Genomic DNA, 288,358 nt, shown 5'->3' on the forward strand with positions numbered 1-288,358 from the left:
TTATGGTGCAGGTAGGGGCCAGGAAACCCTATTAAAATCAGGGATAAATAAAAATAATAATAACCAAGATAGAAAAACGGGCAGCTTTAAAATGCGCGGAGCGCAGCCTGCCTAAGCGTTACCGCGTGCAAGTCCGTAGCACGCTAATGCTCCGAAGTGTATTTGATTTTGTCCTCTTATGTTGTGTGTAGCCTGTACTGCTATCTTGCCTGTGACATGTTTAATTTCACCCTCGTTCTTGCACAGCTAACCAAGGAGACATAAAAGAATAGATCAGCGTCTGAAAATTTACATACTTACATCTTTTTCTTGGTGTTTTTTTGGTTCTTCTCAGGGGCAAAATGTGCACCTGTTATCTGAGTTTCGGCTTCTCTCACATGTACTCTCGCTTCAAGTGCGCATTAAGAAAACCTATAAAATGTCACACAGATTGGGGAGGGGAAATGCTGTCACTTTGTGTAGGGGTATTGCACTTTGCTTCTTTGGCTGAATAGACTTGTTCCAACTTGATGTAGGCGTAAGTGGAGTTTGTCTTATTGTTGACAAATTCATCCTTTGACTTGCACAGTATAGAAGCCACAGGCTGGTTACAGACACGGATGAGCGATTTGTTCCATGTCCATTTCACGCAGCAAAAACAATAGATCCATATGTAGATGTTGAAAATGTGCCCGTACAGCCCATTTCTAACAGACATCATGCCTGTATCCTGGATCAAGTGTTTTCCGGCTAGATCCAACCGAGACCCACATACATAGATTATGAGGTTTTCTAATGCAAGGCTACTTTCTGCCAAGGTAAAGCATCTGGCTCCAAAAGAAAAGATTAGATAAGGGAGCAGTGTAATCTCATCATTCTCCTGTTCTAGGAATTTCACATTTGCTTGGTAAGAGGAGTTGGCGGCGGATTCCATATTCTGCTGTAGGTGTGCATGCTGCATTACCACACCCACTGGGAATTCCAAAGACATATTTCCTCCTCTACCCTCGTAGAAGAAGTCCTCGGAAACTTGGGAATTACTTGCAGAATAGACACACTGATTTCCATTGTAATTCCCCATTTGATTGTGGGCAACTCAGACTGGAGCAGCCAGAGGTGACTGCCACCGCTGTGAAAGAAGTCATCAGTGCAGTATCAGCAATTGGGTCGCCAACGTTTTTGGGTGGATTTCAAAGCATGTGAAGTTCAGTTTTTATTCTTCCTGGGGAGTAGAATTAGGGTTGCTCCACTCCACTTGGTGATAATTGCTTTATGGGAATTACATTGTCCTGACCCTTGAGAGGGCTCTCAAATTCAATTTTCCTAGCAGTGAATCCTAGATGGGTCACCTTCCCAGGAGACAAGTGTCACACAGGCGCTTTTCTGCTGGGGGCATAGCTTGGTCAGTAAGATTAGGGGGGTGAGCATCAGATTTTCCGACAACCGGGCTGGCATATAATGTTTAAATACATTACAGGACAAGCAGGGTGCATCAGGCAGTGGAAAGGTAGAGGAGTGTGGATTGGTAGGGGTACTAAGAGAAAAAAACTTATTTTGTGAAATATTCAATATTCTGAGGACTTTCAAAACAGAGAGTGTGTGTCCATTGTTGTCTGTGTGTGTGCAATAATTCCTGGGGAAATCCGACTGACATCTCACCAGACCCAACTGAAAGCACCTGTACCCAACGATTTATCTGAAAAAACATTTATTAGTGGGGGAGTAACACCCCAAATTCCCCCTGAAACTACGCCCCTGCTGGGGAGCTTGGTTTCAAACACTGTCACGGTTCGGCTATTGCACCTAATGTAATCCAGTTACCACAAAGGTAAGTAATCACATTGCCTATCCCCTTGACAGTTCTAGACCTCAGAAGTATTCTGATGCCTTTCATTCCTTAGGGTAACGAACAAGGAATACTAGTGCTGCAGGCCATTCTGATAAAAAAAAATCCTGAACAACCAGATGCAAACGCAGCTAAACAGGCGCAATTGCCAGAGGTTTGGTATTCACTCACCATGCATTAAAAATAAAAAATAAAAAAATATACCCACCACTGATTGCCAAACTGAATGCCCCACAATGCTCAAAATGAAGGCGTACCTGTTCGCTACCGTCTGGTCAAGCGTGCCAGTGAATGTCTCTTGTTCATTGAATATAATTAAATAGGGTTGCTTCATTTGGTGAATGTATATTGTACAGAAGAAGCTGTTCCTCGGCAATTGGGACAATTTTTGAGTAGAGGCAAGTTACATGGCAAACACCGCACTGAGGAATGCCACTAGAAGCCAAGTTATTTATTGCCAGATGAATAATAGGCCTCTGGCCCCTCGTTAAACCCTTTAAATCTCCAGTCATCACTTCTGTTGTCTTCCCTGAATGTGTTCCAACTCCCTCAAGTTCAAGAACAACTAGACGTGTTTCAGCCAAGAGAAATCCGTGCTCCTTTTAACCAGCAAATGGCAACTTGGACCAGTTTAAACAAATGGTTCTTGGCAGACATGCTTGCGCGAAGGCCACATACAATATTTAAAGGTTCCCGCAGGAACTAGCACAGAGACAGAAATATTTGTCAGATTTACAAGTAAACATCCAGTATTTCATCAAGCGAGGCGTCGTGCAGCGGTATCCTAGAGCGACTGGTAATGATTTACTTCCAGTCACAATTAATTAAAGGCGTCATTTATTTCTTTTGTGCATGCAGCTTTTAGATGTTCTGTAAACTAAGCAGAAATGAAAGACTAGCGGTGACGTCAAGACTGGCCACCTCGGAGTTATGTGCCAACCCACTTTCGAAAATATGGACCCAGTGATGTGAGAAATGATGAGAAAATGGGAAGTGGAACAAAGCAGGCTCCCTGTCTACTTATAAAATGGCGCAACATTCAATCGCTTTTGATTCTCACAAAGAAGCTCTTGTTTGTATTCAAGGAGACAGTTTTCGAAAGAGATGTATCTAATGAACCATTTCATTGGTGAAGTGGCTTTCAGGCTTGCCATTTACTTTTGACAAAGTATTCTCAAGCCACCTTGGAAACAATGGTTGTATTAATGTATACTACATTTATGTATAGATTAGATGTATTTGTAGATTTGGTGGATTTGTCACACAGACACATATCATTTGAGATGTCATCAGTTCTTATTGTTAGCTTAGGTAACTATAACTGCTGAATTTCTATGGTTTTTGTATGAGTGAAATGTTAGCCTAGCTATAATGTCCCTGTAAACTTTAGGTTTTTCAGTGAATTTCTCAGGTTTTAAAATGTTATTTTCTAACTATTACATTCAGAGATTTTTATATTCTATGTCTTAACTATAATGTCCATGTAACCTTTGTTTTTTCAGTGAATTTCTAAGGTTTTTTAAAATTAGTTTCTAACTATAACATCCTTATAATCTTTAGTTTAACTAAAACAATGGGCCTTAAACAAGAAGATGTCAGAGCTCACAACCAAAAAAGTAACATGTACCTGTGTTCTTAGAACTCATTTTACAACCTCTGACCCCAGTGGTCACAAAAGCAACGCCAAGGGTTGGAAGGGACAAGACAGGGGTCACAGCTGCAACCCCTAAATGACATCTGTGCTGGTAAAGAGAGTATTGCTCCCAACTGGAGCCTGTAAAATGTAGGCAGGGATAGTGGAAAGTCAAACATTTGTCAGGCTTCTGCCTCTGAGAGACTCCTGGGTCTACTCTGTAACAGAGGTAGTGAAACAGCAAGCTAGTGTCAGTGAAAAGCATGGAGGACTGGGCGGCCTATCTCATGTCCAGCTCTTGCCTATGAAAGAGAGGTAGGGTTGGAACTTGGGGCAGAGTCAGTGTCCTGCCAGTGTGATATAAATGATGTTCGTAGAAGTATATAGAAGAGTGAGTCATATATCAGGCTAGAGCCTCTGAAAGAATATTACCTGTGAAAAGCTCATAGGGCTGGGCAGAGTTGGTTACATGTCATGTTGCTGCTTGCGAAAGGCTGGTATGAGGGTGGACATTGGATGGATCACATCACAAGCCTGTTAGAGCTGGGCAGAGTTAGTCACAGCTTGTTAAAGGCTGGTCTTATGGGAAACGTGTCACACTTGTGCCTGTGAAAGACCAGTAGGGTTAGACATAGTTGGTTGTGCATCATGTTGGTATTTGGGTGGTATCATCGCATTTGTCACAAAAAGTTGAGGTGCGTACATTTTGTTATCGCGATTATTCGCAAAAACTGTGTGATTTTTAGAGAGTGTTAAGAACACACACACATATATATATATGAATGCTCATATTTTAATTAATGTTTGAGGTCAGTAGTTCACTAACATAACATGTAAAGTGAGATTTTCATAAGTAATTTTATGGTTCAACACTGTTTTATTCTATTTCCCGTTTTCCCAAATACATCAGTATTCGCGAAAACATCAGTCTTTGCAAATATCACATGACTATAAAATAAAGGGATTTCATTGGGCAGGCCACTTTTCATTATTCTAGAATTGAAAGCCCCACCTATGTCTGTTCTTCACACTTCCAGATTGGAAGTATTTCTTGTGGAACCTGCTTATTCCAATATTAGGAAATCATTGTGTACTTTTTTTGGGAAAATGTTTAAAGTAAAATGGCATCTGGTGGCAGTGGAGAGCAGGAGCCACAAACTGAGGAGCACAATTCATGCGATGTGGAACCCCCAGTGAAGAAGCAGTCCATCTGCTGATATTTTTTTACCAAAGCACATGAATTTCTCGTTATGCGAGAAGACCTTTTCCAGGGGTACATCAAAAAAAATCTCCTTTGCACAAGTATGTTGACTCATCTGAAAACATGCCATAACAAGCACTTGATCAGAGTCCAGAAAGAGTTTGCTGAGCAAGATGCATCAACCTCAGGTGCAACACTAGGGGAGCCTATTCCTGCAGCAGCTGAGCAGCATGTCCCAGAGAAATCCCCGGAGCTTTGAATGATATGCCCATTTTGTTTGGACTGAAAAGAGTGCTTACAGTGGGAAACAAACAGTTGCAGCAGTTCTAGAGGCAGCTAAGAAACACAAGTCTTATTTATTTTTCAGTTCAATTGCACTCGTGACCCGTTTTGAGTTGTTTCTGTTCATATTTTTTTCCAGTTGCCATTTTATTTCTAAAAAAGCAAGAAAATACATAATGCTGAAAAGTTCTAAAAAAACACACAAAAAAGTTCTCATTTGAACCACCTTTCTGAGTTCACAGAAAGATAAACTGTATGTGTGCATATGTATAAGAAAGAATACGAATGAGGGAGTTTCTCTGTTAGTGAGTGAGTGGATGCATGAGTGAGAAAGTGGATGTGTAAGTGTTTTAGTGAGTGAGTGGGTGTGACAGTGGCTGTAAAGGTAAGTGGGTGGGTATGTGAGTGGCTGTGTGAGCGTGGGAGCAGTTGTGTGAGTGGCTGTAAGGGTAAGTGATTGGGTACATGAGTTGCTGTTATGCATGAGTCAGTGGGTGTGTGAATGGCGGAATAAATGAGTGAACAAATTACCGGTGCTTAATTTTCCAAGTCACAAGTTCAGGCTGACTGCGAGGGAACGTGGGCTGTATAAAGGACTGAGTTAGGTCCGCTGATGGTTGTATCTTAAGTCTGAGATGTGGAGCGTTGCGATGCTCAGTGGGAGTTCCTAGGAGGATGCATCTTGCAGTGGCATTTCCAATAAGCTGCAAGGTTTGCAATGCGGGTTTGCATTGAGGCTGCACCACATTACATTGGTTCCGATGAGGAGCTATGAGGGCTGCATTGGATTTGCATCATGCTGCACTAGTTCTGGTGAAGTCCACAGTTCGGCTGGTAGAGCACCTTTAGTCCCACTTCCAAGGGCCTAGGACAGGTGGGGCATTACTAGGCATGTTAGGAATCATAGCAGGCACAGTCTAGGTGTGTGGTTCTGGATGGTTGAAGCCTTTTTTGTACCTGAGGCTCTGATCAGGAGGCCAGCCAACTAGCTTTTGGAGTCACTCTGGTGGTCCTGGATTCAAGGTGCAGTTCCAGTCCTTCTCACTCAGGCAGAGGGGCAGCAAAGCAGCAGGGCAGCACAGCAGCAGGGTGGCAGACCAGTCCTTCTTGCAGCAGAGAATAAGAGCAGTCCAGAACTGATCTGCAGAGTGGGTCTGAGGGTCCACTCCCTATTATAGCTGGAACCTTCTTTGAAGTCTGAAGTGTTTTTAAAAGTCCCCCTTTCAAAAGTGCTTGGAATTTCCTTCCTCCTTGCCCTGGCTCCAGTCTGACTACAAGCAAAGTAGCCTGGTGTGAAAACCTTTGTGAGTGGGCAGGGCACAGCATATTTATTGAACTGCAAGTGGGGGATGTACCCAGCTTTGCCTCCCATCATGCCTTGAATGTCCCATCTAGGCACACTTAATCTCTCTATGGTGTGGCTGAATGGGAGGAATATACAAAGGCCAACAGCCCCTCTCACCTAGTCATGTGGCCCAGGAACAGGCTGCAGGCACCCAATAGGGCAGTAAAATGCCAACATTGGAAAATGTCATTTTCGAAATTGTTATATGGCCATTAGGGTCATTGTCGACATTGGTAAGTTAGCATTAGCGTTGTTGCCATGATTCTGCTTTTGTGTACGTTACTACATGACTTTATTTTGCATGACTCTGTTTATGCTTTCTCATGAGAACTGTCTGCTTTTCTCGTTCTCTGCCAGTTCCTGGAGTTTAGTCTGAACACAATGTGAAAGGTTGGTAAACAATGCCCTTGTTATTCTGTTCTGGTCAGTCCCTAGCACTTACACAAAACATGCTAAACACAGCTGTACTGCTGGAGACTCGTGCCTTGATATTGGGGGGATGCACGTTCTTTAAACACACACTTTGAGAGAGGCGTTTCCGTGGAAAAGAGTCATGCTGTACCTATAATACAAACCTTCCATCTAGGCTTTAACCCCTTCGATGCTCATGACGGAACGGTTCCGTCATGAGCATCGGTTGAGCTGTGCTTATGACGAAACCGTTCTGTCATGACCACACCCATTAACATTGGGGCCCAGCACAGGAGGTAAATCTGGGCAGCAGCCAAGGTGTTAAGGTGTGGGGTCTGATGACAAATCACAGAGATCTTCTTTGATATAATAAAACTTCTTCCAGCCAAGGGGAGGGTGGTTAGGCCATATAGTCCTTTTTCCACTGTCTGTATATGATGACATCCCCCTTTATATTCTATGGAATTGAAACAATGCTAATTGTTCTGAGTTTTTGCATTTCGCTGCTGGTAGGGGCTCGTATACTGCATCAAAGAGCAGGACAGATAAAATAAACATTTCAAACTATTACAGTGACTGCCAATTCTTATTGTGAACAAGTAAGAGTGAGTGAGCAAAAGGGTACGTTTTGCTAACGCGGTTCCTGAGAGAGTCGGGAGTGTTATGTTCTGAGTTGTCTAATCATTTGTAGAGTCGTAGTTATGTAGGAAAATCAATGAGACACTATAGCTAATCGGTTTTGAGAGTTTGGGTACTAAGGTGGTAGGAAGGTGCAACCACTATAAACCGAGGTCCTGTTTTCCTGCGCATAGTTCTGTGCATGTGCAGAATCCCCGCAACGTGCTGCAGCCAACGTTTGGTCTGGTTCTTATCTGTGAGACTCCTGAGTAGTGCTTGTGCTTGTCCACCGCTCAGGGCTTATTTAAATCAATATGGAGTACCTGATGCCGGTGTTGTGCTTATCTTTGTTGTAGAAGGGGATCCAGCAGTCCGCTTCAAGGTATTTTATTCTTGGGTCACCTTTCCGGCAGTAGATGGAACAGATAATTTGTTTCATAAGAATATTGCCAACGCAACTCCACTGGAATATAGACCTTATAGAACTCTTGAGGTTCCGCTGACAGCTTGGCAACACCAGATATGGTTTAATGGTGCCCTTCTTCACCCGATAACACCAGTCCGTTTAGGCCCCTTGTCGATAGATGGTGCCATGAGGCCCATTTTGGCTGGGCACACCACGCACCCAATGTTAGGAATCGGGTCCAGTCCTCTTTCAGTGACCATGAACTGTTATCACATGACCTGCCAGTTACAGGATATAAGCCAGTCCTACCTTACTGTCATTGCTTGTTATTGCCAATGTGTGGGTTCCTGGAAGCTGGTTCCTGTGTGACTTGGATTTACTTTGTTTGTTCTCACGGGCTCGTGAGAACCGTTCCATCCCCCTTTCTTCTTCTGAGTGCGAGATTTTTTGCCTTTCCCCTCCCTTCGCTTTCCCTGTTTAGTGAGTTAGTGTGATAGGGTCCCTTTCCCCCATTTTTTGGCTAGATCCCTTTGCCTTTTTTGATTTCCCGTTTTTTGTTAGGTTGGGGGGTTCCAGGGGCTCCTGTTTTTTCCCCTCCCTTATATTTTTTGTGAGTATCGTTGTCTGGAGGAGACGCGGTGGTTGTATCAACGCTTACCTGTGGATGGCGCGTCTCCAGTATACACCGCTCCACATCGTTTCTCGCGGAAGTGACGGTTTTGGTCATTCCGCTATTGGGATTCCTAAGGCCCTATCCTAAGTGCCGGGGTTTTCACGCGTATTGTTTTTTGCGTGAAGGTTTTTTTTGTTCATGTCAAGAAAGTGACATGTTTTTCCCCTGATACCAATACATTAAGAGGGACACCCTTTTTATCACAGTCAGCTACTTGAAGTTCCAAGACAATCTATCTTGGGGGTGTATCTTTTGCTGACTGAAATCTCCACGATACCAAGCCTGCACTTTCAACTGGTAAGCAGCATGATTGTTATGGCAGGACATGGTCACTGTTGTTGAGATCACTGGGAGAGGTACGTGTAATTGAAGTGTATTTCTCTTGTTTGTTCAGGTGCGGAAGCGTGGACAGGGAGCAGTGCACTCTTCGATCTACAGGGGTGGAGGACTTGGTGTCTCCTCATATTCCACCCCCTTTCCTGGGTCATTGGTTCACTCATAGTTTCCATCTCGTGAGTGGCTAGTGAGTCGGGGAAGTGGATTGGAACATACCTTGTTCCTGCACTGTGTGGGCCGGGCGGAACCCAACAGAATAACAAGCCCACGAAATATAGCACACTGCCGGACGGGTATGGATGTGGATACGGGGGTTCTTCCGGGTGGGGGCGCTGACGCCCCTACCATGCAAGATGTGATGGGGGCTTTAACGGCCTTACAGCTTCAGGTACAAGACCTACAGCAGGAAAATTTGGGTCTAAGACAGGAACTAGGGGCCGTGAGGGCTAGAGAACAGACACAAACGAGGGGGCTTGGTCCTGTTATACAGCCGGCAACGTTTCAGTATGGAGGAGGGGCGGGACAGAGCACCAGTGGGAGTGGGGCTCCTATAGCGGTTACCGTGACATCTCCTGACCCTGTTCTTTTGGCTCCCCCTGAGAGGTTTACTGGGGATAGTGAGAAGTTCGGGATGTTTATGAACCAGTGCCAATTACATTTTATGTGTAGGTCTGGTACTTTTCCTGATGACTCTGCTAAAGTTGCTTTCACTATCTCATATCTGGCTGGCACCGCTGCTCAGTGGGCTATACACTTGGTAGAGAGCGACGACAGAGTACTGTACAATTATGCGGCTTTTAAAGAGTTAATGCGGGGATTGTTCGCTAAGCATGCTTTCATGCAAGCAAGCGATACGGAGCTTCTGAAATTACGGCAGGGCAGACAGGGTCTCTTAACATACATAGCCTCGTTTAATCGGTTAGTGTCCGAGACTCATTGGCCGATGGAGAAGCGGACCTCCGTATTTTACCAAGGTCTTTGTGAGGAACTTAAGGACGTGGTATCACAGGTGGTGGACCCACCCGATAACTGCGCGGCGTTCATAGACCTGGTGGTGAAGCTAAACCATCGACTATCGGAGAGGCGTGGGGACCGTCATCGTTTCCAGATATCCAGGGGTAGCTATGTGAAACCTGAAGTTAAACCACTTGGGGAGCCCAAAACAGCACCTGAACCCATGGAGATAGGAGGAGTAAGGGGACCCTTAACTCCTGAGGAAAAGAAAAGGAGAATTGAATCTGTGTTTGTATTGTGGTCAGGGAGGCCATTTTGCTAGGGAATGCCCTGTCAAACCATCAAGGGCTGGGTATGAAAAGAAGGTAGCATTTGTCCAGGTAGAAGGACGCATGAAAAGGAACAAAGAGCTGAGGGGACAGTATGAGGTACAGGGGGCAATCGATCTGGCTCCTAGGCATTTTATCATTACGGCCCATCTTCTGCTTTCTGTGCACAATCGAGTGCCGGTGTCTGTGTTGTTGGATTCCGGGGCAACCGGCAATTTCATTGATATTTCCTTGGTGGATAAACTGGGGATTCCCTGTCACCACAAGGAGCAACCAGAGCCGGTGAGAGCCATAGATGGGACTGAACTGACATCAGGGTGTATCACCCGCCAAACCGTTCCTTTACGGCTACTGTGTAACAATGGGCATACCGAATCTGTGGTTTTTGATTTGATTGATGCCCCTTCCTTTGGTTTGGTGTTGGGGGTTCCTTGGCTGCAGGAACACAATACCAAGATCGATTGGGTGCAGCGTTTGGTGACATTGGATTCTGCCTTTTGTTTGGGACAGTGTTACAGAGAGGCGAGCGAACAGATTATCCCTTTGTCATGTGCGGTAACCGAGACTAACACTGTTCCACCGCAGTATTCCGCTTTTAGAGATGTGTTTGATAAGGGACAAGCTCAGGGTCTTCACCGGCACCGGTCGTTCGATTGTAGAATCGATTTGGTGCCTGGTATTCCTTTGCCATGCAGTCACATATATGCGCTATCAGAACCCGAAGAGCTGCATCTGAAGGAATATCTGGACGAGATGTTGAAGCTGGGTTTTATCCGTCCCTCCTCTTCGCCTGTGTCATCTGCGATCTTCTTCATACTGAAGAAGGAGGGGACGTTGAGGGCCTGTGTGGACTATAGGACCTTAATCAAGGCCACGTTGAAGAACAAATACCCTCTTCCACTTATCCCCGTGTTGTTGGACCAGTTCCGCAAAGCCACGGTGTTCACCAAATTGGATTTGCGGGGCGCTTACCATCTTATCGGTGTTCGACCCGGGGATGAGTGGAAGACGGCCTTCAAGACCAAACATGGCCTGTTTGAGTACTGCGTAATGCTGTTTGGCTTATGCAACGCGCCAGCGGCATTCCAGTTCTTCATCAATGAAGTCCTTAGCGAATACGTGGGTAGAACTGTCATCGTCTATCTGGATGACATTCTCGTATTCTCGGAGACCAGTGCAGAACATGATGAATATGTGACACAGGTGCTACGGAAACTACAGGAACATCATCTGTACGCCAAACTGGAAAAGTGTCAATTCAGCACCCCTGAGGTGGAGTTCTTGGGATTCATCATCACGGCGGATGGTATCCGAATGGACCCAAAAAAGATACAAGCGATTGTGACCTGGCCTATACCATCCACAGTGAAGCACATTCAGGTGCTTTTGGGGTTCGCCAACTTTTATCGGCGTTTCATTTCACATTTTTCCAATGTAGTGGCACCCATGACCCGCTTGTTGAGAAAGGGGGTTCCCTTCGTTTGGTCTACTGAGGCTCAGGACGCTTTCCAGTTGTTACTCCGGAAATTCACGTCAGCGCCTGTGTTGACGCATCCTGATCCTGCCCTGCCGTTTTTTGTAGAAACGGATGCTTCCTCGTGTGCAGTGGGTGGGGTGTTATCCCAACGGGAGGAGGGTACCGGCCATATGCACCCCATTGCCTTTTTCTTTAAGACCTTGCTCCCGGCAGAACGCAACTATACTGTGGCGGAGAGGGAATTGTTGGCGGTGAAGCTGTCCTTCGAGGAATGGCGTCATTACTTATGGGGCGCCTGGCATACAATATCGATCTATACCGATCACAAAAACCTGGAGTTTTTTCAGTCTGCCCGGGCTTTAACTCCGCGTCAGATGCAGTGGGTCTTATTCTTTAATGAATATGACTTTGTTATCACCTACAGGCCTGCCGCACAGCAGATCAAATCTGACGCTCTTTCCCGGATCCATGTTGATCTGAGAGAAGTGAGTCCCTCGAAGGAAGATAGACCGATGATCAATAGTGAGAGGATCATTGGAGTCGTAACAGCTGATGACTTCCCTTCTCTTGTAAAAGAGCGTTCATGACAGACGGATTTGGCGCCGTGGTTAGCGTTACCCCAGGTGGTAGCTCAGGATGGGTTGCTGTACCATGAGAGCCGGTTGTTTGTTCCCCCTGTTTTACGAGAGATGGTTTTAGAGTGGTGTCATTCCTCTGCGTTGGTGGCACATCCAGGGATGCGGAAGACAAAGGAGTTATGTTTGAGATGGTTCTGGTGGGAATCGTTGGCGAAAGACATCCAGAATTACGTGACCGCTTGCCCTGTTTGTGCCATTAGTAAACCTTCACACTGTAAGCCCTCTGGTCTTTTGCAGCCCTTAGAGGTCCCTCCTACTCCTTGGCATACCATCAGTATGGATTTTGTAACTGACCTTCCATCCGTGTCGGATTTACCGCCGTTCTAGTGGTGGTAGATTCGTTTACGAAAATGGCACATTTCATCCCGCTAGCCAAGATCCCTACAGTGAAGGAAATGGCATTGGTGTTTATGTCCTCGGCTGTGAGGATACACGGCTTACCCTCTGTAGTGATATCTGACAGGGGGGCTCAGTTCATGTCCCATTTCTGGACGGAGCTTTGTTTGGTGCTTAAGACGGAAATACGACTGTCCTCGGCGTATCATCCGCAGTCCGATGGCCAGACTGAACGCACCAACCAGACCATGGAACAGTATTTGAGGTGTCTGATTTCGTCCCTATCATGTGACTGGGTGACTGCCCTCCCCATAGCGGAATTTGCCTATAACAACAGTCTGCACTCCGCGTTGGGCATGACTCCTTTTTTTTGTTCTTTGGGTTACCATCGTAAGGGCGTTAGCTATTCAACCCACTGGGCATGTGCCAGCCATTGATGACGTGTGTAAGAGATTGAGTGACATCTGGGAAGCGGCAAGGGTACGGTTGCAAGAAGCTAAGGCGGATATGAAACAGCAGGCAAACCGGCATAGGGTCCCTGCCCCCTGTTGTCAGGTGGGTGACAGGGTTTGGCTAGCGTCTCACAATTTGAGACTGCAGGGGTCCCGTAAATTACAACCTCGGTTTGTGGGCCCATATCCCGTGGTACAGGTGATCAATCCGGTGGCAATGAAGCTTCAGTTGCCACAGGAATACAAAGTCCATCCTGTATTCCAGACATCGTTGCTGAAACCGTATGTCCCTTCTGATCAGGTGTTGCCCCCTCCCGCGGTGGTCGATGGACTGGAAGAGTTTGAGGTCTAGGCTATTCTCGATTCCAGACGTAGGAGGGGTCACCTATATTATCTGGTGGATTGGAAGGGATATGCCCCTGAGGATAGGATGTGGGAGCCGTCTGGGGGGGTGCATGCACCTCGCTTAGTCAAGTTGTTCCATAGACAACATCCCCTAAAACCCTGCCCGGTGGGGAGGATCATTGGGGGGGTTACTGTTAGGAATCGAGTCCAGTCCTCTTTCAGTGACCATGAACTGTTATCACATGACCTGCCAGTTACAGGATATAAGCCAGTCCTACCTTACTGTCATTGCTTGTTATTGCCAATGTGTGGGTTCCTGGAAGCTGGTTCCTGTGTGACATGGATTTACTTCGTTTGTTCTTACGGGCTTGTGAGAACCGTTCCATCCCCCTTTCTTCTTCTGAGTGCGGGATTTTTTGCCTTTCCCCTCCCTTCGCTTTCCCTGTTTAGTGAGTTAGGGCCATCTGTATGAAGCCGTTTTTGAATCGCAAAGGCCGAAATTCGATTCGCAAACGGCCTTTTTGCATTATTTCCAATGTATCATACAATCGCAATTTAAGGAATCGCAATAATTTGCGATTCCTTATTTTGCCATAGCATTTAAGGAATCGGAAATTTTGCGATTCCTTAAATGATATGTATGATACATTTTTGAAGTGCGAATTTGTGTTAAGGAATCGCAATTTACCACCAACTTGTAGTTGGTGGTAATTTGCGATTTCTCATAATAATGCCCTATTTGGCATTTGTGAGGGTGTTATGTGACACACATACATGCCCGTAGGGCATGTATGTGTGCCACATGCACACACACATGTAGATTTGAGGGGTGCAGCAGGGTGTCTTTGAGACACCCCTGCACCCTTGTAATAATTCTCAAATTGCGATTAGCAAATTGCGAATTCGCAATTTGAGAATTATTGCACCATTATTCCTATGGGCCTCCTGGCCCATAGGAATGCATTGGAAATCATTCTTTATTTGCGATTTCGCAAATTGCAAATTCGCAAATAAAGAATGATAAGGAATTGCTAAAAATAGCGATTTTGTACATACATACCGTTTTGCGATTTCTAAATAGCGATTCGCAAAAAATCGCTATTTAGAAATTGCAAAACGATATCTTGATACATACGTCCCTTAGTGTGATAGGGTCCCTTTCCCCCGTTTTGTGGCTAGATCCCGGTGCCTTTTTCTATTTCCCGTTTTTTGTTGGGTTGGGGGGTTCCAGGGGCTCCTGTTTTTTCCCCTCCCTTATATTTTTTGTGAGTATCGTTGTGTGGAGGAGACGTGGTGGTTGTATCAACGCTTACCTGTGGGTGGCGCGTCTCCGGTATACACCGCTCCGCATCGTTACTCGCGGAAGTGACGGTTTTGGTCATTCCGCTATTGGGATTCCTAAGGCCCTATCCTAAGTGCCGGGGTTTTCACGCGTATTGTTTTTGGCGTGAAGGGAATTTTTGTTCATGTCAAGAAAGTGACATTTTTTCCCCCTGATACCAATACATTAAGAGGGACACCCTTTTTATCACAGTCAGCTTGAAGTTCCAAGACAATCTATCTTGGGGGGTGTATCTTTTGCTGACTGAAATCTTCACGATACCAAGCCTGCACTTTCAACTGGTAAGCAGCATGATTGTTATGGCAGGACATGGTCACTGTTGTTGAGATCACTGGGAGAGGTACGTGTATTTGAAGTGTATTTCTCTTGTTTGTTCAGGTGTGGAAGCGTGGAGCAGGGAGCAGTGCACTCTTCGATCTACAGGGGTGGAAGACCTGGTGTCTCCTCATCTTCCACCCCCTATCCTGGGTCATTGGTTCACTCATAGTTTCCATCTAGTGAGTCGGGGAAGTGGATTGGAACATACCTCGTTCCTGCAGTGTGTGGGCCGGGCGGAACCCAACACCCAAATTATCTCAATGCTACAATCGCAGAGCTCCGCGTATTACATGCTTCTTTAATACGCATACATAGAGCTGTTATTCAGTTCACATTGCGCAACTTCCAAGTGGGGCCACCTGGCGTTGCTGCACAACCACCTGCACATGGTTGTGTGGTAATCAGTCCCTTAATGATTAATTCTGTGATGGGCAAGAGTGCACACAATAAGGATAAGCTTCCTTATTGGCTTGCTGAAAAGTTTGGGCTACTCAAAGCTGTTTTTCCTAACACAACACCTGTGGAGAAGCACAGGATTTTGTCTGTGTGCTTGCCTAAGGGGCTAGTTCCTGAAATTGCTCATTGTAACACTTGGGGTAAAGTGTTTGCAGTGGTATATTCAATGTGTTTCGGCACCCCCTCAATGACCATACTCCCTTCCATGATTAGACGTATTCAGGATGAACATGGGGCCAAAGCGGCCCTGGATTTGGGAATGAGACTGGTGGGGTGTTCGATATTGTTTCCAATATGATCCTTGCTAATGCTAAGGGTGATGGAGTGAGCTTGCAGATGGCACAGCGCTTGGTGGCTGTTGCTGACGTGGACAAGCCACGCGAATTGCCAAAGAATATTGCTAAAGCATATAAAACCATTGGACGCAATAGTGTGGGTGTTAAGCCTTTTAAGGAAACATAGGCTCAAACTCAACAAAAAGCCCAGACTGCGAAGGATGGGCGCCCGTTCTTTCTTAAAAGGAACTGGAAAAATAAAAAACAGGGGCAGCAGCAACAGAAACACGGTTTGAGTGCTGGTTCACCAACACCCGAGTCTTCTGACCATATTTATGACTTGCGCAATTGATTGAATCTTAAGACTCCTGATAGATTTAAATTCCTTGGTCAGTGCTCTCCTCGCTCTTTACAGGACGCATCCGGCTCTCAAGCCGGTGGCGAGGAACGGCAGAATCATTCCAAAGGTCCAACCACAAAACAGGGACAGGATCAACCTTGACAGTTTTAACGTTAAAGCCAAACAAGAGAATCTGCCTAGTTTTAGACCCCCGTATCAGAAGAAAAAAGTACTGCTTTAACGGTCAAATTTGCCTCAGACGGTGAGAACACAACTTCTAGATTGGACTTGGGCGGTGCCTCTGCTCGACAGTGCATCGGAGGTTACCATAGTGCGGGATGTCTAAAGGCAAGAGCAACTGATACTTTTATTACAATAGAAACAGCAGATACACGAATTGCCCCCCCTATGACATTTTCTTCCGAATTGAAGGTGATATACAGCGTACAATCACAGGGTTTTTTGGGGGAAAATCTCCCCTCTTATAACATTTTGCTGGCAGAGGCAGAGTGGCCTCCACCATTTGTGCCAGCAGCTTCTAGAGGGGAAAACGTGATACTTCAGAGTTTTTCGCGTTACGTCCCTGCAGAACGTGCAAAGGCATACGCATCTGAGTGGGCTTTGGCCCTTGCCTCGGCTGTGTACTGTAATCAGGTGGGCTGGGATAGAGATTCACCAGCACATGAGATACAATTACAGACTATGCCACAGCCACAGCCCCAATATCCAATCAGACGAGAAGCTAAGGCTCTGATATTCTAACACAGTTGGAGTATCAAGGAGTGATTGAATCCTGTCTATCACCAATGAATAATCCTCTTTTTACGGTTTTGAAACCTGATGGGTTGTATTGCATTGTACTGGATTATTGAAATTTGAATATTCATTGTCATACATTTGCGGTGCAAAACACTCATAGCTCTGCGCTAGTGAACAATCTTATTCGGAAGATATACAAACTACACTGGATATTTTGAATGGTTTATATAGTCACAATTTGGCTCCTGAAAGCAGTGACTTGACAGCATTTACGGCCGTCGGGAATCAGAAAAAATGTACGTGTTTGCCTATGGGTATAAGATTAGCCCCGGAACTTTTGCTGCATTTGTTGTCTCTTTGTTGGACAGCATAGACTCTGATGCGTTCTCATACTTTGATCATATTTATCTGACGGAAGATGAACTGATACCACATCTAGTCCGAGTCGATCGCATTATTGTGTCTTTTGCAGACTATGGATACAAATTCAATTTTGCTACATCACACATCACACATTTTGTGGTGCTTTGTTTGGGCTTCGGCTCAACAATGAAGGTAAGGGTTTAGCCCCCTCTTTTTGGAGAAATGTGCAACCTCCATCTATGCTGAAAAAGCTTCCGTCTTTGCTGGGATTTTTGAATTTTGGGGCACTTACATCCCCGATTATGCCCAGCGTATCAAACCGCTTTATGCATTGATACAACCAACATATTCATCTGCCAGCTGGCTTCCGAAATATACCTCTATTCTGCAATCTTTGCAGTCAAGTCTGCTTGCGACTAAGTTCTTTTTGATGCATGATAATACCACAAACCTGGTGATACGTATAGTACCAGGGATGGTGGGTTTCACTTACCTTATGTTCAATGAGGGGGACACAGCCCCTATAGCATACAAATCACATATGTACACTTCGGCTGAGATGCGCTTTTCGAATGTTGAGAACGTTTTTGACGGAAGTCTCTGTATATGATGACATCCCCCTTTATCTTCTATGGAATTGTTACAATGCTAATAGTTCTGAGTTTATGCATTAACTGCTAGTAGTGGCTCATATACTGCACCTTAGATCATGATAATTAAAATAAACATTTTGAACTATTACAGTGACTCTGCCAATTCTGTACCCTTAGGCTGGACCTCTGCCTTGCAACCCAGGACTTCTGGGGGAGAACACCAACACCCCCCCCACCCCAAGGGAAACACACTCCTCATGAGCTGTGTGAGAGTCTACCTGGTGCAGGTCTCCAGCCTCCTGTCCACCTGACAGAGCATGAAGACCCCTAGGCCAGAAGTGGCCTGACCAGGGTCAGTCCTGGGGTGCTCTGACCTCACAGCTGGCAACCCCTGATCCACTGGGGATGGCATCCCCCTCACCCATCTCTCTGGACTTATGCACCCTACCAATTGTAGCAGTGCTGCCGGACACTAGAACGGGTGGCATGCTGGTTACAGCCTTACCCCCAACTCACCTGACATCTTGGTATCCCCTCAGAGAATGGCCAATGGTTACAGACTAGGCCCCTCTCCTGGTGTTCCCTCATGGAACCAACCAGGGCCTGGGATGGGGTCACCCCCATTCCCTCTCATCAGAGACAGGACGTGGGGCGTGAGGCCATTCCACTACACTGGGACCTATCTTGGTCACTACTAAGCTCCCCTACCTCACCTAGTTAGGCAAAACCCAAGCCACTTCCTTCAGGATCACCCCAGATGCTTATCCAGACCCTCTGGAATCTACCAAAGGTCTGCCTCCAGTGCAAGCTCCCTGAGGTCAGAGAATTCACACTCTGCCGGGTGTTGGCATAGCTCCGGAAAACTACCCTTCATCCAACCATCCAGTGCCTCAGAAAAGTACCCCATATCATTCTCACAAGACTGCTGAGACAGTGTTGCTGTCCCTCAACCCAATCGCTAATGGATGGTCTCCATACTCACTTACCAGGGCTTCTATCATGGGGAATCCGTTTCCCTGCACCTCATCTAGAGTCAGTAGAGTGTCCCTTCCACTACCAGGAATATGATCTCCTGTGCTAGTTCCCCAATCCACCTCAGGGACACTGCTCACCACTGGAGTAACCTCACAATCCTGAACTCCCTGGTGTATGTCAACCCCCTCCTTGAAGCACAGCATCAAATATGTGTGTGTGTACCTCACCCTCTGTACTGGACCTAACACTTTTGCTGCAACCATCTGGACTGAACCTAGCCCTCCCGGCTTCTCAGTCCAGCTCCAGTTCCCTTGCCTCATTGGAACAGTCCAGCCCGAACTGCCAAACACGGTCTTCCCTGGGTCCGGAAACAAGCATCCTAGGACCGGTTTTGGGATTTCACCCCTCATCAGCCAGGACAGCTTGACTCCAGGGGCATGGAGAGCCCAGGACCCAGGTCTGGGCATGCCCGTCCCACTTGGGTGACAAATGCAAAACTATCAATTGATGGACAGAATGTTTTGACTTGTTCTGCATTCCATCCATCAAATTGTGTGTCTTTTGCGTTCTGGCACTAAGTCCCATGAGGCACAGGGTCAAGACTGATTTGCATATGGTCAGGTCTAAACTGGGGTGGCATGGTGAGCAAAAGAATGATGGATTCAACCCACATCTCTTCACTGGGGATGAATGTTTTGATTTGTTCTACATTCCGTTTATCAATTGTGTCATCTTAAGTTGAACACTTCAAAAATTGAAATACTGATGTACAGTAAATGGAAAAAGTGTGATACTCTGTCTTTTTGACTGGATACAATAGAAACTCCTCCAAAAATAATTGCAAAATCACACCTACAGTTTCCATGAATGCTCAAGCAGACAAGCTATCTCAATCAACATTCTACAGAATGAAAATGTGTACGCTCATCTTTTGACAGCTTACATTTCCTCAGCTGGGACAAGCAACGTCATGCATTCTCTCTAAACGTGATTATGCTAACAGACTATAACACAGCATTTCACTCTCAAACATGAGAAGGCTGCAAAGAATTCAGAATTCAGCAGAAAGGCTACTTCTATATGTAAATATGCAAACCCATATCTTATCTTTACAGTCCTTAAGGCTGTACACTGGCTCCCAATAGCAAGAAGATCCTCTTTCTTAAGTTCCAGGTTGGCACTGCATTTAATATTTCTTGCTTACAGAAAAAAATAATGGTGACACTACTTTCTCCATTCAAGCTGAAAAACTATGGAAATTCCTACCTGCAAAGATTAGCATCAAGGAGAATCACAAAGGTAAATTACACATGTAATTAATTTACATAAGTAGTTTACTCTTACACTGTTGAGTTACTTTGCTACTTTTGTATATTCACAGAAATTCTGGCGTAAAGTTACTTAAAAGTGTACACTTAAACCTTGCCCCCTCCACCCCTTGGAGTCAAATTTAGGAGTTTAAGTTACGACTAAAAAAAACAGCATTAAGTACAACACCAGACACTTCTACTGCAGATAAAATAAAATAATGAAGGTAGGAGTTTGAAATAAAACCCCATTGGAAGTAATGTTAAATAATTAAACTATTTTAAATAGTTAAAGTGTAACTACATACAATTTTAAGTTAAATATAATATATAAAATTGTTTTTATTTAATTATAAAATGTTTTAATAACCTTATTTGCATTTACAAACTAGTCTATCAATATATTTTAATAAAATAATTAAGTCTGAACATCAGTTGTAAAAATTATTAATGCATAATTACAATTTTGCATTGTTTTACTTTAGGTGGGAAAATATGTTTAAATCTACACTTCAGAAAAATAAATGTAACTTAATTTAATATTTTTGCATTAAATAAAGATCTAAGTCAAGATTAGGATAATAGTGCTGTAGCTCTGTTTTCTTTAGTTCTACATTGAACATAAACGTACACATTTATTTAGCATTAATATTTAATATAAACTATGTTTATAAACGTTTTCCAAGAGTGATAAACTTTTAAAATGTTTCCTATACTTTACCATGCGCAGATCTCAGCTCCATCTTCTTGTATGGCATTAGTATTTATTAATTCAACTAGCCAATAACATTTTCTTTTTTACAGAGAAGGAAGCTTTACTTACATGAAAAGGAAGGGTGTCCATACATAAAGACCTTGATTGATTAACCCCTTGCCTGTGGGGCTGATTCCCCCGCTGTGCTGGGGGGGCGCACAGCGCCCCGGTGCTCAGGAAGAGGTCAGCTCGTCATGAGCCACGGTGATCGTTTGCTCATGACGAGCTGAGCCCGTCATGACCACACCCATTTCTTTAGAACGCTCGCACAGCAGGGAAATTAGCCCCGCGTGTGAGAGTACTAACGGTCATGACGAGCTCGTCATGAGCACACGGGAACCGTGGCTCATGACGAGCTCGAGGGGTTAATGGTCTTTGATGGTATTCATACCAGCAATAACAAGAAAGTTTACTCTTAGTTTTAAGCATTTATGTTCTGCTTCCTGATTTCTTGCAAAAGGTAGCAGAATGATATCTGCTTTGGTAGCATTCTTGGTTGCAGACTAGCATTTGATAAAGTCAAGGTTCCGGATCGATTTCCATAAATGTAGAGCGTGTTTGATTTAAAATGTTCTAGTAGTAAAGGGATTTTGGTTGAATTATGCATCATAAAATTTCTAAAATTATCTGCTGATATTGTATTGCCTTTTGCTTAAAATCATTGGGATATATACCCTTTCACTGTTCTAAAACATTTTCCACATGCACAGTGCCATGTCTGCGCATACCTTGTTCAAATTGATTGGTGAACTTCGGCCCAGTTAGACCTGTCAATTTAGTGCATCAGTTTCAAAGCCACCCAAGGCACCGTGCATGCACACAAACACATACAGTGCACATGTGCAGCAACGTTCTATTCACATGCTTATGCAATACAGTGAGCTTCATGGGAGTAGGTGGTTTTCCACCAAGCAGTTTCTCTATGTGGCACTTTTGCTGAAGAACATATACTGCTGCACTAAAGCATCACATGTGCACACTAGATGACCAAGCATAGCATTGAACAGCCCAGATTCACCACTGTCTTTCCTGCCCTGAAATGGAGTGGTGTTGGCTCTAGGACACACCCAGAAATGGTCAAAAGAATACAAAAAGTGATTCCTACTGCCATCTTATGAGTAAGAAAGCCAAAGCACGTCAAGCTGCATTGTACTGCCTGTGCTCCCAGTGGCACATATGCACAGCATTGCACATTTTACAGAAGTGACCAGCACTGCGGCTATTGGAGCTTGTCATGCCACAACAAGAGGTGCTGGGTGAGAGAGAAAAGACGTTTTCTTGATCCCTTCTGTCACCGATAATTGAATTGTCATTGTAGTTCATGTGGTAATGTATGAGCTGATACAGTGGGCCTACGGCAATCGGTGGTCCATTAACCCCTGACTCTCCTGAAGTTACTGGATCCCTTGTAATTGTGATAAATGGAGATTTTTACCACTCGCGTTCTGGAGCCATCTTGCTGTTGAACCCACAGTAAGAACCAAGTACCTCTCTCTTTCACTTGACCTTCAAGGTCTGTGATTCAGAGCAGTCCAGTGATTGTTCAGAGAGGTGACCTGGGTTAAAATCTCAGAATTCCTCTAAGCACACATGAAAAAACATTTACATTGTTATGATGGCCAGCCAGTACTATTACTTTGAAAAAAACATACTTTAAGTCCCACTCAAATAAACAATAAACATGAAATTACAACTATACACTGGGAGACCTAGATCTCTCTTGCCCCTACTGAAACAGTGATCTACGCAAGGAGCTCCCGGTCTTATACAATGTAAAACAATGTTCTCTTGTGTTTGCCACAGACTTCACAATGTAAAAAACCCTGCCTATTGCTTTTCTCAGCGTACAGAATACAAAACCCATCATACTGTATTTGTTACACTATACAAAGTTTCTTCCTACTTTCTTAGTTTCTTTGACACAGGGTCTGTGTTAACAATGTCTGTCAGTTATGACCAATGGGCCTACTAAGACTACTGCTACTCAATCAAATGCCCACAAAGAAGAAAAACAAAGCCTGTCTCTCTATACTGTTCTTCATGACTCTTTTAATTGGTGATAACCTGAGCTCTGGAAGGCAGCTAAATATTTCAGGCTAGACCTAATATGATTGGAGGTAGAGCTGTGATGGATCAGTTGACGAGTTGCCTAGCTGAGCTGTTGGTCAGGGTAGGCTGGGTAAAGTTTAAGGTTGGACAGGAATGTGAATAACATAACATGTGGGAAAAGGGAAGCTCTTCGGTTTCTTCAGGAGGTTTCACAGAAAGGAGGAAAGCTTGGGATATATGGGTAATTTGCCAAGAATTGTAATTAATAGACAGAGAAAAGCGATTATTTTCCTCTTCCTTTAGATCATTCTATAATTCTTTGCCTACATAGGATGTGTTACCTATTCTGCTCAGACCATCAGAGATAAGATACAGAATTTGCCAGTAAGGTTGTTGGATTTTTGCTTATTGATACCTTTTTAGGTCATCGAGAAGATCAAAATGCTCTTGTCAGTTCTTTATTGAACAAAATAAGTTGTTTTACGGTAGTTGGAGTTGATGTAGTCAAATTTAATTTAATTTGTGATTGGGTGAGTTGGTGCATGTACAACAACTTTTAGTAGAGCCCTTCTTACATCAAGGATATTGGTGAGTGTGGCACTGCCACCATAGAAGGGTCAGAAGAGTGCAGTGAAAGTAGATGACAAAATAAATAGTTTAATTTTATGGAGACATGGTTAGTAAAATATGGTCTGAATTTTCACATGGTCTTTGAAAGAAAGATTTGGCTCTAGGTTGAAAGCCAATGGACTTTTCACAGGATGTTTTAGGAAGGAGGCAAGAAGTCATGGTCCATATGTGGACTGGCAGCTGAAAAGGATTGACTTTCATCAGCACAAACTAAAATTGTCCAGGTTCAGCTTCCATCCTGTGCTGGACTAAAGATTTGGATGATGTCTGGTTGGGGACTGAGGTGTTGCATGTATTTGACTGATGGTACTTTGAAATAATCAGCCTGATTTAGGCTTTGCCCGGTGGCACATTGTCTACCACAGCAGCAGAGTTAATGGCCTCCTCTGTACAGGCAGACTATTGACCACTGTATTTAGAGGTATCTGTCTGCCTGATGGAGATCTCTATGTCTTCGGAAGAGTCATCTGCCTGATGGAGCCATCTCGATGACTTCAGAAGAGCTGCCTGCTTGATGGAGATTCTATGACTTCAGAAGAGCCGTCTGCGTGATGGAGATCTCAATGACTTCAGAAGAGCCACCTGCCTGATGGAGATCTCTATGACTTCGGAAGAGTTGTCTGCCTGATGGAGATCTCTATGACTTCGGAAGAGCCGTCTTCCTGATGGAGATCTCTATGACTTCAGGAGAGCCGTCAGCCTGATGGAGCCATCTCTATGACTTCAGAAGAGCCGTCTGCTTAATGGACATCTCTCCGACAGCAGAAGAGCCATCTGCGTGATGGAGATTCTATAGCTTCAGAAGAGCTGCCACCGCAATGGCTCCAGTAAAGGTATTTAATACAAATAATACCTCCGAAAGCCTCGTCGTTACGAACAAAAAAAAGTGCACCAGACCATCTGCTCTAAATGGGGTGGGTGATTTGATGTACTTATACTAATGGCCCAAAGTCTGTTGGGCCATCGTTATAAAGTATCTGACAGAGTAGAAAAATGGGGGAACCGCCAGCAGAAACCTGACAGACCGCCCAACTCTAAATAGAGGTTGCGGAACATTATTTTGGTAAATAGGGTACTACACAACATTTACGGTAATGCCCTGTCTGCTAAATTCTAAAGTAAGCTGATATTTTCCCGTTGTTTCAGTGGGAGCTGTCTCATTGCTCGAGCTAGACTCCTACCTAGGAGATGCAGTTCTGAACTTAACAACAACCATGCAATAATAGCCCCCATGTAGCTTTAGGCACTATTAGAACATTGGAATATTGGGAGCTCCATTGCAGACAATAAAGTCCTCCCTGCTTCTACAGGCCGGTAAAGGCCCGCAGAGCAACATTTTAATGTTCTACAAAGGCTTCTCGAAGTTCGAGAGGATTTATATCCCCTCAAGCTTCGAGAACCCTTTGTTTAATTTGTTAGAACATTCTGCCCTCTAGTGGCAGAATGCGAGGGACTTTAACGAGACAGCGGGACTTTAATAGCCGGTATAGCCCTGCTACGAAGGGCTATAAGGCTATTAGAACATTCTGCCCTCTAGTGGCAGAATGTTCTAATAGCCTTATATAGCCTTCGGTTAGGGCCTTTAACGATCCAACAGGCCTTTAATAGCTGGTATAGCCCGCTACGGCGGGCTATAAGGCTATATTAAAATATTGGAATGTTGATAGCTCCATTGAAAACAATGGAGTGCTCCGGGCTTATAATGGCTGGTATAAGCCCAGAGCTCCAACATTCCAATGTTTTTTGTTCATAGCTCTAGCTGTGAACAACGGCTTCAGGGAGCCTGAGGGGATTTTAATCCCCTCACACTCCCTGAAGGCTTTGTTTTATTTGTTAGAACATTCTGCCACTAGAGGGCAGAATGTTCTAATAGCCTTATAGCCCTTCGTAGCAGGGCTGTCCGGCTTTTCAAGTCCCTCTGCTTTGTTGAAGTCCCTCGCCTTCGGCTCAGGCCTTTAACGCTGCAGCGGGCCTTTTATAGCTGGTGTAGCCCGCTACGGTGGGCTATAAGGCTATAATTCAGGCTTTATCATGCGAACATTGATCGGGCTTCGGATGGTGCGTCTGTACCGCATTAAGCGCGGCAGCAGGGCCCCTCACATTTACGGGCAATTTTAAATGGAAAGCTACAGGATCATAGTATTATTGAATAGTGCAATGTCCAAAGTACTGAGTTTGCAGAATTGTTTATCCAGATATATTATATGAGAATAGTTTAGTGGAAGCAATTGAAAAGGACGACCATGTTGTCCTAAATATCCTATTGTTGACCTTCAACTACAATAGCGCATAAGAACTGTGACACTGGCTGTTAAGTTCGTGTAAGCTGACTGATTGCATGATTCATTACGCAAAAACAGGGCAATTATAAAAATATGTTATATTTTGTGGATAGTTGATGATTGTGCCTTTGTGCTGTAATTGATGGCAAACGTTAACAATGACTGCAGGCACAATGTAGAAAACCTGATGTTTGGTGCCGGCTCCATACCATATTATACTACAGGCGATAAATAATGCAGTAATTTGATTTTCATTTATTGACTGAAGAATGGCTTTATATAATAAACATTAATTCCATTAGAAGTGTTTATGAAAATGTGTGTGGCAATGCGATTACTGAACATAATACGGTCCTATGACTATTGTTCTTTAAAACAGAAAAGTGTTCTCCCTGATTGCTTGACATTCACAGCAATGTCACTTTTTTAATAAAATTTGAATCTGCCTAAATCCAGATGTCCAGCTGATAGGGCTGCTTTGGTAATGAGCTTGGCATATTTCCGTACCCTCGAGATTGGATTGCGTTTAGAATTAAAATAATGCAAAATGTAAAGGCTGCAATGCGGCGCGTGGAAAAGAGAGAATGGCAACAGGCAGGCCACAGTTTCAAAACCATGATCTGATAAACCTGCAGACAAAAAAGTTCGAATTTATGGAGGAGGGTACATTTATAGCTTAACAGGCGTGAAGGCCCACTTAATTGGCTGCGGAAGGTTTCTGGGACGGTGTGAGAGGGGTGGGTTAAAAGCTCCTAGAGAGGCGACATTATTCTTTTAGAGCACATTTATAAATAAAATCCGCACAAATCCATAGGCTTTTAAGGGAAGCTTGTGAAATGTTTCAGTACTGTGTAGTTGAGTCATGCACACCTTCGCCTCTCTAGTGGTGTTTGGGCTTACCCTCCCAAAAAAACTTTAAAAATGGTAGAAGAACTGTGATTGGACAGCTGGGTCAATGGTATCCTAAGTGGAGCCAGCTGAGGCTCTTCTGTCAGTAACCCCGCGGTTATCCTGAGGTAGGGAAACCGTGGGCCCGATTCACAGAACTAACTTAAGACAAAATCCTAAACGTATTACCATTTTGGTATTCACAGAAGGCACTCACTCGTTTTGGTATTCACAGAAGGCACTAACTCAGTGATGAGTAAGTGCCTTCTGTGAATACCAAAATGAGTAAGTGCACTTACTCATTTTGGTATTCACAGAAGGCACTCACTCATTCTGTGAGTACCAAAATGAGTAAATGGTAGTAAGTTTAGGATTATGTCGTAAGTTAGTTCTGTGAATCGGGCCGTTACTTTGGCTGTCCTGTCAATCACATTGTGATTTCGATCAAGGCACCATATGTATGTTTTTTTATTGAATTATGCGAACACCAATCAGCAATGCAACCAGTCTTTATGGGCCAAGCATAGTGAATTACGTTGTCCTGCCGTTTAGATTCCAGTCTACAGAAAACATCTGGCTTTTAATTTTTAGTTGATTCTTTTATTTGCTTATGTATTTTAAAAGTTAATAATTACACCTTGTTTTATATGAGGGCTACTCTTTGCAGATGGCATCACCCACTCCCGCACATAAGTGACCATGCCGAAATTGGGGGTGGTGTTATTGTGCCTCTATAAGCAGAAAGATGTGGAAAATATATTGCACATAATTCAATTCCTGGTGTACTAATATTCTATTACCCAAAAGTGGGCGCACATTGTACACTCATTTTTTCTAATGGAATCTGGTTTGATACCCCATGTGACTGGCTGCAAACATAGCGTTGGTGGTCTGTATGAGATAACAAAACACCATTCCTATGTTTGCATTGTCAAACAGAAAACCTGTTTTTAAAGCAGCCTAAGTTCCTAAAAGGAGCCAGTGCTGCTATATAAAAGAGGTTTCCCATTTGGAAATATTTCAAAATGTGAAGGCCGGGGTCCTCTGGCCCCCATCTACTCACCTTGAGGGTGCCAACGTGATTCCCAAAGGGGAATGGGCCCGAATGGGACCACTTCTCCTCTGTGAATCAGTTGCCACCTTCTTTGAGCAAAAGATAACTGGTTAATGGTTTGCAACTGGATTGCGGTTGCAAACCACTGATACATAGGTTATCAAAGTGCAGTTTAGAAGGAACACCCCTTTCACGCCCCTTCTAGATTGCAATTCTGCATGGCTCATAAAGCTCATTTTATGAGTCAGAATACCTTTGCAACTTGTAAAATATGTTTTGTACATAACAAATAGGGATTTGACTGTTGCAAACTAAGTGATTATTTGAATCAGTGTGTGGCAATCACAAAATCATTTTGTACATCTAGTTCACAGATCATTACTTTACAGCAGGTAAATACACTGAACCAGTGGCCCTAACTGCAACCATGAGCATGCAATGTAGGGGACCCTCCAAGGCATTAACATTGTCTTTAATTTGGACTATTTGTTTTACTGTCTTTTACTGCCTCTTAATTATTGGGCTAAATGGATTCAGTTGCTTAGATGAAAGTGGAGTGATCTTTGCAGAGTTTAGAGAAGTCCTATGGTCTATGTGATGAAGATGAGTGCCTATCAGAAGAGTCAATGGTCCTGGCAGAAAGAGTGCTAATAAAGCAGATGAGAGAAACTTCAGAGGGAAGGTTTCCTCTGTGGATAGGCATAATACTGATGCAACCCCTCTACTACGAGCTTAGCACATGAGGATTTACTACTTCGCAAACAGATCAGAAAGTAAAAGGCAAATATGTAAAATAGTGGAGAAATCGTAAAAAAATTAAATAATACAATTATAAAAGAAATGAACACAAAATTAACAATACAATTTAAAAAGAATAATGGATTTAGAAATAAATGAAAAAGGGACACACAATAAAAGTACAATAGATAAAAAGTGAACAGTAGCATATATAGAAAAAGCCTTACACACACAGACATATACATACTCACATACATGCGCACACACACACACACAAATATACACGTATATAATGATCGTACCTGTGAAGTAAATTTGAAGTACCTGTGAAGTAAAGGTCTTTGGTGTAAAATACTTAAAAAAATACCCAGACTGTGATATAACGCCCTGTGCATACCCTGAAGTAGAAACTGCAAGACAATGGTAAGCACACCACAAACCATATCATTAGATGTATAATTTGTGCATCACAAAGGTAAATTGTATCGCAGTGTCACCCAAGTGGCCATTCATCCTATTCCTTGTTGTTTTAGTGATGTAGTCTTAATGTGGTATTGTTATGAGAACAATTATTAGTGTATTGCAATGAATATCGATGCAAGACTACAGGAGAAAAGAGGAAACACAGCAAAGCAATAACTGGGCAAAAGAAAGAGTAGACAAAGAAAATTCTGAAGGAGCAAATGATCAATGCAAAATTTGATGTCAAATAAAAAGGAAGTATGCTAAAAGGACAATATAAATGTAATTGACAGTATAATAGCTTGAGCTTGAGTTTCAAATAATGTATTTAGACAATCAAGTCAATTAAAATGCCAAATGCTTTAAACGATGGGTTAAAAGAAAAATCATTACATAACTCTGTCAGTGTTATGTTAAAAAAAAAACGAGATCGGCAGGTATAGTATAGTATAATAGCGGAACTTTCAGTTCATATTTTGACTACTGAAGAGGAAAAGGTATTGAAGTTGGGCTGATGTTCTGTCCCAAAACACATTTCAATGATGTTCAAGTCTCAATTGAGGTCTGTAACTTTACTCAAAAGCTTAAACTAACCAAACAATAAGCACACGTTCGTTCCCCAGAGAGACACTTCACAAATGTGCATCTCCTTTGAGATATTGGGCTTACAGATAGAGGATCTTGATGATCTGAAGTGTTAGAAGAACACAATAAGGACAAGGGTGTTGTGCTGATGTGGGGACTGATAGACATATAGCCAATATATTGGAGGCATGTATTTAGATAAATCTGAATCAAGTGGAATAATTAAAAGAAAGTGTAAATTTATGCCCATGAAAGGAAACGGTCCGGTTAAAATATTCCAGGATATGGGGATTATGACTGTTTAAAAAACAGAAAATATAAAAGACAATTTAAAACATGTAGAAGAGGATAAAGGGAATAGCATCTCATAAAAGTGACAACAGCTTGATTATCAATCCCTCTGGTGAAGGGGAAAATGTTATACTTATAAAACATTGGGGTATAGTTTATGTGCAGTAAGAGAGAGCTTCCTGCACATAAACAATTTTCCCCTCAATGCAGACACCCTTGCACTATGGTGCAAGGTTGCCTGTGTTGGAGCTATGCAGCTAACTTTAGATCCAGCGCAGCTGGAAACGCAGGGCTGCACCATAGTGTTGTAAATATAGTGCAGTTCTGCTTTTCTGAAGTGGCGGAGCGTGGCGTTAAGTCAAGGATGCTAACTCCACGCTGCTACATTTAATTGTAAATTTGCCCCATAGTATCTTGAAGAAGCCATGATTCAATTGGAGGGCAGAGTATGTTATGAGATTTTTTTATGACTCAGTATTAATAAGACATCACAGGATATTAGACACAGTTATTTAAATGGTATGCCTATGGGTTGCTGGAGAGAGAAGAATATCAATATCTAAACCATAATATCCAATAACCCTCACAATTCACTTCCCAACAGTCATAATAATGCCTCCTGATCACCACAGCAACGTATATATTTATCAATAGGCAGCCTATTAGAAGTTACTTTGGAATATGTATATTATTTCCTGCAATCATATGTGCATTCTTTCACATAAAATATATGAGACAATACTGGGTCTTATAATGCAAATATTGAGAAATACTTCACACCCATTTTGAATCTCTTTATACAAGCATCAAACAAGAAGAGGGAATCAGGGCGTGTGACTAAAATTTGAGACAGAGTCCATTTGATAAATATTAGACATATTAGAATTATGCTTGTAAAACAATATCTTACTGTTTCAACACACTATCGCCAGATCCAGGGTACTGCACTAGGTAAAAGACTGGCACTGAGCTCCACAGATGGGCTGTTAGGAAGAAAGACTGGTATGGAGACTGGTATGAAAAGAGGGGAATAAGAAATGTAGAGAACATGTAGTTATATTGTTTCCTTATATTGAATATTTGTTTATTGTGTGATCTGGAAGTAAATCACCAGCAAAATATTTCAACAGCAGTCTGAAAGATGCAATCTTAATATTACATGTGAAAGCCACATGTGAACGCCATATTGACAGAGTCTTTTTCATTTGTATAATTGAAATTAATGTTTAGTGAAAGTATTATTAAATATACCCATTTGTGGAAAGAACTGCAAAAAATGGTGTACTTCATTTTCGGAAATCCCCTCTGAATAATCTGAAATGGAGCATTAATTATGGTGAATTTACCTGTAACAAACGCAATTGCAGCTCAATGGAGGGCTATAATGTAGACAAGCAGGCTTCACTTGATCAGTTTATGGAAAGAGGATTATTACAAGCAACGATCCTTAAGGTGGTGCATCTTGAACCCCTCAGCCCTCTCCGTTAATGAACGATAATATTGAGGCACAATTGATCAGAATAATAGACAAACATTTGTTAATATTACATTCAACTGAGAGTTTGAAAGATAAATTCGGCAACCATTTGCAAATCATGTATAGAAGAGCATGTTCTTTAAAGAATGAACATGTGCATAGTAATCCTAGGAATTCACGTCAGAAGGACTGGCTGTCCACAAGAAGTGGAAAAACTCTTATTAATGTATTTTCAATTACAGTCACGGAATGTCAAACATAGTTACAGATCAGCGAGTATCTTACTCAACAGGTTATATACTAAGGACCCGATTACGAGTTTTGGCGGTGTGAGGGCGGGCGGTACTCCACTGCTGCACCACCAAGACTCTCCGCAGCCCCCCAAATGACACGTTATTTGTAGTCTGGCAGGTGGCTGGCATTCCCAGGGTGATGCCTCTTTTGAAAAAGGCACCACAATGGGAACACCTCACAAGGTTTCTTCACAGCATGGACTGTAAAGTGGATACTGTTTAGGAACTGTTGTGCATGTACAGAGGGGGGACATGTAATGCCCCCATGTTTGCATGCACAAGCGAAGGAGACACAAGGGGCCCTCTAGGGCCACCTTTGGTCCTCTCTATCAGAGTTGACATGGAGGAGGAACCTCCATATACCCACACACAAAGAGGAAACTCATAATATGCTTGGCAGGATTGCAATGGTCCACCCAAGTCGATTTTGGCCTCTGACCACCGCGTACCTCCAAGTAATGGCATTTTTTCCTGGTGGCATTGGCGGTCTGACCGACCAACTCATAATGGAGCAGTCAGACCACCGATGAGGCAGGGGTTGGGCTGCCACCACCACGCCACCATGCGTCTGGTGGTCCTCGAACAGCCAGACTCGAAATCAGGCCCTATGGGTGCCACATCATGAGGTCCCACCTCACCTATCGATGGAAGAGCAGGTTTAGCTCATTTTGAATTTTCATGTCTCCCTGTTTCAGGTTTTATCTTATAATGTCTATTAGTACGACTTCCAAGAGGCCCATATCTTCTCAAATTTCTGGGGACAGCTGATCCCTTCATAAACATATTTTTCAGCTAACATGCAACATTAAATGTCATTCTTCTAGTTTTTGATGTTAGTAGGGGTTCTTGCACCCAAAACTTTCTCTGCATTCCTCCTGGCGGCCATGAAACCAAGAGCACACAATATTTTGAGGTATTTTGTGTAAGCCTCTTCACTCCATACAACCTATACGTAATTTTAATTTTTTCTCAGTAGGAAAGTCTGTAACCTGTTTTGAATATTTGTAGGATTCTATCATTAGTTGTGACTGGTTGCGCTGTACATAAGAGAACACAAGTGCGTACATGGAGATTACCTCATTCTATGTGTTGTCCAAACCTAACTGCCAAAGTCAATGTGAACATCAAAGGGGACAGTGGTCTTCTCGGCCTACTTTCCCTCCGTTAATGGAAAGGGTCAGATAGGACCCCATTGACCTTTATCCTGGGAATTGGAATTCTACAGAGTAGTTCAAACCACTCAAGATATTTTGATCTAAAGCCAATTTTCCCAATGACTCCAACCATGTAAGGCCATTCTAGGGAATCAAAGGCTTTGTCAGCATTTAGCGACAGTGGTTTCTCTCTCGCTCTCTCTCACTCCACCCCAAGCATCTATGTGTGGGTTGAGGGTTAAGTCTGCTACTTCAGTTGAACATTAATCCTATCTGATATTGCTGTATGAGGGTGTTAATGATTCCCACACAGTCCAGTAGCCAATTTATTGCTTAGTATTTTAGTGTCAGGATTTCAATGGAAGATGGGCCTAAATGATGAGCACTCATCTTGTGTCTTCCTGATTTGTGAATTGTCACTATTGTGGCCATCTGCAAATCTGCACATCATAGGGTAAAACTCTGTCGTTTTCTGGCATCATTGTACATATGTAGAGGAGAGGAAGTCAGTTTACTTGCCCTTCTTTTGTACAGTTCTGTGGATCTGTTGCGCTGTGCAGTATGTGCTGCATGGCGGTCCACTGTTCCAGCATTGCAGGTACACTCTGCAATGGTTATGTTAAGTCGGGCACGCCACAGCACCATACGGCACCCTGTTGATGCACATTCAACACAATAGGAACGCCGCAGCTCCAGTTTTGGAAATGCGGCTTCCAGTAAATTCTATGGGGCATGTCTACGCTCACCTTTGTTTGGCACATTATTCCTGACTTACTTTTCTTCTCCTGAGGACATCTTGTTACCTTCTTCTTCCTATGATTCCTCAGTCCTGTTTCCCAGGGGGCCTTGGGAAGGGTTTTGTTTAACCATTCCAAAATCCTTACATTTTATTTTTCCTATCCAAGATGGCAATTGCTTATTTCCTGTTATGTCACTTCCTGCCTATGAGTATTTAAGGGGCTGGATCCTTCATTTCCTTGTGTTGCAAAACTCCATGCTCCTGCTGGTTTGTCCTCGCTCTTGTTGGCATCCTTTACACCTGCTTTATGTATTCTGTCTTCCTATTGGCGCTGCCAGATCCTGTTTGGATTCCTGGAAGCCTTCTACTCCTGTTTGGAATTCTTGTCTACAATTCTTCGCTCCTTACTGGGGTTTGCCCTTGCCTGTCGGTTCTTTCCTTCCTTTCCTTTCCTAGAGTCTCTGCCCTCCTCAAATGTTTTTCCCTACTGGGTTTTTACCTCTTGGACTCCTTCTGGAAGGTAAGGTCTGCACTGTGCACCGTGGCTATCGGAAAGGGTCCCCCTTACCATAGACAGTCCAGAACCTTCAAGAACCGAAGCCGGGAATCACTCCAACATGCCAAGACTGGTAAGAAAAGTTCAAAACTTGACAAGATATACTGTTGGTCATGGGGCCTTGCATGTTTGTATGTCCAAACCTAGCACCTCTCCATCTTTAGCAAAGAGGCTGAGAACCTTGATATCTGCCAGGAATACTTGGATTTCCTCCTCCTATATATAGCCTTTTGGGTCATATAGGGGCAGCACTTTTTTCCATCACAAAATCAAGACCATCTCCGACAACTTTGACGTCAACACCTCCCACGAGGAACTCCTTCCCACCGCTTCCAGCAGCACGCAGCCGACACTTGACAGCTAGACCGCCGTCAGCATCGAAGACATACTGAGGATAATGAAAACCACCCACTCCAGGGCCCCACAGACCCCTGGCCCCACCATATATACTGCAAAGCCGCAGACATCATTGCCCACAAACTCCAACGTATTATCAACCGCTCCTTCGAGATCGCCTCCTTCCCCGATGACTGGAAACACACCGAGATCAACCCTCTCCTAAAAAAACCCTCAGCGGACACCACCGACCTCAAGAATTTCAGACCGATCTCCCTGCTCCCTTTTCCATCCAAAGTCATGGAAAAGGCTATCAACAGCCAACTTGTCGCCTTCATCGAAGCAAACAACATCCTCAATTCCTCCAAATCAGGCTTCAGAATAAACCACAGCATGAAACCACACTCCTAGCAGCAACAGACGACATCTGTGCCCTCCTTGATAGAGGCGAGACAGTGGCCCTCATCCTTCTTGACCTCTCTGCGGCCTTCGACACTGTCTCTCATTGCACCCTAGCCTGCAGATTCAGTGATGAGAGAATCCGGAACAAGGCCCTCTACTGGATCCTCTCCTTCCTCTTCGGCAGAACGCAATGAGTCAGACTCCTTCCATTCCTCTCAGAACTGACTCCATCCACCTGCAAAGTCTCACAAGGATCCTCCATCAGCCCGACCCTGTTCAACATCTACATGGCCCGCTCACTTCCATTGTCAGAGCACACGGACTCAACATCTCATCGTACGCCGACGACATCAAACTCATCCTTTCCCTATCCAACAAACCCAACATCACCAAACGCAACTTTCACAACGGAATGGAAGAGGTCACCAGTTGCCCCCCTCTGCAAAAACCTCCTTCCCCTGCAGAGTCACCACCTTCCCCAACTGACCAACCTGCCCTCTTACCGCTCAGCTTCTTGGGTCTGAAAGAAGAGCCGGCTTGCTAGTATGGATTTGTCGCAGCATGATAGGGACTGGCACACAGACACAGCAGCAGTGGGTCCTAAAGGGCTGGACAATAATTTTGCGCGTCCTGTTACAGGCTGCTCCATTCTGCCCTTGGCCGCTGAGCATTTCTACCAAATACAAATGCCTAGTCTAATCATACATGGCTCTTGCTTTGCTCCTGCTCCCTCTGGGTGATCTGTATCACTCCGATCCTGCTGCTCTACATTCTGCTTCAGAGCCCAACTTCTGCTTCCAAGATGCAAATCTGTTCATTGGCCAGTGAAGTGGTGTGGCTCACTGGTTAGAGGCGGCAGACACGAGAGCAGAGGACGGCCCGGGACCAGGGTTCAATTCCCGACGCGGCAGGGTCATGGACTAGGGTCAGCGGACTCGATAATTCTCATCTTGGTGCCTACTCTAACCAGGGATCACACTCGGCAACTCTGGGCATTAGCTTGCCTCATCTCTACAACGTCCCCCCACATACGCCGGGGATGCCTAGTTTCACCTTGGAGATACCCAGTAGGGACCATCTCACAGGGAAAGCCAGGACGGGTTCCCCAGCGGTCTACTGCGCAGAGATACTCCTTCGGGAGTCGATTCTAGCGCATTACAAAAAAAAAACACAACCACAACCACCACCATATACACGAACCAGTGTAGCATTTCTTCAAGGTCTGAATCACGATTTCAGCCCTTGAAATATTGCTGTTAAGAAAAGCAAAACTGCCTTTTCGATATGCACGAAAAGCATTTGCATCATGATAAAATGTGATTTCTACCCAGAATAGGAAACCGCATACAGGAATTACCTCTTTGCGAATAGATAACCGCATGTACATAGCATTTCCTATTTTACGACTAGTAGCAGAATCACCATTTACAAAATGCAATTGCCAAGGAATTGGATCTGATGATAACCAGGTACAAACCCAAAAAAGACGGTATTCAAAATGCATCAAATAAGGACACCCTCTGTCTAAATATTAGGAGCAGAATGTCAGATACCTGATTTGTGCACAGAAACCCCAATGTGATGTTGTAACATATGCTAGGTTCATAATAGTTTTGCAAACAGGGCAATAGTCACTTGCTGCAACAACTTTAGACCATTTATAAGTAAATAAGTTTACCGGTTATTCCAAGTCTAAAGCATATATAGAGGTTGTTAGCCTTATGGAGAACAACATTGTCTAGATATTACTTGAATTTCAGAATAAATTCCTTATTCAAAAACAAAGCAACCGCTCATTCCTGACCTCTTCCCTCAATCTGTTCAGAACATATGGCCAATACTTCTTCTTAAAAATGTTCCGCAAGAAACAGTAAATCAGCTTGGGATATTTCTGAAGCTCCTTCAGATCCAACAACTGACACCATGTTTTAACACAGTGGCACTACGTGTGACAAAAGATCTACCTAGTTCAATCAGTTTCATTAAGGATAGTCTCTAATGCTCCTGTTCTCTCAAGGTCCAAACCTGTAGCCAATAGAGCAGTGGCTCAAGGTTGGCAAAGTGAGCAGCTTAATTTGCGCTAGATAAAAATGTTTGGGGAGAAGTGGAGCACTACTCAGGATACTAAATACAGGCCTCAGGAATTAATTTTCACACTTAGGTCAGAGACATTTCCAGATCTCAGCCCTATGAAATCTGGCTCAATACTTTGGGCCGGCACATTTTCAACACTGACGATGTCATCCAAGGAGCTCTAAAATTGTTCTCTTTCATCTCTAAGGCTGCTCAATATCTAAGTACCCGCTCACTAAATAATCTGAGGGACCTTGGATAAAACATTGGCTAGATGGACCCCCAAATAATCATAATTGCCAGTGGTAAACTCAATTTCCCAGATTTAAAAAATATATATTCAGAGGGGTACTGCAAATTTACCTGGCACAGCACCCAAATTGAGAGTTTTTTCTCCTTTAATGCTCTTTAATACACAAAATTTTAGCAGTTCTCTCAGAACCAACATTACCAAGTGCAATTACATTTGCACATGAGGTCAATAAGTGTAGCGGTGAGGTCCTGCAAATTCAAATTTATCAGTATTTTTGGGGCACATACACATATTGAGTCAAATGTAGGGCTAAGACATCCTGGTTCTACTGTATAAAGGAGATTAATATGTTTATGACGATGAGCTAATGGAAGTTGAAGTTGAAGTTGAAGTTTAAAGTATTTGTAGAGCGCTCTGTGGCCAAGCGGCTTCCTGGCGGTGGAGACTGAGCTTGAAATATGCCATTCATGGATTCACCTCCCTCTTAAGTTGAATGCCGAGAATCTACGGCAAATCCCATGAAGAAACTTGAAAACAGATGGGACACTTCTATTAGGACAATTTATTTGGACTGTGTCTGACCACTGCTTACCTTCTGAATGTTCTGTCTTCACACAGCAATACATTTTTTTTGTTATTTAGTAGCATTTTAATTGCTTCTGAACAACACGCATAATGAAGCCTGTACCCTTGCATTGTTTTGACCATCTTATCAAAAATGTCCTTGATTTGTTTTTCTTACATATTCAAGTTTATAATAGGATTAAGGGTTACTAGCCTGCCACACAAGGTGTCTAAATCAAAGTCATTGGCTCATGCACACTTCTATATCACCTGCACTAAAATCCTTCTGTAGGCTATCAAGCGTTTGCAGTTAGGTTTGATTGCAGACGAAGACAAGCACACCAACTAGCTATTAAGATGTATTTTGAATGAGTCATGTTTACCTGAACTGGTACAAACCTGACCATCATACAGGTGGCAGAAGGAGGCACTACAGGTCCAATGCAGGCTCTGCCCAGTAATTCTGGCCAACCTTCGCCACTTCACAAACCTTGAAGCAGAAATCTGCTTAAACTAGCGTGTTTTTGAGAAGGGAATCCCCCTCTCACACATAGAAAAACACTTTAGGGCGTGTAAAACACATAGTCTGTAAATACACATCCACTAGTTTTAATCACACACACATCCCCTTTTAATTCGTCCTGAAGAAAGCCAGAATACTCATAAGGCACTGGCTGAAACATGTTGACCAACAAAGGATGTAGGAGGTCGTAACCCGCCTCTAACATCCCACAGCCTTATTTTTAACCGCTGACGGTGGCCCAGGTATTAAAGTCTAATTCACCTTCGGGTACTGGGACCACAGCCAAGCCGTTTTAATCTCATTTATCATAACAGTCTTCACCGCACACTCAGCTACATACCTGCTCCGCTGTAATCAGGCGTCGAAGCACATCCGGGACACGTTAGGTGTCACTGGGTGGGCCCGATGATGAAGCATGCCACCAACTAGGTTGGTGGGTGAGGGCTTCATGAGCACACCCACAAGGTGCCACTAACTCCTGACAAAACATACTTGAGTCCTTTGACCAAAATTAATAATTTCTGGTAACAAAACCCCTCCCTTTCAAGCTAGTCTTATTTTGATTCACTTCAGAAGCCATGAATAACCTGCTTGTACAACTGATCATTTGCATAACTCGTAATCAATAGCCAGGTGGTGGGACCCAGGGCAACAGGCTGGAAAGCTGCAATCTGGGCATGACTTCGATCCATTTCAAGATTGGATCAGGGCTAGTTAGGTATGGGCGGAAAATCCGTTTCGCTCGCGGATTTTGCGGATTTTCGGGAAATCCGCAATCCGCGAGATTCGCGAATCTCCCGCAAAATCCGCGAGCAGCGGATTTTGCTCGCACTGTTCGCGTGAGTTCGCGGCTTCCCAGTACAACTTCGCGCCCCGCGAATAAGTGCTAAATTGCAGAAATACGATCTTAGCAAAACTGAAACTACTTGCCAGGTTCAAAAGTTCAGGCTCATCATTAGTAGCCATTTCCTGTAGTGCTTCCTGAGGGGCCCCTCCAGAGTTCAGTTGCCAGTTGCAACTATTATGTGACCCTGCTCTGAACCTCAGAATAGTTACACATATGCCACAAAGGTCCTGAATTACAGCTAAGGGAGACAAGCAGGAGCCAGGCTGGAAGTTAAAATCCATTAATCAGCCCCTAATTCATTATTGTCAGTTGGGGCAGGGCAGGTGTTGTAACTAATTTTGCAACAATGAAAGCACTTAGCAAGTGCAAAAGATCACTAATCAGGGCGCACTAAGGAAGCAGGTGCCAGCTAAAAAAATATTCTGTGACACATTAATCAGCCCCAAATTAATTCAGGTCACTTGAGGCAGGGAAGGTGTGCTTTGCTTTGCCGAAAATAATGTACACTGGACAACCAGAGGGTGTGGTGATGAAACAGAGGGTGGCATGGGTGGGCCAGAGGGTGGCATGAGTAGTCAGAGAGTGGCAGTGGTGACAGAGAGTGGCAGTGATGAAGAAGAGTGTCCCAAACAGGCTGGACACGTAGAAACAACAAGTTCGCAAAACTTGCGACCCGACAGGTAAGTTCGCAAATTGCGAAATTGTAAAAACCCTCGCGAACTGGCAGAAACACGGGCGAACACAAAAAAAAAATCCGCAAATTCGCGGGAATTCGCGGATTTTGCGGATTGCGAGTTCGCAAATCCGCAAAATTCGCGAACGCGAGATCCGCAAAATTCGCCCATGCTTAGGGCTAGTGGCCCCCTGCCCTGGGCAGCGCACCCAAACCAACGGACCACGCACGCAACCTGGGCTTCATCCTAGACTCCTCCCTCTCCATGACCAGACAAGTCAACGCCGTCTCCTTGTCATGCTTCAACATCCTGCGCATGCTACGCAAGATCTTCCGGTGGATCCCCACCGAGACCAGGAAGACGGTCACCCAGGCCCTCGTCACCAGCCGACTGGACTACGGTAACTCCCTCTATGCCGGAACCACTGCTAAACTCCAGAAGAGACTCCAGCAGATCCAGAACGCCTCAGCAAGACTCATCCTGGAAATCCCCCGACACAGCCACATCTCCGGACACCTGAGAGACCTGCACTGGCTCCCGGTCAACAAGAGAATCACATTCCGACTCCTCACCCACGCACACAAAGCCCTACACAACCAAGGCCCAAGATACCTCAACAACCGCCTCAACTTCTACACTCCCACCCGCCAGCTTCGATCGACCAACCGCGTCCTCGCTGCCGTCCCCCGCATCCAAAGAGCCACCACAGGAGGAAGGTCCTTCTCCTACCTGGCCGCCAAGACGTGGAACTCCCTCCCCACCCACCTCCGCCTGACCCAAGACCATTTTGCCTTCATGAAGCAGCTCAAGACCTGGCTGTTCGAGCAGTAGCAGACCCTCCCCCCAAGCGCCTTGAGACCCTCTGGGTGAGTAGCGCGCTATATAAATGCCTTGATTGATTGATTGATTGATTGACTGACTGATTGATTGATTGAGTGCTATATATAAAGCAAACAGGAGCTTCCGAGATGCTATTCCTAAATTGCAATTTCCTAATAGTGATGGCTAATCCGTAGCAATAGCTATTTGAAAATTACAGGTCAAATACATTCAGTTTTTCAATTCCCAAATTGCGATTTTGTACGGATTTGCTTTTAGGGAACCGGAATTTCGTACATATGGGCCCTTGTGACCAATACTCTCAGTGGGCTTTTAATTCGCCCAGTTGTTATCATTAGTTGACTTCCTGGTCGCTCTCATTGCTTGCTTCTTATTAAATCACTGTCCTTTGTCTTCTTGTGCTTGTCTCTCCCCTGGAGCACAGCTTCTTCACCATCCTTTGACTGTATGACTTTTATCCTTCCACTGCTTACATTCAGGGAACTTCTTGTTTGTTTAACTTTTAGCACTATATAGGAGTGTATGGGCTTTCTTGTTCTCTGTCCAGTGTGTTGCTATCTCCCTCAGATCCCTGCTCCCCTAGGCGCTTCGTCTTATCGGTCTCCTAGCTCATCCGTTGCTTTTCCAATCAGGCTCAGCTTTTTAACATTTAAAATCCCCTTACCTAACTTCTCTCTAGCTCCTACCCATTATTTACGTTTCAGCATATCTACCTGCCTAATCCACCTTTTTAAAATCTTTTTTGAAGCGTCCAGGAGCTGCAATTTGCTGTTGGACTGCTCCTGTCTAAATAATGCACTTTGTGAAAAATCTTTTTTTAATTTACCTTTCAAAAATGGAAATGGTAAATGAAAGGTTTTAAATGGGCGGAGGCATCATGTCACATATTGTGCATCAAATAATGATGCATTCATACTCATCATCGCTCACTAGGGGCCTCATTTAAGAGATTTTGCTGTAATGCAGTGCCTCAGGCCTTCCAGCTGTCCTGTCCTACGGAAAAACAAGAGGGCAGGAATGAACTGTGTCTATGAGATTCTGCGCATTCCTGTCCTTTTTCCCTTCTCTGACACACAATGGGCTGCTGTGCGCCAATGCAGACACCTTTGCATCATGGTACAAGGGAGCCTGGGTTGGGGATAAATATTTTTGTGCAGGAAGGGAAACCTTCCTGCACAAATGCAATCACAGGAGGCTTTTTTGTCTTTATATGTGTGCTGCAGAATGCAGCACACATAGAAAAGGAAAAATGAGGAGAAATAAAGATATTTCTCCTAGTTGTGCCTACCTTATGGCCCCCAGCAACACCCATTGTACGACCTTTAATGAAAAAAAGTTTTGTTAAAGGGAACTATATTCATGAGGTAGCATCAATCCAAAAAAGTGGCTTAGTTCTGCCTCGTAAATATGGAACAGGCTGCTGCGCCATGGAACATCACAAAAATTGACGTTCCAGCTGGGCAAGCGGCCTCATAAATGAGGCCCTAGGTTTTTTTTATTTTTTATGCAATGCTGTTTACCATCCACAATAATTATACTTTTTTTCTTCCTTTTACTGATGCTAAAGAACATTAGCTAAAACCATTTACAAAGCCATTCGCAGGACCTTTTTCTTTTTTGTTTAAATGTTTTTATTCATAGTATTACATTTATTCCCCCCCCCCCCCGATCCCCCGAATGACAGACAGGTAAACATACGCACATTATCGTCATGAGCATTACATTGTTTTTTCCTTTTGTTTTAACCCATCATTACATAAACCAGACTTAAGAGCAAAATTCTATATACATTACATCCTTATATGTACATTCGATTATGTTTGTGAATCCCGCCATAGTGTAAGAGGGGTCCAGATTTTCATACCCTTTTTATACCGTTGTTTACTTTTTCGTTGGTAAAGGGCTATCTCAATATTATGTACCGCCAATAGCCTAGCTAACCACTGTTGGAAAGAGGGCGCTAACGGGTCCAATAGCCTAGCTAACCACTGTTGGAAAGAGGGCGCTAACGGGTCCAATAGCCTAGCTAACCACTGTTGGAAAGAGGGCGCTAACGGGTCGAGCCAAGCGGAAGCTAGGCATAACCGCAGGACAGCCATCGCTACGAATATGAACTCTTGGCCACTTTCAATGTTATCTGGTTCGTCTGCCCCAAGTACCATTGCCTCTTTTGACAAAATCACCTCTCTATGAAGAACAGATGATAGAGACGCAGGACCTTTTTCAATGTTTGTTAAATTTAAAGTGTGGTTTTGTCTGACGATGTATTCAGCATCCACAGACCGCCTAAATAGTGCAGCACTGCACTAGACTAGTCACATATGTGGATTCATTTTCAATATCACTGGTCTCTACCCATTTTTTTGTCGCAGTCGTTTCTAGGATTAACGTACATTTTTTTTACAATAAACGACGTTATTTACTTAACGGTGACGTTGTTGGTTCTCGATTAAATTAAAATGTGTTGTCTATTTATTCAGACAGCAGGTAGAAAAGAGCAGCAGTAAAAGTAATCAGGGAGCCTTTTTCACACCGTGCACAAGTCCATACATCTAGTTACCGGAGCCCTATGCTGCCGACACTCTCGTTATACATCACAGTCACAGAAGCAATGTAACTAGCAAAAGTCTAGACAGATGGAGTTGTTTTTCCCAAAATATGAAAGTCAGCGAAAAGCTGTGTCACACCATCTGGAAGAATTCACAAATCTGTGGCTGCCTTCTTTTTTTTTCTTTCGGTTTTTTCGAGCCAGAAGTCTGCCAAATATACAAACATTGAAATGTAACCATGCCGCAGGATTCTGATTCCATTACTTCCCGGGAAGCTTATCGGAAAACGAATTTGTTATCCGCTCCTACAGGCTTGCCTGAGACTGTGGCGTGACTGACTGGACATATTTTTACCTATTACAAATGAAGTACTGCTGGTAGATTGATAGACAGAGCTAAGTGCAGGGTACTAAGCCCCACCCTCACACCCTGTTGAAAGAGAAATAGGTATGAATAATAATATAAAAATAGAAAGTTATATATTTATTAATTACTGATGATATCCAGCAACCATGGCTCTCTGATTTATGAAGATAGTAATATGTGACCTGATGATATGGGCACATTTGTGGAGTTGCTTTTATTGTAGTGGTAATGTAATGGATTTTATGTCCTTTTGTTTTTTGTGTGATGATTATTGAATTGTGTTATTGTTGTGTTGTACTGTGATTATTGTGCTGTGTTTTGTTTTTTACTGCTTTGTTATGCTCCATCTTCCTATGTTTTTGTTAATGTGCTCTGTTCTTTTGTGCTCTGTAATACTACTGCTCTGGCGCTTCCACTATTTAGGGCAACAGTCAGCCCTGGAGCAGCATAATTGATGCTGCACCTTTATATGCCATGAAAATACATTTATATACTTATGCATGACATTTACATTCAATGTGCGATTTAACTTTATTAAGATATGGGATGCATTTAAATAACTAATCATATCTAACCATTGTAGCCATTAAGAATTCATATATAAGTTTATTAGATTGATCGGTTGACATTGTAATCATGTTATTTCCATAGTCATGCTTAACATTTGCTCCTATTTTTTCTAGACATGGATAATTGTGTAATAGACATCAATTTTGATTTTTGAGCTAACTTAGCCCGACATTGGCCTCAAAGGAAACCTGTAACTGTAATCTTGGCAGTAGGCTGTTTTTTTTCATCTGCAGATGTGTTATCACGCTTTTTGTTGGCTAGAGAAAGGCTTATTGTTTATATTTGAAGACTGACAGTGAGGCCCGCAGCGAGAAAATCAGCAGCTTGGAGAAATTGGAGCAATTGGAACGTGGGGAAATATGGTCAAAGGAGGTCTTCTGTTCACTGCGTACCAGAGAATGAGGTACTCAAGGTTGTAAGCTGCGGACCCGTTTTCATGGAGATGGGAACCTAGGGAGTATCATTGTCGGCCCCCTCATATTGAGCAATTTGGTTGTTTCTTGGTGGTGATGCAGAGTTATCGATGCATTTGCAGCTACATTTATATTTAATTGCTGTTTACTCAGCTAGTTAAGCAAAAGACACACTAATGATGGCCAGAATGCAGAACAAAACAAACATCAACCTCCAGTCCAGCGATCTGGGTAAAACCCATTGTTCTTTGGTTCACCATGCCACCCTAGTTTAGACCCAGGCATTTGCAAATCAGTCTTGACCCTGCTTCTCATGGGAACAGTCCAGCCCGAACTGCCAAGCCAGGTCCTTCCTGGACCAGAAACAAGCATCCTGGGACTGGTTTTGGAGTATCACCCCTCATAAGCCAGGCTAGCTTGAATCCATTGGCACAGTGAGCCTGGGACCCACACATTTTTTAATCTGTAGTTTAGAAGATGCCGACTAACCTGCCTGCAGTGTTGTAGTATTTGTTTAATGATTTACAGAAAGGGTCTAGGATATAGCACCGCACTAATTTATATTACGGGAATTTTTGTTAACATATGGTGCGTTGATCAAAGGAAACAGGACCCTTTTAGTTTCCTATGATGTGAAAAAACTTTCCAAAACAGACATTTGCAAAAATAATTTGATCCGCACACATGACACAAGCTAAGTAGTTCACACAATTCTTTATTCTTTGAATCTTTATTTTCTTCTCTTCACAGTAGCCAACGTGTTTTGTCCTATTTAAGGACTTCTTCGGGGCTACAAGACATAGACAATATGCAATAATTTAAAAAGTCAAAAAAAAAAATAATGTGCTTATAACCTTAATTATTCACACACTCTAGGTACACATCCATAGCTCCTCTATTTACATATTTACATTGTTATTGAGCGGGACAATCAGTTAATTGTAAGGCCATGGTCCTTCTATAGACTCAACTCCATAAGTTCATATTTACAGTATAAAACATAAGTCCAACAGTTCATATTTACAATATTAAGTCATCTCACACTTGATTCATAGCAAGAAGGCAGTATGGGAAACTTATAATATAAGTACTGTCTTATACTTACAGCATAAATATATATGTTGTATTTGTATATACACATATGTACATGCTAACTATTAACTACCTAATAAAAAATGAGAAAAGTTTATATACTTATGATCAGCAACATTGGCAGAAAAGCATGCCTATACAAATCCTTGTAATAAAACAAAACTGGCAAATAATACAAAACCTTATATAACATCATTGTGTGACCAACAAACTTACTTCAATACTTATAATAAGACACCTTAATGGAATACATTTTTTATAATAAACCAAGGCATTGTATGGTTACCTCATCAATTATCCATTCTATAGCATGAGTGTTCCCTCTTCTCAACTTGAGCAGACCTTATAGTCCTTCTTCTAGGAGATAATGAGATATTATAATCCCTTAACCGCTGCTCTATTTATTTATGCATCCTATTTCAAGACAATTCCGTTGATGAAATAGCAGCTTCAGGAGTTGCAATATAGAGTAAATGTCTACATACTTATGTTGGTACACATACCGGACTTAAGGTATTCAATTAGTAATGATGCCATTACTTCAACCTTATTATTCATACAGAATACAGAGAACTGCCTGTTCAATGACCTGTTATTGATTTCAAATTTCAAAAATGCAAATCTATGGGCAATTAAATCCTAAAGGCATTCCCTCATTTGTTTGGGACCATGCCATCATGCAACTGAGGGATCACCCTCTGGAGATAGCGTTGGAGCTATGTTCGCCAGCACTATCTGTAATACAGAAAGGGCCCATTCTGTACTACCATAGTGCCCAGAGGGCACGCAAAAAGTGGGCACACATGCCTGTTGCGTCCATGGGGTTCTTTACATAATACGGCCCTGATGTTTTGGCGGGTGAGAGTCTTTTTAAAGCAACTAGAGTGAGTCTATTGGTCAGTTTAGAGAGTTTTAAATATTTTGTCTGTTATAAAGTCAAAAACCTCCTGCCTGCTTAACCTATGCTTTCAATATGTGCCCTCTTCACTATCATCAATCATTGTTACTCCAAACTGAAAAGTAAATCATGTCTCCTCCTCCACGTGTGCTCTGGGGACAGAATGCTCTTCACCTTGCAATGGTATAAAGTATGTGTATTTCTGAGTAAACATTTACTTTTTTATTTAGTTAGTACTTGTTTCCACTTCCTGGTAATTTGAAGGGGGTAAATCAATTTTTGCAGCTATTTGCAGAATGCAAAGGTTTCTTACAAAGCATAGCATATGACTGATTCATAGATAGCATTTATACTAGATAATCGCAGTTTAGTAATTGCTATTTCTGTTCTTTTTTGTGAAATTCTTTTGTGCACTACCTGTTTTTTGGCCTTTCATGTGGTATTTTGCTTTCATTAACCAGTTTGCGTTAGCGCTTTGCAGAACATTCGTTCATTAGGCCCAAAATTCTTTAAAATTGACTTGTTTGTCTAATAGGCCACCCAAGTATTGAATTGAATTGTTTTTATAGAGCCAGGTGATATTTTGAGAGACTGAGTGTGATTGCTACCACTTAAAGAAATAAACTGTGGAAAATTAGGTAAGCACACAATTCACTGATTGCCTAACCAGGTATTTTCAATTTCAGAGAATATTTTTAGGTTTTGTGTTTTTTAATGTGGGACGGTTGAGATTTGTCCCATTTTCTTTCATAGTGAAAAGAAAAATTACAACCTGAATAAAAAAGAAACTTAGAGGTGGAATAGTGTGAATAAAATCTTTATTTTGTGAAGTCGCACAGTCAATAATACTGTCTTAAATCTGTGGGAAAGATTGTCTTCTTATATGTTGCAGGCATCTCTTTTTATCAGCATGAACAGTGTTTGTTTTTGTCAAATGAAGGCAACTTATACACATTTCTGATTTAGTAGCAAAATACAGTAAGAACGTGGATGAGAAGCTATCGAAATGACTATAAAGGTTTGTGACAACTGCCATCTCCATACTTGACTGTGCTTATTAGTGAAATTGTCAATTGCTGATTTTGATCCAATTTTTTTTTTCTGCAACCTAGTTGATCGAGCAGTTTTTGTTCAAGCAGTTTTCCATGACAAGATCTTCAGTCCCATTCCGTATAAGGATCTCTAAGGGACCTATTTACGAGCCGTTTGCATAGCTCTTGATCTGCGCAACTTAGTGCAAGAGCACAGCAAACCTTACATGTGATTTATGACGCCATGCAAGGCCACTCTTTGTGGCCTGAGTGGCTCCATAAATCTGGATTAACCGCTTTCATGGGTCGGACGGCCCCGGTCGTCTGACGTCACGGTCGGCATGTGCGGAGGACAGCCGGGGGCCATCTGAACCGCGCACGAGTGGGATTCTCCAGCACAACGGGGGAATTTTGGCCACAGCAAAGCAGTTAAGTCAATTCATCGCAAATTGCTGTGTTGCTTTACTGCCCTAGGAAGACGTTGTGTGGGTGTACCTATGCAACTCCCATGGTTTTTGATACATTCACATATTTACCAAAACTGGTAAACCTGGGAATGCCCCAAAAAGTTATGCCTACCATGAGAAGAATAACGAGGAGGAATATCTCCACTTCTCCTCATTACTTCCTTTCACTATTTTTACTGCATTCTGCAGCACACATAGAAAGAGGAATAATCTTCTCAAGATTGTTTTCTTCCTGCACAAAAACAATCCTGCATGCAACACAGACACACTTGCATCATGATACAAGGGTGCCTGCATTAGCGCTAGGCTGCCAAAAAGGCACAAACGCAGTGGAAAAGTCAGGGATGCGTTGCATTGCCCTAAATATGATGCATTTCTGCTCTTTCCCAGTGCTACATTGCATGACAAGTTCTTAAATAGGACCCTGTGTATATAACTTTTTCAATGGTCTTTTATCAAGGGTCATTAGTCATATGCTAAATCACAATCTTTGGCTGAGCACACTTAACTCTATAACCAGAAAATATACTGAAGCTTGTAAGTATTTCCACAGCTCATAGAACTGTCTGTGGAGTGTAAGGCAAAATGTGACAACATTAACAAAAACAATTAAAAGGCATGTTTATTGCTCATTCACCTTCTGAACCTCAGCAAGGTTACTGGGGCTGTTGCAGCACCAGCCGAACCCTTACTTCTAGTACCTATGCCAGAATGACTACTACTGGATGAGAGAAGGCACATGTATTGTTGGCATAGGCTAACAATAGAGGTACATTCTTGCTCACGTACTGCCTTTTTAAAAAAAATCTGCTGGTCCTCAGGATCTAATTTACTTGCCATATTTGAGAGCCATTGTGCACATAGATTTTACAGACAGTGTTAGGAGATGAAATTATTTTATATGACTTTCAGAGGGGTAATTCTTAACCAGGCTTTCAAAAAAGGCAATAAGCTCTTCTTGCAATGTTGGAGGACAGGAGCCATTCACAAAGACTTCTTGACATTGTTCTGTTGGGGCTAGATAAATTCTTACAAAGCTCTGCTGATAGGACATAATAGAGTCCACTAATTTAAAATGAAAATGAGTTAACATAGTAGATGGATATGAAATGATAAATGTAAAATTAATTGCTAATGAGAAGCTTTTAATCATGCTAATTTGCCTTAGGCAGTAATAGTTAAGTGCATAGATCACAGAAAAGCTAAGAAGCAAGTTTCTTTAACTAAAAGCAAACATAATATAAGTGAACTGTGTACAACATGTATTAGAAGCTTGACCTTAAAATTACATGCTAATAAATGTTTGTCATAACTGCAGAATATTCCAGTTTAATAAATGCATTACTTTATAAGCAACATTTTATTCTTAAATATCAAGAACTTCCTATTTTCTCATGTTCTCATATAAATGTTTGATTAATGTAATTGTTCATTAGACAATTATTCTTGTTTATATTAAATGGAATGCATTACCTAACCGTTATTTTGTCTCTTAGTTGGTATAGTTCATTGTTCTCGCAGTGAAACAAAATGTGATGTAGAAGACTGACCTCTGCTCATATGCCTATGGATACTAAGGTGTATGTTTCCAGAATCTAACTATGCAAGCACTTTTGTAGAAAACTTTGTAATAACTTTGCAAGTCTCATGTATTTTTCACAAGAGTAGAAGAGCTGAACCTGTCACTGATGAGAGATGCCATTCTATTGATCCATGGTTGAAGGAGCCTTATACAATGTATGCAATATGTATTCATGTCTTTTATACTGGTGCATGTTCCTAGGTAGATGCAATGCTTTTTCTTCCCTTTGTCAGACTCTAGACTGTTGCAGCTCCCGCTGCTGCTGTTTTCCCTATTGCCCTGCTATTGCCATTTGATTTTTACAGATTGCTACTGCAACTATATCCTGATTATTTTGGATTTACTGAGACTCTGCTGAGTTTCATGAACTACTCTTTATGAGAAGTTCTACTGAGTTACCTTGACATTCAGATTTAATCTCCTCTGATAAAATCTTTTCCTTTAGAATCCAAACGTTTCCAGGGTTCTACAACTCTGACAACCTGATGTGAATTTTAGTATAGGGATTTAGGGGCTTATTTAGAAAAAACTGATGCATCTGTATAGATGCGTCAGTTTACCGGCATCTGCGTGTGAAACGCTTGCGCCTCCATGGATGTTCCGTACTTACAAAACAGCACACCATGGCAGTAGGATTGACTGATGCGTCAGAAATTTTGACTCATTTATTGGCGCTACAGTCACGCATTGCGGGACTCATGTCGCAAACACAACACAACTTCAGCAATGCACGGGGAGGCCTACTTCTAAGACACTGCGTCCCTCCTTACGCCTGCCCCTAGCAGACGCAGGGTTTGACGCAGTGGCGTCCTAGAAAAGGCGCTGTGAATTCTTGTGGATTTTTCTGCGTCTCACTACGAGGCTTTACTACATGGGAACTCCTACCTAACACAAGTATAATGTGGTGCAGGGCTGTACAAGGTGACGCATCTCCCTAGATATGTCACATTGAAAATGGGCTGCAACGTGGCACATTGTTTACGCCGCCCGCATCACAAAAAGTGACATAGCGGCAGTGCAAAAGTGTTGCAAGGGGCTTGAAAATCTGCCCCTGAGTCTTTAATGGAACACAATTAAATGTATTACTTGGAGGGGAAAGAGAGCCCCACTGCAAGATGGCCATCACTGGATGAGTCTCTGCCAAACTGAGATTCTTATCGGGCAAAATTCTGCTCTAAAATGCTGCATCGGGGTTAGCAGGCAGGCTGCCTTCATTCGCAACACCCTGTTGGATAATGCTATTGCCAAGTTTTCACTGACAGAGCATGACAGACTACTTAGCTACCCTTGCAGACCTGAGAACCTAGACTACTGCAGCAGAGAGGAGTGGGCCCGGTGCCTCTATTTTTGAAAATCTTGAACTGCACGACTTGTAGCAGTCTGAATTGTAGAATGACACAGCTGCTTCTGCTGTGGGGGCCACAACCATTCTGCAAACCTCTGAAGCGTGGTTGGGAGCTACATGGGGCACTTTGTGAGCCGCCTCCCACATTTACTGAATTGCATACTGGGAGGCTTACCTCTCTGGCGCTGAGAGGCGTCATAATGGTGAGTTGCCCCTGCACAACGGTGGATCCAGGTGAAGAGACTGGGCCTGAGATGTGCCTATTCTTTTGGGGCCCTTGTGGGCCGGGACTCGCTGTTGTCCAACATCAGAGGGAACTGTGCTGTGGGGCGGCCTGTTGGAGCAGTCTGCCCACCCTTGAGACCAGACCCTTGAGACTGGACTCTGAGCCACGGTGTGCCTATCTCTGCCCACGCTACCAGGCACAGGCCTGAAGCAAAGCAACATTCTAGGTAGGTGAGAGGCACAATTTCTGCTGTGTGTTCCCCTTGCAGGCCTTGAACTTCCCTTTGACTCTTGTACTGTGGCCTGCCTGTGACAGTGTGCTCCCCCTGAGGGCCTGGGAGGCTGAGTGCCTGGTTGGGCCCTTGACCCCTTTGATTCTGCTGGACTCGCCATCATTGGGAGTCCGCAGACCATGTGGGCCTGATGGGGGCACAGCTGAGCAATGAGATCCCACTGGGACTGGCCTGCTCATGCCCTCGGGGATCTCTCTGTGGTGAGGCAGGCCCCCACTGATGCTATCGGAGTCACTCCACTGGAACACAAGGAGCACTGTGGTCCTTCATCCCATGGCACGCCGCCATCTTCTTTCCCATCCTTCCTGACTTTGCTCACAAGTGGCATCCTGTTGAATTACCTGGCATGGTTTTCTGCACTTGGCCCCTCTGCTACTGGAGCCTCTCGGGGTAGCATGCGCCGCTGACCACTTACCAGTCTGGTTCATCTATAACGCGGCCTGACCCTCTAAGAGGAGGCCCTTTGTTGCTGGCTGTATGGACTGACAATACCACTTGCTATTATTCCTCCTGCCTCTTGGGGGCTGCTCCGGCCTCTGTTGGAGTTAGCAGGCAGCTTTTGGCCCCACCATCATAATCTGGACCAGTGGTGTTCTCCCTTACCTTGGGATACTGGATTGAATTGGACGGCAAACTGCACCATGTACTACTGGTGGCTTCCCCCATGGCCCAACGTCCTCCTGGCACTGGACCTTGGGCCAGAGACATTCCATCTGGGACTCCCTTGTGGAGTTGTGCCTCAGTGGTACCTCCTTCCTGAGCATCTGCTGCTGCCTCACTCACCCAACTCATCAGGATGTCTGCTGTCAGGTGTCTGCTGAGTTGGGTCTGCTCATGCCCCCATGCATCACCTACTCTGGGGGTGAGACAGGACCCTAGGTATGGCAACAGACACTGGTGAGGGGAGCTGCTGCACATCATTTCCCTGGCCTCCCCTGCTGAGCCATTCAGCCAAGATGGGGAAAACTGAAACCAAACAGGCAAAAATATCCTTCGACTAACCCTGCCAGACATGTGCCACTGATCTGGACCCTGACTGTGCTCAGTGAAACCATTCACAATCTGATGGCCCCACTTTGTATCCCAATATCTGCTCCATGTTCCTAGACTTAAAGCACAGTCTGACAGCCATCAACAACAAAATTGATTTTCTAACAGACAGATTCAACCGCATTAAGGACAATGTAGACAAACATGATGAATGAGTCATGAAACAGCAACACAGTATTTCAGACGTAGAGGATAACCACCAAGGGATTGGTGAGAGACTCTTATAAATAGAAAAAGAACTAGAAGTGTTCTGGTATAAAACCAAAGAATTAGAGGCGCGAGCTAGAAGAAACAACACAAGGATTGTGGGGATTACAGAGCTGACGGCGATGGACAGGATGGAAAACTACATTGAATCAATGCTGCTGGACTTATTCAGGGAGGCCCACTCTACTATGATCATCCTCAAGCAGATCCACTGATGGCTTGGTCTATGACCACCCGCTGGACATTTGCAAGACCCATTATAGCTCAAATTCCTAATTATTGTGACCAAAACACGATTCTGCACCTGGCCAGAGAGTGAAAATCGCTACAATACCAAGGCAACCAGTCTTGGTTTTCTCGGACCTCACTATCATGGTACAAGCTGCCCGGAGGGACCTCCTACTGATTACGCATTCCCTGATGCAGACAAATGCCAAATGTTTGCTCCTATACCCTGCTAAACTCTAAATTAGTCATTCAGGGAAAACCCACTACTTTAATGACCCAAAGGCGGCTGCAAAATGTGTTAAATCCCTTCCAAAGGCTGCACCAAGGCAATCCCGGCCACAAAGAATACTCTGATCTGACATGAACCTGACTGCACTCGTAGGGCTCTCTGCCAGGCACGGCTGCCCCCGCTGACATGCTACATTGACAGTGATGGCTGTGGACTGGGCAGGTGGTCTGCCGCGGTGGGCCCTGGCCACACTCACATTCAAGCTGGGAATGCTGGATGGGAGGGTTAGACGTATTTGGCCTATTTGGGTGTCAAAGTGGGAGGAGGGTGGCCTGCTGGGACAATACTTTTGTTTACAGTTATTTGATTTTGCAATCTTCTTATTCTTTTTCTTTTACCGACCACTTAGCACCACTTAATGTTTCCCCAAGCTAACTGCTCACATTCTAAATGTCATGCTCTCTTATCATTATCCCTCTTCCCCTATGCGCCCGCTTAAATGTTGAACATGGAACGTCCATAGCCTTACTGAAAGGTGTAAAGCCTGAGATGTGCTAGCTTACCTGCAGTGACACCAGATTGATATTGGCTTCTTGCAGGAGCTACCCCTCATTGAACACACTCAAGTGCGCTTGTGAGCAGGATGGATTGTGGAACATTCAGCGTACTATTCGAGCTATGCAAGGGGTGTGGCAATGCTGTTCTATAAGGGACTCCCCATGTGCATCCCCTAGGTCCTATGTAACCCAGCAGGTTGCTATGTGTTGTTTGCTGGCACACTAGAGGGTACCCCACTGAAGCTGCTCTCAATTTATAGCCCTAATGTTGAAAGCCCCTCGCTGGCACCCTTGGCCCGGAAGTGATTTTGTGGGGCGGAGATTTTAATGTGAATATATACCCTGCTGCTCAACTATGTGTTAACAGTGCTATACCATCTCCTTTTCCTGTGACTCGGTACACCCTCCAGGGCTGCCAGTTGTTGCCACTCTTATTTGCCATCACCATGGAGCCCCTCTTAGCAAGACTGCAGCAATATCACTGACACTGCAGGTTGGGATTTACACAGAGAGGAGGCCCTGTGTCTATATATGTGGATGATGTGATGCTATAGGTCAGAAATCCACCTGACAATTTGGGCCTGTTAATCCACGAGATCACTAGGTTCAGAGGTCTGGCCGACATTATTATAAACTGATCTAAGTCTATAATGTCACCCCTCTCTCTGGCTACTGAACAATTTTCCCCGGAGTACTCATTCAATTGGCCAGCGAGTCAATCATATATCTGGGATTAGGGCTTGGTAGGACTCTTCAGGATTGCTGACACGACAATTAGGGTCATTTTATAACATGGCTAGAGGACAGGGTGGAGGATTGGAGTAGGCTGCCACTGTCTTTGAAAGGTAGGCTTGGCATCACCAAGATGATAGTATTGCCCACGCTTTTATATCTGTTCATAAATATGCCGCTCCCGCTAACAATGGCTTTCCGCAGAAAACTTTGTTTAAATTTTTTGTCTCTCATGTGGCCACAATGGTTGCGAGGTGCTAACAATCCCTTTAAACAGGGAGAGCTGAGGGCGTCCAATATGAACTTGTATTTCTACTGTGCACACATGCAATATACCCATTACTGGCTCTTTCCCACATGATTTTTGGCTCACACTGAGCCAGAGAAGGATCATGCTGCCCCTTGTCCTATTTCATCAGCACTTTACATAAAACCTAGGTGTTCACATGCATCTATTGATACTGTTGCCTGCTCTGTGTTGGCATGGAATGACCTCCGGTGGAGAACCTGACTTGATATCGTGTATACCCCATTGGTGCCCCCAATAAGCTATCCCATCCTACCTTTCAGACAAGATGCAGGTACCCAATTCAGGTGCATTTTATCTTCATACATCGCATATAACACCCTCCAGCGCGTCTCCATAGTATGAGCCTCATAGAGGACCTGCGCTGCTTACGATCCTCCATGCCCACAGCAGATTTCATACCACTAGCATGGAGCTCTCCTTATATACAACACGTCTGGTTGCAGATTTTTGACAATGATGAGGAAATTGGAGAGTGAGCAATAGACCACTTTCTGCACATTGCATTTCGTTGGTATGTCAAGGATATCCTGCCTAAGGCACAATGACAGAATGTGATGCTGCTCTTGCTTGCCAAATTGCACTGCACGGGGGACAACGACCCACCCCTAACAAAAAGACTGGCTGCGTGACACCAGATATTGTCAGGAGCAGCTCTCAGCATTCTGGGATTTGATACTGGTGCACTCCCGAACCAAACACATTTGGGCGCCATTAAAAGCATATTTGGGGGCACTGACTGAGCTGCGCGATGTGGAGCCAGCTGCGCATGTGAGCCCTACACTAGTCGATCTGGCTGGTTAACAGCCTCACCAGTACGGGGCGGCTGATTGGTTAGGCCATGACAGCTCACAATCTAACTGCACTCACATACCAAGTGTACCTGTTGATAGCCCTTAGGACTTGCTGAGTTGTAGCTCCCCCCCCTATTTTTTCTCTCCTTCCCACTTCTGACAAGCGAGGTACACTAGTTGTCGACTGCTATAAACAATCTCCAGAACACTCATGATACTCTGCTTGTTGAACGATGTATCTCTCTAATGCCTGTCCCTGTATTTTGGGAAACTAAATAAACAAATCTTTTTTGGAATGTGTGACTCAACTTTTGAATCTAACCATTCTTTTTGATGAGATTTTTGTACACTTATTTGATTCATGGACTAATCGAAATGAAAATGACCAAAATAACTTTACTAATCTCCTAATGAGAATAAAGGTTTTTGAAGCTTATCTAAACTTTCATCATTGACTGAACTTAAATGATTAGTGCAATTTAAACGTATGATGACTGATCTGCTCTTTGACTCATAATACGATATTCAAAGATCCATCACTGGAGTAAAGAAAGTGCCAGCGCAGAAACATGGCCGAACCCTGCAAGTAATGTAACATTGGTAAATAAACCTTATTAATATTCAAGATTCATTTTAAGGCCCAGTCCCTGCTATCAGATGTCAGGGCCAAATTATTTACCCACTTTTTTATGAGCCATCCATATTTTATTTCCTTCTTCGGTGTAGGAGCTGATAAATTAGTCTGGTCACAAAGAAACTAAAATAAATGTTAATTTAAAACTAAGGGTATGTACAGAATTTAGAGATTGTGATTTCCAATTAGGAAACTGTAATTCCTAATGTACAAAAACGTCCAATTTTAATCAACGTTTCCTAGTGAGTCTCAAATTGTCCTACCTCATAAATATTAATGAGGTAGGCCGCACTAGGAATTGTTATCAGCACAGGGAGGATGGTCCGCTGAGGTCAGCATGCCACCATGTTTGTGGCAGCTGGGATTGCTTTTTAATAAATTAAAACAGGATGGGTTTTAAAAAAGTAAAAGGAAAATTTTGCCTGCTCTTAAAAAATATTTTTTTCAATATCCACAAACAGGAAGTGATACCGTTGGCACCCATTCCCATTTGCGAATGGTTACCAACGGCCACATGCATCAAAGTTAGCATTTGCGATTTCTTAATCGCGAAAATTAAGGAATCGCAATTAAGAAATCGCAAATTGCTATGCATCAAAAAACCTTGTTTTTATTTGCGATTTCTAAAAATTCCTTAATTGCGATTCACAATTTGCGAATCGCAATTAAGGAATCCCTTCCCATTGATTCCTATGGGCCAAGAGGCCCATAGGAATGAATGGGAAGGTATTCCCAAATTGTGATTTGCATTTTGCGAATCGCAATTTGTGAATGCATTTTCAAGGGTGCAGAGGGGGGTTCAAAGGACCCCCCCTGCACCCCTGAAATGTAACTTTAAGTGCAAGTTTCACACACACATGTCCCAAGGACATCTGTGTGTGTAACATGAAAGTTTCAAAAATGCATTTTTGTGCATTTTTGGAAGTTTTTCACAAATTAGTATGAAGGTCAATTTCATGCTAATTTACCCCTTCCTATTTGCGAATTCGCAAATTAAAAAGGATCATGCATTGCAGTTAAGAAATCTCAAATTTCAATTTCTTAAATGCAATCGCAATTTTAGAAATCGTAACATGGTTGCGATTCCTAAAATTGCGAACAGCATGATGCATCCCAAATTTGAGAAATGCATTCGCAAACGGCCGAAAATTGCGATTCTCACCGTTTGCGAATGCAATTCTCAATGATGCATGTGGGCACACATCCTTTGAGGTGTCAGCAAAATATGAATGTTTTGCGACCGTAATTCGATTGCATAAGATTCGGACATGCCATTGAGATTCTGTATTTGAAATGCACACTCTGAACACACCCCTTCCAAATCCTGAATCGCTTACACAAATTATAATTCAGGTAACATATTACCGAATAGCAATTTGTGCTTTTGTACGTAAAAAAAAAGCATTTTTGAAGGCGCAAATGGCATGAATCACAGGATCAGGCCATTTCCGATCACAAAACAGCTTTGTACATAACCCCCTGAGTTCTATTCATTCATCAACTGTTGCATTGTTTGGTTCTATGTAAAGTTATATAAAGTAGTACTTGACCAACATGTTATGTGACTTGAACCTCAGCACCATTTTTACCTTGTAAATATAATTATTATTTTCAATAATCCTTCTGTTTTTCCTGAATTCATATACGTTCTCCTGTACTATTTGGACTTTAAATGGAACTTTCTCCACTACAAACAGTGAATACGCTTTCTGAGCGTTCATTAATTTTCTGATCAAGACTCTTTCTAGCTTTCTTTTTTTTCTGCTTGTAATTCGATCTGGCACTTTGCAATATCCATCAATATATCAGGATTTCTGTAATCATGCCTCGTAAAAGGCATAAACGAGTCTCAAAATATAAATATATATGTGGAGATCATACACCTAGATTCATCAAAGGCCCGTTTTGCGAGTCAGTAATAGCGATTATTAAGGAATCGCTATTACAGACTCGCAAAACGGGATTCATGTCCAAATCGCAATTTGTTTAGCGATTCCTACAGCTTTCTTATTTGCGATTAGCTAATTGCTAATCGCAAATAAGGAATAACTCCCCATTCATTCCTATGGGCCTAAAGGCCCATAGGAAAGAATGGAAAGACATATCAATGTGCGAATCGCTATTAGCGATTTGCATTTTGAAATTGCGATTTCAAGGGTGCAGGGGTGTCCAAAGGACACCCTGTAGCACCCCTGAAATGTAATCTACATTGGTGTTGCGCACACACATGTCCAAAGGACATGTGTGTGTGTGACATGCAACTTAGAAAAATGCATTTAAATGCATTTTTCTAAGTTTTCGCTATTTACCACGAGGTTTGACCTCGCGGTAAATAGCGGCCCAAAATTGCGATTACGCAATTTTAAATTGGTTCATGAATTGCATTTAAGGAATCTCAAATAGAGATTCCTTAAATGCAATTCCTCACAAATGTGCAAATTGTTTAATAGTGATTTTTTCATTTGGGATGATGAATCCCAAATGCAAAAATTGCGCTTGCAAAGGGCCAGATTCTCAGAATCTGGCCCTTTGCAAACCGATTTTCGTTTCATAAATCTAGCTGTATATTTCTAAATACATCATTCTGACTATATATCACTGCCTCAGTTGTTGTCCTTTTACAACCTCATAGCTAAAAAGCCAGTAAGCATATGAACTGGGCCTGTCCTACTAAAATGTAGGCCAAGGAATACCATTAATAAATATCTTGTTTGCCTCTATGGAGTTCCAGTGATCAGATTTCTTTTGACAATCTTTGACAAATCACATCTGCGCCATTAGCCTCTCCCCTCCCCTGCCTGCTGGATGGTTTCCTCACAGTCCTCAATAGGCTTGTACCAGACAAACTGGCAGATGCATCAACGTAGCCTTTTGCTATTCCTAAATAGCGATTTTTAAGGAATCGCTATTTAGGAATAGCAAAAGCCTATGCATGTAGGAATCGCTATTAAAATAGCGATTCCTAAACATTCCTTAATTGCTACTCGCAAATTGCTAGTCGCAATTAAGGAATGCTGTCCGATTCATTCCTATGGGCCTATAGGAATGAATTGGAGATTGCATAAGCAATTTGCGAGTACCAGTAGGTACTCGCAAATTGCTCATGCAAATTCAAGGGTGTAAGGGTGTCAAAAAATGACACCCTATTGCATCCCTGAAATTGATCTCTGCACATATGTTGCACACACACATGCCTTAAGGGCATGTGTGTGCGCAGCATGAAACTTTGAAAAATGTACAAAAGTGCTTTTTTCAAAGTTTTAGCAAATTACCATGAACTTCAACTTCATGGTAATTTGCTACTCCTATTAGCGAATTCGCTATTTTTTTGACTTTCATGCATTGCATTTAAGGAATCTCAATTTGGGATTCCTTAAATGCAATCGCAATTTAAGGAATCTCAATTTAGAGATTCCTTAAATTGGGATTTTTGCATTTGGGATGATGCATCCCAAATGCAAAAATACCGGGAGCAAAGGGGCAGATTCTGAGAATCTGCCCCTTTGCTCCCGGTATTTACTTTGATGCATATGCCTGAAAGAGAGTACATGACCCTCGGGCTACATCAAGCCTAACAGGTTTCATCTTAGTTGAGAAAGTAAGGGAGGTGGAAGGAAGAAGAAAGGTAAGCAAGAAATCCAACTTGCCACTTAGCTAACAAAATATAACAGGTGGTGGTATGTGACAAGAAAATAAAGAATATATATATATTTTTTTTAAAGAAATTAAGTTACAATCTAGAACTGGGAGGACAGGAATTCAAGATGACTGTCATAGGATCCTAGTAACCCCATCTCTGATCAAATGACGACAAGTATGAAAAATCAAACTACGAGATGCACCAAAAGCAGTCTAAGTACTGAGTTGACCGGAAAGATATAGGTTTCAGAAAGAAAGCAGACCAGAAGACTGAGTTGAAAGAAGTCGTTATGAGAGGAAGAAGATTGGTTGCACGTAGAATATACATTCCAAAGACCAAGAGGATGTGTGGGGGAAGAGATGTCAGAACCACAGATTAGATTACTACTATCACAAACACAGTAGCCATACTGGGGCAATGAAGAGGGATATATTACCAAGGTAGTGAATAGTTAAAGCAATTAAGAGGATGCCAATCGGCACAAGCAGGTCAGAATGCTAAAAGGGTATGGAAATGGTACTCAACGTGGTCCTTTTCCTTCCAGACAAGTAAGACCCTTTACTTGGCATACTTTACAAGTGCCCCCAGGTGTGATTACATCCTTAGTAGGGAGATGAAAACCACCCAACAATGTAATGATGAAGAAAGGCCCCTTTGAATGTGGACTTGCAAAGGGACAGCATTAAGGTGAGGGAACATGTTCACTGTTGGCTGGTGAGAGCTGTAGATGCTGCAGGCGGGGCAGGCAGAAATACAGTATCTGATGGACGAATATGTGAGTACTTTTAATCCCTGCCCCATTGTGACTAGGTGTTGCTACAACAAGGAAGGGGTGGTACCAAACCCACCATTGGCTGGTGGGAGCTGGGGAGGTTGCAAATAGAGCAGGGTAGAGAGGCAGCACAGCAGCTTGTGTATGGTGTCTGTCTTGTAGGTTCTGAGAAGTCTGGAATCAACTTCCTGGTATGTACAATGTGGAGAGTAGGCAGATTAACAATGTCACGCAATTTTATGTTGGCTGAAAACGGTGTGGGCCAAAGAAGAAACAATGCTGTGTCTGAAGCACATCCAGATTGCAGGCTGGGAGAGGGTCCCATCCAGGAATGTGCCAGCGCATTGCCAGACTAGAGCGGCATGGCTTGGCCAACGTGGAGGAGCTTCAATGACTGAAAGTGAAGCAGGGCAGCCGGACATTATATACAAAGTACCAAGATGGCTGACTGCATTAGGTCTCTTTGTATGTTTATCCATTCAGCCCTCTACCTGTGAACATTTGCATGGTGTCAGCAGGCAGTGAGATGCACCATTTCCTCCATGCCCCAGATGGCTGATGGAAACTGGGAAAGTGTAGTTCCGTGAGTTGTGGGTCTGGTTCGGTGGTTCCGAACCCGTCCAAAAAAGGTCCTCGGAAATAGACGATTTTGGTGTCAGCAGACCGCAAATGACGAGTGTAGCGTGTACAAGTGTTTTTGCTTGAATCGATCTATGAGAACACTACGTATTCGGGGATTTCGTATGAACCTTCGGGTTCCATTTTGTGTACGGCAGCCATTTTGAGTGGTTGCCCTCACATAGGCCGATGACTACGACCGAACGAGTCCTTGAGACACATATGTCTTAGCTGACTTCTGAACGACCTGGCCGAACTGACTCCGTGCCCGAGACTGACCTCGCTGAGCCAGTTCCTTGTTAAGCAGCTGGTCAGATAAAGATCAAAGAGTAGGGCAGGCCCGAGTTTACGGTACACTGCTCCCACCTTTCTATCTCACTTCCAATCTGTTTCTGTTTCTTCCTTTACAACATAATCACTGATTTGGGTTGAGGGTTTATGATGGGTTTGTCCGGCCTGACTAAACAGGATAATGGAATGTGCTTGGTCATTTCTGGTGGGCTGGACAACAGGAAGTGGGATTGTCGTCATACGCTACTTTCAAAATGTCACTCTGCGATTGGTCAATTTGTATGAACCCAATGCTAATTTGGAATGTTGCCTGAGGCTTGATTTTTGGCATAAAAGACCATGCTCCACTCATTGAATTTGTGCAATCGAAGATCTCTGTTCCTGGTTGCAGCCAATAAACTTTGGTCTTTGACGTCATCAAGAAGTATCCTGTGTCTCTGTTTGCCAAGACAAGGGAACTCGAAGGCATCGGGCGTTTTCCCTGACGCCGCTGGGTTCTAAAACCCGGTCCTTCAGTTGGCGCCCAATGTGGGGCGACTTCAGCGGTACCGGTCCAAGCCCGAAGATCGTGAGGAGCTTCGTGTGAAAATTCTGGAGGAAGGCCAACCACTTCATCGACCCCTGTATGTCAGCGTGGTCCGAAAGTCTTTGCTGCGAGGTTTCCCGCTTTCCGACGGCTACGAAGGACTACTGCCCTGACTGTCGCCTTGTCCTGGAGCCTTAGACGATTTGTAGAGCGAGACAATTGACGGGTCTTCTGGTGACGCCATCGACATTTCAGTTAAGTATGAGTGGAGCGTCTCCTAGTCCTTAGTTTGTTTCTGGTATCCCTTTAGTGGATCACTTTGATTTGGTACCTGCAGGCCCCAAAGCCAAGGGACTCATGTATTCACGAGATTATCGTCTTGAGATTTCCCTTGTTGTTTGAAGCTAGACTAGTGAGCAAGATGCCTGGTCTTAGCAGACTTGGAAAGATATTTGGTTGTGTTGGTTCTGAGGATTCCCGGTTAGAGGATTCGTGTCCGGTTCCTCCAATTGGAACTCCTACATATGAATTATACGTGAAGCATGGTGTAGGTCCTATTAGTTATAATGAGATCTGGGTAAAGTATACGAGAAAAGACGGTGTCCTACAGTGGCCCCGTTACGGTAGTTTTGAAAGTGAGATCTTAGATAATCTCGAAGCGAAGCTGTTCGAGAAGAAAGCCCGGCCGGCAATGTTTGACTCTTTCCACATATGGCGCAAAGAAGCCAAAGAGAAAGAAATTAAATTAGCGAAGAGGAACAAACGATAACGAGGTATGTCAAGGGTACAATCTGCCTTTGCGTTTAGGGATAATGAGTAAGAGCGAGAGAGCGAACAGATGCTTAAGGTGAAGAAGTTAGCGGTAGATAGATGCTATCCAGTTTTGCCGCCTAAAGAGTAGGATGACAAGAAAGATCTTGCGAAAGATCCTTTGATGTTGCATCTATTGTGTTCACCACCCCCTTATGCACAGAGTGCTACGGCACCACCGCCACCAGTCGTGGCTGTGCAACATCCAGTTGTTGTGCCACCCGTAATTCCTCCATAGCCAGCTCCTTTTCCGTTGGCTACTGTTCCTTTGGCGCAGCCTCCTCAGGGGCCGCCAACTTTGCCTTCCCCTTTGTCTGCTACTCCTACGCCTGTCTATAATACGCCTTCTGGTCCGACTTTGGATTCTTCTACTATTGTTCCGTCTTCCCTTATTCTTCCATCTTCTCCTTCTACTAGGCAGCGAATGACTGCTGCTTTTTCTGGTTTTCTGACTCCTTTGTTGGGACACTTGGGTATGTCTCCAGTGCATGAGGATAGACAATCACGTAGTCAGTTGCCTGACACAGATGAGCGTGTAAATTTGGATCATATGGCACGTAGATGGGTTACGTACACTTCCCAGTATGATCTTGAAGGTATTATGGATGTTTTCCGACAATGGAAAGCACCAAAGCAGCAATACGTTTTTGAAATGATGTGTGTGTTCCTCCATGAACAGTGGATGGACGAAGTGGGTAAAGCGCCTGAAGAATTATATCGAGTGCATTCCGAGTTTGCGAAAGGGACGATTGTGAGTCTTCTCGAATTGAGAGACCGGTGTCGACGTTGTTGTCGTTTCGTAATAATGCTCCTTCCGAGCGATTGTTTGAGCCTGATTCGTCAGTTAGGAGAAAAGCGCGTCAGTATCAGATGCGTGAGGTTCCTCCGGTATGGAAGGAAGCAGTACAGGCTGATGCTGGATTGGGTATTGTAGCTGTGCCTGTGCAATTTCAGCGAGTATGGGTACATGTTCCTTGGAAGCGTGTTGAAGTTCTAGCGATCAAGCAGACTTTACCTGATCCGCGCAAAAATCCGGCGGGATATTATAAAGAGCTCACTCAAACTGTGGGTTTGTGCGTCATGACTTTAGCAGATATAGACATGTTGTTTGGCAATGTTGTTCCACAGCCTATCTGGAATGTGATACGACATACGGATCATGATAATGAATTGGGTGATACATGGGTTAACATTGTTGCTGCGAATGATAGACAAGTTGGAGGTGCTAAGCCTGAAGAACTAATTGCTCAACTCCCTGTTAGGATTATTAAGTTCATGAAGACTTTGATGCCCGAAGTGCGTGTTAATTGGGATAAGTTGTCTGCATGTAAGCAGAAGAAAGACGAGACTGTGTCTGATTTCTTTTCGCGGTTTGAAGAAACTTTTGTGGATCATAGTGGTCAGGATATGGCTACCGAGGGTGGCCAGAGGTTGTTCGTCGACAAATTTGTACATAATTTGCTTCCCGAGTTGTGCACTAAGTTGAAGGATTCAGAGAGTGCTTGGGCTGTGTCCACGTCAGCACAGATTTTAGCTACGGCCCAGTACTATGAGAATAGGCGCAAAGATGAGTTAGAGAAAGCGGATAAGAAGACTAAGGAATTGAAGACTAAAGTTCATCTACAACAAGCTTATCCACCCCGTACAAATAATCAGCGCGATTATCAGCAACCTCAGCAATATTCGAGAAACTTGCAAAGGAACGAGTCTTCTCAACAGCGTTTCCCGTATGGGCCTAATCAGTGTGCGTATTGTAAAGAAGAGGGCCATTATAAGAATAGTTGTCCGGTTTTGTTACAGTGTACAAATGGTGCTTCTGGTGTACGAGGTCGAGGTGCTCAACAAGTGCCCAGAGGTAGAGGTCGCGGACAGAACGTACGTTCTTTGCCTCCACAGAACTCGATGAATAGTTTTGATCAGCAGCAAGGTTCGTCTGGTAGGACAGCACAGTACTATATGGATGATTACTATGTTGAAGGTGACGAAGTAAATGGTATTGATTGTTAGGACATCCATGGACAAAGAGAGGGAGTTGTTTCAGTTCCAGTAGATCAGAGTGGACCCTATGTTGAAGTGATTGCATCAGGTGTGTCAGAACCTTTTCTGTTAGATACTGGTGCTACAAAGAGTTCTATTATGCACTCTAAACTCCCTGGCGCACTTTGGCTGGCTTTGATAATGTTTCTGTAGGTTTTTCTGGTGCCCCCGTTACAAATCCGATTTCTGCTCCATTGTCTCTTTCTGTTGGACCGTGTAAGATCGAAGCACCCCTACTTTTGACTACCGGTTGTAATGAGAATCTGTTGGGAATGGATTTATTGAAACGATTGTAAGCGACATTGTATTGTTCTCCATCAGGGGTACATCTTACTTTGGGTAAGAGAGTGATCTCTCCGATGTATACATCGAAAAATAGTCTTTCCTCTGAATTGTCTTCTTTCCCAGATTCATTGTGGGCTACTGGTCCGAATGATGTGGACCTACTGGAAATTCCTCCATATGTTGTGAGACTGAAGGTGAATGCTAAGTTACAGCGCATTCCACAGTATCGCATCTCGAGTGATGGTGAGCGTGCACTTTTAGCGATTGTTTATGATTTGATTGACAAGGGTGTCATTGAGGAAACAAGAGGTAATGTGTGCAATAGTCCTGTTTTGCCTGTTCTGAAGAGAACTGATTATTCACAGCCTCCTGTATATAGGGTTGTTATCGATCTTCGCGAAGTGAACAAGATTGTTGTTCCACAATTTCCTGTCGTGCCTGATATCACTGCCTTGTTGACTCTGATTCCGGCTACTGCCACATGGTTTTCGGTGATCGACTTTAAGAATGCTTTCTTCAGCATCCCGATTGCCATAGAGAGCAGGGATATTTTTTGATTCTCTTTAGGAGGACGAGGTTTCCGCTTTAAGCGCGCTCCTCAAGGCTATTGTGAGAGTCCATCGATCTATAGTCAAGCTCTGAAAACACGACTTGATCTGTTGATTTTACCTGATGGTGCAGCCCTTATTCAATACGTTGATGACTTGCTAGTGGCCGCTGATACTGAAGAGATTTGTAGGGAGGACACTTTGTCATTACTATGCCACTTGTCTGATTGTCATTGTTAGAACTGGCTATTTCTGGTAGGCTAAGGCTGACGCTAAAGCCAGGCAGAAACCACCATTCTAGTCAGGGCAAGGGAGTCACACGCCAAGATAACCCCTGCTCACCCCCTGGTAGCTTGGCACGAGCAGTAAGGCTAAACTCGGAGGCAATGTGTAAAGCATTTGCGCCAGCACACAACAGCAACAACATACTAGGCACACCACAAAAGGGACTCCACACAAGGTTATTATAAAATAACTTTTGTATTGTAAAAACACATCAGATAGTATCACACAAAATACATGGTGCCAACTGGCACGGGCAATATTCACAAGGGATTATTTACAGGATAGGGCCACATGGGCCACTGTCAGAATCAACACTTTTAGAAATAGAAATACCTGTCAGAAATTAGAATAAAAGGATATAAAATCACTGTAGCACAAAGTAATAGTTATAAATCACCCCCAGTAACTACTGAGAACAGGTAAGTACCACCTACGCAACCCTAAACACTTTAGGAGAATGTCACGCAGGGAACCAGGACCTTACGAGGACCACCTGTACTAAAAAGAACAACCACCTAAGTATCACACAGCATTTAGGAGTATAAGCACAACACATTACACATGATGCATGAAAACACATTCAGCGGTGTAGTAAAGGGAAACACATGATGCCTAAAACATTCAGATGTGTAAGGAAAGAAAACACATGATGCATAAACCTAAACATTCAGCGGTGTTCAGAACAAAGCACATGATGCAATAAACTACATTCAGAGGTGCAGTGCAAGAAGACACATGATGCCTAAAACATTCAGAGGTGCAGCACAGGGAAAGAAAGACACATGATGCATAAAAAACATTCAGAGGTGCAGGAATAATACAATAGCGCAAAAACTCACATAAGCCACTACCTGTGGCAGTCCCTAGGCCAACTGGCCTTGTTGGGGCTAAGACCGCTAGTGTCCAAATGTCAGGGCGCGCTGCCATGCAGCACCAGTCGAAGCACAAGCCTAAACGTAGCAGGTGCCCACTACTTGCTGGGCACCTGAGGACATCCCACGACCTAAATGGTGCAGCTGCCCACTAATTGCTGGGCAGCTGGAGATTAACAAAACTGCACCAGGGCCCTCACTGGCCCTAGAACCAAAGCTGCGCCCAGCTGGAGCCACACAGGCTCTTTAAATAACTTTGCGCAGAACGTTGGAGCCACACAGGCTCTGAAAAACACTACACCTAGTTAAATGCTGGAGCCACACAGGCTCTTGGACAAAGATGCGGCCTCACTAGGCGGTGGGGTCCCTCACGGGGGACCCGGGAACACTTGGGGTGCCTTGAGCCTCTCCTGGACTCTTGGAACCAAACCTCTCGCAGGCAGGAGTTCGGGCACCGGCAATGTGCCCCAACGCCCCCCTAGCTAGAATGGCCCCCTGAGCCTTCTCATGGCTATACAACGGTGGGGCGACCCACTGCCAACCGGGGCCGCCCTGCTTGCACCACACAAAAATGTGCCCATACGTGGGAGCCTTGCAGAGCTCAAAACGACCAATGCCCGCAAGAGCCTCGGGGCTCAGAGACAAGGTAATGCCCCCGGGGCCACTCAGGGCTCGTAATGCCAAATGCCCTTCAGAGCCTCTCTGGCTCTACAACAAAAATGCCCGGGTGAGCCTCGCAAAACAACAAAACAAATCCCTCAGGCACTCACGGAGCTCCCCCAGCCTTTCGCACTCACCGGGCTGCTCTGGGGACTCCGCTCCTCCTCTCATCCTTCCTCGAGTGTAGTGGGGGTTGGCGTCGGTCACGCTGGTACCGCGGGAGGGGCCCCTCTCCTCTGGGGCCTCGCTGGCGGCCGCTCCTTTGCTGGGGCACTCCGGGGCTCTCCTCGCAGGCCGGAGTCTTCTCTGCTGGGCTCTCTCCTCGGTGCGGGGCTCTCCCCTCCTCACAGGAGCCCTGCAAGCACCGGTAGCCCTCCTCCTCTGGTCCACACGTCTCCGGGCGTCTTCTCTGCTTTTGCCTGGCTTCCTGCCTCGGATGTCCGCCAATGACAGCGCGGCCCCGAGCAGGGAGGCCGGCACTTCTGGGTCGCACTAGGCAGCGGCCCGGAAACGTTTCTAAATGCTCCGGGGCTGCGGCGGTGAACACGGTGCTCCCTCTAATTTAAATATAAGGCGAGGTGAGCACTCGCTCGGGCCGAAAACAGCGCAAGGTCCCTGGCAGGGTGGGCAACTGCCAGGGGACGTTAAAATCGGCATGGGCAGCCGCAAAAGGGGAAATAAAGCGCTCCCAGCACTGGGGTGAAGGCACAGCGCTCCCAAGCGCTATAGGAACAACAAGTCCAGCCAAGTCCTTCAGGAGTCCAGGACCTCAGCAGTCCAGGACATAAGGTGGAACACAGCAGCTCCCAGGGCAGGAAAGTCCAACAGGTGTCCAGGGGCTGGGCAGGGCCCAGGGATTCCCCTGGGCCCAAGCAGCACGCCCCTGGCAATATTCAAGTTAGAAACAAGAACAAATTGGAAGGGGACACAGCCCCTTCTTATACACAGAAAAGTCTTTGTGTAGGCAGTGTGAGAACCAGCTAGAACTGGTTATAGGGAAGTCCTGTCAGTATCAGGGACAGAGGTGACAGTCGCCCAGCGGGGGGTGGAGCCAGCATTGTGGTCAGACAGGCACAGCCCTTCACTATCAGGTGCCATCTCCTCCCACCTCCCTGGCAGCAGATGCTGCCTTTCATCCATGGGCTGACTCAGACAACCTCCTGGGCTCTCCAGCCCCTGTCATCCTCGAACCAGACAGTCAATCCACAAGCAGGCCCAGGTACTCCTGGACCAGGCTCACCAGCCAATCAAACGCCAGACACAAATTACACAAATATGCCAACTTCTAAAAGTGGCACTTCTAGACTAGACACAATCATGCCGCATATACCATTTCGCAGCATTCAGTCTCACGAGTTCTCTCATACCAAACTCGCCCTTGCACTCCCCACACATCAGGAACTACCATGGGCACACATATTCCCCATTCATTCCTATGGGAGGGCAGGTCACTCACCACACATACACAGAGAGCTCAAGCACTTTACACTGTACCACAGTGAAAAAGTGTGCAGAGGCCTAAAATCACCACCACCAGGTTTCAGAAACAGGCTAGGAAAAAGCAAAAAGTCTTGGGGTGAACCTGCCTAAAGGGCCGGGTCCAACACAACCCCCTTCCAGCCAAAACGCAGGGTAGACCAATCAATACACTGATGGGCTTCCTTGCTTTGGGCGACAAAACACAGACACGGACCCGCACTGCAGGGACACCCTCCGGTTTTTCGCCACTCTGAACCCACATGGTTTCCTCCAAACAATAACTCTTTGACAAAACTAGGATACCCCAGTGGTACTCACTAGTCATCCACAGCCAGGACCAGGCAATAGGCCATCCAAATATCACAGGTCCTAACCAATCCACAGAGCGGGGGGTAGTAACCCCTGGCACACAATAGCCATTCTCCACTCTCTCTCTCTCAGTGTAGCTTCAACTACCACAGATCCAACAAGCTAGGGTCCACACCCCCAGGCTGACCAGAGGTCACGGGCAAGAATGCCCCACCCTACCTCTACTTCTGGGTTTCCGCACCCTCACAGAGAAGCACTCACCAGAACACAATTCTCCTACCAGCTCCGGACCTCACTCCATCACTGGTCTGGTCTACCACCTGGAAACTATTTCACTTCTGAGGTACAAAGCACACAGCACAGTTCCTCTTCAAGCAGGTGGGGGGGCACAGCACAAAGCAAAGTAGCCTTTCGTATACCTTAGTGGAAACAACAAACTGCAGGTGAGCCCCAGATCACACAGCAAGGGCAGCCCCCTCAGTCTCTTCAGCTGATCCACTTTGGTAGAGATTCCTCTTGACCTAGAAGTTTCCTAATCTCCCAACCTAAGATCTAAACCATCAGGTTGCACCGGGGTCAGAAGTAAGGACACCGTCCCTCTGCACCCCCTTCCAGTTCCATGACTACAGGCCCAGTATGTCTCAGGCTAGACAGAGCACACGCCAGCGGCGTATCAGCGACACACTCTCCTCCAGTACTCCCTATCACAGGGTAATTCTCAGTATGTCCCAGGCTAGACAGAGCACATGCCAGCGGCGTATCAGTGACACACTTTCCTTCAGTACTCCTTCCAGGTCAGGCCACAACCCCAACCTGGCTTTACCCCCTCCTCGGGGAACGACCTCCAGAGGCCCCACAAATGGTCAAGCACTCTGGACGGTCAAATGCTCAGCGAGCCAGGACTTTTGCACCCTCCACTTAGGAGCGGTACTGCCCAACACTAGGACCGCCGGAGTTCTGGTTACAGACACTCCCCATCCTCTAGACACAGGAAGATCCTCCTCAAATGACCTATGTACAGCTTAGGCCCCTGACCTGGCGCTCCCTTAGGGAACCCTCCAGGCCCTGAGATAGGGTTTCGGGCCAATGTGGGACACACCGTCCCACACTCCCTCCGCCTCCACTGAGACAGGGCGTGAGCCCCTACACCCCTACCATACTACTGGGACCTAGCTGGGTTACACATGAACCTCTTCCCCTTCACGGGATCATCAGATACACAAGCCACTCCTTTTAGAATCACTCCCTAATGCCTCTGCAAGACATCTAGCACACCGCCAGACATCCACCTTCTTGTCCAGTGCCTCTGCAGGACCTCCTGCACACCACCAGAGGTACACCTCACGTGCAAGCTCCTTAAAAAAAACTCACACCAACTCCTCCAGTTCAAGACACCACTCATCCACACACTCCCCCTCCAGACTGGTGAGACAGTTCCTCACTGCCTCTGACTCACAACCTCTACCCCTCTTACTGAGCACCAGGCACCGTACTCTGGGAACTGGGAATGGGACTTCACACGCACTGGACACATTTAAGCTGCCACCACTGGATCCTTCCATACTGTGGAATCCAGACACACACACTACACTCAGGCGATAACCACCCTCCTGAGCTAGTCATTTCTCCTCCACACTCCCTCTCTTCCATCTACCCACACAGGAACAGGAACAGGGATTGGGCACTGGACTCAGCAAGGGATTCCTAATCTATGGGAATCGCCCCCTCTACTGGCGTCCCGCCCGGTCACTTTCTCTCATCTGCCACTAAACATAAAATCACCACCACCAGGTTTCAGAATCAGGCTAGAAAAAAGCAAAAAGTCTTGGGGTGAACCTGCCTAAAGGGCCGGGTCCAACAGTCATCATAAAGTTTCTCTCTCCAAGTTGCAATATTGTCAGCAAGAAGTAACCTACTTAGGTCACCTCTTATCGAAGGACGGAAGGAAATTGACCCCAGAGAGAATTCAAGCTATTGTGAAAATGAGCGTTCCTAAGACACAGAGAGAAGTACGTGCATTTTTGGGTATCACGTCGTACTGTAGACAGTGGATTCCTAATTTTTCTCTACTAGCGAAACCTTTGATAGCTCTTACTGTTAAGGATACTCCAAATCCTATTCCTTGGACTGACAGAAGAGTTTTTCCGAATTATGAAATGCGTTGTGTTCGGCACCTGTGTTGGGTACTCCCGACTACAGTAAGCCTTTCACATTGTATGTCCATGAGAGAGAGGGATGTGCATTGTCTGTTTTGACTCAGCAGTTGGCGATAAGCAACGCCCATGTGCGTACTTTTCGTCGACTTTAGATCCGGTAGCTAGAGCGTTGCCGAGTTGCTTGAGAGCCACAGCGGCAGCGGCTGTTTCAATCCGACAGTCTGCTGGTTTGGTTATGGACAACACATTAGTTGTCATGGTTCCACATGCAGTGGATACCTTGTTCAACCGTACGAAGACACAGTATTTAACTAGTGCTCGGTTGTCGGGTTATGAGTTGACATTGTTAGCGAGTCATGTGCACATTAAACGATGCAACACGTTGAATCCAGCCACATTGTTGCCAATTTCAGTTGAGACAGATGATAGAGAAGAACAGCATGACTGTTTTCTGAGAACTGAGGAAGAAACGAAAGGGAGAGTAGACCTTAGGGACACTCCTCTTCCAGAGTGTGATGGTACTTTGTGGGTTGATGGTTTGTGCTTTAAGTTGCCGAATGGTGATACGACTGCGGCATATGCTGTTATGACTTTGCATACGATTGTTGAAGCTGCACGTATACCACATAATTCAGCACAAGCAGCAGAACTGATTGTATTAACGAGAGCATGTGTGTTTGCGAAAGGAAAACGAGTGAATGTGTATACTGATAGCCAATATGCCTTTGGCGTGGCTCATAGCTTTGGACGTTTGTGGCGTGAACGTGGGTTTTTGACTTCTCATGGGACGAAGATCCAGGATGGACAGTTGGTGAATGAACTTCTTGAATCACTTACTTTGCCATTACAAGTAGCGATCGTGAAAAGCAGTGCCCATAAGAAAGTTACGGATGATGTTGGTAGTGGAAATGCGTTTGCGGATGAAGTTGCGAAAGAAACTGCGAGAAATGTGATGAGTAGAATGTATGTTGTAGGTCCGGCGAGATGGGTTCCAGAGAACAGTATGTGTGAAGATACGATTGAGAGTGTGAAATCCATTCAAGCTGAAGCTACAGAGAAAGAGTTGAATGAATGGAGAGATAGCAAGGGTAGATTGGACTCGATTGGTTGTTGGACTGATTTGTCCGAGCATCAAAGATGGTTGTTGCCTAACGCGTATGTGCTTCCAGTTGTTACAATGGCTCGTGAAAAGCAGTGCCCATAAGAAAGTTACGGATGATGTTGGTAGTGAAAATGCGTTTGCGGATGAAGTTGCGAAAGAAACTGCGAGAAATGTGATGAGTAGAATGTATGTTGTAGGTCCGGCGAGATGGGTTCCAGAGAACAGTATGTGTGAAGATACGATTGAGAGTGTGAAATCCATTCAAGCTGAAGCTACAGAGAAAGAGTTGAATGAATGGAGAGAAAGCAAGGGTGGATTGGACTCGAATGGTTGTTGGACTGATTTGTCCGAGCATCAAAGATGGTTGTTGCCTAACGCGTATGTGCTTCCGGTTGTTACAATGGCTCATGGAATGGCACATATCAGCGTGAAAGAGATTTGTAAGTTGTTGGCCCCGGTTTGGCAGAATGCGGGAATTCCAAAATGTGCAGAGAACTTGGTTAAAAACTGTATGGTGTGCTTGATGTACAATCCTGGTAAGGGAACTCCAACACTAGCTGGTCATTTTGCTCCTCCTACGTATCTATTCGAGGTTTTGCAGCTAGATTTTATCCATATGGAGAGATGCAACAATTTGAAATATGTTTTAGTGGTTGTTTGCTCCTTTTCTAGATGGGTAGAAGCTTATCCCCTTAAGGACAATACTGCCTTGTCCACAGCGAAAGTTCTGATAAAAGAGTTTTTCCCTAGATTTGGAATGCAGAGAATTATCTGGAGTGACAATGGAAGTGAATTTGTTGGTCAAGTCATGAAGAGAGTGTGTGAGGGACTAGGAATCCGGCAGAAATTTCATGCTGCAAATCACCCCCAATCAGCTGGTTTAGTTGAGTGCTATAATGGCACCTTGAAGCTAAAATTAGCCAAAATCCAAGCGAGCACTGGTCTACAGTGGCCAAATGCTTTGCCTCTAGCGCTCCTGTCGACAAGAATGACTGTGCATTCGAGAATGGGTCTGAGTCCGTACGAAGTGGTCTTTGGCCGCCCAGCGAATATTTGGGGTGTGCCGAGACCAACTAGGTTTAGTACCCTATGTTGTTGATTACTTGTGCGAACTGACGACTAAATTGCGTGTCTTACACCAACAGGTACATGATAGCCTCCCACAGGCTTCTGAGGATCCAGGCCACGCTATTGAACCTGGTTCGTGGGTCTTCATCAAAAATTTCCAGCGGAATAAGAACGATCAGCCCCGTTGGACAGGACCCTTTCAAGTACTCCTGTCTACACGTTCTGCAGTTCGAGTACAAGGCAAGAAAAACTGGATCCACTGTGAACACTGTAAGCGAGCACATTTGCCCTTACGGTACGATAAGTGGGTCCAGGAAGGACTTCCAGACTCTGAAACAGAAACTGTTCCACGATTTTTGCCATTCAGCGATGCTCGTCTGATTGGTACGAACTCTGAGAGACAAAGTGACGATCTTTTACAAGAAGCTGTGCCCCCTTCGAATCGATTGAACACTACTGAGCCTGATTTGTTGTTTAAAGATCAAGAATTGCCTGGAAGAAGCCGCTATAATTTGCGACCGAGAGTCATGGACAAATAAAGCGCAAATAAAGTTTTTATGATTTTTTTGTTTGCAGGTTAACTCTCCACCGAGGATCTACTCATTTTTGTTTTTTGAACCGCCATCCGGGTTCAGCTGTAGGGTCGCGGTTGCCGAAAGTCTTTGGAGTGCAAGCCTAAGACACTAGGTCGAGGGTTCTGGTTGGCCTAAGGGAGTTGCCCTGGGTTGACAGAGGCATTCCTTAGCATAGAACACCCTACCATCGCGAGCAGCATATTTAGTTTAGGATGGATTTCTTCGAGTTGGAGAGACCAGCACGGACAATGATTTTTAGAAAGAAGGTATGTAAATTGATCTCAAAGAAACGTTTCTAATGCCGTGTGTATTTTTGCTAATGAGTTTGATGACATTCATAATCGGTTATGTGACATTCTCTTTTAAAGTAACGTTTGTTCCCACTGTGCAACCTACACCTACACCTACTATTTCTTCTCATTCTTTCCACCCTTTGCCTGAACATGAGGTAGTTAGACGATTGGAATTTGCCAATAATTCCTTTATTCAACTTTTGCACCAACACCAGTTAGTGATGAATACGACAAACTATTGGATCTGTGGTCTAATGCCCCATACGACTGATAAGGGTATCCCGTACTTAGTTTTGCCTTTTAGTTTGAATGGTTCGATTTGGGCTTATAGAACAATGTTTATTTATGCCCATAGTGTTTATCCCCAACGTTCACCGAAGGACAACCCGAAGAATAGTGCTGTTGCAAGAGGCATAGTCGACATGGTTAAAGGGACTAATGCCGTTGAAACTATTCCGATAGATGAGAAGCAACCCTATAGTGGTTGGGATATTACTGGATATGGAGTTAGTCAGGGTCGCTATTGTCTGCAGTGTAATGGTAAGAATCCGAGAGCTCAGCTAGGGAAGAGCGTTTGTACTGACACCTACGTATTTACGTCTCAGTCTTCCCCAGCATTTTTAGCTGCTAAGGATACCTACTTTGTTTGCTACTACAAAGCATATACATGGTTGTCCCCTGATTTCTCGGGTACATGTTTAGTTTCTTTCCTGTTGCCTCCCACTTTTACAGCTGCAGCAGATTACCATAAGACGAGAGTTGCTAAAGGTGTCTTTAGTCAAGAAGACACTGCAGGGCAAGAGTTGGGAGATTTCTTTAAGGGTTTTCTGCCATTCTGGAGACCGATGGCTAATAGCAGGAATATTCGCAAGTTGACGAGAGTGGTTGAGTCCACCATAGTCGAAACTGCCGGTGCCCTTAGTAACTTGACTGCTGAGCTCCAGTCGGATAGACTTATGACACTCCAAAATAGAGTTGCACTTGATGTCATACTAGCAGATCGAGGTGGAGTTTGTAAACGGATTCAATCGAGCTGCTGCGTTTTCATTCCAGACAACGCTTCGTCAGTCTTCCAGGCCATTTCCAAGCTACATAAGATCTCCGATTCTGTCCATTTGGACAAAGGAGATTGGTCGTTGATGGGATGGTTATGGGGATTGATATCCACTTGGGGTTGGAAGATTTTGATGGTCATTAGGATGGTCTTAGCTATCCTTTTCATGTTCTGTCTCTGTGTACAGTGTGCTCCTGCTATTTGTGGCCTCTGTGCTGCTTAATGTGCAAGGAGACCTGTCCAGAGAGAGGTACTAAGTAATAGGATGATGCTACAGCAACACATCGATGATCTGATGAATATAGATCCAGATTCAGATTAACATGGGTTGGGTCTGTTGCCTATGTAAGGGCAAAAGGAGGGTCTGTAGTTCGTTGAGTTGTGGGTCTAGTTCGGTGGTTCCGAACCCGTCAAAAAAAGGTCATCGGAAATAGACGATTTTGGTGTCAGCAGACCGCAAATGACAAGAGTAGCGTGTACAAGTGTTTTCGCATGAATCGATCTATGAGAACACTACGTATTTGGGGATTTCGTTTGAACCTTAGGGTTCCATTTTGTGTATGGCAGCCATTTTGAGTGGTTGCCCTCACATAGGCCGATGACTACGGCCGAACGAGTCCTTGAGACACGTATGTCTTAGCTGACTTCTGAACGACCTGGCCGAACTGACTCCGTGCCCGAGGCTGACCTCGCTGAGCCAGTTCCTTGTTAAGCAGGTGGTCAGATAAAGATCAAAGAGTAGGGCATGCTCGAGTTTACGGTACACTGCTCCCACCTTTCTATCTCACTTCCAATCTGTTTCTATTTCTTCCTTTACAACATAATCACTGATTTGGGTTGAGGGTTTATGATGGGTTTGTCCGGCCTGACTAAACAGGATAATGGAATGTGCTTGGTCATTTCTGGTGGGCTGGACAACGGGAAGTGGGATTGTCGTCATACGCTACTTTCAAAATGTCACTCTGCGATTGGTCAATTTGTATGAACCCAATGCTAATTTGGAATGTTGCCTGAGGCTTGATTTTTGGCATAAAATACCATGCTCCACTCATTGAATTTGTGCAGTCTCTAGCGAACCACCAGTGTGTGCTTCGTAGATCTCTGTTCCTGGTAGCAGCCAATAAACTTTGGTCTTTGACGTCATCAAGAAGTACCCCGTGTCTCTGTTTGCCAAGACAAGGGAACTCGAAGGCATCAGGCGTTTTCCCTGACGCCGCTGGGTTCTAAAACCCGGTCCTTCAAAAGCTGTAAGGAAAGCATAGCAGTCAAGACGTGTCTATGGAACGTTCCTAGGCATGACAGGTTCATGGTTTTTCCTTCCTGGCACCTGGAAGGTGACAGCCTAGAGGGGAGTGGGCCCTGGCCAGTTGATGCCCGTACGCTACCATAGAGGCTACAGATGAAGTGGACAGCGAGGCAAAAAGGATAGGAGCAGAACATTATGAAGACATAACAATAGGTGGAGCATACACCAGGCACACCTAGCAAGTGCAACCTCTCATGATCACTTCTGTATCCACTTGATGCATGTCAGTCTATCGTGCTGTTGGGGCACCCAGATTACTCAACTCTTCCACACCCTTGCTTCTCCCTGAACCGGAAGACCACTGCATCGAAAGTAAGGGACTAGGTCTTCTAGGCGCTCCTATTTTTATTACTCTGCTATTTAAACACACCTGTTCAACCCTCAAGATCAAGTCCAGGTTGTGCAAAGTCGTTCAATAAATCGTTACTTCCTGTCAGATTTTTGGTTTCTCATAGAAAACCTATAGCACAGTATTCTATGGGAGTCCCTTCGAACTCATGGTGTCTAAAGGGATCTTTACTAGAGCATGGGGGGGGGGGGGCAGTCTCCTAATAGTTGAAATCAGTGACTAATTAGAGCCGGTAGTTGCCGGTGTGAGACACCGGGACTTGTTTTGGGAGACTGGCACTCATTTTACTGCATTAGACATTTACCTGGCAACTTTGGTATTTGCATGCCGACATTTAGTATAACTTCTGAGCAGAGCTTTGGGCACCGGCAGTCATTCGTTTGCAAATTAAGCCATGGTTGAAATCACCCTGTAGCATATTTTTATGTAATTCAAACCAATAGTCCTCATTTGGGAAATGGACAGGGATTGCTTGTGCATTAGAGACAGCCAGTTTGATTCTTGTTAATGTGCATGGTTGACACACTTAGTGAAATGAAAGTACTTTACGCTCCCCGCAGGTATTCTGTTAAATATATTCATTCGACCAACGTTCTTATTAACCTGATTGGTGAGCTGTAGGGTTTATGAGCTCTTGACAGCTTTAAAGCAGCTACTCTTAGGTGTTTTTTGTATTGGGCCTAGTATGTGATGAAAACGGACCTGTGCCATTGATGCTCAAGAAAAGGGCATGATAAACTCTAATCTGTATCGTCTGTTAATATCCTAAATGTTCTTTTTTCGGGAATGCCTTTTGAGAACGATACTGTTAAATGCATTACATGGATTGTAGGCGTTCACCAGTCAAACGTTTCCGTGTCTATGACATATGATGTGCGAGCTCCAATCCACTTTAGTTATGTGGTTGCCTAGCTCGGTGACAGCGGACACGTTATTGCTCATTTCCTACTTTACTGCCTCACACTGGCATGCAACCTAACCTCTCTATACCTTGCACACTCCCTCACACCTATGCCTGGCAGCTCTGTCTTTACTGCAGTTGTGTGGCACCTAGAGGAGTGATTTGCGCCCATGAGGCGGAATGGTAAAGCCGCAAGAACCCTGGAGACTTTTGTCATTTCTCAGATTCGGACAGCTGCCGTTTCTCCTATGGCCTCTAGTAGCTCTGAGAGCGGCATACAAAGACCAGCACACTCCCGCTGTGATCCTCACATTGACAAAAGCACAACACACTCTGGGCATACACCGACAGTCTCTGGGTCCAGTGTCGCCCATTACCGGGCTGAAGTGACGATTAATCTCCTCAAAGGGTAATATTATTGAAAGTGTGCCACTTAAAGTCACATTGGAGGTGTTCCATGGCCACTGACTTGAAATGCCCAGTCATGCTGGTGCTTTCACATTGGGGCCCACCTGTAGGGGGGGAGCATTGACCACCAACAAAGGAATAGTGTGATAAAGGCCGCTTTATTGGAATCAGGTGCACCCTACAGATTTTCATCCTTGGCCTGTGAAGCATAAAACTATATCTCACTAAATAAACAACTGCCTGACAACCCCCAGCCCCCACCCCTAAAATGGATCCCCAACATTGCAACATCATACAACAACCCATCTGCCTCATACCCCCTACCTACCATCTGTAAATGACCTCAGTGTCCCCCACCACCTACAACAGTCCAGGCCTCCTGCAAATACCTCCCTTCCTTAACTAGGAGAAGCACCACTCGAAAGCCGCATAGCGACTTCCGACCCCCCCTAGGACTCCAGCCTCCTTGGATACCTGCGCACCCCAAAGCACCATCCAGCGCCTCCTTCAATTGCACAATGTATAACTCCATCCCGTACCTAGAAAGGTGAACCCCATCCTCCCTGAAGAAATACACTGCCCCGTACCTAAGCTCGGGATGCTCCATTCTACCTATCCCCTCCCTGGCACAGAAGTCCTTCATCTCCCTGTTAATCTTCTGCCTCGCCCTATCAATCGCCCCTGGGCGCTCAGCTCCCCTCTAAAACCGTCTGGGTATAAACTCAGACCAAATCAAGTGACAACCCACCCATTGCCTCCTTATTTCCAACAGGCCCCTCTTCATCTGCTGAACCAGTGCTAAGCCCTTACACTGTACCAGGTCATTTTCGCCCAAATTAACACCACCACATCCGGGCATAACCCCCCCTGACCACATTATTCAGTAAAGGCATCAACTCATGCCAACACATGCCCCCCTTTCCTCACCAATGACATCGGAAAATTCGGTCATCCAATTCCAAGTTAAGTTTTTGGTCCTTGTCCCACTCAGCCCTTTCTGCCCGCTTGACAAAGGAGTGTCCCACAATATAGATATTCAAAACTGCCGCCTCCGGCCCCGCCCAGCACCTGTAAAGACACACATGTAAGAATGGCGACCAGTACAAGCTCACAGCACCCCTTCTACCCCCTGCAGCCTGACATACGTCCGATAGCAATCCGATGTCCACCTCCACAACCGTTTGATCTCCTCCTTCCCCCCACCCCTTGTGCGCCGCTTCCGTCGCCGCCCGATCTGGAAGGAATGCATCCCAAAAGCCATCGGGTCCTCACCCATAAACCGCAGGGCATGCCGCAGAACCCACTGAGCCTGAGCCACCGTCACCTTTTTACTGCGTCGTCGATTAAAGACCTCCTGATCCGCCGCCCAACTGCCATCCCCATGACGTGGGACACACCCCCTCCCGCCCTCCCGGGCCCAGCACCACCCACATCCCCACTCCTCGCTGATCCATCTTGGAGCGTCGCAAGCGCACCGCCAACTCCCGGTCCCGTATCTCCACATCCTCCCTGTATCTCCCCGCCCCCCTTTTGGACCCACCAACTCCGCCACCCGAAAAGCACCAAAGAACAGCCAGGACATTTGTGTGGAAAACATAACCATTTCCCGGCCATCCCTACACACCGAGGGCAAAGCACCAATCAACCCCCCAAGTAACGCCACCGAAATCGGCCGACGCACCTTCGCACCCCTCCCCCTCGCCCACCCCTCCAGCAATCGAGCCCCCAACTCCCCCGCCAAAGGGGGGGACCCCCACCACAACTTCACCATGAACGCCACCGCTGACAACTTGCCCGCAATCGTCACCCGCGACAAAACCTTTTTCATCAACTTCAACATGAACCGCACCACCTGCTCCTCGCGCTGCCACCGATCCACCTACCTCAACGCACCAGGCTGCCGGAACTCCTCCCAGGACTCCACGTACGCCTTCCAGGTAGACGCAGCCACCGACGCCCTTACCAGCTGAATGACCCGGCCTCTCCCACCGACCATAGCTCCATCGGGACCGTCGTCTTGACCATCTCCGCCTCTGTGGCTAGCCCATGGAACCTCTGCCACTGTGAACGAGACAAAGCATCCGCAATGTCATTCTCCACCCCCGGGATGTGGCGAGCCTGAAACAAAATGTCATTCTCCAGGCAGCGCAGCACAAACACCCTCATCAACTTCGAAACCTGCGGGTACCGCGCCGACTGTCTGTTCACTACCTTTCACGACGGACATGTTGTCCACCCGAAACAAGACCAGTTTGTGCGCCAGGTCGGCCGCCCACACCGTGACTGCCACCACCAAGGGGAACAACTCCAAGAAAGCAATGCTACGCCCCCCCCGCCTGCCACCGTGCCAGCCACTGTTCCGCGCACCATCTCCCAGCCCACTACAACCCGAAACCTCCAACACCCGCCGCATCAGAATACATCGTGACGTCCCACTCCCAATCTTCTGCCGGTGCCATGGGCACCCCATTGAAATGTCCCAGGAAAGCCCGCCACATGCACAAATCCACCTTCATTCCCACCGATAGGTGCACATGGTGATGAGGCAGGGTCAAACCGGACAGTGCCAATCCCAACCTCCGACAGAAAGTCCGGCCTGCCCACACAACGCGACACGCAAAGTTAAGATGCCCCAGCAGGACTGGAACTTCTCGCACCATCACCTTCTGCTTTGCCAGCATCACGTCCACCAAGGCCACCATCGTCGCCTCTTGTCCTCCGGCAGGCTTGCTTCCATGGCCCCTGAGTCGAGTTCTATACCGAGAAAGGACAACACCGCACTGGGACCGTGCGTTTTCTCTGGCGCTAGGGGAACCCCAAAGTCCCCCATCATTTCAGCCAAACTGTCCAGCTGCTGCTGGCAGTCCATCGTACCGGGTCGCCCCACCAGGAACAAGTCGTCCAGGTAGTGCGTCACCGTCTCAGAGCCTGTACGCCTGGAAAAAGCCCACTGCAGAAAGGACTGAACCGTTCAAACAACGCGCACGAGATGGAGCACCCCATGGGTAGCGCCTTGTCCACAAAAATGCCACCACCGAACTGAATCCCCAGTAACTGGTGATCCGCTGGATGTACCGGGAGCAAACGAAATGCTGAATTGTTGTCACACTTCGCCATCATAGCGTCCCGCCCGACTGCCGACACTAGCCTACGCGCCACATCCACCGACAAGTAGGACACCGACGCCAGAGCCGCCGAGATGAAGTCGTTCACTGACTCCCCCTCGGGCCATGACAGGTGTTGAATTAGCCTGAATTTGGCACAGTTCCTTCTTGGGCACCACCCAATCGGGGGCATGATCAACCCATGCAGCGGAGGTTCCGCAAAGGGGCCCTGCCATCTGGCCCTCCCTTACCTCCTTAAACAGCTTCTCTCGGACAATCGCCGTATGGGCATTTACTGACTTCAGATTGTCCGTCCAGCGCACAATCCTCGGGCTTTCATAGCCCAGCCAAAACCCCTCCTGAAAACCTATCCTCTAAACCTCTGCATCATCCACCCGCGGATATGCCGCCAGCCAAGGCTCCATCCGCTCCAGCCTAACCGGCGTATGAGCCTTTTCCCAAGGCTCAGCCCCCCAAACTCCCCCCCGCCCTCCCCCTTGCGCTCCTCCATTTTGTGCTCCTCCCATCGCGGGCTGCTGCCCCGGCGGGCCGCTGACCCCCCAGCAACGCACCACTTTATGACGCCGCCCGCACTTTGAGCACTTGTGTCGGAAACGGCACACTGTCCGCCCACACGCCCCCTTATTGAAATCCCAGCAAGGCCCGACCGAGCCCTGGCCGGATGACTCACTTTGTCCCACCCCCCCCGGGTGGGGCGGGCCGAAAAGGGGGTTGGCGCCAGCGGCAAACCGCTGGCCTTATAGACGTGCGCCCAAACCTGACCCCGCCCATCGTCTGCTGGAATAAATCGGAATCCAGCTCCCCCATTTTGCATCCGGGTCTGCCGCCATGCACGCGCGGAACTCCTCATCATAGTGGGACCAAGCGTACCCACTGTATGTCACCTGCGCCCTACGCACCACGCCCATGTACTTAAACAGTGCTATGGACCGATCCGGGAACTTTTCACAATAGACGCTGGCGTATATTAGAAAGGCCGCTGACCAATTGTCAATCGTCAGGGGCACTTTTGGGCGCCTTGCCAACTCCTGCTTAGACCCTTCTTTGGACATCAACTCCCTGTGCAACAGCTTCAGTATGTCTATGTACTCTCCTTTCCAGATCTTTTCCTTCGTAGCTATCGACAGATGTGCCCCCATCGGCTTCGTCACCCCCATATACGGGAGCTTGCGCACCGGCACAACACAACTCTCCTTACCCCCGGTTGTGTCTACCCCCGCCTTCGCGCTACCTGCCACCGAGTCCCCCTCCGCGCCCGACCCAACGCCTCCCGCCAACGCCCCGCCGTCCGTGTCTACCCCCGAGTCCTTCACATACCAGCTTTTCACCAGCCGCCCCCCCTCATCACCACCAGTCTGTCCCCACTGACACCTGTGCGCAGCGCCGCTTGCCCGCACCCCTCCCCACTCCGTCTCCAGCCTTACCTGGCGTCATGGTCGGTGTCCGCGCCGGGTCCCGCCGCCTTCCCAGTGGAGCTGAGGGGGCCGTCACTCTGGGCGCGTCCAGCTTTGATCGTACCTGTAACACACGGTCAACAAGGTTACTCAATCCCCCCCTCCCGAATCTCCCTCCCTCCTCAGACTCCCCCACACCACCATCTTGGAAATCCCAGTCGCGCCCCAGCGGCTCCAGCCGGCTCAACCCGGCCTTCTCACTACACACCCGCATCAGATCCACCAACTCCACATCTTCCCCCCGCTGCACCACTGCCCTCGCACCAAAGTCTGAAGTATGTGCTTCCAGAGACACCCTCCTACCCCCGGCGGCCATCACAACCCTTCGGGGGGGCTGGCGAGGACCTATCCCGCCTCTGTCCACTGCGGTCTCTCGACATGTCCCGCGTTGGAGCGTGACCACCCGTACAAGGCGGAGCTAGCCCATCCTCTCAGTGGAGTGGAGCTTCATGCTGCTCACCCGAGCACCTAGCAAACATCTCCTGCCAAGGAAAAAAGGTGGAGTCCAGCATGCCGGGGTAAAAAGGCCCCTCCTCTCCCCCCACACACCACCCCTACCCCAACCCCGCTGCGCCCCTCGCCCCCAACCCGCCGAGTGACTTCCTCGCCGTGCCAGGTGCTCTGCGCCCCCTGCCCCCCACCCCACCCCCCAGTCTCACCACGAGGACCCGCTGGCCCCCCACCCCCATTCCCCCAACCCGACCCCCCCACCCCCGTCCTTCCAACTCAGCCCCACGCATCCCACAGCCCTCCCCACCGCACCCCCATCCCCCGCCCTCTCCCAGCGCAGGCCCCCCGGGACCCAGCCCCTTTCCGCCCAACCTTCGCATTCCCTCCCTTCCTCACCCCCTGTGCCCCCCCTGGCGACGGAGACCTGCTCGTGCCCACCATGCTCGTCCCCTCCCCCGAAGACGAGGACCCCCAGTCCAGCTCACTGTCCCCACCCTCTTTACCCCCCAAACCTCCCCCACCCCCCTCCTCCTCCAGGTCCGACTCTTCCACGAACAGCGGGGACCCCGCCCCCATCATCTCCCCCTTCTCCCTCCCGCTGTCCCTCCCCCTTTTCCCCCTGTGGCACCCCCGCATCCCTCACCCGACCCCCAACTCCACCAGCTGCCTTGTTCCCTTCCCCCCCACCCAGGTCCACACCACTGTCCCCTTCCCCGCTCCAAACGTCCAGGACCCGGGCCTCTACTCCCCCCCAGGCGCCCCCCCCACCCTCCTGCCCCGTCCGCAAACTCTAGCGACGATCGAGCTCTTCTCCCTCTGCTCCCCCCAGCCCCCCGCGTGCCCCGACGCATACACGGCGCGGCCTCGCCTCCCTCCTTCCCGCTCTCCCCCGCCCCCCTCCCTCCGCCAGGAGTCATCTGCGGCCAAGACCGTGGAGGCTCACAAGCCCACACCGCTGCAGCGGCGCCGCTAGCAGTGCACCGCAGTGGTCTTACCTGGAGGTTGGGCCGCACCACATCCATGGGGCCCGCCTCCTGCAGCAGCCGCAACACCTCCTGCACCCAGGGGTCCCTCAAAGCCGCCATAGTACCGCTCAGAGCCGCAACGCCAGCCACGATTGCCTCCGCCCACGGAAACACGGCTCTTGCACCACCAAGGAAACTCCCGCCGCAACCAGGCGCCCTCGCCGATAGCGCCGCACCGCCGCAAGCCTGTACAAACAACAGCTCAAAAAGCTCGTGCCCCCCAACTGCTTAACCGGCTGCTGTGTCACTGCACACCAAAATGGTGGGCAGTGACACAAAATGTCCAGTCAAATACCCACCAAGCCCAAACAGAGTCCAAAAGCAGCCCGAAAGCCCTCCCCCAGCCCAAGTAGCCCAAAGGTCCTTTTGCTGTTCACCAGCTCCCCCATCCCCCCTACTGCCCCAAAACTACCCGGGGGGGCAGGCCTCCCGCTGGTCGGCCGCCCCCCCCAAATCCCCATTGCCAGCAGCTGCACCAGCCTCAGGACACCCACAGGCAAGTAAGACAATTCCGCACTCGAGTGTTGCTTTTAATATTCGTCACCTGGGTCCCAGTGGCAGGTGTACAACTCTTAATAGGGTTTGCCGCATTCGGTTTAGGGTGACCTTCTCAATCCGCGAGGGAGGGACACTAGGGGCTCCCTGCCCTAGGGCTAACGGGAATCACTATTACCAGAAGCAGCACTGCTCCCTCCCTAAGGCCCACACACCTGGAGGCCATCTTCATCCCTGCCCAGTATCTCCGCCTGGAAACAGCAACTCCTCTGTAAGGGCTCAGTCCTAGTGGTCTTCTGACAAGGAGTCACTTCAACTTCGTAACAGCATCTCACAGATCCTCATAGGACACCACACTCAGGAGTATATTTGCTAAGATATTGCAGAGTTTGCCTTACAAAAGTGACACAAAGTGGGGAAAAATACATATATAAATGCACATTCAGTGTCCTGAAAGTAAAGCCAAGCAGCACCTTGCACTCTTAGGACCTCATTTACAACAAATCGGCGTAGGGCAGCACCGCATATCTTTTTCCTCTGCTGCCCTAGACAGTTTGAAAAGGGCAGGAATGCACCGTATTTACAAGATAGGGTGCATTATGTCCTTTCTGTCGGCGCTGGTGCATAATTTAGTGCCTAGCGCCTGTGCAGACACCCTAGCACCATGGTGGAAGATTGTCTGCTTTGTTGGGAGAATTGTTTTTCTGCACGGAGGGGTGCCTTCCTGCACACACAAAAATCCATGGAGGTGTATTTCTTGTTCTATGTATGCTGCAGAATGCAGCACCAACAGAAAGGAAAATGTGAGAAGAAATTAAAGCATTTCTCCTCATGACAACTGCTCTTGGGAGACATAAGGTATTGGCACTGCCCCAAGTTTATGTGATTTTCTAAATCAGGGACAGCATAAAAATCCATGTGTTTTTGCTTAGGAACACCCTCCACAACGCCCAATGGAATGCCTCCTTGATGCAGAGCATGGCAACATGGCACTTTGTACTGCCTAGCCCCACTCCATACGTATGAGGCCATGCAAAGCAGGTTGGCTTTGCATCTCCTAATGGATAAGATTGAGATGGCTGCACACCGGAGCATAAAAAAAGTGACAGTCTGGCAGCGCAGGCCTCTTGTAAATAAGCCCCTTAGCATCAAGGGAGCTTTCTATGGGTGGTTGTTCCCATGCAGCCATTCCTATTTTTTTTATACAAAACCTTATCTACTAAAACAAATAGGCAGGGTTTTTCACCAAAAGGTAATGCACTTTTCATACAGACGCTATTGAGGAAAAATGCTTTTATTTCTAGTTTCTTTTCTAACTTTGCATGTGTGCTGCACTGTACAGCACACTTACAAAGTGGTAAAATGTTAATAGTTAGTCTAAGCATAGTATTTGTGTATTGGAATGGCACCCTTCCAGTACAAACCCTATACTAAACTCAGGCAGACACCGTTGTACTTTATTGCAAAGGGATGTTTGTGGAGCTATGCAGCATAATTTTGCGCCAGCACTATGGAGAACGCAGAATAGTGTTACATCTCTGTAGATATGGGTCTGCACTGCCCCCTCCCTCTTACCAAACCCAGCATTTTGGGGTTCTGCACTGCACTGTGCAATATTTTAATAAATATACCCTCAGTGTAAGCACTCTCCAGACACTCGGGCACCGAGGCTCCTCTTGGAAAGCAAGAGTAGGAGTACAAAATGTGCCCTCTTTCACGGGTTACTCGAGGAGGGCCACCCCCAGCTGAGTATGTTGATGTAGTTTACTGAATACTGCAGCTTAGGGATACTCAGGGAGAGCAGAGCCTTTTCATGTGGTGTTCATTCAAGAACTCTGGTCTTGGGCATTGAGTCAACCTCTTACTACTTGTAGTCTGGTTGCTATATCACAGGCTACTCTGGCCCATTCCTGGGCCTTTGGCAACATCCTTCTGACCCATCACAATGCATAGATATGACCCTCAATCTGCCTTAATCAGCATTAGAAGATGCAAGTATGCTGAGCCATGCCAGCCTGGAAAAATCAAACTACCCCTACCAAATTGAGGCTGTTTGCAGACTTGGCCTTAAATATTAAAGTATACTGAGCCTTGCCAGCCAGAAAAAAATCAAACTACCCCCTGTCGTAGTGGAGTTGGTTGTAATGACACGCTATAGCCTTGCTGATTTCTGGGTGATTGGTCCTATCTTGCTGACACTTTGCATTGTGGAGATGTGATCTGCAGTCTGCGTTTGTCAGCTTTAGAAGATGCAGGTACTCTGAACCCTGGGAATACCCCTACTGCATAGAGGCAGGTCACACTGTCTAGCTCTGCTGTATCCAAGGGAATTGGTCCTGTCCTGCTGACCTTTCCCAACTGTGAAGGTATAACCCACAATCTTCCTTTCTCAATATTAGAAGATGAAAGTATGCTGAGACCTGTCAGCCAATCAAAATCAAACTACCTGCTCCCACATTAATACTGAACACAATGCCCCAGACTAGCTTTGCTGACCTGTAGGTGATTGGTTTAGTTCTGTTAACTTTTCAAAAATATGACCCACAATCTGTATTTGGTATCAACAGCTTTACAGTATTTTTCACCATCCCCTCAGGTCATCCACTTCTCTATCAGACTTCAATGGGACGAATCAAACCTGAATCTCCATGAGATGAAATGGAGAAATAAGTTTGCCCTGTTATCATGTTTCAGCCCGGAAACCTTCCCTTATCTAATTAACAAGGGGATGCCACTACTAGCCTCTGAAAATCTCAGCACCACCCTTTCCTCCACACTTCGAGACTCAGCAAAACATTCTTCATAAATAAATATATAAAAGAAGCCCGCTGAGGTGATATCAGTCTCAAGCCAGAACTTTAAACCCAGGCAAAGATACATAAGGAAACAACTCAGGTCCTTGTAAAATGAAGCAATCACATTTTATAATTTAACACTTTTCAGAAATAAAGTGCACTATATAAAGAGTTTTTAGACACAAAATACTGAATGTACCAGAGATTATGCACTTTACTCAAAATGTATTGCTTTGGAAAACCAATGAAGTACAAGCCTTCACCCTGTTAGGGTTTACAGTAACCTTATGTACAATATCTAACACAAGTGATCTTTACTGTCTCTCACCAACCCAACAATTACCACATATGCCAGAACATCTGGTAGAAGTTGGGGAACGTGGAATGGATGAGAGAGAAAACAGAGACACAGCACTCTGCCTAATCCATTCTGGCAGAAAGGAAGGCTGCAGGTTGAAGTGGGTTTCTAAAATACAAAGAGATTTTTTTTTTTGTTAAATAATTTTTTATTAAAGAAATAACCACAAAAAATGCAGAAAACATTCAATTTCTCCAAACATTGCAATACATCAATAATATAACAGAATATGAAATAAGAGACTTATTTAAAGCAAGGATACAGTAATATACAAATTGCATAAACTTGCAAAAAATAATCGCAGGTAAGCAAGTGATAATTGGAAAAGAAAGAGTAGGAAAAAAAGCAGTTCTGTGGAACAACTAATACATAATAAAACTATTGGGAACATTTTATGTTAGAAGGGGAGAGAGAAAGGAAAAACAATGAGAAAAAGAAATAGCAAAGAAAGAAAGAAAAGAGGAGAAGGAAAAGGAAAGAGAAGGAAAGAGGCAATTATGAAGAAGGTAAGTTCGAAGATAAATAAGTAGTAAATGGTAACCATAATAAATCAGATTTTATCTTTAGGGGCCCGATGTAGGAGGCCTAATACCGGTCCTAAACGGCGGAATTCGGCTGTTTCCGACCGGTATTACGGTTTTCTTATGTAGGGGGCTACATAAGTACAGATTTGGTAATTTTACCGATTCTGTACATTTACCGATTCGGTAAAATACCGAATCGGTAAATGTACAGAATCGGTAAATAGAGATGTAGGTGGTACTCTGAAGAGTGCCACAGGCCTTCAAGAGTCGGTATTTTACCACCCAATCCAATTGGGTGGCAAAATACCGAATCCAGGTGTGCATGCACATCTGTGCATGCACACCTGTGCCATGTGACACACAGACATGCCCTTAGGGCATGTATGTGTGCCACATGGCACACAAGCCTGCAATTGGGGTGCTAGAGGGTGTCAAAGTGACAACCCCTGCACCCTTGCAAGAATAGGTAATTACAGAATCGGTAAATACCGATTCGGTATTCCACATTGATTCCTACGGGCGTCAAGGCCCATAGGAATCAATGGGGGATACCGGTTCGGTATTTACAGAATCGGTAAATACCGAATCTTACTGATTTGGTATTTACCGAATCAGAATTACCTACATTTCCCCCCCTCTAATTTACCACTTCTTAAATACCGAATCAGTATGATTCGGTATTTTAGAAGTGGTAAATTAGATTTACCTACATCGGGCCCTAAGTGTGTTGAAGAATAAGAAAATGAGGCAATTCTGTGTTCGCTACAAATGAGATTCCACCAATGCAAAACAGACAATTTAGAATTATCTTTCCAATAAGTTAATATAAATTTAAAAGCGACAGCAAGAAACAGGTCAAACAGAATAGATTTAGGAGAGACTTGGTCAAAATCCGGAGATAAGGTGCCTAAAAAAGTATTATGGAAATTAAAGGGAATATTATATGAGAAAATCAATAAACATTTTGACCATATATGTCTCCAAAAAGAATTAACATTAGGACAAAGGAAAAGCAAATGTAGTAAAGAGCCTTCCTCAAGAAGGCATGACTAGCAAGAAGCTGAAATGGAGTGATTAAATGTATGAAGGAGAGAAGGTGTGAGAAAAACTCTATTATAAATAAAATATAGTGATTGTGTTATGCTGGCAGCTTTGAATAGTTTTTGCCTTAATTTGTCCCATTGAGGAATAGATAGAGTTTGAGATAAGTCGTGCTCCCATTCAAGTTCAACATTAGATTTATTACGAGGAGAGGGTATAGTAGATAAGATTTTATATAGAAAGGAGGCACTAGGTACAACATCATTAGAGATATCCGAAAGAGGAGTATTAGGTGAAAGGGAAAACGGAAAAGATTGAGAGTTGAACTTCTGTAGAGAGGATTGGAGAGAGGCAATTAGAGTAGTATATTGCTGAAAGCATGAGTGGGTAGGTGATATATTTCTTGCAATCTATAGAAAGATAAAATCACATCATCTGCAAACAGTTGATAAACATAAAAGATACCCTTTTGTTTCCAATGTTTGTAGTAAAAGGATTTATGTTGAAATCTGATGTGACTATTAAACCATAATGAGGAGGCTAGAAAGGATTGATATTCATCAAAAGGTGTAAAGAAAAGTGTTCGTAATATGTGATGGGAATATTTCAAGATTGGATATTTAGAAATTTAAGTACAATTGGACATAAAAATCATATCCTGAAAAGAGAAATCATTTAACAGTGAATTTTCAACAGAAACCCATGAAGGTTTAGATACATCTTGATAATCTTTAGATAAAGCATAAAATTGGCGAATCAAAAATGCATTATGATACAATTTAAAATCAGGAAATCGGACACCTCCTTCAGATTTAGGACGGGCCAATTTGGAAAGGACAATAAGGGCACGTTTATTGTTCCAAAGGAATTTAGTACATATAGAACTAATCTGAGAAAAATAATAATGAGGAATTTTAAAAGGCAACATTGACAAAATAAATAATATCTGGGGAACTATCATTGTTTTAATTGTATCAAGTCTACACCACCAAGATACAAATAGGGAGGACCAAGAGGATAGCAAATTGGTAACTTTAAGTTTCAAGGCAGTAAAATTATGGGACAGTGTCACGAATATTGGAGGAAAACCAAATTCCTAGATATTTAATTTTTTGGGGACACCATGTAAAGTTAGTAGACTCAAACATAAACTGAGAACAGGAATCATTTAATGGTAAAATCTCTGTTTTGGAGAAATTTAATTTGTATCCAGAAACAAGGGAAAATGAGGAAATTTCTTGTAAAAAATGTGGGAGAGAAGTTACAGGGTCAGACATATAAATAAGAATATCATCCGCATATGCAGATAACTTGATATGGTGAGATTTTAACTTAAAACCGGAAATCAGCGAATTGTTTCTAATACGTTGAAGAAAAGGTTCCAGACACAGTAAAAAGAGTAAAGAGGAAAGAGGACATCCTTGGCATGTGCCCCGTTGTAGGCAAACATTTGGGGAATAGAGACCATTAACAAAGACACAAGCCTTCGGATTTGTATATAACAATCTAACATAAGAAATAAACTTGGAACCTAAACCAAACCAATGTAAAGTATGTAACATAAACTCCCAATTGATCCGGTCAAAAGCTTTTTCAGCATCAAATGATAGAGCCGCTAAAGGGGAGGGTTATTTTCTGATGAGAGTAAGAATATTAGAGAACATTCTAGCATTATCAGAGGCCAAATGACCTTTTACAAAACCAGACTGATCTGGGTTAAAAAGAATGGGAATAACATTTTCCAATCTAGTAGCTAAATTTTTTGAGAAAACTTTACAATCATAATTGATTAGGGATATAGGACGACAATTCTTATACTGGGAATAATCTTTATTTGGTTTGGGAATAACTATAATGAGTGCTTCTAAAAAAGACCCAAAAGCTTTGCAATTGGAAAGAAAAGAATTAAAGAGTTCCAATAATTTAGGGGCAAAAATGGAGGAAAAAGTGTAAAATAATTCCACTGAAAAACCGTCAGGACCAGGGGCTTTGGACCGTTTCAAGGACTTAAGGGCACCAAAGATTTCTTGAAGGGAGATATCTTCCTAAAGAGAGAAAAAGATATCAGGAGGGGTAGCAGGTTTGGGAATGTTTTGGAAAAAATACGTGAAATCCTCTGTAGTTGGGTTAGTCGTTTCTGTATATAGATTATTATAGTATGATTGAAAAGTGCTAACAATATCAGAGTCAGAGGATAGAAGTCGATTATTTATTTATTTTTAAAATTTGTAAAGCGCAACATTTGCCCTTGGGCGTCTTGGCGCTAAGACTCACTAATAGCCTCGAAAACTCAATTTACAGTTTAATAATGCAGAAAGTGCAAGTGGAGAAGAACTTATTGGTCAAACAGCCACGTCTTCAACAGTTTTCTAAATTGTAGCAGTGTGGGAGTGGATCTAATTTCCAGTGGAAGAGTATTCCAAAGTCTGGCTGCAGCAATGGTAAAGGATCTGTCTCCCCAAGTAACTGTTTTTGTTCTTGGCACAATAAGACGGAGAGCATTTAATGACCTTAGTTGTCGGGTGGGGCAATATAATATAAGCTTCTGCTTCAGAAACTTTGGCCCTAACTGATGGATGGCTTTAAAGGTAATACATAGTGTTTTAAACTTAATCCTGTTTTTCACCGTCAGCCAGTGATAACTCCTGATTGCTTGTTTAATTGGTTTATATTTGGGGGTACCAGACAACAGCCTTGCAGCCGCATTCTGGACCAGTTGTAGCTTGGCAACCACCCGAGCTTGGGCATTCAGAAATAAACCATTACAGTAGTCCAAGGCGGACAGTACTAGTGAGCTCACCACCGTTTTTCCTCCCTTGTCTGAGAGAAATGGAATTATTTTTCTAAGGAGTTTAAGTTTAAAAAATGCTGCGGAGGCTACTTGATTAGCATGGTTAACGAAGTTGAGTCTCTCATCAAAAATAACTCCTAGATTTCTGACCTTCTGCACTGGAGACGGCAGTGCACCTAGCAACGGAGGCCACCAGATTGATGACCAAATAGGAGAAAGTTTACCAAAAATGATCACCTCCGTTTTCTCTGAATTCAACCTTAGACAGTTGCAGGCCATCCACTCCTTAATTGCCAACATGCCTTCCTGAAATCTGGCTGCCACCTCTTCTCCATCATTATTGACGGCTAGCACCAGCTGTGTATCATCCGCATAGGTGGTGAGGCTCATCCGGTAGCTGTTAATAACCTTAGCTAAGTCCGCCACATAAATGTTAAAAAGGGTCGGACTTAGGGATGAGCCTTGTGGCACACCACATGGAAGAGCCAGGTCCGCCGATCTAAAAGGCCCCAGAGTTACTGCCTGAGCTCTTCCCGACAAAAAGGAGGCAAGCAAAGCTCTGGCCGTGGCCTGGATACCCAGCTCTTCGACCCGGTCAATCAAGATGGAGTGATTGACCGTGTCGAAGGCCGCAGATAAATCCAGCATGATCAAAACCGCGTGCCACCCTGATCTTTAATGGCCCTGATATCATCCGCGGCCTTGATGAGCGCAGTTTCGGTTCCATGCAGTTTCCGAAAGCCAAACTGTGACTCATCCAGCAAGTCATTCTGATCAATATATTCCGAAAGCTGGCTATTCATGACCTTCTCCACCACTTTCCCTAAGAATGGCAAACTAGTAATAGGCCTGTAATTTTTTAGTAACTCTTTATCCAAACCTGGTTTCTTCAGGAGTGGTTTTAATAGCGTATTCTTTAGCTTATCCGGAAAACACCTGATGTGAACATAGTATTACAGATTTGTATTACAAATGCACTTATTAAGTCCATTATAGGAGGAAAGATCTTGGGTGGACAAGAATCAAGAGCAGAACCTGATTTAATTGACTTAATAATGTCTGTTATTTGATCCTCTTTTGCCTCTTTAAATTGGGTGAGTGAGCACGTAGTTTGTTTATTAGATACTATAGGTGCCGAATTAATTGGTGAATTAATCATGGAGAACTCGGCATAAATGTCATTCACTTTCGAATAGAAAAAATTTGCCAAGGCGTCGCAAAGAGTCTGCGAGGGAGGAGGAGCCAAATTGGGCAGTTTTCCCGTTAATGACTTCACCACCTCATACAATTGTCTGCTAGAATTTTTGGCGCTATCGATTTGTTCCTCATAAAAGTTTTTTTTGGCCTCAAAGATCATTTTTTTATATTTGGCCAGTGTCTGTTTATATACTATTCTAGTTTCACTATCATAGGTTTTACGCCATCTCCTCTCAACATTCCTGCAGATCTGTTTTTGCTTTCTCAATGATTCCGAAAACTAAGGTGCTGAGGGCGTCCTCCTGTTTTTAGAGATAGTTTTTAGTGGAACAGATATCTCTACTGCCGAACTTAACCAATCTGAGAATTGCTGCACGGCTACATTAGATTCTTCAGAAATGGATGGCCAAGTATCAACTAGAGATGTTCTTAACATCATTGTGTCCATATCCTTCCAAACTCTAAATGGTTCTAATGGTGGGGTGTTCTGATTAAATTTAATGGCCTGGCTAATACTAATGCTACTCGTGATAGTAAAATGGTCAGTCCAGATGAGGGGTAATATTTCCTTTATAGTTATATCATTTATATTGGTAAAAATGCCATCCAGGGTGTGACCAGCCTCGTGTGTAGGTGCCGTCACCAACTGGGTTAGACCCAAGGTAGCAAAGTCAGCCACCAACGATGAAGTTTCAGAGTCGTTGATTTTTTCCAAATGGAAATTTAGATCCGCCAGTACCATAAAGGTATCTTCAATTGCTAAAGGTTCGATTAAGGAATTCTGTACGAATGGGGCCGATGTTTTTTCGTGTAGATTTAATTTTTAAATAGTTTGCCAACATCTTTTCAGCCAATTTTGACCCCCATGGTATTTTGATTTAAATTTAAGAAGGACATTACAAGCATCTACAGAGGCAATTTTATTCAACTTAGATTTAGCTTTAATTAGTTCTTGTAATGCAGAGGTAGATTTAGATGAGAAGTTATTATGGCCCAAAGTTTTGATTAAACTGAGCATGTCTTTATATTCAGTATTCAATATTCTTTTCTTCTTAGCTGAATGGCAATAGTAAAGGCTCTAAATGATGCTTTAAAAGCATCCCAATTATTGTGCACGGAGGTATCAAGAGAGTTGTTGAGTTAAAAAAAATTCTTTAATAAAAGAGGTCGCTTCTGAAATAAAAGAGCGGTCAGATAAAAGGTAATTATTAAAACGCCAGCGACCTTGTTTGTGAGGAAAAAGGGATTTATCAATACGAGTAGAAACAGGAGCATGGTCAGAGATAAAAATAGAACCCATGTCGGAGGATTGGAGACAAGGCAACAATGATTTTGAGATTAAGATATAATCAATACGGGAATGTGTGTGGTGAACAGGGGAGACAAAGGTCAATTCAGAGGCATCAGGGTTACATGTCTTCCAAGTGTCAAATAGGGAACGGGAGGAGATGGCTAATTGGAATGATTTATGGGTCTTGTCAGGTTTAAATTTATAATTCAACATTCTATCAGAGAAAGGATCGAGCCAATTATTAAAATCACCACCAATAATCACATTTGGATTAGAAATAGATATCAATTTCAATTTGATAGAGTGCCAAAATTCAGGAACCGGCTTCACAGGACCATAGACATTAAAAAAAGTAATAAATGTATTGTTAATGGTGGCGTCAACTATCACCCAACGACCATTAGTAACAAAATTGTAAATTGTAAAATTGTAAATTGATACTTGTATAGCGCACTACTCACCCGCAAGGGTCTCAAGGCGCTTGTACGAATACCGCTGTGGAACCCATCCTGGCTTTCCCTGTGAGACGTCCACTCCTGGGCACCCCCAAGGTGGAGACCAGGTATCCTTTAGCGTTGTGGGGGCCATTGTGGAGATTAAGCAAGCTATTGCCCAGAGTTGCAGAGTGGGACTCCATGATTGGAATAGGCACCGAGGCGAAAATGATCAGGCCCGTGGAATTTTGAGCCCAAGACACGCCGAGGCTGGGAATTGAACCCTGGTCCCGGGCTAGACCTCTGCATCAGGGTCTGCCGCTCTAATCATTGAGCCACACTTCTCCACATAACACTGTCAGATGATACAATTTGAGCTTGAATGGATTTGTGAAATAATACGGCAACACGACCGTGACGATCAATAGCTGGTGAAAAAACAATTTGATTAACCTAATTGCGCTTAAGTTTTAGAGATTCAGCATCATTACAGTGGGTTTCCTGCAAAAAAGCAACACAAGCATTAAGTTTAGCTAGATGGGACAATACCTTTTGACGCTTGATAGCATGGCCTAGACCATGTACATTCCACGAGACAACATTAACCATGGAGTCGGATTAGGGAACATGGAAGGAAACAGGAACACGAGACGGCATATTCAACAGAAAGAAAACTGTGGAACAAAGAAGAAAAACAATTAAGCAATGATAAAAAAAGAGTAGTAGAAAAACAAAGCATGTAGAGAACAACAAAATCGCCAAGAAAAAGAAAATATAGAAGAAAGAAAAAGAGAAAGATGGAAAAGGAGTGGAAGATGGATAGAAAAAATAAGTAGACAGATCAAGGAGGAAAATCCAGATCTAAAGAAAACGAAAAAAACAAGTTAAGGGAAGCATGATGACAACGAAGGACACAGACACCCAGAAGAAAAGAATAATGAAGAAAAAGAAAAAGAACCTCATGAAGAACAGAGAAAACTGGCAACTAGAAAAATACTATGCAACATAGTAATAATAGAGAGAAGATACCAACACTGGAAAGGAACAGTGGATTATACAGAGAACAGAACAACGGCAAGATCCTGAAAGAGAAGAGACATTAGTCATTAATGTCCATGCCCTGTGATGAAAGGGTATCGATGAAAATCTTCAGTTTGGTAGGATCATCAAAGGAACGCGACCGGCCATCATGTGTGATTTTGCAGATGCAGGGAGGAGGAATACCATACTTGATGTTAAGTCGCCTCATTTGTGGACGAAGGGCAAGAAACTCTTTACGGCAAGCATTAGTGGCAGTAGAAACGTCCTGAGAGATAAAAATGTTGTGACCTGACCAAGATAGATGGTGTGAGAAGTTGGCCTGGTATATGATGTTCACTATTCTAGTGAGACTAGCTATCCTAGGGGTAGCATGGGCAAATCAGTCTTAGGCTAAACTCAAGAGGGCATGTGAAGCCAGCTGTTTTACCATATGAAATCCCTTTAATACCAAATGAAAGGACACCACACAGGATATATATACAAAATATATATGTATTTATTTCTAAACAAACCCCTGAACTCTTTATGAGCACAAAAGCACAAGCGCAAAACAAGTTACTTAATAGAATAGATAAAAGTTGCACAATTATGAAGAGGGCGGGGTGGCCCGTCAAACCATATATCAAAAAAGTGGTATAAGTACCACAACACAAACAATGGTAAGGCCTAGGGCCTTGAGAATCGCTGGGGTTACACTGGACTAACAATGGTTATGGAACAGGAGGCCCACGGGATGCGTGTGCAGTGTCTAAAGGCACACGCGTTCACAAATAGAAGTCAATGGGTGCGTACAAGTTTAAAGTTAAAGGTTTGGGAGTCTTCCGACTGGTCTAGAACTTAACCACTTGAAACTAGGACACTAGGGATGTAAACCTTTAGTACTGGCGTTACCTAACCCACAGGAAGCGGGTGCATAGGTCCAAAAGTGTGTTGGGTTTCGTCGTGGAGATCTATGGAGCCTTGGAGAAAAGATGCTGCAGGCGGCCAGAAGAGAAGAGTCCGGTTGGATCCAAGGGTGGATCGAAGATGTAGAGGACCTGAAAGCAGAGGGGACAGAGTCTGGGTCACTAGCCAGTGACCAGGATGGATCCAGGATGGAACGAGGTGATGTCGCGTTGCAATCAGGTGCTGATAGGAAGCTTGTCTCTGCAGCCACGTGGACCAGGAGGCGTCGACGACAACCAAGATGAAGGCACAGATTGTCCTACAAAGGCTCTCGCTGTCGGCAGTGTCAGCTTCAAGATTGGAGGCAACAAGCCTTGGCAAAGGCAACCCATGCAGGAATCGATGTAGGCTTCTTACTCAGACCAGCAAGGTCTGAGGGGCTGTTTCTTTTTAGGGAAGCAAGGCCGGGTCTAGAGCAACCAGACCAGTGGTGTAGTTTTATGGGATAGTCACCAAGATGGCCACTAGCCAATGGGCAAGTGACCGGGCAGACGCGTCGAGCAGGAAAATGCAAAAGGGCCCCACTTAGAACTCGTGGAGTGTGCAGGGCTGATCTTTGGGGCAGATGCTACTCAGGGCTGAGGCTTCCCAATCCCCAATGCACAGCTTCGAGAAGGCCTCGGGGCTGCACAGTTAGCAGGTCGCAGACTTTTCAAGATGGCCAGTCCCACGTCTCTCGTCACCTCCACGGATCTCAGCTTTGCAGGGACTGTGGATCTGTCTGTTGGATGTCTGGGAATCCGGTTCTTGTCCTGCTCCGGGCTCGGGCTCCGGCGGGTGGCGGCGGCAAAGCAAGTCATCGATCGCTGGATGGTGCCTGCTTGTGCAGGGTGGTCACTCCTTGACCACAAGGGAGATTCTTCAGTCATCTTCTTCCAAAGTAGAGTAATGAAGGTCCAGAGTTTCGATTCAGTGTTTCAGTCAGGATAATCTAAAGTCTCTAGACTTAGCTTCTACCTATATACGAATCTTAGGGGCTGGATTACCTGCTAGGTCTCTCCTATGGGTGGGACCAGGGAAGGGGGTGGTTAAATCCCTTTCCCTTTGTCCAGTTTTGAAGCAGAGCTGGGGCAGGTAAGCCCCAGCACTGGTTTGAACTGGACTATGCATGGGACACCTCGTGTGCCCCAGGCAGTGTCTCAATCCTTTCAGCCCTCCCTGTCCCAAAACACAAAGTCCTGTCTGGGGTGGTGCTAGCACCTCCCAAGGCAGGAAACCTATTGTCCAAGCCTCCCTCGCTGAAAGGACTCCCAGCAGCAGGAGGTCAGACTTGTGTCGTGGCAGCAGCATCCATTTTGTTATGCTGAGGCTCTGGTTAACTTTAACCAGGAATAGTAGAAACAACATGTCTTCTCCCTCTAGAAGGGTGAAATGCTACCCCTGTTGCGGGGACGCCTTTCTTTTTCTGTGGCAGCTAGCGCGAGAACGGAGTGACCATTAGAGCCCATCTGCACCAGCACCAGCCTACCTCTCGCGGTACCCGCTTCGCGGGTCCCGCTTTGCTCTGGGTGGATTCTGTGCCTTTGACGTGGGACCAGCGTTTGGAGAAGGAGACTGTCAGGCGGGGCTGCGAGTGAAGAGCAGGCGCAGGAGCGGGACTACAGCTCCCAGGAGCGCCTGCCTGCCCAAATTGTGACCACCTGGGCCGCTCTCCCTGTCTGCTCCTCCCCCTCCCTTGGATTTTAAAACTCCTGTGCCCTGGACTCGCATTGGGACGCCTTTCTTTTTCTGTGGCAGCTAGCGCGAGGACGGAGTGACCATTAGAGCCCATCTGCACCAGCACCAGCCTACCTCTCGCGGTACCCGCTTCGCGGGTCCCGCTTCGCTCTGGGTGGATTCTGTGCCTTTGACGTGGGACCAGCGTTTGGAGAAGGAGACTGCCAGGCGGGGCTGCGAGTGAAGAGCAGGCGCAGGAGCGGGACTACAGCTCCCAGGAGCGCCTGCCTGCCCAAATTGTGACCACCTGGGCCGCTCTCCCTGTCTGCTCCTCCCCCTCCCTTGGATTTTAAAACTCCTGTGCCCTGGACTCGCATTGGGACGCCTTTCTTTTTCTGTGGCAGCTAGCGCGAGGACGGAGTGACCATTAGAGCCCATCTGCACCAGCACCAGCCTACCTCTCGCGGTACCCGCTTCGTGGGTCCCGCTTTGCTCTGGGTGGATTCTGTGCCTTTGACGTGGGACCAGCGTTTGGAGAAGGAGACTGTCAGGCGGGGCTGCGAGTGAAGAGCAGGCGCAGGAGCGGGACTACAGCTCCCAGGAGCGCCTGCCTGCCCAAATTGTGACCACCTGGGCCGCTCTCCCTGTCTGCTCCTCCCCCTCCCATTACATTGTACATAAATTGACATTGCCATCACCGCTGCGCGGTAGCGCCCCGGGACAAGGGCGGGACCGTCTGTGGCCGTCCGGGGCCGCAGGAGGCCGGGCAGGGCCACCCATCTAACATTTATTCTTTCCTAAACTGTGGTTTTCTTTTTTTTATTTGGTCTTAATATTTGGTATTTTATATCTTGAGGTATATATCATGTATATTTATTAATTGTCTATTGAGACCCGTGAAATCTTAGATTCTTGTAATCTCTTTACAAACATGCCCCTAAGATCGGGTAAAGAAAGACAGGTTCAGGTTTCCACCTCAAATGGCACTTTTACTGGGACTATTGATCAATTTTTCACACGTTCCACTGCCGTTTTGGAAAAGGAGATAGCCTTGGTTGAAAAACGTCTTTCGCTTGATATTATTACCGGCAAGCGTTCCTCTCTTGGTAAAATTAGCGCGGTTGTCTCCCCTGTCCCACTTACATTGTTGACTACAAATAGTAATGATATTAATGCGGAGTCGTTATTGTTAACTGCTCCCAATAACTATTCTGTGGAGGTAGTGGGGACAAACCAAGAAAGTGTATTTAACACTGCACAAGGCAACCTATCGAATGGTGGGACTATCGTTTTAGACCTGGTTAGTGAGAAATCTGGCCTTTCAGATTCGCCTAATCTTAATGTCAGTACTGAACATATGGATTCCACATTTAGTTCACAACATACATCTTCCCATAATCGTGGGAAGCGTAAAAGGGTAGATTCACCTAATATAGATGTACAAACCGAGGGTGCGGGAAACTTTATTTCATCTCCCTCGCAGCCACCTAATACTAATCTGATTGTTCATCCTGAGGAATGTAATCCCACAATTAGTATCTCAGAAGAAATTTTCCTGGCCAGGACTGAGTTACTACTCAAATCACTTCTTTTACCACTTTTCGAAAGGACCAGATTGTTAAACGATAAAATGGATGCTTTAGACAAGTTGGTTAAAGAGAATATAGTGTCATCGAATAAAATCCTTGCCGGCTTAGTGCCAAAAGGATTGAATCCCCTTGCCCCTCCCACTCATTTGCCTACCACTAGGGCCAATAATAACATAGGGGTCAATAATAATCATGGTAATAACAGCAAAAATACCTCTAAAGCGGGGTTATCTATTCCCAAACCAGCACAAAATATAACAGTACCAGTTCCCAAAAAAGTAACCATGGAGAACTCAACTGGGCTAAAGTCTGCTGTAAACCCGCAGAATCAGAGAAATCCAACTTCTACACAGAATAAGGCTTTAAGTCATCACCCCAAATCTATCCCAAGGAAGCAGTGTGTGAATCTCCCCCCGGAATCAGTGCCGTATACTATTATTTTAACTGGTGTGGCTCCCCTTAGTAGTGGCACAAGAGAAACGCACAAGGATCTTTACAATAAGGTCATATTTTGGCTTAATAAAAACCGTCCGCTTCCCCCTGATCTAAAACCCGAAATCCTTAATGTAAGGAGGGTGGACTGGGTAGGCTATGAGAAAAAAGACCTTGAGGGTGACTGTGTGGTTATTAGTTTTAGAGAACCATGGGTAACTGAATTTATTAGTAGGGAAGCAAGATTTGGAAGAGTTGGAGATGTGCAAACGCTATCACTGCATTATTTTTATCCTGCCTTATACGCAACTAGACCCCAATCCCCAATCCACCACACAAGAAGGGATAGGTTTAGAGGCAGATTTCAACCCGAAATTCCGATCTACCCAATGTTTTATCCTCGCCTTGCAAATCGGTTTGCACCATTGTCAGGGCTAGAAGGTGTAGATTGACAAGACGTTGAATCTTTAGATATTGGGGTACCTGAAGATGTAGTAACCCAGCCCCTAAATAATTTGAAAACCCCTGAAATGGAGATTGCTTTAGGGTCCATTGACGTAGTACAGAGGGAGATGGAAAGGGATACACACCCTAATTGTACACCTAGCCCTTCGAATATAGTAGAAACTATGAGTCCAACGGTATTTATGGGAGAGAAACCACCTCACATTCTTTCAGTATTATCATGGAATATAGCGGGATTGAGGGGGAAAATGTCAGAGGCTGAGTGGTGTTCCTTTATAGATTTATACGATATAATTGTTCTGCAGGAAAGTTGGTCAACAGAGCCTATTTATCGAGTTGGCTATCTTAACTATTATAAACTAGCCTGCAAAGGATTGAAGGGACGTCCCTCGGGTGGCCTGGTCATCTGGATAAGACAATCTTTAGCCTTTGCGATAACAGTCCTCCCCACCGCGAGTAATGATGTTCTGGCCCTGAAATTATGTGGTGTAAATAAACAGGTTTTTTTCCTTATTAATATTTATGCAAGAGGGCTACCAGGAGGGAAGCCCGCGAGAGTGGTAGCTGAATTAGAATCTGTATTGAATAGTATTAGTAGAGATAAATGTGTTATGGTGGCAGGTGATTTTAATTGTTCTTTTGAACCTTTTCCTAGCCTTGTTGATGGGGGTTATGGGGAGATTGACCAGTTATGGAATATCCCTCATTTAACTATTCCACCAGTTAAAAAAGTCACTGAGGCTGCTATGCAGTGGTTAGGTCTGTGCCTTGATTGGAATTTGCGCGCAGCAAATGGCAGGACCAAATCAGATACAATGGGAATGGTTACATTTGATAGTTCCCTGCACTCGAGTCGCATTGACTATTTCTTGTTAAGATTAGAATACTGGAAATTATTGGAGGATATGGTGGTGGTCACGAGATCTGAAAGCGATCACAATCCCCTGGCCGTAAAACTATTATTGCAGGAGGGTTTGTTTTTGGATCCTGCAACCAGCATCTTCACTGCAGATGCTGGTCTTACGAATGATTGCAGAAGGGTAAGATGGGCCAGGTTACTAGATAACCCCTCTATTATCAACAAAGTTGCCGATGAGGTCATAACTGCAACAAACCTGATAGTACCCTTATTCGATGAAGGAATCTCACCTGATAAAATTGGGATGATTCACGAGTCTCTTTTTAATAAAATTAAATCTTTTTTTATTGAACCAGTTAAAGGAAGGATAATAGTGCAAACTAAGTCTAAGTGGTACGACAAATCTTGTCGTGCCGCTCATAGCTCTTTGTTATCTGCTATTAAATCTAAAATAGCCAGGGATATAAGGTTGGCTAGGGCAAACTACAGGAAAGTACTTAAAGAGGCAAAAACCAAATGGGATGACCAGCGTTGGTTGGATTTATATCAGGCAAGCACCTCATCCAACCAACAAAAATTCTGGGAGGTTGTTAAATGGGGTGGGACGGGTAATATGCATGTTCCTGTTAATTATGTTCCAGTTGAGCAATGGGTCAAGCATTTTGAGGCACAGTTTAGTGTCGCGGAACGGATCTCCCATAACAATAGGGAAGATGCCAGCGTACAGTTTCCTGTGCCATCTCATGATCACATTGTCTTTACTAAATCAGAAGCGATCTCCGCTCTAAACCAAGTGCAGAATGGTAAAGCCCCTGGTATGGACTGCATCCCTGCGGACCTTTTTAAGTACGATCAATTGCATTGGGTCCCGTATATAACACTTTTGGCAAATGCAATAGCTAGAGGGACTGAGATTCCCATTTCATGGAAAGGGGCAGAGATTCTGCCCGTGTATAAAAAAGGGGACAGAACTGATGCAGGGAACTATAGACCCATCAGTCTTATTGATGCCCTTCAAAAGGTTGTAGCCCGAATGTTGTTAGGAAAAGTTCACTCATGGATGTCCGATGCTGACATTCTGTCTCCTATGCAGGCGGGTTTTAGGGAATATACTAGCACAGTTGACCAGATATTAAGATTTGTCATGATTTTCTGGAAAACTGTATTCCTGAGAGGTGGCACGATATATGCTGCATTTGTGGACCTCAAATCAGCTTTTGATTTGGTCCCAAGAGCAAAGATGTGGTCAGCCCTGAGAAGGATGGGTGTGCCTGCCGCACTCCTAGATCTCACAATCAGGATGCATGAGGGAAATTTTGCCAGAGTTAGATGGGGGCGGCAGGGTCAGGTCACAGACACCTTCCCCGTGACACGTGGAGTGAGGCAGGGCTGTGTCCTGGCTCCTACCCTGTTTATACTCTTTATTAACCAGGTGGTGAAATTTCTCACAGACACTCCGACTGATGCCCCTTCGTTGGGTGGGACTAAATTTCCTCTTTTAATATTTGCAGACAATACTCTTATACTGGCTAAAACACAGAAGGGTCTGCAAGTGGCTATAAATAAATTTGTGGACTTCTGTAATGAGAATGACCTGGAAATTAACATCAACAAAACTAAGTTCATGGTCTTGACAAAAAATAAACCGAAGAGGGGGTATGTTACCATGAATGGGTCTAGTTTGGAGCAGGTTGAAGCTATGACATACCTTGGTGTTTCAATAGACTATAGATTAAGATGGAAAGAACAAGTGGCTGCGCTCAGTTTGAAATTTGCTCGCTTGTCCGGTTGTTTAGTTAAGGAGCAGCGATGCTCTCTCACTAAAAGAGTTTTACCGGCTCTTAAAATCTACAGTGCCAAAATTAGTTCAGCTATTTTATATGGGGCCGATATTTGGGGCTGTGTGGATCTGTCTGTCTTAGATAGGATTCAGAGCAAATTCCTTCGAAACCTTGTCAGCCTGCCCCCTTCAACACCAGTCCTACCATTATTAATGGATATGGGCTTGTATTCTATCAAACATCAAGCCCTCTACAGGATGGTAGCACTATGGAGGCGCATATGGTCTACTCCAGAACTTGCCATGTTTGCCCGAGAAATACAGGATGTGAGAATGCAGCAGGGGGCCGGAGACATACCGTGGTTTAAGCAAATTAAGATCGCTTTGATCAAAATGGGTCTTCCTTTGCTCTGGTCTGAGCCGGGTTCTAATACGTTCCCTACAAAAAAAGACTTCAAGCTACTTTTCTGGTCAACGGTAAAAGTAGAACATGTTGTTCTAACGGAGAAACAGAACTTGACAGGTCAGTTTCTGCTTCATAAAATAGTCCCTCACATAGAGATCTATTGGGATGTTATTCCTAAAACATTAGATAGAAAATTATACCATCAATTTCGTGTAGGAACACTTCCACTGAGGGTTTTTACAAATGGTTGGCAGAAGACCGAATTATCCCTTTGCCCCTGTTGTACTGTCTGCAGAGAAACTTTAGGTCACTTTTTATTTGTATGTCCTGCTTACAGTGAACCACGATGTAAATGGTTGAAACCAGTATGCTCCAGACTTAATACCCGAGTGAGTAGCGAAGCTTTGTACATTCTGAGAACAAATACTGCTGAATGGCTATCCATTGGAATGGCTAAATTTCTTGGATGGGCTTGGCTAATTAGGATCAAGTCAGTTCGAAACTTATCGTCTTGAATAATTTTGAATAGTATGCTTTTGCATTATACTATGGTCTGATCAGAATTGATGTCCAGTTTTTCTTTCATATACAAATGCATATTTGTAAGTTTTTTTTTTTTTTTTTTTTTTAATTTATATTTTTAGTAATTTTTCCTTCTTGACGTCTATATATGTATGTTTAATTGGGAATTTTTATCTAATTAATTACTGTTACTCTTTATTTGCTTGTTAGTATTGCTTTGATATTTTATGATTCTGTTAATTCAATTTGTACTGTTTGTTTTGTATGTGTGTCTTTTATGAATAACAATTCGCAATAAAGACGTTAAAAACTGAAAAACTGCTACCCCTGTTGCCAGGACTGGCGAGGGGGTAGTATTCCAAATCGTATGACACCTATATGGTATGGCAATATCCAGGCTCAGCTCATGCTAGAGCACCATCTCACATAAAACCAAGCACTCTGCCTCCAGGATTATTAAGGCCTGCCATAGTAGTGACGTATAGGTGTATATGTGTCTAGATATAAGGTTAGATATAGGTATACTATATCTAAAGCAAAGGGTGATTACACCACCTTGCCCCAGCTGAGTGATCAGCCAGTTGTGTCAATTTGGGTGGCCAGCCAGGGGTGGCATAATACATGCTGCAGCCCCTGGTAGGCCTTGGATGCACCTATGCCCTGGTTACTTATACTATACTGTACAGGGGCTCATAAGGTGACCCAGTATCCAATTGGAGATGTACCTAGGGTACATGGAGTCCATTTTAAAGAGAGAGCAGATAGCCTGGGGCCCTGATTAGCAGGATCCCAGGCCAACTAAGTCGAAAATCAGCTAAACACTAGGCTAAATATCTGGGGTAACCATGTCAGGTATCCACCTTCCTACAGATGGTGTTTATGTCTTGCTGTTCTCAATACATGCATAAGTTCTGTAGATTCCAAAAAGAGCATGATGATACCATGTGGTTTGTTGGACGTGGAATTAGGACGGCCTAAGCGATGAGCCCTTTGAATATTGGGAGGAGATGACGCAGCTTGCAGATCCAGCAATTCTGGGAGAAATTTCTGTAAAAGTCAGTCCCTTCAATATTTTCCGGAAGACAAAAAAGGCATAGGTTGTTCCTGCAATTACGATTTTCGAGATTCTCAGTGTCAAGTTTTAATTTATGAATTTCTAGTTCAAGTATTGGAATTTTCACAGAGACATCCTGATTATCACCAACTCTTTGCTCCAAATCCAGTACCTTACTCTTCATGACAATCCATCTTTCCTCAATTTGTTGCAACTTTTCATTAGTAGTGGTCACAAATGGCTGCAGGCCATAAACCTCATCCAAGATGGAGTCCAAAACAGGATTCTGTGAGGAAAGGATGGGAGAGGGTGGGTCATTCTTATGCCTCTTTGGTTTGGTACCAGAGGAGGAGGACCTCGCAGAGTGATAATCATTAGCCATAGTGAATAAGTATCACGTAGGTGAGAGGAGCCCACACTAAACAGTGACTGAAAAGCTTGAAGACAATAATGGCGAAATTCCCCTCACGGAGATCGCAGTGAGCACTTAGAAGAGTATCTCAAAACCAGTGGAACAAAAAAAAAAAGTCCGTCAAAAGAGGAAAAATTGTCTAATAATAGATAATGCAATAACCTTCACACAAGATAGAGGTATATGCGTTCACTGGTCTTGTATATGTGTCAATCCATGAAGCTGCTTCAGAAAAGAGGTTAAAAATGCCATAGCAGTCACCAAAATATAATATGCAGGCAGAAAAACTTGAAAAAGTAGAAGAGATTCCGAAAGCAACTACGAGTTCCGTGACAGGACGGAGCTCACACGGGGTCCACCATGTCGCTTCGGCAGCCAAGCCACGCCCCCCCTAAAATACAAAGAGATAGCTTAAGTAACTTGTCACTGGAACCGTGAACATAACTGTAATAGTGAAATGATATACTTTAGTAATATTTCTGCATAACCAACTCTCTGTACTTTGACAGGTTACTGGGAATTCCAGTAAGCTAAACACACAGTTACATATATGTGCATACATATTCCTATGGTGTAATAAATACTCCAGCCTGAATCACTATACCTACTTTTTGCGAAAGGTTCTACTTCACTGCTGAAAACTGAAAACATATGAAGATCATTACCATCCTGTGAATCCCTACACCTAGCAATACATAGGCATACTGTCATTTTAATTGATTTTTGTATGTGTATGAAATGCCCTTTCAGATTCAGGCCTGTTTCGTAATAGGAACTTTAGCAGAACATACTTTCTGCAGTTCAAACAATTGTGAAAATAGATGATAATTAATTTTCAAAACACACATTATCCATGAAGCACAGATTGCCTATCAAGGATACGAAGGACAACAAGGGAAGTTGTACCTGTAGATCAAAGAAGGACAGGGTCTCTTTAGACACATGGAAGTCTGTGGCCCATCTGTAGGAAAGTAGGATCTGCTTTCATGGTCACCCGCACTTTTTGCTGTTATTATGTTTTCTGACTAGTCTGACTGGGGTCCTGCTAATCAGGACCCCAGTCTCTATACTTCTTCCCTAAATTGGACCTGATAAGTACTTAAGTACACTCCAGATTGGCTACTGGTGTGCCCTGGTGTCCCTAGTATATTGTACTAAGGTACCCAGGGTATAGGTACACCAGGGGTCTCCCATGGGCTGAAAGATGTATTATGCCACCCATGAGAAACCACTCAAATTGTGACTACAGGCCTGCCATTTCAGCCTGCTTAAGCTGGTGCTAGCATCACTTACGACAGATATAAGATTCCTTATATCTGAGGTCGCTGCACTTAAAATCTATAAGTCACCCCTAAGGATGGCAATCCTGAAGGCAGGGTGCTGGGATCTAAGCGAGAGGGTGCCCCTGCATGATCAGGACACCCCTACAACCTTTGGAGTCCATTCTCCCAGGAGCCAGTAGCCATCACGATACGTAGAGAGGCCATGCGTCATTATGCGATGACCATATCTAAACCGGCTGCAATGAACCCTGTCGTGTTTGGTATTAAACATGTTGGAATCATACCCCACACTGTAAACAGTGTGGGAGGTCTGATTCCGTGCACTGTGAATCTCCTCTGGGAGACCCTCAAAACTGCCTGGACTAGTCTTCTAGACCCGGATAGCAAACTATGGCTCTACCGACCAAAGACACCATTCTGCCCTCATGCTGCTGAGCCAATCTCGAGCAGAGGAAGGCAGGAGAATAGTTATCCTGTCACAGGGAGGTATGACCAATCCCAAACAGGAGTTAGTGTATTGGGACAGGGTGGGGTTGATGCCAGCACCTCTCAGACTGCTTGAAGGGCACATATGGTGTCCTCCTTGCATACTCCGGTCCAAACCAGTTCAAGAAGCCATTGGCTCCAGCTCTGGCACAAAACTGGACAAAGGACACAATATCCTCCCTACTGTCCAGGCCCTCTTCTGGGAGGGACCCCTGAATCGTCCCAACCCTTAAATTAGGGTACTTAAGGGCTTACCTGTAGGTGGGTCCCTAGATTCATCATTGGACAAGATTCAGATCACATACCACTTCAACTTCAACCTTCTGGGAACTCTGGACCTCGCTGGACTTCGGGTTGGGAACCGAGACTGCAACTGGGAAGACTCCTGCTGCTCCTGGTCTCATCGTCCTGCAAGTCTGCTGCAGCATCTCTGCCTGTGCTCCATACAGGTTCTTCACCAGGCCTGTGGACATCCAAGACACCCGAAGGAATCTGCTTTGGAGTGAAAGAGTCACCCCCCTACATCTGCAGACAACGCAACACAGCTGACTGGTCTGCTGATCCTGGGCTACTATTGACTCGGAATGGCTCAGCAACACAGGTTGTCGTTCTGCAACTCTGTTGATGCCTGCGCTGTCTTTTCACTGAGTTTGAGGCCAGTATCCCTCATACAAAGAGAAGGAAAAGCACCCCTGTGCAACACGTTGACTTGCTGTTGCCAAGGTTTGTTGACTCTCTCCTTTAGAGATATTCAAACTCCAAGAAGCTTCAACCTCAAGCATCTCCTGCAGCCAAGATCTTCACCTGCATTGCATCCTTTGCACCGTGGGCCTTCATCCTTGTTGAGTTGCTCGAGGTCCTCTTGCAACTCAAGTGCCTTTGTCCCATGGGTCCTCTCAAGTGTCTTCTTTGGCTCCAGTGGGCTCCCCTGCTTGCTTGGGGCCTGCTCTGACTTATCTGCTCATTGTGAGTCACTTGGACCTTGCTGGTCCTGACACACCACCTTTTTCTTCAAGTACATTGGTTGCCGTTGCCAAGGCTTGTTAGTGCCCCTGCCGTACACTGACCCCTTGGCTCTTGACATCCGATGTGGGACAGCTCGTGCACAGTCCTGGTCCTCCTCTGCATCACCTGGTCCATACAGCTGCAACTTCAAGGGCACCGTCAACTCTCCTGCATCTCCGACATCATTGGACATTCGTCTTCCGTGCCTCCTGGTCACTCCTGAGTGGCATAGACACTGTCCCCTCTACTTGCAGGTACCTATCATCTAAATCCACCTTTGGGTTCCACCCCACACTTTTACCTTTTTTGCCAGCGGCATCCTTTCTGAAGACCTCCATTGTGGTCTACGGTGGTTTCCGATGTCAATTTGCATCTATGCACCCCACTTCCCTGGTGTAGGTATCCTGGTTCCTGTGGTACCCACAGGTGGGCTGACTCTCCAACCTTCGATGTTCCATGGTGTTTCTTCAGGGTCCACTGTGAAGGGTCCTTCTTCTTTAAAATTGCAACCATGACTTACCTATTGACTAACATTGAGCATGCCTACGTGTTCCCACTCTGCACACAACCTCCATGGGGTTCCTAGATACTCACCTTGGTGGTTCCTTGGGTCCCTGGCTCTTCTACATCTTCTGGGTCCATTCTCGACTTCGGTTGTGGGTCGCATTATACTATTTTAGTATATGGTTTGGTCTCCCCCTGTGGACCTCTTTGTATCCTGTGCTATTTACGTATTCTATGGACAACAAATACATTTTGTTAGTGAGTGTTAATAATAAATACCTATTTTTTTTACCTACACTATGTAGTTCTTTTTCACTCAGCCGATACCATAAGATTAAGTACTGGTACAAAAGCTGCTTTACACTCCTTCTGGACGCAGACTGAAGGCTGCTCTCCACAGCTACCACTTGGAGAGCTTTCTATGGCTGTCTAAGACCACTAAAATCACCATAAGGGTTGTCTGGATTAGTGCGGGGTGCTATACTTACGTAGCACAATATACTTAACCAGCCTGTCACATCACTGGAAAATGTAGTTGACTGAGGATGCTCTACCACACTATGTGTTCCTAATGTGCCATCATCTTGAACCAAATATGCACTGCATCCACGCTCTGTTCTGACCAAACACTTTTCGTCTGCAGGAAGATCTTCATCCTTGAATTACTGATTCCTCACACACAAACTGAAGATAACAGTAAGCTGCATTTTCGGCCTTGCATACTCCACTCCCCACCACCACCACTGCCAAAAAGGCAGTTATCTCAGTGGTGGAGATTCTGATTTACCAGAATATCTTATATAGAGGTCATGCAACAGTCAAGGAGCATGAAGATTGAACGCTGGTTCCCATAATTTCTCTTCAAGACCAACCAAACTCTTTCATTCCATCAAATATAGCAATTTCCCTCATACATTTCTTGAGTTCAAAATCTTATGTACATCATACACATTACCTTGAAGTGAACTCAACTAGCATAAGACATGAGGCAGGACATGTTTTTGCAGGACAAGTGTTTATTGAAGATATATGAACAACTGGATGGATCTTTATAGACTGTGGCAGTTTCAATCTTACATTACCTAGATTTACAATTTGCTCTAACAACATGCCCCACAAACTCAGGCTATAATTTAGAGAATTGTTTCAATGAAAATTCTTTGTAAGCAACCACACATTTTCCCTCAAAGATACTGAAGAGCAGGACTTCTCTTCTGATCAGCATAAACCCTATAAGTGTCTTTTTCAAAATATCTTGTCCATAGTTTTGGATCTCAATTAACTTGGTTAAATGTTCTTGCGCAGAGGGAACAGAGGTTGATACAGTGATCCAGAGAAATTATACGAGGATGATGGACATACATGCAAATGAAGATTGACAATCCAAAAGAAGAATGCTCTGTCTTGTTATAACATCCTGCTCCAATCATCCTCTTACTTTATGGCTTGATACTTTAGGTACTGTTCAACACACTGATTCAATCTTTCAGTCTGTTCATAAGTCTGAGGAGGATAGATGGGAGATATACGAACCTCTGAAAAGCCCAAACAATCTGAATCATCTTTGCTGAACTGGTTGAAAAGCCCTTGCAATATGGCAGCTATTTTCTTTTTTTTAATCTGGATACCTTTTGGTGTAAAACTGTGCCCCAAAGAAAAACACAGTTGTGGGGTGAAAAAGACATTTATCCATTTAAGCACCTATACATACCCACACTGCATAGTGAGCGATAACCTTTCCATTGCTGGAAAGCCTTCAGCATTGATGATCTCAAAAGTTACTGCTTCCTTGCACGTGAAACCAAGATGATAGTACGTTGCACTTCTAGCCCTGCATCACGACAAGTCCTCTATCAGTTAGACGACCTTAAATTTGGAGTACGTCCTATCTGAAAACAGGGATACCTGATTCCAGATGACAAGCTGAGTGAAACAGAGGCCTTCCTCACTCAGCATGCAGATGTACACTTGTGTTTCACTTGTCAAATGCAATCTAACCACAGCGCCTTACACAAGCAATCTACGGGCAACTGACCTCATACTACAAGGATGGCTGTAAAGAGCTGCAAAAGTGAAAAAATTGAGACTTTTCTGAATAGAACTATGGGCCAGATGTAGGTAAATCACATTTGCCGATTTTGAAATACCGAATATTACCGAATTTTACCGATTCGGTATTTCAAAATCGGTAAATGGGATGTAGGTACCAACATCTGGATTTTTTACCGATTCCTTAAAAATTCGGTATTTACCGATTCGGTAAATACCGATTCAGTATTTGCTATTGAATCCTATGGGCCTTGAAGCCCATAGGATTCAATTCAAATACCGATTCGGTATTTACCGAATCGGTAAATACCGAATTTGTCAAGGGTGCAGGGGGAGTCACTTTGACACCCTCTAGCACCCCCAAAACGGGCATGTGTGCAATGTGGCACACAGACATGCCCTAAGGGCACATCTGTCTGTCACATGGCACATGTGTACATGCACAGATGTGCATGTTCACAGGAATCGGTATTTTACCATGGCTACCACATTTCAATCTTGCATTTTCGGTAAAATTACCGAATCTGTAAAATTACCGAAAATGCAACATTTAAGGGCCCCTACATGTCAATGGCCATTTACCGGTTGGTAACGGCCGAATGCCGTTACCGATCGGTAAATGGCTATTTTCGGCCACCTACATCTGGCCCTAAGTTCTGTAATATGGTCTGATAGGGCAGAGGTTTTGGAGGATTAACAGAATAAAAAATAGTGTATACATGACACCACCTCTTTCGGATGCCCTTATTTATGAAAAGTTAGTTTTGCATTTAAAAAAAAAATAATAATTAATTTCCAAGAAATACATTCGTACAGAAATATTGATCAAATTAATAGTGTACAGTATTTATTTGGATTGATTTGACCAACACATGACTTCAGCGAATAGCCGTTTAAACACTGAAACATTTCCGACGCTAATATACAGCAGATGGTCAACAACCCAAAGTCTCACATATATTAAGAATACATAAAAAAAGACAAAAGATGCCGAATTAACCATTAACTTGCAGCTCATTCTACTCTGGTACAACATTGTAAAGGTTGTTTGAGCATCCTATCAATTGTAGTAACCAATTTCCAAATCAGGCTTTTGTGCTGTCAAGAATGTGGGACTTGCTTTTCCTGTTTAGACTGTCGGTGTGAAAGACATGTTTAGGTGTAGATCAGTCCAGCCCCAATGAGTAAAGACGTTTTGTTGTAGGCAAGGGCTGACATGTATTTGTCCTTGAGATTCATCATTTTTATTTATTTTCATACATTTGCGCTTGAGAATCGTCCTGATAAATGCATCTTTGACAGGTCAATGCTACAGGATTTCAAATATGTCAATGTGTGTTGGCACAATAGGCTATACGTGGCATAAGCTATTATTTACTTTACAAGCCAATATCTATGTACTCTCAGATTTGCTCTTCTAAGGAGTTGGGAATGATGGTGTTATATATGTGTTTATTGTTGATGGGTCAGTGAATTTACCATCTGATATTCATGTTTGGAAGATTGGAGTTGTCTGTCACTGATATGTCTTGGTCTTTCTGTGGATCACTAGCGAAAGAGGTCTAGCAAAGGCTTGTTTCATGAACACCATGGCTTCCTCAGAGATGAGCTATCATCTCTTTTTACCATTTGCTATGAATATATTTAACCACAGTTGGAATTTTTCTGCACAGGATTCAGCTAATCATTCATCAGTTCTGTAACGGGATCCACAGCCCAATAAGACTGTGCCAGTGCTGCCTCTGTAAAAGAACAGCTGTTCACATTTGCATTCACTGTAGACGCCATTTTAAATATATATTTTTCTTACAAAGTAATGGGGGAAGTGAAATATGAACTGGAAACAAAACCAATGAGCGACATGGCAGACCCACGGCAGACCCACACCGGAGCAATGAAATGGTCAGGATGCGGGTCAGGTGACACTAGGTGGATGTGATCGCATCCTTTGGTTATGCTTGGCGCATCTCTACTTGTGTCTGCGTACAGCTCTATGATCACCAAATAAAGAGAAGCCTAGCCCCGGATGAGATTAAGCCACTCTTCTTAGAGGAGTGTTTGTGTTTCCATGATGAGACGTGCACAAGTTTGTGACACCCCAGGACAGCAAGCACCAAAAGCCATTTGACTCTCTACTGTACTGAAAATTATGAACAAAATGGACTACAATTCCCTTCAACTTTCTAAACTATCTATCTGCCCTGCAAAGCTGTTGCGACAACTCTTAAATTTGTGGTTCAAATGTAGCCACAGGAAGAGCTCTCTGAACTACCTCTGTTATTTCCTCTCATGCCAACCTCTCTCCTATACGTATACTTCATAGACTGGCAGGTCATTGGTCACAGTGAGGACATGTTGTAAGTGGTTTGCTGAAGGTAGAGACAAACCCCTGAGGTCACTACCTCCCGAAGTAAGCCTGAGACACATGACATTGCTGGTGTCTTCTATCTCCCAATCAGATGTTTTTTTTGGTAATACCATTAGCCAATTAGCATGATGCAAATAACTACTGGATGCTCATGCAGAACTGGGTATCTTCAGCTCTACCCACACAACGTAGACCTCCCCTGACTGTAGACATGGCTGCAAGTAAGATCCACTCAATAGGATAATGCCCAGGACGTGCAAAGTCATTTCCTATTTAATCTTGCATTGAACATCCAACCCCAACATAACAGGATTCCATGCATCAGAAACAAAAGGAAGAATATCGGTACTACTTGCCTGATCATCAGATACCAGAGGTAGGTGAATCGGCAAAGCACCTGCCTCTGTGAGGGACAGGCAAATCAATATGTCTCCGTGTAGGGTGTCCTTACTTTTAACTGCCGGATGGAGTTTGAGTCAAATCAATTTCTCCTACTAATGCAAGAGATTTTTTAAACTGACAAGTGCCACCCTATTATGATAAAATGGCATTATTGAAATTATCATATTGATGTCTGCAAGTTAGCTCCCTCAGTTATGAGCTCACCTTTGATTTATTAGGTGATCTTCAGGTCAAAAACTCAAATTCAGCCATTCTGAATCAGCTTTCTATTCTTCTGAGGTCTGTAATCTAAACTTATTACATTGAGTAATGGTAACAACTCATATTTACGGCACCTTGTCCTCGTTATGAGTGGGAGAATTTCACACAGAATGATAACTCCAGGTGAAAATCCATCACCCACAATTCTGAGTGTCTCTTGACCAGGAATTATCAGGTCTGCTAACCCTAGAGTCTAGGGCCTAGACCAATAATTTTGACTCAAAGACACCGGGCCGTATTACAGAAGGTGCCCCAGAGGCGCAACAGGCATTTGCGCCTGCTTTGCATGCCCCCGGGGAACCTTGGTATTACAGAAGGGGACGCAGATGCCAGATGCGTCCCCTTCTATAATACCAATAGCGCTGGTACATTTAAAGCACCAGCGCTCCCTTCATAGGGCGTTTCCTCATTTGCATAGGGGCGTGCCCTATGCAAATGAGGGAATTCCTTTGACTCTCCACCCGCGCCATATTACAGACGCGGGTGCAGAGTCAAAGAAGCCCTCAGGAGGCGCACTAGCAGTGCGCCATTTAAAAAGTCGTGCACTGTCAGTGCGCCTTCTGACAGCAGCCATCTGCAGGGGGTAAAAGTGGTCCCATGGACCCCCCAGACATTCCCTTGCAGGCAGGTGCAGTCACAGACTGCACTCGCCTGCAAGGAGATCTCCAATCCCCTTTGAAAGTGCAGGCAGGTGCCGTCTGCACTGTGTTTTCACATGAATGCCCTGCGCTAGGGGCAGCACAAGTTTGCGGCTGCCCTGGGGGCAACGCATAGATAATAATAGGGCGCATTGACATTGTTTGCGCCCGGCGCACCTTTAGAAAGGTGCGCCTGGCAGAAACAATGCCAATGCGTAATACAGTCCCAGTTATTGTTTCTTGCTCTATGTGCAAGAGATTTGGTCAGAAACACTGCCCAGCCTCTACCAGATCACTGCAGCTAAACAGAAAGAGCAGACAGTGCTCTCCCTGGATAAAGCCTGCCTCAATCCCCTGCCCCAATGCACCTCCACACCACCACCAGTCGCCCTGCTGACACTTTTTACCTGTCCTCAGCAAGTCCATGAAGTTATTGTGTGTGTCTTGTAAAGCGCACTGCTACCCAGAGGCGTCCTGGCGCTATAGACCGCTGGGGAGCCCGGCCTGGCTTTCCCTGTGAGATGTTCCCTCCTGGGTATCTCCAAGGTGAAACCAGGCATCCCCGGCGTTAGTGGGGGGCCGTTGTGGAGAGGAGGCAAGCTAATGCCCAGAGTTGCCGAGTGTGATCCCTGGTTAGAGTAGGCACCAAGGCTAGAATTATCGAGTCCGCTGACCCTGGTTCACGACCCTGCCGTGTCAGGAATTGAACCTTGTTCCCGGGCCGTCCTCTGCTTCTGGGTCTGCCGCCTCTAACCAGTGAGCCACACCACTCCATTCTGCAAGAAAAATTGTAATTGTTAAAACGTAGTGCTGGGATACTGACCAGAAATGTAGAATCTGGCCACCCTGCGTCTAGGCATGAGCGGATTTTGCGGATTGGCAATCCGCGAATTTGCGGATTTGCAAACTCGCAATCCGCAAAATCCGCGAATTCCCGCGAATTTGCGGATTTTTTTTTTTTTTGTGTTCGCCCGTGTTTCTGCCAGTTCGCGAGGGTTTTTACAATTTCGCAATTTGCGAACTTACCTGTCGGGTTGCAAGTTTTGCGAACTTGTTGTTTCTACGTGTCCAACCTGTTTGGGACACTCTTCTTCATCACTGCCACTCTCTGTCACCACTGCCACTCTCTGACTACTCATGCCACCCTCTGGCCCACCCATGCCACCCTCTGTTTCATCACCACACCCTCTGGTTGTCCAGTGTACATTATTTTTGGCAAAGCAAAGCACACCTTCCCTGCCTCAAGTGACCTGAATTAATTTGGGGCTGATTAATGTGTCACAGAATATTTTTTTAGCTGGCACCTGCTTCCTTAGTGCGCCCTGATTAGTGATCTTTTGCACTTGCTAAGTGCTTTCATTGTTGCAAAATTAGTTACAACACCTGCCCTGCCCCAACTGACAATAATGAATTAGGGGCTGATTAATGGATTTTAACTTCCAGCCTGGCTCCTGCTTGTCTCCCTTAGCTGTAATTCAGGACCTTTGTGGCATATGTGTAACTATTCTGAGGTTCAGAGCAGGGTCACATAATAGTTGCAACTGGCAACTGAACTCTGGAGGGGCCCCTCAGGAAGCACTACAGGAAATGGCTACTAATGATGAGCCTGAACTTTTGAACCTGGTAAGTAGTTACTTTCAGTTTTGCTAAAATCGTATTTCTGCAATTTCGCACTTATTCGCGGGGCGCGAACTCACGCGAACAGTGCGAGCAGTGCGAGCAAAATCCGCTGCTCGCGGATTTGCGGATTTTTCAGGAAATTCGCAAATCTCGCGGATTGCGGATTTCCCGAAAATCCGCAAAATCCGCGAGCGGAACGGATTTTCCGCCCATGCCTACCTGCGTCCCCACACCAAACTCCAACATACTCGAAATCAGGGTCTGTGGCCCTCAGGTCTAGCTGGAGGTGGCACTCTGGTCCTCGTGCAAAATGGGGTTTGAGTCCGGATCACACAGCAAAACGTATCTGATAATGATTGCAGCACCACTGTTTTTCCATGACAGATGTTGGCAGGGTAACGAAATTTATTGGGAGAAAAGGCCCAGAAAAAGGCACACGTTGTGTGATTCAATGCTTTCAACATGGATTCTGCTTATTATGCCTTATTTCTAAGTGACAATCATGAAATTTGAGGGTTTCATCAAATATTTTTCCACAAGGTAATTCCCTTTACCTCACTCCCGTCGGGCCCACTCATAATCAGGGCCTTAGAAGTGTAGCGTGTTATAGAGGAACGTTGTCAACACACACACATGAATGAACATCGCACAGTGTCACGAAATAAATATTTCTTAGTATGTGTTAGGATGTCACTTAAAGGTGCACCCTTATCTGTGCTAACAGCGCACATTTATTAACTGAATGATAATAACATGTACAGCGCGTTTCTAAAATAATATCATGCCACAAAAATAAATGTGTTATGTGTAGCTGTGCAAAGCCAAGCGGCCTACAGTGTGCAGTTAGGCTAAAATAAGGGAGAACCACTGTTGGTCCTAAAGGGAACATACTACAACTTAAGCATGTGTGCCCCAAAGAAAATCTTTCCTATGGTTTTGGGAAGCAAAAATGTGTATAAACACGTTAATCAAGATAAACTTTCTACATAATATAAAGGCATATTGTGGTGAGTTTTATCACTGGAAGAGCAGGCAAAATTGAAAAAGCAGATGTTCCATCAGCTAAAATATGGCTTGTGAAAGAAGTAGCTGAATTGATTTTGACAGAAAATAAATTGACTTAAGCAGCTCGCACCTTCATGAGACGGTTTCTAGTCATTAACACCCAAAAGTTTGGATTGCACAGTAGACAGCATTGGCATTCTAGAACATTCATTGTTAGCTTATAAGTGTGCTCACGAAATGACGAATGCGACATGAAAACCTAAACAAAGTTCTTCTTTCAGCTCATCGCGCATTCTGAGATCAGCCCTGCGCCCGAGCATCGTTTGTCAAATCATTTCGGAGACTCGAGGTTTATCTGGAGGAAGAAAAAAAACCCTGTCATTTCTATCAATAAAGTGTAATTTGGACTACAAAATGACATTAAAGTGCTACTGTACAGATGTTTGTGAAGGGGACGCTATCTGCTGTGCTCTTTCTTCGTCTCCCTGGCACGAAAATTGTGATGCCTGAGATAGAAAATCTGTCAGCTCAAAGCCATTAATCAATGTCATTCATGTCGCCATTTCTTAAATATTTGACCATTGTTGATTCTAATAGGCTCTCAGATTGCCTTTATGCATTCAGCAAGGGGTCTTTCTAACAGCGAAACAATATCGCGGCACCACAAAGTCTAGAAAGTGAGAAGCTACACTGGAATGCAGCTCCATGAACTGTGTGCACAGTTCCTTCTCTTGATGTTTTTAAACACTTTATCAGGGAACAAAAACACACCAGCCTGTACCGGTGGTTACAAAATTTGCATATGAAATGAAATGAAATGAAATGAATGAAACTTATATAGCGCACGACTTACCCTGGGGCATCTCAGCGCTTGCTTAGGGAACCCGTCCTGGTATTCCCCTGTGAGATAACCCTAGCAGGGTATCCACAAGTTGAAAGCCAGGCATCCCACCGCGAGGGGCCGTTGTGGAGATTAAGCAAGCTATTGCCCAGAGTCGCAGAGTGTGAACCCGTGAGTCGAGAAGGCACCAGAGCGAGAATTAACGAGTCCGTGGAATTTTTGAGTCCAACACCCACCGAGGCGGGGAATTGAACCCTGGTCCTGGGCCGAACTCAAGCTCCAGGTCTGCCGCCTCTAACCCCTGAGCCACACTTCTCCACACATATCACACATCTCTGGTCTCATGGCCTTGAAAACATGCATTTTGTAATATTTAATGAGAACGATCAAAATCCTTACGTCAAACTCTGTGCTTCAAGTTACCGATAAGAAGCTACTACTGTTCAGTGTCCTTTGATAACTGTGAGATTACAACAATAACCCTGGCAAGTCTAAGTGGAATTATGTAATTTTGTCGATATAGAATTTATTGCAGAATTATGGTTTTACATCACTTCCTACATATTGTGCAACATAATTTGCAAATTGTCTCAACATGTTGTTTACCAGCTCAAATGCATGAAAATCATACTACCAGAGAGTGTGCAACATAATTTGCTTTTTTACTACATAATTTAGACAACATTACTGTATAATTTGATCCTCAATAATGTAAGGAATGTAGCTCTGCAGAGAGATCTTTGACTATCATTATGGCGATGAAACCCATGTTTCACAAGTCATGGTTCTGAATCGGAACCATTTTGATTGGCATATAAATTTGGACTCAACAGATATAATTGTACATAATTTGGCAAACACAAATTTAGTGAGCTATGGACCAGCTTACATATTTTATGCACTTTTGTGCAGGTAAAAGTTAAGGGGGGGTGGCAACATTAGAGATGCAAGGCCACAGGGGAGTGCTAGAAAGCCATCAGAAGAATGGAAAATGGTGATTGAAATCTAAAAAGTTGAGTTAACTGCTGTAAAAATCATGAGTTTGAGCAAATTGCAGAACCATGGCTGCCATTTCTTGCCCGTGAAAAACGTCACCATTTTACAGAAAATTGTGCTTCATGAAAATCGGATTTTTTTTTTTGCAAAGAATTTCAAATTATTTTTGTAAATAAAGTTTAAAAAAATATAAGACAAGAATCCCCGTTAGACACAGCCAAAGAGTGTGCACATTGTGACGACTTCCAAGCAAAGCTGGACCCCCACAGCATGTTCAGTTTTTGGTTTGGCCACAGGCTCCTCTCAGTGACCAGCATTCACTGTGAATGGCTAAAAACCATGTGAAGCAGAGCAGCAGAAGATTGCCACCCACAGCAGACTGCAGACTGCAGACCCTTTGCCAAACCACTGCTGTGCATGGTCGAAGAACATGCTTAGCGGGTTTGGTCATCCCCAGTGGGTTGAGATCAGGGCCTGGACACAGGCAGGGCACTGCAACTAACTGTTGCTTGAGACTGCCAAAGACTGCACAAGGATGGGTGGAGGAATAAGTGAATTATAAATAAAGGAACATTAGCCATGGCCCCGGGGAGACCAAGATGAAGGCTTCTTCGTGAGCTCCATTAAAGCGAGGAGCTGCATAGCGGACATTCTTATCTATCAGAGTTTCTGCTCTTTTTTGGCTAATAAAGTCTTTAAGAAGTAGCCCAGCATGATGAAGTTCATCTTTCCTGATCCTTGGTGTGCATATCTAGAGGACTTAGGTGACACTTTTTTCAACGGCTGCCAGTTTTTTTTATTTGAAGCAAGCTTTTTTTTCTTTAAGTATTCTTAATTTAAATGCATATATACCGCCCATCAATCACATCATTATTTTAAGTAGTGCACCACCATGATGATCCTTGTGTGAGACAGTATATAGCACAATTACAGATTTTATTGGAATTTATAAGTGACAATCTCCATTTTGATTTTCTGTATGATCCCATATTTTCTACACCTGAAATACTCACCTCAGACTTTAATTTTGGTGTATATACATATAATTTATGAGTCAGCATGTAATATCAAGGTCACCATAATTTATACTAATTCATAGTACTTCCAAAACATATCAGAAGAGCCCTACTCAGACTTTATTTTGTGACTGATGTGATACACATTATTGTCCATGCTGAAGGGATCTTCTTAACATTTTAACATTTCAGTGCTCCTTTTATGATCTCTGCTATAAATGTGGTTTCTGGTTGGCTAGGGTATGCACCTAAGCCAGGCAGAACCCACCAAACTAGTCAGGGTAAGGGAGTTACACACCCAAGATATCCCCTGCTCATGGCATTGGTAGCTTGGCAAAGCAGTCAGGCTTATCCCAAAGGCAAGGTGTAAAGCATTTGCACATCAAACACATACACCAGTGACACAATCCACACACCACAAAAGAGACTTCAAACTAGATTATAAAAAACATCACTTCTATTATATATAAACACATAGACCACAATCACATAAATCATAATCAGTTTGCCAACTAGGCAACTGTCATAATAACACAGCTAGTGCAAGAAAGTAACTACTTATAGATTGCACATGTCATGAAAACATAAAAAAGGCTCCATTCCTGTGCATATCCTACCATCCAAATATACATCACTATATCAGGACAAAGAATGCAATAGTTAGATTCAGAGCGTAAATGAGTCATACATAAATCACTATAAAATATAGGGTGCTACAAGGATCCCGGGCGGAGCGGCACCTGCGTGCCTATACCGGAGAATGTGGTGAATTCTCACAGGGAATCGGAAGCCTCCATTGAGGTTCCACCCCATCCCAAGAATTAAGCAATAATGCCCTAGGTATGTCTAAGAATTGGGGGCATACACACACCAGCAATAGTCACCGGGAAGACCTTGCAGGGGTCCCTCCCACTTTGGGAGAGGAAAGGTAGCTGCCCGTGTTCGTGCTGTGCAGCTGCAAAACAAGTTATCACTCCGGTTTTGGAAAGGCAGCTGCCCGTGTCACTCACTAACAGCCCGGAGCCATACCGGCTACCAGAGAGGGCTGCTGTGCTGGCAACAGAACAAAGTCTCAGTCGGCTCTTCTTCCACCACCATGGCCTTCTGCGCCTTCTGCGACAGCCGGGCCCCACCCATGTGACTTCAGCGTTGCTCAGCAACACATGGGACTCTACGCTGGGATTCCCCTTGTTCTCGTGCTGCTCCAGAAGATCGCCCACCCTCCCTTGGTAGACTCAGGTCATGGGCCTTAGCGTCGCGAAGCCTCGGGTAGAGCTACAGAATGTGGCAGTGACTGCAGCTCAATCTCTCTTTGGCAGCAATTAACATAATGCTCACCAGGCATTAGCTTTGTCAAAGAATACGAGAATTGTGATCCATTGAGGTTCCACCCCATCCCAACAATTAAGCAATACACACACCAGCACAGTCACCGGGGAGACCTTGCAGGGGTCCCTCCCACTTTGGGAGAGGAAAGGCAGCTGCCCGTGTTCCTGCTGTGCAGCTGCAAAACAAGTTATCACTCCGGTTTTGGAAAGGCAGCTGCCCGTGTCACTCACTAACAGCCCGGAGCCATACCGGCTACCAGAGAGGGCTGCTATGCTGGTAACAGAACAAAGTCTCAGTTGGCTCTTCTTCCACCACCATGGCCTTCTGCGCCTTCTGCGACAGCCGGGCCCCACCCATGTGACTTCAGCGTTGCTCAGCAACACATGGGACTCTACGCTGGGATTCCCCTTGTTCTTGTGCTGCTCCAGAAGATCGCCCACCCTCCCTTGGCAGACTCAGGTCATGGGCCTTAGCGTCGCGAAGCCTCGGGTAGAGCTACAGAATGTGGCAGTGACTGCAGCTCAATCTCTCTTTGGCAGCAATTAACATAATGCTCACCAGGCATTAGCTTTGTCAAAGAATACGAGAATTGTGATCCATACCGCTCACCCTGCGATAGTAGATGCAAGCCTAACGTGTTTCCCATGCAACAGATTAGAATGCTCCTTCTTGGAGGGGGAAGCGATCTAAACATTATACTTGGCACAAAGGTATAAGGACAGTCCAGTACTTCCTCTGCTCCAAGTAGGAGCACCAACTGCAGGCCAGCCTATCCCACATAAAGAAGGTGCAGCACTCCTCACACTGTTTTTCCAACTCTCTTCCAGGCAGGTTACGTTTAGGTCCAGCAAAGATCTGGTGAAGTCTTTCATCTCCCAGAGACTTTCAACAGTGGGCAAGCACATACAAGCCCTTGGAGACCTTCCCAAGCAGGATACGACAGCAGGGCAAAAAGAGTCAGTCCATTTCCTCTGCCACAGATAGAAGCAGCAACGGCAGGCCAACTCACCCCTCACACAGAAAATGCAGCACTCCTACACAGCACTTTAGGTCTTCTTCTTGGCAGGGTCCTCTTGTTTCCAGAATTAGTCTAAAATCCTGGGTTTTAAGGTCTTATTTTCGCATTTTTCACTCTGCTTCAGAGTCTCTGAGCTCAGTACAAACCAGTTTTGTTCTTCCTTGTCCAGCTTGACCACAGGGGGTGGAGGCAGCATTGTACAAAGGAGACACAGCCTACTCCTCCAAACGCTCCAAATTCAGACCTGGTCTATTCAGCCTAGCGATAAGTCACCCAGGCAAGACAGGACACACCTCAACCCCCCTTGTGACTGTCTAGAGGCAATGCACATCCTGTCACTCCAAAACCAGACGGTGACTACACAAACAGGCAGAGGCACACAGAATGGTGAAGCAAGAAAATGCCCACTTTCTAAAAGTGGCATTTATAAGCATACAATTTAAAAAACACCTTTCCTAAAGGGTGTGTTATTAAAATCTGAGTTCAGAGAGCCTAAACTCCATTTCTCTATCTTGTCCCAATTGAAAGTTATGCTTGTAAGATGTCACAAGGCAGCTTCCTTGTTAATCTATGGGACAGACAGCCTTTCAATAGAGAACAATTAAATGCACAGTATTTCACTATCAGGACACGTACAACACACCAGCACATATCCTACCTTTCACATACACTGCACCCTGCCCATGGGCGTTCTTTGGACCTACCTGAGGGGTTTCTTACATGTAAGGAAGGGGAAGGGTTGGGCCTAGCATGTGGGTGCACTTGCCGAATCAACATGGCAGTTTACAACTGCATGCACCAACACTGCAGTGGCAGGTCTGAGACACATTTACAGGGCTACTCATGTGGGTGACACAACCAGTGCGGCAAGCCCACTAGTAGCATTTGATTTACAGGCCCTGGGACACTCAGTCCACTTAACTAGGGACTTATCAGTAAATCAAATATACCAATCATGGATAAGCAATGATAATTACAATTTACACAGAGAACATTTGCAATTTAGAACTGATCAGCAGTGGTAAAGTACCCAGAATCCTATAGCCAACAAAACATGGTCAGAAAAAAAAGGAGGCAAAAGGCAAAAAGCTTGGGGATAAACCAGCAATAAGGGCCACATCTAACAGTCACACTACATATATGTTCTACTGGTGCCTTGCTCTCCATCTTAAACTTTTTCAATGGATCAACTAATTATTTGGGATTTCACAAAACAGATTTAGGCCCCTATTTATCAAGTTTTCATGCAACAAAACCGCAGCAAGCCACCTTGCTAGCTTCACTGTGTGAAAGAGAAAGGGCAGGAATGTGCAGTATTTACAATTATATGGTGCATTTCGGTTCTTTTCTAGAGCACACAAAGTTTGGTTTGCCTAGCGCCAACACAGGCATCCTTGTCCCATGTTGTAAGGGTGCCATGGTGCAAGAGACACCTTCCAGCACAAAAACAATTTTCCCCTTCCAATGCATGCTGCAGAAAAGAGGAGGGGCTTAGCTTTCTGATGAATTCCCAGGTCTACCACTAATGGTAAACATGGAAATGCTCCAAAATCCATGGGTGGATGTGTGGGAACACCCTAGCTGTACTCATGGAATGCCTCTCTCCCGCAGAGTAATGAAAGACACGTTTCTTCCATTGATTTGCTACCCTATTGTGTTTACTATCATCTTTCTATCCTTATATTCTCTCTCTAAGTATAATTATACTTACTTTTTATTTCATATTTGCTTTTTCACTCTCACAGGTATTTTCTCTTAGCAGAATCTCTTATAATTACTAAGTGAATGACACAATTATAAATTTGTTGTCATCTTTGCAGATGGTCATGTTTGTTCCTGTCATCATATTTGTTTACATTATTCAAGGTAATGGTAATTTCCTCGAAAATCTGAAGCATGGGAAATCTGGTCAACAGACAAAGATTAGATACCTAAATTTTTTTCTACAAGAAATGCAGTGCAATGAAACATAATTAGGGCTCCCGGTTTCATGGTTTTTATTTTTGGGCCATTTCCGTCTGTATTTATCCATATTTATTTTAGGGCCATTTTATCTGTATTTATCCATATTTATTTTGTGTTTTGCGTATAAATGTAGTTGTAAAACTGTACATTTCCATATTTATTTAACTATTAGGGGCGCACTCATACTTTGATGTCTGTCAAGTTTTAGGTATTTAAGCTGCCAAATATTACATAACAATACATCCAATGGTAAATATCAGCATTATACCATAAATGCATGTTGACATATGCCGTTATTTAAAGAAATTTCATCCGTTTTTTCAATTTTCCATGCTGTCCATCTGCTCACCTGCTGGCCTATGATTCATGAAAGACAAAACAGCGAGTCACTTAAAAGAAGCACAATTTTCTGTATTTATCCACTTTTAAAAATAAGTGCAGACAGAAAACACATTGTTTTCTGTCTGTATTTATCTGTAAAAATCCGTAAAAACGGAAAACAGGGAGCCTTAAACATAATACACAAAATTGACAAAGAACTGAGTTGGAAATGTGTTCCATTAAACTAGCTGTTGGTAATATGTGGGAGAAGTGATTTTGTGTCATACATCTTTGAAACTTGAAGTGTTATCTCAAAAATGGAATGAGGAGGGACATTTGGTATTTGTTGATATCAAATTCGATACATTGTCTTAAACTTTATTTAATGTATATAGGCCTGTAAAACCTGAACCCTCTTTTTTTGCACTATATCAAGAAATATTTAACCAAAATGTAAAATCATCATATTCATTTTGTCACTGATTTTAACAAACTACTTGACCCATTTCTAGGTAGAAAATATAAATATATTTATGACCCAGTTTGTGTTGCTTTTGCACCACACCACATGGTGTAAAAGCAATGTAAACCGTAAGACAGATTACTGAAGCCACACAAAGCCACATTGCATGACTCTAAAAATAAGGGGTAAAGCAACACAGCACAAATCAAATCACTGCATTGAATTACTCTGGCCTGGGAAGGCATTCCAAGGAAATTGCGTGGGTGTTCCCATACAACTCCATGGATTTTGACGCATCCACTGATTTACTTGAATAGCTTCCAAATCTGGGTGTGGACAAAATCTTACACCTTCCTTGGGGAGGTGTAATGAGAAAAAATATCTCTATTTCTCCTTGTTTCATCCTCTTTCTATGTGTGCTGCATTCTGCAGCACACATACAAAGAGGAAAATGCCTCCCAGGATCGTTTTTGTGCAGGAAGCTGTCTCTTCCTCCACAAAAACAATCATGCACACAACGCAGGCACCTTTGCACCATGGTGCAGGAGTGCCTGCATTCATGCTAGGCAGCCAAAAGGTCTCCAGCGCATATGGTGCATTCCAGCCCTTTCCCTGTCACGATGTGCAGCTGCACTGTGTAACTTAGCCATTTATATGGCCTTCAAATTGGAATCTTCCTTTTATTCTAATTCACATGGCTCACTTTCCAGGAAAGATTTTATATTGCCCTACAGACCTTTTTTACAATGTCTACAATCTGGTGAAATAGGTGTTATCTTTTTATCATTGCATAGCCCTAAATCGAATAGATAGAGAATCAGTAATGATTTACTTTCCAATGATGATTTTTTAAATGAGTTTTATTGGTTTCATTAAAGTGTACTTTCACTTAAATAAACCCTCAGATACATCTATAGCTAATAACCTGGAAACCTAAAAGACCTTCTTCAGAGCTATTGTTTTTTACTTTGTTGCAGGGATAACAATCCCAGTTTTCACTATAAACAATTACTCAATACTATTGAACATAATTATTTCTGTTCAAAGTCAAAATATACGTTGAATTAGCTCATTAAAGCTGATTAAATAACATTTCTACGACAGATGCCTGCAAAAGCCTATGAGGGTTAAATCTAAATTCAATGGTGAGCAACATAAATGTGGTCAAATGCTTGCCAATTACTTAACAGTTGAAAGAAAGTGTACATTTTTTGGCAAAATGATAAATAAAAGTGATAATTCGTCTTCAATAATTAAACTGATATTTCTACTTCATTGGAAACATTGTTTAAATCCCTTTATTCCAAAGATATTAACCTCCTCCCAAACTACCCTGATAATTTTTCAACTGATATCCCTAAATTTCTCTTTGGAGATACTGACCTTGGAAGCCTTGAGGGTGATATTTTGTTGCAGAAATTCTTACAGGTTCTAAAACATTTCTAAAAAGACAATGCTCCTGGCTTAGATTACCATGCATCTTATTCCTCATTTCTCAACCTTTTTGCCCATAAACTAATTTATTTCTTACAATTATGCCCTTCACATTTCATGTACCACTGGTAGTTTGCTTACAACAAGTTAAGAACCAAACATTCTGTATAAACTATGGACCCATTTCACTAATCCACTGTTATATAAAATTTTATGTATGTAAAGAAGTTAGCCACATATTTTGAGCCTGTTAAACAGAATCTTACCAACACTACCAATCTGGCTTTCACAAAGACAGATTGGCTCCTGAAAAAGCAAGTGTGTTCTAATAATTTTTCACTTGCCTTTAAAGCTAGGATCTCAGTTGCATTTTTATCCCTTGATGCTTGAAAAACATTTGCTTGAAATAATTGACAATATATTTTTAAAAATCAAATTGGTTAGGTTTTGGCCATCGTTTTTTCCCTATTGTAATATACCTATGGATCTAGACTCGGTTGCTACCTTTCCAAACTATCATTTGTTCTATGATAAGAACCCTTCCTTAACATTTTAAATGCAGTCCCCTGATTATTGGTTTTAAATAGAGTTCCAAAGTGCAAGGAGTCAACCAGAGTCAATGGTCGTGGCAGACCATGTCCTAGGCGTGATTTGAGGCTTCCGGCGAGGCAGAGCGACAGTAGCGGCCCTTGGAGGGAGTTCCGTGAGGCGGTGAGGCTGGGCGGGGGAGGGGCAGGGTGGGGGGTAGTAAACACCGTAATATGGATGAACGGAGGTAAGTAAACAATTAAATAAATAAAATTAATGTGATGCAGCGTGCACAACAAAATTTGTTTTATTTATTTGTTTAATTACCTCCGTTCATACATATTCCTGTATTTACTACCCACACGCGGCCCCTCCCCTGCCCCTCCTCACCGCCCCATGAACTCCCTCCACTGGCCGCTACTGGAGAGCGAGTCTGATACAGTAAGCAAATTGCCTCCGCAAGGACCTGGAAGGAAGGAACTTCATAAAAGTTTGTGAGTCCCAATCTGAAAAGGGACTTTGTGATGTTTCTAAGGAAAATCTCTACTCCAGATTAGACAAATCTGAGATTTAATCTGATGCTGTCAAACCTCCAGATGTATCCTTTTCGCCAGCAGTCCCCTTGAAGCTGTGTAGCTCTGGAGCAAAAGTTTTGAAAAAGTGCCAAAACTTCTTCTGGTGACAAACAACCATAGGAGTACACTTGCAAGGACACTAGGATCTTAGGAGGAACTCTCAGGGTGCCATGCAGAGGGCAACAGCAAAGTCCAATCAAGCTCTATTTATATTGGTCAACTGGGATTCTTCACATAACCATAGGGGTTAACGTTCCCGAAGGCAACCCACACAGTTTTTCAGCAGTTCCTGTTTGCCTTACTGCAAACTGGTCCAAAATGCAATTTGCCAGGGCATTTTCAAGATGTCTACGGCCACACTAAAGTTGCAATGTGAGGGCTGTGGGTGTGTGTGTGAGAGTAAGAGGGAAATCACCAATGTCTTCCCATATCTAACACTAAAATCCAGTTTGAAGCAGGCACCTTGTCCGCAACAAACCCGGAGACAGTAGTGGTAGGATAAATGCAGGTCCTTAGACAACCAGACCAGACTGGGATACACAAAAACTACCTTGGCACCCTGTCCTCTCCCTTTAGAGTCTGCCCCAGGTGTTACATGGGGCTCAACAGCCCTAGCAAGCAGGTTTTGATGTTGACAAGATTCCCACAGCCCCTTCTCTAAATATTTTTTGGAGTACAGAGAAGTCCCCTCTCCACCTATTAAGATAGGATCACTCACAGAATATCGAAGAGCAGACTATCAAGCTGCCAGAATATCAATGAGAAAATATAGAATGAGAGAATATTGACTTCCTAGCCACAAACAGGTAAGTATAAAAATATTGAATCCTAAATTTCGTCAATAATATAGTTTGCTAAAATATCGACTTTTTAAAATGTCTTAAAAGTAATATAAAATGAAATTAATAATAAATAATAAATATTATTAAGTAAAACATACCTAAACATAATTAAAAACATTACAATTAATAAGTAATAAATGTAATGTAAAAAAATAAACATGCATTTTTATTATATATATTAACTTCATAATATTAAAAAATTATGAATATTTTAAATTCTAAAATGTAAAAAAACATAATTTAAAATATAATTTTATATATATATATATATATATATATATATATATATATATGGGTCAATCTCTGCTTCAAAGGTTGTCACCACAGAAAAATACGGACCACCACACGACTCCTGAGTGTTCACAGCATAGGTTTATTATCCATTGACAGTTAAGGTAGGCATGACGCGTTTCGGGCATATATATATAAATATTACGTCCACAAAAGTCCGGTTGCTCCTGGCGCTCAATCGGTTGCGATCCTGCGCGGGTGCCGGTCACCCTAAATGAAATTCACTCGCAATTTCCCCTCTCCAGAAGAAAATAATGCAGGATACTTCTGGATGCTTTAAACAAGATGTTTTATTCAGACAAAAGTGGCAACTGCCCACCGACGCGTTTCGCCAGTTATGGCTTGTTCACGGTAAAGCTGTTAAAGTGACTGTGCTATTTACAAACTTGTGCATAAACAGTGAAGTAGGACTCAGTTCCTCAACAGACTCTTTGTGGCAGACATTTTAAGCTAGTCATTTACATAAACTTATAATGATCGTCCTTCGTAATATTTTAACACATTTTGACTCGCAACACACCCATTACATGGAAAAGTGATTTCATCCATCGCTATTATAATTCTTTCATAGCATTTCAAATAAAGTTCTTGTGAGTTATTAACCTTGCATTAATATATATATAATTTCTTTGTATGATTTTCAACATGAAAAGACGGATTTCGTCGAATCAGCAACAGTCCCGCCCAAGTGGGCATTTTTCTTACATGGGCAATATTTTTCAATATCCTAACGGAATTTGCAATGGTCTACTCATTGTAATCAGGTCACGCCCAAGTGGGCTTTTTTAGTTCGTAAAGTTTTGGATCACGTACAATTTCATTCATTCTTCCAAGGGGTGGTGTCTTGACGATCTTGTTGTGTTATACAGTTTAGGTGTCCTACATGTGAAAAACATAAATGTGCATAAATTGGTGAAGTATTCTATGCTAAAAAGTATTCCTCATAAATGTACAAAGTTATAAAAAGGCTATAGTGTCACATTAAAACCAGTTTACTTCGTTGAAAGAAATAGATGAATTAGAGATCATAAGTCTCTTTTTCACGCTATATGTACTGCTAGCTCCTCATTGGAGTTCATACCATCGGTTGTAAAGTTACACCCGAATGAAGTAAACTGGTTTTAATGTGACACTATAACCTTTTTATAACTTTGTACATTTATGAGAAATACTTTTTAGTATAGAATACTTCACCAATTTATGCACATTTATATATATATATATATGTATATAATAAACCTAAAATATTAATATGAAAATAAATTAAATATAATAAAATAAATAAAAAATAAATAATATTTTACACTACATTAAATATAACAATACTGAAGACGTTGTGTAGCGTAGAGGATACAATTACTATTTCCACTCCAGTGAGTGCAACACTAGGGAAAGTGATGGGTAGCGGGTGGGAATAATGTACTATTCCCACCCCAGCGAATGTAACAGTAGGGAAAGAGTTGGATAGAGGGAGGATAAAAATGACTATTCCCACTCTAGTGAGTGCAACAGTAGGAAAAGTGTTGGATAGCGGGTGGGTAAAAATTACTATTCCCACTCCACCAAGTGTAACAGTAGGGAAAGTGTTGGGTAGCTTAGGGGAATAATTTAGTAATTTCGTATACCCACTCCTGCAACATAATTAACATTAATTACCAAGTAATTATTTCTTCAAAAGGAACTTACCTTCCACCATTTTCCCCTATAAACGTCACCTACAATATGTAAATGTGTTTGTATTTATATATCGCCTTCTACCCAGAGATCTCGTAGCGCTGTATTCATACCACTGTGGAACCCTTCCTGGCTTTCCGGTGAGATGTCCACTCCTGGGCACCCCCAAGGTGAAGCCAGGCATCCAAGTGCTGCTGGGGTTGTTGTGGAGATTAATTACGCAATTGCCCAGATTCACAGAGTGGGACCCATGATTAGACTACGCACCAAGGTGAGAATTATCAGGTCTGGGGAGATTGAGTCCAAGAGCCACTGAGGCAGGAATTGAACCCTGGTCCTGGGCCAGACCTCTGCATCAGGGTCTGCCGCTCTGACCATTGAGCCACTCTTCTCCACAATATAGTAAAATATTAATAAATTAACATACTTAACTAACAATTAATAAATTAACTAATTACAATTAACAATAACATTAATATTCATCAAATCTAAATTAATTCACACAATTAAAACAATAAAATTACTTTTAATAAATATAAGATAGGAAATAATAAAAATTACTTTAAAACTAAAGTACTTCCTACCCTACTCTCCTATCAACCCTCAACCCTAAAAAAGTTAACACAATTAACATATTTACCAATTAATTATTAATTGTTATTAATTAATTTATAATCAATTAATAATAAATGAATGTACTTAACTAACAATATAAGTATAAGTAATTAAATTATGAATTCATTAATTAATTTCAATTAAATTACTTCCCACCCTATTCTCCTATAAACCCACAACCCGATACAGAATTAAATTACGCAAAGACTATAATTAATTAATTCTAAAAAAGAAATATATATTATAAATATATATTATAATTAAATTACTTCCCACCCTATTCCCCATAAACCCACAACCCGCTAAGAATTATATTACGCATAAAATTAATTACTTTTAAAAAATTCAAACATACATTACAAAACTGATACATACTTTTAACACATATACTAATACTAACACTTAAAACACAAACAAAATCGATATTTTTAACAACTATATTATGACTGTCGATATTACTAACTTCGATATTATGAAAAACGATATTTCTTAACTGCATTTTGATATTCTGCACAACTGTATTTTTGTAAGTCGATATTATGTCCACTCGATAGTTCATAACTCGATATTTTGCTATATCGATATGTAAAATTCGATATTGTGACTGATTACCATTCAGGTCAGACTATTTTCAGCTCCTGTGAGGCATTTTATTCCATTTTCAAACCTATTCCCAGGCTTTTGCAGAGACTGGAAGCTGGCAGAGCCGTATGCTAATTAGTCTGCTGACATATCTGGCATGAAGGGCTGACTTTCTAATAGTTACTTTTCCTTAATATTTATTAACAAATCTGAATCCACCATAAGATAGCACCATTACTATTTTAATCTGTACTCTGGTTTCCTATACAGGACAGCTAGGTCTGCCACAGTAAAAATAGCTTTCAGGGCCTTTTCACTGTAGGAACATGGTAACATTAATTTTCATCATGTTCCACTTTCAAATACCACACACGCACTCTTGTGGCTACAGGGCCTACATAGGGGCTGTTTACTAGTATTTAAATGGGAGGTTTTGACATGCTAAAAGGGTTGTTTTAACTGGTCATACTGCAGGTTTTATACTGTAGCAGTCAAGCAAAAATTGAAGGCTTGAAGTCATGTTTTTTTTTCACACTAGTGGAAGGCACGATTAAGCGCTGCAGTCCACAGATGCCATTTTTACGTTCCATGTCATGGCTGCAGTTTCTATGCCAAATGGTCAACTTTTCAAAGAACAAAAATAGTCTGCCCTATTTATTTAATATATAGGCTCAATCAGAGTCCTTAATACAAACCATGCATATGAGAGCTCACTGACACCAGAAACTGGACCACAATTTTATAAAAATATCAAAAAATATTTTATTTATCTTAAGTTCATAGTTTTTTTCATTTTTCTCTATAGATTTCAGTAAATCATTTCAAAACAATACACCAATAATTAAGATCAAGGCGAGCATCACAATATATTTTTAATACATATCACACAACCACTCCAAACTGTTCTCAACATCAAACAGCCGACAAGCATACACGTTTCAATATATCATACACACTCAGTGGTCAGACATACATCAAACATTCCTCATTCATCTAGGTCCATCATTCTTCCACAATCGATGTAACCCAATTCCTCTGTCCAGATGGCACTTCCTAAATGGCCTTATAGAAGAGTTAAATATGCCAATCAAGGATTAGCCATATTCAACATGTTTGAGCGGTTAGATGTCATACAGGAGGCATTGGACTGTAGTGCTACAGTGTGCAGAGTCAAACAACCAGCAATAACATTGAACAAAAAAATAGGGATTACCCTGCAAAAGGGGCATTGTCTCATACAGCCCTTCTTAGATTAAGTTAAAGTGCATTCACAAATTTCCTGATTTATACTGTATTTGTCTCCAAAGTAGAAAGCCTCCCCTTAAGTGCATTATATGTGAGATACTTGTGTGAGGAACCTAATTTCATTAGGATTCCAGTTCAGATCAAGTATCTTGGTGTTTGCATTTATCCCACTGCTAAAAAGTATTAAGATTAACATCTCTCACCTTAAAACCAAATTACATGAATTATTATCTATTTGGACTCCTTTGCCTCTTTTTTTGGTGGGGTAGATAGGATACAAAAAAGATAAGGAATGTACGTCATGCTGTTTTTGTTCTCTCAATGCTATCTTTCAAACTTCCTAGATTTCTTTTTATGGAATCATGGAGTGTTCGCTCAAAATGCATATGGAATAACAAGCCCTCACATTGCTTTTTTATTTATAGTTTCCAAAAAGAAAACCGTGCACGCAAGTGAAATGTCAATGTGACACAAAACACATTCTCAATATCCGTATGTAGTGCTGTGACCTGCCATATATTAATACATACGTTGCTAGACATAACTACATTTGTGTAGATTTTGCTCTGATACAATAATTGCATTTGGTGTCCTACAATTACCTTAATCTACTTATTAATTGATTCGTCTCATGGAATGGGGCCCCCTTGGCTCTGAGGAAGGCTTGGGGAGGGGGCCACATGCTCGATCTCCGTCAAAATCTCTTGTGCCACTTCCCCATACCCTGGCATATCCCAGGGAATTTATTTTTTCAATGCGTTTGAGCACAAGCTTTTTTTTTTATTTGCAGTGAATTTGTGGATCTACAGTGAATTCATGGAATTAAAGAAAATATATATGTTTTTGCCCAAGGGTGGTCTCTCTGGGACCACCACCACCACCACCAGGACAAGTGGAGCAGGTCATCCCTATCCTGTCCCATCATTTCTTAAATTAACATTTTTTCAATGACAAGGGACTGAGTGCCCAGTGCTAAGATGGCTTTTCCCATATCATTATTGATCTCATCTTTAGATCTGTTGGCTCCACGGATCCTCTGCGGAGTGATATACACAAACATTTGGAACCTTAATTTCTCAATAACTACAAAACAGATTCTCACCAAATCTTTAAAGAACATTTTCTAGACCAAGATCTACTCACACACCCACTCACTCACCCATACAACCACTTGTACAGCCACTTGCTTCCCATACACCTACTCACACAGCCGCTCACTCAAACATACAGTCACTCACACAGCCACTCACTCACCTAAACAGCTACTCACAAACCTGCTTATTCACCCATATAACCACTAAAATACACCTAGTCACTCTTGCATATAGCCTCTCAACAGAGCCACTCCCCCACACAACCACTCAGACACCCACACACACATCCATGCAAGCACTCACATGTGTACTCTCTCATCCATACAGGCACCCACTTAGACACCCAGGGCCCGATTCACAGAACTAAGTTAAGACAAAATCCTAAACTCACTACCATTTTGGTATTCACAGAAGGCACTTACTCATTTTGGTATTCACAAAAGGCATTTAGGAGTCCTACAGTTAGGAGTCCTAACTTTACTACTCCTAAACTGAAAAAATCCTAACTTTAAGACTTTCGGAATTCACAGAAGGCATTTAGGAGTCCTAAAGTTAGGACTCCTGACTTCTGTGAATACCGAAATGAGTAAGTGCCTTCTGTGAATACCAAAATGGTAGAAAGTTTAGGATTTTGTCTTAACATAGTTCTGTGAATCGAGCCCTCACTCTCCAATACAGCCACTCACACAATTAATCAGATAACCGAACACCCACTCAAAAAGGCACTCAGTCATTTGTACAGCCACTTTCACACAGTCACACATCTGTACAGCCACTCACACAGCCACTTAGTTACAGATACAGCCACTTGTATATCCACTCACAGACCCTAACAGCTACTCACACAGTCACTCACTCATCCATACAGCCACATATACACCTACTCACTCCCCACTGCAGACACTCACCCACCCACCTACCCACTCACTCACCCATACAGCCACTTACATCCTCATAAATTTACTCACACACTCATTTATTCACCAATAAAGGTACTCATATACCCACTTATTCCCCATGCAGCCACTCACAACCCCCCACACACCCATACAGCCACTCAGACATCCACTTACACATGGATATATACCCAGTCACACAGTCACTCATTAGTAGTACACAAAGTACAGTAATGTTACTTTTGTAGTACCTTAGTATATATGTTTAACACTAATAAACTTTTAGAAAACACACACAATCACTGGATAATGTCATCAGTGCTGTCATTTGAGATGTAATCAGTGATGTCATGAGTGATGCTACTAGCCATGTCATGAGTGATGTAATATGTGAGGTCATAAGTAGTACATTGTGGCGGTGTAAGTTATAGTTAGCTCAGGTTACTATAACTGCAGATTTTACTGGTTGTATACAAGTGAAACCTGAGCCTAGCGTCGCAGTAACCTTTGTTTTTTTCAGTGAATTTCTAGGTTTTTTTAACATTAAGTAAGATGTCCATCGGAATGCATGGGGGGTTTGGACACCTGGCCTGGCATTGTGCTGCCCAAAACCAAGTGTCCTGCTCCTGCCCCCCTCCTCCTTGCCATCAATTGTCTAGGTCCAGGTCCATGTCTAGGTCTATGCCCTTGCTCCCTCATTCCAGCCCCATGTGGCCGTTGACCTGCCAATGCCCTGCCCTAAACAGTTAGCTCACTGCCCTATCAGCCTTCTTCCTACCCTCTGTTGTCCTAGTCCATGCCTTTGCCTCCTCCATCTTGCCCTGCATGGTCTGACGTGCTGCCACTGCCCTCCATTTAGCTTGATGTCCCTGCCCACTCTTCCTGCCAACCATTGCCCAATTCTATATCCCATCATTGCCTTGTTGCTTAGCCCCTGTGTTCAGCTTGCTACCCCAACTCTCCTCCCCCCTGCCCTCTGATGTAAATGTGCATGTCCCTGCTCCCTCCTTTTTGCCCTGCATGTTCAATGGAACTGCCACTGATCCTCCTATCTACCTCAAATGTTCTTTTGTTGAGCTGTCACTGCCCCTCTCACCTGCATAGCAGTCAGCTGGCTGACGCCTGCCTCTGCCACCTCCACATTTTCTGTCTGAGTAGCATGCCGCCATCCCCTCCCTTCTGTCCTCCATGGTCTTTTGTGTATGCCCCTGCTCCCTCCCTGTAGCCCACCATGGTTGTTGTGCTGCCAGTAACAATCCCCCTTGCCATTCATACTCTTCTGTGCTGCCACAGCCCCTCCCACCTGCCCTGTGTTTTCAGCTTACTGCCCCTGACCCCCTTCGACCTTCCCTCCACTGTCTCTGTTTGTCTGCCGTTATAGTCTCCCTCCATGGTGTGTTGTGCTTCCAGTGCCCATCCCATATGCCCTCCATTGTCTGTTTGCTGCTCCTGCCCTGTCCCCTTGTCCCCTCCCTCTGTATTCCATGTGCAGACCCCTATCCCTGCCCACCAGACTTGCCTAGTCCATTGTCTTTCCCCTGCCCCCTCCCTCCTGCCCTTCCTGGTCTGTTATGCTACAACTATCTCTCCTGTCTGTCCAGCATGGCCAGCTTGCTACTCGTACCTCTTTCCCCTCTGCTCTCTGTTGTCCATGTGCATGGTCCATATTGCTTTCCATGGTCTGTTGTCCTTCACTGCTGTTCTGCTTGCCCTGTGTGGTGTATTGTGCAGTTGCAACCCCTGACACTTGCCATGTAAGTGCTACTGCCCTTCTCCCTCCTGCCCCTTGTTATCCGAGTCCACGTCCCTACCCCATTACTCCTGCCCTCCTCGATCCAATGTACCATACTTTCCAACATTTTGAACTTGGTAAGAGGGAGATTTTGAAAAAACTGGGGAATTGATTTTCCCACTGACTTACCTCGAAAAAAGAGGAGATTTTAGGCAGGAGGCAGATAAAATAATGCCCCTTTGGGCTTAAAAACATCAGGAGTCTCCTGCCTCAAACAGGTCTGCTGGTAGGCATGGTTGTACTACCACTGCCTCTTCCTTCTGACCTCAATGGCCTGTTATATTGCCACAGCCTATCTTGCATGTCCTGAATGGTTGGTTTGTTGCCACTGGCCCCCTTTCCCCTGCCCTCCATGGTCCATTGTGCTACCACTGCCCGCTCCCGCCTGCCCAGCATGGTCAACTTGTTGCCCCTGCCCCCTCCTACCTGCCCTCAATCATCTTAGTCCATGCCCCTGACTTCTGCCTCCCAACAGTATTCCAATGAACAACTAGATTGCTAACATTCTATATTTATAACAAAAATGTGGCATGCCTGATGTCATATTGATGTAATCAAAACTGTAATACCTAAAGGATCTCCTTTAGAAATTATAAAAATGAGAGGGTCTTATTCCCATAACAATTATGGTTAGTGCTCTAAAAAAACTACAATCAGGACATATTTTTGGTGTTCTCAAATAGCAACAAAGCACAGCTAAATTGTTTGCAATCTTTATGTTTTTTTTACCTGGTTGATAACTTGATTATATGTTACACTTAGGGGAGAGAATGTGTTGCTATTGCTAGAGCTTCAGAATGTGTCCTTGTGCAATGTAACTGGTGCTCATGTAAAGCACTCCAATACCTTTGGGTCAAGCCTGCGCTATATAAAACGACAAAACATCAAAGGCCAAATTAAGAGTCTGGTGGTGTGAGAATCGCCAGACTCATGGTGGCGCGGCGGTAGTGGTCTTCCGACCACCCTGTTACGATCCTAGTGATCTTGCTGCCTTGAGACCGCGTACCAGGGAACTGCCGTTCCCTGGCTGTGGTGCTACAGTCAAGAGGTACCTAAATGCTTGGCGGGACTGCCATGGTCCCACCAAGCATATTACGGCTTTCATCCCTGCCACTGTTTTCATGGAGGTCACAGTGGCAGTGAGGATTGTGTGCCTCATGCCATATGGATGCAGTGGTGCAACGTTCCAGAGGCACATATATGCCTGGTAGGACCACTGCAGTCCCACCAAGCATATTATGACTTTCATCACCGCCTCTGTTTTCATGGAGGTCTTCCCTCCTGGTGGTGAGGAAAAGAAATGGGGCATTACAGAGGGCCCCCTTGTGCCTCAAGTTTTGTAGCTGCCCACATGGGGGCACAACATGTGCCCCCTGTGTGAATGCCCAGAAGTTCCAGCATGGCATGGACATTTAAGTCCATTTTATTTTAAAGGCACTGCTGTGGGACACCAAAGGAAAAGCCTGCCAATGACTTCAAAAGTCGGTCCCACCACTGCACCTTCAAACTCATACTTTTGCACACTTCTGTCATTGGGCTATACTTGGACTACATTTGACTGATATTTATGCTACATTTTGGCTCTTTTTTCTCTGCTGGCCATCTTGGGAGACTTATTTATTATGAAGCTCCCTAATTTCCTCATTTGTCAGTAGAAAATGCTTTCAGTTTTCCACTTCTTAAGAATGTTAGCCCTCTAGTTGCTCATTAGAACACTGTAGTAGAGCTGCTAATCACCAGGGAGTTAACTGGCAGTCTGCTGCTGGGGTTGAAAGTGCATGATGACATCAGTGATGTCATTTGAGATGTCATCAGGCAGCACAGCATTCTGCCTCTTCCGAGCAGCATATGGGGCACCGTCTGTAATCACTTAAGATATTTATGTATACAACATGATAAGACTTGTGAGGTTCACTTTGAGCCTTTTTCATTTTACTAATTATAGTTTTTCGTTATTCCTTTAGGAAGCACAATAAAAGACTCGCCTCCTCCTCACAATGCATGGAGCTTCGTCTTCTCCATTTACAAGGCATTTCCTGCGTAACCTCTTCAAATGCGGACCAACACTAGTAAACATGGCAAATACTAATTTATGATATAATGTACTAAAGGGACGCACGCTTTAAAAGCATTCAACGTTTACATTGTGTGCTTCACAACAAGCGTCGGTTGCAAATTATAAATGAGCAGCAGAACCAGCAATCATAGCTCACTTGATATCTGGTGCTATAGAACTGCACGCCTTGAAGGCACATAACGTTTTTTTCTACTTTTGGTCATACCGACACACAGGACAAACTTGACTCAGTATTCTCTGCCGGCTATCACGTTCCATGAGTCACAAGAATGCTCAACATTACAAACGCCAGTACCTCTGCTCATTTGAGAGAAACGTGGCAGCTAAGTGGGAAACAGAACCTCAGCACCCACTAAATCTGCTTTTAAATCATGCTAGTAATATATACACTACTCTTTTGTTCTCAGTTTCAACAAGCTGCTTGTGTGCCCTCAATGTACACTGTGCTCTCCAAACAAAAGGAGATGTGTGTTAAGACCTTAACCAAAGCAATTTTGGAAATCTGGTTCACTAACTTGTATGATTGTTGTGATTTACTTGATTATAGAAATTGTGAGGAAAATGTGTAATGAATTCTGATAGATTTTAATTTTTGGGATTTAAAAAATCGGTGCATTTGTAGTTACAGTGATCGCAATGAAAACTGTCACAAGTCTGTTCTCACTGTCTGGCAATGTGAGAACGTTTAATTTATTGTACGGCATCACAGGTCACATGATCAAGACCTGATAGTGGATGAAACGTGTTGTTTTGCTGAATTCTCCTCAAAATAAAAATGTTTATATTGAAGCAAGGCGGCTGGTTTGACTCGTATCTTTTGCTGTCATCGATTAAGGTAGTTTGGAGCCTACTTTCGTGGTGATATGAATTTGAATTTGAATTTGAATTTAAAATATTTCTATAGCGCGACGTTCACCAGACGGTTTCTTGGCGCTTTAGGAACATGGAGTGCAGAGGCAGAGAGATAAACAGAAATAGATTCAAAAGTGAGTTCACAATGGAAAGGCTTGGCTGAACAAAAAAGTCTTCAGGCCCTTACGAAAGAAAGAATAATCTTTGGCCAGTCGTAAATGGGCAGGGAGGGAATTCCAAAAGGTGGGTGCCAGAAATGAAAATTTGGACCCACCCCATTTTTTCTCTTAAAACGGGGAACCTGTAGGAGAGCTTGGGACGAGGACCGGAGCTCCCTGGAGGGAACATATTCCTTTAACAGGGCGGAGATAAAAGCAGGGGCAGTTCCCTGGCGTGACTGAAAGACCATACAGCCCATCTTAAAAAGAGAGCGTTGCCGGATAGGCAGCCAGTGTAGAGGCTTTAGAAGTGGCGTGGAGTGATGAGAGCGGGAGAGGCCATAGACTAGCCGAGCCGCCTGATTTTGCACTAGCTGGAGTTTCCTTAGACTGTAGGCCGGGATACCGTTATATAGGGCATTGGCATAGTCCAACCGGGAGATCACAAGGGCAGACATGATTAGTTTTAGTGCCAGAGGGGAAAAGAAACGAGAGACGGTGCGGATAGTGCGGAGGGTGAAAAAACAAGAAGAGACGACAGAGCTAACTTGTGAGTGAAGGGTGAGGAGGTTATTCATTCTTATGCCAAGGGTCTTAACTGTAGGGGAGGGAGTGGGAGAGGGACCAAAGGAAGAGGGCCAAAAGGAAGAAGTCCAGGGACTGGAGGAGCCACCCGTGAGAACTAGCTCGGTTTTATCTGGGTTCAACTTCAAATGGTTGTGGCTCATCCAATCCCTGATGAAAATCATAACTGTTTGAAAATTAGAAATAGAGTGAGGAGAGGAAGAAAGATTAAAGACGAGCTGGAGGTCATCTGCATAATTATATACAGTGACCTCCAGCTGCTGGAGTGCAAGAATGAGAGGATAGATATACAGGTTGAACAAAAGAGGGGATAGAGAGGAACCCTGGGGAACACCACAGGTGATCTTAAGGGGAGTTGATGTGAAATCCCCCAGCCGGACTGCCTGGGTGCGGTCCCGCAGGAAGGACAAGAGCCAGACCAGGGCTGAGCCCCCGATTCCCGCCGCTCTGATACGTGAAAGCAAGATGGAATGGTCCACCGTATCAAACGCGGCGGAAAGGTCGAGGAGTACGAGAGCCTGATGTTTGCCCTGGTCCAAGCCCTCCCTGAGTTCGTCCTGGACGGACACCACAACGGCTTCAGTCGAATGCCTGGGCCGAAATCCCGCTTGACAAGATGCCAAGCCGCCAGTTGCTTCCACGTGAGCACTGAGTACCGACGTGATATATCGCTCAAGCACCTTGCCTAAATAGGGTAGCAAGGAGATGGGCCGATAGTTGGTTGGGGAGGATGGGTCAACACCAGGTTTTTTTAAAATAGGTACGATAGAGGCCGATTTTAGGGCAGGAATTACAACCCCTTGTGCAAGAGAGCTGTTGAGGAAGGTGATCGGGGGCTGAGTGCAGACTGAGTAAATCCGTTGAAGGATATGGGCCGGACAAATGTCGGCCGGGGAGCCCGATTTTACTTTGGGGAGTAATCCCAAGAGAACTTCTTCCGTCAGGGGGGGAATCGAAAGTAAGCAGGGTTGAACAGTGGGGGGAAGGGGATCAACATAGCTCGAGGAGGGGGGGGGATGTTAGTCTTAATCTTGGAGATTTTGTCCAAAAAGTAATGATTCAGAGAATCACACAAGGCTTGGGTAGGAGGGAGGTTGGGGCTGGTCCTATCTGAAAAGGCCAACTCATTAACGATAGTGAAAATTTCTTTCGATTTATTCTCTGACGCTAAGATTTTGGAAGAGAAGTGAGCGGATTTGGCTTCTAAGATGGATTTTTTATATTCCTGCAACAGTGCAAGGTAGCGCGTTTTCTGTACTGGACAATACTTCCTTCTCCACAGTCTCTCAGCTCGCCGGAGGGACAACTTTTTTTCCTTTAAAAGTTCATTAAACCACCGGTTTGCCTCCTTAGGTCTTTTGGTCGATATCCGGCGTAAAGGGGCTATTGTGTTACATCCTTCCGTGAGCCAGGAGTCAATCACGACAGCTTGTGAAGAGGAGGGTAAGCCAGCCAGATCTGGGGAGGAATTTAACAAGGAGGATGATAGGTCGACAAGGTCGACACGATTCCAACTTCGTGCCCAAATGTTTTTTTGTGGCAGAGTCTTGGTGACAAGATTGATGTGGAGGGAAAAAGAGATGATGGCATGGTCCGACCATGGACATGGGGACACTAATAAAGAAGAGATGGCATGATTGAGGGACCAGACAGTGATATCCACTGACAATGCATATATCTCCAAAGCAAAACAGCTCCCACCTTAGATCCTTATGATGCTCTCTAACTTATGATGCTCTCTAACTCAACTGACACATAACACATAAGATTGAAACTCATGGTCTGGGATCTGCTTTAGTTAGCTTTAAAGCAATATAACTGTTTAAAATCTATTACAGATAAACCAATGTAAAAGATATGTGAGAATCAGTAAATCATGGTAGGGCTGTTGAACACAAACATACTTGTATTATCCAATGAAAAAAAGAGAATGTATAATCCACTACAGTTAAATTGGATACATTGCAATTAATAAAACTCAATTACAAAAAGGTCAGACTATGAAGTGCCTAATATCCATAGTAAAGGAAGTAAAAATTGTCAATTTGCAATCATCTCTGGGCTTTTTATGTTTTTTTAAGAAGGTCCTGCTCTGCTTTAAAAACGTTGCCAATTCTTGCCAGTTGGAGGGGCACCATGGTGCAAAAATTCCAGTTAATTGCATTGGTGCATGCTCTTATGCCATGGATTAAAAAAAATTGCTTTAATAAATTTCGGCAGAAGTGGAGCAACATCGGACAGCAGCATAGTAAGTGTGTGAAAGGTTCAAATTTGTAGCCTCATAGTCTGCCCTTAACAATATTGGAGAGCAGTGGCCAGTTTGGACTGAAGTCTTTAATTTGTAATGCCAGTATCCTTACGGCCAAAATTTGGTTTTGGCTGGCTTTCCCAATTGTGCAATTCAAATATGATTGTGCCTGGAGGCCAACCTGGCAGCCCTTCTTATGAGAGGCTTCAAGAGCCCCTTAGCGGCGGAGTGGACTTGCTGTCATCCATGTCCGCGGTCTTCGAGAGGAATTGTATCTGTTTTTCAATATGCTTTTTACTGCTGTGTGCATAAGTGATAAAGTATTTCGTGCGGTCAGATCTATTTGGAGAGTGGCTGCTACCGCATTTCTATAGGTGGACCAAGGAATGTATTTAGATTTGAACATGTTCTGAAGGATAATTTCAAGGTGCAGTGTGTTACCGTGATGCATCTATTATAATATTATAATATTTTAGAGAAGATCCATGCTTGACCATTCAGTGCCTTCCAGGCCAATTTCGAGTCTCACCAGAGATCGCCTGGTGTAATGAGGCAACTTGAACACTATTTTGTAGACTTTTAGATGTAGTTTTTCCATAGTTTTAATGAGTTGGCCCGGGAAGGCCTTGCTGCCGTAGATGATTGCAGTTGGTAATACGGCCCTGAGCACTTTTCGAATTGGTCTGAGATGGGTTTTTTGAGGCTGTGTGCAATTGGCAGAGTCTGGGGGTAATTAATGCAGCATTATCCTTTAATTGACACAAGTGTGTTTTTGGTGTGCCATTTGCCGAGAACCATGTGCCCAAATAATCATAGGATTTTGCTCCTGTCATTTGTAGCTTTCCATGATGTTAGTTTCTGCAGATTAACTGGGTACAAAGTTAAAAGTTTGATAGTAAAAGCACGTCTACAACACATCATATTCTTGAGTGAACTCAGATACATCACTCAATCATTTATTCAGTCATATGTAATTTAAGCTTTTATTCGCTAGTCAACCCTGGGGGAAATTTTGTTTCCAAGTCAATTGGCAGAGTCTAGGAACTGAGGTCAAGTCATGATGAAGAATGAATACAAGGTCAGGCTGGTAGCTAAGTCTTAGCTATCATGAGTGATTTGTGATGTCATAAGCAGTGTATGATGGGTGTGCAAGATATAGTTAGGTCAATAAACTCCTAAAAAGCCTGGCTGGCGGCAATGAACACTCTTGATGGCAAACCCACCATAGCTGAAAGATCAAGATCTCTAGGCTTCATCTGCACACATAAATCAAAGCCTTAGCAAAGAATACTCAAAACAAAATCAGTATACTTCCAAAACTGAAATCCGAAATTCAAGCTGAATATTTTAAAACAGTAGTGCAGTGTCTGGTCCTTTCTAAATGAAACTACAGACACCCCTGTATTGACCAGCATTCATAGAATTGATATAACCCTTCTGTAGCTTGCCTTCAATGCTGCAGTGTGGCTAGTAGGAGGCGCAAGACATTCAGACCGCATCCCTCCCACACTGATCCTAGTAAAGTGGCTTCCACTTGAAGCCAGATGTTTTTTCAAGCGGGCCTGGATTTTGAGCACAGCTTTCACATATGCTTTCCTCATTAGCTGTCCTAGAAACGTATTAGCTTCTGCAGATCTAGATCACTCCATAGCATCATCTGTGACTCGCTCAGTCTTGAAACTCAATCCTTCAAAAGTGTAAGCACCCTAAGCAACCCCTTCCCCAGGAGCACTCCAAAGGTTGGAACTCAATTTCCCTTTCCTTAGGACCTAATCCTCAAAAAAGAGCTCAAATTACTGCTATTCCAAAAGACATTTCAGGATATAACGTCAAATTTGCCACATAAAATATTGGGGAGATCAAAATCTGCCTTACTCATGGAGTTGCATCAAGCAACAGTATCCCAGCTCTGTCCCTGCCTAACTGCCAGTGCATTTAGAACTGTCTAAAGTCTAGTTTACCCCTAGCTATATTCTGATATTTCTACTCTTACTTGTGCATTTGTACCTCTATCCTGCCTAGCCAACCACTGTCTACTTATATGCCTTTGTATTACTTTTTACCACTACCCCTACCTATGCAGTAGTAATGCTCCCCTTTCTATCTTTGCCTGTTTTGTGCCATTTTCTTGTCTTTTTTTGTCCGCTTTTTTTGGTGTGGTTTTTCTTTAATTTTTCGAGAAGATTTTTCCTCATTTTGGAAATTCATCAAAAGTTTCACCAGCCTGGGTTAGTCAGACTTGGATTTTTCATATTGTTTATTCTCCAAAATGTGTTCTGGCTCTCAAAGTATCACACTTAAAAAATGCAACACAAAATCTGATTTCTGATTGTAACTTTATAGAATCAATTACATATGCACTTAGATTTTGATGCTGAAAGCATTTACTAAATCTGAAATAAAAAAAATATTTCTCGGTTGCATTTATCTGGCTGCCATACAATTGTGATACTATGGCTGTCAGGATACAGTGCAGCTGCTAAACTGACTGGCATGTTTACATTATATGGGATAATTTCACATGCAGCTTTTGTTTAAAACTAACCACTAACCAACAGGCCATACCCTCTTTTACCATTATTCCATATTGTATCGGATTTCTTATAAATATTTTGATGGTTGCCAGTACGTGGGCGGCATTGGCAGAATTTGTTTCAGTGGAATTCAGGGGAATTGCATTAAAATTCTGCGAGATTCTGTGGAATTTCACCATGGGGAACAGTGTCCATATGGTGCTATTTTCTGAGCACAAAATGCACCCTTGCCTCCAAAAATGGATGCAGAGATGCATTTTGGGCAATGAAATAGAGCTGCCAAATACCAAATTTACTGCAATGCATACGTGCGAGTCTCTTACATACTATGCAGTGGGACCAAATACAATAAAAAAGGGAAGGGGGGCTGCACGGACCTACTCCCTATGCCTTCATGGGCCCTGGGAACCTTTCTCAAAAACTACTGAACATATTCACACCAAGTCACAAAAAGCACATTTTGTGGACTAATATCTAACTTCCTGACAAATTTTAAGTAATTCCGTTCACCAGATTTGCTCCTTAAAGAAGTCTTTGGAAAATGCATGGGGATTTCCTGTTTTGGGGCCCCCCGTTTTCTTTGGCTCAGCTTGACAAATCACCCCCAAAAAACGTTCATGCATAAATTAGGCAAAAAGGAGCACGTTTGTGGAAAGTTTTGTGAAGATGCTTTGTGTCCCTTTGCATCATTCCACAAGCACCATGTGAAGTTCCCAAGTTTAGGTGAAGAGCAACTCCTTTATATGAAGCACCTCACAACACCACTGACACTCTGATTCAGATCATCTCAAATGTCTGTTTTCCTAGCAGAGTTTTTAAGCATAAGATTAGCACAGTGCCATCCATGCCGCACTAGAAAGTGACAAAGCCTTGTGACATTTTTATAGCAAATTGTTTAAGCACAGGATTAGCCTGTGCCATCCATGCTGAGCTGAAAACATGACTTAAGCTTTTTACCACTCAATAATATAAGCTAAATGTCCAGGTAGGAATCATTAACGGAATCAACTTTACATTTATATATGTCACATCAGTGATCACACAAATCAGTATAGCAACCAAAGGGTTTATATCAAAAATATAGTATATTTATTTTTGATTTTCAATGCATGAAAAGTAGATAATCAAGAACTGGCAACAGAAAGACTACCAAGACATATGAAATAAATTATTGGGTAGTCCACATACACCTTCAGCGGATCACTGAAATATTATCGACGGACACATTATCGACTTACCAAAATATCGTTGACAAATTATCGACGACAAAAATATCGACTTACTATACCTATTACACAAACTACAAAAATATCGAGTAAAAAATATCGAGTACTAACTATATCGAATACATAAATATCTCTTAAAAAAATATCGACTACAATTATATCGTTGGACATGAAATTAGCCCTAACACTACAAAAATATCGACTACAAAAATATAGACTACCACAATATCGTTAAAAAAAAAATATCGAGTTCATGTTTGCACACTTTTCTTTCTAAAATACCATCTTTATCATCAATAAAAGTCATTTCTCACTAAAAAAAACGTTTCACATATAATACCTGTTTCTTACATAAAATTACTATTAAACCACATTTACTATACATTCTATTACATGCATTTTATCATTTTCTATTATTCTTTGCATTTAACTAACATTTTCATTACTTATTTTGACATATAAATATATTTCATTTAAACACGAATCTGCTTTAATGCGGGAACAACCACATACCACCATTCTCACATCAACATACACTCCAATTAACTTAAAAAAATTCAAACTAGCCTATACTATGCTTCCTTACATCCTACAACCAATCAAATCAAAGCACACATAACACATATACTATAAAAGGGCTACATGCATTCTACCATTTGTTGCTGCTACCTCTCTGGAAAGTAGATGCCAACACTTTGAAGATTTTGTTGCAGAATAAACATCTTTAAAGATCCAGCTTACTAGCTAATTAATCAAGTAAGTAACACAGCATTTTTGTAGAAAACTAAATTAGAAGTGCACTATTTTCCTTACATCTCTTAAGTCTTACACTTATTTTATTTTCATGTCTTCCTACTTTTCTGATAGAAACTACTCCAACACAATTCCTATTACATGGTCATATTTCTTCATGTGCAAAATCAGATAGTAAGTATATAATAATTCTCTGTTACACAGCAACTGCTTTTTTTAAACACTAATTTACAAAAGTATTTATTTTTCATTAACATTATATTTACAGATATACAGAAATTGTGCTATTTCTACAGCAAAAAAGATAAAACTACCCTAATTACACATGTAAGTATAGATGTGTTTGTTATAAAACGGCAAATTTCATTAATGCACATTTTTAAACAACATATCTTGCTTTTTACATCTTCCCTATAGATCATTTGAAAGATCCAAGATCAACTATAGCAAAACACAAGAATACCCTTCAGAAAAATGTAAGTATAATTGTTATTTGCTAAAATGTGGGCACAAAAAACGCTAACTATATTCTTAACACCATGTTATTTATTTTGAATTGCCTCTACAGATATTCAGAAAACATCATACATCTATTCTACATATCATATGAAAACATCCTACACAAAATATACCAATATAGAAGAATAGCCTTGTAAAAAATGTAAGTATATTTATCATTTCTCTAAAACTGCCGAAAATAACACAGTCTATGTTCTTAACAACATCTTATCTATTTTATATTTCCTCTACAGATATTCTGAATACATCATACAGCTATTCTACCTACAACAAATAAAACGACATATGTAGAAGTTAGTATACGTTTAAATCTGTTACATTTCCAAACGGTTCAGTATTAAAATTATAATATTTTGCTTTTATTTCTTCTATCTACTCTACAGATCATACCTGTACTAAATTGATGAACTCCACCAATTACTACTATTCTACTATTTAAACAAGTAAGTATATGTAATGCTTACATCAAATGCACTAGTAGACAAAAATGACAACTGCTTTTGAGTAGGAAATACGTTTGTTATATATAAACATTAACGTTGTTTTTCTATATTTTCATACCAACAGCAAATAAAGACATACATACAAGACCATCATTCAAAAGACATTTCTGCTTCTGTGACTACTACTTTGATTAACTGTAAGTATAAATGCATCACTAATGATGTTAGCACCACATAAGTAAAAAAATGTGTACTGATTTTGTTTCTTTCTACTCTTTCCTAGAACAAGTAAATCAAAATGACTGAAGGTGCAGAATTTGTCATGTCTCAGAAAAATAAATTGCTATTATGCTACATGGGTTATGTGTATAATCAAGAGAGACAAAGTGGTCGAAAGGTTTTTTGGAAGTGTACAAAATACTACTCCAACAAATGTTATGGGAGGGCCACTACCGAGGAAACTAATGTGCTATTTACTAGAGAACATAATCATCCCCCAAATGTCACCGAAATTGAAATTAGAGATGCCTTAGAAAGTATTAAAAGTGCTAGCACACAAAGTGACAAACCCACCACCCAAATACTTAAAGAAGAACTGGTAAAAATCCCTGCCCATGCTTCAGGGCAACTACCCTCTATTGACTCCCTGAAACGCACTATTGCACGCACCAAACGACTCACTAGCACAACCCAACCCAACCCAACTTGTTTTGAAGAAATTATTATTTCACCCGAAATGGCCATCACACACAATAAAGATAAATTTATTCTTTTTGATAATGAAAGCAGTACAAACAGAATAATTATGTTTGCAACTGCAAGTAATTTACGAAAAATACCACAGTGTCCCCAATGGATGATGGATGGAACATTTAAACCCTGCCCAAAACCTTTTTACCAACTGTATTCCATCCACGGTTTATACCATCATTCTAACATACCTTTCATTTACTGTTTGCTACCCAACAAACAGCAAACAACCTACACCGAAATTTTAAATGTTCTCAAAACGGAAATCAATAATTATTTTCCCGAAAAAATAATTATTGATTTCGAATTAGCTATGATAAATAGCATTTTGAGAACCTTTCCACACACAGCAATCTAGGGTTGCTATTATCATTTTAATCAGAGTATATGGAGGCATCTCCAAAAATCTACTTTAAGTGTACTATACTCTACAGATAGCACCTTTGCCTATCAAGTTAAAAAGTTAATAGCCCTGGCCTACGTCCCTGTTACAGATGTTGCTGAACATTACAATTTATTAATTGACAGCGCATATTATAAGAGGAATGAGGATAAGCTAACACCATTGCTAGACTATTTTGAAGACACTTGGGTGGGAAGGTTGCACAGATCAGGACATCGACGCCAGCCCAAATTCCAAATCCCTTGGTGGAATGTCTATCTCAGTACTTTAAACCAAGAGGCGAAAACCAACAATAGTGTTGAAGGGTGGCATAATGCTTTCCAAGCAACTACAAACAGAGGCAAACCCACTTTCCACAACCTTCTTGAAGCTTTGAAAAAAGAACAAAGCTATCAGGAACTAAGAATGGAACAATCAGTGTCACAAATAGGGCCCAAACTCACTAAACAAACCCAACAAATGTTCCGACTACTTCAAAGTCAAGTCACATTATACCCTACAACTAGAGGTTTAGAATACCTGGCAATAATAGCAAAAAGTCTTCTATAAAAATGTCAAGTAAATATACGAATGTCTTCTTACAATACTAATAAAATTCACATGTCATAAACATATATAATGAATTATAAATAAAACATATTTGTTTGACAAACTTTTAAAAGTTATGTTAAAAAATTTGTAACAAATATGCAATGTTTATAATTTTTTATAACATACACATAACATTAGAAATCGACATTTCCCACCCAATCAAAATTGTAAAATAAATACTTACAATTTTTGGACTTGAGAGACGCAATCAAGGAAAAATCAATCCATACAATCCAATCCAATATCTTACTATTCCAATATGGGATAACCCTCAAAAATCCGAAAATAAATTGTAAAACGTAAAAAAACGCTCCAAGAAATCCCGAAAACAGTAGTGTGTACACGTTAGGATTTAAAGTTATATACACACTATTTAAAAAAAACGGTCACGCATATCAATGTATCAATCCGATTCGAAACCCTCCAAAAAACCCGAAAAAGGTTTAAAAAGTTAAAAAACCGGTCCTGGCAAACCCGAAAAATAGGAGATAAAATTCAAAATATAAGCATAATAACTTAAACATTTGTTTCTCCGTTAAAAAACACGCTTCCTTCCATGTAGTTTTCATGCGAGGAACCGAAACCTGTAAAATAACATACATAACGAAAGCCACCCACAAATACCCCCTTCACATTTGTAAATATACTAACAATTAACATTAACCATGTAAGAAGACATTTCCGAACACTTAAAATTAGACTTGAAGGAAAAAAAGCACGACACATCTATGACGGAGACTTTTCACCCAAACGCTACTTAAACTAATAATACATACACCAAAAAACACTACAGAGTTTGATTACACCCTCAAACATGACCACTTACTTATAATTTGTAGTTAAAAATAACCTTACCTCTCTCCACGCGAAGCAACTCCCAACCGCGAGCTTCTCCAGTCCTGAATGGAGCGCAATAACCTTACGCGGTAAAAAAGTAGTCCCCTTAACCCATTTATGTAAAGGGATAATAGAATAAACAATGTGAAATATAAAATATATAATACATACACATGTATAATGTAACAAATTAATACACTATACTCATGACAATTTTCCTTTATTTAAAAAAAATAATATATTTAATATAAATTAATATATAATATGTATTATATATTAATAATATTAAATAATTATGTAAAACTTTGAATAAAAGATGTAAATATTAAGTTATTCTGTATATTTATATGAATAATTTTGTGTATAATTTTAATAAAACATTATAAATGTTTATGGGAATAATTAATAATGATAAATAATATAACTTATTTATTGTTATTAATATAACAAGTAGAACCATTTAGTATATAAAGAATGGCCTGAAAAAAGTCTCTATTTTATCTGTGAATGTATATATTTTTGTTAATAATAAATGAATGTTTATGTTTATTAATTAATAATAATAATAATTAATAAAATAATTATTATTTTTATTAATTAGTAAAAAAAGATTATATAATTATTTCTAATTATAACAAAATTATATAATTGCTTTACTACAATTTGATAAATACCAGATATTATAATTAAACATATTGTTTCCCTATACAATTATAAACTTTACAACCAAAGCGATTTATATGTTTTATGTAAAAACAACATTGTGTGAATTATACACCAAGAAAATTTATTTTTGTATTTCAATTTATCCTAAGAAATGTAATAATAGTCATGTTACTTGTTAAAAAGAAATATGTATTATATATTTTATTATATTAATATTTAATATTAACATTATTAAATATTAATGTAAGAAATATATAACAAATCATTGTTTAATGTATTTCTATATAAATACTTTAAATTGTAAATGACTGATGGGAATATGTAAAATTTACTGAAAGAATCTAGTAATCCAAATAATTTTTTACATTGACCACATGTATATAAATGTAAAGATGTTATTGTGTGAATAATAAAAGTTAAAAAAAATGTGATGTTATATTTGTTTTTGATTTTATTGTAGTACACAATAAAAAAATTAAAAATTGTTTAATAAACTAATTTGAAAACATCTATGTTGCATTATTTTTTATTATTAAAATACAGTAATGAACAAATGTATACAAATGTGCTGCACACTGACCAATTTTATATGTATTGTTACTACTCCAGTCAATCTAAAATGATAGAAGCTGCAGGACAGTAGCAAAAATTATTTTACTATTCCTACTACACTCAAGGTAATACCATAAAATGTGGTGGAGACTAACCAATGTATTTTTATTAATCCAACTCCAGTGTTGATAATATTACTGATGGTGCTGGACACCAACCAATTAATAATTAGAATTCCAACTCCACTATAGCTACTGTCTGGAAACATGCTAATACATAAATTGTTTTTATCTAAATAAAGGGTACTAATGTAAAGTTATAATAATAGCTATTTTCATGTAATAAATTTAATGTATCACTGTTAAGTTAAACTATACATCAGCACTCTAAAATACCCAAAACTGTCCCAAAACACTAAAAAGACCCCTTCACCCTAAAGGCCAAAACTGACCCAGAACCCTACAAATACCCCTTTATCAACAAACTGAAAACTGACCCTGAACCCTACAAATACCCCTTACCCACAAACTGAAAACTGACCCTGAACCCTACAAATACCCCTTTACCCACAAACTGAAAACTGACCCTGAACCCTACAAATACCCCTTTACCCACAAACTGAAAACTGACCCTGAACCCTACAAATACCCCTCTACCCACAAACTAAAAACTGACCCAGAACCCTACAAATACTCCTTTACCCACAAACTGAAAACTGACCCTGAACCCTACAAATACCCCTTTACCCACAAACTGAAAACTGACCCTGAACCCTACAAATACTCCTTTCCCAACAAACTGAAAACTGACCCTGAACCTTACAAATACTCCTTTCCCAACAAACTAAAAACTGACCCTGAACCCTACAAATACCCCTTTACCCACAAACTGAAAACTGACCCTTAACCCTACAAATACCCCTACACCCACAAACTGAAAACTGACCCTGAACCCTACAAATACTCCTTTCCCAACAACAGAAAACTGACCCTGAACCCTACAAATACCCCTTAACCCACAAACTGACAACTGACCCTGAACCCTACAAATACCCCTACACCCACAACCTGAAAACTGACCCTGAACCCTACAAATACTCCTTTCCCAACAAACTGAAAACTGACCCTGAACCCTACAAATACCCCTACACCCACAAACTGAAAACTGACCCTGAACCCTACAAATACTCCTTTCCCAACAAACTGAAAACTGACCCTGAACTCTACAAATACCCCTTTACCCACAAACTGAAAACTGACCCTGAACCCTACAAATACCCCTTTACCCACAAACTGAAAACTGACCCTGAACCCTACAAATAGCCCTTCACCCACAAACTGAAAACTGACCCTGAACCCTACAAATACTCCTTTTCCCACAAACTGAAAACTGACCCTGAACCCTACAAATACCCCTTTACCCACAAACTGAAAACTGACCCTGAACCCTACAAATACCCCTACACCCACAACCTGAAAACTAACTCTAAACCTCCCAAAAACTCCTTTACCCACAAACTGAAAACTGACCCTGACCCCTACAAATACCCCTTTACCCACAAACTGAAAACTGACCCTGAACTCTACAAATAGCCCTTTACACAAGAACTGAAAACTGACCCTCAACCTAAAAAATACCCATTTACCCACAAACGTAAAAATTTTCCAAATCCCACTAAATACACCTTTACTCACGACTAGAAAAATGACCCAGAACCCTAAAAAATTTACCTATAACAAAAACTATGAAACAAAGCCAGAACACTATAAATAATAATGAACAAAACATTAAACATAAATATATAAAAAAAAAAAAAAAAATTTAAAACTATTATAAAATATATTATCACATTAGCTATTATAATAATTTAGATTAATTAATATTGTTTAGTTCCAATTAATTAATTAACATCAACATTAATTAACATATTACATTTAAATGTATACAATTAATGTAATTAAGTCATTATTATAAATTAATTACCAATTAATTTATTTAAATGATATGCAATATATTAATTACATCATTAACTAATTATAATTAATGTGTTAGCAATTAATAAATGTAAATAATATACTAATTCTTAATACAATAAATCACTAATTATTATTAATTAATAACCAATGTATCAATTAAAATCATATACAAATTAATTTTTACAAATATTGATTATTAATAATCAATTAATCAATTAAATTATATTCTAATTAATCAATTAAACAATTAACTAATTAATATTAATTAATTACCAATTAAAATCTAATTAAAACAATTACCAAACATATATTAACTAATTAATTATTATTAAATTACTTCCCACCCTATTCCCCTATAAACCCACAACCCGCTCCTAAACATTAGGTACTATTTATTTATATAATATATATATATTATTTTATAAAATTAATATTTTCTAACATTTTCTCGATATTTTTTACTTTCACTATATTTCGATATTTTGTCTAGTCGATATTTTTGAGTCGATATTTTTGTATTCGATATTTTTGGGTCATTTTTGCAGTCGATATTTTTTTCAACGATATTCCTATAGTCGATATTTTGTTAATGTCGATATTTTTCCGTCGATATTTTGTCCATTCGATATTATGTAGTCGATATTATGTCCAGTTACCACCTTCAGCATATAATGTGGATACAATGCAGGAACCACATACCGATAGATATTTACACATACAAATTCACAAATTCAATTATACAGTGAATTATACAGTGTATTGCATAAAAGGTGTTAGGCGTCGACGTTTCGGTCCATGTTGGTCATGTCAATCCGTAGGACCATATTCAGGACAGAAAAGTTGCACAGAAGTCTCTAATATAAACATAATAACATCAATAAAACCCTGAGGTACAAGGAGACCAATATCCAGCTCAACACAAAAAGCCAATAAAGTGATACTAAACACACAACCGAAGTCCCAGTGCAGTTAAAAAAGCTCCCAGTGCAGTTACAAAAGAGAGCAAAGTGCCAAGCAACTCTATAACCAACAGGCACATGCGACCAGAGGTGCTGGACAAAGAGTCATAGTAATACTAAAGTCCTGTATAGATGTACTTCACAAGCGAACAACCAAAGGTTATGGGTGAGGAAAAGTATTCTCCAGTTACCAGAGGTGCAGAAATAACGTGGGATAATCAAGCATTACTCATGATAACTAAAACGCCAAACAGGTCGTTCTGTAATTGAACCAAAAACCAAATCAGAAAGACCACTTGAAATTAAGGCGTATTATCCTTCCAACGTGCACATAAGGATATAGAAATAAAATATAAAATATAAACAACCAACTCACAGTCTGGAAGTCACCAAGAAATCTAAAAAGGTACAATGTTTCGTAATTAGAAGATAGACTACATTCGGAACCGATAATGGCAGCCATCTTAGGCTAGTCAGACCTAAAGCCTAAGATGGCTGCCATTATCGGTTCCGAATGATGCCATCATAGTAGTTTGTTGTACATACACTATATGCGGAATTATGCACTTGTCTTGTGGGCGTTTAAGTTTTGTCCTGAGTTTTGTCCATATTTATGCTGGTTTCGCCAGTAGTATTTCGTACTTATTTGTGCGTTAAAATGAGGATACACCACTGCTTTACTAGGTTAAGATGGCCGCCTGTTTTTTCGGTATTGATGATGTCACCGCGCTACAACGTTTTATTTACGCTGTATGCGGAAACGGCCTGCTGCCGTGAGTATTCACCGGGACCTAGCACGGACTCACTCGAGCCGGCGTTTTCCTGCCGTCTAAGTAAGTCTGGCGCCTCCATTCATTGTCGGTTGTGATCATTAGCTCCTTTTTGTGTTGGCTTTCTTGACGCACGTAGTCTATCTTCTAATTACGAAACATTGTACCTTTTTAGATTTCTTGGCGACTTCCAGACTGTGAGTTGGTTGCTTATATTTTATATTTTATTTCTATATCCTTATGTGCACGTTGGAAGGATAATACGCCTTAATTTCAAGTGGTCTTTCTGATTTGGTTTTTGGTTCAATTACAGAACGACCTGTTTTGCGTTTTAGTTAACGTGAGTAATGCTTGATTATCCCACGTTATTTCTGCACCTCTGGTAACTGGAGAATACTTTTCCACACCCATAACCTTTGGTTGTTCGCTTGTGAAGTACATCTATACAGGACTTTAGTATTACTATGACTCTTTGTCCAGCACCTCTGGTCGCATGTGCCTGTTGGTTATAGAGTTGTTTGGCACTTTGCTCTCTTTTGTAACTGCACTGGGAGCTTTTTTAACTGCACTGGGATTTCGGTTGTGTGTTTAGTATCACTTTATTGGCTTTTTGTGTTGAGCTGGATATTGGTCTCCTTGTACCTCAGGGTTTTATTGATGTTATTATGTTTATATTAGAGACTTCTGTGGAACTTTTCTGTCCTGAAGATGGTCCTACGGATCGACATGACCAACATGGACCGAAACGTCGACACCTAACACCTTTTATGCAATACACTGTATAATTCACTGTATAATTGAATTTGTGAATTTGTATGTGTAAATATCTATCTGTATGTGGTTCCTGCATTGTATCCACATTATATGCTGAAGGTGTATGTGGACTACCCAATAATTTACTTCATATGTCTTGGTAGTCTTTCTGTTGCCAGTTCTTGATTATCTACTTTTCATGCATTGAAAATAAAAAATAAATATACTATATTTTTGATATAAACCCTTTGGTTGCTATACTGATTTGTGTGATCACTGATGTGACATATATAAATGTAAAGTTGATTCCGTTAATGATTCCTACCTGGACATTTAGCTTATATTATTGACATTACCCAGTCCCGGTGGGATTAATGGGTGGCTCTGTTCTAAAACTTTTACTACTCAAGGCACAGTATTACAGCTTTGAATTGGTTAAAAAAGAAAATCCAAGCGAACCTGAAATGAATAAAAGCAACCCCCTGATACATGTGTTTCACTCTAGTTAGAACTCATCAGGGAGGTTTAGCTTTGTCCAGCCACAAGCAAGGGAGCACCCAGGAAAAGTCAAGATAATACGAGGATATATATAAAATGTAATACCATGATGCAGGGGTGGTAGAGTATGGGCAGAGCTGGGATACAGTGGCCACAGAAGAAGTGCTCGATATAGACGAGGTACAAGGATGGGCATAGAGTTACAAGAGTAAGGGCAGGGGCAGAGAAAATGAGGGGATAGGCAATGGTAATGCTGCTAGGGTTTAGGTAAGGCGAGGGCAATATGATGTCGGCAATGGTTGCAATACTATGAGATAGAATCACCATAAGTTGTTAGTTGTAATGGTACTAGAGATAAGGTGCTAGAGTGCTAAGAATAGGTAGAGGAATTATAGAATAATCAGTGATAAAGAAAATGGGATATAAATAGTGGAAACTGAAAGCGCATATCCACCACCCTTTTGGCACTTTGTACACTGAAACAGCCAATGGACTGAGAGGGGTTTAAAAGCCTCTCAGTGCCAGGGGTCCAAATATGCAAGTAGATCAGTCCATAATGAAGCAAGACTGTATATTGATGCATTTTGATCACTATTTAATTAACATACATTGATTACATTGAAAATTGGTTATAGCCATAATATAAACCTGAGAATGCCGTATTATTTTTTAACTTGCAACCTTTCTTCATTTCTGAACTTCCCACTAGCCCAGTGCAACTGTCATGCATACAAAAAAGGTAAAGTGCTCTTTTTCTTGAAATGTACTTAACAGATGTGGTCCTATCACTTCCCATAGTACATTTTAGTATAGATGAGTAATCATTGAACGTAACAGACAGACTATACCAAGTACCATCACCCAGGAATCAATCTTCCTTGCCCTCCTTCCCTGCTGACGCTAGCCTGCATTCAAAGAACCATCAGTCTAGTACAGCTGAGAAAGTTTAAAATGAGTGAGTAGAAATGTAATCAGATTGAAAAATACTTCCCTCCATCATGTTGGCCAATATGTCAAGCCATTCTAATTGAAGCAGTATGTCAGTGAATGATGGGGCAGGTGTCTCTGTTGTGTGGTCAAATGCAGTGGGTTGCCTCTGTATTTCTTCTTTCATGAGATCGCTTTTGGAATTTCACCAATACAGCAGTTTGCTCCTTTTCAATTTCAATACCTCAAATGGCTTCCACCATTTTTAACGGCACTTAAAGATAGTCTGATGTGTGCTTTTTCACACGCAAATCTGCCGCATTTAATTTGTGAATGTCTTTATTGTACGTTCAATTGGGAATGATTGGCAGTTAAAAAAGTTAAAAAGTTCTGACATGAACAATAACCACTTAAAGATGCACGTAGAAGATACTTTGGGGATTTGAGTAGTTAGGAATGGAAAAGGTGGTGACATAATTCGCCTGATTCCCATTGGTTATTAAGTTATCAACATCAGAAGAGAGTTTATTGTTTTAAGACACGTTTTCCATTATGTATACTTTTTGAGGTTTTCAGCTTCATTAAAGGGGGCAAACAGGCTGAACTCAAACGATATGCTGTACAGGTTACTACTTCGGCCCGTTCTGCTAAGTGTTGGCTTTAGTTTAATCATTATAAAGTTATTGTGTTCATTTTTGTTGCCCTGATGCGACAAAAACAGTTTGTGGGTCTGTGTCTGCTGATGACAAAACTGCAGACCCTCTCCTCTGTGTCACAACTGTCCATCATCACAGGTGGCCTTTTATAGGTTCAGGAGTTTACATCTGTCACGTTTCCAGCAAAGTCACGGCTACACCATGGCCACCAAATCGTAAACAATGTACCTCTCAAAATGGAGTTGCTTTTTTTTTTAAAACAGTTCACTTAATGTCTAAAGTCAAGTGAAACTTAGTAAAATAGCCCAGTGTTCCCGACCCCGTTTTTGCTGTTCCCAAATGGCACGACACCCCCTTGCACTGCATTTCTCTGGAATTACCTTTGTTGCAAGTTACGCTGTACATTAGACTACCTTTCCATAAAAAAATGGAAATACCTATCTATTTTAGGAATCTGCTGTCAGGACGCCCGTGAGTATTCACAGAAACACAATAGTCGATATATCAATCAATAGGCTGATATTAGTGGCCACTAAAGGTCTGCGATGGTACTCATCCGATGATGCAAAGTGGCACACAGCATCATGTGCAAAATCTTTCTTGTGCCTAAAGTTGACTGTTGCTTAGGGCCAAACATTGTGTACCAACTTCCTGATAAGATATGTAAGGGGTCGTGTCTAGAAAGGGCAGCAAAAAATGACAGATGTTTTGAGGTAAGGCCAAATCTACTAAATTGGCTTGATCGGGCTTTGTCCCAAGTGTGTACCAAGGCACAATCACGTGGTCAAGCAGTTGGTCACTTGATATACTAATATCTAACGTGTGTACTTTACACTAAAATGAACAAGCAATATCCCACGAGGTATTGATGAACAGACAGTTAAGTATGTATGCCAAAAGCATTACTAGCAATGAAAAAGGAGACTCAATTTAGTTTTTCGAAAGTGCATGTAGCATCATATATTCAAATTATAAACAAGATATACAGTTATGGCAGCACTGTATAGACGTGAATCAAGAAGCAACCCAAATTGCACTTGGTGCTCAGTGTGTATTGGTGACACGAGGTGGCGACGCAAGTGTCAATGGTGCACAGCAAAAACGGCGCAGATGTAGTGAGTGGAATAATATATACAGTGTAATGAAAAGCAATGGCTACAATGTGTAATTTAGTCATATAAAGTATGATTTACAATTGACAATTCAAGTAAGCCATTGCAGGAAGTTGCGCCAGTGATTGCGCTGTGTGTTGTCGACGAACGTTTCTATCCACTTTAGTTGGGATCGTCTTCAGGACGGGGTTGCGGTGAATGAACGGTGCTGTCCGAGAGAGCTTGGGTGAAATCAAGAGGGAGAAGTTGCTCATCTGCGGTGCCAGGGTCCGCGAGGTAGCTGTAATGGTTCCTTAGATATGGTGAGTCAAGCGCGATGTCAGGCGATTTCCTGACATCATGCTCGACCTAGCAGCCGTGCTCCCTGCCCCTGGATCTATTCCAGCCTGCCCTCGCTGATTCATTCAGCCACATCACGTCGCAATTTGAATATTACTGCCCATACCCGTGACTGCCATATCTGAGGAATCATTTCAGGTACAACGCGCGCCGCTTGTTGAATATAAGGGCCCGTATCCGAGACCACATTTTAGCCATTGCCTCTTGATTCACGTCTATGCAGTGCTGCCATAACTGTATATCTTCCTCGTGGGATATTGTTTGTTCATTTTATCCTTCGACCCTGATCCCACCCTGGTTTAAGGGTCATACTCCTGTTGTTTTTTACAATACTTTACACTAAAGCACACATCATATACACGTAACTCTTGTGCAGTTGTCTACACATAGGAATTTGTTCTGGTGGCTGTACCTCCTCCACAGATTGTAAGCTCCACACAATTCTGGTTTTCCTTTGCTTAGTAGCACAAGGTTGAGAATCATGCAGATAATCTAAATTTGTGGGCATATTTATGGGCCCTGTTGCATCGCTCTTGCACCATGCAATGTGGTGCAGGAGCGACTAAACTTAAAATTGTGGTTTATGAAGCCAAACAAGGCCATTTTGAATTGCCCAGAATGGCTTCATAAATCTCGAGTAATGAATCGCAGCGCAAATGAAACACTGCATTACTCTGTGCCAGGGAGGCATTTTCATGGCATGGTGCATGGGTGTTCCCATGCAACATCCATGGATTTTGACGCATTCACAGATTTACCAGAAGTGGTTGACCCGGGAATGTGCCAAAAACCTATGCCTCCCCAGGTGAGGCGTTATGAGGAGACATATTTTTATTTCTCATTATTATTTCCTCTTTCTATGTGTGATGCATTCTGCTACGAGAAACGTGGCTCATGACAAGCTGAGCTTGTCATGAGCACTGGGGCGCTGTGCGTGCCCCCTCCCTCCCCCCAGCACAGTGGGGGAATCGGCCCGCAGCCAAGGGGTTAAGAAAGCATTTACAAACCAGACACAGAGAATGTTCTTGATAAGGGACATTCCATGGGGAGATCTGCAGTATTTGGGTGCAGGATCAGTCAGTACCCAGTGGAACCTACCAAATTGAGACCTTTCTGAAAATATATGGGAATCTATGGGTAATATGGCCTGCATGAATCCCAACATATTTTATTACCCAGAATACCCTGTAAATGTCATGGGTAAAAATCGACAATGCTTACCTTTTCTGTACCAGAAGCTCCAAAACTTCAGTCAAATGGCAAAAGACCTGCCATCCAATGTTCCCACACTTCTCCTACAGAAACCGGTACCCCGCATATCAAATTTCTTAGGCTACAAATCTAAAATCCTGCAGGCACGGCAGGTATAGGTAAGAGTGGTGAGGCGGTGGAGTGGCAGGGCAGGGTGGGGGGAAAATGACAGGCAAAGGAATAGGGAAAAGAAAAGAAAAAATTAAATGAAAGCACTTACCTTGCCCTCACCTGCTTCCTGTGATGTGGTGTAATTCTGTTCAGTAATTTTTGAAAAATGAGTGTCCTTTAACTGGAAATAAACAACTGTATGACCAATTTATATGTTGTGTGTCACAACATGGATTACTGGTGGAGAGATATATTTTACCCAGATTGCTCTAAAGAATAGATGCTACAAGCACTGATAATGCAAGGACTATACACTGAGTCACAGGGGATGCATTTTATATTTCAAATGTTAGTTGCCTCTGACTAACTTATATGGTTAGCAGATGTTTTACCCATACCAGATATTATTATATATTGATAGACACACTACAGTTAACACAACAATTTTTACTTTTGAAGAGTGTCAGTAGAGGGAAATGGCCACTCCCTCTTAGCTGATGATGTTGTATGAGGAACGAAACAGGGTGAGTTAGGTAACTGGGCATTGACAGTGTTGCATCTTTCATCTTCATGCGTAGGGGTTGATTAACAACTATATCTGTGTGCATAGTGCTAAGTGCCATCAACGAAGAGCAACTAAGAATGTTCACTCACACTTGATATGGAGGTTAGCGGTTTCACAATAGCATTTGAGATTGAGTTTTGCCGTACCCACTAATATTAGTGATGCATAGAATTAGAATTGACTCCCTGATCAAGAAGGGTTCAATTAATTTATGAGAATATTCTCTTTCACTTTGCCTACAGGTTCTACAAAAACTGTGTTGACAGGTAGGGTTTCCTTCTGGCTGCTTGATAGACACACATACTTAGTGTAAGTGGTAGGTAGACAGAGAGTCTGTAGCCCTGATAAAAGTCAAGTGACCTGTGTGGGGAGCTTGACTTTGGCTGAACCATGCAGGTAACACAATTATTGAATGCAGAACTATTGTGTTTTAAGACACATCCAGACTGGGTTATTAATGATGACATAGAAAACCGCTAAATAAAGAGAAATCCAGGGTTTATCAATAGTCATTTTAACTGGAACCCTGCCTTTGTCGAGAGGTACAATTTATCTCTATCTCCCAATTCCCTTCTTTTCGGTAGAACCCACTCATGCCGTCATAGGATGGGTGAGGTGTCTCTTCTAATAACTGAAAGATACTGCTTTAGGATGTTAAGTTATGTCTAATATAGAGGAGTGACTGAGATTCGGGCCATCACATTGTGTTGTAGATTTATTTTCCTGATTATATCAACAAAGAATGTCTTAACCAAGAATAAACACATGCAGTGTGCCATACTTTGCACAACACCTAAAAAGCGTGTTAACACAAGTTCAAATATTTCACTAAACCGTAGTAGTGGTTCCACAAAAGGAAATTACCGCACATTCAAAACACAAATATACTCTGTCTACTTCAAAAAGTAACGTGTGAAATTGTTATTGAAAGTTGAGGTGCTATATTAGTTCAAACACCCTACTACCAGAAAGTGATATTAGCATAGCTTTGAAAAAAATATGCTCAAACTTTGAAATAATAGAACCTTATGACAGCACTCTCATAAGTAAACAGAAAAGACCATTAAGTCCTCGGATAGCATCAAGACAGTATATGCAGTTATACGAAATATTACAAATACTCAAAGTTGGAAAGCATCTCTTCTCTTAATGGAAATGTCCTAAAAAGTTCATGAAAGATAGTAATTCCACTGTTGTTTTATTGATTTCTTTTTCTTTTCACAACAATCAGCCGACATGTGTTTCATCTCATCCAAAAGACTTTTTCAAGGCTGAAATCAAAACAGAATACACATTTGTCTTGATTTGTACAAAATATGGTATCAGATTGAAACAGTTGAATATACAATACTCTGAATTTCACAAGAAATGTACCGTGCAAAAAAGTGGTGTTTGCTTTTCCAAGCCGAGGATATAGAAAGTGATATGTGTTGATGTACATAAGAACCACAGTTGAAAATCCAAGCATAGAATTCCAAAACAGAGAGAAATCCCAAAAAGAAGAAAAAAAGCCACACCGAGACCAGAAATATGTCAAGATAGATAATGTGATATTTTTATTTGGAAATTTTCACACTAAATGGACCAAATTGTAACCCAAATTGCACTCTCCCATATACACAGCTCAACGTGGTATTCAGCAAAAAACAACAAAGTCCTCAGCTCCACGGTTCAGTCAATAGAAGTTGTTTTAAAAGGAATTACTCTGTAAAAAGGATCAATAAAATAAGTGAAGCATCTTATAGTGAGAGCAAGATACTATCAGAATTATAAGTTTAAACACAACAAGGGCATTCCCAACAACACTCAATCTAAAGGGTGAACTCGAAAACCCTATGTAAAGAGCTTAGTTGATTTGTATTTTGATGTAAAAACAGGGGAGCTGAAGTTCTATAAACATCACTCAGTACATCCAAAATATGATGCCAAAAAGGAGGAGACAACTACTTGATCCATTTATTAGTTTACGTATTTCAAATGCAAAGATACGAAGAATCACTTATAGATTATGCAACTTGAGGCCAAAAAATTAATACAGGAAAGGCGTATCATACGTCAAAAAAAGGAGGAATATTAAACCCAGACATGCGCACAAGAATGTACCTTTCAAGTTTTCATGCCGTAAAAATGTTCAAACAACTGTCAATGCATCTCTTATGCAGCAATCACATCCTCCAATTTAAAGTCTAGGGAATAAAATGTAGTCTAAATAAGGCTATATGGTACGTTAGTCCAAACTGCACAATTATTATGAATGTGGGCCTTCAACGTGCAAGATAGAAAAGCCACATGAAACCCAAGTAAATATTTGATCCGTATACCTTTATGTAAACAAGATAGGTCCCGTTGCTGCGATCAATTATACGTTTCCCTTTCTTTCTCCAACTCGTCTCGAGCACCATATGTATTGTTTATTGCTCGCCAAAATAGTCCCGATGTGACTCCATTGTACATAAATATAAAAGTAGTATCATTGTTTTGCTAGACATAGTGACACAATCCCATCTACTACCCATTGTACCTAGCCAACGACAAGGAACTAGAGACTATGCAAAGCTATACTTTGCTACAATCAATTATAAGTTTCCCTTTCTTTCTCCAACTCGTCTCGAGCACCTTATATATTGTTTAATGCTAGCCAAAGCAGTCCTGATGTGACTCCATTGTACACAAATATAAAAGTAGTAGAGTTGTTTTAACTAGACATTGTGACACAATCCCATCTCCTACGCATTATACCTATCTAATGACAAGCAACTAGAGGCTAAGCAAAGCAATACGTTAAGTGAACTCACCGAACCCAAGCGTGATAACCAGGGCTGTTTGGTATGGAGTCCTCAGTACGTCTCCATTCTATAACTGAGAAAACGAAACATGCTGAGTGTCTATATTGCCTGTACGCTAACACAATATCCCCAGTTGATCCTTACAACTCACTAAAAGTCTAACGGACGGGGGTAGTTACCCGACTCCAGCTCCATACAAACATTTCCCCTTTGCGGTTTTCCTTTTGAAGGACCACCGGTAAAAGTCACGTCACTCAATTTCGCCACTATTTACGGGACTAGGCATATCCCTGTCAGAACGTAGCACCATCTTGAAATATACCGAAGGAAATCTCTGTTGTTTTGCAGCAATACAATCTACAGTCGTATCTTCACTATTGTTTAGTTCTAATATGTGCTTAACCAATTACTCCATTATATACAATAAAACCTCACTCTTTATCATTGAAATTATGATCCTAAACTCCCTTAGTTTCCTAATACTTTATATATTATTTGTCCTGTATACTACTCACTGTCAATTCCAATTACAAAAGTTCAAAACTGTTCAGTTTTGGAAATTTTATCCACTTTTTTGGTTACCTGATTCTCTAATGGAAGAGGGCATTTTTATTTTGCTGCCAGGATATACCTATTTTGACCCAGCCAGACTATGGATGCATGACTGCCTTCCTTACTGAGTGCATGTTAGTCTGATTGCCGAATGCTGGGTGATTTCAGTGAGTGCAATATTCTTTAAAGAATATGAAGTACTTGGTTATGCCAGAGGTCGATTCCAGGGTGAGTGACATCAGTTGCCGTGATTTTATTGGTGAAATGTTCAGAGATTGTATGTTAGGTTTGAAGTTTTCCAGAGACAGTTCTATTCTACTGTATGCCGTGACAAAAGTGAGTTGATAGCAAGAGTGTCATGTGTGGCAGCCTTGTAATGTCTCTCCCCTCCCAATCATTAGAATGGGGCATACAATGTGGCAATCTGTGATACTGCATTAATTTCCCCATGTGGACCCATCATTTCGGCAAAGGACTCTAGCTATGACCTATCATAATAGTCCCCAAGTAAACAATGTAATTTTACCACACGTGGAATTTGTGGTGTGGCAATATAACACACGTATAACCCAATTCAGTCTGAAAACTTCTGTTTTCAGCCAAAACTTTACTACCACACAACTCAAAATGATGGCCTTAGAGTATGAGCGTTATAGATTTCTGTGAATATGCCTCACCTCAACTTGTGAATGTTTCCTCTTAAGAGAAATCCACTGGTTTATGGTTAGGGTTAAGGTACAATTCTACCTTAACCCTTTTCTTTTATTCTCCACATAAATAGTCATTTTCCCTGCTGGAATATTTTATCCTGCGCCCGAGTATATATATATATATATATATATATATATATATATATATATATATATAGATATATATATATATATATATATATATAAAATCTTTATTCGGCTTATTCACAGTGGAAAAACCATAAAAGTACACAAGATGTCAAACACAGTAAAAATACACATGTTACATATGTTTCTAATAAAATTCGATTCATAATTAAAAAGAGAAAGATTAATCAAAATGTGCAAAGTGCCGCTTATGCTCAAACTGACAAAGTTTTTAGAGGTTCTTTCTGTGTTTCATAATACACTTTAGGAAACTACTGATAAAATAACAGACATTTGCCGTTTCCAACATTTGCAGTCTTAAAAGGGCAGGTCTACACTGTCTCAATCCCCAAGATTTTAGTATTGGTAAAAGCCAGATCTTTCTGTGGGCTTGGTGGTATTTACAGAGCAAGATCACATGCAAGTTCGACTGCGTTGATATGCCGTCACAGGGACAGGGCGGGAGTATAGCATCCCAGCAGTTTTGTGACGGAAAGGTGACCATTCTGAAGAATATGTTTAGCCTGAATCTTGTGATGAGCATTCTCTCGTAAGTTGGTATTTGGAGTTCTAGGTACGGGTGAATGACAAAGGCTACTTGGATCATGTTTGAGTGGATCACTGCCGTTTTTGTGGAGTTGGATGCGAGTCTTAACGACTCCAAATGGCGTAGTGCTTGGCGTTTAAGATCTTTTTTTGGAATGTCCGTTATGGATGTCGGGTCTGAATAGTAGTTCTCAAGGCCTAAGTCGATGAAAAAGTTCCTGACATATAAGAGCCACTTTATTTTTGCAGAATTATCCATATTCATTGAGTCCGCAATGATGGCTTGAGTCAGGGCGTTTTTGTTTGATTTCCAAATGCGGCGCCACAACATCAGAGGTTCAATTTTAATTAAATCCTCTAAGTAGGGTATGGCTAATTCTAGGTGCATTGCGTAAATTGAGGTGCCTTTGGGGGTAGCTAGCAAGAATCTTAAGAATGTGTTTTCCACCCTCTGGATAGGGCTGATGTCAGTATACCCCCAGACTCCTGCACCATATGTTGCAATTGCCTGGCATTTGGCGTTATAAATCTTAAGGAGCTCTGTTGGTGGTCTTTTGCCTAATTTCTGAGAAAAAGTTATTAGAGCTGCAATTGATCTTCTAAATAAAAGTGCCCTTGTGCTCACTGCTTGCTTCCAACAAAGTTTATCATCTATCATAACCCCCAAGTAGGGATAGTGGGGGGTAGGTTCAAGCTTTTGGTTGTTGAGGACTATGGGATAGGTTCTTTCTTGGCGTCTGCCAGCTGTCATAACGAACGTTTTTTTCACGTTCACCTTTAGATCTAAGTTGCCCATGAAGGACGTGTATCTAGTCACTGCTTTCTGGAGTTCCTTGGGTGTTCGTGCTAGGATGACGGCGTCGTCCGCGTAGAGCAGGGCTGGGATCAGGCGACGATTTATGCGTGGGAGGTCCTGGGACCCCCTCAACATCTCCTCCTCCAAACCGTTGGTGTAGAGTGAGAAGAGGAAGGGGGCCAGGACACATCCCTGCCTGACCCCACGCCCTACGCTAAACGGGGACGTCAACTCTCCGTTAACGCCGAAGCGTACTCTGGCTGTAGCCCCGGTATAGAGCTCTCTGAGGAAATCTAAAAGGGGTGGATCTACTCCCAATTGTGCTAAGACCCTCCACAGCTTTCCGTGCGAAACGCAGTCAAAAGCTGCGGAGAGGTCGACAAAGACCATATATATCTTAGTAGGGATGGCCTGTGTATATTTCCCCATTATTAGGGTGAGATTGAGGACCTGCTCTAAGGTACCAAAACCTTCACGGAATCCAAATTGGATATCCGAAATTATGCCCCGGTCCTCGGTCCACTGCTGGAGACGCTCTAAAATCACTCTCCCCACTACTTTCCCGAGCGAATCCAGCAGTGATATGGGCCGGTAGCATTTTACATCTTGTCGGTCCCCCTTTTTAAAGATGGGGACCATTATTGATTTTGTCCAAGAAGTTAAGATTCCCTCACATGCTGCTGCTGTACATACTCTAGTTAAAATGGGGGCCCAGAGGTCTTGATTACTTTTAAAAAGGTCCACCGGGACCCCGTCGGGTCCTGGTGCCTTGCCTGTTTTGCTACTCTGCAGAGCTTCTATGAGGTCTGAAATGTCAAAAGGGATCAGGATAGGGTAATTTACCTTGGGAAGAGGGGATTCTATTGGTTGGGTGTTTTTGAGGAAAATTTCCTCAAAATGGGAAACCCAGGTATTTTCGTCGATGGCGACTTCTATTTTTGGAGTATCTCTTTCTGTGAGATATGGGGTTCTGACCGTGCGCCAGAAAAGCTCACTGTTTTGTGAGACTGCGCCTTGATGGAGATCATCCCATAGCTTTTGTTTAAGTTGGGCAGTTCTAAGCTTTCTTTCCCCTATGTATTGGCGCCTGAGCAGCTGGATCTGAGCCGCATCACGTGGGTTATTTTTGAGTGCAGATTTTAGCTTTGATAGGGCCGCTGTGCAGTTATGGTTAAACCACTTTGGTTTTGTGGGTCGGTTTATTTTAGGTTTTGAGGTGAGCAGGTCTTTTATTGCGTCTAGTATTAAATTAAAATTTCTCAAGACTTCTTTATGACTAGTTGCGAGGTCCAGGCATTTCATTATATTTGGGTAGGACCGCGTTATTAATTTTTTCATTATGTCAGATGGGTTAATTTTAGCCCATCTGATTGTAAGTCCGTTACGTTTACCGACCTCAATCTTGTTCTGCCTGAGAGTAGTCGCCATCTCTGATTTATGGGAAAGTTTGGCAGGCATGAACATTGTTATTGTTAGAGCTGCGTGGTCGCTAAAGGGAGTGACAATAACTTCAAAGTCTTTAAATTTCGACATTAGGCTTTGGGAAAGAAATATAAAATCTACTGTGGTCTTATGTCCTCTGCCCACGTAGGTCGGTGTAAATTCATTTGGGTCTGCTTTTACATGATTGGCAATCTGGAGATCCAGATCGGATAGGGCGATGTTAATTATATTACCTAGTTTGGAGTGCGCGAGGTGTGCTAGTGGGGCGTTGAAGTCGTCCACAATCCCACAACATAGTAAATTGGGAGCTGTGCAGGGATGGAGATTAAAATCACCACCCCAAATTAAATGGGTTGCTTTATTTGCAGGGCTCTGGTGGAGTACTTGTTTCAATTTATCGGTTATGGTAGTGAGGAGAATTATAAAGTTTTCTTCCGATAAATTATTATATATGTTGGTCAGAAAAATGATATCTTTGTTGGGAAGGGTAAGTGATAGGATTTGATGATTGGGGTCCTGGGAAAGTGTGGCCACTTTATTGAGAGGTAGGGAGTTTGAGATGTAGATTGCTAACCCGCCTTTTGGTCTGCCCATTGTGCTGGTTAGGGCTGGAACACTGTAAGTTTTGTAGCCTTGTAGATAAAATTCTTCTACGGACCATGTCTCCTGGAGACAGATTATTTGGTATGGGGCTAGGAACTTCTGCGCAGAGCCATCCTCGATTTTATTTCGGAGGCCCGCGATGTTCCAATAAGCGGCTGTGAAAAATGAAGGGTCATCGGCAGATTCTACTTCTGGGGTTATCATATCTTTATTGGTGATGAGTGAGAAGGTGGTAATGGGCTGCAAAAGGGGGGATAGTTGGGTGTCAGTGAGAGGGATTTCTGTTAATGGTCAGTCGACCATTTCTAAGCCGCTAAACCTATTGCTTAGTGGAATGTTTTGCCATGGGTCCCATCGTGATTGCTCTCTATGTGGGGGCCAATGTGTATAAGGTCTTCTATCATCCCACCTTCCTCCCTGGCGGCGTTGTCTCACTGGGTGCCAGGAGTGGTCTGGGTCATACTGATTGTGGGGACCGTGATATCTGATGTTTGAAAAGTCATCCTGCCTGGGAAATGGGACGGACCAAGGAGGCTCCTGCTCCTGTATATAGCCGTCTACTTGCCTAAAGGGGTAAAAAAAGGAGAGGGACTTGATCTTGATTCCTCCATTTGGGGTGATGTCTTCCCAGGCACAGACATAATCCGCTATTCGAGGGTCCTCGAATGTAATTGTGATACAGTCCCCGGGAATGGTTTTTCGGGTATTGCCTACCCATGGTACCCTGGCTACAGATCTGATTCTTCCGCGCCAAGAAGATGGAATTGGGCGGTTGGTTTGGAGCCAGTGCTGAGCTTTATTTTTTAGGGACCAGACCGGTTCTGGGGTAAGATCTGTTAGTTCTGGCACTCCAGCCATAACTACCACATAGGGTGAGGCCTCTGGAGGGAATTCTGCTGGGAGTCTTGGGGGACCAGGATTCCCCGCAGTGTTTCTCTTGGGCCTGCCCGCAGGTGTTTTTGGTAGTGCGGGTGGGGGGGGTAAGGTTTTTGTTGTTGTGTTTTGCGTGGTTTTCCCTGGGGTTTTATTGGCTGTACTGCTAGGTGCCGTCGGAATGGCGGCAGTAGTAGCAGGCACTGCTAGGGAAGTCGAAGTGGTAGTCTGTTGTGGATTGCTAGTAGAGGTTTGGGGTACTACAGTTTTTATTGTTTTGGACGGATTTGAGGTGTTTTTATTAGTCGGCGGATTTGGAGTGATTATCCGGAGGGTCTTTTGTTGCGGATTGGGTAAAGATGGATTAATAATTGATGCATTGGTGTTTATTGGTTTTTTGCTATTATTTTGTACTGGTTTATGAGGACATGGTGTTAAAAATGACTGCTGATTTTTTAGAAGTTTAGAAATTTGCAATTCTAGGGTTGCTAGCCGTTGTTCTAAAGGTTGTAGCGCATGTTTGACTACATTAGCTATGCTGGAAAGTGTTAGTTCCTGAGCCTCAACATCGTTCAAGTCCACCATGGTTTGTTTAGTGGAGTGAGGTTCCAAGACTATCAGGGAGGATGGGTCCTTCTCTGCCAGATGGACTGACGCTAGGATCTCAACATGTGTTGCCCTATCATCTTGAGTTTGTGGGATAATTGATGGTGTTACCAGGTTTTCTGGGGTGGTGGGGTTTCTTGGTACCCTTTTCTTGCTAATTGCACCCTCCCTCCTACCCCTTTCTAATCTTTTTTCTGACGAAGACGTTTGTGCAGGGGTTGTTGGAAGTAGTTCAGGGGTTTTTTCTAGATCGAAGCTGAGTTGAGAGTCCGCTAGCTGCGATACTGACAGGTCTACTGTGTTTGGTAGGCTGCGTCTCTCTCTAGTTGGGACCAACTCTGCATTTGGGGCTCCTAATGCTGGAGATCTGGCTTCCGCCAAGATGCCTAATGAGGATCTTTTAGCGAATGCCAGATCTAGGGAGACCCTTTCTTCAATAAGTGTTATGCTTTCATCTATGAGTGTATTTGCCTTCGCTAGAAAATCATCCATGGGGCCAAGCAATTTGCCTGCAGCACTAGGGGCTTTAGTTTTAGTTTTGTTCCCTCTCGTAAGGACCATTGCTATTCTCGTTAGGTTGTGGGGCTCAGTAGAGTCGCGAAAAAATATTACTATACTAAACAAAAGGTCGGATAATAATGTTAATGTCAGGGGGGGTGGCCCAGTCCAGTCTCTACCAGCCTCTAACGGCCTAAAACGGCCCGGTCTTTGCCCGGGTCTTCGCCCCGGGCTGCGACCCGCGGCGCGACCCGCGGCGCGTTAGAGACTGGCTAGATATGGAGGAAGGAAGGAGGGCGTGGCCGCCGGGGGAAGAGGCGCCGGCTGCAAAGAGCGGTGGTTTCTGGGCCTCGCAGTCCCCCGGTAGGCTGTTCCTGGGCACAACCAATGCACTGCTACCTGGGCGGGTCGCGCTGAGAGCGAGATGGGAAACTGCCGATTGCAGTGACGCTCCCACCAGCCGACCTCTGCCCCAGGGAGTGCGGTAGAGTTTTGGGCAGAAGAGCAGTTCCTCGTTTGGCACAAATGAGCAGGTCAGTGAGCGGCACCCGCGCAGCGGGTGTCGCGAAAGGTTATGAAGCAGCGTTCCAATTAGTGGGCGTGGCCGCCGGGGGAAGAGGCGCCGGCTGCAAAGAGCGGTGGTTTCTGGGCCTCGCAGTCCCCCGGTAGGCTGTTCCTGGGCACAACCAATGCACTGCTACCTGGGCGGGTCGCGCTGAGAGCGAGATGGGAAACTGCCGATTGCAGTGACGCTCCCACCAGCCGACCTCTGCCCCAGGGAGTGCGGTAGAGTTTTGGGCAGAAGAGCAGTTCCTCGTTTGGCACAAATGAGCAGGTCAGTGAGCGGCACCCGCGCAGCGGGTGTCGCGAAAGGTTATGAAGCAGCGTTCCAATTAGTGGGCGTGGCCGCCGGGGGAAGAGGCGCCGGCTGCAAAGAGCGGTGGTTTCTGGGCCTCGCAGTCCCCCGGTAGGCTGTTCCTGGGCACAACCAATGCACTGCTACCTGGGCGGGTCGCGCTGAGAGCGAGATGGGAAACTGCCGATTGCAGTGACGCTCCCACCAGCCGACCTCTGCCCCAGGGAGTGCGGTAGAGTTTTGGGCAGAAGAGCAGTTCCTCGTTTGGCACAAATGAGCAGGTCAGTGAGCGGGACCCGCGCAGCGGGTGTCGCGAAAGGTTATGAAGCAGCGTTCCAATTAGTGGGCGTGGCCGCCGGGGGAAGAGGCGCCGGCTGCAAAGAGCGGTGGTTTCTGGGCCTCGCAGTCCCCCGGTAGGCTGTTCCTGGGCACAACCAATGCACTGCTACCTGGGCGGGTCGCGCTGAGAGCGAGATGGGAAACTGCCGATTGCAGTGACGCTCCCACCAGCCGACCTCTGCCCCAGGGAGTGCGGTAGAGTTTTGGGCAGAAGAGCAGTTCCTCGTTTGGCACAAATGAGCAGGTCAGTGAGCGGCACCCGCGCAGCGGGTGTCGCGAAAGGTTATGAAGCAGCGTTCCAATTAGTGGGCGTGGCCGCCGGGGGAAGAGGCGCCGGCTGCAAAGAGCGGTGGTTTCTGGGCCTCGCAGTCCCCCGGTAGGCTGTTCCTGGGCACAACCAATGCACTGCTACCTGGGCGGGTCGCGCTGAGAGCGAGATGGGAAACTGCCGATTGCAGTGACGCTCCCACCAGCCGACCTCTGCCCCAGGGAGTGCGGTAGAGTTTTGGGCAGAAGAGCAGTTCCTCGTTTGGCACAAATGAGCAGGTCAGTGAGCGGCACCCGCGCAGCGGGTGTCGCGAAAGGTTATGAAGCAGCGTTCCAATTAGTGGGCGTGGCCGCCGGGGGAAGAGGCGCCGGCTGCAAAGAGCGGTGGTTTCTGGGCCTCGCAGTCCCCCGGTAGGCTGTTCCTGGGCACAACCAATGCACTGCTACCTGGGCGGGTCGCGCTGAGAGCGAGATGGGAAACTGCCGATTGCAGTGACGCTCCCACCAGCCGACCTCTGCCCCAGGGAGTGCGGTAGAGTTTTGGGCAGAAGAGCAGTTCCTCGTTTGGCACAAATGAGCAGGTCAGTGAGCGGCACCCGCGCAGCGGGTGTCGCGAAAGGTTATGAAGCAGCGTTCCAATTAGTGGGCGTGGCCGCCGGGGGAAGAGGCGCCGGCTGCAAAGAGCGGTGGTTTCTGGGCCTCGCAGTCCCCCGGTAGGCTGTTCCTGGGCACAACCAATGCACTGCTACCTGGGCGGGTCGCGCTGAGAGCGAGATGGGAAACTGCCGATTGCAGTGACGCTCCCACCAGCCGACCTCTGCCCCAGGGAGTGCGGTAGAGTTTTGGGCAGAAGAGCAGTTCCTCGTTTGGCACAAATGAGCAGGTCAGTGAGCGGGACCCGCGCAGCGGGTGTCGCGAAAGGTTATGAAGCAGCGTTCCAATTAGTGGGCGTGGCCGCCGGGGGAAGAGGCGCCGGCTGCAAAGAGCGGTGGTTTCTGGGCCTCGCAGTCCCCCGGTAGGCTGTTCCTGGGCACAACCAATGCACTGCTACCTGGGCGGGTCGCGCTGAGAGCGAGATGGGAAACTGCCGATTGCAGTGACGCTCCCACCAGCCGACCTCTGCCCCAGGGAGTGCGGTAGAGTTTTGGGCAGAAGAGCAGTTCCTCGTTTGGCACAAATGAGCAGGTCAGTGAGCGGCACCCCGAGTAAACATTGTGGGTTTGTGACTAAACTGTCTGAATGTGTGTATCAGCATGTCTGTTGTTGTGTAAGCTACTGCATGTGTTGGTCAGTAGCTATATGAGTGTCTATATGGGTTATTGATCGGTTGCCTGTGTACTTGTATGGGAGACTGAGTGTGTGTGTGTGTGTGTGTGTGTGGGTGGGTGGGAGGTGTGTGACTGTGCATAGATGTGTGGGTGATTGATTCACTGGGTGTATGAGTTCAAGAGTGCATGTGGAAACAGCTGTATGGACGGGTGAGTGTGCGTTTGAGTGTGTTGGTGAGAGATTGGATGTCTCAGTGGTACATGTCCAAGTAACTACATATGTAAAAGGCAGTCTATGTGAGACTTGGAGTATATAAATGACTACGTGAGAGTCAGTGATTGTGAGAGTGGCTGTATGGATGAGTGTGTACTTATATCAATGATTGTATAAGAGAGTAAGTATGAATTAGTATATGTTTGAATAAGTGAGGTGGTGTGTGTATAACTGTATAGGTGAGGAAATGGGAATATGATTGGTTCTTTGCATGACTGACTAGGCGTGTTAGTAACTCCATGGATGAGTGGAGGTGTGTGAGTGTCTGTATAGGTGTATGAGTGCATATGATAGTGTTGTATTGATGAGTGACTGTATGTATAAGTGATTGTATGGGTGAATGATTGGATGTGTATGTAGACCTAGGAATCAGTGAGTGCGTATGTAGTAACTGGTATTGGTGTGTGGATGGTTTCGAAAATGGTAGTCCGTATTTTACAGTGGGCGTATCAAAGATTATATTAGAGTGTGAGGAGGTGCATCAGATTTTGATGTGCATGATGTCATCAGTGATGTCATCGGTGATGTAATTTGAGATGTAATCAGTGATGTCATCAGTGAAGTCACTGACCATGTCATGAATGATGTAATATGCACAGTGGATTGTAGCAGTGCATGTGTTAGTGCCTCGGTCATTCCATGAGTACATGGGAGTGCATGGTGAATGTATAAGTCCTTGGGTTTTGGTGGAGTGTTTGGATAAGTACATGGTCCTGGCTGGGTGATTGAAAAAGTGCATGGGTACTGACAGGGCGATGGCTGGACTGCATGGGTAGTGCTCAGAGGATTGTAGCAGTGCATGTGTTAGTGCCTGGGTCATTGCATAAGTACAAGGGTACTGATTGGATGATTAGAGTCCAGCAAGGACAGTGCATGGTGAATTTATAAGTGCCTGCGTTTTGGCAGAGGGATTGGATAAGTACATGGTGCTCGCTGGGTGATTGGAGGAGTGCATGGGTAGTGACAGGGCGATGGCTGGACTGCAGGGGTACTGCTCAGGGTATTGTAGCATTGCATGAGTTAGTGCATGGGTCATTGCATGAGTGCATGGTTAGTGACTGGATGATTAGAGTGCTGCAAGGAGAGTGCATGGTGAATTTATAAGTGCTTGGGTTTTGGCAGAGTGATTGCATAAGTACACATATGTCACATCAGGCCTGCCCCCTCCCTTCACCACTGTGCAAACGCACCCCCTGGCGGGTTTTAATTTGGGAGATTAATTCCCCTTGAATCCTAAGGGTCCCTGGGGGCTAACTAGCCCACCAGGTACATCCAGTATGTGCCACAGACCTGCATAGTAGAGAGGTGGTCCGAGGCCATGCCCCTTTTTACACCTCTCTGCAATGCAACTCTGTGGCGCTTACTGGACATACCTGGTGGGCTAGTTGGTCCCTCAGGTGACTTAATTCCCCAACTTAAAACGTCCCACAGGGCATATTTGCACACTTGTCACGTCAGGCCACTCCCCCCATGCACCACTGTGCAAACGCACACCCAGGTTCGTTATAAATTTGGGGGATTAAGTCCCCTTGAGTCCTGAGGGTCCCTAGGGGCCAACTAGCCCACCAAATACCTCCAGTAAGCACCACAGAGCAGGCCTAGGGGGTCAGGATGTTTCTACCCTGCCCCATTTTCTTTTTTTGCACCTTTGCTTTTCTGTTTTCTTGTGACTTGGTTCACAAGAAAACCTTGTGGTCGGGAGGGGTCACGACTCCACAGCGGCCATAGATACCAAAACTTATATTTTTTGAATTTCTCAGCAACTACTGAAAGGATTTACAGCATTAAAAAAAAAGTTGCTTTCTGAATCAAGCTCTACCTCTCTGCCAAATTTGGGGTAATTCCGTTAACATGGGGAAAACTTGTTTTGGGACCCCCCTTTTTCCTCAGCCCGCTTGGTGAATCACCCCAAAGATTTCAGGATAGGAGCTGAACTGGATATATATATATATATATATATATATATATATATATATATATATATATATATATATATATATATATATATATATATATATATATATATTACCCACTGATGGTCACCAGTAGGTAGTTATAGTTAGGACCTATTATGCATAGAAAATCCGCAACATTCTATTCCCAATAACTATGGCACCGATAGATGAATGTTTGCGAAATTTTCCAAACTTTTGGCCAGCTCTGCTCCGATCCTGAAAGTTTCACGGTGATTTGTTAAGTGGGGCCAAGAAAAAAGGGGAGTCCCAAAACGTGGTTTCCCCATGTAATTTCCCATAGGACCTTTAGCCACAGCTACAGCCTGAACTGCTGAACGGAATGACACCAAATTTGACCAAGAGGTAGCCCTCAGTTCAGACTTGTGCCTTTTGCTTAAATGGTGTCAATCTGTTCTTTAGTTCCATTAAAAATTACAGTTAAAGTCATTTATTTATCTATTCGCGCGGTGGATCCGCGGAGTGTGCAAGGATCGTCATCGTACCATAAGCGCACCCTTCCGATCATGCGCTGATTGCTAATTGGCTGTCAAAAGGTTGTCAACATTCAAAACCAGGAACTGTTGGCAGCCATTTTGTGCCTCGGTAGAAGCGAGGCTGAGGAAGTCAATGGAATATGTGTACAAAATGTTGAAAGGGGGTAGGGTAGAAATACTTTTACCCTCTAGATCTGCTTAGGGGGTTCCAGAAGAAGCCCCAGGGCACACAAAATATATATATATATTTTTTTTTAAAGAACCCGCAGGACTCTGCCGTAAATAAAAATAAATAAAATAAAACAGATCTTTTCTTATAATTAGCCCCTGGGGGGGCAAAATAACGGGGGCAAAATTATTACATTTTATGGGAGGCCCAGAGGTGCCCCCCAGCCACGGGGCTAAAAGAAAATTGTGGGAGGAGGGGTCCAAGGTCCCCAAAGCAGCGGAGACCACCACCCCCCTGGGCTTTATGTATTGGGGGAGGGGGACTGCATGGCCCCCCTCCTGGAGCACTCAAGGGCCTGTCACCCCCCAGGGCTATAAGAAAATATGGTTGGGGCTGCAAGGTCTTCAAAGCCCTGGGAACCACCACTCCCCAGGGCTTTATGTATTGTGGGAGGGCCGGCTCCTGCAGTGTCCCGGGGTGTCTCTCCCACCCTCCCATAGCAAGGAAATCTGTTCTCTCTTTCAAAATCTAAATCAGATTGCTTTACCACATGGGGATCTGCATGTTAGTAGTTCCCTATGTGGAAAAGCAGTGCCGGCTCCCAAACGCGTAGAAGTTGTGCACCAAAGGCGCTGGAGTTGTGAACCCAACAGATTATGAGTCGTGCATCCAGCGCGTGCACACCAGGGGGTCGCACTGAGCGCTGCGCTGGGTGCGCAACTTCTAGTTTTACAGTAATTTCTAATATCCCCGGGTCCCCATCCCCTGGGGCTTATATAAAATGTTGGGGAGCGTGGGGGGAGCCACAATGCCCCCACGGTCCCGCCGGCCCCCCGCGTCCTTCGGGAGCCAGAATTGCTTTTCCACATGGGGAGATGCTAATTTACATGTGGAAAAGCAATCTGGTTTGGATTTTGAAAGTGAGAATAGATTTCACTGCTCTGTCTTTCAAAATGCAAATCAAGTTTTCTATGGGATGGCGGGAGCCGCAAGACTCCCGCCCTCTGATAGCAAACAGCAGTGTCCCGGGGGTAGGCCCCCCGGGACAGTGCGGGAGCCGGCCCTGGGGCATGGCGATCCCCAGGGCCCTCGAGTGCTCCAGGCGGAGGGCCACGCAGCCTCCCTCCCACAATACACAAAGCCCCGGGGGGTGGTGGTTCCCGGGGCTTGAGGTGGGTCATTGAGGCCCTTCCGCTTCTAATTTTAAAGTCCATTTTCGGCGTTTTTGTTGTAGGTTGCAGCCGTTAAAGCAGCGACAATTTTAACTCCGTTTTTGTAAATATGCCACTAAGTTTTGTAATGTCAACAATCTCGTCTCCCATTTAAATAGGCACGAAATATTTATTGCAGTGCATTGTGAATTGTGAAGCAACACTGTCTAATTGTGATCGAAAAAGAATTGAATGAGTTGTGTACTTGTTTTACTTGTAATGTGCAAAGGGGCTGATTTACAAGCTAATTGTGTAATTATTGCATTACTTTTAAGATGTGAAAAGTGACGGGAAAGTGGCACAATGGGTTTGTAAATCTGGTACACAGTGTTCTGTTTTACTTTGCTTTCCTTTCTGTCATGTAGAGGATCCTGGGTAAATATAACGGTTTCTGTACAGCCAGTACCTTTCAACCCTACCCTCAAACGGCTTTCTGCCTGTTACCATAGTAACAGTTAATGGAAGATTTAAATGAGCACAGAAGTTAGAAGTTCACCACACTGTGTTGCTAATCGAAAAAGTTACTGTGCTGGAGTTTTAAAAGTTTTCCATAGGAACTGTTAGTCGTAGAAGAAGTCAGTGAAAAATATAATATAAATAATATTGGTGGGTTGCTGGGGCAACCACAGTCCCGGTGCTTCACTCATGTTGGAAGGGGGGTGCAGTAGGCTGTGTAAATTATATTGGGAAAATAACAATGCAGCTTATTGCGGCTTTTCTTTAATATAATGTGAATAATGTTTATTTATTAGTCAGTGTTCACTTTTGTTACGGATAGAGTCACTTTGTTACAGGAAATGTATTAATATGTAGGACGGCGTGTTCTGTATGTGTGCGTGGAACAAATTTAACATTTAATCGGCTAACGTGTTCCAACAACAAGCTTAATGTTCATTGGGTGCAAACTATTGAAAGTAGAAGTGTTTTCTGCAATTGACTTCTGCTCCGGAGAGTAGCAAGGACATCTAATTGGCTTAGATGATATAAGGAGGACTTTCCTGAGCTTTATGTTGGTTGGTTGCGAACTATTGAAAGTAGAAGTGTTGCCAGACATTCACTTCCGCTCTGCGGAGTAGGGGGGACATCTGATTTACTGACGTGCTCCAAGGAGGACTTTCCCAAGCTTAATGTTGCTTGACTGTAAACTGTTGAAAGTAGAAGTGTTGTCAGCGATTCCCTCCCTCTTCGCGGAGTATTAGGGACATTTCATTGGGTAACGTGTTCCAAGCGGGACCTTACGAAGCTTAATGTTCATTGGCTATGAAGCATTAAAAGTTGAAGTTTTGGCAGTCATTCCTTTCTCCTCTGCAGAACAACTTGGACATTTTATTGTCTAAAGTGTTTCGAGCACAAGTTTGCTCCTTATTGTTATCAGTGATTTTGCGACGCACTTGCAAAGGAGTATGGGAAAAGAAAGTAGTAGAGGGGAGGTTAGGGACACTATTAACTCTGTACAGTGGTCACAAGGTGGTGGAAAGGGATTATGAAGGTAAAAATAGTTTTTATATGTTTTAAGGGCCATTTACATAATTGCCGTGTGGTGTACAAATCATGGCGGAAAAATGCCAGTGTCTTGCGGTGTTTTTTTTTATCAAGTTTGCGGGGGTATACTTTCCAGGAGCACTATTTACTCATAATGTGGTGTTTACTTTTCTGATGGGGAGGTGTGGTTGTGCAGCAAAAATTCCAGTCTACGTTTGAAACAGTTTTTATTTAGCAAATACAAATAAACTTTCTTCAGAAACTGACGCTGTATATATGAAAGGGATTACAATTAAAAATGCAATTTCATAAAATATCAGTTAAGCGTGGCCATACCATCCTTTTTTCTGCTATAGTTTGTAAAAGTGTTGCCTCATATTCTTGATAATGTAAGAGGGCATCAGTTACTTTTAGATAAAGTAGAATAGAAGTGCTACAACAAACACAAAAAAGTTTGATCTTCGTGGCGATGGGTCATAAACTCCTCTGAGATCATGACTGTGAAAATTATAATATATATATTCACAGTATCTGATCAAAAGGGGGGAACAGACTAAACACCAGAAGATGGTGAAGTTGCTTATATATCTTTACTCTTTGTGACGACGGGTCATGAAGTCCACTGAGATTAGCATAACTGTTAATATTATAATATACATATTAACAGTATATAATCCCTAGGGGAAAACACACTAACAACTGGAAGGTGGTGACGTTGATTGTAAATGTTTAGGGTTTGCGCCGACGGGTCAGCAACACCTCTGAAGCAAAGTACAGTGTCAATATTATAATATATAAAGTCACAATATATAAGCTAACAGAAGGCAGAAAAGGAGCAATATTTGTTGTAATCTATCGGTTTCTGAAAACAAGCTGCTGACGTTACAGAGAAAAAGGGAAAAACATGCAATAACACTTTTTTCTAGATATAAATGTTTAAATATTGACAAATAGCCACAAATTATAACTATCTACTATGCCATTCTGCTGCCAATACCTATAGTAGATTAGATTATTTTTTTATCCAACGGGTGGCGGCGCATAGGATAGCGGAAACACAGTGCCTGGCCCGCTATTTATCCGATCACTCCCCACTGCTAATAACGTATTTGCTGGGCCAACCGCGGTCCAAGATACTGCTGTGGAGGCTCAATACTGAAACATTCGGGGGCCCGACCTATAAGGAAGCCATAATGAACGTGCTGGAAACCTATTTTGAGACAAATTGGGGCTCGGACAGTTCCAGGGCTATTGACTGTGATACCATGAAGGTGGTGTTAAGGGGGGTATGCATGACTATGGAGGTGGGAGTTAGGAAAGTGTTAGAACGTGACCTAAGCCGTCATGAAGAGCACTTGGTGGCTCCAGAGAAGAAGCTTCCCACGAATAAGGAGGGGTCGGCACAATGGGATGCCACGCGACAGAAGATTGGGGACTTATGGGACTTGCTGGGTAAATTCAATAAAAATCTGAGCAGGTGCCGCTGGTATACGGAAGGTGATAAGGCGGGTCAGTTATTGGCTTGCCTGTTTAGGGCAGAGATGCAACCCCTCCCGATCTTGGCATTCAAAACCGACTTTGGACGGGTGGTCAATATGCAACACGAGATCAACAAAGTATTCTGGACCCACTTGTGTAGAATATACTCGGTGCATGACGCTTTTGTGGGCCCTGAGGTAAGTGGAGACTTTTCTGGTGACAGTGGAGCTACCCTGTGTGGATCAGGAGAGTCAGGAGGCACTGGGGGCCCCCTTTACAGGGCAGGAGATACGAGCAGCGATCGCCCTCCTGAAAACTGCTAAGTCTCCAGGGACGGACGGCATGGCGGCGGAACTGTATAAGGAATACGAGAGGGTCCTGGTCCCTTAATTGTTGGAAATTATGGAAGAGGCCGGTAAGTGCGGACAGCTACCAAGTTCCATGAGGGAGGCGTTGATAGTAATGATCCCCAAACATGGGAAGGATCCCCTGCTCCCTGGTTCATATAGCCCGATTTCAATGCTGAATGTGGACCTTAAAATTATCAGCCAAGTCTTGGCCAATAGGCTCCTTCCCTATCTACGAAAGCTGGTTCATGAAGACCATTCAGGTTTTATACCATGCAGGAACACACTGCGGAATATCTCCCGCCTCACCCATGTTATGCAATCAATGGGGGGTCAAGCCCAACAGAGCACCTTAGTGTTCCTTGATATCGAACAAGCGTTTGATTCGTTAAGGTGGTATTATCTCTGGCAGGTACTACTAAAAAAGGGCCTAGGCGAAGGTTTTGTCAAGTGAGCTAAATTGCTCTATACTCATCCGGTGGCGAGGGTCCGCACCGGTCGGTACGTGTCGGATGTAATACCCTTAGCAAGGGGGACGCGGCAGGGGTGCCCTCTCTCCTCCTTGCTGTTCGCCCTGGCAATGGAGCCATTGGCCTGCCACCTTTGGGGGGTACTAGAGGGACAAGGCATACGGATTGGGGGCTCGGAGCATGTTGTATCCCTATATTCGGATGACGTGCTTATATATCTGACTCAGCAGACTCGGTCCCTGCCAGTCTTGCTGGCTGCACTGACGCGATTTGCGGCTGCTTCTGCACTTTCCGTCAACAAGAAAAAATCGCAACTTCATGTAATAGGATCGGAAAGTGATTGGGAGTTAACCCAGCGTCCAATTTTGGGACTCCCTTGGGTAGCGGACCCGCTCTGGTATCTCGGGATGTGGATCGGCAGGACTGAGGCCACCTTTTATCAACATAATATGGGGAGGATTATCCGGGGTTTACGGGGTAGTATCGCCTTCTGGAACACACTCAACCTCTCCCTCATGGGGAAGATCGCCTTGATAAAGATGGTGGTCCTGCCTTGTCGCCTTTATACAATGCAAGGGTCCTTCTTTGAACTCCCACACAAGGTATTCAAGGAACTGGATGCACTCCTGGTCCTATTGTTATGGAATGGGAAGAGATGCTGGGTTAGTCTGGAGACTATGAAGCATTGTTGGGGAAAAGGGGGTCTCGAGGTCCCAGATCTAGAGCCATATTACTTTGCGGCAAAATTGCAGCATGCTATAGAGTGGCTGGACACGGACAGCTCCTGGGAGAGGTCATTGCTAGAGGGTACCTATGGGATCGACAGCTGGGTGCACTCCTTTGGCGGGCAGGGGACTGCGGGATCGGAGTACTCCACTGGTGAGACTCGGGGCGACATTGTGGAACCGAATGATACAACGCCTGATTCGGGGTCGGCCGTTCGACCCGGAGGCGACCTTCTGGCTCATGCCATCCTTTTCCCACCTAGACCAGGTGATGTCCATGGACAAATGGAAAGATGGGGGCAGCCTGATGCTGTCTTACCTTTATCCGGATAATACATTTATTACATATCAAGAGGCGGTAAGTAATTTTGAGCTGGGATCGGGGCAGTTTCTGCAGTATGCAAAGATAGCAGCAACTGCGCGACATCTATGGCCCTCATTCCCGGAAGCCCTGGAGCCCACTCACAACCTGGTCACGATGCTCGCCATGGCTGAGGGAACAAACGTTTGTGACTCACCTTTATAGGGCGCTTCGGGAGGATAAGCAGAATTTCCCCCTAAAAATAGAAGATACTTGGCAGCGGGTGTGTCCGCAGGAGATTACGCCTCGAGACTAGAAAAAGATACACAAAGGGGTCCGGAAGGTTTCCGTATGCAACCGCTTTAAACAAATTCAATACAACATAATACATATGACCTATCTCTCACCCAAGCGGCTTCATGCCACTGATAAATCCAGGGATCCTCACTGCCCCAGGTGTCGTAGTGGTCCGGCGGATATCCCGCATATGGTGTGGCTGTGCCCAAAGATCAGGGACTACTGGCGGATGGTCCTAGAGGACCTGACCAGGATAACGGGGTGGGTACTTGACCTGGACCCGCGCGCTTGCCTATTGGCCTTGATTCCAAGAGATCCTAAGCGCAAGACAAGTAGGAGGTTCCTGGTCCTTGGACTAGTTATAGCCAAAAGGCAGATTGCAATTCTTGGCTGACTCAACAGGGGCCAGTAGTGGCGAAGTGGAGGACAGATCTGAGGGAGTGGGCACTGGCAGAGGAAGTGCATATGCGTAACACTAGGAGAGATCAAAAACTACTGGAAGTGCTGCTGGCGTGGGGAGCAATGATACAAGAGATATCGGGACACTCCACACAATCCACTCAAGCAGATAGGAACAGGGGCCTTCTACTGGGGGGAAGCCCCACACCCCAGAGAACAGACACCAAGAGACCCAGTATAGCTAATATGTATAGCAGACCTTGAGATACCCAGACCCGGGGGGAGGGGGAGGGTAGGGAAGGGTAGGGTTTCGGGGGAAGGGGTGGGGGGAGTGGCCAGTTACAGTTAGGTTGTGGGAACGTTCATAAAACTGTGTTGAAATCTGGAACAAGAGTCTCCTCCTCAGTCCAGTTCTGTGGTCCGAATCCTGATTTGTATTGATATAAAATCGTGTTCCACCTCGGTTGAGGTGACAGAGACTGCTGCTGATTATTGTATGTAACCTGTTGATATGGAGGAACTCCTAATAAAGACATTTACACAAAAAAAACCTATCTACTATGCCATAATGAAACAACTTACAACTCCGGAATATGTTTGTTGACAAAAAGCAAGAATCCGATGCTAGAAAAGGGAACATGCATCACAGATTGGCGACGCAGAAATAACTCGCGAAAACGAAACTAACCGCACAATAGTTGTGGTTTGTATTGTTTTTGGTTGTTTAGTAGTTTATGGAAGGAAGATTCGGCTCAGCCTATGTAGTTGTCATGTTTTACAGTTTACTTGTGCTCACGTTTTAACTGTTTTACTTGTGCACGTGTTGGGAAAAGTTACAAACTGTGAAACTGGAAAGGTTTCGATTTCAAAAGTAACAAATATAAGGTCCTTATTATCTACATACGTTGGAGAGTATAATAAGTGTTACCCCGTAAACTGTGTCCTTTGCATTCTCATGATTAAAAACATCTAAATAGAAGATATAAAAAAAATATATTGTTTACAATAGAAGAAAAAAAGAACGTATTAATATTTGTTATCACTATGCTTTTTAATTAACTAGGGGACCGTTGTTTATTTAACACAATTGACTTTGCATCTTTGTAGTGGCCATTTAATGAGTTGCTTTATATGTAAATTGGGACACTAGCCCGGAGTTGTGTTTAATTTGCTTCGAATTTTGCGCTTACATATTGTGTGAACTCATGTGTCGAGTGTAGGTTAATTATTTTTATGCCGACACTGCAAACATGTAATGCATGGAATTTTTAACTCTTATAATGCTCCCTGTAGATAAATAAGTTTCTTTTGAGGATGCATTGTGGATATTAGGTTGAATTTTTCACAATTTAAAGTTAAGCTATTTCAAACTACGAATCTGTTGTTCAATGCACTGTTGTAGTAGCCAACTTTACATTGCTTGATCCCCCGCATTTAGCGATTGGTAATCAACTTTGGGCTGACACGGTAAAGCGAAATGAAATGAGTAGATTCTTAAATTTCAAATGCTTATATATTATGTGGGCATTGTGTTAACCAATTTTAAACTTAGCGCATTTCAAAGCTGGGCAAATGAAAACTATGAGTCTTTTGTTCAATACACTGATTGTGTCATTTAATCACGTGACCAGTGCTTGTAGTGTTTAAAATGGTGTTTAACTTTATTGCACACTGTTGGTGAACAAGCCTGCAGGACAGGCGAAACGAGTCCAGCAGCTGAAGAATAAACTTGTTATTCATGCAAGACACATGCAAAACTCGTTATTCCTGCTTTCCGTTGGAGAGGGAACTTTAATGCATATATATGTGTAACAAGGCAGCCTGGCCGTGAAGGATTGCACCGCCTGTGGAAATATGATACAGGACTACAGGTTTGGGAAATTTCCCAAGCTTGTTTGCTTAATGGTTGCTAACCCAGATTAGTGAATGGTCGGAAGATCATAAAATTATCCCAATGGAGCAAACTGGGTTCAAGCCTAAGCATGGAACAATTAGAATATGCCTGCTTTCCAGATAATATATGAAAAATATATCAAAGATAGAGGGTAAATAGTATAAAACGGCTTTTCTAGACTTCTCCACAGCATTTGATAAAGTGAAGTCCCCACCCACCAACGAGCTTTAAAACCTTTTGCCTTTAGCAGATTGCTGGGACGCTGTTTGAAACCTTCCTTACCGGCTGGGATATTGGTTGCCGTTTGCGGACTTCAGCCTTCAAGCCACACCTCGGGGAAACCCACTTCGCGGGTCCCGCTTAGTTGCGTGTTTAACCCCTGGACTCTGGATCTAAGGAGAGGGGCTACCTTGGAGGCTTGTGTGGGAGCGCATCTTTGAGCAGGGCTGCTAGCGGGAGGACCGGAACTCCAGTTGCCAGGAGTTCTTGATAGCCCACACCCTTGTCACCTGGGCCGCTCTCCCTGCCCCCTCCACCAACGAGCTTTAAAACCTTTTGCCTTTAGCAGATTGCTGGGACGCAGTTTGAAACCTTCCTTACCGGCTGGGATATTGGTTGCCGTTTGCGGACTTCAGCCTTCAAGCCACACCTCGCGGAACCCGCTTCGCGGGTCCCGCTTCGTTGCGTGTTTAACCCCTGGACTCTGGATCTAAGGAGAGGGGCTACCTTGGAGGCTTGTGTGGGAGTGCATCTTTGAGCAGGGCTGTGAGCGGCGGGACCGGAACTCCAGTTGGCAGGAGTTCTCGATAGCCCAAACCCTTGTCACCTGGGCCGCTCTCCCTGCTCGCTCCGCCCCACCCACCAACGAGCTTTAAAACCTTTTGCCTTTAGCAGATTGCTGGGACGCTGTTTGAAACCTTCCTTACCGGCTGGGATATTGGTTGCCGTTTGCGGACTTCAGCCTTCAAGCCACAACTCGCGAAACCCGCTTTGCGGGTCCCGCTTCGTTGCGTGTTTAACCCCTGGACTCTGGATCTAAGGAGAGGGGCTACCTTGGAGGCTTGTGTGGGAGCGCATCTTTGAGCAGGGCTGCGAGCGGCGGGACCGGAACTCCAGTTGCCAGGAGTTCTTGATAGCCCAAACCCTTGTCACCTGGGCCGCTCTCCCTGCTCGCCCCGCCCCATCCACTAACTAAGCACTCTATAAAAAGTACCCTCTATCTCCCCTGCGCGGGAGCGCGCCGGGAGAAGCCCGGGACAAGGGCAGGACCGTCTGTGGCCGTCAGTGGCTGCAGGCTGCTGGGCTGGGCCCACTTACTGTCTTCGTTCCCAGCGATACGTACTTATTGCATCTAGCGTAGCATTCATGCCCTACTGTTTTGTTCATACTTACGGCTAGTTGTTATAGTCAGCTCCTGTGTCTAGAGAGGCATTGCCCTGGTTCTCATTGTGTTCTTCCCCCTTTTCTTTTTTCTTTTATTTGGGGTATCTGTCTGCTTAATATGTCTTCTCCCCCAATTACCCCTGTACAGAGTCCCCTTCAGCTTAAGACAGGGCCATCAATCCTGGGTCCCTTAGGTAAGTATTTTAGCCGTGCAACCCGAGACATAGACAAAGAGATTGCTCTGGCCGAGAAACGCGCTGAGCGTAGGCAATCCATTGAACTTCTTAAACTTCCTGTAGAGAAACAGCCATCTTTGGGTTCTTTGACACCGGCTCCCTCTTCACCATCATTTACTCTGCCGGTGATAGTAGAAAAACCCAATGCCTCTTCCATGTCACCTGGTCTGACTAGGGTCTCTACCTCTCCCTCGTCTGTTGCATTGATTGTTCCGCCCCCTATCTTGCCTACTACTCTAACTGATTCTCTTATTGGCAAGGAAAATATTGCCCCATTAAGTGTGTCACCCCAAGTGGTTTCTAATAACCCTTGCACCAAAAGGAAAAGACACATTACCCTGAGGAAGAGCTGTTTTTCCAAGCATCCAAAGAAAATTAGGAAACTTGTAACAGGATTGGGCACTCCTTGCAAGGCCAAAAGGGCTGACTCCGGTGGGGCTCTGGTTGCTAGGGACGAAGTCATCCTGGATAAAACTGCATCTAACCCTAGCAATTTTCCGGTGACAGGGTCGATTGAGACTCCATCTTTAGACTCACCTTTGCTCCTACAGTTGGAGAAATTGATGAAGTCTCTATTGGCCCCCATCGAAGAACGAGTTAAGAGGTTAGCAGATCGATTAGGTTGCTTTGAACAGGCCACCCTAGATAATTTTTTTACTACTAAATCCCTAATTAAAAACCACTCTAGGATGGGGGATAGCAACAATCTAACTAAAACCACTGGGATGGTAGGCAGTGTATCTGTTATCGAGCCCCCCCCCCCTGTTGCTACCACTACAAAAAAGGGGCCCCGTCTTCCAGGGCAAATCCCGAAGCCTAGTTCTCATCCACCTAATCACTCACGGGACAATACTTCTCAATCTAGTAAACGTCTAGAAACTGTGGTCACAGGCAATAACAATAGAGCTAACACTGGAAACCCTGGACCTAAAAATACCCAAGCCTCACTGCAAATTCCAATGTCCTGTCCGGCTGCTCTTATCCCTAGTCCGGCTGACACAATTCCTCCCAGAGCGCCCGTAGGATACCACCCATGAATCTGCCTCCAGACTCATATCCCTTTGTTGCTATTCTTACCAATGTACCACCATTATCGGATGGGCAAAGAGAAACCTTCCAGATGCTAAAAACAAGGCAATGCACTGGTCAAGGATTAATAGACCTTTGCCCAGGGAAGTGGATGGGTTGATTATAGGGGTCAGAAGGATAGGTTGGGTAGGTAGCACCCCCAAGCGTTTGGAGGGGGATTGTATAGTCATTAATTTTAAAGATCCTAGGGTAGCACGTTTAATCACTAGGCAGAACTTGGGCACAGGAAGTGCTGGAATCGGTGTAGTCGATTTAACTTTCTTCTACCTGAGACCACCAGGTATCCATTTTGGTGAAATTCCAGAAGCAGGTTGTTATTATAACTCCACCCCCCTAGAATTCGATCCTTTTACTGTACCCTACTAGCACGGCACCCACTACAATGTACCAACCTTTAACCGCTTTGAAGTGATGGTAGAACAGGGGTGGGTTGATTGACAAGATGGTAATAACATCAAGGGATCGGACTATGATGATACTATGATTAATAGGGAAAGTATTAATTTTGAGGTAATATGTGGGGAGTCTGCATTAATTCCTGGGGTACTAGAAAATGTGGACTTAAATGACACTAGTACCGACCAGGAAAGCATGCATTTAGAGGCAATGTGTGGGGAGCCTGTAATGATTCGTGGGCTACCGGAAAGTGAGGAACCAAATTCAATTAGCATTGCTGGTATCCAGAAGGCCGTGTATAACAATGAGGACAAAAATGTAGATGAAGAGGGGATTGTAGGAATCCAAATTAGCCATCCTGGGGCGTACCATTTAGGATCAGCTCCCATAGATGGCTCAAATTTGGGTAAATTGGTTTCATGGAACATTGCGGGATTGGGTAGCAAGCTGGTATCCCAAAATTGGATAGACTTCATCAATGGTTTTGATGTATGCCTATTCCAAGAGTAATGGGCTTGCGATCCTATATTCCTTCTTGGCTACTTAAACTTCTCAATTCCAGCGAGTAAAGGTGATAAGGGTCGACCGATGGGATGTCTAACAATTTGGATACGCCAAGGCTTACCTGTAACAATTAAAGTGGTAGAATCTGGTTGCATTGACATCCAAATGATAAGAATGGCATCAGATTATTGGGAAGGTTTAGATATTTACAATGTCTATGTTAGGGGCAGTACTAGAGGGAAGTCACCCACCATAGAGGACTTGTCTTCTCTTTTGGAAAATCAGTCCTTGGGTAACAAGGTTATAGTTGCTGGTGATCTAAACAGGACTTTTGAACCCCTAGATATTTCTGATGATCCTCTGGGGTAAGAGGAAGATACGCAATGGGGCGTCCCAATTCTAGATCTGACCCCGGTTAGGCGGTGGACAAATGACATAATACGCCTGAATGCTATTTGCCTGGAACAGGGACTGCGAGCCCTAAATGGGAGAACGAAGAGTGACAGGGGAGGCTCCTGCACATTCGATAATGGTCGTAGCCAAAGTCGGATAGACTATGTCCTCTGTAGCCTGAACCTGTGGCATTTAATATGCGACATGGAAATAAAGGGTAGGCTGGAGAGTGACCATAATCCTCTCTGTGTGGCCCATAATTGGTGGCCGGCTAAAAGCGGGAACCTTCCACCAACTGATGATCCGCTACCCGACATGTCTAATGACATGCGTAGGCTGAATTGGCCGAGAGTAATGGCTAATGAGGAATTTATGAAATGTATAACTTCTGAAGTGGATATTGCAATCACCGCTATGGAAGATATAACTACAGTAATCCCAGGGTCCAGGGATATAACCGACATTCACAATAGACTCTTTTCCCTTTTAAAACCGCACTTCCTGAGGCCTCATAAGACAAATAACAAACAACCACCCAGACTAGCTAAGTGGTATAATCACCAGTGTAGGGAAGCTAGGATAAGACTAGGTAGAGCAATACAGAGTAGGGACAGGGTAATAATTAGCGGTGCTAGAAAGCATTACAAGATCAGCTTATCCCTAGCTAAAAAATTATGGGATGAACAGCATTGGGCCGATCTAAAGGAGGCCTCGGGGGTTCTAAAGATTCCAGGCTATTCTGGAATATTGTCAAGTGGGGGAGAGGCGGTTTTCCAGATAAACCCGACAATAATGTTCCAGAGGGTGCCTGGGTAGAATATTTTAAACCCCAATATGCCGAGACTTCACAGTACAAGGATGCGGATGTAATTCCAGAGGTATATCCTATTGGGAATTTATTTACCCTCAAAGAAACCGAAGATGCTCTATGCACTGTTCCCGGGGGAAGGGCCCCAGGTTTAGATGGCGTACCAGCCGATGTTTTTATTAATGAAAAGCGAGGTGGGCTAAATATATATTCCTTTTGGGAAATGCTATTGCGAAAGGATGGGCTGTCCCGGAACTATGGAAAGGAGCGATTATTATTCCCATATATAAAAAAGGGGATCGATCTCTTCCAGCCAACTACAGGCCGATAAGCTTGATTGCTACTGCTCAAAAAGTGGTAGGTAGGATGGTAGTCAATAAACTGATGGACTGGGTCGACGAGAACAATGCTCTATCCCCTTACCAGGCTGGTTTTCGGCGGGCCACTAGCACTGTTTTGCTACAGTGGGGGACGGTGGTGCTTGGAGAAGGCAGCCTGTATTTTGCTTTTGTTGACTTGCGGGCTGCCTTCGACCTGGTCCCAAGGAGAAAACTCTGGGCAGTTCTGAGTGAAATGGGTCTCCCAATATAGCTACTTACCCTGATAATGAGGTTGCACAAGTGCAATTTTGCCAAAATCCAATGGGGTATGCATGGCGAATCCTCTATTGACTTCCCGGTTGAACGAGGAGTGCGTCAGGGGTGCGCAATGGCTCCCCTGCTTTTCTCTTTATTCATAAATGGGATAGTGGCTCGAATGCTGGACGCCAGTGTAGATGCGCCTTCGTTGGCGGGCCTCAGGGTTCCAATCCTGATGTTTGCCGGCGATACGCTAATTCTATCTAAAACTCCTGGCGGTCTGCAGCGAGCTCTGAATATTTTTGACAATTTTTGCGGGGAGCACGGTCTGGAAGTCAACGTGGGAAAGACTAAGATGATGGCCTTTGCACCAAAACGTACACCTAGGCCTAAAATACTTTTGAATAACTGCCTGTTAGAAGTGGTAACTGTATTTACCTACCTTCGGATACAGATAGCAAACGACTCGAGATGGTCCCAACACATTGAAATGGCAGTCTTGAGGCACCAACAGATATCGGGGGCACTTCGGGTGGAACACAAAAAATCCCAGTCCAAACCAATGAAACCTGCTCTGGCTGTATATGATGCCAAGGCTCTTGGGTCTGCCCTTTATGGGGCAGAGCTGTGGGGTTATGGGAAGCTCCTCCCCTTGCAGACATCTGAGAACAGATTTCTAAGGGGTATTACTGGACTCCCGCAGAGCACCCCAATGTTCCCCCTTGGCATTGATCTGGGGAGAAGAACAGTGAGCGACCTGGCAGGGTTGCGCCCGATTCTCTACTGGAGACGCCTATGGACTACCACGGAGATTCGGCATTATGCGGAGGTTTTTTTTGCCATAATAAATGCTGACACCTTCCATAAGATAGCTTGGCTTAAAAATCTTAGGTCTGCTCTGGTCTTTTGAATCTATGGGACAACCCTACCGGGGCACCCTTTCCAAGTAAAAAAGCAATCAAAGACCTATATTGGGATAGGGTTGCTGAAAGAGTCTGGAACAAAACCAAATCCGACTCTATGACTGGGGGTTTTGTGGTAGTTAAGCTGTATCCAGTTCTAGAACCTTATTGGGATAGCATAACTAACCCTGGGGATAGGAAGCTTCTTTTCCAGTTAAGATCGGGGGCTCTTCCGTTGAGATCGCTGACAGGCAGGTGGAGGAATTCCTCCACCTCATGCTGTCCAGCTTGTGGTGCATCAAACGAAAATATAGGCCACTTCCTATTTTCTTGTAAAGCCTATGCCACCCCGAGAAAAGTCTGGTTAGTCCCTGTATGTAAAAATGTAGGTACATCCAGGGGTATGGAGGCCCTACGAATCCTCTGCACTTCCACCCATTTGCCTGTAGTTTTAGCAACAGCTAAGTACCTGGGGTAGGCATGGTCTATAAGACGGAGGGCCCTCCTTCTTTAGTGTATACATGTTGTGGCACCCAATTTGGCATTTGTGCAATTGTGTATAAAAGTTATTGTGCTCCCTTTCCTTGATCAACTGTTTATGTTTGTACAAATTTTACTTACAAACTGTATTTTATAAGGCAACATTTTTAATATTGTATTTTAAATGCATGTTCATGCTTTTATGAGATCAAACATTGAATAAAGCTTTTTGATGATAAAGTGAATTGCTATTTGCTGTGGAGTAAGCTTTTAAGTTTGGGTATGCCGGGCACCCTTAAAGAGTTGGTTTGTGACCTTCACACTGACACATGGTGTAGAGTTCTCTTGCGTGGGGATAGGGGTTTGTCACATCCTATCCCTACCCTGAATGGGCAAAAACAAGGGGGTTTGCTTGACCCTCTTCTCTTTTCCCTTTTTATTTCAGATCTCCTGAATCATTTGGCCCGAAGTGGAGGGATTGCCCTGATAATTGGGTGAAAGCCTTCTGTGTGTTTACCTTACGCAGACAACATAATAATCTATGATCTCACACTGAATGGCTTAAATAGCCATCTAGAGACACTTCAACAATTTGATAGGACTCACAATTTAAAGATCACTGTATCTCAAAGTAAATCATGTGTATGCATGGGAGGAAAAAGCCTAAATATAATACCTTTATATGGTTTCTGGGTGGGCAAAAACATATACCTTCCTACGGAGGATAGTGTATGGAAATATAACTGAAAAAGCCCATATACATTAAACAATACGCTTAAAGCTATTTCCCAGGCTAAATGTTTGGGTTCCCTCTATAGGTCCACTCGGAGAAGACACTTTGCAATATTACTGGAGGTCTATTGTGCTAAGGTCGTCGCATCTTTATTGTATGGTACAGAACTGAATAATGTTGCGAAATAGATTGTTTAAAATTCAATGGAAAGTTGAGTACTTAGAATCTTGGCCACAGTCATCCCAGCTTTCTCTGTGGTGGCTTTAAGGCGAGAATTTGGGCCAAGAAGTGCTTTTGTGCAGGGCCCTGCAGGGAAAGTACGCTGGGCCATGTGCCTTGTAAACAGTGATTATGGAAAACATAGATTCTGGCAAAAAAATGTATTCTAGATGGCCCAAAAGAAACTTCATTAATGTAGCTAATGTTTTTGACTGAAACAGATTTGCTACAATTAGACCCTTCTTCGATTGCAGCAGCAATTACAAGTTACCTTAAAACAAGCCTCCTGGTACATGAGTTTTTGCTTGGACAGGAGGCCTGTATTTTAAAGAGGGGTTATCATCGGGCTATGGATTCCTGCTTGGTAAATAAAGCACAGGCTTATATTCTGTGAAATCTGCGTAATGTAATACGATGTTTTTGGATGCTTTTGAGGCAGTGTTTGCTCCCTTTTGGCTAATTGATATGATATGGCTCTTCTGCAGTCTGTAGCTTGAGTAAAAATGTTTTTCAAGATCTTAACGTTTTATTCACTTGCCCGCTCTGTTATTATGTTGGTAAAATTGGCTGAGGACGATATGTTTGCAGTTATCTATTCTCTCGGCTTCAGCATTATTACAGTCTCTTTATGTACCTCTGAATTAAATATTTTGTAATAGAAATTAAAAAATTTTAAAGTATTTTTTAAAGTTGTATTAAGATGTATCCGTGTGTACGCCATAGAAGTTGATAGTGTCTCTTACACAATTCTTAATATTTGCACTGATGGTAGGAATGACTTTGCACACTTTTGAATAAATAGGTTGCTGCTAGTTTTATGAGCTTTGGATATCTTTTATGACTGTTAGATATTTTGGCGGGGTGTTTTATATGTATTATTAATGAATACAATTGTAAATCGGAATTGTATCACATTTTTTATTATTGTAATTTTGAGATTTTATGTGAACCTCAGTACCATAAATAAAGATAAACTTGAAACTTGATATACTGATGATAAAGGGATACAGTATTTTAACATAAAATGCTGATATCATATTTCCTACCCCTATTGGTAAAACTAGAACATAGTGTCCACATAAATATGTATAAAAACATTAGCACAAATGTAAATGGAAAACATCAGGGGGCATATTACCAAGTAATAGCGATAATTATCGCTATTGCTTGGTTAGAGACAAAAATTTACCGCTGAGCTGCGGTGATTTTTATCGCAAATAAACCTTGGTATTACCAAGGTTTATCGCAAATGCGATAAAAATCGGCCGCAATGCATGAATATCGCTGAAAAGTCAGCGATATTCATGCATTACTGAGCTAATGCTCTTAGCCATGTTATCCACCTCCCATTGGATAACATGGCTAAGAACTGCTCAGGGCAGGTGTTAGCTTTTGGAGATATTCGCGCTTAGCGCGAATCTCTCCAAAAGTTGGTAATAGGAGATAGCGATGTTAGCGACTGTTTCCAGTCGCTAACATCTTGGCACGCCCACTTTGCATGTCATTAGTGATAAATATCACTGACATGCAAAGTGGGGCCCAAGATGGTCGCTATCTCCTACTAGCTGTCGCTAACTGGTGTTAGCGACAGCTAGGTAATAGGGAGATACTTTTATCTCCGCTTTCTTGGCTTTTAAAGCCAAAAAAGCGGAGATAAACCCCCTTGATAATATGCCCCCATATTTCTAGCATATATATAAAACAAAGGGGGCTAAGGACGGGATTCTAATAGGAGAGCTATCCTTTCTAATCATTCTAACGCCTAACTTCTGATGATCCAACTCCAATAAAGGTAACTTAGATACTGCACACACAACTTTCCAGCAACGAATATGTGTGGAGAAGATACAGCGACCTCAAGCCTAATTGCGTGCACAGGGGAATTATCTATGTTTTCTTAAGTCGAATATAACCAGGACAAAAGAAAATAAAGTGCACTAATGTTTCTTCAGACTGCTGACAGACAGGGCAGACAATGCTTGCTGTCTTTGATGGATTGCAATTTTCAAATGGACACACAATTGGTAAGGTATCATAGCGTAATTTAGGAAAAATCACCTCTGCTGTTAGTACCGCATTTTTATGTCACAAAGCTGAGCCATTCGTCACATCAAATGCTACAAGGCAAACTCAGCCTCTCATGTTTGAAGTGGAAGCATTGCTCCTGATATCCACATGTCAGAAACAGAACAGAGAGGCCCAGGCCTTAAAGTACTAGGCCAGGCCCAGGAGCAGGTTTGGTATTGTGGTTGCAATTCTATAACAATTCCTACCGCTGATAAGGCGCAAAAGTGCGTTGTGGAAGGGTAGAAGGCTAGTGCATTGAGTGTGCTTGGTGGGAAGAGTGCTGGTCGGCAGTGTGGCTTATGCGAATTTCAGTGTCCTGTAGAATTGTGCTCTGTTGCTCTGCATTGGCTTGTAGTGGAGCAAAAAACAAGGCAACAATTTCAACTATCAAAGGGCAAAAAGTTCTTTGAGGATAGAACTACCTGAGTACCCCAAATTATCGTTGAATACACCATGTGTCGATCCTGGGAGGCACCAGCCTCCCACCGGTGGACCTATCGTCCACCTGCCCCACCCTCCAGACAAGGGAGAGTCAACTCACACCTTGCCCATCCAGGCGGGGCGTTATTAGCAAACCCCCGGTTGCTCAGGCTTACAACCGCCCTAAGGACTAACGGGGTGCCGTTGAACCAAGTCCCCAAGAAGGGCCCCTCGGCTTATATATGACTCAGCGCTGTGCATTTTGCACTGGGGCTTCAGGTCCTGTTCCTGCGCCTGTCTTACATGCGAGGCTCCGGTGAGTGGGATGAACGCCAACTGAGAGACAACACTTGTAAATCTTGCTAATGCTCCTCCGTGTGGGCAAGTTTTCTTGAACTAGTAGATGAAAACCCTCGTGCTGGCATCTAGCAGTCGACTTCCTTCCCTGCTTACGCTAACAGCCGAGGGCGTCGGCATCACAAAACACTGGTGGGATGCTACACTTCGCAAGGGGGCATAGCTGGGGGAGGACGCTCAGCATTCTGCAGTAAAGGGCAGACCATCCCACCCTTCGGGGGCCACGTGGTACACACTCGACGTTTCTTGGGCCCCGGGTGCTCTTCAGTTCCTTCTGAAGAATGTGCACATTGCTGCTCCTCCGAGCTCCACCAGTGTTGGTGCAGTGATTCAGTGCTTTGGGACACTGCCTTGGCTTGTTGTTCTCGGGGCCAAAGGCATTCGTGCGTTTCATTGTCTTCCTCGGGCCGTGCAAATGCTGCCTCTGGGGCTGCATTATCTTTATCAGATCCTGTAGTTTCTGACAGGTATTGTGGAAGCCACTTCAGCCCACTGTTGTATAGCCCCGCCTGCTCCTGCTCGGCTCCCGTACTGCCGCTGGCTGGTTTCCGCCCCCATCACTGCTCTGTGCACGTGCATCTAGGGTGGATTACACCGTCCAGTTCTTTCACCTTCTTTAACCTGTGTGTAACGGAAACAATTCATGTGGGTTGCTGTGATACTTATGCAGATCCTGGAAGCCAAATGCAAGCCGCCCAAGTCGTTCTCTTTCGCGAGTTATAGGAGCAGCCGCGTTATTATCAACGCTGCCACTCGGAGAGAACACTCAATGCCTAGGCAGGCACTGGCACTTTGCGTCACTATCCAGCCTGACTCTAAGGGATTGTTGTGGCAGGAAATGACCTCGTGTAGTGGCAGGAATATATGGGTTTGTGCACGCATAGGAATAGTGCCATATATCGGGGCATTGTAATTAATTCCGGCACTTATACACTACCCTTTGGAAGCGACACTTGTGGCCTGAGGCGCTTACAATCACGTTCCGGCACTTAAACACAGCCCTTTGGAAGCGACACTTGTGGCCTGAGGCGCTTACAATCACGTTGCAATACCACAAACAGAAGGCATGCGCCAAAATGGAACCAATGCCACTTGTAAGGAGGATGGGGCTGTTTCCATTGTTTTACAATTTAAGGAAAGTGCATTAAGCAGAATGACCGGAAATAAGCATAGGAGTGCGTGAGCGCACCAGATTCACACAGTGCTGCGTCCCAGTGTCGGTGAGCTGGCGCAGAGCACCAAAGTTTAGTTTGGACCCGTGGGTCCACCCCTCCCTGGGGCACGTGGACCCTGATTCCCTCCACTCGCCCCTGCGGCTAACAGAGTAGCCCTCCACTCGCCCCTGCGGCTGACGGAGCAAAGGGAGGAAGAAACGGTAGGACAGTTCACCCTGCACTTTCAAACGGATATTCAATAGGGGCGGCCATCGTGAGGCCGGAAGTGCGACCTAGTCAAATAGGCACTTGGCTCGGTCGGGTGGCCAATATCCGCCGGGGGCCCAGGAGCTGGGGGCACTGCGCAGGGCATTGAAGGTTTCACTCGGGTGCATATATCGCCACAGAAAGGTGATCGCACAGGCAACGCGTCATGATAACAGACGCCACGTAATTACTGACGGGTGGTCGGAATTGTAGTGCGTGTTTGCCACCCGGTAGCAGAAGGTTAGCATACTGCGCATTTCTGTTTTAGGGGTAATAACTGTAATATGGCGCTATTTACAATAGTGCGTGCGTACATATTCACTCGCACATCCTGTAGTTCGGGCCAATTCAATTGTCCCCCCCCCCCCGAGCGACCAAAGGGAATGAAGGGTTATGTGTAAGGCGCTTTCCTTAGCCCTACGAGTTGAGGGTCAGATTTGGTGGGGCTCAGTGACAGCCCTCTGCAGCACTCTTTACCAGACATTCCTTCCAGGCTGTGTCAGGTGGAGTAAAGATTATTTTGCATCCACCGCCTGGATGGGACTACACTTGAAACTAATAAAGATTCAAATGTTACCAGGCCGTGCCGTAAATGTTTTCGGCTGGCCTACCTGGAAAGGTTGTGAAATCTTACCCAGGAAAGGACAGGCTTATGATTCACCGCTATTTACGCAGTGAGTGGGGCAGACAACACACCTGCGTGGTTTCTTGATGCAACACACCCGCGTGGTTTCTTGATGCAATGTGATTGTGTTTAGGCGCAGCGGTGGCTGCCGCTTGGTGCTATGCAGTCATAAGACAACGAAGCACGCTCTACTTGGGTAGGATCAAATGGGTGTGCGTATGCGGAGGATTGGGCCTCGAACAATTATGCACTCGGTGCCTTTTACATTATTTGCTCTTTATGAAATATATTACGTTTAAACTTTATAGTGCATTCTTTGCAGGTGCTAGTAAGCACAGGTATAATTTGTGTGTCTAAAATGCTTGGACTGTTCCAGAATATATATTCTGTCAGCACAAAACCTCCTTTTTACAAGGCGATTAGCACCAGTAAATCCCGAAGTCTGTCTTGTGACACCCCTCATGGAGAGCACATCTCTCCAGTAAATAGTTTCTACCAGACATCCATCAATGGGGTTAACGCACATATTGCTGACGATTGGAACTCCTACTGCAATGAGGGCTGTGACCCTATCCAGACTGACAAATGATGAATAATTAAATGATGAGCCAGAAGATTGGCTGGCTGCTGGACATGGCATATCATGGAATATCATATTTAGTGGCATATGGTGCGGGTGCACTGCCACAGTCAGGATAGGTTATATTAGGTTAAAACAACCGATGAAGCGCTCAGATACCAATAGGTGTCAAATACCAGTCTGATCAGCGGTGCACCTTTAGCACGCTGTGCAAGCCCAGGGCAGGGCACTGTAGTACCATCAATGCATACGCAAGCAGAGCATTAGCAGGTGACAGAGTGACAGCCGGAAGCTGCCTACCTGTCCTTCTCTGTGCAGATGGCCTCACCTGCATCCAGTGAGGGAACGGAGAGCCCCCCCTGCAAGCAGGTTCAGGACTGACTGAACATGCCTGCTGGGGGGTGCTTGGATGGGGCCCTACAGACAGGAATTTCAAGGAGCATACTAACTGTGCACTACCTTGCAATTGGTGGAACACTTTAGATAAAGGGCTCTGTATGTGTAGTAGTGCTAGCAGTATTACAGAAGGTGTGGCACGGGCACCTGTAGGCCCTTATGTCATATCAGTGTCCCAGAGGTGCAGGTAAGGGCCATGCCCCCCCCCCCCTCACACACTCTGGGCACCGTTCAAAGAATATGCATTCCATCCACTCTCACCCATCCTCGAGATCCTATCATTGACTTTCTTAATTTCTGCACTATTAATAAGGTTGCTTCTGAATAAAACATTGGTTAGGTGGGAACAGTAATGATTTATTTAATCCCAGTTAGTGTAATTACTTGGACCTTATTCCAGTCCATAATTTGCCTGCTGTCCCACTTCAAACACGCCCCAGCAATATTCATATCATAGTTAGTCCTACTCCCGTAGGAACAGTCCTGTTCGAAGTGAGGGGTTAACATTCTCTCTGGACAGGAACACAAGTAAATATAGACCGGTTTCTGCGACGGGATATTGGCACCTCTGAGGATGAGGAAATAAGTTGCAAGTAACACCTATCCCGAAAGAAGCACCTGTAGTCCAAATGCTTAGCTAACTCGAAGGTTGTGGAGCTTATTGCATACCTATTATTTCTGGATTATCTTGTATCCAAGAGCCTACATTTTAGGTTGTTATTAAGTACATGGACTTTTAAATATAGCCGTCCCCTCAGTACCTGGAATTACAACACAATATAGGAGTTAAAAACTTGAAATGTGGAAAGCTTAAGATGTGCATATAAGGGGGGAGAAACTGAAATTGTTGGCAGCAAATGCAACATTCTACAAAAATTAAAAGCAAAGCCATGTCTACAACTAACCACAAGATAACAGACTTGCATCGCCCTGGCGTTAGTGCTCCTATAGTATTAGTTTGTCAAAGTCTAGTACTAAAATACCAGATTTTAAAGTATTAGAAATAATCTTTTAGCTGAAGAAAACATTATACATGCATAAACAATAATGTACAGTTCCAAATTGCCATGCCGTAGCACGATTTTATACCGGTGTTGTACTTCCGATGACTTATTGGCAGGGAGATTTGAGCTATTGACAATGTAGAAGTTAGGACATATTTAACAGCTGTTCAGAGATCTCAAGTGAGATTTTCAAATGTCCCGTAGACATACCCTAGGGAAAACAAATAAATAAATTGGGTATGTGAAAGTTTCAGATGGATCAGGAGACTTCAAGACCACTGGACCTTCCAGCTGTTTCAGTACGCATGCATACTCGCACAGGGTAAGGGCTCAAGGGACATAGCCTCCCTCCCCCCCCCCATCCCAGACATCAATTTCCCTGTCATTTAGCCTCCCTCCCCCCCCCCATCCCAGACATCAATTTCCCTGCTCGTCAATGCAGAACCCAGAATGATGTCACACTTTCTTAGATAGCGCGGACCGCATCAAAAGCGTCCTAGATTGTAGAGGGCGGGTAAAGCCAGCTGCTTTAACACATGTAATCCTTTTAATACCAAATGAAAGGACACCACTCAGGATATATATAAAATATAGATGCATTAATTTTATCACTACCCCCCTGAACTAGTTATGAGGCCGGAGGCGCAAGCACATATCTATACACTTAGTTAGTATACGCATGTTGCACAATGGGCGGGTAGGCCCTGGGGGCCAAGCAAACCATATAGTAAGAAAGTGGTATACGTACCAAGCCACGAAGAAAGGGAAGGCCTAGGGAAAGGCTGGGGCCACACTGAGCCAACAATATCTAAGAAGTAGGAGGCCACAGCAGGCGCGCCCAGTGTCCTCATACACATGCAGGGTCAAAAGCAATGTCAACAGCAAGTTAGAAGTTAGGTAAAAGAAGAGGTAGGGCACATAAGTTAAAGTAGGGTAGGGTTACAGTTATAAACCTACAGGCACAACTTGGCAACGGTGTCGGTGTACATATCTGTCCCACATGAACGTTTACGGAGCGCGCCGAAGGTTCGTACCGGGGGAGGTAGCCTTTATAGATTATGGTGCCCTCGGGTGATCCTGTCTCAACAATTTGAGAAGTCTGGCACTTAGTTTATACTGTAACATTGTCAGTAGGAAGGACAGCCACCTGCTACAGTTCCAAGGGTAGCAAGGCAATATACATAAAGTACATCACAGGTAAAGTGGCATGTACAGGCGCCAAGAATCAATTTAATTTTCCATAGGGATTTAGCGGTCCCCAGAATGTATCCAGGTGACGTGAATTGCGACCCGTTACAAAGCCGTCCGGGACTGTTAGGCTGTCCTTGGTTATAGGCTTCTTAGTTACGAAGATTAGTATTTCTTATTCGTTACATGCAAAAACTCAATTAGCACAGGGAGGCTACAACAACATCCATGGAATCTTCATTCGTTCCATATCTCATTCGTTCCATGAAAAACTCAATTAGTAGAGGGAGAATATAGCATCTATGCAGTGCATCGCATAGTCTTTTATATTTAAAGACAGCACGATGCCATTTCATGCCAGCACAGACCGGGCCTGCATAGGAGGAGCATAAGAAGAGGTAAAACAATGTTCTTGTCTTTAGTGCTCTGCTTATGGTGCCTGGGACCAGGGCTTGCCTTTATTAAGGCCTCGGCCGGCCCTCCCTACCATAAGGCTGGTCGGAGCCTCGTGCTTGCTCACAGTCCGGGTGCTTGTTACATAGTTCTGGTGGGAATTAGTAAATCGGATTGGTTATAAGCAAAGAATTAATAAACTAACAATGTACTGAAAAGGGCAGTGTAGAAAGCTAGAACATCTCAAAATAGATGCCAGCACGAGGGTTTTCATCTATTAGTTCAAGAAAACTTGCCCACACAGAGGAGCATTAGCAAGATTTACAAGTGTTGTCTCTCAGTTGGCGTTCATCCCACTCACCGGAGCCTCGCAATGACAACACTCATACATGCTAAGATAAGTTTAGAACCCCGTGCATGTAACAAACAACAAGCGAGTAACCATAGGTAAAGAAATACATCTGGCCCTGCAAACACAGTGAGGATGGATTGTGTGGCCTCTGGTGGTCAGAGATAACTCCTAGACCCTTATGGCATGGGGTGAGATCCCAGGAGAACAAAGCATGGCTTGCTGCACGCCAAATCCATTGGGTGCTGGGAATCTGATGGAGTACATTTGAGGCGCTAGATACAGCCGGATGTAGATATAGGAGGACTAAGGCTAGGAAGTGGGGGCTCTGGGCGCAGCGGGTGCCACGCCCAGGGCTGTGGATAAAGTACAAGGCGACCCCCCATGTAAGACAGGCGCAGGAACAGGACCTGAAGCCCCAGTGCAAAATGCACAGCGCTGAGTCATATATAAGCCGAGGGGCCCTTCTTGGGGACTTGGTTCAACGGCACCCCGTTAGTCCTTAGGGCGGTTGTAAGCCTGAGCAACCGGGGGTTTGCTAATAACGCCCCGCCTGGATGGGCAAGGTGTGAGTTGACTCTCCCTTGTCTGGAGGGTGGGGCAGGTGGACGATAGGTCCACCGGTGGGAGGCTGGTGCCTCCCAGGATCGACACCTGGCTAGGGCCATTGTGTCCGCGCCATTGGCTCAACTTCAGGCGCCCTGCAACAAGGGGTTGCGGGGTATAGGGGGGGTCGCCTGTCAGTTAACCCGCTCTGTTATTTGTATCACAAATAAACCTGCAACGTCTTATTCCCAACATACTTGTCTGTGTATCATTTGGGTGGTGAGGTTTGTGGGACGAGGTGTACCGATGCAACTACTATGAGGGAGGCCCGAGGGCCCTGCAGGGGACCCCATAGGAGGGCAAACCCCGTAGTAGGGCGCAGGGAACTGAGGCCAGCCCATGGGAGGGAGGGGGGGTGGGGTCACGTGAGGATAGGCCACCCCCCTTTCCTGGGAGGGTTATAGGGGAGCTCCTCCCTCCTGGCGCCCTCTTTGCTGCTGCCCCCGCTATCACTGCGGTTGTGTAGGCTGTCCTCGCCAGCCTCAGGCCCTTTAGCCCCTTAGGCCCGCTCCCTCACCCCCCCACGACACCGGACGGGAGGCCCGCAATTTCAGCTCCCCTCCCTACCGCTTACCCGCTGAAAGGGGGGAAGTGGGGAGGGGGGAATATTAATGATGTATTTATGTTTTCTAGGTTGCAGGAGGAGTTACATGGCGACACCCCCTATGCAAGACAGGCGCAGGAACAGGACCTGAAGCCCCAGTGCAAAATGCACAGCACTGAGTCATATATAAGCCGAGGGGCCCTTCTTGGGGACTTGGTTCAACGGCACCCCGTTAGTCCTTAGGGCGGTTGTAAGCCTGAGCAACCGGGGGTTTGCTAATAACGCCCCGCCTGGATGGGCAAGGTGTGAGTTGACTCTCCCTTGTCTGGAGGGTGGGGCAGGTGGACGATAGGTCCACCGGTGGGAGGCTGGTGCCTCCCAGGATCGACACCTGGCTAGGGCCATTGTGTCCGCGTCATTGGCCCAACTTCAGGCGCCCTGCAACAAGGGGTTGCGGGGTATAGGGGGGGTCGCCTGTCAGTTAACCCACTCTGTTATTTGTATCACAAATAAACCTGCAACTTCTTATTCCCAACATACTTGTCTGTGTATCATTTGGGTGGTGAGGGTTGTGGGACGAGGTGTACCGATGCAACTACTATTTCAGTGTCCTGTAGAATTGTGCTCTGTTGCTCTGCATTGGCTTGTAGTGGAGCAAAAAACAAGGCAACAATTTCAACTATCAAAGGGCAAAAAGTTCTTTGAGGATAGAACTACCTGAGTACCCCAAATTATCGTTGAATACACCATTTAGTAGAACAAAAGACTGAGAAATAGGAATACTGTTTTGCAAACCGCTCCATTGATTATGAATAAAGCGACAGTATACAAAAGAAAGCTTTTACCTCAAGCAATGAAAATGAGTGTGCTGAGGTAGAAAGCTCAAGTCCACAAAAGATGGAAACATAATACTGTTATCGTGTGAATAATATTTGCAATGTTAATAAATGTGTTTTGGCAGAAATAGGAATAACAAGGCAGTGTGTGTTTGCAGCAATGTGTAAGTGCATGCTAACAGTTTCTGGCGCTTACAGAAAAATGTAAGCAATCACATACAGTAGACAATTTACGTTCATCACATTTTCAGCTTCTCTATATATCAAAAAGATATTTTGGTGCAGCTGAAACTGCTAAATATGTGTATGTTTTCATAATACACGAATTTACAGGGTCATATTATAGTAATGAAAACATTATTTATAGTCATTCTTGTCAAGCAAGAATTATCTCTGCTTGAATCATAGCAACGAGGCTAACGAAAAGTTGTCAGAACAAAAAGAGAAACACAAAATAGAGTTGAACAATACAGTAGCTATGGCTTTTTATAAAGGGCATGAGCACAGAAGGACCCAGCATATGGGCACGCTTAAAAGTTGCACATATGCACAGATCACTTTTTACACATGTATAGACACACAGATAAGCCCTAATAATAACTAAAATATTAAATAAATAATTGCGGGACCCCTCCTGGAGCCATATAGGGCCCTGGGGACCACCACCCCCCCCAGGGCCGTCTCCTACTATGTCCCAAGGTGCCATCCCCCAGGACACATCTGTCTGCTTTTGCTTGGAGGGAGCTTTGATAGCTCCCACCAAACAAAAGCTAACACTCCGCTTCCAGTGGCGGGAGCTGCAAAAGTGCTCCCACTTGCTAGAAGTGGAGTTTTCATCTCTTTCCATGCCCACAGACATGCAGGCAGGGAAAGAGATCAAAGGATTGCTCTCGTATGCAGGGAGCTGCATTTCCAGCAGCTCCCTATGTGCAAGAGCAGTGTCGGCTCCCGCAGGAGGTTGGGAGCCGTGTGGGACTTTGAGGGCCTTGAGGCTCCATCCACGATCTCATATCACACTGCGTGCCTTGGGTGGGCTCCAGGGCATCCAGAGTGACATGGCTGGGCACAGGGGGATGGGTCTCAGGGGCTGAAAATGGCCAGGGGAGGAGGGCAGTGTGCCCACCCTCCCCTATTGCTTTGGGCCAGGCTCCAGAGGATGGGGTCCCCGGGGAAAAAATTGGCCCAAGAGGGGGCCCGCATAGCCCCCCTCTCCCATTAAGTCATGGCGGGCCCGGGAGGTTGGGTCCCAGTGGACGTTCTGATCCTGATGCTCATTTCATGGGAATTAAACCTCAACAGGAAGCACTTACAAATGAAGTCATAGCAGGTTTCAAGTTGAAGCTCCGCTTCCGTAAAGGACAAATGACCCTAACTCCTGGGTTTGGCGAAGGCAAAGTAATTGTCTTTCCTCTGCACTTCCATACTGAAAAATTATCTGAAATCCTTCATGGAAATGAATGCATTGATCTATTTGAGTGAAAGCTATAGTGACTATGACAAGTGGGTGTTTTGTTGTCCTGTCCTGATGAGAGGTTGGGTCCCAGTGGACGTTCTGATCCTGATGCTCATTTCACAGGAATTAAACCTCAACAGGAAGCACTTACAAATGAAGTCATAGCAGGTTTCAAGTTGAAGCTCCGCTTCCGTAAAGGACAAATGACCCTAACTTCTGGGTTTGGCGAAGGCAAAGTAATTGTCTTTTCTCTGCACTTACATACTGAAAATTGATCTGAAATCCCTCATAGAAATGAATGCATTGATCAAAGGTATTAGACTTAAATTCATTATACCGTTATTAAAAGGAAAGGGTTTTAGGCAAGTGAAGCCAGCCTTGCTGTACCTCCAACTGTTGGCAGAGATTTGGGTTATTTTCAATGTGGCTAAATTTTTAACCATTGCAATGAGACTTGGCAAAAAGATCGCTTGGCCTTAGAGGACTTTTTATAAATATAAACTACTGTTTGAAATCCCAAATAAGGTCACCAATGTGTACACTGTTGTTTTTAAAAGGAAAAAACACCCTGCCATCATGTTTTGTATATTTCTGCTTTTTATCTATGTTATATGTTATATTTTATCTTGGGCGGGTTGTGGATTGTTTTAATGCCTGTACACTTTTATGGTTTTTGTGACTTAAACCGAATAAAGTATCTTTTGAACTTGACTTGAATGCATTGATCTATTTGAGTGCAAGCTATAGTGACTATGACAAGTGGGTGTTTTGTTGTCCTGTCCTGATGAGAGCAAAGTCCTTGGTTCTCACTTTAAATTGCTGGGAGAATACATATGTGCAAATCACTTGGGAGCTTCCCTGTTTGGCCCTGCCCACCTTAGTAGGATGCAAAGGTCTTCCTGCCTTTTGCCAGGGTGATGGACAGCTTAACAAGTGACCCCCCCTCCCAGCGAGTTTCCCGATGATTTTGGAGAGGAGTTCTTGATGCCGAGGAACATGGGGACATCTCCATCCACCAACAAAAACACTTCATTCATATAGTTAAGAAGAAGGACGTTTGTTTGGTGGATATTGACCTCTCTGTAGTCTAACTGTCTTCATGATAAGGGGATTCATGTTATCACATATTTCTGGATAAAGATGCATAAGGAACAATCACACTGCCAAAACACACACAAGGTTACTGGTGACATTTCCTCATGCTCCATTACACAGCTGTAGTGTGGAATATTGTACTGGACATTTACCCAAGGAGGTAGCACTTAGTAGTTAACCAGTATAAATAACTCCACTTGGGTTAATATTTTGTTTAAAACTGTGAACTCATGTTGGATAATAGGGCTGGGGCAGTTCCGCTGTGGCCCAGTCACTGACATAGCTATTGACATACTCACACTGACATTTGAACATCCCCTCAGGCACTCACACACCCACTGACATGCCCACTCAGACACTCACAACCTACTCACAGACCCACTCAGTCACACACCAGTCACAGACCCGCTCACACACCCACTCACAGGCCTACTCGAACACTTTCACATGCAGTTATACACCAACTCAGACACTCGTGTACACACTCGCATATGCACTCAGACACTCATGTACCCACTCGCAGACACACTCAGAGACACTCTCACAGCCACTCACAGACCTATTCAGACACTTATGTATGAGGTGAGATATTATCAAGAAAATGTGAAGGGATAACATTAACGGGAAGTCAGAACCCTACATGTGTTGTTTCTATGGAGCCATAAAATATGTGGATTTCCAATCCTTATGGGCAGAGGTAAGCTTGATTCCTCCTGGACCCTCCCTGTTGAGAAGAAGAAAAAGATCTAATTTGTCCAGTAAGTCACAGCAGAAGGCTACTGCTGGGATGGTGCTGAGTAATTGAGTACAGAAGGAACCTAATGCAGGACTGAATTGATAGTCTCTGGTTTCCGGACAAAAGGGTAGGGACCTGGGTTCATGAACAAAAACACCACTCAATAAAGTAAATATTCCTAGGTGAACTGTGCAGGTGATCTGGGCTGCAGCAGGTGATGAGGTCTGGGCAGGTCCCGCAGACGCAACAAGAGGTTTATTCTGATTTTCATTCCAGGTGTGCCATCAGGGCAAGCTAGAGAACCCTTACTACAATAGACCTTAAATGGCTTCTTTTGCATGGAAGATGAGCGCCCAGTTACAGATAATTAAGGATTCACTATCCATGTGGAATAGGAGCATCATGACTGCTCTCCAACCCAAATAGAGGGCAGCAGACACCCCGACTCAAGGGTGGGGCGATCCTCCTTTATTCTGTAAGAGGTCTATGAGGTCACACTATCACTTCACTACAGAGTGTAATCCAGAGGAAGCAGCCAGCCTACCTTATCCATTTTATGCCTAAGTTTCAGGTAAGGCCTGACATTTTCTGGGACATCCAAGTAGGACATTTCTCAGAACAGTATCTGGCCAAGAGAACTCTACTGCAGAATTGGTGTGCACTGTCCCCATTAATAAAAATAGAGGCAGCTCTGAAATGTAGGGATCCTCCTCCTGAACAGGTGGCATCCACTTCATCCCCTTTTGTTATGCTTTGTCTGGAAGAAAGAATTACGGGGCATATTATCAAGCCTGTGCGCTAAATTATCGCCGCTTTATCGGCCGAAAACGGCCGATAAAGCGGCGATAATGGGCTTGATAATATGCTCTATGGAATTCCAATCGAAGCACATGTTAGATGTGAAGACATCTAACATGGGCTTCGATTGGAATTCCACAGAGCATATTATCAAGCCCATTATCGCCACTTTATCGGCCGTTTTCGGCCGATAAAGCGGCGATAATTTTAGCGCACAGGCTTGATAATATGCCCCCTACATTTCCATGTGAGGCCAGTTGCCCCACTGGCCAGTCTATAAGCAAGGGGAAGATGACCGTCCAGTCCTAGAGGAAAGGTGATTCCATAGGTGCGTCAGATAAAACAATCTCTTTCTGGGCCCCAAAGATACACTCATGAGCAAATTGTGTTACAGAGGAAATGTTTAAAAATCCTATCAAAAAGTCATCTGCATTGTCTAAGGTAGAAAATCGATCATGTTTGATAGGAATTTAGGGCCTGGCATACTAAGGGATTTCTTGGTCACAAAGCATCTGATTTGCAAAATGACATTCTTTGCAGTCACAAAATCACTGACCGCAAAGAACAATAGCCATTTTGAGAGTCAGAAAAGCTTGACTTGCAAAATGGCTTTTTTTGGTACCCATCTCAACTTGCGAATGGGAGGGGTATGAAAGGGGTTGTTCTCCTCCCATGTGTGTTTTACGCAAAAGTGTGTATCATCGGCTTCCAGTGATAAACAATTGAATAGTAGAGACATCTGATTTGGGGTGGTAACCAGTTCATAAAGTGGACACTGTCCTCGTGTGAGTTCTGAGGGACAGTCTCAGGAAGAACAGGAGGTGTTGAAAGGGACAATTGCATGCACTCCCAGTGCCATTCCTTGCATGCCAACATTTATTTTAAAATACTTCTGTGCGGAGTTGGCCTGATATATGATGTCTCCAATTCTGGGGGCACTTTGTATCAGTCCAAACAATCCCTTATGGTGGTGGTTGTAAGTCAACCTTATAGACAAGCTATCCTAGGGGTAGCATGGACTAAGCAGCCTTCAGACTAAACTCAAGAGGGCATGTGAAGCCAGCTGCTGTACCAAATACAATCCTGTAATATCAAATGAAAAGACACCACACAAGTTATATATTATAAAAATATATGTATTTATTCTCAGAATAATCCTCTGTACTCTTTATGAGAATAGAAGCACAAGCGTTTAAACAAAAGCACAGTAAAACATGAAAGTTGCACAATTTGGAGGAGAACAGGGGCCACTCAAACCATATACTAAATAAGTGGTGTAAGTAACACTAATCGAACAGTGGTCAGGCCTAGGGCCTGGGGAATCGCTGGGACTAATCGGGACTAGCAGTGTTAAAGTCAGGAAAAGCCCGCGGGATTCGGGTGCAGCGCTTAAAGCACACGCATGCACCAATGCAAAGTCAATGGTGCGTAAAAGTTATCGAGTTACTGTTTTAAGAGTCTTCCGACTGGACTAGAAGTAAAAAACTTTAGACTTAGACACTAGAGGTGTATACCACTACAGGAGCATGGGCGTTCAAGAGTTACCTCACCCACAGGAAGCGGGTGCACAGGTGCAAAGTCGTGTCGGCTTTCGTCGTGTAGATCTATGGAACCTGGAGATGAAGATGCTGCAGGCGGCCAGAAGACAAGTGTCCGGTGCGATCCAAGGGTGGATCGAAGATGAAGAGTACCTGAAAGCAGTGGGGACAGAGTCTGGGTCACTCAGCAGTGACCAGGGTGGAACTAGGAAGGAACCAGGCAATGTCGGGCGCAATCAGGTGGTTGTCAAGAAGCTTGTCTCCGCTGCCACGTGGACTCTGGTACTAATGCACTTAAGAGCATATGGTATGGCAATATCACGGAACAGCTAAGGGAATTGGTCCCGACAGCTGCAGACAGGCTCAGCTCATGCTAGAGCACCATCTCACATAAAACCAAGCACTCTGCCTCCAGGATTGTTAAGGCCTGCCATGGGAGTGACTTATAGGTATATATGTGTCCAGATATAAGTTTAGATATAGGTATACTATATCTAAGCAAGGGGTGATTACACAACCTTGCCCCAGCTGAGTGATCAGCCAGTTGTGTCAGTTTGGATAGCCAGCCAGGGGTGGCAAAAGATATGGTGCAGCCCCTGGTAGGCCTTGGATGCACCTATGCCCTGGGTACCTATAGTACACTGTACAGGGGCTGATAAGGTGACCCAAGCCAATTTAGTTATGCACCTAGGGTACATGGAGTCCATTTTAAAGAGAGAGCAGATAGCCTGGGGCCCTGATTAGCAGGATCCCAGGCCAACTAAGTCGAAAACCAGCTAAACACAAGGCAAAAAATCTGGAGTAACCATAGTCAGGTATCCACCTTCCTACAACTTCCCATCACTTTAGGAGACATGGGCAGATTTGAGAGAAAAAAGTTGAAAAATGTAAAGAACCCGAATTCAGGAGCTAAAGTCTGCTGTGCCTTGAAAGCCTTCATTCCTGTGTTCTCAGGTATTTGTAGGGTGTCACTAAAAGCATCAATATGATCTCCTGTGAATTAACACTTTTTGATGAGTGATAGTTCAAAATTGAACCCTGGCCATAAACACTCAAAGATCTGCGGCCCTAGCTTTTTATATAAGGCCTATCATTCCTAGAGCAATAATATTGCATTGCTAGAGTATCGTTCCAATTGCATCATTTGACTGTAGTGCACGCACAACATGCCACTCGCGCCTCCCACAAACACCCCTTGCTTTGCTACCATGCCCAAGGAAAAACATTAGTTCCCTGTTATGGTTGTCCAAGTAGCCCTTACGTACATCAACTCAAGGTTATTCATAAGCCAAGACGAGAAAGAGAAGAATCCTTGTATTCCTTTACAAAACAATCATTTCTAGTCATCAAAGGCAAAAAGGAAGATGAACACATCATTAAATTATCACATTCATATTCTAGGCTCATCCAGCCCAACTTGTTGGGACCTCTGCTGCATGCATTGTGCAGATGGCCCCAATGCAAAACAGCCCTATCCTGGTTCCAACCAGGAGACCCATGCAAAACCCTGCTGCACCCTTCAACAAGGCCTTCTCAGGAAGATAATTGCACAAGTTGAAATCCAGGGCACCGCATAGCGCACTGGCCCACCGATGTACACACAAATATTTTCCCCTCATGGGGTCAGTCCAGTCTCAGAATTTCCATTCTCATGCATCCCCATTTATTATCTGCCAGGGACCCGCCAGTCTCCAGGGCTAGGTGGGTGGTTGACGAGGCGGCGTCGTTCCGGCTCTGCTTTCAGGTGAGATCAGTAGAGACAAAGAGGCCAAAAACACTGGTGTACCACCTCAGATGAACCCCAAGGTCCTTGCTGTGCCTCCAGATAATGTCACTACCCACTCCCCAGCCCCTGCACTTCCTGTGCACAGGCAGGGCTCCGGCCCATGGTGCGAATGAGGGCATCCCACCCCCAGTCGCGGGGGGGCTGCTCAAGAGCCTTCCATGGGGCCAAATCAGTTAAACTGTGCATTTTATAGAACCTATGATGTACCTTCATCTGTCGCAACAGAGCTGACTGGCCGCAAACGTCGAGCTGCTTTTACATCTTCATAGGTCTCCCAATTCAGTTTGGATGAATTTCTACTTAGGATATTGAGACCTTTCCTCCATGAGCACACGGCTCAAGACTTAGAAAACGTGGCTCCAGAAAAGCGATCTGGTTACTTCAATTCACGGCCTGTCATCATTAAGCTGATTTCGTTTCGTCCATAATCTAAAATGAATTTTTGGGGTAACCTTATTTTAACATTGGATGTTTGACTATGGTATTATTGCCATTGGGATATTGTTTCTTACTTCTCCTATAAGACAATGCTAGTACTGCACTCTAGTCATTTGTGGAAATTCATATATGTCTTCAACTCATTTGCGTTCTATTACGCAATCATCTTGCATCTCCTGCTAGCTCCTATGGGGGTTTGACATTGTAATGTTAACAACCTAGCAGTAGACGAGCAAGATGACCCTGGAAAGGTTTCATGAGATGGAGAAAATGTGGCACAGCTGCCAGATCTACCGCCTCTGGGATACCTGGGTTCGAATCCTGATCTCCACTCAACATCTGGTGATTGGGGGCAATTCACTTAGGGGTAGATGTATCAACATTTGTATTTGCGATTCCTTAATAGCGATTTTTTGCGAGCCGCTATTATGAAATCGCAAAATGCGATGTATGTAGTTTTTTGCGAAAAATCTGCGATTTCTTAAATATTGCAGAATTTTCTGAGATTTTTGTGCGATTTCCTATTTTGCGAATTTTGCAAAATAAGAAATCTCAAAAAAACGTGAATCTGCCATTGCTGGAACAAAATGATTGAGTCACAGTCAGGAAGTGCACTTGATTAACAGCACCTGCTTTCCTGAACCACACCCAGTGGCAGTTGGAAGCTTGTCAGGCAGCTGAGCAGACCTGTTTCCCTGCAGCATGGAGCCTGAGAATTCACAAGGAGGTGCCTCTGGTGAAAAAAGGAAGAGGAAGCAAACATTTTCTGAGAAGGAGCTTGAAACACTGATTGAAGAAATGGCTTGCAACCATAAGAGAAAAATGTGGCTTGAAATTCAAGAAAAAGTCAATTCTGTAGGAGCGACCCCAAGATCCATCGAAGAACTGAAGAAGTGATGGTATGACATGCGCCTGAGGTCCAAAGAAAAGCTTGCTGAGAGAATCAAAGAAGCAAGTAAGACTGGTGGGGGAACCTCAACTGCAGACCAGCCTACTCCTCATGAAGAGCTGGTTGAGGCAACACTTTTGCATGAGAGTGTCAGTGGAGTTACAGACATTGACAGTTCTGAGCCTAGACATGGAGAAGAAGGTAAGAAGGATGCATGTTTGTTAGTTCATTTCTGGGTCATGCATGTATTGTATGGTAGGAAAGGGTTTACTTACTTTATCCAATACAGTGAGGATTTTTGTTTCTTTTTATTTAGAAATTATCCTCTACAACAATAGCATTTCTAGTCTTATTGAACAATAGATTGGTTATTTCATATTTCTAAAATTGTGACTCTAAGATACACCAAAAAAGGTGATCAGTAACGGTTGAAAGTCATGGAGCATTTATTGAAAATTTACAGATAGGCACACAACAATCTCATATGTCTATTTCTACATTCACAGCACATGTTGAACATCCAAGTGAGGAATTTGAAGGCCACTCTTCACAAGTACATGACTTTACACCGGGTGAAGATAATTCAAATGAGGATGAGGATTCCAATCCAATAATGAGGTCCAAAAGAAGACATGTGGCCCCTTTATCACCATTTCAGGATGATGATGAAGAACCTGAAGGGTCAAGAGAAAGTGCCAATGAGACTTTGAATATTGCTGAACATGTTGAGCAAAGAAATGTTACCAGAAGAAGAGCCTATACCTTACATTGTGCCAGGCCTAACAGGGGTGTTGTATCAGACATTCCTACTGTTTTTGAAGGTTTAGAGCAAAACATGTTGGTAGTACAGCAGAAACAACATAAAGCTTTGAGGTCCATTAATAGACAGCTCGTCCAGTTAAATAGAAGCAATGCTGGCATGGGGGAAGGGATGAGGCAAATAGCAGCCTCTGTGGATAGACTTTGTTTGGCAATGGAGAAGTCAGAGGAAAACAGGGTCAGGGCTGCACGCAGACAAAATAGCAGAATGCTTGGGTACTGCACTGCAATAAATAGGCTGTGTAGTGTCATGCCACAGTTCAGTAGGCGCAGTGTTTCCATGCAGCGCATGGTTAGTGAATGCACCCGGAATGTTGCAAAAGGGCTTGATAAGGTAACTACTGCTGTTGAATTGCTGAAGACCTCTAACTCTGGGGCACGTGGATTTTTTGAACCATTGGAAAATGGAGGACACTACTAGTAGGAGCAGCAGCAACCCTACTCCAACTCCTGACATCAGTGAGCGCAGGAGTGGTAGACATGCCACCCCACATACAGCTGGTAGGAGCATTGCGGCAGGGTAGCACTCCAGCAATAGACAGCGCCGGAAGTAATTTTGTAAACCTTTGAAAATGCTTCACAGAACATATTTTCAATAATATGTCGTACATTTATATACATGCAATGTCCTGTGCAGTAACAGGTTCTAGTTTGCAAATTGCAATGTCTTTTCAGTGTTTGTTTACATAAAGTTAAACTTTTGAAATTTAAAAACTGTTGTCATGCTTTTCATTCATACCTAAAAGTAATTGTGTGTGATTTCTGCACGTCTTTCACGTCCTGCTGCAGCTCCTACTCCTGCAGCACCTCTTCTTGGGGGTGGTAAATCATCATTATCTGAAGATTCTGGGTCACTTACATCACATTGTGTTCCTTTTCTCATGGCCATTTTATGTAACATTGCACAGCTTGTGATAATTTTGCAGCACAATTATGATTTGTACTGTAAAGATCCTCCACTTTTGTGAATCCTACGAAACCTGCTTTTTAAAATTCCAAAAGTCCTTTCTATGACTCCACGTGTAGAACGGTGTGCCTTATTATATCTCCTTTCATGTACATTTGTAGGATTTAGGTAAGGGGTCAAAATGAAATCACGTACAGGATACGCACTATCACCTACATGAAAATATGAAAGAAGGGTTAATTTTAGGAATATTAGTGGTGATATTAGAGAATGAGGAAATTTTAAAAGAAATATGCACTTACCAAGTAAAAATCCTTCTCCAAATTGCCCAGCACACAAACGTCCATGCAATCCACTGTGCCTGAAGATGTAAGAGTCATGAGTGCTTCCAGGGTACTTTGCCACTATATCAGTGATTATGTACTTGGCATTACACACCATTTGAATGTTCAAGGAATGATAATATTTCCTATTTCTATAAACATTCTGTGGCAGCAGGAGGAGTGATGGCAATATGTGTTCCATCTATGCATCCAATCACATGTGGAAAATGTGCAATTTGATAAAAATCCAATTTTGAATTTTGAATATCTTGTGGATTGCTGGAGAGGTAAATATGATGGTGAAGCCTACTCATCGTTGCTTCAAGAAATACTCTGAAGAAATGTGAAAAAGCACTCTGAGACACTCCACCAACCTCTGCAATGATCCTTTGAAATTATCCTGAAGCCAGAAGATGCAGGGAGCACAGTACCTGTACATGTGTAGGTAATGAATGGGTTCTGTCCGTTTTATGCTCCAAAAAAGTCTTTAATTCAGCAATTAGGTCCAAAATGGTGTGTGGATGCAGTGTATATTTTTCAAAAATGTCTTCTTCAGTTTGCTGAAACAGCGTTATCCTCAGTCTGAAAATCCTCTCCTGCCTCTGTCTCCTCTGTGCAAGAGCTTGAATGTGCAGCCTCCTAGCAATCAGGTAAAGTCCAGCCATTGTGCTTTGAAAAAATTCAGCTGGGACTTTCTTTTATACTTTCAAATTGATTACCACCTGCTTGATGTTAGTGTTAATAGCGATTTCTAAATTTGCGATTTTCAAGAATTCGCTAATTGCGATATTTTCATACATCTTTATGCGAATTCTTAAGTTGCGATTTCTTATTTGTGATTATCGCTAACTAGGAAACGTGCAAATTATGGAATCGCAAAAATAATTTGCATACTTCGAGAAATCGCAATTAAGAAATCGCAAAAAGTGCGATTTCTTAATTTGCGATGCGAAAAATTATATACATCATGATTTTCTATTTTCTTGTCGCAAACGGGGAATTTTAGCGATTCGCACCGTTTGCGACAAAAAAAAGCTTGATACATCTGGGCCTTAATCTCCTTCTACCTAAAACTGTATAATGTCTAGTTCGTGTGGAAAGTGCTCTGGCGCACTTGTTCCACCTTCGCCTATATAAAACTATTCAACATAAAGAAAAGAAAATCACTGTCTGTAAATGACTACGTTAAGGTGTTACCCAAGTTTGAGTACAGGACGTAAGCTCGCAGAAATGTCCAGTGCCAACAAGAATCGCAATCAGTCACTAAGGAATGAACCATGATGTTGTCTCCTCCGTTTACTCTTAATAAATCGTTCCTTATGAGATAAATCCACGCTCCAATGGCTTGCTTTTTACTGAAAGCTAACTGTACCGTGCATGCTATTTTTTAGCATAGCCATCTGGAACATAATTGACACGAACAATGAAAATGGGACACAAAAACGTAATAGCAGATTTTAATATATATGCACTGCACAGAAGTGCCAGCCTCACGTTTGCGGGGAATGAGATTTTAATATCAATTTATGATCAATTTAATAACTTATCTCATTCGAAAATTTTGGATCGCTTTTTATCTGTCATTGAGTAAAAGACAAACCCCGCACAGGTTAGATAAACCCCATAAACTGACGCCACTCTGAAGAACCACTTACAACTGATAAAGTTTTAAGAGTTTTATATAGTATCAGAATTAAGTGCATATACAATCTTCTCAGGATAAGATTCAATAAGTATACAAAAGAATACAATTAAAGTCAGTTCAAGAATCAGCAAAAATTATCGATATGAAGTGGTTCCCTTGCGTCATCTACAGAAAGAGAAAATTAATCAAGTTAAATCTGTCCCTACTCTGTACTACGTGACATCCCTACTTCGCAAGATTCCTTAACCTAAAAAGGTGTCAGCAGTTTGACTCCCAAAGAAGTTCAAACTCTCTTAGCCTCTAAAGGTAACTTAAGTTTAAGAAGCAGTACCCTCGCTGCCTACCCATCCGCTCTCTAAGGGTCCTCGGCCTACTGCTCTCTTGCGCTCTGATCTCTCTCAGCGCATCTGCTCAAGTCATCTACTCTTCGCCCTTCTCTCTGTTCTCCCTCTGAGCAATTCGCTTCGCTGTTCCCTTTGCTAATTGCTATCTTCACCGAGCTCTCTATGATGGCCTCTGCTCGGAGCTGTTCGCTATCTTATTCCCGGGGTGCTGTCCCTAAAATACACAATCACAGTGTGGGTGGAACGCCCCTTCGACGCCCACCACGGACTTTCCCCGTGAGGTCATCTTCTAGCTTTTTCCTTGCTTCGTCTCTTTCGCCGTCCGTTAAGTTGACCTTTCTTCCTCAGACGCCATCTTCGTCTTCTCGTTGGTGACTTCATTCAATATTACAATTGACATTTCAGAGCACAAGTCAACAACCTCAGCAGAACTTTAATCTTTATAGTTATGTATATAACCTTTCTTGGTCCTGTGAATGGACTTCTCAAAACAACTCTCAAATTCCAAGCGCTTCTTATCACGTTTAGGCCATAAACTCCGTCCAGTGTTGTCACCTTAAATCTAGCAAGCGCTAGACTCCTTGGCTCTCACGTTCACAGCAAGGCTATTCACGACTCCTGTGAGCCCACTAAATTACATACAGCGGACCACACTCCTGCGACCCCTTGGTCAGTCAGGTTAAAATCACAAATGACCTAAACCCTTCTAACATTCTTACAAGAAGCTTTCTACACAGTATATAAGTGAATACTTTGTACATAGAATACATACTACATAGAGTATAACTTTATATTCTCATTTGTTACATCGCCGTGTCATTTCTCTACATATTTCTCCATGTTATATTTCACGCAGTTTCTCCATTTAAAACTACACACGTACATGAATTCTACCTTGCACGTTCTACATTTCGTAAGCATTTCTACACATTTTCTACATTAGCCCACTATGCATACGGGCCCTCTAAATCTAATACATGTTCTAAAGTGAATACAGTTACATTTCCTATATTACTTTGATTACATCGGTTAACTTTATGCTATAAGTGTCAACTTCACGTTACAACTCCTATGTTTATGCGATATGCTTGTAAATATGGCTCATGCATATTTTTTATTCAAATTTGCGCTCTCTCAGTCCCCCCTTTGATGACTTCTAGGAGTCATCACTATATGCAATTTGAATAACATCTCTACACAGAACTAGTTACAATATTTCCCCTTTTCATCGTTTCGAGAGCTCTTAAGCTTTTGTACTGTTGATCTTGTAACGCAGCTAATCTCCTTTCTTGCTCTCTCATGGATCTTTGTAACCGGTTCGACCTATACCATTTATATAGTTTTACTAAACCTAACAATGTGACTATGCAAATTAATACTATTAATACAGGTTTTAATATATACCATACTATGCTTTTACCAAGGTTGGCAAACCAACTCCCAACCTTTCCTACTCCATGACCTACTTTTTCCCAAACATTTATTTTTGATAAATCTTCGATCTCTTGATGAATCTGTGTAATGTTTCTTATGACTTTCTCAAGTGATTTTGAATTATCAGGAATATAAGTACAACATTCCTGAACCTTCAAAGCCTTACAAACTCCGCCTTCCTTTGCTAGCAGTACATCTAAAGCAAGTCGGTTCTGAAGAACCATTGCTCTAATCGACTGCATCTCGCCTTCTACTAACATTAATGACCTTGCAGTACTTGCAGACAATCTATCCACAACCGTAGCTAGTCTCCTGATCTTAACATCGTTAAGTATTAAACCTAACATAGGAAACATCGCTCCAAATATGTCTCCAACTACTTCTGCATCTCCTACTTCCCTTTTCGCTCTCATTGAAGCCTTTCCTTCTATGATCGCTAAATCCTTTGCATGATATATTTTGGGGAAGACAATTGCCAAGTAACACGAACCATACCAATTGTCAGGCAGTTTTACATAGGCATTTCTTCCACAGACAAAATATACATTTGGAATTGCTTGCATCCCTTTCATAAAATCTTTCGTGTAGTACTCTAGTCTAAAAGCATGTTCGCAATTTACTTCACCTACAAATACACTCTCATAATACGTCTTGCTTCGAGTTAAACATAACTTCCCTTTCTGCGCTCTATCCAAAGCTATTGGACCATTGCTACCTTTCTTTTTATGTGCCTTCTCTTCTTCGGTCCAATCAGTTTTCCACTGTCCTGACATTTTCAGAATCTTCTGCCTTCTGTATCTGTCATCTACTTGTCCTATAAACTTTTTCTCTACCTCTGACACTTTGCAAGTTAGATTATTTCTGCGTGCGTATGATGTATCTAATGTATCCCAAGGAAGAAAGAACTTGGCTAGTCTATCCTCCTTTTTGTAATAGTCCCACTTATTCATTTGCTTATAATTCGGAACTTCAGGCAGTACCGAATCATAATTTGAAAAGTAGTACTCAAATCCTTCTCTACCATAAAATATACTAAGCAGTAAACTACATGTTATCCCATAAGTCAGTGGAAGATGATGATATCTAATGCCTTCGTCTACGGAAGCCGGCAATTGCATACAAACATAGCAATCCTTGGCCTCCATGGCATCGATATACTCGTACAACAGTTTAGCGTATGCGTTTGACCTAAAGTTTCCCTGTGACTCGTCTACGTGTAATCTACGAGCTTCATCTGCCAATAACGCCTTTTCACGTATAACATTGCTCTCCTCGTGCTTCCCCACAAGAGCAGGTTTCAAAGTCGTTACAGGCTTTACATCTGCTGTTTCTTTATCACTTTCATGTCCTATTATGTATGATATTGTCACTACTGTAATTATGAGAAAAATTACTACTGCTATCAGTGTACCTACTATACATTTAGCTTTTCGGTTTGGGTTGCCGTTCTCCATGTTATCAAACAGCGTAGCTCCTTCTTTTGCGAAAAAGTTTTTCTTTCCAGTCTTGGTTTGCTTTATTTGCTTTCTCAGTCTGTAAAGTGCTCTTTATCAACAAAGTCTCTTTTTCGCAACAATGTCTTTTTCTCCTTTAGCAACAGACAACCCTAACCCTTCTCCGTCCTCTAAATGTAATCCCTAATTTTATTCTTCTTTCCACTCGGCGCTAGGTTATCTTCTTCTTTATAGCTTATATACAACAGTCTTTTATGCATCTACAATTATTCTCGTACCTGCAGCTTTCACAACAATTTCCAATAATTCAAAACGAATGACTTTTTCTTCTTCCTCTGGAATTTGATGACCAAAGGTCGGAAACTGTAATCTACTTAGCACTAGATCTTGAATTTGACTCAAATAGGGGGGTATGGGAAGTGTGAAAGTCAGTAATCCCTCAGTCTCGAGTCCAGGCGTCAACATCCATATCTCCACTGCCACAAATGGATCGTGATCGATTACTTTCACTTTCTTCACTCTCCCAGATTTCTGTCCCCAAGACATCTGCTAGATAAGTCCACTCTGGGGTGGCGTACCTTCTGCAGGGCACACGTACCCTTCTCGATCTTCTTGGACTTTCAGTTCCTGAGTCTGTAGTTTCTTCTTCCTGATCCGATTCTTCAGCGATCGGGACAAGAGCTCTTTCTTGATCTGCTTTTAAGCTTGGCCTTCTCCTTCTCTCCGGCCAACTAGCTTCGTCACTCCTTGTCCTCCCGCTCCTTGTTCTTGGACTTGTCTCTTGGTCACTCTCTACTGGTTCAGTATCTGATTCGATCTCCCAATTACTCTCTTCTCCTGAGGCGACTTCGGTCCCACTGGTGTCCTGACCTTCGTCGACCTGTTCCGTCTCAGTCTCAGCCTCTTCGATCACCTCCACAGCTTGGCTTTCCCCCTCTATAGCTTCTCCGCTTTCCGCTGGATTCTCATCCGAGAGAGGAGCTGTTTCTTCTAGAGGTGTTAGCACTCTTCGGGTGTGTGAGGCATGTATCCAGTTTGGCAGGCCTCCACACTTTACTGCAGTATTCGTCACAAGTATGACTTGAAACGGTCCTCTCCAGCGCACGTCTAAGCAGTTCTTCCTGACGTGTTTTTTCACCAAAACCCAGTCCCCCGGACTCAGGTCATGGCACAAATCCTGTGCTGATGAAACCTCTGCAGCCTGGACCTGGAGGGACACAGAATTAACGGCATCAGATAGTCCCTTACAGTAGTCCAAGATCAGATCGTCTGTGATGTTCACTAGGGCTGCGGTCGGAACCGATGGCAATCTCATGGCTCTCCCCATTAGCACTTCATGAGGGGAGAGACCTGTTTTCCTATCTGGTGTGCTACGTATGCTCATAAGAACCACTGGAAGTGCGTCTGGCCAACTCAGGGATGTTGATGAACAAACTTTGGCAAGTCTGGACTTGATTGTACTGTTGATTTGCTCTACAATCCCTGAAGCTTCTGGTCGATAGCTGCAATGTAGTTTCTGATCGATACCCAAAGCTGAACATAGCATCTTCACTATTTCGCTGTTAAAATGAGTTCCTCTGTCCGATTCCAAAGAGGATGGCACCCCATACCTCGGTATTAACTCCCTAAGTAACAATTTTGCTACTGTAAGTGTATCGCACCTACGTGTAGGGTAAGCTTCAACCCATCTAGAAAATATGCAAACAATCACTAAAACGTATCTGAGTCTATTGCATTTAGGCATTTCTATGAAGTCAAGCTGCATTCTATTGAAAGGCCCCCCAGACCTCCCAATGTGACTCAATGTGACTGGTGTTCTCTTGCCCACGTTTAGTTGCTGACAGATCGTACATCGCTGACACACTGCTTCTGCCGCTACTCTAAACTTTGGATTGAACCATGTTTGTCTGAATACTCTCACCATAGCATCTCTACCTATGTGTGCTGATCCATGCAATTTCCTTGCCATTGGACTAACAAGTTCATTTGGTAACACTGCCCTCCCATCGGCAGAGATCCAAAAGTTCATCTCACTTCTAGTACAACCCGCTGTTTCCCAACTCTTTTTCTCATCATCTGGTGCATTTTCCTGAACACTCCTTAGCTCATCCCACGTATCTACAGTATCTAACAACATTGTCAATTCAGTTCTTTCTTGGATTCCCCCCACTTTTACCTCAGTGTGAGAATATCCCTGTTCTGCGCAGTAACGCGCTACCTTATCCGCATAGCGGTTACCTTGGGACACAAAATCGACATTTTTTGTATGCGCAGCACATTTGACAACTGCAATGGCTGACGGACCTTGCAATGCCTCTAACAATAGTCTCACGAATTCTCCATTCCTAATGGGAGAACCCGAGGAGGTCATGTAACCTCTTTGAGACCATAACTGCCCGTAATCGTGAACTACCCCGAAAGCATACTGGCTATCGGTGTATATGGTGACTCGAAGTTTGTCGCCTGCTAAACAAGCACGCGTCAAAGCAACAATTTCAGCTACCTGAGCGGAGTGTACTCCTTCCAGGCAAGCGGCTTCTATTACTCTCGTAATTGTGCAAACTGCATAAGCTGCTCTCAGCTGACCGATATTGTCCCTTACACATGAACCATCAACAAAGAATATTTCATCGGGGTCAGTCAATGGCTCATCTACAATATCGGGTCTCGGTTTGGTGCATAGTTCAGTCATATCAAGGCAATCATGGTCTGTACAAATTTCGTCATCGATCTCATTTGGAAGTGGCATCAAAGTTGCAGGATTCAAGACGGAGCATCTTTTTAGGGTCACATTCTCGGCAGCCAGTATGACTTGCTCGTAGCGTGTGAGCCTGCTATTTGTCAGATGCTGAGTCTTAGTCCTGGTCATTAACAATTCTACAGAATGGGGTACGTACACCACTAACTGATGTCCCATTACCACGCTTTCAGAACGTTCGATGCTGACACCCGTTGCAGCTACGGATTTGAGACATCCGGGCAACGCTGCGGCTACTGGATCTAATGTAGCCGAAAAATACGCCACTGGCCTACGCGCATCTCCATGTATCTGGGCCAAAACTGCTAACGCGCATCCCTCTCTTTCGCAGCAGTAAAGCAAAAATGGTTTTGTGTAATCAGGCATTCCTAAAGCCGGGGCACGACATAAGTCCTCCCTCAGCTGCAAAAATGCCATCAAACAATCTTTGTCCCATGGTACCGGATCACTTACTCCTTTGTGCGTCAGTTGTAGTAACGGTTTTGCCTTCAGTGAGAAGTTAGCTATCCACTGCCGACAATAACCGACCATGCCTAAAAACATCCTGACTTCTCTTTGTGTTGTAGGCGCGTTCATTTTCATGATCGCCTCTATTCTGTCTGGAGACACCTTCCGCTTTCCCTTTTCAATCCTATGGCCCAAGTATTGCACTTCAGTCATACAATATTGCAGTTTACTTGGAGACACCTTGTGTCCGTTCTCGGCCAAATGATTTAACAAGGTTATGGTGTCTACTCTGCAAGCTTCCTCAGTTTCTGACGCAACTAGGAGGTCGTCTATGTACTGAACTAGAACCGAGTTCTTGGGCAGTACTAGACTTTCAAGATTTCTCTTCAGTAGCTGGTTAAAAATCGATGGGCTTTCTGTATACCCCTGAGGGATACGACACCATGTTAAGACGCGATCTTCCAGCTTAAAAGCGAAAAGATACTGGCTCTCTTCATCTAAAGGAATCGAAAAGAAAGCCTGGCACAAATCTATCACGGTAAACCATTCAGCTTGGAACGGTATCTGAAATAATATCACTGATGGATTCGGTACCACTGGACAACATGAGACAACAATATTGTTAATCTTTCGAAGATCCTGCACTATTCTGTATTTTCCACTAGGCTTCTGCAAACCCATAATCGGGGAGTTACATGGACTTCCCACGATCTCCTTCAGTATTCCCTGTTTAATCATGGATTCGATCACAGGCTATATTCCTGCAATCGTCTCTGGTGTCAACTTGTATTGTGGTGTTCTCGGATATTCGGCATTGAGTCTTACCAGAATCTTTACTGGTTCTACTCCTTTAATCAATCCTATTTCCTCTCCCGTAAAATCCCACACCTCAGCTGACACTTTCTCCCTCAAGTCCTGTGGAAGCTCCTCCACTGTTAAGGTAGGATATAGTTCCACACATTCCTGCAAGTTTACAACCTTAAAATCGGCATCCTCATCATTGGTCTGCACTTCTACTCCTTCAGGTGTACAATGTATTGTGCAATTCAGTTTACACAACAGATCTCTTCCTAGCAAACACACAGGGCTAGAATCACAGATCACAAACTGATGTTCGTCACTGTAATTCCCTATCTTTACTGACACTGGCTCGGTCAGAGGATTCGTCATCCTCTTGTTTGCGACTCCTACCACCTGAATCGTCTCTCCCGATATTGGCAGACCTGGGACTACCGCTGATCTCAGCGTGGATCGAGTGGCCCCCGTATCCACCAAAAAGGTTGTAGGACATCCAGCCACTTCAGCCTCTACGTATGGTCCTCTCTGATCTACTTCCAGGGCAGCACCTAGAGTACAATCTTCCTCCCTATTCACTCGTTGCCCTGTAAGAGGATCAACGTAATAGCATTCTTCTCCTCCTACGAACAATGGCATTTGTCTATAGGTTTTCCCTCCATTTGTAATGCGAGGCGGTTGAGGAAACGGGGCTCGAAGAGTCTGAGTCCCCCCTTTGATAAACTTTCCCTTCGGGACTGCGGCTCCCTTAACCACGTTGTTCTGTACCTCTTCCTCCTCTTGTTCCAATTCTCCTGTCTCAACATTGTAAGGACATTCGCGTCGCCAATGTCCCACCTCATTACACTGATGACACCTCGTTGTCTTTTTCAGTGTCGCAATATCCATTCTCGGTCTTGGTCTTTCCTCCTCATCTCTGCTCTGATTATTCTGTTTCTTCGCTTGCGTTCCTGTTCCCTGTTGCCACTGTCCACCCTTTCCGGCTGCTTGCATTTGTACCAGCATTAGCTTTTCCTTGAGTTTCTTCGCTTTTGAATCTATTTCATCGCTACAGTACCTTGCATACCTCAGAATTTCATCTAAAGGTTTGTTCTGCCAACAGATCAAATGCTGTTGTATCATCAGGCTTATGTCTGGTCTCAATCCTAAAACAAACTTCGACACAAACTGTCCTATGTCCTTAGGATCCATTACATCTAACCCACTGTATTGTTTGAATGCTTTCAGCAGCCTCTCATAGAACTCGTGAACTGTCTCTTTGGGCTCCTGAGTTGTTCGATCTATCTTAACCCAGTCTATGTCTTGCACTGGCACTTTCTCTTTTAGCCATGTTATTACCCTCTCGTATTTTTCCATGACTCTGTTTGACGGACCATTTGTCTGGGTATCTCTCGGAGGCTCACAAGTAGGCCATTCAATACTAAGTTTGCATGCCGTCCATAAATCTCCGGGTACTACGATATCGAACAATGTGTTCAAATCGATCCACAGCACCTTAGAGATCTTCACGAACCTCTCTACCTGCTTGTACCACTCTACGGGGTTTTCTCTTAGCTTCGGGAAAGAATTAGTGAATGCCGCTAAATCCCCCCTACTCCAAGGTACATGAACGTAGTTTCCGTTCGCGATTTCTCGCAAAGGGAAAGCTTCCATTCGCATTAGGTCTGTATCCTGGGACTTCACAATTGTACTTCTTCTGACAGATCCCCTCTTAGACCATTTTTCCTCCCATCTATCCAGATCTTTCCATATTCTGATACACATGATCAGTTCCCTTATGTGTACTCTTAAGCCAATCGTTCTACGCAGCTACGCTCATCTAGATCCCGATCTGTGCAATTTAGCCTATGATTGGGCTGTAAAGCTTTAGTTCGTGACATGTCTATCATATACTTTTCTGCTAATTCAGATAGTTTTTCATGAGCTGCCCTTGCTTTCCGAGTAACATCCTTGGATAAAAACAATATTTCATCTGGTGCGTACAGTTCCAACCTCTCTATTGCCACTGTGCCGTCTATTATTTCGTCCAAGTCTGATTTTAAACTCATTACATCAATCCGTCTTGCTTTTATTTCAGCTCTCAGTATGTCAGTCCTAGGTGGTTCGCTCATACCCCTCTCACCTCCACTATGCGTCCTACGCCTAAACACAGGTGAGTTATGAGGAGTTTTTCTTCCATCTCTTTGTTCCCACCTCTCTAGATCCCAAGCCTTCCCATCTTCCCGTGGGGTGTGGTGGAACATTGCTCCATCCCCCACTTTTACATTCCGTCTTTTCGGCTCGGTTTCTCCAGATACGAGATAGGATCCACCGTTCTGTTCAAAACCACTGTAACTCGCTTGCTGTCTGGTGTCGCTCAATAAACGATAAGGTCCTTCATGGCCCTCCATGCTCCCGTGATCTCGATCCTGATCACCAGAAGTATGGCGAGACGTTCCGCGACTCCCTATATTCTCATGACTTCGTTCGCGATCACCGGATGCATGGCGAGACCCTTCGCGACTCTCCATGTTCCCGTGATTCCAATGTTGCACCGTTTCACCCGGGGTATGGTGAGTGCATCTGAAAGTATTTCGGTACTCCTGCGTCCTTCGTTCCCCCTCACTAAAGGTGACGCGAGGCACTTCGCCACACCCTGCACTCCTGTCATCGCACATTTGCCTATTGCCGCTGATAGTAGGACAATTATTTCCTCTGCTTTCCTGACTCCCTCTCTCCCACTCCGGGCTGCTTTCGCCAGCTCCACAATGAGAGAGGATCCTGTTATCCTGGTCTCTCCACTCTGCTCCTGTTTCTAAACTTTTATTCCGAATCTCTTCGGCAGTATCCCATTCTTTCAGGTATTCCCTTAATTCCTTATAGGATTTCGGTTTTGGTCCCCTTAAGTCCATTGGCCCTCTTTGACCCCCCTGTTCTACCCAGGGACCTGTTGCGGCATCTAATGGGGTACTCCGACTCATCGGTGCTAATATCTGCCTCTGAGGATTCATCATGGTATTCCTATTCTCCATCTCTGCCCTTTCCCTGTCCCATCGTGCCTGTTCCTCCTGCTGGACCCCTTCTGGGTTGTAGATTGACACAATAGGGCCTATGGTAACCGGTACCTGTAAAGCGTCTGGCATTTGGTAGGACCTTGCATGTTGCGTTTCTGGCATTTTCTGGACCACGAATCTTCCCACTACTCTCTGTTCGGAACTAGATTGAGGTACTTCCTCATCTTTCTTGGCATCCCACTCTGTTACTGGGATCGATTTATATTCCCCCCATCTAGCTCCGTCCTCTTGTTGTAATATGGGACTTGCGGCCCCTCCGCTGTACGGAGGTGGTCTATCTGTTAATAGCCTCTCTATCAGATCCTCTTCTGTCTCGCTTTCCTCATATTCCTCTAGAGGTTTCTTTTCTCCCGTAACTTCTAGCATTGGGTACAGTTTGTCTGCTTCTATCTTCTGCACCCTCCATTTCTTAGCTTCCTCATCCCATTTGGCATCCTGTACCGCCTTTACTGATCGTCTCACTCTTTCTTGGCGCCTCTTTACGCTCTTTTCGTGTGCTGCTCTAAACCATGCGCTAAGGGCTTCAAACTGTATTGGCCTCGGTAGAGGTCTTGTTGCAAGCATTACCGCTTTCAGTTCGTTCAACACGTCTAGCTTAAACGTTCCGAATCTCGGAAACGTCAGTTCCTTATTCCCTTCTGTCAGCTTATTCCACTCGGAGATCCATAGTATCGAGTGTAAGCCTACATTCACTGCCATATGATAAGCTGGTGTGCCTTCTGGTGGAGCTTCTTCTCCGGCATATAAGTTTCTTCTATTCCTCCTAAAGATTGCTCTTAGACTCTTAAAACACTTCATTTTCGATAATCTACGATTTTCTCTTTTACTCTTCCTTGTTTACGTCCCAATGACAACCAACCAATCCCTACGCGGCTCTCGCTAATCGGCCTATCTCAGCGCGACTCTACGCTGACCGACCAATCTCAGCGCGACTCTACGCTGACGTCTGACAAACTAACCAATCTCAGCGCGGTTCTATGCTGACGTCACTCGTTCCCTCTGCAGCAGTTCCCCTCCGTTCTCAACTCGTCTCACGATCTCGCATGCGTTTTCATTCATACACCGAAAAATGACTACTTCCGTCCAAGCGATCACTTTTCTCTGACTGTACGGCCACAGTCTAACTGTAATTGTCACCTCAACTGGCGAAACGCCTTCCCTCTTACGGTCAGACGCTTGCCTCAACTGATAGGTTACTTACACACAGTAAACGTACGACCAGCGTCCGTTACTCATACACTCACTCTTACGCTCCCCCTATCATCGGTCTGTCGGGCGATCAATGGTACCTCATGACCCCCTTTCAATGGTAGACAAATTACTCTGGGTGTTCGATACACCCGAACCACTTAAGCTCTCCTTGAACTTAAGATTTTATCCGGTTGCGCGCGCTCACAACCTTCCCTCAATCACACTACAGGCATTCAACTCCGCTTGACATTACAACACAGGAACAACATAAACACCGCAATCTTACAACGCAAGACCCTTATACTCACTCTCGACCGACTCTGCTGCTTTTCTCTCGACACACCGTCAGCACCGTCTTCGGCAGGGATTCTTCTTCTGGTCGTCGATGACTAGGGACCTTGGGGTAAACTAGACCTGACCTAGGTTGTCTTCCTCAAGAAGAAAACCATCCTCTGCTATCAATTTATGATCAATTTAATAACTTATCTCATTCGAAAATTTTGGATCGCTTTTTATCTGTCATTGAGTAAAAGACAAACCCCGCACAGGTTAGATAAACCCCATAAACTGACGCCACTCTGAAGAACCACTTACAACTGATAAAGTTTTAAGAGTTTTATATAGTATCAGAATTAAGTGCATATACAATCTTCTCAGGATAAGATTCAATAAGTATACAAAAGAATACAATTAAAGTCAGTTCAAGAATCAGCAAAAATTATCGATATGAAGTGGTTCCCTTGCGTCATCTACAGAAAGAGAAAATTAATCAAGTTAAATCTGTCCCTACTCTGTACTACGTGACATCCCTACTTCGCAAGATTCCTTAACCTAAAAAGGTGTCAGCAGTTTGACTCCCAAAGAAGTTCAAACTCTCTTAGCCTCTAAAGGTAACTTAAGTTTAAGAAGCAGTACCCTCGCTGCCTACCCATCCGCTCTCTAAGGGTCCTCGGCCTACTGCTCTCTTGCGCTCTGATCTCTCTCAGCGCATCTGCTCAAGTCATCTACTCTTCTCCCTTCTCTCTGTTCTCCCTCTGAGCAATTCGCTTCGCTGTTCCCTTTGCTAATTGCTATCTTCACCGAGCTCTCTATGATGGCCTCTGCTCGGAGCTGTTCGCTATCTTATTCCCGGGGTGCTGTCCCTAAAATACACAATCACAGTGTGGGTGGAACGCCCCTTCGACGCCCACCACGGACTTTCCCCGTGAGGTCATCTTCTAGCTTTTTCCTTGCTTCGTCTCTTTCGCCGTCCGTTAAGTTGACCTTTCTTCCTCAGACGCCATCTTCGTCTTCTCGTTGGTGACTTCATTCAATATTACAATTGACATTTCAGAGCACAAGTCAACAACCTCAGCAGAACTTTAATCTTTATAGTTATGTATATAACCTTTCTTGGTCCTGTGAATGGACTTCTCAAAACAACTCTCAAATTCCAAGCGCTTCTTATCACGTTTAGGCCATAAACTCCGTCCAGTGTTGTCACCTTAAATCTAGCAAGCGCTAGACTCCTTGGCTCTCACGTTCACAGCAAGGCTATTCACGACTCCTGTGAGCCCACTAAATTACATACAGCGGACCACACTCCTGCGACCCCTTGGTCAGTCAGGTTAAAATCACAAATGACCTAAACCCTTCTAACATTCTTACAAGAAGCTTTCTACACAGTATATAAGTGAATACTTTGTACATAGAATACATACTACATAGAGTATAACTTTATATTCTCATTTGTTACATCGCCGTGTCATTTCTCTACATATTTCTCCATGTTATATTTCACGCAGTTTCTCCATTTAAAACTACACACGTACATGAATTCTACCTTGCACGTTCTACATTTCGTAAGCATTTCTACACATTTTCTACATTAGCCCACTATGCATACGGGCCCTCTAAATCTAATACATGTTCTAAAGTGAATACAGTTACATTTCCTATATTACTTTGATTACATCGGTTAACTTTATGCTATAAGTGTCAACTTCACGTTACAACTCCTATGTTTATGCGATATGCTTGTAAATATGGCTCATGCATATTTTTTATTCAAATTTGCGCTCTCTCACGTTCCTCAATTTTTGGATAATTTCAATAAAATTGTGGTAAAATATCGGAGCATATATTTTCAAGAAACAGTATTTTTATTTTTAGATGCTCTTGCCTAACTCTAATATGAAAAATCAGGTGAACGTCCCTCTAGAGATGTTGTGAGCATTACATTTTTTTTCGCAAACGCTTGTTTATTTTTGCTTCATCTCAAATAATTTACACTCGTGCAAAACAGGGGCAAATCCATTGGAATAATGTGTGCTTTTTATGTATCACAGAATAGAGCACACTGATTTTTTCCAGTTCATATTACATAAAATTGTTTGCACCAGGGCAAAAATGAGGAAATTAGATGTGAAAACGTGCGAAAAAGGAATTGACTACTCAATGTTTTAAAGGAGCAACAGCGGTTTTCACAAAGAAACCTTAATGTAAATGTAAATGTGTTGTATTTGTATAGCGCGAACAGTAACCCGTAAGCATCCCGGCGCTTGTACTCCTACCACAAGGGAACCCCTCCTGGCTTTTCCTTGTGAGGTGTCCACTCCTGGGCATCCCATGGTGAAACCAGGCATCCCTTGTGTATCGGGGGCCGTTGTGGAGACTAAGCAAGCTATTGCCCAGAGTTGCAGCGTGGGGCCCATGCTTAGATTCAGCACTGAGGCGAGAATATCCGGTCAGAGGAATTTAAGCCCGACCCCGCCGAGGCAGGAATCGAACCCTGGTCCCTGGCCAGCGCTCTGCATCAAGGTCTGCCGCTCTAACCATTGAGCCACACTTCTCCCAATAACCCATTTTGAAGCAAGAGAACATAACTATATTGCACCGTTTTTTGCTGCTCCTGTCATAGAAAAATGGGACAAGATGTTTTGGCCTAAAACATGGGGCCAGATGTATCAAGTGTTTTTCCCGTTCGCAAACGGGGTGATTCTGCAAATCGTCCCGTTTGCGAACAGGAAAAAACCTTTTGAGATGTATCTTCCCAAAAGGCATTTGCAATATAGGGAAAGGCAAAAATTGTGATTCCCTATTTTGCAAATGCATTCAAGGAATCGCAATTTGCGATTCCTTTAATGAAATGCAGGAAGCAAAAACAATTTGCGACTTGCCTTTAAGGAATCGCAAATTACCAATATGCGAATTCCATGAAAAAACCCTCTTTGCATTATTCAAGGTGCCATGTGGCGTACATACATGCCCTATTGTGCCACATTCCAGGGGTGCAACTGGGTGTCTAATTGGCACCCTTGAAATTGAAATTTGAAACCCTTGCACCCTTCAAATTGTGCATGGAATTCCCATTCATTCCTATGGGTCTATAGGCCCATAGGAATGAATGGGAAGCCATTCCTTATTTGCGACTCGCAATTTGCGACTCGCAAATAAGGAATATGTAGGAATCATAATTATTATTGCAAAATACATATATTGCATTTTGCAAATCCATATTAGCGAATTGGTAAAATTCGCTAATATGGAATCGCAAAATCCAATATTGATACATCTGGCCCATAATTCTTGATTTCAGAGCTTGAGAGTTGAAAAATATATTTTATCCGATTTTGATTTTTGTAAAGTGGATAACTGTTCAACATAATTTTTTGCTATTTTGTTATGGTGCAAATAATATTTCCCCATTTCATGTCACAGAAGCACCAAATGAAGTCGACTTTCTCAGGGCTGTTCCTATTAATAACATCCAAGGTATAGGCAGGATGTCTTCAGAAGCTCTGTCCATCAATTATATACTTCTCACATGTCAATGGGAGAGTCCTCCAAGTTCACCCACACCATATATCTGTGTATGGCGTTGTCTTACCTGTTCATAATGACATAGGTTCTGTTACTTTTTAAAAATTAGTATCTTTATTGTGATTGATATGAACAACCCTGATGAATCCGATTGAGAGTATTTACCCAGCGACGACGCACATGTTGTCTAGTGAACAATTGAGCATAAACTATTAGGCCTAGATGTTGTTATTTAATGTATGGAACTCCCTGATTGTTATTCAACGGTTTTAAGCTGTTCAAATATTTATGTATGAGTTACAGAACCAATCAGACATAGGGAATCGGGTATTAAACCTTGTTTTATGAAGTTTTAGACAATAATTTTAATGTGATCGTTTTATGACAAGTGATTCCGCTTATTAGTTGTGATGTAAGCTTTTATGTACTTTTATGCACCAAAACTAATGTGAATAAAGTTTTCTGACTGAATGACTGTGTTGGCTATTGTTATATAGAACTTGTCCTAAAGTTAGGAGTCCTAACTTTACTACTCCTAAACTGAGAAAATTCCTAACTTTAAGACTTTCGGTATTCACAGAAGGCCTTTAGGAGTCCTAAAGTTAGGACTCCTAACTTCTGTGAATACCGAAATGAGTAAGTGCCTTCTGTGAATACCGAAATGAGTAAGTGCCTTCTGTGAATACAAAAATGAGTAAGTGCCTTCTGTGAATGCCAAAATGGTAGTAAGTTTAGGATTTTGTCTTAAGTTAGTTCTGTGAATCAGGCCTAGGGTGCCTGGGGATTGCTGGGTTAGGAATCATGAGTGAACATGATATGGGTGTGGTATTCCTGTGTTTGAAGGTGGCGAGATTATCCTTCTAGCGAGGCAACAAGCTTTTGGTGCAAGTTTACATGAGGTGCAAAAGACAAGTGTTCTGGCCCATGGCACGTCCAGGGCAAACAAAAAATTCTTAACATATAGCAATCTATTACTCCTTTTGGATTTTGGCCCCTGATGGAGGATGCCATGTGTGGTAAACATACAAAGATGAGGCTGCTCCTCACATCAGCAGCTACTCAAAGTACAGGAAGTCTGAAAGCCCAGTAAAGACATCCATGTGAGACACACAAGGCTGGGCACCTGGTGGAATTATGGAATCTTTGATGGCCTCAATAAGAAACATATATGAGTTCCACTAGTGCGCTGTGAGCCCCCACAGTGTGGGATGTGCCCGGGCCAAGGGCGGGCCCGTCTGCGCCCATCACCGACTGGAGGAGGCTGGGTTGGTCCATCCCTCTTGGCATGGTCATCGGAAGACCATCAAAAGTTGTCAACTTCTGAGTAATTATTGCTCCCTTATGCAGAATAGGTAAGAGAAAAGCAAGTACTCTAGCAGGTACTGTGAATGATCGCTAGGACTAATACCTACTAACTCACCACCACCATGTTAGCCATTAACTCTGAAATAGAATCTGTAGAAGAGAGGCTTGGGGTTACCAGGAGATCATTGTCATTCATAACTAACAATGAACAAACCTCCAGAAACTGATGCAGGTAGGAGCTTTCAACCCCACCTTCAGGTTCGACAAGTTTAGCTGCCCTTGCATTAGTACCCCTGTGTATTTGGTGGACCTCTGAACTCATAACTGTGTCCCAAGAGAACCATCGTAGCACCTGAAAATGTCCCAATGCAGATGGCGCAGCCTGCCCACCTAATAAAAAAAGAAAAGTAGTTCACACCCGACGAAGGTACTAAAGTGGGGTGGAAAGAACGCATGGCCTTCGCGCCGACAGAGTAGAGGCAGGCCCTTAGCTTCTGTAGATCATCCACAAGCTCAGTCCGAGTTGTCAGGGGATAAAAACCAGTGGTGTAACAAATGTTGAGGGTTTCCCCCACCAAAGTACATGGCGGGGGCCCCTCGAGACTCACCCAGGAGCTCCCAGGCCAGGGATTTGGTATATTGGGGCACTTGGACGAAATGCTGTCTAAACTAATGGCCCTTATGACGACGGCCTTATAGAGCATTGCTAAATCTATGAAGAAACTGCTTGCACTGACTGAAAGCAAGCAACTCAGCATGGAAAAAGTTACAGCAACACACCATTGTTGCTTTGAGCTGGCCTCTTGCCCCTAACTCCTAAGGTGGTTATAGCAAATGACAGAGGGTCTAATAAGGGTCTCAAACAACTTGTATCCAGGTGCTACAATCTGACACTTATGGCCTGGCAGGATGCCTCAATAGAACGACTGTGCGTGCTCCATCCACAAATATTGACTTCCTAGAAATGAAGGGCAGTAGGAGAACTCCCGAGGCTTTGCATCTTCCTCCTGAATGCTCCCCGTATGTTGCAATTTAAAAAATGTTCCTCCTTTGCCGGCTACCTAAAATGAAACAGATGCCCAATTAAAGAATAAGGTGATCCATTGTCTGAGCTTGAATCTTGGGTGTTTTAATAGTAATCTTCTTTCAAATAACATATTTGCATTTCTCAGGGCACCATGGGTTGGCAACACCATGATGCTCTTGTATTGTCATAAATTTCTGAGTCATCAAGTTGGTGGGGTTTATCCTGAAACAATTCCCAAATTTCCAAGGGACTTCATGAGGAATACTCCTGGTCCCCCTAAGTTTCTTTTACAGGACTAAAGCTATTGACCCTTAGCTCAACCAGGTGCTCGCCTAGCAAATAGCCGTAATTTCATATTCTCAATGCTTAACCGCTTTAACTTCTTAGAAGAGTTAGAATGACTGCCTTGTGATATGGAGGCTAACACTGCTATGGAGGCATATGCTGACAGTACTAGACCATTTAAGCCAATAGCTGGAACAACTATGCTGGACAAGCCAGCGAGCACCATGAATGATGGTATTGTTATGCATTGACTTGCCCATTACTCGTCAACAGTTTAATTGAGGAAACAGATCTTGCACCACCCCACACAAATACCTGTGAGTGAAACTACTACTGATGTTGCCGCTTTACACTCTATCACCCTCAGCCTAACTCAAGTCCTCAACAATGACCCAGTTGTGCCACTTAATGAAAATCTTGGTGCTTTGATTCTGGACCTGAGTATCCTTTATTGGAACATTACAGGATTAGGTGACAAACCGAATGTCAATACCTGGTTAACATTAATTAATTGTCGACAGATTATTTGTCTGTAGGAATAGTGTGTAGTGGGGCTTGTGCCTTACATTCACACAGTGTTAAAGTTAGCATGGGTTTATTAGAAGCTTAAACGCCATTTTCTCTTTCCTGCTCTGCTTTGCACACGACAGGCACTTGCGATATTGTTTAGAGAAGGCTGAGTATTTTGCTTCACATGAGAATAGCTTGTTATGCTACATTTCTAAACTGCCTCGCTAGTTTAGTCTGTACACTGGGAACCTGGGCCGTCAAGGTTATCTTGGACACTGTGTCTGTTATTCGGAATGATCCTCGCACATTCTAGACATAACACATATGCAGCTGTGGCCACCTCTGATACTGGCACATTTAATAATGCACTGAGCAGACATGAAAAAGAACACTTGGAGAACTTTTGTATCATGACAGCTTGTGCAGAACTCGATGTGATCCACTACTGCTGAGTATTAGAGGTATGGGGCCGCCCATGTAATCCTATGAGACCTTCATTAGTTATAAACTAACTCACTAACTAGGGAGGGTGAAATATAGGTACATTTTAAACCTGTTTCCCGTTAGCATTATAAAATGCTTTATCCCTTTGTATTTTATGGAATAGTAACAATGCTGACAACCTTGTTTCTGATAATATGTTTGCTTGTATTATCTAAGGTACTGCGCATGAGATCATGGCGTTAGAAATAAACATTTTAAACTTGCACGTGTCTCTATTTACTCCTTGTTTTGGACTGGTGTAAGACTGTAACGAAAGAGTGCTCTTGTTAGGCACCTTACCTGAGGTATCCTAAGTCGCATGTTCTGGGTTGACTAATCATTGGTGTTTTTGCTATAGGACGAAGAACCAATGAGTTACTGATTGCTAGTCTGGTAGGGGGTTTGGGCACTAAGGTGGGTTTTGGTACACCCTAATTCACTGAGGTCCTAAGTCTCTATGCACAGTTCTGTGTAGGATCAGAATCCCTGCAACAAGTGGTCCCGGACTAACACCCATATTAATGGTTTCTAGTCTGGGTTTACTCCTGCTGAGATGTCATCTTTTGGGGATCATAGTGGTGGCCTCTTAACTTTGTTGAGTTTCAAAGTGGGAGCACTAATACTCAAAGTCTTTGTGGACTCTCCTTTTTTCCAGATCATATGCTTTTCCATGGCAATGGCCCCCTTAGTGGTACTTGTTAGCTTTTTTCATAATGACTTTTCTAGCAATAATGTGCAAGTTATTGAGTCATTTGCCCGTGCTTTGGATAAGTTGCTAATGGGCTTGAAATACGTTTTTGTGATACTGTGGGTTAGGGATTTCAACATGAGATTGCGCTCTTTGCGGTGGACAATATATGTGAGGGGAAACGCACCTTCACTCCGCATCCATGACACCGCATGCTGTCACAACAACTGCGTTGTGACAACGCATACCAAATACTCCACAAATCGTAAAATGACTTGCGGACGGGGGAGAAGGTGTTGGATTTAAAATCTAACACCTTTCCTAAAGTCCACACAGACTAGAGTTGGGATAATACATTTTACTATTCCAACATCCAGCGCCCACCCTCTGCAAGTCATTGTAACGACTTGTGGCGTAATGGTATGCGATGCACACAAAAAAGGGGGACCCCCTCTGGAAGAGCAATAAAAGGTCAGGGAGAAGAGGGGAAATACAAAACCATGAAAGCAAAAAGTCTCCCTCTGACCTACAGTTATTTTACATTAATATTATTTCCCTTTTTCCTATGTGAGCCGTCCAAGAACTATTCAAAACACAGGCCAATTCACAAAAATAGCTTTTTAATTTCTTTTATCAAAAATATTTTTATCATCTTATTCTCTTTTTTTTATACATATATAAATTGTTTTTCTCTTTTTTTACAATTACAGAAAAGCAATACATAAGTTATTCAAAATCAAGATGTATATAAACAAAAAATCAAAAAACATAATCTACACAATACATATTGACCCCGAGAGAGGAAACACTCAACAAACTCACACAAACACTTTCATACCATGGAACCACTTTTCCCAAACACACATTCAATCAATCTGGGAGGATCTGCTACAGAGTGATATAGTAGTTTCCATAAACTATATCCAACAACTGCACAAGGCAGGATCTTGATCAGGCTCTAGTTGACGCGTTTCGGTGGCTAAACAAGGAGGACATGCCACCTTCTTCAGGACCATCCTGAAAACAAAGAGAAGTGTCTACTCAGCCCGGGGGAAATAACCACCTAAGGAAATATAAATATACACTATAAAAGATGCCCACATAAATTACAAGAATAAATCTTCTAATATTTACACATCTATGGACCATCAAAAGAACAATGTTTACCTTTGCTTTGACCCTAATGGAGGATTCCAGAGAGAGAAAAAACAGCCTTTGTGCAACCCAAAAACAAGACAACCAATTACATAACGATACTCTTTTCTCCCTTACCTACTCAGGGAGAAATGAGCTTAGTACAACCTCTGTGTTTACAAACCATCACCAAACACCCAAGTGAAATATACATAATTGTAATTGTAAAGGCATTTGTAGAGCGCATGGCTACCCTGAGGCCTCCGAGCGCTGTGGACTCTGAACATAACACTTAGTCGAGAACGTATTGGATCTAACTCGACAGTTGCGTCTCTTTTACAACCATATACACTTACCAAAATGGTGAGTGGATTCAAAATTGCAAAAAAATCAGCAGATTGGAAGGAGGTTCACCTTTCCTTCCGTTCTGAGGTGTAGGATAAAGGTTCATACATTCTTTATCCTGTGAAACGAATAAGACAGATGGTATGTCCTACACTTTTGATCCACTCTAAGAGTGTCACTATTTTAGACATCGACCTTATTCAAAGATAATTTCTAAAAACAGATGTAATATAGTCAGCATGATTGTATATACTCAATATCTACTCACACCATCATTCTTCAGAAGAATTCAACACTAAATGGATGTATAGTATTTAAAGAAAAAGAGTGGAGGGATCTACTACCTTATATTACTCCTCAAAACTCACATGACATCACTAACTCATTTTACAATGTAAGTAAACTCACAGGGACCCAATCCCATGATTACAACCATTTCAGATTAGATACCTGTTATGTTGCTCTTTCTGCCACGACTATTTCATGTAGCATCTATGGCCATGGACTCATTCGAATGACACCTTGCGCCTATGTCTACACAGGGAAAGACATTGTTTCAGTATTCAGTTATATGTCTAATAACTCATAACATACATAATTTAGTTACCAGATATATATACGTAATATACATACCTAACAAGGCAAGGAGATGCTGATCCCAGCTACTGTCTCAATCCAATTGATAGTTTCTTTTATGCCTCATGGTCACAATAATACACACCTGTAAGGTAAGAAGACACCTAACTCAGTGGGTTTTTCACATGATGGTTGTATCAGCAATACAGCCACCGAGTCCATATTTACCTGAAAGGTTTTTGATATCTCGCATATATGAAGACTGTTATACTTAAACCTTGTTATACATCCGTCCCTTCTTTCAGAGCCCTGAAATGAAAGAGACGGAAAAAGGGTGCTCACTATAGTTAGGCGATAGCCAAACTCGCATAAAATGCAGAGAATAAGTATGTCGACAAAAAGAGGGGAAAGACTACATACCATACTAACACTGCTAGATCGATAGCTATTTGAGAGTGCTACGCGTAAAAGTCTCCCCATAATATGCTTAATATATCGCATAAATGAGATTAGATATACTTTAGATTCACTATCCATCGACCCTTCTTTTAAATTCCTAAGAGGAAAGAGACGTCCAGACGGTGTACATTGCACTTTTGCGACAACCCAACTCAGAGAAAATGTCAAGCATGTATAAATGTCTATCGGAAACAAAGGGAAGACTCCGTGCCATATGACCACTGCTGGATCGGTAACTTAATTAAAAAAGCACCATGCATGAAGTCTACCCTCAAAATCCCCTCACCTTTACGTCCGAGTATCCTCAGTCTACACCACAGCATTCTTCATGAGTCAAGCACACCAACAAGAGGCCGGCAGCCCGCACTCGGTTTAAATACCGTCTTACAACATAGCCGACTGACCGTGCCTACCAAGATTGCAGTCACCTGTGAGTATGCTGGCAAGTCCGAAAACGGACTACACCCAACCTCATCAATATCGCCACCATATAGGAATGGGAAAAATATTGAGAAAAAAAAAAAACTACCGCCAGATTTATACAAGTTCCGCAAAAGAAAGATTTAGTATTGTTAGCAATACTCATATTGCACTCAGCTCAGATACCTCAAATGATCAAAAACAAAAGATTGTATTAGAAAAAAAAATCCCTATGCTCAAAATAAAAGGAAACATGGGTGATTAACATTCCATCATCTATCCTTAATAAATTAAGGAGTTTAAGGGATTTGACCAGAGGCCACAATTCCAGTAATGTCTCCCATATTCTCACACTACAGCTAACTGACAGCGATCCACTAGCTTACCAGGGATGAGTTACAATCCACTGTATATCCTCATTAAGACCACGTCTTACACTGTCAAATGAGAAAATCCTATAGGTTTCTCTCTTTTTGCGTGTAATATCCATTGGGAAACCGATTTTATTTTTAATCTTTTCCAAGATACACCATCTGATATCTTGCTCTGAGTGATTTTTGTTTGTACAATGTTGGACAACGGGGGCTGCCATTTTCTTGGTGCGTATGGCTGATTTATGTTCACTAAAATGCACCCGAAACTCCCGTGCAGTCTCCCCAATGTACACTAATTCACAAGGGCACATAAGCAGATATACCACATTTTGACTTCTGCAGTTTGTACGGTCCCGCAAGCTGATTTTGTGCCTTAATGATTAAGTGAGCCAGTAACAATTGCTGCTTCACAGGCTTGGCAGGACCCACACCTATGGTTTCTATGTACAGCAGGAAGTCCTGTGATCGCTATCTCACGCTTAGTTGGAGTTACTGGTCTAGTATGGACCAGAATGTCTCACAAGTTGCGATTCCTTCGGTATGCTACAAGAGGTTGTTCTAATTGCGTTTCATCTACATCAGTGTTCAAGATTTTCCAATTTTTACAGTTGATGTTTTTGATTTAAAAATGTAAAGAGGAATGATTCACTACGCATACAACATGATTTTGGGGTGTACGCGGGGAGGCCTCAAACAAGGCTTCCCGATTGTAGTATTTTGCCCTCTTGTAGGCATGGCGAACCATCCTGCGGGTGTACCCTCTCGCTAAAAGACGTTCTCTTAGGGCGTCCCCATGTGTGTGAAACTCTGCTATATTAATGCAGTTACGACAAACTCTTAGAAATTCCCTGAAGGGAATAGAATCTTTCTGACAGTTCGGGTGGAAGCTGTGGAACTGCAGGATTGTGTTTTTTGCAGTGGGCTTTCTGAACAAACTCACTTCAAGTGAGCCACTAACACCAGAAATGAAAATGTCCAAAACTTCTACGCTGTTAGGGCTACTGTTAGAGGTAAATTTCAGATTGATATTGCTCGTATTAAGTCACAGTAAATTCATTCAGTGACTCATTGTCACCTCTCCAAACAAAAAAAGTGACAAAAAATGGTATGCGTTGTCACAATGAGGTTGTTGTTTCGACCGTGTTGTGACAGCATGCGGCAAAAAGGTATGCGGAGTGAAGGGAGTTATTCCTACTGCAAAGTCGTGATCTCATCTTAAGCTTATATCTGGCCCCTAAAGTGCTTCGTCAGGTAACATTTAGGGGCAGAGGAAAAGGGTCTAAGAATGATTTTATCGCACTTTCCAAGACTTGGGCTAGAAAATGTATACGATTGACATTTTGAAATGTCTGCTGTGTGATCCTAAACCTCAGGCCTTAAGCCTCAGCGTATGCCTGTTCACAGAAGTACATAAAATGGTTGACTAGATGAATATATGAACACGCATTGGCATAGCCAATAGGTCTCGCCTTTTGGACCTTAAGTGTGTAGTCATGCATTATAATATCTGCTGACATACCATTAGTTATCAAAACCACTCACCAACACACAAATAGCAATTTTGAATAAGGGAACTACTTTTGTTCCAACATACAGCTCCAATCTACCAGAAACTGATATAGCTTTGTTCAAATTTTTCAGAATTCTCAAATTGAAGCACTTTTCAGGATATACAGCCTAATATTGAAGAATCAAGTCAAACATTCAAACCCAAGAGTACTTTTTGTGTCCCCTACTCTCACAAAAGGATAGAAGCATTTGAAAGATCAGTATTATCCGAGATACAAAAGATTCAATTCACCAAACCTAAGAAAAGAAACTTGTCAGCAACTGAATGGAGCACTCTTCGTTTCGTTTCAAAATGCTTTATTCGGTTTGTACAGGTACAACCATATAGCAACATTCATGAAATACAATTGAAGTCACTTTTATAAAGGATTAAAGAATGATGAAACTTGCTAAAACAATTACATTAATACAGCCAATCAAGATAAAAACCTGAAAAAGAAAGTAATCACTAAATATAGCGTCAGTTTAAACATTTGGTGCAAGGCATGCCAAGTGGAATAGTACTAAACAAGAGGCCTATACAGGGCGAAAAGTGCAGTAATATGTGCAAAATAAGCAAAGATTGGACATAGCATTTAGCAGCAATTTAGCAAATTAATGCAAAACATATCACATTAATATACCATAGAATAATCACTTATATATAGCAGCCGTTTTAAACGTTTGATACAGCATGCAAATAGATGGTACTAAACAAGAGACCTATGCTAGGCATAAAGTGCAAAAATATGTGCAAAATATGCAAAAATTGAACGTTGTATTTAGCAGCAATTTTTAAAGTCTAGTGCAAAACTTGCCAAGTGAGGTAGTACCAGTCGGAGAGAGACCTAAACTGAGCATAAAGTGCAATAGTATGTGCACAATATGCAAGGATAACTAAAGTGCAATGTCTACAACTTCTCTTACGTATTTTAGCAGGAATTATATACAAGTCGAAGAAAGGCCTGAACTGGGCATAAAGTGCAATAGTATGTGCAAAAATATGCAAGGATAACTAAAGTGCAATGTCTATAAAGTCTGTTACATATTTATCAACAATTATATACAAGCAAAAAGGTATAAGTCCAGAGGGGTACAGAGCCAAGGGAACAATCGATACGGGATCTAAAAACGTGATAATAACCAAAGTTCACGTATAAGAGAAATGCTAAAGGTTTGACAGTAGCTCACAGTTGATCAATAGGTGTCTTTTCCAACGGAGATCATATGATAATTGATTTCCTGTGCCCGATACATTTAAGAACATAGGTGGCTACACGGTAACATATATTAGGGGACGACAGGTCAAACAATAGTTGCATTGCAGCTCTTATGTCACACGTACTGTATTCTAAAAATAGTTGCTTTAGATAAAACTTTCTAAAACCAGTATAAAAGTTGCAAAATAGTAAAAAGTGGCAGATACTCTGTTTCGATTTCCCATCGCATGGGCACGGGCAAGACCCCGGCTTCTTTATAGTAGGGAAGGCCACCAAGTGGTGGGCTATACCCAGCCTCAGGCGTGCCAGAACGAAACGATGGGAGTTAATACTGACGAATGTAAGGTATGATGGGGATCCTGTATTTAAATTGTATTCCAGGTACAATTTAAAAGTACTTTGTGTAGCATACCCCTTCATTCTAATCCCTTCTGCATGATCCATGTAGGTGGTTTTAAGGTCACGCTTCGTTAAAACTGATTCTGTTGGGGTATCTTTAAAAATATCTTGACCAAAAAGGGAATTATACCAGTGAAAAATGTGTTTTAGCCAGGGGATTTTTAAGTGCTGGTCCAATTTAATACAGTCTAAAATTAATTCCTGGGTAAACTTGGTTTCATCTTTGGCCCAGATGGATCGCCAGAGGGAGAGGGGACGTAGTGCAATCAAGTCTGTGGCATGGTGTATGCTCAGCTCCCTATGAATGATTTCGTTGGAGGCTGAAGCAGGAAGACATAATAAGCGTTTAAGGTACTTGTTTTCTTCCTGCTGAATGGAGAGGGCGATCTGCGAGTTATATCCCCATATCCCTGCTCCGTAAAGGGCAGAGGACATGCACCTGGAATTATAAATGGAAATCATCTCCCTTATTCTACGCCCCCCTAGTTTGGAAGCGAATCTGAAGATGCAGTTTGTATTTCTGATCATCTTCATGCCTATACAAGATTGCTCGTTTGCCCATCTCCCATCCCCTGAGAAAGTAATGCCTAAGTAACAAAAATGTTGCACAGACTCAAGTTTATCCCCATCAAGGAAGAATGACTTACTTTTCTTTAGTTTCTTCCCGCAGGTCATAGTCATAGTCTTGCCCTTATTAATTTTGAGCATTCTGCCTTTAATAAAAACATTAAATTTGTCAATTAGCTTTTGGAGCCCATTCGCGGTCCTGGAAATCAGGACCGCGTCGTCCGCGTATAAGAGGACGGGTATTTGTTTACCATTTATCATAGGGGCATCAGCAAAGGACTCTTGTAGGGACTGATCGACCTGGTTTATAAAAAGGGAGAACAGCAAGGGTGCGAGAACGCACCCTTGCCTAATCCCTCTACCTATTTTAAAAAGGGGGTGCACTCTCCGTTTGGTCCGAATCTAACTTTACTTGATAAGCTGCTGTACATTTTGGCCAGCAAATGAATGATTTCGGGGGGTGCGCCCATAGCAAGTAATGTTGGCCAGAGCAATGTGTGTTCCACTAGATCGAACGCCGAGCTTAGATCGGCAAAACACATGAACAAATGCCCTTCCTTTGCTCTTGTGTACTTGCCGATGATAAGCTCAAGGTTCACACACTGCTCCATGGTTCCTATGCCCCTACGGAACCCGTACTGGATTGGTGACAGGACATTATTGTCCTCAACCCAGGACTCTAATCTTCCCAGAAGCACGCGACTCAGTATTTTTAGTGACGAGTCCAAAAGGGAAATTGGGCGATAATTACGTGCTTCAGCCCTTGAACCTTTTTTGAAAAGTGGCACCAAAATGGATTGACCCCATGAGGTAGGTAGTTCATTCTCAATAGCAGCATTGAAATAGCGTGTTAAAATAGGCGCCCATAAGTCAATCTTAGATTTAAAAAAAGTCCACAGGGACCCCATCTGGGCCCGGGGCTTTCCCCCCCTTGCTTTTCTCTATAGCATCCTGCACCTCATTTAAAGATACTGAAAACAATAATTTCTCCCATTTAAAATTGATTGGCGTTACAGTTAAAACATTAGGATCTGGGGCCAAAGTACAATTGAAGGAACAATCAGAGTTAAAAATCCCAGTGAAGTGTATAATCCAGTCTTGACAGCTGACATGCGAAGTAAGTTCGGGAATGTTGTCATTCTTTAAGAACGGGCTGTTTACAGTGTCCCAGAAGAGTTTGTGGTCTTTTGTTTCCGCTGCCTGATCTAATTTAACCCATGCCTCGTCCTGTAGTTCTCTCTTCTGAGCGGCTAGTGCGATTTTGTAATTGTAACGCTCTTCCCTTATCTTACAGGGGTCTCTCGGTTTTGTATCTAGCGAGGTTTTTAGCCTTTTTAGTGACTGGGCACAATTATCATCAAACCACTCTGTCTTAACTTTTCTTGGCTCCCGTGATTTGCGTGTCAGTGATTTCTCGACAGTTTGTGTGATGATTAGAAATTTAGACAGCAAAGTTTCTGGGCATGGTGTTGGGGATAAACAGTACTCCACTTCTCCATAGCAATTAATAATTACATTGGTGACAATTTTGGTAGGGTCAACTTTTGTCCATTTCACCCTCATCCCATTTGGCCTTCCTACGGAGATGTCCTGAATAGGTTGACCGTAAGAGTTCCTTTTTGACCCCCAGCCCAGTAATTCGACAGATACACTGTTGTGGTCCCTGACCGTTTGTTCAATTACCCACACATTTATATATGTTGCAGAGCTGGATACGATAATGTGGTCTATAAAGGATTGGCTGTTCCTTCCATGGAATGTCGGGCATCTAACATTGTTAGCATTCGTATTGCATTCAAGAAGTTCCAGATCATATTTGGCCAGTAGGTTATTCAAGGCACTGCCTAGGATGTTGTGCGGGAAATGATTGAAAACGCTGGTAGTTTCCCTTCCAGAGTATTCCTCCCTATGGCCACAAGCCCCCTTAAGTGCATAAGTGCATGTTTTGATGTTAAAATCTCCGGCCCACAAGATTATAGCTGGTTTAGAGGAGCTTGATAACATTGCATCAATTGCCTGCTCGATGTCAGAGATGAACAACCCCTGGCTGTGGCTGGCGATGTTATTGTAGAAGTTCACGATTATTAAGTCTTTATGTCCATTATGGGCCACGCGCAAACCGGATGCATAATCTCCCAAGACTGCATGGTTACTGACCCAGAACTCAGTCAATGTTGTGGATAGCAGGGTCACTAACCCCCCCTTGGCGCGGCCAGCCTGCGAAGCCACAGCCAGCAGGCTGAAGGAGGTATATCCCTCGACATATACTTCAGCTCTGTCCCAGGTTTCTTGAAGGCATATGATGTCATAGCCTTGCTTAAGAAAGTCATCCCATACGGGTGTATTTACCTTGGAAGCTAGGCCCGCTACATTCCACGTGATAACCCTCAATGAACTTTCCCTGGATACATGGGGTGGAGTAATTTCTGTTGTGGCTGTCGATGGTATTTGGTCGCCTAGGTGGCTTACAACAGTACAGGTGCTGTTAACTATCGTTGACAGGTCGTTAGGGCTGATTATAGGGTTCTCTATGGAGGGTTCATTTGCGGGAGGGATTTCAAGCGGGCAGGTGCGGGTGGTGTTGACTATCGTGGTTGAGTTATTTAGACTTAGAGCAGAAGTGTCTATATGGGTTTCACTTCCTCCAGTAGGTGTATCCGGGAGTCAATCATTTTCATCAAGGGAGTTGAACACCTGGAATCTGTTTGATGTTGGAACAGCGAATTGACCAAAGATGTTGCTTCCAGACCCGATTGTATTGTGGTAATTGAGGTAGTTGGGGTTAGGCATTCTGTACAATTCCATAGGTGGTTGTGGAACATGCTGATTATTAAATACATGAGTGGTCGAAGGGTACAAAGGATGGGAAGGATACCCGGCTAATTGTACAGGTGCCTGCTGTGCAGATGGATAAGGTGTATTAGTTGCTCTAGGGTGTTTGAAATTCTGCACGGGGGTCTTAAACCCCACCAGGTTTCTATAAAAGTAATCCAAAGGAAACAGGGTTGTGTTGTATTCATTGTCAGAAGGGATGGGTGCGTTCAAGATGGAGTCTCGTGCCCATTCAGTGGTTTTGTAATTTATAATTACGCAGTCCCCGTTTATTTCCTTTTTGCTTGGACCCACCCATCCTACCCTTTGAGTTGAAATAATCTGGCCTGCACCACTTAAGGGGAAACCACAATTATGGACCAGCCAGTGTAAAATTTTATTTTTAAGAGTTTCACTGTTTTCGAATTGGGAGGGTTTGAGTTTTGGTACGTTAGCAAGGATTGCTACCAAAGGCCTGCTTTCTGGTGGGAGATTGATCACGGCGGGGATGATATTATTATAGTAGCTACGCGCCGGTGGGTTCCTGCTTGCTGGGGTATAGTCCTTGGGCACCTCCCCAGTTGCTCTGTGAGAGGTGGAGGAAGATGGGCCGTTAGGGGCGCTACTTTGCAAATTTACGGTTTTACCGGTAGGTGCTGGGGGATTCGTATTACTCACTGGTGGAGCCTGTGGTTTAGATACGGTATGGGCAGTTGTTTTAGCCTTATTCCTAGTTGATACATTTGGGATGGGTAGGGTAGTTTGTGTAGTTTGTGGGCCTAGGTGTTCAAGGATGTCTAATTTGGCTATGCCCAATTTTTCCAGGTTTTCCACCTTTTTACCTATTTGCTCAAGTTTGTCGTTTAGGGGAGCAATGAGGTGCTTCATAGCATCCGTGATTTGGACCAGTATAGACTCCATATTAACTACAGGTCCTGGATTAGGCACCAATTGTACAGTTCCATTAGATTGTTCTATGGGGGGTGTTGGTAAAATGGTCTTCTTTCTTTTGCCCTTTTGTTTCGTACATCCCCTAAAAGGAGCCTGTGGTTTCCTAATGTGAGTGCGTCTGGTTCTGCGATGGGCGGTGCCCTGGTTGGTTGTACTACTGTCGCTGCTATTGTTGGCTAGATCTATTGTATGCATAGTATCTGCGTTGTCGCAGGTAATCAATAATGCGCTAGGCGCAGTACTAGGGCCCGGTTCCTCGGGTGGTGAAGCATCGATCTGTAAATTAGGAGTTAGGGATAGACGACTGTCCCTATCTTGGAATATTGTGGGGGGTGTGGGAAGGTCTTCTGTGGGTGGAGGCACAGTTCCAGGAAGGCCTGTGTAAGATTGCATCAGAATGGAGTCGTTTGATAATGCTGTCATGTTGATGTTATATACAGTGCTATCAACAGGTTGTGGTGTGCGGTGAATTAGACAGGCACTAGGTGGTAGAGACAATCGTCTCTCAGTGTTTTCGATGGCATTTGCTACCACTACAATTGTCTGTTGAAGCATGCGATCAATAGCAGTTAGCGTTGGTAACGGTGTTTTGGTTTGGGCAGTGGTCCTTGCAACGGAGCGTGTGTTAATAGGCGTTTTTTTAACCATGTTCTTGGTGGTGGGTTTGGATGTAGTTGGAGCCATTAGCAATGTGTATTAATCACAAAACGTAGTACCTTGATGGTCACTGCGAAATTGGCCAGGGGGTAGTGCCCAGCCCAGTCTCCTCAGGCCTCTGAGGGCCACAGAGGGCCCGCCCTTTGCCCGGGCTTAGCATAAAAATTTGACTAAGGAACGAGAATTGACTTTTCAAAGAGCAGACAAAGGAGGAGCTCTCATAGTAATGGACACACAATTTTACGAAACCAGCGTTGATGAACATGTCAACAATCAAGACATATATATGGATAGTGACCCAACGAATGTCTGACATAATATCGACAGACAGAATATCGAAATACAAAAATATCGGCACAAAAATATCGACATCAAAAATATCGGAATCATATCTTCATAAAGGTAAGTACAAAAATATTGAAAAAATAAAAATAATATCGTAGTACAAAAATATCGGAATTGAAAATATCGTTTTTTTAAATGTATTAATAATAATGTAAAAATAATGTTAAAATACATATAATTTTACAAATATTAAATAAAAATATTAAAACAAAATTAAAACTAATACATATACATTTAAAATAAATAAAACACCTAATAATTTAATGTAATTTTTTTTAATGTTATTTAATTGATTTAATGTAATTTTTTTTGTTTTTACCCTGTACGCCTGTACCCCAAAAACCCAAAACTGACCCTGAACCCTAAAAACATCCCTATACCCCAAAAACCCAAAACTGACCCTGAACCCTAAAAATACCCCTTTACCCAAAAACTGAAAACTGACCCTGAACCCTAAAAATACCCCTTTACCCAAAAACTGAAAACTGACACTGAACCCTAAAAATACCCCTGTACCTAAGAACTGAAAACTGACCCTAATCCCTAAAAATACCCCTTTACCCAAAAACTGAAAACTGACCCTGAACCCTAAAAATACCCCTTTACCCAAAAACTGAAAACTGACCCTGAACCCTAAAAATACCCCTTTACCCAAGAACTGAAAACTGACCCTGAACCCTAAACATACCCCTTTACCCAAAAACTGAAAACTGACCCTGAACCCTAAAAATACCCCTTTACCCAAAAACTGAAAACTGACCCAGAACCCTAAAAATACCCCTTTACCCAAGAACTGAAAACTGACCCTGAACCCTAAAAATACCCCTTTACCCAAAAACTGAAAACTGACCCTGAACCCTAAAAATACTCCTTTACCCAAAATTAACTAATATTATTTAATTACCAATTAATTATTAATTAACAATAACAATAAAGTAAATATATTAGCACATTAGCTGGAATTAATTTAATTTAATAATTATTATTATTTTTCCCAATTAATTAATTAAGAATAACAAAAAATTATATATATATAAAATTACTATAATTAATGTAATTAACTAATTAATATTAATTAATTACCAACTAATTAATAATTAAAAATATGTACAAAATTATATTAATTAATTAACTAATTTATATAAATTAATTACCAATTAATTATTAATTAAAATATGTACACACATATATTAATTAATTAATTAATTATTATTAAATTACTTCCCACCCTATTCCCCTATAAACCCATAACCCGCTACAGAACATATTTATCAATTAATCAATTAATTAAAATTAATGAAAAATTAATTCTCAATTAATTAATTAATAATTCCTACTAATTAATAATTAATTTAACATAATTAAATTACTTCCCACCCTATTCCCCTATAAACCCACAACCCGCTACAGTAGTAAAAGACAATATTTAATTAAATTACATTAAAAATAAATAATAAAACATAATAAATACAATATAATATACACTAAATTTATTTAAAAATTGATATTAGTAACATCGAAGTTATTTATTTCGATATTATTGACATCGATATTTACAACTTCGATATTACTGATATCATACTAATATCGATATTAAGACTGTCGATATTACTTACCTTCGATATTTTGTCCCATCGATATTTAAACTTCGATATTATTGTATATCGAAATTTAAAACTCGATATTTTGTCTGTGTACCGACCCAACAGAGGAATACCAATTGATCTTATCTCAAATTCTCAACCATGCTTTGGAAATGCAGTGGATTAATGAAAAAACACACAAATTTCTCGAAACCAAATTTCCACGCAGACCCAAATTGTATATGCTCCCCAAGATTCATAAAGATGCCAGAAAACCACCATTTAGACCCATTGTTTCAGCTTGCGGTTCTATCTCAGAATCCATCGGAAAATATGTAGATTACTATTTTCAACCAATGGTACAAAAATCAAAGACTTACATTAAAGATACCACGTCTTTTTTAAACTTGTTAAACAACATCATATTGAAGGAAAACTCAGAATACTGGCTATGTACCATTGATGTCTTAGCCCTGTACATATCGATTCCCCATAACGAAGGGCTTGAAGCCCTCGAGTGGAGCCTATTGAAAGAATATGAATTGGAGTTAAACAAAGTATTTTTAATCGAGTTGGTGCAATGTTCACTATTCCACAGTTATTTTTAATGGAAAAACAAGTTTGAGGGCCCCCTCGTATGCCAATATGTTTATGTCAAAATTTGAAACAGAACATGTATTGCAAAATCAAGAATGATCAGACCAATTGGTGATTTTCAAATGTTTTATTGACAACATATTCTTGATTTGGGAAGGTGACAGAGACCAACTAGAAAGTAACATCTTGAAGTTGAACACGCATAATGAGCGGAGAAAATTCACCTACACCATCAATAAGGAATCCATTGCATTTATAACAGTAAAATAACTTGGAAGCATTTTAGGACTGTGAGAGTAACCCAATTTGAGAAAGCAAGAGCTTCAGTTTTTTAAATTTGCTGCAAAATTAAGGACCATGCCTTTGGATGTTGCCATGACAGTTTATAAAAACAGACCTGTACCTATTGTCCCCTATGGCGCAGGAGTCTGGAGTTATATTGAGCATTCCAAAAAACAGATCAGTGAAATTAGTTTTTTGCACAGATTATCGCCAGTACCCAACAGTGTTTGATCCATAATTGCACACGAAGAACTATGCCTCCAACATCGGGGGATCTCTTGCGGATGGTACCTACTCTGTAATGGCTATCGATCTGGTCTAGACCAGAGGCCTCCTTGGCACAAATAGTGATTACTGACTGCCTTAAAATGGCAGGGGCCTACTAAATTAGATAGTTCACACATATTAGAGAAGTCTTGCGAGCGGTTAATAGGTTGGACCTGCTCGATTCACCGCTGAGCGCAAATTGGTCAGATAAAGCCATAGTGAAAGGTGAACTGATAAAGCTGATGGTAGAAAAAAGATGGGATGTTGATCTGAAGATGAGGTCGGTTGAATTGTACTACCCTTTGTGCACTACTCCATCCATTGAGCCATACTAGCTTGGATTACCTCGCAAACAAAAGTTTTACCTAATCAGATTAAAATTAGGATTGCCTCGCCTTTTGGTGTCTTATCCTGCAAATGTGTAAATCAATAAAAATGTGTCCCCATGCCCTTGTAATTCTATGATGCCTCAGTCTCAACTTCATCTGTTGTTTTTCTATTAGCTGTATACGGAGCAGTGTAAACGCATACTGAGACCATTGTTGAGAAACTTGAAGATTCGGAAATGTAAAGTGGCACTAAGATATGTTGTTTACATATTTAGGGGCATATTATCAAGGACGGCGTTAAAAGTATCGCCTGTTTAGCGGCAAAAAACTGCTGCTAAAGTGGCGATAATGGGCTTGATAATATGCCCTGGAGAATTCCAATAGAAGCCCATGTTCACACCAAAACATGGACTTCTATTGGAATTCTCAAGGGCATACTATCAGGCCCATTATTGCCGCTTTAGCTGCAGTTTTCTGCCTCTAAACCGGCGATCATTTTTAACGCTGTTCTTGATAATATGCCCCTTTGTTTTTAATCAAATTTTTAACAGAAGGAGAGGATATGGACCCGGGGAGATTGTATTTTTAAGTACAAGGTCAGCTTACTCTTCTATTGCCCAAAGCTTTCTCTTGTTATACTGTATGAGACTGGTTGTTTTTATTATGATGACATTATCGTGTTTATTTAATTGACTGTATTTTAATCTGTGCTTTAATGGTTTGTTTCAAACAGAATAAAGGCTTTTGATTTGAGTTCCTGTAAATGGAAAGGTGGCTTTGTTAGAACCTGATAACTACATACTGCTGGGCCTGACACTTGTTAAAAGTGAAAAGTAACTAATAACATCAGGTTTTCAAGGTATGTTACACCTACAACGCAACTTTTACGTAGCATTCCGTTACAACGCAGATTTTACAACGCGGCGGCGGGATCCATTACATCGGATGTCATTACAATGCATGGCATTACATCGCAGATGCTATTACAACGCATACTATTACATCGTAAGTATTGGTAAGTATTTAATTTTTTTTTAATTTTATTTAATATTATTTAATTGATTTAATTATTATTAATAATAAAAAAAAATTATTTTTGTTTTTAAATATTATAAATTAAATATATTAATTTGAGTGATTTTTTAAATAAGTATGAGTATAGGAGTATATGTTTTGGGGTACTGAGGTATATGTTTTGGGGTGTTTGGGTATTTATAGGTTTTAGGGCAGGGTTTGGGTTTTGGTGTACAGGGGTGTTTTTAGGTTTTAGGGCAGGGTTTGGGTTTTGGGGTACAGGGGTGTTTTTAGGTTTTAAGGCAGGGTTTGGGTTTTGGGGTACAGGGGTGTTTTTAGGTTTTAGGGTAGGGTTTGGGTTTTGGGGTACAGGGGTGTTTTTAGGTTTTAGGGTAGGGTTTGGGTTTTGGGGTACAGGGGTGTTTTTAGGTTTTAGGGTAGGGTTTGGGTTTTGGGGTACAGGGGTGTTTTTAGGTTTTAGGGCAGGGTTTGGGTTTTGAGGTACAGGGGTGTTTTTAGGTTTTAGGGCAGGGTTTGGGTTTTGGGGTACAGGGGTGTTTTTAGGTTTTAGGGCAGGGTTTGGGTTTTGGGGTACAGGGGTGTTTTTAGGTTTTAGGGCAGGGTTTGGGTTTTGGGGTACAGGGGTGTTTTTAGGTTTTAGGGCAGGGTTTGGGTTTTGGGGTTCAGGGGTGTTTTTAGGTTTTAGGGTAGGGTTTGGGTTTTGGGGTACAGGGGTGTTTTTAGGTTTTAGGGTAGGGTTTGGGTTTTGGGGTACAGGGGTGTTTTTAGGTTTTAGGGCAGGGTTTGGGTTTTGGGGTACAGGGGTGTTTTTAGGTTTTAGGGCAGGGTTTGGGTTTAGGGATAATTAAATTATATTTACCATTTTAAAATATATTTAATAAATTAAATTAATTATTTTACATTAATTACATTTTTTAATTACATTAATTAAATTAAATAAATTAATATTTTTAATTTAATTTAATTTCATTTTAAAAAATATGTACATTAAACTAATTACTTTTTTTATTAAATTAAATTAATTACAATTTTTAATAAAATTACATTTATTAAATATATATTATTTTATTAAATTAAATTAATGACAATTTTTAAATGTCTTTTAATTAAATTATTTAAAAAAAATTAATTACAATAAACTAAATAACATTTTTAAAAAAAGGTATACTTACCTATACTTACGATGTAATGCCATGCGTTGTAATAGCATCTGCGATGTAATGCCATGCATTGTATTGACATACGTTGTAATGGATCCCGCGTTGTAAAATCTGCGTTGTAACGGAATGCTTTGTAACACAACGCGTTGTACTGACACCAATCCGGTTTTCAAATATATGGAGAGGCAGAATATGATCACTGTTAATCAGGATAAACAAAGGTAATGCCCTGGCAAATAACATTTCTCAGCAGAAATTTCTGAGATAGGCCTAGGAGCAAATGTTGATTGCACATGCACTGTATATTCCAAAGCCTTGATCCCCTAGCTGTCTACATATATATGGTTTGCACCCAAGTTAGTATTATCTGCTATGTTTTTTGCAAGTGTGTGGAGTGGCAATGGCAACTGGTACTCTCTAATACCCAGAGGATTGCCTTTGGTGATCATCTACAACGTTGGTCCCTGGAACTAGGGCTGCACGGCCGAGGGTTATCTCTAATCTCAAAACCAGTGGTCAGCAATTTCGATTTTTAGAAGACGCCCCTTTGCGGCACAAACAAATGCTGCAGTCTGGTTGGATTTTTGATTTGAGGAGAAAAGACCCATGTTCAATGTATTTTTTTCAGTCTGTGAACTCTGAGAACAGCTTTTCCACTTTGTTCTTTTCTGCACACAGTGTGTGTAGCTAAAGCTTTTGCAATGTGTTGCCTGGATTCAGGTAAGATTTGTAAATATATCTATAGTCCTGGTTTGTCTTTACATTATTGCGTAATTGACACATATCTGACAATGGCCCATGGGAGAATGTAGTTTCCCACAACTTTTTCAAGTGAACACAAAGTCTCAGGCACGTCTCAAGTGTGTACACCAACAAAGAGTAGCAGAGGGTCATTAAATGAATTAGTTTATTCCGATTACATATCTGAAACAAAGGGACACCCAACAATGGAAGGTGAATCAAGTGATGCTATCTCAGAGTGAGTATGTTTCCTGTGTTGAAAAATACCCATCAGTTGTCGATCCTGGACGCCCTTTTCATCATTTGGGTTCCTTCACACCGGTAAGGTAAGTTTTTAGAAATGTCCACTGTAGACAGCAAGAGTTCACACCTATGTCTAAACAGTGGAACCCGAAAGGTGTTAACAGATAATAGGGTGTGAGGACACAACTGTAGAGCAGTGCAAGTGAAAGGTGAAAAACATTTGAAAAGTGATATGAACACTAAAATTGGGTAGTAGAAAGGATAACAGACTTTATTAGACACCTTAAAACTCCCAAATCAATAAAATGCGTGTGACAGTAGTGGCTTGAACCTATAACCACTAATCTTTAAATACGGTCAAAATGTTTCTGCAGACTTAGAGTGGAGCCTAACAGGTATCCTGCTGCATTCTTCAGGACCATGATCGCGACTGCTCATTAAAAAGGTGAAAAAAGAAAAAATATCACCTGGGTATCTAGTGGATCTTCGTTCTCCTCGCTTTTGTGATCATAAGAAGGAGAGGCGCCCGAACAGATATATAAAGGGAAACAAACAACCAAACAACAGAACGTGAATTTGGTTACGAATACATTAGTGATGTGCATCAATGATTGTTCAACACGAATACAAATCTAATGCCATACATTGACACCCACACTCTCATTTCCGTAAAGTGACCACTCTCACTTACCTAATTGAAAGGAGAGAAACGCTCCACCCCACCTGGCCACAGCTCAGGTAAATGGAGCCCGCACTGGTGGGCAAAAAAGGACATTAAAAACAAAGGTTACTGGACATGTCAGAAAAACTGACTTCATTACACTACCTCAGGCATAGCACACACATCGGTTTTTTGATTACTCTCTGTTAGATGAAAGGCCTCTTAACCCTTTCTGAGCAATCGAATTTCGATATTTTTGGCGTGTCGTCATATATCTATCTAGTTTATGGACTTCTTAGAGGGTCTCACATAGGCAATGCCCAGCCATTCGTCTCCCTTCACGATTACTCTATGTATCGCCCCTTCTTGTAATGTAGCGGAAAATCATGATAACAGTAAGCTAGGTACGCCCAAGATGTAGCGCGCGAACCCGTGTTGTAACTGATAGCGGACACAACCGCATGTAGAGCGAACTACATTACCCATGATGCCCTGAGAGAGCGCACTGTTGTGGCGTGCCTGATGCGACCGTCAGCAACAGAGAGGGGCATTTAGCTCGATCTAATGAACCAGTCGGTACCTCCCCGAGACAGCCCAGAAGGACGTCCGGAGTACCGACTGGAAGGTAAGAGCAGCAGGCGGGGTATGGGGATCACGATACTGTTTGTGTCCGCTATCAGTTATGACGCGGGTCCGCGCGCTACATCTTGGGCGTCCCGGCATACTGATAGCATTATCTTCCGCTACACTGCAAGAGGGGGTGATACATAGAATAAGCAAGATGCTGGTTGTGTCCGCTATCAGTTACAACACGGGTTCGCGCGCCTCATCTTGGGCTACCTAGCTTACTGTTATCATGATTTTCCACTACATTACAAGAAGGGGCGATACATGGAGTAATCGTGAAGGGAGACGAATGTCTGGGCATTGCCTATGTGAGACCCTCTAAGAAGTCCATAAACTAGATAGATATATGACGACACGCCAAAAATATCGAAATTCGATTGCTCAGAAAGGGTTAAGAGGCCTTTCATCTAACAAAGAGAATAAAAAAAAACGATGTGTGTGCTATGCCTGAGGTAGTGTAATGAAGTCAGTTTTTCTAACATGTCCAGTAACCTTTGTTTTTATTGTGCTTTTTGCCCACCAGTGCGGGGCTCCATTTACCTGAGCTGTGGCCAGGTGAGGTCTAGCGTTTCTCTCCTTTCAATTAGGTAAGTGAGAGTAGTCACTTTACGGAAATGAGAGTGTGGGTGTCAATGTATGGCATTAGATTTGTATTCGTGTTGAACAATCATTGATGCACATCACTAATGTATGTGTAACCAAATTCACATTCTGTTGTTTGGTTGTTTGTTTCCCTTTATATATCTGTTTGGGCGCCTCTCCTTCTTATGATCAAAAAAGCGAGGAGAATGAAGATCCACTAGATACCCAGGTGATATTTTTTCTTTTTTCACCTTTTTAATGAGCAGTCGCGATCATGGTCCTGAAGAATGCAGCAGGATACCTGTTAGGCTCCACTCTAAGTCTGCAGAAACATGTTGACCGTATTTAAAGATTAGTGGTTATAGGTTCAAGCCACTACTGTTGCAGGACTTTTATTGCTTTGGGAGTTTTAAGGTGTCTAATAAAGTCTGTTATCCTTTCTACTACCCAATTTTAGTGTTCATACCACTTTTCAAATTTTTTTCACCTTTCACTTGCACTGCTCTACAGTTGTCTCCTCACACCCTAGTATCTGTTAACACCTTTCGGGTTTCACTGTTTAGACATAGGTGTGAACTCTTGCTGTCTACAGTGGACATTTCTAAAAACTTACCTTCCCGGTGTGAAGGAACCCAAATGATGAACAGGGCGTCCAGGATCGACAACTGATGGGTATTTTTCAACACAGGAAAGATACTCACTCTGAGATAGCATCACTTGATTTACCTTCCTTTGTTGGGCGTCCCTTTGTTTCAGATATATAATCGGAATAAACTAATTCATTTAATGACCCACTGTTACTCTTTGTTGGTGTATAGTCTGTTTAAGGGTTGTAGCGGTGAGTGGTCTTTAAACATCCCCTTGGGCCATCTTCTCCCTGTTTATATTTACGTCTCAAGTGTGTTCACAGCCCAGCCTTTGTTAATCCGTTGGCTGCTGTTGCCTTATGTTATTCGGATCTGTATGAGTGTCTACTTTCACCACAGTAGGGTATCCTGGCGCTATAACAGCTTTTTACTGGATTAGCACTGGAACTAGAAACAATGAAGAAACAGCGAAATTGGAGAATGGCAGTTAAGGTTACAACAGTCATATTTTCAGCTGTTTCGTAAAGTTGAGAAAGATTTCAGTCAAGCAAACAGCTGAAGTGTATTCCACGTGTATACTTCCAGGAAGAAAAGGAAGCAGTTCTTGTGTGTTGAATTTGTGGATTGAGATGCAGAAGCGCACAAGGAGGCTTGCTGAGGGAAACTCTTCTACTTAGGTATGTGAGACCAGTGTAATCCAGGGCCTTGTGTGTCTGGCACAGTATATTAAAAAGAACACTTTTCAATTTCAATTTCATTACTTTATTCGACAATTAAGTAATAAAAGCATCACAAACAAACATTTATCACAGTATAAAATCCTTTAAAAAAAGACATTTACATAAATATTTAAAATGTTAAGAAAAAATTAAACTCCACAGACTAATGTCGAATATTCTTTTAAAAATAAGGGATGGGAGAAAATTTAAAACTAGTGTAAACATCGACTTGGCCCTCTCAGTTCAGTTAATCATAACAGTGACTTCCCCTCACTACATGTTTTATATCTATCCTTACTACTGTCACATTATTTTTGATCGAATGACCCACGCCCATTTCAGAAACTTTGCCATAGCTATGGCGATTGGGAGGCTAGGATCAGTACATAATATTCTTATCGCCTCATCATGTTTCCGTGAACCAATTAATCGACATATTGGTTTTATCCATTTATCCCGCAGGGCTATATATAGGGGACAAAAAAAACTGAAAATGACTAATGGATTCTATTTTGTCACTGCACTTAGAGCTTTTATCATCTTTTATCCCAGCCCACCGAGCGGTAAACGACCTTATAGGGAGAGTACCTGCCCTAAATTGAAAATAAAGCTTGTGATCTAGGGGTTTCTGGATAGCGTCCCAATATGGTTCCAGCGCTGGGTAGGCCTTGAACTCGAGAAATAGCTCAGTGAGACGGGAGGATATCCCTTTGGCACATTTCTCTGTAATGATCATCTCCCAATATATGGTCTTCATATCTCTTTTAGATGGGAATATAGCATTTGCTGGATCACCCCACAGTTTGCACAGACCCATTCTAACTAGCAACGATCTAATTGATTTCAGCCAGCTAATTTTATGAAAGCGATCCTTCTCCATAATTTCCTTGAGTCCCCGACCATAATGATATAATTCCTCTGTTGTCTAGATTCTGCACCAATATAATACAGGTCGCAGAGTGGCCAGATCGTGCACTGTTCTTTTACCAAGGTCCCAAAACAGGGGAATTAAAGGGGTGCTGTGGGGTACATGAGTAGATTTCCTCAAGAATTCATTTTCTACTGATGTTAAGTTCTTTAAGTTTGAAAACCCCCATAGTTCGGATCCATAGAGGACAGAGCTTAAGACTTTCATCCCATAGATCTCGTGGAGGGGTCTTACTAACAGATGTTTTAAATCTTTTAAGGACGATGCCTGCCTGTTGCTGATGCCTTAGTACAATCATATCTAATTGGCTATTCAAGCACATATCACTCTGTAGATTGACCCCTATATACGTAAAGGCATCAACCTGTTCTAAAGGGCAGTTATTCATATATATACTTCCCTTGAACCGTTTAGCAGCCTTGGGGCGTTTAGGTTCGGTAAGAACCATAAATTTAGTTTTTGCGGTATTTATTTCTAGCCCGCGCTGCTGGCAAAAATCTGTAAAGTGCTGGAGTGCCCATTGGAGACCACTTGGTGTTTTCGAAATAATCAGAGTGTCGTCCGCAAACATAAGGATCGGGACGCCCTCTCCAGCCGTCACAGGGGCTTCAGTAGGGGCCAGGGCGAGGTATTCTGCAGCCCCGTTCACGAAGAGTGAGAACAGGGTGGGCGCCATAACGCAACCCTGCCTCACTCCCCGCTCAACAGGGAAAGCATCTATAACCTCGCCCTGCTTACCCCACCTGACCCTGGCAAAGGTGTCCTCGTGTAAATGGACAACCAATGTCAGCAGTTCCGGGGCCATTCCTAGTTCCTCTAAGACTTGCCAAAGCTTTCCTCGGGGGACAAGGTCAAACGCCGCCCGCCTAGGTCGACAAAGACTGCATACAATGCCCCTTTTTCCAGGACTACTGTCCGCCAATATCAAATAATGAATCGAAAGACCTGGTCTATCGTACTGGTCCTGGGGTGGAACCTGCCTGTAATGGGCTCAGGATGTCCCCTTCATTCATCCAATCCTGAATTTTTCCCAGAACCAGGCGACCCATTATTTTTTGTATGGAATCGATCAGGCTAATAGGCCTGTAATTGCCTGCTAGGGATTTATCCCCTTTTTTATACACAGGCACAATTTCCGCTCCCTTCCATGAATGCGGAACAGCCATCCCCTGAGCAATAGCATTAGATAGATGAGCGATGTATATTCGCCATCTCTCCTTATCATTTAGATACAAGTCCGCAGGTATACAGACCATCCATGGGGCCCGCCACTCAGTTACTGAGTTCAGGGCTCTATCCACATCCCCTAAGCTAAAAACAGCTTTATAATATGATAAAGGGAAAGCCGCCGCACTTTGGTTATCTTCTGTGTTCTCATACTGGGGCTTAAAATACTCAATCCAGGAGTTTTGGGGGACATTATTTGGCGGACTATTTGCCCACCCATCTCCCTCCCATTTATATATATCCCAGAATATCTTCGGGTTTTTTGACAGACAAGCGCCTTTAAGGTCCTGCCACATTTGGTCTTCCCATATTCTTTTTGCCCCAATCGTCACTTTCCTGTAGTTCCGTCGGGCCTCTTTTATCCTTATTGAATTTCTGGTTTTAAACGCTAGGCCCAACTCAGCCCGAGATTCCCTACATAGTTTGTTGTACCACCTCTACGGTTTTTTCCTTGCTTTTTTATTGGTAGTACAAGATTAACAAAAATGGGTTTTAAGATTGGAAAAGAGATCAGCATTGTCTTCCTCAAATGGGTTATACCTCGTCCCATCAATTACACCTGACCCTATTTTACCAAGCACCTTATCTACACTGTCTTTAATAGCATTTAATGTTTCTGGTTGGTTAATCACTTTACACCACTTAAGGTGGCGCTCATCGTTTGATAGAATGGTTTCAGGGGCTAATAGGTCTTCCAACAGATCTGCCATTCCCTCAAGACCTAATTTAAATAATGCTGTCAAGGAATTATGGTCACTCTCAATACGAGTCTTCACTTCCATATCAACAAGGGAGTGCCAAAGCTTCTGATGGACAAGCAGATAATCTATTTTAATTGACCTTAACCCATGATTATATGTTTTTCTCCACACCCTATTAGATGGTGTTCGGCCATTTGCGACCCTTAACTGATTACCTAAGCAGAACCCATTCAAGTGCAATGCAGCCTCAGTCCATTTGGTTATAGGGTTAGTCTCCAATTGGGGTACCCCCCATCTAGAGTCTTCTTCCTCTGACATATTTAAATCTTCCAGTCCCAGGGGTTCAAAAGTTGTGTTGAAATCGCCCGCAATTAATGGCATTATCCCTTCTGGCAAGGATTCTACCAATGATTCCAACACAACTAACACCTCAGATTTTTTCCCTATGGGTTTACCTCTAGCATAAACATTACAAATGTCAATTTTTATGCTACCTGGGATGCTGAGCCTAACTGCCATTATGTCACAATGCCTAACTGGGAGTAATTGAATGCTACAGCTTAGATGTTGTTTAACCCAAATCACAATACCACCCATTGGGCGTCCCTTTGACCCTCTCACAGCGGGGACATACAAATTCAAGAAGCCTGGTCTAAATGCTGGTTCAACAGACCAGGTCTCATGAAAAAGACAAATATCGAATTCGTCGATAAAGCTTAGCCAACATGGTGACACTAACTTTGGCCCCATACCCGCCAGATTCCATGATATTAACGAAGTCAAGGAAGTTATACACCTAGGCCCTCCGTCTGCATCATTCTCTGCTACAGTGGAGCTTGATTGCAGCATCGTATTAGAGTCAGTAGCGGGTGACAAACTTACCCTACATGCAGTTAGTTGAGAGGAGGAGTTGCCACCATTCTGTAGGGTAGCAATTCCATTATTTACCTTAAGTCTCATCCCACCTACATCTGATCTAACATTTCCATACACCTGTCCCTTGCTTCTAACAACAGATTCATTGGGCGTTCTTATTAGGCTCTTGCTATCACCCCCTTCCTCTATTTGTTGTCAGTCGCAATCCTCCAGTCCCGATAGGGCAGAAAATCTATTATGCAATTTTAACCTCCGTGCACCAAGATAGCCTGCTACTTCATCCCCTAAGAAGATTTCTTTATGTGAATCCTGTGCTGATACATACAAGTAAATCAGTGGAAGTGACTGAATCTGGGAACTAAGATCTGCTTGAGCCCAGTTGCAGATGTGCTCCACACATCTCCTGTCCCTAAAATTAATGATGACGCAATCACCCCCAATTGTCTTCGTACTTCTGCCCCCCCAGTTAACCCTTCTGACAAACAGTATTTCTGCACGTATATGGGTTGGCAAAGACCGATTAGCATTAAGCCAATAGATGCACTTATTTTTTAATTCCATATACATCTCCCTCTTTCCCTGTCCTAATGATGGTACCCCCGCTAGTACTACTACATAGGGGGCTGACCATGGGGCGAGTTCTATATTTGGCAGATTAGATACTACATGGTCACTGGATGGTGGGCGTGATTGCACAGTTGGTACACTGGTCACCACTTTTTTATCCTTGGCTATCTGAGCAGGATAAGTTGCCCCTTCATTGTTGGTTAGAGGATTAGCTGTACCGCGAATTTCAGAACTATTTGCTATGGTACTAATACTATCTTTCGGTAGAACATTAGGAGCTGCACCCACCATAGTTTGCCCTACCGCTTTTGGCTGTTTACAATGTGAGCCACTGCCCCCATTCCCCACCCACTTCTGACCCGAAGCCAGAGAAAGTTCCAGGCATACCAGTCTATTCTCGATGCAGTCCAGTCTCTCATGTATCGGGTGAATTGTTTTCTTGATAATAAGTTCGAGCTTTTTCCAGAACAAGACAGCTGGTTCGCCCGATGAATCACCCTCCATAGTTGGTAATGAATTAGCCTCTTTATTAGCTGGAGTCAATAAGTCGTGACAGTCTACAATGCTAGGTATGGCATTCTCCTTGGTCTACTTATATTTTCCCTTTTTCCCTTTTTTTGCTAAAGCTTGTGCTTGCGCTTGGATCCTTGGGCGTTTACTCATTGGTGCTGAACACTTTAATTGTACTGCCCCGGCCGTATTGGCACCACTTGCTGACCTGGTCTTGATGCTGGATGAGGTCAGCCTTTTAGAAGGGATACCTTGATTGGTTTTCGCTAATAAATCTGTGGGCTGTTGTTCCGGGGATGCGGTATGTCCATCTGGCAGAGAATTACAACTACTGTCAGCATCCTCCATAGAACATAGTGTGCCATCAGGGTCAGCCACATTAGAGATAGGCGACCTTGCCCTAACCAGCCTTCCCATTGACGTCCGCTTATCAAAAAGAGGGTCTAAAGATAATCTTTTTTCTGTCAGTTCAATGTCTTTTGCTAGAGCTGACGATACTCGTATGAGAAAATTGTCTAAGGTACCCATTATTGCCCCTCGAGTATTTTTCCCGCTATGTTCTCCTGCAGTAGAAAATGTGGCCATGTTAAATCATGCGAAGTAGTCAAATTTATCTCTTCTTTCCTATCGCAATCGCGAATCCGGCCGTATAAGACAGTCTATGACTAATCGGAAATTCACTGACCTGATTCCAGCGTAGGCGTTAGAGGGGTTGCCCGTCCCGTCCTTGTTTGTGCTTGAACGGGCTTAAACGGGCCCGCCCTTGGCCTGGGTTTCACCCGGCGCACGTCCGCGCAGCGGGAATGTTGACGCACTAAATAGGCGCGGTGAGTCGATGATCTGTGCCAGATGTGGGCTTAACAGCCTGCCCCCTGGGAGTAGTAGTTCCTCCTTCAGCCTCTTGTCTCTGCAGCCAACAGTCCAAACAGCGATGCGGCTCCCGCTGCAGCGGGAGCGGCGAGGCGCTAAGTAGGCGCGGTGAGTCGATGATCTGTGCCAGGTGTGGGCTTAACAGCGTGCCCCCTGGGAGTAGTAGTTCCTCCTTCAGCCTCTTGCCTCTGCAGCCAACAGTCAAAACAGCGATGCGGCTCCCGCGGGAGCGGGAGCGGCCAGGCACTAAGTAGGCACGGTGAGTCGATGATCTGTGCCAGGTGTGGGCTTAACAGCGGGCCCCCTGGGAGTAGTAGTTCCTCCTTCAGCCTCTTGTCTCTGCAGCCAACAGTCAAAAGAGCGATGCGGCTCCTGCTCCAACAGGAGCGGCGAGGCGCTAAGTAGGCGCGGTGAGTCGATGATCTGTGCCAGGTGTGGGCTTAACAGCGTGCCCCCTGGGAGTAGTAGTTCCTCCTTCAGCCTCTTGCCTCTGCAGCCAACAGCCCAAACAGTGATGCGGCTCCTTATTGGAAGCCAGTGGAGGGCTCCATTAGGTATTCAGGAATCCATACGTATAGTCATTTACCTTAATCTAGCTGGCTGGTGATCAAAACCTGGGTGTCAGTCTTAGGGCCTTAATACGGCCTTGGCGGTCGAACCGCCAGGCCACAGCGTCAGTGGTCCGGAGGTTGCCGCCAAGCCGATGGCATCCTGATCCATGGATTTTAACTTTACAGCCGGGCTGGCATGCTTTGTCTTGTCTATATAGTCTGAAGGCAAGCTGCCACACTGCAGTGCCCCCCACTGTCGTGCATGTACTGTTGCCATGCTCTATGATGTGCATGGCACACAGTGCGCGCACAACAGTGGAAGCATAGGGAGGCACAACATGTGCCCTTCTCACCACCCACACTGGGCAGTATTGCCCCGGGTCCCTATTCAGGGCCCCGTACCTTCCTTTCCGTCACCCTTTTCATGGTGGGGTCACTGCCATGAAAAGTTTGCGGTAAAAGAAGGTCATGATCTGCGCAGTGCCCCCACCGCCTCATCCACCGGATCCTAGATCCTGGCGGTGGTGGAGGTCTTGTGGCAGTCCGACCGCCATGTTCCTAATCAGGCGGTCGGACTGCCGAGGACGCGGTAGTCAGACCGCCACCCTGATTATGGCGATCTTGGGACCACCGTACTCGTAATCATGCCCTTAGATTCTCTGAATGGTCCTAACCTGTGTGGCTCCTTCTGTTTTTCCTTATAAAGGAAAATCAAATGTAATGACAATGCGCACTTCCACATGACTGGCCTGACTGATCTACTAAGCCTTCCTGCTTAATGTGTCCAGAAGTTGTACAGCAGCGTTGTCCTCCAAGGAGTACTGTTGGTAGTGTGTGGCAAGTGTGGTACTCATGCAGCCCATAAACTCCCATTTTGCTTGGAGAAGCTCCTGCAGGCACATTCATCCCTTGCTTACTTTGCTGGGATGTACAAGCTTCAAGAATTGGGAACCACAACTGAACTTTGAGATCTTCACATGTAACTACTACTGACTGGCAGGAGAAAGGAGCTGTGCCTGTGTATCACAGTTCCCACTGTGACAGTTTCAAATGGGCATATTAAGATCTGAGAGGCATTAGAGAAGGCGCATTATAAATCAATAAGAAGGAAGGGTGTGAAGTATAATCCCTGTAGAAGAAAAGGATTATAGCAGTGCAAACAATCACTGTACACGACAAGCTCCAGTTACTGCAGGACTTGTGGCAGGTTAGGAAAGGTCTGAGAGTGCTGGCTTCTAGATTTTGCTAAACAATTATGGTTTAATACCTGAATCGTTCCAATTGTGACATTTGTTGAGGAGCAAGACTATTTACTGTGGGCACAACTAGCTATATTTCAACCAAGGGTGTCTGCACTTTCCAAAGCAAACACCGACCTCTGCACATTTTAGAAAACGTTGCCCGTCTGCGTTGTTATTCATTAGTATTAGCCTAAAAAGTATCTGTTAATAAATTATTATGTACGGTTTTCTGTCTTTTTAAGACACTGATAAACTGAAAGCAAACTAGATCTCACAGAGGACTATTTCATCGTATGAAACATATGGCAATGTAGAACAAGAAATGCTGTAAGAAGCGTCACAGGTTAAAAGGGATACTCTGAGAAAGGGGTCTGTCTAGTGAAGGCATCTTACAAGAAGCAGAGGTATTTGTTGTGGCACTTAGACAACACCCCACACATAACTAGGATAGAATGCATGATTCCTTAAATGAGTCTGAGAATAAATCTATACTAGAGTTTCATTCTACTGTTTTGATAAGTTCACACATACAGTTCTAAAACAAACTCTTCCTTATTTAACAGTCTGGGGAAGGGTTAAGTGTCGTCCACGAGGTGCCATCGCAATTAAAATGCCAATAATGCGTTTATTTGCTTTCATGGAGGTGATTGAACCGGGGGCAGATTACAGCTGAAATCATTTCATGGCAAGGAAGAGGGTCGATAGAAATAAACACATTATAATAGAACCTGGCAAAGGCTGACAATGAAAATGTGCACAAAGCGAACATTTTGTGGGAAAGAGAAATGGTCATCTCCTCAGCTGCTTCTGAGCTGTGATGATGTTCCTCTGAAGAGGCAAATAAACGTTCAGTGCACCTCTGTGAATCTCTCTGCCTGTCACCAGGGGGAGGTAATATGCACGCAGTGTGATAGAGCGAGGTTTCTTGACTATCAATCTCCTAGTAAAATCATCATAGAGAATCCCTTGTTCGTGATATGGACCTTTGATTGTCGACTTGAAGTGTAAGAAAGGAGCTAACATCGGAAATACATTTCAAACAGGGGCGTAACACAGGCCCCTGCAGCCCCCCACGGTGCGAGGGGCCCCCGGGCTGCAGGGGGCCTCCTCAGCACAGTACTTTTGCCTGAGAGTTCCTGATAAAGTTCAGAGCTGGGCGTCAAACTTCGTTACGCCACTGATTTCATATTTAGTAAAACCAATGTCACTGCACAAAAACGACAGAGAGGATGGTGTACAACCCTTAAGGGTTTTGTTAAAGTTCAGGTTACAAGTTAATGAATCTAGAAAATTGACGAAAATATATTGCAAGAGCGTACATATTTAAATGATCATGCAGTCTGAATTTGCAGGAAAAGATGCAGAATAGATTCACATACAGTATGCAAAATATCAAACAAGCAGATCCCATAAAATAACTTTCCTATTCTAAATAAAGTACTAAAAGTGGCAAGGGGAGAAGAGGTGTCTAAAGCGTAACAATCCAGGAAAGCCATGGGCCCGAGTGGTCTCCCAATCGAGCTTTACAAAGCTCAGTTATCTCACCCTTTTTAGCGCGTATGTATGACGAAAGTGTGACCCGGGGTATTCTGCCCGAAACACAAAGATTAGCTAATATTGTTGTTATACACACAAAAAGGTAAACCCCCGGATCATTGCTCTTCTTACAGACCTATTTCTCTCTTGGACCCGGAGGACAGATACTTGCTACAATTCAGGCCCTTCGTCTCTCCCTCTATCTCCATAAATTGATTCATCCAGATCAGTCCGGCTTTATGCCAGCTAGAAACACTGAGCTTAACCTTTGCCGCCTGTTCGGAGCGTTGGGCCGGGGTTCCACTATCCAGGAGGACGCGGTGATCATGTTTTTAGATGCAAAGATGGCTTTTGACATGATTGAGTGGCCTTTCCTGTTTGCGGCATTGAAGAGATATGGATTTGATGGGCGGTTCTTATACTGGGTACGTCTGCTCTACTCGTGCCCCCTGGCACGATCACGATAAATGGTGGCTGAACGACAATTTTCAGGTTGGGTAAAAGCACGAGGCAGGGTTGTCCCCTGTCCTCTCTTCTCTTTGCTCTTGCCCATGAACCATTGGCCATATGTATTAGAGGTGACCCCTTGATTCGTGGACTCAACTGGTCTTCGGACTGGACAGATAAAATCTCACTCTATGCTGACGACATTTTACTCTACCTTGCCCAACCCCGGTTCTCGATCCATAGTGTACTTCATTTCTTTGCTCTCGTCCAAAAATACTCCGGCTACACTATTAACTGGGACAAATCCCTTGTCTATGTTTTGAGTGGGAGCAACCGCACCTCCCACTGGGATGTGAGGCCTGGATAGTCACAGATGGCTTTCGATACCTCGTCATACATAGTACTAGAGATGCAGAATTTTTCACCAACTAAATCTCATTCCTCTTCTCCACCGTTTTCAGGCCGACGTGCAAAATTGGAAAACCTTACCTCTAACTCTCCTGGGAAAAGCCGCCCTTTACAAAATGATGGCCCTTCCCCACTTTCTTTATGCCCAGCAAAACACACCTTATGTGCTCCAATCACAATATTTTATTACCTATCGACTCCGAGGTACACTCTCTACTATAGAACAATGGTACACCTTATATCGCCCTGGCCAAACTTACCAAAAGCTGGTATGATTGTGGGATTAGTCTGCCAGCCGTTAAATCCTATTACTGGGCCTCACAACTTGAGGTTCTTAACCATTGGATGCACCGCCCCATCACCAACCCGGCATATAGAATGGACAGACATAATATGTTTTCTGGTAATTATCTCAGGGTATTGTACGGCGGTAAAAAATACACACCTATATACATCCTGACTTCCACTACAGTTTCTCTTTGGCACATAGTAATTGCGGCACTGGGTTGGAAGGGCAAGATTACAAAGGCTACTCCGCTACTCGAGTCCGGTCAACTAGGTATGTTCGCACAGTTGCCTGGTTTCAACAAGTGATATCTGGTTGGCCTCTTGAGAGTGGGAGACTTATGGACGGGGGAGCGTTGTCCCGTTTGGTGGCTTACAAACTCAGTACCAACTGCAGGTGAGGGAAACTTTCCGATACCTCCAGGTACACAGTGCACTACATAAAGCAATACCCAAAGGCTCTGATTGACAGCCTAATCCCCATTATAAGATAGATTACTGGATCATTATTTCCCAGGAAAAGCTATTTCATTAATGTATCGTAAAATTCTCAACAACTTGCCGGAGACACATGATAAAAAACGTTTGAAATGAGCGGAAGAAGTGGGAGACCTTGATGATGAGGATTGGAGGGAGGCCCTAGCATCACCCCAGGAGTTGGCTCTCCGCTCCCGCTTTAAGCTTGTACAACTTAAAATACTCCACAGGTTGTTTTACACCAGCTCAGTGCTTGTTAAGATTGGTCTTTTAGCCTCCCCGGCCTGTCTCGGTGGCTGTGGGTACACGGGTACTTTTTTACATCAATGGTGGGAATGTCCCAGCCTTCAGAAATACAGGAGAGATGTGGTTCCAGTAATATCTCAGATATGTCACAAACCAATTGAAGCTTCCCCACGTCTTTCTATTTTAAATGTCTGGGAAGCCACGGACCTCACAAGATTTGAAAAGCTTTAGGTCACATTGGGCTGCATGGTGGCAAAACACAATATTGCGAGAACGTGGAAGGGAGGAGTCAAATTGCGATGCATTGATTGGGAATCTGAAATGGATTGGTGTATGCAGGCAGAGAGAGTGGTGTATGAAAGTAGAGGATGCCTGGGTAAATGGACGAAGATATGGGCCCCCTGGAACGAGAGTAGGGGTTTTATTTGTACCCTATTTGACGATGTGTCCTTTGGAACTGTGGAACACGAGACACTGTAGGCCATTCTTTGTTACATGGGACTACGATACAATTGACATGCTTTTGACCCAACATATCGATTGGCTTAGAATAATTTTCTGTTGCGTGAGACTGCACCTGTTTTGTTTTATATTGAGTTATGTTTATGTTTTCAGTAAAAATATTTATACAAAAAAAAGTGGCATGGGGAAATTCTATGAGGAAAGTGTCAGCAACAGATTAACCAAGTTTAAGGTTCAAGGGAGCAAGTATGAGTGCTCAGTCATGAAGCTCAACACTCGGCATGGCAAATCAGCAGAGTTGAGAAGAAGTCTACTCTCAGAGAAGGCAGGACAGAGTCTGTTCAAATATTCTAAAGAACACATTAGTGTAACATGAAAAAAGATTCTAGAAGGCTTCTGTATGCTATTGTCCACCAAATGAACCAATCCAGAGACAATGTTCTCTGGGAGCAGGTAGACTACGTAATTTCCCAGCTCTCAATCAAAGAAGTAACCATCCGTGTGGCCTTGGATGTAATATCAGCCTGGTCTGCCTGTGAAGGAGGATCTCGCCCACAGGCTCAGTCTCCATATCTAAGGCCAAATTTCAATTAAAGGTCTGTGCCGAACAGTCCAATACAATAAACTATAAGCCTGTTCTAACTTCACAACTGTGATTACTAGGCACCTACAGAGCCAAAAAAAATGAAGACACTGACAAGGCATTTAATGAAATGACATTCATGAGGATTGACGTACAGTACACTGCAGTGTATTATGATCTCCCATGAGGGTTATCTGTAAGTTGATGCCTATGATGTAAGTCTGACAGCAGTAATTTTATCACAGCTGTGAAGTGAAGTAGTGTGGCTCACTGGTTAGAGGCGGCAGACCCGAGAGCAGAGGACGGCCCGGGACCAGGGTTCGATTCCCGGCGCGGCAGGTTTCTGGACTAGGGTCAGCGGACTCGATAATTCTCTCGCCTCGGTGCCCACTCTGATCAGAGATCACACTCGGCAACTCTGGGCATTAGCTTGCCTCATCTTCACTAACGACCCCACCAGACCGCCGGGGATGCCTGGTCTCACCCTGGAGATACCCATTAAGGGACCATCTCTCAGGGAAGCCAGGAAGGGTTTTGCAGCGGTCGAAGCGCCTTGGGACCCTCCGGGGAAGTAGTGCGCTATATAAATGCCTATACATACAGCTGGGTTTCGAAAGTTAACTGTAATACAATTACAATGACCTACTTTATGGAGTATCCAGGCCAGTTTACCCTTCTCACCACTCAGTGCTTTAAATGGGAAAAAATAAGTGCAGGTACTCATCAATTTAGGCAGCAAATGGGGGTGGGACAACAGTGGGCGGGACTAGAGGCGGAGCTTGTAGGCAGTCATTTAATTAGAGCCACATTTTCTTGGTGCCAATTGTGCTTGATAATATAGACATATTTTTGCTAACTGTAGAGTATTTGTTTTTGTCCTCCCATGTGCAAACCAACACATTTATTATTTTGGTAATTTGATACCAGTGCAGATTGTCTGTGAGCCTATTGACATATGAAACATAAAAGTCATTAATGTTCTCATTGAGACAAAACAACAGCTATTGTAGGCAATTTGATTAGGAAACATTAATAACGATAGACCTTTTCCTTTTGGCCTCCATTCTTTAGGGTACACCTTGCACTGTGCATCTTTACATACTTTTCCTGTCTGTTGCCTCTCCCACTTTTCACACAGTAAACATCAAAACGGAAGTCAAAGAACCAACCCAAAGAAAAGGGAACATTTTCAATCTGCCTGCGCTCCTATGCATGGGGGATCTTTATCTTATGTTCTGCGGGGCCTCTGCCTCTCACCAGCTGTTTGGCAAACCAAGTATTATGGACTCATGCTGCCTCTGGTTCACACACACATGGCTGGAGTCCATTAGGAGGTTGTGAGCTTGTCTACCCAAACTAAACACATTTTTGCACAAATACTCACCTATCACATAAAAAAACACACACATTCACAACCACTCACACATAATTTGATTAAGATTGTTAGCTTGCACGTATTACCTCATGTTAATAGCCAGAAAATGGGGACTCGAACTGCCCTTCTGGACCTATGGTGGACACCCCTTGTCCACAATAATCCCTAAAAAGTCAGAAAAGGTACTATTCATGCACACAGTGAAAGGCACACAAACATGAGGTGATGTTGCAGATTAAGCTCACAACTGTAAAATCAGTTTTCCCTCTGAAACTAAAGTCTGTCTAAATTACTCCATCCCAAAGTTCTGTTTGAGAAATGTGTAGTGGATTGCTAGCTTTAGTGCACTCTGCCACTTGAAAAGTCAATGGAATAAGTGGAGCGGGCATGTCACTTAACTAGATTGCTACTTCAATTCGGATGACTTCATAAAACTTGCCAAATGGACACTGGTAGGCTGGGACGGGTAGAGCCAGTAGTGTTCATGCTGATGACTATCTGCCCTACAGTCGACTGCCCAGCTGAATGATAATCAGCCAATGTATGATAGCTGGTGGGTGATACACTGCCCCCTCCCTTCCCAACCATTCCCTCCGCTTCGTCTGCCACGCTGTAAATTAAATAGATTTAATTTTACCTAAAACATGGTAAGGGGTAGACCCAGCATCTCGCACACCTACAGCATGACAGACTGGGCCGGGTCTGATTAGACCCTGCACTTTCATTCACAGATGGCTGCAGTGAATCGAAAACCCCAAACAGCCTATAAGTGACACAAATCAGCATCGGCTCCATTCAGAGGTGTACACAGCCCCTCCCTCCATTGTGCCTTTTCTTTTTCGGCAGCATTTGAGCAGAGCACTTTCTGTGCAGCTCAACTGTCTCCCGTGCCATCATGCCTGCCCTGTCTCACTGCCTGTCTTTCCCCTAAGAGTACTGGTACTCTCCTTGGCAAAGAAAAAATTCCGGAACTCAAAGGGAGATAATTAAAAGGTGCCGGTACTCAGTACCGGTGAATACCGGCCCATTTAAAGCACTGTCACCACTATTATTTCATAGTATAAAAAATTTATATCACAAATCTGATCCGATATCCAAAGTACTTCTTTCGTTTTTAAATCGCTCCAGTTCTCTATAATATACAAATATAATTTGGGAACATCTTTCGGAACTATTGCGTAGGGGGTAGCATCAAGTAATAGATGCAAAGTGCCCGGTGTGGTCACCAAAATTTGTCTGTTAGTTTCACCATGATGTTGGGTGGTTACCGCTTCCCAGGATGTGGATGGAGTACAATGTCCTTCCTCTATAGTTTTCGTTGGATGTGTACTAAGTGTACTGAGTATCCTGGTGAGTAATGGTCCAATAACTGGAGTCAAATCAAATCAAATATTTCTTTATTCTGCACTTAAAAAGATACCATAAAAGTACATAAAAACAGTTAAAAATACATTAAAAAAATAATTCATCCAATACATTTCATTTCATTTGATCTAAAATCTTAATTTGCAGGGCATCATATTCAGCTCATCTCTCTTGAGTTCCTTAGCCTCACTGCCATCTTAATAAAACTCATAATACAGCAAAGGGTATATGCATCATTAGCCTTCTGTAAAAACATTAATGCTACCTAAGCATGTTTAAACTTGGCTTGTTTCAGTAATCCCACCAGGAACTTTCGCCTAGGTGATGAATAAAAAGGGCACCGCAAAACAAAATGAAGGGTATCCTGCGGAGACCTATTGTCGCAGCCGCAGGTACCCTTCTGCTCGACCGTTAAGGTAAAACTAGGGGGATCAGCCAACAAGTGATGCAGCAGGTTTAATCTAAAACGGGTCATATAAAATCTGTCCTGTGCATTATGGATCAGTGAGAGATAGGGTTCCCTTCCACTCTCTACTTTCAATAATCTATAAGCCACAACTGTGGATTTACACTCTTCAGTAGCCGCCCTCCTTGCAATTGTTCATTCCCCAAACGTTTTCTTGACCATTGTTTTATTCTGGGCAGTAAGGGCTTCAGGTTCCGTGAAGAGATTCTTACAGCCAATGGCCTCTAGAGGGCACTTTACATAATTTAGCCAGGGGATAGAGCTTCATTTGTCTCGTTTCAAACAGTCTGTGATAATTTGTCTACTGAGGTCTGCCTCGGGGTTGTACCAGATTTTCACCCAGGCCAAAAGGGGTCTGATCTTAATCTGGTCTTCAATGTAGGGTTCTCCCAGTTCCTCGTGTATAATGTAGGACGATGTACTCGATGGGACTTTCAATATCCTTCTGAAGAATGTGTTTTCCTCTGCCTGGACCGGGTCCATGTTCACAAAACCCCAAGCTTCCGCCCCGTAAGCTGCCTTAGCACAGCATATCGATCTGTACAAATTCATCACTTGCTCGGGAGACCATCTCCCCAGCCTTCTCCCATACCCCATTATAGCACCGGATGAGGCCACCAATTTTGCACAATGTTCGTCCACTAAAGATCTAAACTTTAGAAGCCCATCGAATAGTACACCTAAATAGAGAAAGGACTGCACCAGACTAATTTTATGGGTTCCTATCTTATAAGAAAATGTCTTGTCTGGTCTGGCTCCCGCAAGCATAACATATGATTTATCCAGATATTCTGTCAAATCAAGTGAGGCCATAAAGCTCACAAATCCATCAATGAGCCTCTGTAACCCCGCGGTGTCCGGGCTAATAATACCGCGTCGTCCTCATAAAGCAGGATGGGAACTGGGTGAGTGCCTATTTGCGGGGAATCCACTCCAAGTTTGCATAAATTCCTATCTAGATTATTAATATAAAGTGAAAACAAAAAAGGAGCTAAAATGCAGCCCTGCCGCACTCCACTAGTGCATGGAAATGGAGAGGTCTTGCTTCCGTCTTGGTTAAAACGGACAGACGCTGTTGTGTTCCAGTACAAACCCTTTAGGATGTTAGCTAAATCCTGGTCCACCCCTAAACCTTTCATCAGGGCCCATAGCTTCTCTCTGTTCACATGATCGAATGCCGCAGAGAGGTCCATGAATCCCAGGTAGACTGCTTCCTTGCTGGCTATGGTGTACTTAGCGACCAGCAAGTAAAGATTCAGGCATTGGCCCGTGGTCGACCTCCCCTCCCTGAACCCATATTGCGTGTCCGTTATTACCCGGTGGGTATCTGCCCATTCGGTCAGGCGATTTAAAACCACCCTACTCAGGACCTTCGCCGTGACATCAATCAAAGATATCGGGCGATAGCAATTGGGGTCTTCTCAGTTTCCTTTTTAAAAAATTGGAACTATGGTTGCCGAGGACCAAGAACGCGGCAGACCCGCCTCCACTGCCGCGTTCAAGACCCTCGTGAGGATGGGCGCCCACAGCTCTATTTTACTGAGGTATAGGTCAGGAGGAATTCCATCCGGGCCAGGTGCCTTATTTTTAGTTAGCCCCAGGATTGCACCTTCTACTTCAGCCAGGGTAATCTCTGGCCGTGCAGTCAGTTTTAACCTCTGTCCTTCATCATTGTTTATTTCTCCCGTGTGATTGTATAAATTTCTAAAATGGGAGTTCCACTGCTCTTGCAAGATAGTATTTAAAATTTGTGGGGCATTTGAGTCCTGGAAACATGGTTTATTTATAATTTTCCAGAACTCAGTCAGGTCTCTTCTTTCCGCCGCCTCCCTTAGATCCGCCCAAGCTTGTATTTGAAGACTGTTTTAAGGGCTTTTAGTGCCTTCTTATAGGTCAGCCTACATTGAGCTATGTAAATACTATCTCTAGGGGTTATTTTTAGGCTAGATTTAAGATCTTTGTGTGCCTTTGAGCATTATTTATTGAACCATCTAGGTTCGGGGGTCATCGCTATCCTAGTCCCAGTGGTCCTCAATAGTCCGTCAATGAGGAGCGCCATCTTTTCAAATGCAATTACTATATCTACCCCCTCAATATTTGGGTCAAGGCATGTATTTAGTGTATCTGCCCCTGTGATTATTAACTTTTTGTAAAAATTATCCCTGTCTATTTTGGACCATCTAAGTCTTCTCCCTTGGTCTGATATCTTCTCTGTTGCTCCTACCCCACATGATATGTTTTTAATAGTTGCGCCTTTTAATTCTAGCACCAGGGGGTTATGATCGCTAAATATACTATTTTCTATGTCCACCCAACTAACCCAGCTTTTGAGTATAGGTGACACCATAATGTAGTCAATGTATGACCGACATCCTCTGCCCTTAAAAGTAGGGTTGAGCTCCTCACCACTGCCCATTTCTATCAGGTCCATTGTATGGACCAAATTGTGGCCTTTCAGCACCTTATCTAGCTCCAACCCTTCCATAGAATGCAAGAAGTGTGGCCCTTTCTCCACTGTACACCGTGACCAATGCTTGTCAATGGCTTAAGGTTTGCGCAAAGATGACAGTTAAAATCCCCTACCAGGACTACAGATGGAGCTGCTGCCGATTTTGCTGTTGGCACCATCATCAGCTGGGCGTTTAGGCGGGAATCCACTTCTTTTATTGTGTTTCCTTTTCCATTTGCCCCCACCGCATTGTACCAATTAACCAGGATGATGTTTAACCCTTTTGAGCGAAAGCCCACTGCCATCATGTTCTGTGATGCCCAGTTGAGGTTAGACCAGACCCCTTGTATGAGAAGGTCTACATATATGATCAGCCCTCCCATAGCTCTCCCTGGGGCTGACCTATGTGCAGGGACTGAAAAACACTTAAACCCTTCCAGGGAGAAATGGTTACAATCAATCATCCAGGTCTCCTGCAGGCATATTACATGAAACCCGGCGATGTATTGCCTCCATTCCTGATCTTCATATTTGGCCGCAAGTCCTGCTACATTTCAGGATAGTATTTTCAGTCCATCCCGCCCAACTGTTCTTCTTGTCCTGTCCCTGGGGGGGATGAGTGAGTGTGTTTCTTTATATACTTTTCCTGTCTGTTGCCTCTTCCACTTTTCACACAGTAAACATCAAAACGGAAGTCAAAGAACCAACCCAAAGAAAAGGGAACATTTTCAATCTGCCTGCGCTCCTATGCATGGGGGATCTTTATCTTATGTTCTGCTGGGCCTCTGCCTCTCACCATCTGATTGGCAAACCAAGTAGTATGGACTTATGCTGCCTCTGGTTCACACACACACATGGCTGGAGTCCATTAGGAGGTTGTGAGCTTGTCTACCCAAACTAAACACATTTTTGCACAAATACTCACCTATCACATAAAAAAACACACACATTCACAACCACTCACAGACACTTTGATTAAGATTGTTAGCTTGCACATATTACCTCATGTTAATAGCCAGAAAACGGGGACTCAAACTGCCCTTCCGGACCTATGGTGGACACCCCTTGTCCACAATAATCCCTAAAAAGTCAGAAAAGGTACTATTCAGGCACACAAACATGAGGTGATGTTGCAGATTAAGCTCACAACTGTAAAATCAGTTTTCCCTCTGAAACTAAAGTATGTCTAAATTACTCCATCCCAAAGTTCTGTTTGAGAAATGTGTAGTGGATTGCTAGCTTTAGTGCACTCTGCCACTTGAAAAGTCAATGGAATAAGTGGAGCGGGCATGTCACTTAACTAGATTGATACTTCAATTTGGATGACTTCATAAAACTTGCCAAATGGACACAGGTAGGCTGGGACGGGTAGAGCCAGTAGTGTTCATGCTGATGACTATCTGCCCTACAGTCGACTGCCCAGGTGAATGATAATCAGCCAATGTATGATAGCTGGTGGGTGATACACTGCCCCCTCCCTTCCCAACCCCTCCCTCCGCTTCGGCTGCCACGCTGTAAATTAAATAGATTTAATTTTACCTAAAACATAGTAGGGGGTAGACCCAGCATCTCACACACCTACAGCATGACAGACTGGGCCGGGTCTGATTAGACCCTGCACTTTCATTCACAGATGGCTGCAGTGAATCGAAAACCCCAAACAGCCTATAAGTGACGTAAATCAGCACCGGCTCCATTCAGAGGTGTACACTGCCCCTCCCTCCATTGTGCCTTCTCTTTTTCGGCAGCATTTGAGCAGAGCACTTTCTGTGCAGCTCAACTGTCTCCCGTGCCATCATGCCTGCCCTGCCTCACTCCCTGTCTTTCCCCTAAGAGTACTGGTACTCTCCTTGGCAAAGAAAAAGTTCCGGAACTCAAAGGGAGAAAATTAAAAGGTGCCGGTACTCAGTACCGGGGAATACTGGCCCATTTAAAGCACTGTCACCACTATTATTTCATAGTATAAAAATGGATATCACAAATCTGATCCGATATCCAATGTACTTCTTTGTTTTTTAAATCGCTCCAGTTCTCCATAATATGCAAATATAATTTGGGAACATCTTTTGGAACTATTGCGTAGGGGATAGCATCAAGTAATAGATGCAAAGTGCCCGGTGTGGTCACCAAAATTCTTCTGTTAGTTTCACCATGATGTTGGCTGGTTACCGCTTCCAAGGATGTGGATGGAGTACAATGTCCTTCCTCTATACTTTTCGTTGGATGTTTACTAAGTGTACTGAGTATCCTGGTGAGTAATGGTCCAATAACTGGAGTCAAACACAACAGCAACATTAGTAGAAATAGCCATGGAATTGGGTTGTGACTTGTCCCCTTTCTGATTTGGGACTGAAAAGTTCTCAACAACCTGCTGGAGTGTAATGACTCTCCTCTTCTTTTATTTCAAGTAAAAGCTTCCTTTCAATACTGTCCAATGTTGCATTCATTACCTCCAAATTCTTTGCTATGGACAACTCCTGCTCTTTATTGGGGGTCTTTAGCATTGCTACCTTTTCTGCGAGTCACGAGCGCTTTTGTGGCCTTCTTAGATCTAGATCCCAAAGTTTTTTTGCTGAGGGACAAATGAGCTCATCGCTGGAAGAGAGTTCTGTTATTTCAAGGGGTATATTAGAGACACAAGGTGCCTGTTCAGAGTAGGATGCATTTATCGCACTTAGGCGACGTCAGATAAGCTTTGAGCCCCAATGGCTGATGAGGTAACTTCCACAATGGCACCGCATACAGCCTCGTTTGCGGTGTTTTGGTCTGAGCCAGTCTTTTTTCTACATTGAAAATGTAATTATTTATTAAACCCATTGCACTGGTGAGTTATTTTGTTATAGCATTGGTAATGTTTAGACTCTTTGGCCATTTCCCAGCTGGCCCTTGGACTAATTTCTGCTTGCCCATGGTTAATTTTCCTCTGAGGGCATTTCATCTTAAAATATTAAGGGCCCGATGTAGGTAAATTGAAAGTAGGCAGATGTAGGTAATTTTTCTTTTACAATTACCGATTCTGTAAGATTCAGTATTTATTGATTCGGTAATACCGAATCGGTATTTCCCATTGATTCCTATGGGCCTTGAAGCCCATAGGAATCAATGGGAAATACTGAATCGGTATTTACCGAATCGGTAAATATCGAATCCTGGCAGGGGGAACGGGCTGTCACTTTGACACCCTGTAGCACCCCAATTGCAGGCTTGTGTGCCATGTGGCACACACATGCCCTAAGGGCATGTCTGTGTGTCACATGCATAGGTGTACATGAACAGATGTGCATGTACACTGGAATTCGGTATTTTACCACCCAATAGGATTGGGTGGTAAATACTGACTCCTAAAGGGCCTGTGGCACTCTTTGAAGTGATATGTACAAACAAAGAGGTAGCTTGGTGCACAGCGATGGTTTGCTGAGAAAGTTCTGGCAAGTTTTATGTGGTTGATATGATTGGGTGCTCCACCAGGTTGCGTAACCGTCCAAGTACGCATGAACAAATGATGCTTGGTTAGCGCACAAACATTGTTAGTGCGTCCCTGTGATTGGGCACACCTTTGGGTTCATCACAAAAGGACAGATTCTGTTGTTCCTGTTTTTTATTGTTGTTATGAATTTAACAAGTTCATTTGTGTTGTATTTCCATAAGGCAAAAATGTATTTCATATCCTTATTTGAATTGATTCCAGTGCACATTTGCAATGAAAAAGCGAAAACGCTCTGATGCATTTCGGGCAAGGCCCTTTCTCAAGGAGCTCGAGTGTTTTCTATTCACCGCAAGGTTCAGGGCAGTCACTGGCCCTGTTCAGCTTAGCGTCAATTCGAGTCAACACACGAAAGAAGATTCCCGAAACTTCTTGAGCTACACATATAACGCAAGCCAGTGACCGAGCTTAGAAGTTTTCTCCTGTCTGGCAGGCTGTTTTTTGGCATTCCCACGGCGGTGCATCAGAATATGGGCACCACAATGGGAACACCAAAATCAGTTCCTGCACGGCTTGGACTGTAAAGTCCATGCTGTGCAGGAACTGGGGTGCATCCATACCGGGGGGCACATGGCATGCCCCCTGCATGCATCCACATGGTGTGAGGCACCAAGGGGCACTGTATGGCCCACTTTGTTTCCTCTCTGCCACAGTTTTCACGGAGGTGGAACCGCCATAAAAATATTGGCGGAAAAGAAACTTTTAATATGTTTGGCGGGACGCAGCAGTCCTGCCAACCATATTGCAGCCTCAAGAACGCAACACCACCACCAGGGAATGGCGGTTCCCTGGCAATGGTCCCAGGGCGGTCCGACCGCCCTATTTGTATTTGGGAAGCTGGAGCATCAATGCGTCGGTGGCTGGACCTTCACCGCCTAGCCACCACTAGTCTGGCAGTCCTCGGACTGCCAGACTCGTAATCGGGGCCTTAGAATGTCTAGCATACGAGGATGAATAATGATGCCACTACTTGGCCTGCTCCTACTTCTTTTAGGTTTTATACCTGTTATTTATATGACTTTTATATTCTCTTGACCTTAAATGCACTCTGTTTTTTTTTAGTGCACTGTTAACTCTTGTGATTTTGTATCTCTGACATTTTTCGCACTATGGGGCATATTATCAACAAATAGCGTTATTTATCGCTAAGTAGGGTTAGCGGCAATTTTTTTATCGCCCCACATCACAGGATTTTATCGCTGAGATAACGTGCTATTTGCAACATTTATCTCAAAAGCGATAATATTCCCGGCGATAGCGGAAATATCTGTGAATATCGCTGAGAATACAGCGATATTCATGTATTATCGCTAACAGGGTCTTAACCATTGTATCCACCTCCCATTGGATATAATGGCTAAGAACTGGTCTGAGCAGGTATTGGTGTTTGGAGATAATCGCGCTTAGCGTGAATATTTCCATCGCTACGCCTGTGTTGCTAATAGGCGATAGCGATGTTAGCAACTGCTTTCAGTCCCTAACAGGTTGGGTACGCCCACTTTGCATGTCAATAGCGATAAATGTCGCTGACATGCAAAGCGGGCCCCAAACCGCTTGCTGTCGCCTACAAGCTGTCGCTAACTGCTATTAGTGACAGCTTGCTAATAGGGCGATAGTATTATCGCCGCTCAGCAGCAAAAAACGGCCACTAAAGTGGCGAAAATTGCCTATCGCCCCCCTTGATAATATGCCCCTATATTCCTCTTTTATTTAATTGAGTTGTATAAAGTGACTATATGAAGAGTACAAGATGATGGTCTTGGAATTTTTTTTTAGTTCTCCCTTTTACTCCTGCAAATATTGCACTCATGATTGTTTTGTACAACAGGTTTTTATGCCTTTCAGACAGATAATGTTTTCTTGTTTTTATTAACTACGATTGACATCACCATGCTAAAATACAAACCCACCGTGATGAAAGCCCAGGACCTACACAGACAATTAGTGTAGGGCTGAAACATGTTGGTGAAATTGGTGAACTTAAGGTTAAATCCTAAAGCCCTGATCATGCTACTTTTTAAATTTCCCCATCCACCCCACCATTAAAGGGAAACCTTAGGAGTGGATGAGGATTTTTTTATTTAAAAATGCACCCCCAAGTTAACATTCTTCAAAGAGCTCCCTGGAACATAGTTGAGACCATCTTGACATTTGTGAGTCAGGGTGAACCCGATGATGAAGCATGTCAGTATTAGAGTGGGTGAGGGCTAAATAAAAAAAAAGGATTTTCTCCTTTTTCCACTTCTTTTGTAGTGGAGTATAGGTGTGTCACATAACTTTTCCCCACTTGTAAGTGTCTCTTGTTCTTGAGGGATACTCCAGTGTTAGCATTACAGACAGACATATAGCCAGTTTTCTGATGGCTTTAATCCATTGGGCTACTGGCGCATTTTGACCATGGTGGAGATGAAGTAGTCTCCACCATGGTCAAACTATGGTCCTCCCCCTATTACATTCGGAGGGCAGACCATAATTTTGGCAATAAGCAGACTCTGTCACCGTTGCGATGGAGTATGATTACCGCCAACATTTAAATCAGGCACTAAAGTGAGAAGGTACATTTTTAAAACAGGATGAAACTTGTTGGTGTATCCAACCTGCTCTCTATTGTGGTTAGCCTGAAATTTTCTTTATATCCCGGTCTACAGAGACCATAGACTATATTTGTCAATTTGAAATTTTTGGCTGTATTTTCCCTTAAATCTTAAAACATGCATCTATCCAGTTCCCCCGTTAATTTCTTGCCATTTTGGAGGATTTGTTTATTGAATTTTACTTCATTTTTATAATTCAATTTGAGAATTTTAGTGATTAGCATTTTGAATTTATTGCTGTTTTAGTACTGTATTTACATATTGCCCTAAGCTAAGCCTGCCTGCTGAACCATGGCTAGCAGGAGGCTGAGCTGAGAATAATTTAGACTTTGAGGGCTCACTCTGACAAGGGTTGTGATTGTTCCTCGAAGTGGATAGTCACCCAGACACACAATAATCACATTTCTTACAGTGGCATTATAGTTAGTAAAATGTACCCCTTGGGCCAGATTGATCACAAATTTTGGAGGCGAACAAAAAGACCAGATAAAATACTCTGGATATTTCGGATGATTCATTTTTTTCTGTAAGACTATCTAATTGCAGTAGCCTTCTCTTTCGTAGCTGGCCTCCACAGATTTATTCTTGTGTTCTTCCTTCAGACCACTGCCCACTTCCTGTCCTTTTGGTGCATGTCCAGTATGTTTCAGCTAGAGGACAGCTAGACAGCTAACTTGCCATGATGTCTTGCTATGGAGGATGTTGCACCCATCACACTTAAAATTACATTACATTACATTTCCGCATTGAGTCTTTTGGGCTTCTTGGTCAAACTCTTTGACTTGCTGGTGTTGGAGGTTTTCTCTGTCATTGGGTGTGGTTTCTAGGTGAGTTTTTATTCTCTCCCCCACTTGGCACCTGTTTGAGACTTTTTCTTCAGGTGCATTACGTGTCATGGTATGGTCCGAAATGGAATATGTTCTGAGTTCTTTGCCTGTCTTGGAATTTGGCGGTGATAGCTTACTTCCCACCACTTAGAGAGGGCAGAGATCATATCTCGGGTCTGCCTTCTTGACTTGGTGTTGTCTCACCAGCACCCTGTTAACCATGTAAATATTGGAGTCTTTAGGCTGTCTCCGAGCATTTGTATGTTCTTTCATCTTCTCCTTTGCTTTTGTGTCTCTGGCTTGCATTTCAGCATGTGTCTTATGCATGCGTTCTTGGTTCAGATGGTGATTTCAGCATGATATTCTGGTCCAAAGTGTATGTCTATACATGACAGTGGCAGGACATGGCCCCATGGTACTATGTGGAGTGTTGTGACAAGCTCTTAAGTCCATGTTGAGAGTTTGTTCTAGGGGTGCGTGATGAAGTTCAGGTTGTTACTATGCTTTGTTCAAACTTCCTAAGAAACTCATCACCATCTCATTGTCTGACAGCCAGAGGGGCATGTTCTATTGTTGTCTGGAATCTAGGTGTGTAGGAAACTCAACAAAGCCTTGTTCATTGAACAGGGGCCATTGCCTGCCTTGACAGTTTGTGCAATGCTGCATTCTACAAATATTTAATTTAGTTTGTGGATGACTGATTTGGAATTAGTTGTTGGATCAGTTTTGCAATGGGGAACCTGGAATATTCGTTCATCACTATCACCACATATTTACCCAACAATATGGGTCCAAAGAAGTATTTTGCAATGGTGTGCCACACCTCTTCTGGTAAGACCGACAAATAAGCTGGTGATAGTCTTGATTTCTCACTTACCATTTGACACTAATGACATTCTTTGAGTGTGTCCTTGACTAGCTGATCCAGTCCTGGAAATCAAGGGGCATATTATCAAGGGATTAATCTCCGCTTTTTTGGCTTTAAAATCCAAGAAAGCGGAGATAAAATGTTCTCCCTATCAGCAACAGGGTGCTAACACGCGAATTTGCATGTTAGCACCCTTTTTCTCTACTCTTCCCCTTGCATCTCTAATGAGATGCAAAGGGGGCGTTCCAGAGAAAAATAATAGGAGAAATGTTGTTAAGCGACATTTCTCCTATTATCAAGGATTTCGCTGACCCTGTTAGTGATAAAAAAAGCAGCGCTAACCGCGGTTAGCACTGCTTTTTTTACACCTGGTATTTTCCTGACTTAGCCATGATATCCTATGGTGGGTGGATATCATGGCTAAGTTTGTGAGCCCCTTTTATCAAGCTAACGCCAAACTTTGAGAGATTATCGTTGGTTTTCCAGCGATAATCTCTCAATTGGCAGTTATTCCGAGGATTTTTATCACTTCTGAGATAAACCTTGCTAATAGCAAGTTATCTCTGTGATAATTTCCGGCGATGCTTAGCGTTAAAAAATTCGTTGCTAAGCATCGTTAGCAATAAATATCGCTAAACGTTGGTAATATGCCCCCTTATGTGGTCCTGCATTGCTCACTTTGTCTCTGCTATTTCACTGTGTTCTTCGTGTGCAACATCAATGACTCATGTTTGGAGTGAAAAAGGAATTGCTCTCCTAGCGTCCCTCAATATTATTCCTCACGGTTCTGGGTCAGTTCCTTATATATTTTTCAGAATCACTGATGTCATCTCAAATTACATCATTAATGGAATCAGTGACAACATGATACTCATATACAGCTCAGAGTTATTTATTTGTATTTTTTAATTGATTGACCAATAACGTGATCATACACAGCATAACATCTCATATACACATTATTGCATAAAAACATTAAAAGCAGGTTTCTAAACAATGATGATATAAAACATAGTGTGGTTCAGCTGTCAGGTAGACTTAAGACAGGTTACAATTTGCAAGTCTAAAAGATGAAGATATCAATTTAAAAACACATATATTGAAACTAGTCTAGCCCCAAGCTTGTTATGATATTACTTTCTATCTCTGCCACCAAGCATATAAGAGGTATCTAGTTATTGCAAAGACAAGCCATTTTGTTGTATCTGATCTGAATATGCGTAAAGCTTCAAGGAGGCGTGAGAAGGAAAGCAGTCGGCAGACTGGAGTACTCCATGATTTCCTTGAGCTTGCATACATTGGTGTTGCTGGGGTGATGGGGGTGAAGTAAAGGCATGGAGACCAGATCTTGGAACGTAAGGTTATATTTTTTATGAAGGTTTTCTTTTTCCTTTGGGACAGTCTTTCTCGGGCTAATATAGCCGGGTTGACTCCTCTTGTGCTTGCTTGGGATCTTCTATCTTCTTTCTTGGGGTCCTCAGCTGCCCGCTCCTCTTCGGGTACTCCACCGTGGGACATGCGTGGGGAGAAATGAGGACCAATTAGGCATTGACCTTATTATTCATTTAACCTGGGGACCCCGGGGGTGTTTTAGGGCACCGTGATTTGTGTATTTACAAGGCTATTTACACTAGGTGAGGGGGACCGTGGGGGTAGAAGGTGTCGGGATTCAGGATCGGTTAGGGCAGGGCACACAGAGTATTTGCAGAATGCTGCAACCGGCTAACTATGCAGACAGAGTATTTGCAAAGTGCTACAACCGGCCAACTATGCAGCACACTCTCTCACTCCTGCGAGGCACCTCCCCTCCTCCCAAACCAGCCTGAGACGCGCTGCCATACCTGGTGAAGCCACACTCCCTGGTGAGTGTGGCTGGGCGAATCACGGGGACGGTGGCCACCTGGCTCGGGAACTTCCTTCTGCAGCTTGTCTCCTTATCCTACCGATTCCTCCTCCGGACGCTCTTCCACTCTCGATTCCTCTCCCTGCCACGCTTCTTCTCCCGACACTCGATCCCACATGAAACTCGCTCTCCCGGTGACGTCACACGCCAGTCTCGGGGTTTCCTGGATATGTACCAATCCCACGCTATACACGTCATTTGGGGGCGTGTCTTCCTCCTCTACATACGCCCAGTTAAAGGGCCCGTCTTGTTGCTCCTCGGGAAGGTCTTTCCACAGCGACTGGTCGTCCGGTCTCCACTCGTCCTGGTTTGAGGGAAAAGAGGGAGGGGCAGTCCGGTCAGAGACCCACCAGTCCACAGCAGGGGTCACCCCTTCAGCCGGTAATTGTTCCCCGCTACAACGGGGCACCAAAAAATAAAACGTTCTATGGTCTCTAGAGCAGAATGACAGGACGGGCACAAGGGAGATATAGGAACATTTGCCCAACTGTTTTTACATGCATTTTGTGGAAGAGTCCCTGACCTAAACTGTATATAAAGTGTTCGTGCCTGAGGGGGTTCGATGTCATCCATATACATCTCAAAATTAATCTACTTTTAACATTTAAAAATTGAAGAGTTAAAGTGCCTCGTGTTGCAGTATCAATACAGGAGGAATTTACAAAGTCCCAATAACTCTTTTTTAACAAGAGGGCCATTTTTTTTGTAACAGACTGTAGGGCCTCCCACATCGCATCCAGGCCCAGTCTAAAAAGCCACTCCCTGACCCTATTTAACCAGGGCAATTGACCTGTCTGTCTTTGTAGGGTTAGTGATTCCACCACTGCTTCTTTTACACAGACTTCGGTATTATTGGTCCAAATTTTGACCTAAAGCATTAAAGCTTTCAGAACAGTAAAATGTGTAATGGACTTCAGCCCTAGGTCAAACCGTAGTGGCAGTATTGGTGCATTAATAGGGAGATTGAGGATTGTCCTTAAGAATTTGTTTTCCGCTACCTCTAGCGGTTTCACATTCTCTAGCCCCCACAGTTCTGAACCGTAAAGGGCCGCACCTAGGCCTTTGGCCTTATGTATTTCAAGTATGGGGAGAATTTTACAAAAGGTTGAGGGATTTGCCCTCCTTGCTATTGCGCAGTCCGTGTGTTGCAGTGCCAGCTCACTCTTCTAAATTTGAGGTGTCCATGCTGGATTGTCACTAGTTCTGACTCTCAGGTAGTCAAAAGCCTTCACCTGTTCTAAATGTTGGGTACCCAACATCAGTTTACCCTTGGTGGATTTATAAGGGTTAAAAACCATGTATTTTGTTTTAGAGCGGTTAATCTCAAGTCCCCGATCTTTGTATGCTACTGCAAACTTATTTAGAATATTCTGAATGCCCATTAGAGTCTTGGAGATGAGCAATGTGTTGTCTGCGAATAGCAAGTGGGGCAAAAGGCTACCTGCTAGTCTTGGTGGATCGCCTCCAGAATCATATAACTCTCTTATCAGCCCGTTAATGTATAACGTGAAAGGAGTTGGGGCAAACACACCATCCTGGCGTACACCTTTGAGATTACTATGCTGTTGGAAAGGCTACCATCTGACTTCCACCCAATTGTGGCACAGTTATCCTGATGTAAATGGGCCAATAGGTGAAGTAAGTCGCCTGGGAGTCCAAATTTTCTGAGTGTGGCCCAAAGCTTTGGGCGGTTAATGGAATCGAAAGCCGTTTTGAGGTCAACAAATACGACGTATAAGTGAACTTCCCGGATCTTCAATTCTTTTCAAATGAGCAACAGGAATCTAAACCCTTGATCTAGGGTACTCGTGGATGGCCTAAAGCATGCCTGCAAGTGAGAGATAATGTTGTTCTCCTCTATCCAATTCTGGAGACGTAGCAGAATGACTTTGCAGAAAACCTTTTGGGAGACATCTATAAGATTTATTGGTCTGTAATTTGTGGGTTCCCCTTTATCTCCTTTTTTTTTAAATGGGAATTATTTCAGCTCCTTTCCAGGTTGGGGGGATATCCACACCACGCTGGATTGCATTGAAGACCTTATGGAGCAAAGGGCCCCAGATGTTAGGCTCTGCTTACCACAGGTCTCCTGGAAGTCTATCTAGGCCAGGAGCTTTCCCAGTCTGGAGTAAATTGATTGCTACTATAACTTCATTTAAGGCGAAACCATAAAGGACGATCATATCCTTGACATAAGGCCACAAGTCAAGGTCCATCATAATATATTCTATCCTACTTTTGGTACTCCCCCTCCTGAATGTAAACTAGGCTTCCTCGCCAGATGGTGTCCGCCCGTTGTAGGCACGCACTCCATAGGCAAGAGTAAGGAACAATACCTGCTGTCCAAACTTGGTGCATCTTTTGATATGGGAAATATGTACCTTATTTATACCCTCTGTTTGCACTTCTTCCTGTACTGATTCTTGTACAAAATCTGCTGGTTCGTAAGTTGTATTGAAATCGCCAGCTAGGATAAGATAATACTCTCCACTACAGGTTTCGAGATAATTGGCAAGCGTTGTTATAGTTTCAGAGTGCTTATGGCAGCTACTAAACCTATTATATATGTTGAATAATCTAATATGGATATTCCTTTTGGGGCACATCAAATCAATGCCAAGGATCTCCTGGGATTCTACCTCAAGTAATTTGATTTTACACTCCAGTGTTGTCCTAACCTAAATTAACAGCCCTCCAGCTGGGCGGCCCACTGTTGATGGCCTAGCCTCAACACTAAATGTGGTGAACCCCACCCTGTGCACCCACTCTGTCACCCAGGTTTCCTGAAACAGGCATACGTGACAACTGTTCACCATTCTGCCCCACTCAGGGTCAATTAACTTAGATTTTATTCCTGCGCTA

The sequence above is a fragment of the Lissotriton vulgaris genome, chromosome 4_1 (assembly GCF_964263255.1).
Source record: "Lissotriton vulgaris chromosome 4_1, aLisVul1.2, whole genome shotgun sequence".
NCBI lineage: Eukaryota > Metazoa > Chordata > Amphibia > Caudata > Salamandridae > Lissotriton > Lissotriton vulgaris.